Below are 288,358 nucleotides of genomic sequence, written 5' to 3'. Positions count from 1 at the left end.
AAAACCTTTCATCCACACAAGTCAATTACTATCCCCCCTTTCTACTGTATAGTTTTAATATGACCACAATAGTTACTCGTGTCTATTCTCTGCTCTCACTTTTCATCCTCTATAATTTGTCATGCAGTTATCATAATTTTCATTAACATTTGACCTCAAGTATTTTCTAACGGTATGCATTTCCCACTTTCCACTAAAGAACCTCCCACCTTCCTTCTAGCAGCCAGCAAAACTCAACCAAATGTCGTTCAGTGTGGGAGCAGCGTACCAACCAGATCCGCATGCACAATTTCCGTGCCAGCTGTGAAGCCCTTTATAGTGAACTGGAACCTGAAGATCGACTGCGATATGCAACCACACTGCGTCTCAGGCCCGACATGAAGAGTCACATGGATCGACCATTATTGGTGGAGCCCCAGGACTCTACTGAGACCAAAGATGGCAGCCCAGACCCACTTCCTCCAAATGAACTAGAACCTGGTCCAGAGGTAACTACTGAAACAGTACAGAGGAAACACCGGCATAAAGAGGGTGGAACTGGCGAAATCAATGGTGGCAGTCGGGAGAATGGCAATCACAATGGCGATTCCGGTAGCAATGACAGAGAAGAACGTAATCGCCAGCACAGAAGTCGTAGTAAAGAAGGGGAAGGAGGAAAAGAAGGAGGAAGAGCAGAACGGAATCGGAGTCAAGAAAGGGGGAAGAGGCACCATCGAAGGACTTCTCCTGAAGAGGGGGCTGAAAGGGAGCACAGACGACACCGCACACACCGGCATTCAGCCGAGAGGCAAGGCAAAGAAGGCAACGGCCAACCGCCATCTGGTGGGAAAGGTGAGAGGAAGTCTCGGCACCGGGGAGGTGGATCGAGGTCTGGCAACAGAGACGGCGATGGCACAACTCGCGGAGTGGGAGAAAATGGGGAGGAGCTCCCACGGTCACGACACCGGAACAGGCACAAAACACTTTCCACATATGATGCAGAGGACAAAAAGGAAAACAAAGAGGTAGAGTCGGGAGAGAGGGAGCATCGCAACCACAGGCAGAGGTAAGGCCATGATCTCTAAAAATATCCTTGTCAGCAGATTTTTCTTCATTTATATTCATTTTGGAGAAATTGCAATATTACTAAAAGGAAATAACAACTGTGTATATTTGTAGTATATGCACTGCCTACACACAGTACTCTGGTGGCAGCCATTTTGTTGCCTGAACATTTGTTACTGCAGACTATGGATTCATCTGTGACCAGGGACACAGCTGGACACTTTCCAGTGAATGCTGGTGTGTGACACATTGTTTGCGATAGGTCCCAGTGATTTGATTTGTACGATCATGAATTTTAGGCACACCACAAAATGGCTTCCCCCGCTGTGTGCAAATCGCACATGGCAATTAGTGCCGCAACGATGAGCGTTGCTACGTCTGTACATAGAAAATACAGTCAGGGTGCTGGACAGTAGGGGAAAATACTACAGCTTCTAAAAAATGAAAAGATGTGATGTTGCCCATAGCAACCAATCAGATTCTGTCTATCATTTCTCTATTGCATTCTACAAAATGATAGGTAGAATCTGATTGGTTGCTATGGGCAACATCACCTATTTTCATTTTTAGAAGCTATAGTAAATGTACCCCTAGTAGTACAGTCAGTACCTCAGAGTGATCATAGGATTGTCAGTGAGAAATATTGGATGGTAAAGACAATTGGGTAGATGTCTAAAGCAGTGACAAGGGAGGAGAAACGAGCCAGAGGAGAAGTGGCCCATGTCACCCAATCAGCACTGAAGTAACACCTTTACTTTGCATAATATAAAATAATACAGAGCAGCTGATTTGTTGCCATGGGCCACTTCTCCTCTGGCTCACTTCTATTTCCCTTAACAGTGCTTCATACATCTACCACAATTAATATAGTCAGTTGGAACCTAAGGGTTTTGCCGAATGTACTTCACCATACTTGCCTACTTTTGAAAACTGGTTTCAGGGAGATTATAGTTGGTAATAGAATTTTGCACAGCACCCCATTGAGGGGGGCTTGTCATGCTCCACCCAAAGGGTGTGTCTAGTTCCATGTATGGAGAGATTGTGAAAAGCAATTGTGAACGTGGCCCCTAGAAGCGTGGGTGTGTACTGCTATATCTGAAAGGAATATTTTAAAATGACTTATATCCAAATGTAGATGAGCCCCAAAGCAGTTAGTAAGAGATACTATACTTAGTAAAGTACTGGGAAATGGCGCTGATGATTCAATGTAAATGTATCTCTCTCTCATTCCTTGTTTCCCCAAAAATGTAACAGTGTAATGTGGGCTAGGTGACATGAGGGAGATTGGTAAACTAATGAGGGAGAGAGGGAGATTGCTGCTATTTCAGGGAGTCTCCTGCAGAATGCAGGAGGGGAGGAAACTATGACTTCACTATTCAAGTACATGTAAGCCCCACAGTATAGATGATTAGCAAGTAGATTCTATAAGGGAGTATGCTTTCACAACAAAGAATGACTACAGAGTGACATTTTATACTACAGGCCACCTACTGCCCCATTAGTATAGCTCCTCAATATATACTTAGCCAATAGCTAATGTTATACTCTAATTACATAACTGAAATATTATAATAATAATAATAATAATAATAATAGAGTTACAAATAACACATGATGACAGGAATGTACTCATTTTAGATGGAGAGTACAGTATAGCTGGACATTAGAGATGGGGAGGTAGGGGTCCATCAAGCCTTGGAGAGAGAGATTGAGTGGAGGTGTTGCCCCTAGCAACCAATCTGTGTCCATTTAAATACAGTGATAGATAAATTGCTTCGGACAAGTCCTTTGTCTCGATTTTCCATGGCTCGGTACATCTCCCCCTCAGTGAGCTCAGCCGGCAATACATAAGAATGAGGGCAGTATGGTTAGGGAGTACTGCACGGCAGTATGGCTGCTCCCAGCGGATGACAGACCTTCCATGTTACTATCAGATAGTTAAACTCATTATATCCTCACATGCTGATCTCCTGGCGACTCTCCAATCTTCCCACCACATGGAAACCATGCTAATAATATATATGTAACTGCAGGGATCACCGTAATGAGGCCGAGCCTCCCGTCAGTGGGCTGGAGCAATTGGCGGAGCAGTCGGAAGACGCTGATAACCAGAAGAATGTGAACAGGATGTCCCAGCCTCATCCAGACCATTCCAGCACGGTCAATATACCAGTGACCATCACCGGGCCGCCGGGGGAGACTGCCGTCATACCAAGTGAGAGCAGGTTTTTACTTTCAGCCGTGGTTCCGCGTCATGTGCCCACGCCAGCACCGCTGCCGAGCCAACCCCATCATTTCTATACATCTTCCACAAGACTAAGGTCAAAGATGGTTTAAAGCAGGCATGTCCAAACTGTGGCCCTTCAGCTGTTGTGAAACTACACATCCCAGCATGCCTTGCCATAGTTTTAGCATTCCTAATAGCAAAACTGTGGCAAGGCATGATGGGACTTGTAGTGGCACAACAGCTGGAGGGCCATAGTTTGGACATGCTGTACCTGGTTTAAAGGCTAATGCATAAGCGGTTCCTGCCAAACATGGAAACGTTTATTTACACACATCTGTTGTGTTGTCAGACTCGAAGCATTGCTCACGCCTGGGCTATCTATACGGGATTATCATGCGGAAACAGAATGTGCATGGCAATTTTCCAATCTGAGGGGTACGAGTCCCCTTTATCTGTCAGCTCTCAGATGCGCACTCCTCCATATAGGGGCCATATTCACATGGGTTATCTGCACCACCCCTAGTTTCTAAATTAGAACTGGGAAGGGCTTTGTAGGGATATTTGTATATAGGGAAGGGCTTTGTATCAGTATTTGCATATAGGGAAGGGCTTTGCAGTGGTATTTGCATGTAGAGAAGGCTCTTTGTTGTGGTATTTGCATATAAGGAAGGACTTGTAGTGGTCTTTGTATATAGGGAAGGGCTTTATAGCTGTATGTGCATATAGAGAAGCATTTTTTAGCGGTATTTGCATATAGAGAAGCGTTTTTTAGCGGTATTTGCATATAGGGAAGGGCTTTATAGCGGTATTTGCATATAGGGTTGGGCTTTGTAACAATACCATAGACAGGTCTCTTAATTGGACATATATTATAACCTATAAGAGACCTCTTTGGCAGGGTTTAGTTTGATTTGCTGACAGTTGGCATCCCTGCTGTTAGAATCCCGACAGCGGGATCCCGGCTTTTGGAATTCTGGCAGTTGGGAAGTGCAACGAGGCCCCTTGCGGGGTCCATGCACTCCCACACTGTGGGCACATGGCTTGCTTTGCTCACCACAAGGTTCTATTCCCCCTCTATGGGGGTCGTGGACCATACACAAGGGAGAATAGACCCTGTGAGCCGGGATTCTGGGTGGCTGTAATGTCAGCAATCGGGATCTTGGCGTTTTCATCCTGACCGTGGTGATCCTGACTGTCAGCATATCAACTACATCCTCTTTGGTGGTTAACTTTAATAAAAAAAATAGAAGACTAGAGCCAGATGTATCAAGCTTTAAAAAGTGATGTGATAAGCCAATCAGCTCCTACCTGCCATGTCACAGACTGTGTTTGAACAAGGACAGTTGGGAGCTGATTGGCTGGTTATTTATTACGCTCCACTTGATCACTTTTTGAAGCTTGATACATCTGGCCCAGAGGGGAACATTCACTGAGATAGGAGCTGAATTTCACATGGGATGTTGCTATGGGAAACCAATCAGAAATGACTTCTTATTTATTTAGCAGAAGATAATAGATAGTTTATGATTGGTTGCCACTAGCAACATCCCATCTGAAATAGAACTCCCAGTTTAGTAAATATCCCCTAAGTATAGATTAAGATTCCTCTATATGTATACAGCATATTGATAAACCAAATGAATACAAGTAATAAACAAAACTGGGAACGGTAGTATAGTGCCTTCTGTCGTTGGACCCACAACAGCCACAGACTGTCTGAGATTGACAGCGTGCTGTGGTTCGGGGGATAGAGAGAAGCTCCATATAAGCAGCTATGCACTCTCCAACCATTTGTGAACCAGGCCCTATGTTGCTGACTAGTTGTAGACTGAAGTCCTTGAAGCAGCCATTTTGTAGGTTAATGCGATAACCAAGACTCAGTGATGTCATAGTTACCAGCTGAACATTTTCTTGAGGATGCAAAATGGCTGTATATCCACTATAAAAAAAAAAAAAAACAGTGTAACATGGCCCATTCTGTCTTCCAGTAAATAATGTGGAGTTCGATGTCAAATCTGAGGAGAAAAAGGAGATGGAGGCGGATGACCTGACTAAAAATGGGCCGAAGCAGATCCTGCCATACAGTTCCATGTTCGTTTTCAGTTCCACCAACCCGTAAGTACCTTTTGTTTGGTGGCGTAATAAGTCACGACAGAGCGCCACGTCTTAGGCCTCGCCTGTTTCCAGTAATGCGTTGTTATGGCGTCTCCTCTCCTTCTGGCAGAGTCCGTCGTCTGTGTCACTACATCGTCAACCTACGGTACTTCGAGATGGTCATCCTGGTGGTCATCACACTGAGCAGCATTGCCCTGGCGGCGGAGGACCCTGTTCAGGCTGACGCCCCTCATAATGATGTGGGTAATCAGGGGGGGGGGGGGGTGTCTAGCTGTGGGAGTTGGGGGGTTCAGTAACCTTTGCAGATCCTTATGATGCATGAGATGCATTGTGCCTTTGTATCCCATGCCTCGACGTGTAACGTGCCACTGCGCGACGCTCTGCGAAGCACGAGTGATGTCTGATTGAACTCTGATTGCAGGTGCTGAAATATATGGATTACATCTTTACAGGCGTTTTCACCTTTGAGATGGTGATAAAGGTAAGAACTGTTTCACCGTAACAAGGCTAGTGTGATGCTAACTGTCTTACACTTCATTTATTATCATCCCTCCGATTATAAAGCTCCAACACACTGTGTAGCGCTGTACAGCGTAGCACTAAATGCAGAGCATTGCGCCTTGTAAAAATTGCCTGATTGTGTACATAAACCGGCAAGGTAAAGTCACCTGAAGGTGCAAGCCTCAAGAATGCTGGGAAATATTTGTCACCCTGAAACGTTGTAGTTACACTCCGTCATCTGCATCACTGGTCACCGCAGAAAGCAGAGTATCAGCTACCACACACACACACACACCCCAATCTGCCAGTCATCGGATAAATCCAGAAGTGACCCGTCTTTGTTACTTTTTCAAATAAATTAGATTTAATTTTCTTTACCTATTCCTAAAGCGAGCAATGCTGCGTTTCTTATGGCTCTCGCTGCATAACTTAATTAACATTTGTTATGCGCTGTCATTTCTATAAAAGTAATTAAAATCTCGGCACGTCTGAGAATCCGTTACTCTACACATTTGCTAATTAAAATACGGAAACTTCCTCAAATAATGCTCAGTGTTTGGAAATTTGAAAAATCCTCCAATTAAGAACATGATATGTAACTGTCACCTTCTCCTTCTGGTTCATTTACAAAGCTTCGCTGTATTCCACAGTGGTGCTTGCCGTCTACATACAGATAAATCTAGCCTCGTTGCTCGTTAAACAGCTTTTCTAGTTGCGCCATGCCATGGCAAAATGCGGTAGCGGTGAGCATCTTTTTGACAGTTTTTTTTGTCCATAAAAACTTGTCTTAATTCCTACCTGCATAGGCACAAGCTAAGCTTGTAGATTAATGTGATATCCAGCATGCCTATATTCTGTGTGTGTTTGTAGAGCTATCTGCATATGAACACTGTAACATAGCATTGCATATTCAGATACAGCTGCATCATGGGCCTTTTGAGGGTACTAGTAAATCTACATAGCATCCTCATAAACCAGTACAGATGCCATTGTTTGACTTCTCTTCTCCATAAAACCTTTATCCCATCCTAGAGAGCGTCTGTTAATTTTATTGATAATAGCTCCAAAATACAATGAACTAGGGATAAAGGCCTTGTGGCCAGGATGCATGAAATGCGTTGTGCCTTTTGTATCCCACTCCTTGCCTTGCCATGGGGAGTCCCATCCCCTTGCACTGGGGTTGGAACAACACACAAAAAACAGGACCATTGCCGATTATACTACAAACACAATGAACTGAAATAAATCAATCGTATTAGTAACCGGTTCAAGATTTAGGGAGTATTCAATCCCCGCCGCTATTTACGACATGGGCATTAGCGGCAAGCGACTATTCAATGCTGTCTTTCCCGACAGCATTGAATCTCGGCAGAACAAACACGACTTTAAAAGCACACAGGCCCGTTTTGCCGAGAACGGCCGTATCTCGACAATCCACGGCCGTTTCCAGACACACGCCCCCTTTTTGCCGATCGGCAGGTGGGACATTGAATCCCACCTGCCGATTAACAGGCGAGCAAAACAAAAACTGGCAATGGTCCTGACTGTTGGAAGAAACTGACAGTCGGGACCCTTGATTGAATGCCCCCTTAATGAGCATCTTTACTGGTTCTGCACCCGCTCAATTACACAGAGAATATTTGTCATAGTACAATCCCTTTAGATAAATAATATCACAAAAATGTTAATCCTAAAAGTAATTAAGTAAAGAAATAAAATTCTGATGACGTTTGCATTTAGGGTTCAAAATTAATTCATTAAGATTGGTTTGGTCTGTTACTAATTAGCTTAATGGAAGAGGCTGCGGCTCTCACGATTGGCATTCGTTTATTATATTCCGATGTTCACCGTGGCACAGGTTGCGCAGAAAGATAAAATCTTTCTTCCTGCAGATGATTGACCTGGGGCTTCTCCTGCATTCCGGCGCCTATTTCCGGGATCTGTGGAACATTCTGGATTTCATTGTGGTCAGCGGCGCACTGGTGGCGTTCGCCTTCTCGTAAGTATCCTTGGTTTCATCTGGAAGATTAGTTAGAGGACATTATAGTACCAAACTAAAACACAGCTAATCTAATCTAGCGTGTTGAGGAGTAGAAGTGTTTGGAATTTCATACAGTCTTGTTAGCAAGTTATATGCAAGCTACTTTTCGCCGTTATCAGCCATATGAGATTAGGCGGAATCTAATGTACCGTGATTTTTCCAGGCTGGTTATTTCCTTGAAGAAAGATCGCCATTTTTTGTTTCCTGTGACAGAAAGTCATCAGTTCGGATAAATCAAAGTTCATTACACCCCCCGTGATGAATATAAGTGCCTTTCAGGCTTTTGAGGAGCAGATACATATATCCAGGAGTGGAACTTTGCATAGATGGCACCCAGCATCTCCTTATTGGGCAGCTGCTGAATTCTGATAGCATCGCTACACATGTTTAAAAGGGACCTATGCCCATCAGGGATAAGCACCATATTATATGTCTCACTGCCTGGCACAAATACACTGCAATTATTCATCACATGAATCCATGCTGCCCCCTATAGGACAACACATACTGAGCACCAGAACACTATCAACCGTTTCACCTGACTGCTGGGTGAAGCCCCTCCCCTAGCCTCACCTAGCCCACCCCCGGGGACTAGGTGGCTCCTCCCATCCCTCTGACCTGGCCACCCTCCCTGCAGTCACAGTCCCACAAGTTTATGGTCTAATGCAATCACTATGCACCCAGTCACGCTGTTCACTATTCTCCTGTTGCGCACTTTTGTCAAGTTGCTGTTACATAATTGCATGTTACACTGTTGTTGTATTATTATTATTATTATTATTATTATTATTATTTTGTAATACAATGCTTTAGTTCTGTTGGGAATCAGTGTCACCTAGTTGTTCTGGGTGGAGGCTGGGGGTAGAAGTTTACGTGTGATTTCTGTCTATACGGGCGTGTGGCTTATGTTGTGTCTCTCATTGCATTGTGGGGATTTTGTCTATGTATCACTGATGCTAAGCTCTCTCTTTGTCTTCCCGTTTGCTGGATTCTCTCTTTTCCTCTCTAGGAGTTTTGTTGGGTAAATCCAAATCTCTTTTTTTGTTTTTTTTCGTTGGCGCATACCGGGAGATTCCTCGTATGTGCCCGCATCTTTGTATCTCTACGTCTCTTCTAACCTAGAGTCATTGCAAAGATTCCATCCTCCCTCCCTCCCTCCACCATTTTCAACCCTGAAGTAGACTTAGCGGCCATCCTTTCATATTTAGTAGCGCAGCTGACTGCAGTTAAGGTTCCCAAAATAACGGTAGAGGGAGTGCCTATCACCCATGCACCCACGTGGGCACTGCTGCCGGTGATGCACTCCCCCGAATCTCCCAACTGGGTGTTCTTTCCCGATGTGAAAGAATACAATTAAAAAGAAGTTTTTGCTGTTTAAAATATTTTCGCCTGATAGCAAAATTTGCCATTTAAGAGGGATAGTGTTACAATTGGCAGTTAGCCGCCTCTTCTGACACAACGGTCGCTTTCCACTGCCTCACAGTCCTGTCTCACTGTGCTGTGTCCCTAGCTGTTACGCCATGGGTTCATTTTCACCCAGGCTCTTGTGATTTCCAACAGTAGTGGGGGGGGGGGGGGGGGAGGTGGCATCAGCGCCCAGCTCGGTGAGACAGTATAGCAGGTGTGGGCCTGACATTCATGGTCTGAGGTTTTTCTCACCTGGACAGTTCAATACAAACATAAATTGGATGTGAGCGTACTAGGCCAGAGATGCTTAGATTCAAAATAATCATTTTTTGTTGGACAAGTAGTTCTAATTTTAAACAGCAGATGGCGCTAATGCACAACTGTTTTGTGCATGTGCATTTTCTATATAAGCAGCCATTATAAATTTTGCCTACAGTTAATAATCTACTTCACAAAGGAATAGTACATTTTGTACATGATGTTATGGGGTGCCTTATTCTGAGGAAAGGTTGTGCTGCCATCGCTGCCCCCCTGGTCTTGCCCCTCCGTATTTTGGCAGCCAAAACTTGTAGGATGGGTGGCATGAGGCCACAAGAATATATTGATCTCTGTCTGACGCATCAGAGGGTCCTTGACGGAATTGGAGATAGTTAAAGGAGTACACATCTCTCGCACAGACACGGTTCTGCTAGCTATGGGCAGATGTGATCAGTAAAATATTTTTAATGTGTTCTCCAGTAAAAATAATAGGATGGGACGGCAATGCTAGTCAAGGCCTGGAAGGATCATTGCAATATTTCCGGTTAGCTAAACTAAAAGAATAGAAAATACAATCGTTTTATAAGAAGAATCTCAGGCACTTCCAATTTCTGCGCACAACGCGTTTCACACTCAAAAGAATATGCACTTGGGGCACAGTGGGAGACATTGGGCGACACCTTTATGAAAACTGGTGCATAGTAAAAATATATTTTTGAAAGGAAACATTTGATTGGTTACCAAATCTTTTTACTCCACAACAGTTTCTGAAAGGTCCCCAAAATGGCACAGGCTAATGTCACTGCCCTTTGTTAGGGACTAGGGCATGTTTTCCATATAACACCTCACCCCATGCACTGATCCCACTACCTAACCAGGATCACAGAGGGGCAAGAGACACAATGTACCTTACAGAGTTATCCTGAACTGCACCCCACCCCTGTCATTCTGCACTTATGTCCTGTTATACCTGTGCTGTGATGGTTATAATATACATACGTGGTCAGTGCGTTCTGTGTCAGCACAGACGCCCCCAAAAATCATACTACAGTCATTTAAAGTGGACATGTTATTCTCGCAAATGGCAGAACAGTTTTTTATCATACTGTACATCAATTCAAGACTATCTATTTATAAATGACAGAAAGCAGTAAAATACTGTGAAATTGGACCTTTTTGAAGGATTAAGACCTTCTGCATATTTACCAAAGCCCCCTACTTGGGATGGTTATGGCCGGTTCCCTACTTGGGATGATTATGGCCGGTTCCCTACTTGGGATGGTTATGGCCGGTTCCCTACTTGGGATGGTTATGGCCGGTTCCCTACTTGGGATGGTTATGGCTGGTTCCCTACTTGGGATGATTATGTCCGGTTCCCTACTTGGGATGGTTATGGCCGGTTCCCTACTTGGGATGGTTATGGCCGGTTCAATACTTGGGATGGTTATGGCCGGTTCCCTACTTGGGATGGTTATGGCCGGTTCCCTACTTGGGATGATTATGGAGGTTCCCTACTTGGGATATTATGGCCGGTTCCCAACTTGGGATGATTATGGACGTTGCCTACTTGGGATGACTATGGCCGATTCCCTACTTGGGATGATTATGGCCGGTTCCCTGCTTGGGATGGTCTATGGCCAGTTCCCTAATTGGGATGATTATGGCCGGTTCCCAATTTGGGATGATTGTGGCCAGTTCCCTGCTTGGGATGATTATGGCCAGTTCCCTACTTGGGATGATTATGGCCGGTTCCCTACTTGGGATGATTATGGCCTGTTCCCTACTTGGTATGGTTATGGCCGGTTCCCTACTTGGGATGGTTATGGCCAGTTCCCTAATTGGGATGATTAAGGCCTGTTCCCTACTTGGGATGATTATGGCCGGTTCCCTACTTGAGACGATTATGGGCAGTTCCCTAATTGGGACGATTAAGGCCTGTTTCCTACTTGGGATGATTATGGCCTGTTTCCTACTTGGGATGATTATGGCCTGTTTCCTACTTGGGATGATGATGGCCTGTTTTCTACTTGGGATGATGATGGCCTGTTCCCTACTTGGGATGATTATGGCCTGTTCCCTACTTGGGATGATTATGGCCCGTTCCCTACTTGGGTTGATTATGGCCGGTTCCCTACTTGGGTTGATTATGGCCGGTTCCCTACTTGGGATGATTATGGCCGGTTCCCTACTTGGGATGACTATGGCCGGTTCCCTACTTGGGTTGATTATGGCCGGTTCCCTACTTGGGATGATTATGGCCGGTTCCCTACTTGGGATGACTATGGCCGGTTCACCACTTGGGATGATTATGGCTGGTTCCCTACTTGGCATGATTATGTCCGGTTCCCACCTTGGGATGATTATGGCCGGTTCCCTACTTGGGATGATTATGGCCGGTTCCCTACTTAGGGATGATTATGGCCGGTTCACTACTTAGGGATGATTATGGCCGGTTCCCTACTTGGGATGATTATGGCCGGTTCCCTACTTGGGATGATTATGGCCAGTTCCCTACTTCTGATGATTGTAGCCAGTTATCACTTAGATTTTCTATCACTGAATAAGCGGCAATAGATTGGTTCATCTCAGAGGGGTCTTAAAAAAAATAGACCGCTTTGTTAATTTTCAGTCCAGATTTCAAGGTTCAAGAACTTTTTACCCTACAGAATTGAGCCTGAAACTGTCAGCCGCCCCATACTTGGATGCAATGTCCCCAGTACTGGACAGAGTACGAAGATTGAATTGGGAAATAAAGCAAAGGCTGAATTTCTGTAGAAAGTGGTACTGACTGTAAACAGAGCATCACTAGGAAATAGGATGCAGACATTAGGCGGCCGCCATTTTACTAGTCTCTAACACATGCTTCTCTCTCTTGAGAAGTAGACAGGGCCTTTATGATGCGACTTGAATGCCCCTATGTGTGCCCCTACTGGTTATTAAAAAAAATTCTGTCACATACACAAAGCAGAGTCCGCCATTTTGTGTTACTATGGGTAGCCTACCCATAACAACACAAAATGGCATCCTCCGCTGTGTGTATGTGACAGAATTTTTTTTAATAACCAGTAGGGAAAACGTTAGGAGGAACGGCCATTTTTCTGTGGGCAAAGTAGACATGTGCTTTACCCCACACTTCAATGGAGATTCAGTTATTGGTAACAGAGGCAAAGTGCCTTCCAAGATGGCCGCACAACAGCGCTCTGTAGCAAATTACAACCTTGAAGGTGTGCAGGACAACTAGCAATGTTTGGCTACCGTAACACGTGTGTGCAGCAAAACATTGTGCTCTCATGTGCCCAGTAATAGCATGATCTTTACATGTCATTGCAGAGTAACAGGTCCACTTTACATGTCTGTAATGTTATTCTCTAGCCGGTAGTCACATTCACTATAAAACAAAATGCCTTTGTACACAAGTCAGTGTGGAAACCGACAGGCGGCCATTTGCTTTTTTTGGAAATAAATAGATTTTATCGTGATTGGGGCTCAGTCGCTGCTGACCAATCCAGCACATGGTATTATACACAACAGGTCTGCATGGGTAGATAGGACACGCATGATGTATGACGCATGTTTCGCATTGGGGGAATGAGGGGGCACTGGATGTTCCGGCTCCCTGTTCTTCAGCACTGGAAAACGTGGGGAATGAGGTAAAGTTCCCATTTCAGGATGAGAATTCTCTTTTATCAGGAATGGATTGTCCAGTGTACATTGCCAGGACTTAGGGGTATCCCTGAACTAAAGCACATGCATAGAGCCAGGCTCAAGGAAATCCTTAAATCCTGGACTGCTGTCTCTCCCCTTAGCCATTGTAACTGCATACACCTTGAGCCAATGATGTCTATACTTATAATACAGGGAATTGTCACTTCAGATCAGTTCTTTTGTGCATAGAATGAATGAAATGATAAATTATCCATAGATGCCAATGGAACGTCGCACAGAGGAAAAATCATTAGATGGCCGCTCGCCATCGGATGATTTTTCCTCACGCAGGTGTCCACCCAGCGTTTCCATGGGCACGCCCACCGTTTTTGTGGGCACGCCCATTAAATGCAGGCTGTGCCCCAGCGCAGACCGAGTATGCTCATGCGCCCTCCTGCACCATTTAAAATGGAGCCGGGTTTCCTGCTCTCAGAGCAGGTCTGAATCAGGCTGCATTTATAAAAGGACAGTTAGGGGCTGATTGGCTGTGACATTATCTCTCTCCATTTTATCACTGCGATTAAGCAGCGATATCACATGAAAAATATTCCATCGCACTGAGGGGCTTCCGCCTAATTTAATTGGAGGATAATTTTCTTGTGCAGCTAATTACAGCATAAAGCGTCCAGACGAGCTTCCCTCACATCATTATACAACTGTTATATATCAACTAGTTAAAAGCCTATCAAAATGACGGCTTCTGCCATGTACTCTAACTTTGAGCTGTGACAGTTTTTACTTTCACTTTGAGTTGTGGCAGTTTTTAGCCCACAAACTTTTCACCCCACCCCCAGTCCCTATCTGCACCTACCTCCAATATATATATATATATATATATATGTATATATATATATATATATATATATATATATATATATATATATATATATATATATATATATATGACGTCTAGGTATAATTTGTCCACTGGGGCACTGTTCCATTGTCCTCTATGATTGGGATTGAATTGGGCATCGTCAGGTCGGTCAGTAAACGATCAGTGACTCTGCAGAGCTTGCAGGTGACGTTCCCTTGTAAGGCGTCACTCCCTGATGTGTTTCTCTGTATTATAAGTAAGCAGGTTTGGCAAAAAAAGACAACCCTGATCCATTATTCATTCCATATACTGAGGCCGATCACGAAGAGGGGGAGAAAGGCCAAGCATGGATGGGTCTGGCCTCCCGACTGCTATTCACCACGTATCGCCCATACTGACTAATGTCCCTGTGTCTGTCCTCTATAGAGGGAACAAAGGCAAAGATCTGAACACCATTAAGTCTCTGCGGGTTCTACGGGTCCTGCGACCTCTGAAGACCATCAAGCGACTGCCCAAGCTAAAGGTTGGATGTGTCTTTGTGCCTTTTGTGTGTGTCTTCATGCAGGACATTGTGTGGATGTGCTGTGATCCATAGCATCCAATTCGATTTTATCTTTCATCAGTGTGAGTCTAGGGTAGCCTAAGTAGAGCTGGTATCTGATAGGCTGGTGATGGCATATCCCCGCTATTACTAAGTGGCCCAGTTTATGGCTGGACATTCGAAACCTAGGTCAAGGGTACTTATTTTACCTGGACCAGCTTGACGTAGACAAAAGGAGTGATTATTAAATGCTTAAACATTTCCTACCTCTGAGGGTCCAGCTTTAATGTATTGTTATGGGAGTTACTGTTGACCGAAATAATTATTTACCCTTTGATCCCACCAATTCATGGACAATCACCATGCTTCTTCAGAACCAGCTCAGGCCTGACTGTGTTCTCTGTTTACTTAGGCGGTGTTTGACTGTGTGGTAAACTCTTTGAAGAACGTGTTGAACATTCTCATCGTTTACATGCTCTTCATGTTCATCTTCGCCGTCATTGCGGTCCAACTCTTCAAGGGCAAGTTTTTTTACTGCACGGATGAGTCCAAGGACCTAGAGAAGGATTGCAGGTACGTGCCGAGAGGGTCGGAGATTGTGACCAGTGAACAGTACTGTCTGATGTCCTAATTGTTTTTACTCTACCCAGGGGTGAGTACTTGAACTACGAAAATGATAACGTGCGGGCTCAAGCAAGGCAATGGAAGAAGTATGAGTTCCACTACGACAACGTCCTGTGGGCTCTCTTGACTCTGTTTACTGTCTCCACTGGAGAAGGGTGGCCCAAGTGAGTGCTCAAGTGTAACAGAGAATTTACCCTACAGCTTGTTGGCCGTGGTGGGTCAACAAGTAGAGAGAGTGGTAGGATGGAGAGAATGGAGATCGGAATGGCTGGTGGCAGGAAGATGGGCACAGTAGACATCAGCGTTGTTTAATGCTGATCCTTCACTTACAACATTTTTTGGAGTGTTGAACCTCCCTATTTCTTGCCCAAGATGACATTTTAAGTGGTTTTCTGAAAATAAGAGCAGAACAGATATTTTTGAAAGAGAAGACTTCGGTAGTAGCTTATATATGGAGATGGGGACATAGAGGGAAGTAAGATGATACAGAAGAGAACATACTGTAGCTCAGAGTAACCAAACAAAGGTCTCTGTGAAAGGGAGAATTAGATAGAGATAGCAATTGATAAGTCAGAATGTTCCCGACCCTTTGGTATAAGCTCTGAGTTTCCTTTATAGTGTCCTCAAACACTCTGTGGATGCCACGTATGAAGACCAAGGCCCCACACCCGGCTTCCGGATGGAGATGTCCATTTTTTACGTTGTCTACTTTGTGGTCTTCCCTTTCTTCTTTGTCAACATCTTTGTGGCTCTGATCATCATCACATTCCAGGAGCAGGGTGACAAGGTCATGTCGGAGTGCAGTCTGGAGAAGAATGAGGTAAGAGGAGGGAACAAGAAGGAGCAACTCCCCAAACTAAACGAATTCTGCCACATCACATACTTGCTATAAGATGGACAAGAAATACCATTAGTCCTAACATTTCTTTATCTCCACAGAGGGCCTGCATTGACTTTGCCATTAGTGCCAAACCCCTAACACGGTACATGCCTCAAAACCGCCAGTCGTTTCAGTACAAGATGTGGAGGTTTGTGGTGTCCCCTCCTTTCGAGTACTTCATCATGGTAATGATTGCTCTGAACACCATAGTGTTGATGATGAAGGTAAGACCTAAGACATAGCTTTATTAACACTTTAATATCTCACTAGTGTAATGCTTTGGGGTGGTTTGCTTGTGCTGAGTTGGGCGGTCCCATGCCTTGTACCTGACCTTAGTGTTAGGTACCCATACAGAGGGGGTCATCTGGTCACAGTTGGCGGGCCCATGTTTTGGCCAAAAATGATGCTAAGCATCCTAATTTTGTGCTATCTATATGTATAAAGGGCTAACTACACCCTCACCTCTATGAGTACCGCCAGTACTACTCCTCACCTCTACGAGAAGCCGTCATATTGTGCTGTGGGAATACCTACCTGAAAACATGGCATGATGCATTTTATAGTGCAAGAACTAACGCAGGTACTTGTTTCCTAGCACGGCGCCCCTGATGTCCATCTTACGGCATCTGATCGCATCGCATGCCATATATCCGCATACGATGCATGCGATGCGATGCGATGCGTTTTTTAATTGATGGGTGCTTACAATGTTAAATGCACCCCCACGCCACCCCCACTATCAACGCAAAGGCGAAGCGCAAACCCGAAGCGTGGCGAGCGCAGCGGTACGCGTCCTCCGACCTTTTCATTCCCCCATTATCTACGTCGGCATGGAGTTGATTTTAGATAGTGTGGCCAGCCACCGAGCCCGAAGCGTGTTGAGCCCGTGAGGGGATGCTTATTACTTTACATGTATTCCGCGTCCCCTTGCAGGGCTCGCTACGCTCGCCACACTATCTAAAATCAACTCCATGCCGACGTGGATAGTGGGGGTATGAAAAGGTCGGAGGACGCGTACCTTGGTTGACTATGGGGGGCCATTTTACATTGTAAGGACCCATCAGGGTGCTTGTACAATCAAAAATCGTATACGATTGTATGGCATACGATGCGATATTTTATTGTACAATATCGCGTCGCATCACATACCATCGTATACCTTATTTAGTACAATGGTATAGGATGCGATGGCTGCCGTGCTAGGAAACAAGTACCCTAACGCAATTCACATTGACCCTGCTTTTGTTTTTCTGCATGCCAAAGAACAAGGATATTGTATGCAGTTTTTTACACTTTTTGTCTTCATTTGTAAATTATGAAAATATATGCAAATTATCGTGCAAACATTTCGTAAATTTTTGCAGAATTTGTACTTGTTTCCTAGCACGGCGCCACCGATTTTGATTGTAAGCATCGGATCGGAAAAATCGCGTCCATCGCATGCCAACCAAATCGCATGCGATGCGATCAACCCGATTTTTACATTGGAATCAATGTAAAATGGTCCCTGAGACCAGATTTTGCATTGATTTTAATGTAAAATGCCCCAAAACACCCCATTTTCATATAAAACCCCCCTGATGTTTCAAATGCCCCCCATTGTTAACGCCACCCCGGTATTGACGCCAACCCGAAGCGTGGTGAGCGCAGCGAGCCCGCGAGGGGCAGCGGTACGCGTCCTCCGGCCTTTTTCATACCCCTACTATCCACGTCGGCGTGGAGTTGAGAATAGAAAGTGTGGCGAGCGCAGCGAGCCACCAAGCCCGAAGCGTGGCGAGGGGACGCGGATACATTCACAGGTATCCGCGTCCCCTCGCGGGCTTCACAGGTATCCACGTCCCCTCGCGGGCTTCACAGGTATCCGCGTCCCCTCGCGGGCTTCACAGGAATCCGCGTCCCCTCGCGGGCTTCACAGGTATGCGCTCGCCACACTTTCTATTCTTTACTCCACGCCGACGTGGATAGTAAGGGTATGAAAAGGTCGGAGGACGCTTGACGCTTCGGGTTGGCGTCAATACCGGGGTGGCGATAAAATTGGGGGGCCATTAACCATACCTTTTTACACATATTCAATGTGAAATGGGCCATATTGGCCCATTTCACATTGTCACCTATGTAAAATCGTGTTGATCGCATTGCGGGCCATTATAATGGCCCGAGACCTACGCGATCAACCCGATTTTCACTTAAATTAATTTAACATTGTTCCCTATGGGAAAATCGCGTTGATCGCGTCGGTCGCATCACGGCCCCTTATTAGGGGCCGCGATCAACGCGATTTTCACTTTTACCGGCAATTGAGCTTGTCAAAGTCAGAAAATCGGGTCCATCGCGTCCATCGCATGCCTTAAGTACCTTAACTTAAGGCATGCGATCAACCCCGATGGGCGCCGTGCTAAGAAACAAGTACCGCAGAATGTTTCTGTCTACTACCAATGAATAATTTACTTAATTTGGCCTTTGCTGTTTAAAAATAATATTTTTGATATGTTGCAGTACATGAGGGCTTGTCCCCATTGGACTTTCTCTAAATGCCAGAGCAGCTTTAGTGAAACGGAAAAATATTTAAACGTTTATCACCGGACGATGCCATATGTGCCATATGTGCCCACAGGTCCCAAATTGTTGATTATTAAATAAATGGTATTTTGTGAAATAATGAATTGTATCGTGGGTATTCAGTGATCAGTGTATCTTTCCAGATATAACTAGACATATATGTCTACAAGTCTCTTTAGTGCAGATTGGAATCGCATTGAAAACATGCCCGTAGCAACCAATCAGATACTATGGAGGAAATTTACTAAGAGGTGTATTCTATTTCACATGTGATGTTGCTACGGGCAACCAATCAGATCCTGTCTCTTACCTTCTAGAGCAGGGCTGGACAACACCGGCCCTCCAGATGTTGATGAACTACACATCCCAGCATGCCTTGCATCAGTTTCAGCATGGCCACATAGCAAAACTAATGCAAAGCATCCTGGGATTTGTAGTTCATTAACATCTGGAGGGCCGGTGTTGCCCAGCCCTGTCCTAGAGAGTGCTAAATAAATAAGAAGTAGATTCTGATTGGTTGCCCGTTGCAACATCACATGTGAAGTAGAATATACAGCTATATATTATAAATAAGAATTAGAATCTTCTAACTGGTTTCTATGGGCAACATTCTATCTTCAATAGGACCCCATTTAGGGGTGATGTTGCCCATAGCAACCAATTATATTCTGTCTATAGTTTCTCTATTGCATCCTAGAAAATGAATGACGGAATATGATTGGTTGCTATGGGCAACATCGCCTCTGTTAAAATTTTGGAAGCTTTAGTAAACTTCCCCCTTAGAGACACATTGTAAGGCACGCCGTGATAGCTAGCTCTATGCAAACTGGAAACATAAGTGGCTTAAAATAACCGTCCTGCGTTCCTGCTGGCGATGCGTCCCAGCGGGTGAGTCAGCGTTTGCTGGGAATGAGTGCACTCATCATTCATTTATTTCCCCACTGACTCCCACCTTGTTTTCTAGTTCTACGGAGCATCCAGTACGTATGAGGAGATGTTGAAATGTTTAAATATCATCTTCACGTCGATGTTCTCGCTGGAGTGTATCCTGAAAATCATCGCTTTTGGCGTTCTGGTAAGAAGCTAATAACGGAGAAAGCCCCAAACGACTCTGTAATTAGATCATAAATAATGCTGGAAGTTTCCAGAATACCATTATAAGAGGTTGCCCACTTTTACTCATCCCCACCCCCAGCTTGGGACACTCCGATGTCTGGTTAAAGCGATGGCAGTCCGCTTCTGATGCAATGGTAAAGGAGAGGTGACGGATGTCAGTGCAGTGTGGCATCTGATTGGGCGAGCTACGGCTAATCCAATCAGGAGCTAGACACACTGCACACCCACATACTAGCTGGTGGAATAGCTGCTAGGGGCTGAGGGGCTGAGGCTGCCATTGTGACTCTGTTCTCAGCGCTGTACACGGAAGGGTGAAAAGAGTATGGTGACACGCTGCAAGGGTGTGCTGAGACTTATAGTTCCACACCAAGTAGCCAATCACAGTTTCAGGACTGACGCAGAGCAGAATCCTCCTAGAGTCTGATACTGTAAGTCTTATTTACACCCCACAGTGCCCAAACTAGTTCCCAGCCTGATATTATTTTCTCAATGTGGAAATTTGCGCGATGCCGGCTGCGCTGTCCATGGGTTGGTATCTGAGAGGCAATTATCTGTCTGGCACACCCCTATCCCGGGTCACATACTCCCAACCATTGTCTCCCCGGTCAGGTACTGTTCTTCTCCTTGGTCACGCCTCCTGCACTTCTGGGTCATCCCCCCACCTCCTCTCCCCAGTCAGGTACCCCCACTCCGTAGAAATTTCCCCTCTCCCCCTCCCCTCCTCTCCCAGGTCACATTCCCTCCTCTCCCTGGTCACCCACCTCCACTCCCCAGTAACATCCCCTTACCCACTTCCACTACATGAGCGCACAGACCCAACCACCACCTCCTCTCCCCAGTCAGGTACCCCCTCCCCTTCCCTCCCCAGTAATGTCCCCTCACCCCACTTCTCCTTGGCCCCCACCAACATCCTCTCCCTGATCCCCCTTCACCTCCTCTCCCCATTCAGGTACCCCCAACCCTCCACTCCTGAGTAATGTCCCCTCACCCCCACCTCTCCCAGGTCATATTCCCTCCTTTCCCTGGTCACCCCCCACACACACCACCTCTCCCCAGTCAGTTACTCCCACCTCATCCCCTTCCGCTCATAGGTTACACCCCTCCTCTCCCTGATCACTCCCCCCCACACACACACACCTCTTCTCCCCAATCAGTTAATCCCACCCCTCCACTGCTCAGTAACATCCCCTCACCCCCTCCTCTCCCCGGTCAGGTACCCCCAACCCTCCACTCCCCAGTATCTTCCCCTCACCCCCTCCTCTCCCAGGTCACCCTCCCGCAAACTCTTCTCAGTCAGGTACCCCCACCCCTCCACTCCCGAATGTCATCCCCCTCACCCACTCCTAGGTCACACCCCCTCCTCTACCTGGTCACATCACCCCCATTCCCCTTCTTCCTGGTCACCCCCACCACCTCTCCCCAGCAGGGCCGCCAATAGAAATTCCTGGGGCCCAAATGGACGGAGCTCCCCGCACACTCTGCGGACCCTTGTTACGCCACTGCTTCCAAGTTGGATATAGGGACAAAAATTTACACCGTAATGCCTATTACACATGACACACACCCATTACATATTATACCACATGCCATAATGCTCATTACACGTTATGCCACACACCGTAGTGGCCAGTACACATTATGCCATACACCGTAATGCCTATTACATATTATTCCACACACAATGATGCTCATTGTATATTATGCCACATACTGTAAGTTCCGCTTACCTAAATGTTCATTGCTATGGGCTTCATGCTTGATGCCAGTGGTTAACATGCTCTTTGTCATGGATTTACATGCTCTGATCCGCCGGCCCACTTCCGCCAACATCCGCTCTCCCAATGCCGCCGCCATAAAGCTGACTCCGGCGCACTCAGACCCGGCGCACTCTCCACCAAATTTTAAAAAACTGTGTGTCCAGACCGTGGCCCCCCTGACAGGCCAGGGTAAACTGTTCCTGCTCCCCCCTCTCAGCACCCCTGCTCCCCAGTCAGATACCCCCACCCCTTCACTCCCCATTATCATCCCCTCACCCCCTCGTCTCCCAGGTCACCATCCAGCACACTCTTCCCAGTCAGGGACCCCCACTCCGCAATATAGTCCCCTCACCCCCTCCTCTCCCAGGTCACCCTCCTGCACACTCTTCCCAGTCAGGTACCCCCACCCCTCCAATCCCCAATATAGTCCCGTCACCCCTTCTCTCCCAGGTCACGTTCCCTGTGATATATATATTTGGCATGTATGAGCCAGGGGCTGGATCCCTTCTGTTATCTCATGTACAGTAATACCTCATCTCTCTCCCCCTCTCCCATTTCTCCTGCAGAACTATTTGCGGGACGCCTGGAATGTGTTTGATTTCATCACGGTCTTGGGAAGTATTACTGACATTTTACTGACAGAGATAGCGGTAAGTGGGTTCTATGTACTTATCTATCTCTGCTGACACAGCGCTGCTTCTGTTCTAGAGAATTGCTGGACGGCATCTATTGGGCACAGGGGGTGGGTTACACTTTAACCATACATTAACGTACATGCGCTGAAGTATTTTTTATATATATATATATATATATATATATATATATATATATATATATATAACCAAACACTAGAAAATATATAATAAGCTAATTGGACTCCAAGGTAGAACGACATTCCAATTGTCGAAAAAACATTTAGCAGGAGATTTATCAAGTGCAAGCATTACCCATAGCAACCAGGTTCTGTCATTTTATGATAATGCTCTAGAAACATACATGATACATAGAAGCTGCCGGTTGCTAGGGCCAACAGCTTCACTTGTATCAACTTGCCTCGTAATTTGCATTACAGCTGGCAATGCAAATATCAGATCTGCTTCCTGCATCCCCATTACGCCATCATGTATTCCAGGAAACTGTACTCACTCCAGATTCTCTTAAGCCCTCACCTTTAATAACAGCACTAAATAAATGTATCTGATATGTAATAATGTTATTATTATCCAACGGCCCAGTAATCAGCGCTTTCACAGTGAAATTGCAGAGTGCTCTCAGTTACCTAGGTGGAAACATGCTGAAACCATCCTGTCCGATTTCATTTTCTTCCCCCGTCATTGCCGCAGCCTGCTAATTGCAAAGTTAATTAACGCTTAATTGGTCATAGATGAACATGTCGTTGGGAATATTGTGATAAGGGAGTTTCGCATTAATCTCCTTTGTTAGTGGATTTGCTGAAACATCATTGGGTCTATTGAAGTGTCAGAATTTTCTGCTTATTAAGGCATATTAAGTATAATAGTCTCTAATCATTTATAACTGGGGATTTTTCTACATTATATTTGTGTTCAGTGAAACAAATGGACTATATTTATTCTGAATTTATTGACATGACTCAAGTGGCTGGTCTGTTCATGGGATACGGTCGTATTGTCCACCCGACTTAGGTCGGCAGTCATTAGGTCGACACCGTTGGGTCGACAGGCAACAAGGTCGACAGGGTTCTAGGTCGACATGGATGAAGGTCGACAAGTTTCTAGGTCGACATGGGACAAGGTCGACATGGGACAAGGTCGACAAATGCGTTTCTTTGAGCCGACATGTGCCGACAGGCGGTATTTCATGCCCTACCATCCACTAGGGCGTGGTGGGAGAATAAAATGGTGTGCCGAGCGCAGCAAGGCACCGTGCCCGAAGCATTGCGAGCGAAGGGCTGCAGTTGACTTCAAACTGTGTCCATGTCGACTGTGTCGACATTCGGCTAAAAACACTGTGAAAAACCCATGTCGACCTAACCCATTTGTCGACCTAAACCCATGCCGACCTTGTCCCAATGTCGACCTAGACACCTGTCGACCTTCACCCATGTCGACCTAGAACCCTGTCGACCTTATTGCCTGTCGACCTAAGTCTGGTCAGCAGTACGATCCACACCCCTGGTCATGTAGAGTATAAGCCTTTGACTCCAGTTAAACACTGCCCCCTAGTGACCGGTACGATGATTTAAAAAAATAAGCGGAACGCATATTTGTCTTTGTTCACTGAATGCTACATTTGTGGTGAGTGATATGATAAGCCGATGGCGCTGCCTTCGCTAAAGCAATGCTGAGTTCATATCGTGTGACACCTAGGGGGAGGTGCATCAAACCTTCTATGAAGGACATATTACCCTTAAAATCCAATCAGCTTCCAGATATCATTTTATAGAATGTACAAGCTCAATGATATCTGGAAGCTGATTGGTCGTTATGGGGAACGTCTAAATTGTCAGGTTTAGAAGACCTGATTCATCTCCCCCTCAATGATGAAAATGGGTGTGGTTCATAAGGTTGATAGTTATTTGGTTGACAGTGTCTAGGTTGACCCCAAATGTCGACACAAGCAAAAGGGGCAACAGAAAAATTGTCCACGCGTGAAAAGGACGACGTGAGACTTGGTTTTTGGAGTCTGAAAAAGTATCAAAAAAGTTCCAAAAATAAAATGTCACTAAAAACTAATGTCGACTAATAGTGGTTACCTATTGACTGTTGATATAATGCTGTCGACCTAATGCCTAACTACCTTTAATGTAATGGTTTTGGAAGCCATGTTCCCGGGCTATCACCAGGAGCAGAACATAAATTCACTCAGTTTATTTGTCTTCGTTTAATTCATCTTTTTTTTTCTGTGTCCGTGTCCCATGTTCGTGTCCTTTTTTTATTTCACGGCCTGCCGACTCATGCTCAATCAACATACAATGCGGGGACCCCTCACTACACCCTCATCCCTCCCCCCCACTCCGACACCCCCCCCCCCCTCGTTATTGTATGTTGTATTTCCTGCAACATCCATGTACCACTAAAATCACCCATGGCAACATCATATCTAGAATACGGTTGGTTCCATTTCAGAATTCTTCCAATCTTTGTATTTTTTTTATTTTTGCACCTTGACCTTTGCGCTGATTCCCTGCTTGGTTATGAATGAGGTATCATGCTACTGATCCGAGGCAGAAGGCTATTTGCATGCTGAGCAATATTAAAAAGGGGGGGGAGGGGGGCACGTTGACAAATGTTTCGGTGTTGCCGACGGCTGTCTCCATACATCATAGTCAAAAGTTTACTTCTCACTGACAAATCTTTCAGCAGCAAAAGGGTGAGAGAATAGGGGTCTTAGACCGGCGGAGAATCACGAGCATGTGTTGGTGTTCCCACAAGAATCCACATGCCGGAGATGTCCACATTTCTCAATCTGCACAAAGCTGAATTGTTTCGGTGCCTTTGAAGACACCGGCAGACGGACTTAGTGGTTCATAAATGAACATACCTCCTTTAAGGCGAGGGATTTGATTGAGGTTGGAGGTTAACCCGCGTGTATTCGGAAGAGGAAAGGTGATGAGAGAGTGGGCCAACGCACTTGTCACTAGCTAGGCGACTTTTGTATTATGAACAATAAGAGATTTGGCTAAAGGCGGCGATGTCGGCATTGTCAAATCAACTTCGGAAGACAGAGAGCTTTTCCTGTAGGTCGTAGAATGTTTTGACATTTGGGTTTTGATCAACGGATGTTTTGAGTAGTAGAAGCTGTCATATGATTAGTGCAATTGTGCTGAATTTATTTAACATTTTCAATGACTATTGAAGAGACTTTCGACGACAGAAGATATTGTTGTTCTCATAGCAGTTGGAATGTTCCAACAGGATGATCTATATCTCACCCATTGGCTTCTGGGTGCGAATATGATAGCTGCCACTTATTTGACCTGTTAGTTCACCATGGGTCCACAACCTCTCTTGCTTTAGCATGACGCCACCTTAGATACACAGCTATAAGTTTAATATACATTTTCCAGATATACATTTTCCAGATATAAAACGGGGTTCCATGGATTCTGCGGTGTAGAATTTGAGGATTATGGCCCTGCTTGCAGCACAAATTTGTTCTTAAAATAGGCAGAACCATGTGCACTGCAGGTGGGGCAGATGTAACATGTGCAGAGAGAGTTACATTTGGGTGGGGTGTGTTGAAACTGAAATCTAAATTGCAGTGTAAAAATAATGCAGCCAGTATTTACCCTGCACAGAAACAAAATAACTCACCCAAATCTAACTCTCTCTGCACGTTACATCTGCCCCACCTGCAGTGCACATGGTTTTGCCCATTTTGAGAACAAATTTGTACTGTGAATGCGATCAAATCTGAATAAGGGCCTATATTCACAGAGAAGCTATTATCATTGCAGGCTGATGAGCTGGAGAGCTCCCAGCGAACCTTTCCAACAACTAATATCTTAGACTGAAGTAATATTGTCATTTCAGAAATGGTCACAACATTCCAACACCAAAGGCAAATTGAAAACATGTCCGTTTGGCCATAATAGACTTTATGGCTGAAGCGTTTCCATCCAGATAAGCGTTCTGTGATAGAGAATAACAGATACCAGGATATGGGGTATATGTACTTAGCATTGGAGAGAGATAAAATACCAGCCAATCACCTCCTAGCTGCCATGTTACAGGCTGTGTTTGAAGTTTGGATCTGATTGGCTGGGATATTATATCTGTCCACTTTATCTCTCTCTAATGCGTAGAACATAGACCTTTCAGTCTAAAGAGAGTCTACCGCCCCACAAATGTTCCTTCTTTTTTGCTGCTGGAAAGACAATTTGACAGTGTTGTGTTAATTAGATGTTATTGCTCGGCACGCACCTTCACAGCAAACCTCGCAATCCCGAATGTAATGCCCCCTGGGAAGAGGAACAGAGGTCAGTGTATGTTCAGCTCCGTCAGGGCCCGCTCTTATACAGGGGGTGTGTCAGGAGATACAGAGGCGGGATATAACTTGGTAAGGAGCGGAACCATCGACATCTGAATGTTTTTGGGTTGTCACTGACTTCTGTTCCTCTGCATGCAATCTTGGCCGCTGCATGGGGCGAGTAAACCGGTGTCATTTCTGACTGGGATGGTCATGTGACACGACGTAGAGAACAAAGGTAGCATGTTCCGCCCACAAGGATATTTTATGGGTAGAGGGCTACCATCCTTCACTTCATTTATTATGTGTCGTGCTATTTTTTAGATAGATGCCAAGGACACATTGTTAGCAAGAGATCCGCAACCATTCTATATTGGTCTTCAGGCATCCGTCATTGCATCAGTTATAGAAACTCGTCACCTTGGAATATGTGGTGTCTGCACAGTAACATAATGTTCGACCAAATCTAATATTTTCAGTAGAAAAAGCCAGGACTGTACTAAGAAAGGCGTCAGATATGGGAGACCTGTTTTCTTCACACACAGTTAATAGCAACTCAATCGCCTGTCTCTACTTGCCGCCGAAGAGGTGTAACTGGCTAGAATGCCTACCAATGGGGAGTTCGCATGTAAGCCTTGTTCAGAAAATACGCATCAGTTGCAGGCTATGCAATGCTGAGCGTTTCTTATGGATCTCTTGCACCAAGGATAGGCAAATGTGGAACTTCCTGTTGGAATGAATCTTATTGGCGATAGGTGAATCAGAGACGTATTAACGCCGCTCATTTTAAACATTTTTCCATCCATTGACATCTGTCTCATTTTTGCGCTGAATTGCTTCTTCACTGTTTTCCTTCACACTCCCTATGCTGAGCTGTGTTCTTCCGGTTCCTCCACCCCAATCACCCGCTTTGTCGTCACATCGCTACCTGCGGTGTTGCTTGTGCTCCGGTTACTCACCGCTAGCGTCTGTGCAAGAAGCCATCGTAGGATCTGATTCAGCTCTGAGCGCAACCCGCACGCAATGGCGACGCTCGTGATTATTTGCAACTGCGACCAAATTTCAGAGAACCCCCTATGGTGCGGTCGTTACACACATTTCGGCGCACGCTCTTGAATCAGGTCCTTAGACTCTTTCCCAAAGGGGAAGATTCTGATCTTCCAAACACTTTGGCCAAGTCCTCCATGAAACCTTCTGACTTGTAAGTGCCAAAGATATGAGAATCTTTCTTCAACACCGTCCTAATTTTAGAGACACATTAGGGAGCACGTTGAGGCTGTCGGTGAGTGTGATTGAGGTGGGGAGATTGCATGTGTTTGGATCTATATTCCCCCTCCTGGTTCTGAAGTACGAGCAAGCTGCAAGTTTTTGTTTTTTTGCTTGAGAATGAAATGAAGTGAGGTGGGCTGGTCTTCTACTTGTTGGGGTCTCGAGGGAAGGGTGAGGAGATGTCTGGTCACTAGTGACTGGGCCAGATTACCAATAACACCATCTCTCCGTCTTCTGTAGGAAAACTTCATCAACTTGAGTTTCTTGCGACTTTTCCGAGCTGCTCGCTTGATTAAACTACTGCGCCAGGGCTACACCATCCGCATCCTTCTCTGGACCTTTGTGCAGTCGTTCAAGGTTTGTCCATCCAGCCATTGTTATATGCAGAACGTTCCTTCATCTTAACGTAATTGGTCATAGATCTCTGAAGTCTTAAAGAGAAATCCTGAAAACCTGTAGCACGGGTTGTGGCGTTATTAGGGGAACATTTGCCGTAAGCATGAATGTCACTCTCTTTTTCCTCAGGCTCTCCCGTACGTCTGTCTCCTGATCGCCATGCTGTTTTTTATCTATGCCATCATTGGCATGCAGGTACGGACAACGATTATACAGATATATGTAGATACTCTCTCAGAAATAAGTGCTTATTTGGGCTAAGTGATCTAAGTGGCTTCAACGCCGCCATTTTGTCATAGCCATAGTGGCGGTTACTAAAGACATTCCGTCATTATTCAGTGAATTTATCTTATTTCTTTTCTTTTTCCAGGTGTTCGGGAACATCGCATTGGTTGACGACAGCGCCATCAACCGACACAATAACTTTCGCACTTTTTTCCAAGCGCTGATGCTCCTGTTTAGGTAAATATGGTGATTGGCTTTCGTTTGTTTTGTGACGAAGGCCTAAAGACAAGGTTGTGATTGCACCAAATGAATATTACTGTAACCAATTGTAAGCCAATATGCAAGGTTAACTAACTGTGACGTTTGACGTTTACTGTTTGAATATCTATCCTTACCCATTCTAGGAGCGCCACAGGGGAAGGCTGGCACGAAATTATGCTCGCCTGTCTCAGCAACAGACCGTGTGACCCGCGTTCCGGGAACAGCAGAGATGAATGTGGCAGCGACTTTGCCTATTTCTATTTTGTCTCATTTATCTTCCTGTGCTCGTTCCTGGTGAGTGAACCGCCGCTCAGCGGCCGACCCTGGGCGCTCATGGGCCCAGACGGGAGAACAGAGGGCGCTGAGGGGCCAATTCATTATCCTGTTTCCGCACCCCACATAGTAGTATCGGAATTTGTTGCTGTATGTAATGCCTATTAGCGCCTATGCTGCCAGTTGTCCCCACCTCTGGGCCTGGACACCGAGATCTCAAGGTCACAGAGAAATCGGGTGCCTCTTAGCCTGGGCAGCAACACTGAGGGCAAAATAGATATGTAGTAAGTGTGTTGGTCAGATTGCAAAGTTGGGTGTTGTTTTCAGTCAATCTCCAGAGGCCCAATGACTTTAGCTATAAATGTTGGCACCTGGAAAACATTGGCGCTGGGCCCTGTATATTCTGTTTGTACTGCCAGCCGGCACAGTGATCCTATAACAATTAACTGATTTAAAAAAAAAGGACATTGGGTACTAACTTAATCGTTTCAGTGCCTGGGAGATTGTACAAGTCGCCACTTGGTTGTGGCTGTTTGACCGCCTTTGTTGTGTGGTTACCCATCCTGCTCTCTAATGTGCTCTCTCTCTCTCTCTCTCTTTATCCCGGTCATTCCTGAGTAGATGCTCAATCTCTTTGTGGCGGTCATCATGGATAACTTTGAGTATCTGACGCGAGACTCTTCCATCCTGGGACCTCATCACCTGGACGAATTCATCCGCGTCTGGGCAGAGTATGACCCGGCTGCCTGGTACGTTCTTCTGTTTTATCTTTGCCTGGTGTTCCAGTTCTACACTACCTCTAAGGTCTGGTACACCCAGGTCAGGGATTTATTTTTATGTTACGTGCAAGTCAGTTTCCTATATGCAACATCCAGCGCGCACTGTGATGCCTACAATTGTCATTAGCGGTCATTGGGTAATCTGGGCCCCTGTCTCAGGGTTTCATAAAGAGAGATGGTTCTTGGGAGTCACTGCTATGTAGTAGGAACGTGATCATCAATAATTAGTGGGAGGAGGGTTACCTTGTCATAGAGGGGGGAAATACATACAGATATGGGACTGTCTGGGGTAATAAACATGGCCGCCCTTATGTAATACGTAATGCTTATACTTATAGATAGAAGTATATTGTATAGAAACCATATAATATTCCTTGAAGGCGGGAACTTTTAGCACATTCATGCACGACGGAGGTGTCCGAAAAGGGGGCGGGGGGCGCTGATGTCATGGGACGCCAGCGCCCGCCTTACTTCTGCGCTCCCAGGATTTTTATGGGGACGCCCATAAAATGCTGCCGACACCTCGTCCCGCCCCCCTTCCTCCCCTACAATGCCTCTGCGAGTGTATTAATCGCCAAAGGCATTCGCACAGGGGGTCTGCACTTGTGCAAATACGCCTATGCGCAGAACTGCACCGTGGCCTGAATCAGGCCCTAAATCCACTGTTACAGCCATTGCCAGGTGGGTGTGGATCACTCAATAGACAGTTTGAGTTCGACAGTCAATATGTCAACACCAAATGGTCTACACAAGAAAAAGATTGACACATGAATAGTTCGACATGAGTTTTTCACATTTTTGAGTAATTGTTGACACCCGAGCACGGGGACCTCAAATGAGTGTAGCGTGCTGGCTTCCGCCTTCCCCTTGCTTACTGTACTTATGTGCGTTGGAATGGGCAAGCCACCAGATGCCCATTTTGTGCACCACGTAAAATACAGCGTGTCACTGGGAGATGCTGGTGGCATCATTGGAATACAGCATGTGATATCATTGGGCCACTGCGCCGGGCGGTTTTCATATGAATGTGCGTCTTAGTTTCTAACGAGATGCGACCAATCCAACGAGACTCCGCTAATTCATTTGATGGAACCTTATACCACGCGGATAAAGTCACAGCCCAGCGTCTGCAGTGCAAATAAGCACATTCCATGAAGACGTCGCTCTGCTACAACACTCTGCGCGGCTAACTTGCGCCAAGCTTCTTGTTCCGCATGGCCTATTAAGTCATGGGGTATATTTAATAAAGGTCGATTTTTTAGATCGATGTTGATCAATTTCAGATCAATTAATCTCAATATTAATCGATGATGGGCTTTCAGGGCTAAAACACACGTTTACTAACAGATACATTTTTATATTCCTTTTTAGATGTTAGTAAATGTGTGTTCTAGCCTAATATCGATTTAGATAATTTTTTTTTTTTTTTAGCAACCTGAAATCGATCATCATCGGTTAAAATCCACCTTTTTGTAAATATACCCAAAGTGTATGAGGAGACGTCTGTAGCGATTTCTGTTATGTTTCATTTCTCTGTCACTGAGAACTATCGGCTTGAAGGCGTTAAATGGCGACATAATGGTTAATAGAAATATATGATTAGAATTGATTTATATTTAAGGTGATGTAGTTGTCTGATAAGTTGTCTTTATTGGTGAATAGCATAACCATGATATACAATGTAACGTATTGTGGGACATTAAACCTTTGAGTGCCAATTGTGCTGTGAGCGAGCCTCAAAATATCCGATAGAAATGCCGGCGTCGCTCGCGGCTCCGGCATTTATTGATGGATATTTTGAGGATCCCTTACAGCAACGTTAAGGTTAATAAATGTGAGTGCATTGGGAAAATGCGCTAAGACTCTGAGCCAAATTTACTTAAGTTTCTAAAAGTGGAAAGTGGAGAAGTTACCGGTAGCAACCAATGAAACTGATTTACTAAGATGTGTGTTCTACTTCACATGTGATATTGCTACGGGCAACCAATCAGATCCTGTCTACTATCTTCTAGAGGGTGGTAAATAAATAAGCCGTAGATCCTGATTGGTTGCCCATAGCAACATCACATAGTAAAGTAGAATACACATTTTAGTAAATTTCCCCATCTGTCTATCATTTTCTAGGATGCAATAGAGAAATGATAGCTGTAGCTAAGGGTAAATTTACTAAGGTGGGAGGTTCTATTGAAGATGGAATGTTGCCCATAGCAACCAATCAGAATCTGCGTCTTATTTATTGAGCACCTTCTAGAAGATAATGGATATAATCTGATTGGTTGCTGTGGGCAAACTGCCATTTTAGCAAATTTACCCCTAGCTGTCATTTCTCTGTTGCATCCTAGAAAATGATAGACAGAATCTGATTCGTTGCTATGGGCAATAGCACGACTTTACACTTTTAGAAGCTTTAGTAAATTTACTCCTTAAACTTACTAAGATGGGTGTTCTATTGAAGATGTGATGTTGCCCGTAGCAACCAATCAGATATAATGGATTATCTTCAGAAAGTCGCTAAATAAATGAAGTAGAATTGCATTGGTTGCTGTAGGCACTCTCTCATCTTCAGTAGAACTCCCATCTTAGTAAATATCCTCTGTCTCCCGTTGGATGTTCTTTCTCTGCGTATATTTCTATTTTGGACAGGTAACCGGTGTCTTTTTGATTTTTTTTTCATCCTCTGTGCCCTGTGCTGTTTTTTTTCTAGTTACCGAATTCACTATAAGGATATGTACAATTTATTGCGGGTTATTGCCCCTCCGCTGGGGCTGGGGAAGCGCTGCCCGTCGCGGGTGGCTTACAAGGTTTGCACCCAACAGCCCGTTTGCATCCATACCAAATGGGGGAGTCTGACAGAATCCAGAGGGGCCGGCGACTGCATGGGAGCGCGAGGCCAGCCCTACCCTCTGTCACCTCATCATGCTTCACCCCCTGCCGACAAGGGTGCCAGGCAGCTTCACTGGAGGGTTCCTCAGCCACCGTCCGGGATGTAGATGGGTGGAAAGGGCAACCAGTAGCGGGGCAACGTGGTGGCATGCTCATTAGTAAGGCTGCCTGACCCCTTCTCCAAGCATGATGACTACAATGGTTTTATGCTCTTCAATGCTGCTGGGGGCATGTGATGAAATTTTCATTGAAGGGTTTAAAATGTTATCCCCCCCCCACCCAACTCCGGTAGGGGCAAGGGACATGGAAATGTCGCCTTGTACGCTCTCTCTGCTCCTGACCGCCCGCTGAACATCTGTGTCAGTGAGAAGGATTGGACAGAAGCGAGCAGTGACTTCCCCCCCCCCCCCCAACCCAACCTGCCCTTTCACCGATTCCCGACTAACCTTCGCTCACCTAAATGATATAAAAAAACATACCTGTGCTACATTGACAGGAGTGTACAAATTCAGCCTAATCAGATATGTTTTTTTTGTCTGTTTCCCTCCCATTTTCATCCCCCTTGCTCGTCTTCTACCTCATCTCCATGTCTCCATTGTACCCATGTGGGTTGGTCTTTTCCGATGCAATTTTCCCCCCTTAATGTTAAATTTCCTATTATCTTCCTTCTTGTCTCTTTCTCTCTCATCGCTGCCCTGTTCCTGTCCTGCTGCTGTCATTTCGACCTTACAACACTCAATATGGTTTCCCCCTTGCTCCTTGATTCCCAACGTTCCTCCTGCTCCTTCTTCTGTATCTTGGTTTCTTTTTTCACCCGTCCTCTCCGGTCTCGTTCATTTCTGTTGCCTTCATCTCTCTGCCATGCACCGTACATTTTGCTGTTAATCTACCTTTTGTGCCTCCATCTGCTTGTCCATCTTTCGTCCTTGCCCACTATGCCTGTGCCTCCTCCTTCCCGTTGCTGCAGCGGGCGCATTGGTTACACTGACATGTACGAGATGCTACGACACATGCCCCCTCCCCTTGGCCTGGGGAAGAAATGCCCTGCACGTGTGGCATATAAGGTAGAAGAGATGTGTCGCCCTCCACCAGTGATTTGCTGGATTCCAGCCTTCTGTCTCTGTACTGTGCCCGTACCGTGCTGTGTATATCTCCCTGTGAACCCGTCTCCTTTTATTATGTCCACTCTTTCCTCATCTATTTTATCTATGTGGAGTTACTTAATGCAAGATCTAATAATTATCCATGTAGTTATGGCCACCAACCCCTATAAGATCTATGTGGCTTTGCCGGTTCATGGCTTCAAGATCTAAGTATCCATCTAGCTTTCCTGGTTTATGGCTTCCAAGCGTTACCATTTTTAAGCATCTATCTAGCTGGCATGGGGTCATGGCCTTCAACCCCTACAAGATCTAAGTAGTCATCTAGCTGTCCCAGTTCATGGCTTCCAAACCTTATAAGATCTAACTAGACATCTAGCTGTCATAGGTCATGGTCTCAAATCCCTACAAAATGTAAGTAGTTGTCTAGCTGCCCTCTGTCATGGCTTCTGAATAATACATGGTCTAAGTAACCATCTAGCTGTCCTGAGTCATGCTCTCCAAACCCCACAAGATCTTAGTATCCCTCTACCCATCCTTCCTAAGTCACCATCAAGCTGTCCTGGGTCATGCTCTCCAACCCCTACAAGATCAAAGTAGACATATAGCTGCCCTCTGTCATGGCTTTCAAATGCTACAAGATCCAAGTAACCATCCAGCTGTGCTTAGTCATGGTCACCAAACCTTACAAGATCTAACCATCCAGCTGCCATGGATCATGGCTTCCAAACCCTACTAGGTCTAAGTAACCATCTAGCTGTAATGGGTCATGCTCTCCAAACCCCATAAGATCTTAGTATCCCTCTGCCCCTCCTTCCTAAGTCACCATCTAGCTATCCTGGATCATGCTCTCCAAACACTACAGGATCTCAATAGTCATCTAGCTGCCCTCTGACATGGCTTTCAAATGCTACAAGATCTAAGTAACCATCTAGCTGTGCTTGGTCATGGTCACCAAACCTTGCAAGATCTAACTAACCATCCAGCTGTCATGGTTCATGGCTTCCAAACCCTACTAGCTCTAAGCAACCATTTAGCTTTCCTGGGTCATGGTCTCCAACTCCCACAAGATCTATGTATCCATCTAGCTGTCCTGGATCATGATCTCCAAAACCTACAAGATCTAAGTAGCTACCTATCTATCCTGGTTCATGATTTCAAACATCTTAATTTGAATACCAACCTTTTCCAGTGATCTACCAGCTTTTGTAAAAAGCCCTCTTCTCCCTGAACCCATTCTCCAACTCCAAGACTATTCCATCTTTTTCTTCATACCTCCCAGACTCTTCAATTAGATGGATCTGTCACTGACTTTGTGGTTCTAGTCTAGCAAACCTTTCTTTGCATGTCATGTTGCATGTTTGTATTCCCTGTGCAACTCTACAATTGTGCAATATACCAATGTTCCACTGCCATTTGCCTCAGTTTACAAAATGGTAAAATTGGCCTTGCTAATACATCCAAAACCTAATCACCAGGTGCCTGGAACCTCACTGAGACATCTCATGAAGCGCACCAGGCTGCCATTTTGAACAAATCTTCATTACATTGGAGTCTCAGTGATTTCATGAGTTCCTAGGAAATGAGTAAGATGGGTAAAATAGCTTCCTATGACAAAATGGCTGCTTCCAGTGTGGGTAAGGAGCAAAACATTGAACAAGGCTTATTTGCCATTTCAGTCAGCTGAGGCTAAATGTCGGTCCTTTATGTACTCTTCATGTGTAACTTGACTGTTCCCTGAATACACTCAGTTCCTGTCCACCCATCTTGGCCGGCCATCCTTCGTAACTCTTGGTTCAGTATTGACCTAAAGAGAGGGCTCTGACTGGGAACGGAACAAAATGGGGAACGGTCAAGTGTTGAATGTGCGATGACCCTACAGATCTTTCTCTTCTCCTCTGCATGTCAGATGGTTTATTGTCACTGTGCACGGAGCCGGTCAAGTCAACTATCAACCATTCATTGTCACGCAACTGAAAAATATCCACATATTCTAGTATACCAAATAATGTCACTGGGATGAATGTTCTGCAGTGATATTTTCTGTCTTCTGATAAATCACTTTTCATATACAAGAAGGTACAAAGCGCCACCTACAGCCTGCAAGCAGTCACTGCATCCCAGGACTTAAACTTTTATCTGTTGCTACCGTCATTTTGGGAAGTTTCACCTCTGAAGCATGGAGATAGCACTGTATAATTGACAGCAGGGCTACATGCTAAAACATGAGTTGTCGCAATGACTGGTTGGAAAAGGTCGCACATTGCTCCGTGCACAATGGCCTCAGCATGCAATGGGTAACGGGGATGGGCATCCGTCACCGTAACATTCTGGGTCTTTCCACAGCGCCTGGTTAGGATGAATATGCCAATCGCCGATACAGACTTCACGGTACACTTCACATCCACTTTGATGGCATTAATCCGGACTGCGTTGGACATCAAACTGTCTACAGGTGGGTGCAGAAGCTGTTGCAGAGCATTATGGGTAATGTGGACATCATGACGACTTTCACAATATTGGGGTTCCTCATAGAAGTGCTGGGCTGACTCGGAGTGAGCGGATAACGTCGGCGCCCCAGCCGAATTCACGTCAATCTGTGCAGCCGCCACACAACTCCTAGGCACATAGGAGAAATCAATCGATGGTGTGTATCCATCGAATGATTTCTCCTCTGTGCAGCAGGGGGGGGGGGCTGGGGGTCGGGGGGCGTGCATTCTGCGTAATCCTGGCTGCTCACTAGGCTGGGAAAACACACAGCCTAGTGAGCAGGCCTGAATTGGGCTCATAGTGCCATAATTTGCTCATGGCCCAGTAGAGTGTTGACCAAGCTTTGTTCTAGAGGTTTCATTGTCCATCCTCATGTCAATGTATTATTATGGAGATAAGACCAAAGAGATACAGAGCACAGGGAATAGAATGTGGACAAATTATTATTGTTTTCAGGGGGAATAAAACAACACGAAAGCGACGCTGATCTCCGGAAAGAAATCACATCTGTTTGGCCCAACCTCTCCCAAAAAACCTTGGATTTGCTCGTTCCTCCTCATAAACGTAAGAGACCTCCAACAACCACCCACCTCGTTCTGCCCCCTGCTGACGCATCTTATGATTTTACTCCACCTTCTTTTCTTTTTTTATCAGTTTAACATAAATCCTGATGAAATGTTGTCTGTATATATATATATATATATATATATATATATATATATATATATATATATATATATAAATTAGAACCCACTGTTGGATTTGCGTGAACAGTCTGTCAGGGTACACAGGCTGTAAAAATAGACTTAAATCACTTAAATCATTACTCATTTGGAAATAGGGGGCGGGTGGGGGTGGGAATTATTGATTCATTGCTTTGTCTTCCTTCGCAGCGGATGAAGTGACTGTCGGGAAAGTTTACGCGGCCCTGATGATCTTCGACTTCTACAAGCAGAATAAGGGCAACCGCGACCAGGCCCACCAGCAGCCGGGGGTCCTCTCTCAGGTATCAGAGAAATAAGGGGACACTCATGTTAGTTACTCATTTGAGTAAGTCTATCCCTACCGGTCATCTGTGACACAGACAGGCTGATGGTGGCCACGGCTGATGTCACACACCCTCCCTGATATCACCTGGGCCTGCCTACTTTTTTGGGACACTCCGTTAAAAATATCCTGTTACCACCACCCAAACGCCAACTTCCTGTCGGTCAAATTGCGAGTCGAGTGCGTTGACGATCCATAAGCTATTTATGATACTGTTCGGGCTTGCGCATGTGTGCTACAATCTGTACTCATGTGCAGTCATCCGATAATCGCTCAATCTGCGAATTCGCACTTCAGTGATTAACTCGAGTCAGTCCCAAGGACAGTGCAGGTGATGCAGGAAAAATAAGTGCAATGCTGAATGTGCCATGGAAAAAATGTCTATAGTTGACTAGGTCTTACAATGACAGTCCCTGATAGGGAAATACCAATAGCAAAAAAAAGAAGAAGTGGCTGCGCTTTGAGGAAGGAACATAAATATGTCACACAGCGTGCCGGATTAATGTTAAAAGTGGCAATAAATTTATTACACAATAAACAATCGACATACAAAAATAGTTAAAAAATTGAATATGGACAATAAGAAAATAAAAATGATTAAAAACAATGGCTCATTGCTTAGTAGTGGGTTAGGCCAGGGGCAAACGCAGGATTTTCTGAAGGGGTTTCCAGAGGGGTGGAGCAAAGCCGGGTCAGTTAAAGTATTATAGATAGACCAAATGTATATAAATAATAATAATAATAAATACATATAGTGGAGTGGGCTTATTATTCATAATTTTCTGGTGGGAGGACAGCTTGCTTGATTGCAGATATCTCCAGTTCCCGAAAATAGATTTCTTAGATTTTAATGAAATTAAAAACTAGAGAATCCCACCTACCAAATGGTATTAGGGACTAGGGGGTGAGAGTTCAGGAGGCAGAGCAATCTGCCAACGAGTATATAAAACTACATACCAGGTGTGTGGAGCTGGAGCAGTAACCAGCTGCTGGAAGGCTGATATCTCTAGTTCTGGGAACAGTGGAGACAAGCTACTAGTGTCCATCAAAGGGGGAGAGTCCCAGCTTTTGTAATATACCCTCAGAAAAACTCTAAGTCAGACAGAACCTGAAATATCTGACTGGGAAAAGCAATTAACAGGCTTGGATGGGGACCACTGCTTTGAAGTCAGATATCTCCGGTTCCCAAGGACCGATTTTTAAAATTCTTGTACCCATGGAAAGAGGGGACCCTCAGCTTTCAGGCTAGTGTCCTTAGACTCCTGGGGGGCACCCCTGTTGTTTCCTCCCAGTTTGAATCCTGTTCCATAAATATGGACTATATGCACCCAAGTTTTTAGGACAGTTATTTAGGTAACCACACAATATACAGTAACTGAGAGCGCACTGTGAATGTCTATAACAATTTATTAAAAATAAAAGCACAATTAAAAATTGAACAATAAAAGATATATAATATTACAATACCATACTAATATTGCCAAATATCATACCTGTCACCATATATCACATATGCATTAAGTGTATACCCCCAATGTTCGGAATCGGTACATCTGTCAAAATGAACTTAGGTCTACAGTCATTAGGTCTACCCCACTAGGTCGACTGGCAGGAAGGTCGACCTGACTTAAGGTCGACATGGGCCAAGGTCGACATGACTTAAGGTCGAATTTGCATAAAGGTCGACATGAGGAAGGTCGACTGGTCATAAGGTCGACATGGGTTTTTCACTGTTTTTTGATCAGAATGTCGACACAGTCGACATGGACACAGTTGGCAATGAGAATCGGACCCTCGCATCGCTCGCTTCGCTCGCAATGCTTCGGGCACGGTGCCTCGCTGCGCTCAGCACACTTTTTTATCCTCCCACCACGCCCTAGTGGATGGTAGGGCATGAAATACCGCCTGTCGGCACATGTCGGCTTAAAAAACAGTGAAAAACCCATGTCGACCTTATGACCAGTCGACCTTCCTCATGTCGACCTTTATGCAAATTCGACCTTAAGTCATGTCGACCTTGGCCCATGTCGACCTTAAGTCAGGTCGACCTTCCTGCCAGTCGACCTAGTGGGGTCGACCTAATGACTGTAGACCTAAGTTCATTCTAATAGATGACCGCTTCCCCAATGTTCTTACCCACTTGAGTTGTGTGTAATTTGGTTACAACGTGGGGACTTTTGGCAGGTAACAATTTTGTATCCAGAAATCAAGTTGGCCAACTGACTTGTATTTGTTTCCAAATATTGTAATTGAATTGTAGCAGCAGTTGTAATATGTGCAAATATCCCAGTTAGGCACCCAGATAAGCCACAGAATGGAGATCGATGGTATGGGCAGGTGGGGAAAACGGTCACTTGGTCAGGGAGGAGGAAGGATTGGAAGCAGGCACAGCGTCTTGGTTGCTACCACCGGCGTAGCTCTGTTGGAATGAGAGACGGCGCCGGGAGCAATCTCCGTTGCGTGTATGTCTGGCTTTTTACTCTAGACCTGTCACCCTACAGCACTGTGCGGGTAGAGTTATCCCTTCGGGGAAGAAGGCGTTGTCTCCTTAACAGGGCTAGGCTAATACCTCCTCCCTTTACTTATGGTTAATTAATACTAAATAAGTCAACTATTGTTGGCCCTCGCCTCTATTTGGCCTCTTGTCCCGCTGCATGGTCCACATTACACTGACTGTATTATTTATTGCAGACCGGAACAGTCTCCCTCTTCCAGCCTCTGAAAGCGACTCTGGAACAGAACCTTCCTGCACCGTTCGGCAACACCAAGATGTTTATACGGCAGAAGAGCTCGGTGTCGCTGAACAATGGCGGCGTAGTGTAAGAAGAACTTTTTTTGTTTTCATTTGACCCAAAGCTCCCTCTCGCCTTTAAAAATTGTCCTTTTATTTGGTCTTATGCCCGGTACACACCATGGCGATGGTGCTCGTGAGCGGGTCGTCACAGGAACGTACGACCCGCTCACGTGCTGAAGGCGACCCGCTGCAAAAATGCCCCTAATGTGATTGCGATACGATCGCGACCCCCACCCACTACAATGGTCGTTTCTGATATCCTACCTGCAGCAGGTAGGATCTCAGAAAAGACCGACCGACCCGTGGGGCCGCGCATCAGATCGGGATCGCATCAAAAGGGCAGCGAAATGGCTCAAACCATGTCCGATTTACATACAACCGGTCGAGATTGTATTTAAATTGGCTCGTTTTGGGCCATATCGCCCTGGTGTGTACCCCACATAAGATGTGTATTGTTTATCTCTGCCATCGTCTGTAACTATTACAGAACCAGAACCCACCAGAGGGTTTATATCTATGTAGGATATACATGCATGGATAGTTTGATGTTTTTTATGTTACTTTGTATATTTAGGGTTTATTTCTATAGCTGCATTCATTTTAAATGAGCACTTCGGTACTTGTTTCCTAGAACGGCCACAATCTTGTCCATCGTGTACCTTAAAGTTAAGGTACACGATGGACGCGATGTACCCGATTTCCTTTGAAATCAGGTCCATTTTGCCGGCAAAGGCAAAATCGGGAGCATCGCGTCGGTCGCGGGCATTAACATGGCCCACGACGCGATGGACGCCATTTTGCCATAGGCTTCAATGTTAAAATATTTTTAACATTGAAATCGGGAGCATCGCGTCGGTCTTGTGCCATTATAATGGCACAAGATGAGATGGACTTGATTAAGTCCATTTTACATAGCAAGCAATGTGAAATGGGCCAATATGACCCATTTCACATTGTATATGGCCCCGTCATGGTTAAAAAGGGTACTTATGTATTATCTGGACTCCCATGTTAAATGCACCCCATTTTTTCATACCCCTACTATCCAACTACGCATGGAGTTGATTTTATATAGTGTGGCGAGCGCAGCGAGCCACCGTGCTCGAAGCGTGGCGAGCCCCGCGAGGGGACGCGGTCTCATAAGAAAAACGGGAGTCCAGATATTACATAAGTACCTTAAAAAGTTAACCAACCCCATTGTGAGAGTCACCTCACGATTGACGCCAACCCGAAGCGTGGCGAGCGCAGCGAGCCCGCGAGGGGCGGCGGTGCGCATCCTCCGACCTTTTCATACCCCTACTATCCACGTTGGCGTGGAGTTGAGTATATAAAGTGTGGCGAGCGCAGCGAGCCACCGAGCCCGAAGCGTGGCGAGCCCCGCGAGGGGACGCGTATACCTGTGAAGTTATACGCGTCCCCTTGCGGGGCTCGCCACGCTTCGGGCTCGGTGGCTCGCTGCGCTCGCCACACTTTATATTCTCAACTCCACGCCGACGTGGATAGTAGGGGTATGAAAAGGTCGGAAGACGCGTACCGCTGCGCTCGCCACGCTTCGGGTTGGCGTCAATCGTGGGGTGCCGTTAAGGGGGTAAAATTGGGGGTCTGGGGACTACTTTACATTGAATCCAATGTAAAATAGGGTCCCAGGGGCCCTATTCACATTTGATTCATTGTAAAAATCTGGTCGATCGCGTTGGTCGCATCGCATGCGATTTGGTCGCATGCGATGCGACCAACGCGATTTTTCCGACACGATCACCCTGATACAAATCGGTGTGGCCGTGCTAGGAAACAAGTACCAGAACTTCAAATCTAATGTAAAAATTTTTGGTACTTGTTTCCTAGAACGGCCACAATCGTGAGTGATCGTGGCTCTTAATTAAGGGACACGATCCTCACGATGTGGCCGATTTTTTACACTTTTTTCACTTTGATTGACAGAAATCGGGTCAATCGGTCGGTCGCGACCAATTAAAATCGGCCGCGATGCGACCGACCGATTGACCCGATTTTTCCATAGACTTCAATGTTAAAAAATCTTTTAACATTGAAATCGGGAGTATCTTGTCGGTCTTGTGCCATTATAATGGCACAAGATGAGATGGACTTGATTAAGTCCATCTCACATAGGGAAAAATGTTAAAAAAGGTGAAATGGGCCAATATGACCCATTTCACATTTTTTATGTGCCCGCCATGACCCCACGATAGACGTCAACCCGAAGCGTGGCGAGCGCAGCAAGCCCGCGAGGGGCGGCGGTGCGCGTCCTCCGACCTTTTCATTCCCCTACTATCCACTAGGGCGTGGAGTGAGAATAGAATAGTGTGGCGAGCGCAGCGAGCCACCGAGCCCGAAGCGTGGCGAGCGCAGCGAGCCCCGCGAGGGGACGCGTATACCTGTGAAGTTAGACGCGTCCCCTCGCGGGGCTCGCTGCGCTCGCCACGCTTCGGGCTCGGTGGCTCGCTGCGCTCGCCACACTATTCTATTCTCACTCCACGCCCTAGTGGATAGTAGGGGAATGAAAAGGTCGGAGGACGCGCACCGCCGCCCCTCGCGGGCTCGCTGCGCTCGCCACGCTTCGGGTTGACGTCTATCGTGGGGTCTAGCCCACTTAGTAACATTTGTGGGGGCAATTGAAAATAATCAGGTGAAAAAAAAAAAAAAATCGGGTGAAAAATCGGTCGATCGGATCGGTCGCATCGTATGCGACCAAATCGCATGCGATGCGATCGATCCGATTTTTTATCTTACGACCACAACGATCTAAATCGTTGTGGCCGTTCTAGGAAACAAGTACCAAATTTTTTTAGCTTTCAGCCAGTATTGCAGGGAGAACCTTGAACAGTCCAGTTAGTTATCCATTCTTCTCTACTGCCAATGCTTCTCTGTATTAGAAAGCAGTTGTCCTTGCCCCTCCCCTTTGTAATTCCCATACATATTAATTAAAGTGTACGGTCAGTGGTCATACAGTATGTGCTTGGAAACAGGCCCACCTAAGTAGAAGGGAGGAGAGCAGTACTGGACTATTATAGACCAGGGCGGATTATCTGAATTCTAGGTAACGCAGACCCCATACAGGTCATTAGGATTAAGGAGTTGTGTGGGATAATCAACACATTGACCGCTGAAGGGCATAAATCTTATTGGAATTGTTTGTATCTCAGGCCCAACCAGGACACAGGAATACGGGAATCAAGCTCGTGGGGGACGCAGCCAGCTCAGGACCCATTCTCCACCCCTCGGAGTACAGCATTCCAAAGAGGTCACTCGGAGGAGATACATGCCCCATGGCAAGGCAAACAGGCAAGTCCCTCCTTATTGTTTTTCACTCTTTCTTGTTGCGGCTGTAGATCCCACAGGGCGGCTATTTGTATCCAGCAATCTCCCGTCTAACAGATAGAGGCTGATTAGACACAAGTCACATGTATAGACGAGGGGTTTGCAATAGGTGTCCGGATGCACAGAGAGGGGACTGTGCAAAGCTGCATATGCTCAAACCTCTTGGTATAGCAGCTGGACATGTTCAAAGCAGGTGCGTCTTCTAAAGCTTCCGGTGATTCACGAATGGCACGTATCTTGGGCTAGGGGAACAAGTTTGGGTTGTATGAGGGATGACCAAGCTTCTGGACACGTTCATGGGCCAGGGAATCCACCACTGTCTTGGACTTGAGGCCAAGTGAGTTGTTGTGATGGAGAAGGGCATCACAATGCTAGTTTTTGGATGGTGCCTGCAGCAGGCCATGGTTGGAGTACCAGTCTCCAGTGGGTCACGCTGGGCTCATGTCTGAACTTCTGTGATAGAGCAATCTCCAAATGAGGTCTACTGGGAAGACAATTGTTTGGTCTCTGGATTTATCGCTGGTGATGATGATCTCCTGTACAGAGTTTGAATGACCACCATCCAACCTGGTCAACATTATATGGCACCAAGTCACCTGAGGCTCCTTCTGCTCTTGAGTCAGCTGATGGAACACCCAGTGTGCAGAACCCTTGCTCAGGCCAAGCGTTTCATGGATCATCATGAGGATGGATCCCGATTAAATGCCTTTCTACTTCTCTAACAGGGACCCTGGGGTCCACCTCAACTACCCGCACTGCAGCAACGTTGCCCTCAGTGATGGGAAACACAGGTTTGGTGCAGCGTTTTCCAGGGTGTGTCTCCTGCTTTGACTTTCTACAAACCACTCCAACACAGTGATTCAGGATGGTGCATTAAGCAATTAAGGACCCACTCCCATTAACCTGGCCAGACGGGCATAGATTATTACTTTGCTTCTGGGCACATTGAGTGCTGGCCAGTCAAACTGGTGGTGCCTGGAGAATAATCAGACCGTCCAGTGATCAGATCTCGCTCGGCTGACGATTTGGGTCTTGGTGGATAAAAACGACTGGTCTAATGCTAATTAAAATGATATCAGTCAGATAGCTCACTTGCTCAAACTTTTTCATGCCATTTCTGAATGATTTGATGGGTCAGATGTGATCCCCTTTAGTCATGTGGCCTTCTAGTCTCCTTTCCGCTCACCAGCGAGTGATTTTTGACCCGCAAATAAAAGTTGGTCTAGACTGACTTTTATTTCCGACGGAGATGGCCAAAAAAGGGGGCGGGCACTGACGTCATATGACGTCGGCCGCCCGCCCGAGCAGGCCCCGACCTATCATTTTCATGGGAAAGCCTATAAAAAGCTGGGCGTTCCTTAATCGTGCATGTGCAGACCCGCTCAATCAGAAACTGGGCCCCAACCGATTGAACCTGAATCAGGCCCAGAGTACTGGAAATCATGACCTGACGTTGATGTCTCCGATTGTACTATACAGCGCACAGGGCTCTGATTTGTACATCATCTTTAATAACTGGTGAAAGTGTAAATCCACCAGGTCACTTCCCACAGAATGCATGTAACTATGGGCTACGCAGCGCCCAGGCCAGGCCCAGACTGCCGTAGGGTCAAGCAGCGGCCTGCTCTTACATGGGCTACATGTAGAGTTGCTGTGATATCCTGGGATGCTTATGAATTACACAGGTTCTGTGGCTTGCTGACTGCTAGTCTGCACGTCACCTGGTTTTAACCAGCCACAGAACCTGTGTAATTCATACATGACTCGTACATCGCTGTAACACGGAGATCTGTCTTCTTTGCAGTCTGTGGAGATGAAGGAAATTGGGCAAAATCTGTCTAACGGTGGAGATCATCCCACGGGGCTGGAGAGCCAGGGACGAGCGATGTCAATGCCGCGCCTCGCCGCAGATGCTCATGTAAGCCAATCCGTTATTACCGATATTATATGTATGTGTGATGTGAATGGGAATTATGTCTACATCATCCAGAAGATCTTAAATCGTTACACTTATGGCCTTTCGTGTGCTTAGGATAGTACTGTCTCCTGGCCTTGCCCAAATGTAAGACCCATTGCAGCTGATCATCACAGCAATCTTTTTTTTGGGGTTATCTCCTGTGGGCGAAAATATCTGGATGATGTCATCATTATAATTATGAGTGACACGACTGTTAGATAAAGGTGTCGGCAATGGTATCCGGACTGATCATAGACTGACTCATGATAGACAGTCATATGGTGGACTACTAATGATCGACAGTCAAAAGGTTGACAGGGTCTAAAGGTCAACGTGGTCAAAAGTTCGACATGGAATAGGTCGACATGCATTGTTTTTTTGTACATTTTCAGCCGACATGTGCCGACAGGCGGTATTTCATACCCTACCACTACCACTAGGGCGTGGAGGGAGAATAAAATAGTGTGCCGAGCCCGAAGCATGGCGAGCACAGCAGTACACTTAGACAGTGTCCATGTCGACCTATGTTGACATAGACACCCTAAAAACATTAAAAACTCATGTCGACCTTTTTTTTCATGTTGGCCTTTTGACCACGCCGACCTTTTGACCACGTCGACCTTTTAACCATGTCGACATTTTACCGGTCGACCATATCAACATGTCGACCTTTTACCTGTCAACCTTTTACCTGGCGACCTTTAGACCCTGTCGAACTTGTGACCGTCGACCATTAGTGGTCGACCATATGACTGTCGATGATGCATACCATAACCATCGGCAATGTAAGCTGTATAACTGAATGTACCACATGTGACTGTCGCTGACTTGTGTCTCTTCCTTCCTGCCCCATTGTCACCCCATTCTCACCTCACCCGTGTTGGTCGCCGCTCTGACTACAACCTGTCTTCGTGTCGCTTTTTGTGGTCCTGTCCTTCCACCCTCCTCTCTCTCCCCTGTTTTATACCCTAACTCACCTCCTTCTCCTGCCCCCCTCCTCCTATCCCTCCCCCTCCCCGTCCTGCTGTCCGCCGCTGGTCTCCGTGGAACCGCTTCACCTGTCTGTCTCTCATCAGCCGAGGAGCCGCGCTCCTTCCCCCAGGAACGGCTTCCTGCCCGTATGTAGCCTTCTTATTTCATGTGACTTGTGTGTATGTATTGCTCTGTCCATGGTTCAGCGCCATTTGCATCATCCAATCAGAATGTTCCTCGCCACACAGCTGCCAGTCGTCTGGTGCATGGAGTCCGCACCAGCGTTTCGCTGCCATTGTCTGTATCAATTGTTAATATGGAGTGCGCCACTCATTGCAGCGGTGCAGACATTGCTGATTGGCGATGTTGAATTGCAGTGAGCAGCAGATGCTGAAACGATGGTTGCGAACGAAGGCGCTGCACAGAACCAGTAGTACCCAGAATCCTCTGCAAACCCTCTAGCACAGGGATGGCCAAACTGTGGTCCTCCAGCTGTTGTAAAACTACACATCCCAGCATGCCCTGTCATAGTTTTAGCATTCCCTAATAGCAAAACTGTGGCAAGGCATGATGGGACTTGTAGTTTCACAACAGCTGGAAGGCCATAGTAAAAAAACGCATGTCGACCTATTGACTGTCAATCTTCATATTGACCTATTGCTTGTGTCGACCTTCCGACCCCTATTTCGTGTGTCGACCTAAGCCCTGTCAACCTTTAGTGGTCGACCTAATGTATGTTGACCTTCCTACAGTCGACCATATGACCCATACCCTGATGATCTTTCCCCCATGGAGCATCCCAAACAAGAAGTTGGTGTAGGTGGATCAGTCAGTACTGAAGACCTTTGGAACTCGTGGAGTTTCACAGCCGCACTGTGCTGCGCTCCTTCTGGGTTCACTGAGAATACCGTTAGCTACACTGACAGCGCAGCCTTCTGGGTTCTCAGATAAGAAACGTTAGCTACGCCGCCCATTCACACTGTGCGTATGGACTGCTAGACTGCTATGTAGTAAAACGCACCCATTTTGTAGCTACTATTTGTGTCGTTTCACGGTGGCACTGTGCTGCGCTGCTTCCGGGTTCGCTGAGAATACCGTTAGCTACACTGACAGCGCAGCCTTCTGGGTTCTCAGATAAGAAACGTTAGCTACGCCGCCCGTTCACACTGTGCGTATGGACTGCTAGACTGCTATGTAGTAAAACGCACCCATTTTGTAGCTACTATTTGTCTCGTTTCACGGTGGCACTGTGCTGCGCTCCTTCCGGGTTCGCTGAAAATACTGTTAGCTACGCTACTTGCCAGTGCTCCATGTCACATACTGGAAAATACCTCCATTTCAAAACCCCCACTATCCACATCAGCCTGAAGCGTGGCGATCGCAGCGAGTCCCGCAAGGGGATGCGGTACGACCTGTTCATACTCCCACTATCCACGTAGGCGTGGTGTTGATTGAAGTGTGGCGAGCGTAGCGGAAAACAAGCTGGAAGCCTGGCAAGCGCATGTATTCCGCATCCGCTCACCACTCTTTGGGCTCGTGTCCGCTCACCATGCTTTGGGCTCGGAGGCACGCTGCGCTCACCACACTTTATAAAATCAACTCCAAGTCAATATGGATAGTGGGGGTATGAATAGGTCGAGAGGACGCGTACCGCATCCCCTCGCGGGATTCGCTTCAGGCTGACGTGGATAGTGGTGGTGTTTCGGGAACACATTCACACTGTCATGCCATCCATCTGAAACAATGACGACATGTCATGACTGGTATGTAGAAGCGGCAGGACCGGGTCACGGCAAAACAAATGCTAAATAGCCGCAAATAGCTAAAACGAGTGGTACGTACATTGCGTAAGCTCCGCTTAGGTACGAACCTGGAAGCAGCATAGGCAGAGCGGGTGGCCGGGAAACTACACAAGTACCAGACCTTTCATAAGGGGCCCACCGTTACGAACCAAGTAACAAAGTCTGAGTGGGAGCCACATAAGTTGGCTGACCAATACCAAGAATTTGGGTAGTGCTATACTAGTTATGGCCACCAGAGGACAGCAGAGAATCAGCTGAGCTTCTCTGCAGTTCTGTTGCCGTGCACTTTAGTGCGTTGCCGGCTGGAGGATTCTGGGTAGATTTTTGCGCGCAGACTTTAGCATAAACCTGGAGAGAGAATAATTATAATTGTGATTACATAACTGTGCTTTACATACATCATGTGTCCCGAGTGGCCATTATGTGTTGCATCAATAACATTCATTCAAAATAAGATTATATATCCATCCAAAGAGTGTTATATGTATTAGTAATAGTCACTATTTGCTGGATGATACTGCATCTTCAGGGTGTCCTCAAATGCTGGGGGCCTGCGTGTAATGTGAGACCTTTGTGTGATAACTTGAGGTGACTTCAATTCTGATTGCAGCCCATTACGGACACCAGTCCAATGAAGCGCTCCGTCTCCACGCTGAACCCTCCGCAGCGACCTCAGCTGTTCGAATACTCGTTGGAGAAGGTGCCACACGAGCGCAGTCACCAGCACCATCACCGATGCCACCGGCGTAAGGAGAGAAAGCAGAAGTCCATCGACAGAGCTCCGCAGAGCGAGGACACGGGTAACTCACTCCTTCTAGAACCTCCTATCCTATTGCTGTTGGTTATTTCCCCTGATGCAAGGAGCTTATATGCAGGTCTGCATGGGCTGTATTTATGTGAACAATGAGAATGCCCCTCCAGGCCCTCTGTTCTGCTTCACTAGTCACAACCAAAATATGGCAGCACTCAAAATAACATTGGGGCAGATGTGTTCAGCCTGGTGAAGTGATAAAGTTGTAGGTGATAATGCACCAGCCAATCAGCCCCTAACTGTCATTTGTAAACCAAGCCTATAACATGACATGAGCTGATTGGCTGCTGCGTAATCACCTATCCACTATAATTTTTCAAACCCAGTCTATAACATGACAGTTGGGAGCTGATTGGCTGCTACAACTTTATCACTTCACCATAATTAATACATCTGTCCCAGTTTCTGAATGAAGTATTGTGGGCAAACGCATTTTAATTTGCCCATAGTCATAATGATAAGATGGACACTGACTGACACATACATGACTTTACTGAAGGCCTAGCTATCAACGTGTCTGTTTCCTCACAGTAGAGGCCGTACCCAGGGAGAGGAGGCAAGAGAGAGGCCGGTCCCAAGAACGCAAACAACAGCCTCCATCGTCATCGGACAAACAGCGCTTTTACTCATGTGACCGGTACGGCAGCCGCGACTCAGGCCATCCACGCCATTCCGATCACAGCCGAGCACCATCACCCAGTTCTGCACAGGAGCATACAACCCATAGACAGGTGAGGCTGGGAAGCATTGACACATGCATCAACACTGTGTGACCAGCAGAGGGCACACTACCCCACAGAGCGTGCAGTACATTTGCATACAAGGGGAAATGCATCAAGTCTTGGTTCTGTAATTTATCTAGTGTAGTCTTTAAAAGGACAGAAGCCGATTGGGTGATTCGGCAAACTACTCTACTTTATCGCTCTCCAAGCTTGATGCATCTCCCTTTTTAGTCTTTGGGGGCTTATTTATAGTTGGGCACCTTCACATTTGTAGGAAAAGACTTTGTTTTATAATGTAACCACAACGCCAACCTCTGATCTGGTGCCTGGTATATAAGGCTGACCTCCATAGGCGTGCGCAGGAGCCTTGTCAGGTGTGTTATTTTGGGACATCCCCCCCTACTCCACATTATTCACTACTTCTCCATAGGATTTTTTTAGGGATTTCGTAGTACTGCATGCTCTGTATCAATAACGACCAAATACGCAAGCTCTGAATGAGTCCCTTCCAACGGTACGCCCGCTTCCCAAATCTCAGTGTATTTTTTTCACAAGCAGGAAATTTCCATAAGTCACTGTGATGGGCGAAGGTAAAACTTGTAAGTCCTCCAATATATAGGCGATATCAAAATGTGCTTTTAAAGAAATGGGGGTCTATGTACTAAGCCTGGAAAAGAGGTCAATTGGATGGAGATACCAACCAACCATCTGCATACCTTCATTTTTCAAACACAGATCCAGATTTATCAATGGAGCGATATTCTTGTTATCACTCATTATGAATGATAAATGCGGCTCCAGCCAATCACCTCCTGTCATTTTTCAAACACATGATAGTTAGAAGCTGATTGGCTGGACACCGTTTATTATTCGTAACAAGCGATACAAATTTGCCCCACAGCATGTAACATGGCAGTAAGGAACTCCTAGGATGGTACCTTATCTTTTTGTCCTTTTTATCTCTCTCCAAGTACATAGTGCATAGACCCCAAAGTCTGATAGGGGGACTGTCACATGAAATGACCTGGTCTGAAAGCCCGGCTCAGGTAAAATGTCTGTGTTTGCCTGTGGTTTGGGTGTAGCCACATCTGTTTTATTATTAAATGTTTCATCCCCTGATATATATATCCGGGAAATCCTGTATGCGGCTGAATGTCATCTATATGGTGTGATACTGTGGTTTACACATCACCTGTTTACTGTCAGGCTGGTATATTGTATTACGTTGCAGTATCAGTGTTCTACTTATCTCCTCCTTGTACCTTTATGGCACCTTTATATTTCCAGTGTGCTGGCATACAGGATTAGGGCCATTTCGTTTGTGCAAAAATTGTGTCAATACGTACGATATTGTGATACTGTGTACATAACATGATTAAAGTCTGAAATTGATTATTATCAGTAATGTCATGGATTATCGTAACCGGGGGTGGGTATCCATTGACAGATTGCCAGAAGATAGCACTTAAGGACTTTCTGTATGCCCCACCCCCTCCCCTTACAGAGGAGACCCTTTTGGCACACATGTAATGGTGGATCCAGGGCGGACACACTGGCTAACACTATATAGGGGGGAACGGTCATGTATTAGACCACACTTAGGTCGACAGTCATTAGGTCGACCACGTTGGGTCGACATGGGCCAAGGTCGACAGGGTTATAGGTCAACATGGGTCAAGGTCGACATGTGTTTATGTCGACAGTCATTAGGTCGACGTGAGTTTTTCACTGTTTTTTGAGTCGACGGGCGGTATTTTATGCCCTACCATCCACTAGGGCATGGTGGGAGAATAAAAAAGTAGCGAGCGATGCGAGGGGCTGCGGTTTACCTCCAACTGTTTCCATGTCGACTGTGTCGACATTCGGGTAAAAAAACAGTGAAAAACACATGTCGACCTAATTACTGTCGAACTAAACCCATGTCGACCTTGACCCCTGTCGACCTTGGCCCATGTCGACCTAAGTGTGGTCTAATAGATGTACCGATTCCATATAGGGAAATAGGCCCAGATACATAAGAATAAGCATTATCGGGCATCTATACGTTCTGTATATATTTGTATATAATGCAGCCGTAATGTTTTTACTAAATATTTTTATTATAACACCAAAAATATAACCCTATGTATCCGGAAGGAACTCTAAACAGGAATCAGGGAAAAAATCATCCCACCCTTCATCCCAGTACCTCTAGCATGACATGGGTACTCCAAGTGTAAGGGGTACATAATAATATCATGGGTCTGTCCTTGTGCATTATGGAGGAAATACAGTGTATTCTTCGTACACCAACCTTCTGTATTATGCATATCTTGTCCTGTGGTTGGAGGTGAGGTACATAGTACAAAGTACCTATGCACAAGCGCAGTACAGGTCTGCAACGTCAGGGCCGTGGGAAGGAGGGCACAGGCATGTTGCTGCCATTGTGTGGGCGTGTCGGCGCCACTGCTGCATTACCATATTATTGCTTGTAGGCAATAGGGATTGCTCCTCCACCCACATGTGAATCCCTCCCCTTGCGCACAGCATGTACGGTACAGCATAGAGGCTGGCTGGTCTCCATACTGGGCTATTTCCACCGGTGCCGTCACTGCCTGCCTCTTTGGAAGAGACTCAGGATAATAGTGTTTCAGACATTAATCATGACGTAGGAATGTTGCATGTTTTCTAAAGCTGTCGGTTCAGAGTTGTGTTTTTTGCTTCTCTAAACTGTCCTTTTTCTCTCTCTTTTCCGGTGTCCATTGCCTCTCTCTTACTGTGCCCATCGCCTCTCTCTCTCATGTGCTCATCGTCTCTCTCATGTGTCCATCTCCTCTCTCATATGCCTATTGCCTCTCTCTCTCATGTACATATCGCCTCTCTCTCATGCGCCCATCGCCTCTCTCTCTCATGTACATATCGCTTCTCTCTCATGCGCCCATCGCCTCTCACATGTGTCCGTCTCTTCTCTCATATGCCTATCGCCTCTCTCTTCCTGTGCCCATCGCTTCTCTGTTCATGTGCTCAACATCTCTCTTCCTGTGCCCTTCGCCTTTCACTTCCTCTCTCTTCCCATGCCCATCCCCTCTCTCTTCCTGCGAAATCGTGTCTCTCTTCCTGTGTCCATCGCCTCGCACTTCCTGTGCCCAACATCTCTTTTTCCTTTCTCTTCCTGTGCCCATCACCTTTCTCCTCCTGTGCCCATCATTTCTCTTTCTCTCTCCTCCTGTGCCCATTGCCTTTCTATTCCTGTGGTCTAAATCTCTCTCTTCCTTTCCCTTCCTGTGCCATCTTTGCTCTCTTTCTCTGCTTAACATCTCTCTCTTCCTGTGCCCCTCACCTCTCTCTTCTGTGTCTGCTCCTTTGCTTCCTGGTTTGTACTGGGGTCATGCATTGTGTGATATTTGTTGTCCAATATCTCCGGTCACCTTGCATATTCATTGTGTGAACCTACCTATTTCGCTCATATGTCTTTGTGACTGCTGGCCTCCCTCTGTTGTGGGCCATTTTTTGTGACGTTGTGTTTTCTTGGTCTGTATTTGTATCCTTTTGTGTCATGTTTCCATCTTGTCTTGTGCTGTTTTGATGTGCTTTCTCACCCTTTCAATCTAGGGCAGTGGTTCGGGCAACGGGAGTCCACGTCTGACCAGCTCCGGTGCTAGCACCCCATGCCGGGTAATCCGGAGACAGCTTCCCCAGACTCCTCTCACTCCTCGGCCCAGTGTTACCTACCGGACAGCTCACTCCTCCCCTGTGCACTTTGGGGGATCCATTTACTCTCCTGGGCGACTGAGCCGGGGCTTATCAGAGCACAACACCTTGCTATACAGCGAATCTCCGAGCCCCTCTGCCTGCACAGTCACACGCATTGGTTCTGACCCGTATCTAGGGCCACGTCAAGATGCAGACCGGTACTGCCCTCTCCCTGAGGACACCTTAACCTTTGAGGAGGCCTTGGCCAGCAACTCTGGACGTTCCTCTCGGACTTCCTATGTGTCATCCCTCACATCTCATTCCCACCAGCTCTGCAGGGTTCCAAATGGCTATCATTACACCTTAGGGCTTAACACTGGGCCTGGCACAGCTCCCCGAGTGAGAAGTTACTACCATGAAGCAGACGAGGATGACTGGTGCTAGCACAGGGATCAAGACATGTTCCCACTCCCACCCCTACTTCAATGGAAAGCTGACGCAAGGCAGGCATGGGGGCTGGAGAGGGGACACTTGTTTGTGTTACTACTGATGAGTTTTATCATCAGCTGGCAGATCGCCGTGACATCAGAACATGTTACGGGAGATCAGAGGCGGCCATCTTGGGAGAAATCAGAACATGGCTGAACAGGAGCGAATTTAGGGGAGAAGCAAAGAATGAGCAGAGCAGCCAGAGCGGGGCTCCGATAAAGCGGGTTCTGGCAGTGCAATTTTGAGTCTTCCTTTTTGGGGAGTGTTAAGATGCCTATTTTGTAGTAGTCGGAATACGAAAAGTATAAGGACGTTGGAAACACGGAGGTTGGAGAGAAAAGAGAGCAGCAAGATTACGACCACAAAATAATCAAGGTTGTTTTCTTTTATTATTATTTCTTAAGATGAAAAGGATAGGAGGGATTGACTGTTCAGCCCTTCACATGCCTATGTCATCTTCCACAAATTCACTAGACTCTACTGACCACTCAGCATTTCACCCGCTCCCCTCTAGCTCTTCACAGGCCAGCTCATTGGAAGACAGGACCTACTGGGAAACTCCGACTGACATGGACAGCCATGACCTAGTGCCGTGTACGGTTTTATACCTTTTTTGCTCTCACGATAGACATTTTTTTGTTTTGTAAGAGAGTTGGTATTTCAAGCATGACATGTTTGTTTGTTGGCACGATGATCACACTAGATGGCGCTGGCTCGGTGGCCAGATCTAAGGAGGACCCTTCTAGGTTCAAGACATGCCCTGTGTCTACCAGGTGACCGTAGTCTTTATTTCAGGGGGAATCTACGGTGCCAGATTGTCTGGTGCCTTGACTGGTAGAAGACTAAAGTCATGATAACCCTTTCAGAAGTTTGTGTTGTGTATGTGTGTGCGCTGCTAATGTACGATATAAGTTCTCAGTGCAGGAGGTTCCTCCGGTGCATCCAATGTAGAGGCGGGGGAAAGTACTCCCGGCACATACCTGTTCTCTGTCCTGAAACTCACCAACGAGCCTTTCCTTTCCTCAGCATAGCCTAGATTTTGGTAATGCACAGGTCTGAGCATGCATGTTATGGGTTTGTGTGTCCTTCACACATGATTTGGTCAATGAAGTTGCACTAATGTGTTTTTTCGCTAGTGGTTTCCATTTTAATTGTATTTAAAGCTCGATTGGGGAACCTCCTCCATTGCCAACTGAAGGTTGCTCATTCCCAAGGTCTTCGTATCAGTCTGTCTCGCATCTAGGCTTGTGGACATGTTTTGAACTGAGCAATCCAGAAGACGGGACAGTCTATATTTTTCCTTCCACGTCATTCCTCTATGGCACCAAGTGCTACAGATGATTGTATGACCCACCTTTGGAACAGCGCAGCTGTAGGGATCGCTCAGGCTGGGCATTTTTATTCTGGTCTCCTGTGCCATACAATCCTAGAGGCGACACGTTCTCTGCCCCGGTGCCAAATGCATTAAAGTCTCCTAGAACTGCAGGTGACACTGTGCCAACCTTGTCATGCCCGCTCTACCACAATCATGATGTTCCGCGATGCTTGAGCTGTATATCTGTCCTATGGCAATAAGGCACTCTGTGACTTGGGATGGATAGGATTCCGATAGTTCTATGTGGCCTTCACATTCATATGTAGCATATTACCCAGACATCAAGCACAACATGGTAGAGGTTTATGGGGGCACGATACTGAGAAACATTATATCTATTCTTTGCATAGTATATTACAATATTAATCTATTTTAAGGGCAAAGCTGATTTTCCAAAGACATTGTCATCACGTGAAAAGCAGCAGTAGAGATTATTAGATTTCACATCTAGTCCAACATGAAAGACTAAGGGGACAACCTCCGCCTCATTTCTTTGTCTGGCCAAAAATTTACGTCACACACTTAGAAGTACAGTCGTGAAACGGTCAACCCATCAAGTTCCTGTTCCATATATTTTAGCAGGAGTAAGGATAGGTTGTAGTAATGTCTGTCGCACCTGGTGAGGTTTATGGGGGGTTTTTAAGTTACAAAAAGGGTATTAAAGACCTCTCAGTCTAGCACAATACACTACAGAGTCTGACAGTTGGGAAGCGGTGCATTACCGTAAACAGGACCATCACAATGAACATACGTCCTTTTAAACTTGGCGCCTGACTAGCGCGTTGTCGCAAATTGTCTTGCCATGGTTCATTTCATTGCTAAGTGCCTACATTTTACTGAAAACGGTCTTCTGAAAGAGAAACGTCATCAATATAACTGTCATCGATATACCTGTTTGTTTCTCATGTCCCATAACCACCTTACACACCCTATATTGGAACGCACCAGCTGAATGCTGTAAGAGTGTTACGTTAAAACGAAACTTACAAAATGCATCCATACACAAAAACAATACCAGTCCACCCAGCGAGAAGTCAGCAAGTACCCAGATATAAACCATATACTCAGTGGTCTATGGATGCCAAATATCAGACACCCACGGGTACAGAGTTGAAACATAACATGCCCACTTTTTATGGTAATGACAACCCTGGCTGCTATATTAATGTAGATAAGTTTTTTAGTACACTTTTTCATTCTGAGATATAGCAGAGTGGCTTTCATTAATGTTCGATTACCTATTACATAAAGTATCCTTGATTTGTGACACTGCTTTCACTGTTAATCACCTATTTTTATACTGTTTTGGGGCAGTTTACTTAACTTTCATCTATTTATGTGGCGCGGCGATCAGCGCTGGCAGGTTTATAAACACGTATTTGTGACGTAAAGATGGTGGAGTCACAGAACCACAAGATCCATCATTTCATACTTCATTGATGTATCATCACATTTGGCGGTATCGCAGTAGGAATGCTCGGACGCAGTAGTGTCACGTAAGAGCACCCCATTTCATTACCGGCCTATCTGCATGTCTATAATCACTTATCGGAAAGGGCTTATGGTTTATTTGTGTACAACGATACAGGATTATTTTGAATTTAAGGTAGATAGATTTTCTTGTTTTATGAAGAGGGTAGATGTATGTATAGTAGAGTTCATGCTCTCTCCTGCCTATTTAAGCCCCTATTTTTACATCAGAATTTGAACTACGAGTACTCGTTGTCGGAGAACTAATTCAATTGCATCAGATACAATTTCCTAGGCGCAATGGATAAATGGGGTCAAAACGAAATGGACACTGACCGCGGTTATCTGCAGACCTAGATGCTGTAGATGTACAGTAGACATCTGCCACTCAAACATTCAAAGCGCCCACTATCAGAAATGACCGTACTCGCCCACAGGGCTATGCAAGGAGTCAGAAGACGCTAAGAATTTCACCTTTCATCGAAAGCTGTAAGCTTTGTCTCTCGGAATCTCTCATTACAAGGCTTATGGATAAATGCGACCAAATGTTTTCTACTTGTATCTCCCCATCCCCTAACTCCAGGAACAATACAAACAAAAAACAGGCACAAATTTCACATAAAAGAAGAAAAAAATAAAATAAAAAAATATGGTATTTACAAAATAAATTATGAACAAAAAAAAAAATAGCGTTTGCAGCATGAAAATTGTCATTCACCCTACGAGGAATAGGGTTTTTTTTGTTTATACATTGGATTACGCCCCCATCCATACATCTGGCTCCTCTGCTCACTGCGGGCTGTAAGGATGGAATTTTAGAGGTGCGAGCAAGCCACTGAGCCTGGCGGGGGAACGTGAAACTCCTGTTTAGACTATAAGCTGCGTTATTTGTTAGGTGAGCGGGTGTGAGGACACTCCTGGCCTGCGGCGGGTGCGTAAACCAGGGATCTATCACATATAACGCAGGAGATTCCCCCCCAGAATGGAGCTAGCTGTGTTATACATTACAATGCATGCACTTTAGTTAAGTCCATCAGTCGTAGAAAGGACGCACTCTTCATTATCCGACCTTCTGGCACTGAACCGATCGGCACATTCGGGGTGTTGTTTGCTTTATACTATGCACAGCTATTTTTTAATTGCTCGCGTATCCTACCTACCTTCCCTCTTTATCATTGCATCCAAAATGTTAAGTACCTTGAGCTTAACGGAGGTCTTTCACTTTTTAGGTTTCCAAAACTTTTTATATCCAATTTTTTTTTTTAAGCACATTGACAAGTTCCACTAAAAAAAAGGGGCCATTCGGTGAGCTGCAGGTCAACTGAAGTAATCGGGATTGTTTGCAAAATTAGTGATCCGGGATTTTCTGCTATAAGCCAGAACACCTATCAATGCTTTGGGGGAAACCATGGACAGTATCCGGTCATACAAACATATTGTATTAAATGTATGTTATCCGGCCTGCTTTTGTTGTACAGTTCTCCGAATTGCCCACCACTGCCATAACTGTAAAAACTAGTGCTGGAATTTAGGTCCGAGCTGGGAAATGTGCATCTCACCAGTTATAGAAGTTCTAGTGCTAGGACAGGCTGGGGTTTGTAGTTCCACAACAGCTGGTGCAGGCTATCCTAACATACAGTAGGACATATCGGTTTAATTCTTTGCTAGTTTTCTCCAGCAAGGATTTATTTTATAGACTGGAATGGCCGGATACCAGTTTGCAATGATTCCGATCGCTCTCTGGCTCAAAGATGCTACTTTGAAGGCGTTTGCAAACTACTACAACTAATGAGCAGTGGCAGAAAGTGGCGTAGAGGGCAGCGTTAATACCCACGAGGAGGCAGATGTAGCCGGTTAATTGCCCGTTAGTGTGGCTGGAACAGCGGAAGTGGTACACGATGCAGCGCACTAAATCGCTATCCTAACAAATCCTCCACTTAATTGTTTGCATCCCAGACCGAACTTGGCCGTTCCTTGCATAATTAATGTTTGCATGTAAAAACTATATACATATGAAATTATAAAAAAGTTTAAAGAAAAAAAATATTTAAAAGAAAAAACAGAGAAAAAAATATTACTTGCATGAAAAATGCTAAAACATCTCTTCGTACTCTTTTGATACGATGTAATCATTGGTTGGTTATTTTTATTTATATTTGATAATTGGGGGTTTGTTGCAGAACTTTCTATGAAAAAAAATAAAAAATGTTTTGAAAATTAGACACAATTTTTTTCCCTTGAACACAATGAAACATTGAACAGTCTGTTGTCAGAATAATACCTCTGGGCGCAGACCCCGCAATGTGCGATTCGTTCTACAATGACCAGTTTTGTAAGAAGCAAGAGGTCCTTAAATTGAAATAAAACTTGGCAAATAGATCGGACTGGTGTGTTATTCCGCTGGTGTGTTACGGTAACAGTGACTGTGATTGGACACTTACACAATCACATGACACACAGAGCAGGTGTGTGCCGCTGGTCAGCATTCAGGTATTGTATAACTACACATTCGCACCCCAATTACTGTAACCTCTGTACACAGTGCACATCCTAATGGCTGTAACCTCTGTACATGGTGCACACCCCAATTACTGTAACCTCTGTACATGGTGCACTGTAACTGTACCTGACTTGCAGACTGGTCAGTTATCAGGCTGACCAGCCGGTCCTCAGGATAATCGTATAGGGCCTATGCAGGAGAAAGCAGAATATCAGCTTGAAATGACCCTGCAACAGTGAAATCGGGACTCTCGATCCCGTGAGGGCAGTAATATACACAAAGAGAAAAATAATATCGGCGCTAAGTCTCACTAAAAACACTGTCAATTATTTATATTGGGGGTGTAGACCATATACACAACTGCGTGCGATTACGCAGAAGGTTCTAGCAGCATCTATACAGGAAAATGCCATTTCCTATCAAAGCCAAAAAGCATTGTATACATTGTTTCCAGCGCAATTTATGTATTTTTTTGTCAGTAATATACACAACTGGTTTACACCAGCAGGGGGCAGTGATATACACACCTGGTTTACGCCAGCAGGGGGCAGTGATATACACACCTGGTTACGCCAGCAGGGGGTGGTAATATACACACCTGGTTTACCTCAGCAGGTGGCGGTAATATACACACCTGGTTTATGCCAGCAGGGGGGCGGTAATATACACAACTGGTTTATGCCAGCAGAGGGTGGTAATATACACATGATTTACACCAGCAGGGGGTGGTAATATACACACCTATTATATGCCAGCAGAGGGTGGTAAGATACACACCTGGTTTACACCAGCAGGGGGCAGTAATATACACAATTGGTATATGCCAGCAGAGGGTGGTAAGATACACACCTGGTTTACACCAGCAGAGGGTGGTAATATACACACCTGGTATATGCCAGCAGAGGGTGGTAATATACACACCTGGTTTACGCCAACAGGGGGCAGTAATATACACACATGGTTTACACCAGCAGGGGGAAGTAAAATACACACCTGGTTTACACCAGCAGGGGGTGGTAATATACACACTTGGTTTATGCCAGCAGAGGGTGGTAAGATACAAACCTGGTTTACGCCAGCAGGGGGCAGTGATATACACACCTGGTTTACACCAACAGAGGGTGGTAATATACACACCTGGTTTACGCCAGCAGGGGGCGGTAATATACACACCTGGTTTACACCAGCAGGGGTCGGTAATATACACACCTGGTTTATGCCAGCAGGGGGCGGTAATATACACACCTGGTTTATGCCAGCAGGGGGCGGTAATATATACACCTGGTTTATGCCAGCAGAGGGTGGTAATATACACACCTGGTTTACACCAGCAGGGGGCAGTAATATACACACCTGGTTTACACCAGCAGGGGGCGGTAATATACACACCTGGTTTATGCCAGCAGAGGGAGGTAATATACACACCTGGTTTATGCCAGCAGTGGGTGGTAATATACAAAACTGGTTAACCTCAGCAGGGGGCGGCAATATACACACATGGAATATGTATGCGCTATATAAGAAACTGTTAATAAATAAATGGTTTACGCCAGCAGGGGGCAGTGATATACACACCTGGTTTACGCCAGCAGGGGGTGGTAATACACCTGGTTTACCCCAGGAGAGGGCAGTAATATAAATAACTGGTTTACACCAGCAGGGGTCGGTAATACACACACCTGATATATGCCAGCAGAGGGCGGTAATATACACACCTGGTTTACACCAGCAGAGGACAGCAATATACACACCTGGTTTATACCAATAGGGGGCGGTAATATATACACCTGGTTTACCCCAGCAGAGGGCAGTAATATACACACCTGGTTTACATAAGCAGGGAGCAATAATATACTCACCTGGTTTCGCCAGCAGAGGGGGGGGGGTAATATTCACACCTGGTTTACACAAGTAGAGGGCAGTAATATACACATCTAGTTTACACCAGCAGAGAGCAGAAATATACACACCTGGTTTACCCCAGCAGAGGGCAGTAATTAAAACACCTGGTTTACGCCAGCAGAGGGAGGTAAAATACACACCTGGTTTACCCCAGGAGAGGGCGGTGATTAAACACCTGGTTTACGCCAGCAGGGGGTGGTAAAATACACACCTGGTTTACCCCAGCAGAGGGCGGTAATATATATACCTGGTTTACACCAGCAGAGGGCGGTAATATACACACCTGGTGTACGCCAGCAGAGGGCGGTAATTAAAACACCTGGTTTATGCCAGCAGGGGGGCGGTAAAATACACACCTGGTTTACGCCAGCAGAGGGCAGTAATATACACACCTTGTTTACACCAGCAGAGGGTGGTAATATACACACCTGGTTTACGCCAGCAGCAGGCGGTAATAAACACACCTAGTTTACCCCAGCAGAGGGCAGTAATATACACACCTGGTTTACACCAACAAAGAGTGGTGGTGGTGGGGGGGGGGTAATATACACACGTGGTTTACACCAGCAGAGGGGCGGTAATATACACCCCTGGTTTACGCCAGCAGAGGGCGGTAATATACAAACCTGGTTTACACCAGCAGATGGCAGTCATATACACACCTGGTTTACATAAGCAGGGAGCAGTAATATACATATGTGGTTTACACCAGCGGGGGGGGGGGGTTATTATCCACACCTGGTTTACACCAGCAGAGGGCAGTAACATACACAGCTGGTTTACCCCAGCGGTAATATACACACCTGGTTTATACAAACAGGGGGCGGTAATATACACACCTGGTTTACTCCAGCAGAGGGCAGTAATATACACACCTGGTTTACACCAGCAGAGGGCAGTAATATACACACCTGGTTTACGCCAGCAGAGGGCAGTAATATACAAACCTGGTTTACACCAGCAGAGGGCAGTAATATACAAACCTGGTTTACACCAGCAGAGGGCAGTAATATACACACCTGGTTTACACCAGCAGAGGGCAGTAATATACACACCTGGTTTACACCAGCAGAGGGCAGTAATATACAAACCTGGTTTACACCAGCAGAGGGCAGTAATATATACACACCTGGTTTACATAAGCAGGGAGCAGTAATATACTGTACACACCTGGTTTACCCCAGCAGAGGGCAGCAGCCTGTTGTTGCAGACCCAGAGCCGCCAGGTGTCTCCTCCAGTTCAGTTCACCTCTGTAGTTATGTGGCTGCAGAGGAAACATAGAATTGGACGGCAGATAAGAATCACTTGGCCCATCTAGTCTGAGGAGCGGCACATCACATCTCTTTATGGGTGCCGGGGTGGAGTGATGCGTGCAAAAGAGGTCAGAGGAAGCTAGCACTGCCTGACCCACCTCATGGTGCGTAGTGCCTGCTGCAGTGCCCTCGGCCACTGCTCCCGGTGATGGGACGACACATTCGACCAGGTGGGAGAGACACACTGGGAATGCACACTACGGCTAGAGAGGAGGTAAAGGTATGTGGCTTCTACTCTGTTACTACTAACAGCAGAGCCTGCTCTCTACATATTTATATAACATTTCCTTCCTTTCAAATCATGGAGGTAACATCGGCCTATCTAAATATATTGTGGGGGAAAAGGTAAAAAAGTTCCCTGACCCCCTGTATGTCTAGAGTCACATTTTCGATGCTACAGGAAATTAGAATTTGTAGCAGGTGGATTGCTACTATCACTGTAATAATAGGAATAGATTGTAGCAGCCACATTAATATGACATTGGCATAAGTGGGAGGTGCTCATACACATTTAACCAATCAGAACCATTTGCCGATCATCACTATTAATTAAGATAATTTTGCACCCCGAAATGACCCTCCTAATGGGAAGGGGCTGGCTGGCAACTTTTAGCCTAGGCAGCAAGTCAAGAGCCCTTGCCCATACCCCCCCAACTTTCTGGAAGACGGAATGCTTGTGCGCACCGGAGGCGCGCTGAAAAATTAGGCGTGTGGTCTATCATAAGGGGGCATGTACCATGATTGTATTGTGTACCTGCAGATTGCACATTGTGATGCTAATTACACATTATGCCGCACACCTTTATGCCCATTACACTCCATACTGTGATGGCAATTACCCAATGCTCCCAGCACCGTAATGCCCATTACTCCCCATACCATGATGCCCATTACACCGCACAATGTGATGTCCACAGTGCCAGATTTGCCCCCACAGTGCCAGAGACACATATGCCCCCACAGTGCCAGATATTCCACCACAGTGCCAGAGACACATATGCCCCCACAGTGCCAGATATTCCCCCACAGTGCCAGAGACACATATACCCCACAGTGCCAGATATGCCCCCACAGTGCCAGATACACATATGGTAATATGTGCCAGATATTCCCCCACAGTGCCAGAGACACATATGCCCCCACAGTGCCAGATACACATATGCCCCCACAGTGCCAGATATTCCCCCACAGTGCCAAATACACATATGCCCCCACAGTGCCAGATATGTCCCCACAGTGCCAGATATTCCCCCACAGTGCCAAATACACACATGCCCCCACAGTGCCAGAATTTGCCAGCAGCAACTCACCATTGTTGCTGTCTCTTGTCTCCATCTGCTGCTGCTGGGGGGAGGGGGGCGGGGGAGAGCGCAGTACATGCCCCTCCTGCCCACACCCCAGTCCGGTGAGGCTACTACCTCCAGCCCTCCTGCGCTGGCCGCAGCTTCCAGAACACGGCCGCGGCTACATTGTGTCTTCCCTGGGGGTCCCATAGGCCATCTGCTCTAACCTTAATTCCCCTGTTTAAGCCTTGGAGAGAGATAAAGTACATACCTCCCAACTGTCACGATTTTAGAGGAACAGTCACGATTTTCGGGTCCTGTCCCGCTGTCCCACCCGCGGCAGGCATTGTCCCGCTGCGGGGGGTGACAGTTGGGAGACCCCCGAATCTAGTAGAATAGACGCTGTGCGCATGCGCACAGCGTCTATTCTCGTATGAAAATGAGGTCGCGGCTAATTAGCATAAGCCGCGCCCTCATTTGCATACGCTCCGCCCCCTTTTCGGGCGCTCGCGCGACTTCGCCGCGCGAGTGTCCCTATTTCTTCAGCCCAAAAGTTGGGAGGTATGAAGTAGGTGGAGATAAAAAGACTCGATTCAGACCTGCTGGCTCTGCTACAAATTTGCAGCACGAGCCATTATCGGACAACCGCGCATGTGCACGGTAGGCTGTGCGTATGTGTGAGCCATCTGCTCGCAGGGTGACACCCTGCGACAATTTGGGGGCTGTAACGCAGTGTTTTCTGAGGGAATTATTGAATGCAGCCTCGCATGCAATACTTTGGCAGCTGCTGGCCCTTGGCAGCTGGATTGCATTACGACACATCATATGTAGTCCATTTGCAGACGATGTATTGTATGCAATCCCAGTCTTTGCAGCAGAATACGACAAAAAATCCTTGTGGCAGCCATAACGATCTCTGGGTCCGATGTGCACAAGAATCGGAGGGAAATCACATAAGATTTGGTACTTTTCATAAGATTTATTGATCAGTCTAAATCTAATGGAAAAGGCCCATATCGGGGTATGGGTAAAAACCGGACCCAGACCACCGGACCGGATATCAAAATCTGCAGTCCGGAGCTTGTAGTGTCCGGTCCCGGGGTTGTCCTGTCCGGGAGAGGAGGAGGGGGAGAATAAAGACTCCCTGTATGGCCGGACATGTACTGTAGAAAAAACCGGAACGGTCCGGACCACACGGGGAGGCTGTAATCTTCTCTTCCCTATGCCCCTGGTGAACGCTATCAAAAGGGACCCCCCCGGACAAGACACCCCCCGAACCGGACACTACAAGCTCCGGACTGCAGATTTTGACGTCCGGGGTCGTGTCCGGGTCCTGTTTTTACATAGTCCCGCCATATCGTACTAGGAGCTTAACATACTAGGTGCTGCACATACTTTTTGTACTAGATCTCATCGCAAAACTGAGTTGCGATATTGTATACAATATTGCATCGTGTATGGGCACCTTAAGGCTTAGTGCATCTCCCTCATAAGAGCAAGACGCACCATAATCGTCATGACAACCGATTTGTTGTGACTTTTAGGTGCATCATATGGGGAAAATTAAAGCACAAGAAGTCAGCAACTGAGGGAAAGCACTGAAGCAGGACAACAGACAGACCACTCAATCTTTATCATGCCATGGTGGGGGATGTAGTACAGCAGTATACATCAGGTCTATAGAGTCCCCCCTGGATGTGAGGGGGGCAATGATTGGGTACCCCCATCCCTGCTAACTCTGATCACTATAATGTCCCCCCAGATTAGCCACAAGCACTGCAAATCCTAAATCTGCCTTTATAAAAGTTATGTGTGAGTGACACCCCCTCCCTCCCTTCCCCGGATAAATGACCCCATGGCTCAGACAGACCACAGCCCCCCAACTCCTTACTGACACACAGGTGCTGCCCCCCACCCCACCTGCACAGCATCAGCTGGGAGAGGTGGGCTAAGCCCCCCAGTGGGCGTGTCCTGTGCGGGGAGTGAGTGGGCTGCTAGAGTCGTCTAGGTCGAAGCTGCTGCAGAAACTTTGCACAGCCTGGGCTGCAGCTCTGTCCTTACTGGGGGTGAGGATCCTGGAGCCCCATCCGCAGCCTCCAATACAGCAGCTGGATTCTTCTGCCTGGGGGGAGAGATAGGTGCCCAGGGGGTGCTGAGCAGCTGTCAGGAACGGGCACAGAGTAGCTGTGGATGGGGCACTGCCATAGACTTGAGCCTGCACAATTATAGCATCATCACCTGCACAGGGCTGAATGCGTGGGAATGGGCACCGCGGAGAGGCAGAGAGGTGCCCCACGGGGGTCCGGCCAGCTGGGGGCGCTGCTTGTGGCTGCATTGCTGGGCATTGCTGGAGGCTGGGGCATGGAAGATACCTGGGAGGCAGGTTCTGGCCAAATGGAAGGTAAGCACTAGGCATGGACTCCTCTATGTGACAGGATTGTATTTTATGGTGACTGTATACCATAGTTACCTACCTGACCATCTCCATGAGGGAGAAAATGCTCTGTTCCTGGACTTCCCTGGTAATGTATGATTGCCATCACCTGTGGTGAAACACCTTTCTTATCAGTTACCCAGATCCCCACAGGTGATGGCAATCATACATTACTAGGGAAGGCCAGGAACAGAGCATGGCATCCCTCATGGAGAGGGTCAGGTAGGCAAGTATGCTGTATATTATATGGTTATGCTATATGGTGACTGTATCTTAGTTACTATATATTATATGGTCACTTTATTATATGGTTACTGTATAATATAGGGTGACTATATATTGAATGGTTACTATATATTATATGGTTATAGGGTACTTGTTTCCTAGCATGGCGCCCATCGCATACCATAAGGCATACGATGGTATGCGATGCGATGGCAGCCGATGTTATACAATTTTTTAATTTGTATACCATCGCATTGTATGCCATATACAATGGTATACGATTTTAAATTGTATAAGCACCCTAATGGGTGTTTTCAATGTTAAATGTGCCCCCTATAAGATAAATAATTGTATAAGCACCCTAATGGGTGTTTTCAATGTTAAATGTGCCCCCTATAAGATAAATAATTGTATAAGCACCTTAATGGGTGCTTACAATGTTAAAAGCACTCCCACACCACCCCCACTATCAACGCTAACCCGAAGCGTGGCGAGCGGCGGCGGTATGCGTCCTCCGAACTTTTCATACCCCCACTATCCACGTTGGCGTGGAGTTGATTTTAGATAGTGTGGCGAGCGCAGCGAGCCACCGAGCCCGAAGCGTGGCGAGCGGACGCGGAATACATGTAAAGTAATACGCGTCCCCTCGCGGGGCTCGCCAAACTTTATAAAATCAACTCCACGCCGACGTGGATAGTGGGTTTATGAAAATGTCTGAGGACGCGTACCGCCACCCCTCGCGGGCTCGGAGGGCTCGCCACGCTTCGGGTTCGGGTTGATAGTGGGGGTGCCATTAGGGTGCTTATACAATAAAAAATCGTATAGGGGGGCCATTTACCATTGAAAAAACCTATTACAGTGCTTATACAATTTAAAATCGCATCGCATGCGGGCATATGGTATGCGATGCGATACAATGCATATGATGCCATATGACTGAATATCGTGGGCACCGTGCTAGGAAACAAGTACCGGTTATTTTATATGGTTACTGTATAGTATATGGTTATATTATATGGTGATTGTATATTATATGGTCTATAATATGTGTAAGGGCTCGGAGCTTACATAATGTTAGCATCAGACCTCTGATAGCAAACACTTGAATTCCTCCCATAGAGATAAGGAGCTTTTTATTAGATAGGATGTAATGCATGTAAAAAAATTAAATTGTTCAGTTCTGGCAGTTAATGTCGCCTGATGGCGCAGACTTGCAGCATTTCTGCAGGACCTTATTCTTGGAGGAGCTGCACTGGAGAGGAGTCTGTGGGGTAAATTTACTAATGCTGGCCACACATCAGACCAACTTTCCTCCAACCATCCAACTAGTTGGTTGGTTGGACTGAAAATCTGGTACTGTGTGGGGGAAAATGCCAATAAGCAATTTGCTCACAAACACAGGAGAATGGACAAAAACATTCAGTAAAAATGTTTAAATCAAATAGGTCCAACTACGGTACATTGTCTGAGTGACAGTTGTTTTCAGATATGGGAAACAAATGACTTAATTACAAATTACATTTGATCCTATCCAGTACCAGGTTTTTATTCCATCCGATCAACTAGTTGGATGGTTGGAGGAAAGTTGGTCTGATGTGTGGCCAGCATAAGATGGGCGTTCTAAGGAAGATGGGATGTTGCTATGGGCAACTAATCAGATCCTATCTATTATCTTCTAGAAGGTGCTAAATAAATAAGTAGATTCTGTTTGGTTGCCAGTAGCAACATCCCACGTGAAATAGAACTCCCATCTTTGTAATTTTTCCCCGTCGCCTGATAAATAACTTCTAGTAACACTAACCGATGTATATGTAAATGTTTCCATACACTGACAGAACTTGAGATGCCCGAGGTTATATCTGCTGTGCAGCTGAGTGTTCCCTATTGTTTTGTTATGAGCATTTTCCACAAATGTGTCTCTGTACGGCTCAGTACAGCACCGCTCAGCGTATTACAGTCAGGAAGCCTGCTCTGTGTGTGTGTGTGTATGTATGTATGTATGTATGTATATATATATATATATATATATATATGTGTGTGTATGTGTTGGCGGGATCGGCACTCCTTGAAACCAATATAAACTGTGCCGGTGCCTTCACAATATAGCAAATTGTATGTCCAACGATGGTGCGGCACTCATGGCTTTCAATAAAGAACACTTCACACTGTGGTAGTGATCAACGTTTCAAATTTATATCAAATTTTTCATCAGGATATATATATATAATAATTATTATTATTTGGACACAAATGTACATAATCAGTTTGGCTCAGTTCCGGTAACTTTTAGTAGCACATGTACGTTTGTCTGTGATAGAAGTGAATGTGTTTTGTGGTGGAACATTGATAGTTAGCTGTCCCTCAGCAGAAGTTGGGGCATCCTGTAATAAAATAATGTATGTAAGATCTGACTGCATGATTAAGGGGCTATAGTGGCTTTGGCATAGGCGTGCAATAAAATGTGGGCAATGCCACGAATTGGGACAACTGAGAGAGGTGATGGTTAACAGAAGAACACAGGGCAGAGGGGCAACAGAGGAACACAGCACAGGGGCAACTGGGAGAGCTGATGGACAACAGAGAAGCACAGAGGGCAGGGGCGGCTGAGAAGCACAGAGGGCAGGGGCGGCTGAGAAGCACAGAGGGCAAGGGCGGCTGAGAAGCACAGAGGGCAGGGGCGGCTGAGAAACATGGTGACAACTGAGAAATAGCACAGGAGCAACAGATAGTTGATACAAAAAAAAACTGAGACACAACAGAGTGGGAGAGTTCTGCCCCACAGCAAGGTGAGAGTGACAGCAGAAGATGAGGTGAGGTGAACAGAAAGATAGCAGAGACAACTGTAAATAGAGAGAGCGTTGTCAGAACTGAGAGGAAGAGAAGGAGGAGAAAGTGACCACTGAGGAATCCTCAGAACCTGCTATAAGCGCGACAACTCCTGGTGTTTATTTAAAGCGCAAGTTGAAACTTAAGTGATGTCATACGGTTATATCATGGAGGCAAGTTCGTCTTGCGCTTATCTAACTCATCTGCAACGCTTTAGAATGCGAGCAACATGGTAAAATGGATGCAAGGTCATTGAAATCAATGGCTCCCAATATTATCTCTTTTATACATTATCTCTCTCCAATGTATCACTCTCCAAAGCTTAGTACATCTACCTGATAGAGAGATAAGCGATATGATGAAGAGAGCGGGGACATTATGAGCCTGTTCATTGCAAGGTATGTGATCCTGGTTATCAAACGCAAGAACAACACAAACCTGTCACCTGTGGTGCAATACCACTTTATCACCAGCAGGGGGCTTCCTGGGTCAGGTTGGAAGTTGACATGCCTTCCTTACAGACTGGCAGCAGTATACCAATCAGGGACACACACACAACTTTTCTTTGTTTTAATTCATTACAAAGTTTAGCCTAATTTAGAAAGTGGAACATTGTTACATGTTTAATGGAAACAATGTAACTTGTGGCCTACATTGCTACCCAGAAATCCTTGAGGTAGGGCGGTTTCATGTACTGTAGCGGCTCAGGGTCAGAGGGATTCTGGGACCCCTGGAGAAATGCAGATTTGTTATTGTTAGGTTACCCCCTCTATAAACTAAACCGTAATGTGTTCCCTGGCATACGGCCACATTGTGTGCATTTCATTTCCGTATAAATGTATTTTAAGTGAACTGGGGCCAGGCCATGACCACACTCTAACTGTTGTCAAACAGAGTCTCGTGCTCCCCTCTGTATATAGCACAGAACATGTCCTCCATTGGTCTGGTATGTACATGCCCTGTTTGTTTCCTTAGCCTGGCTGTCTGGCACTGATGAGTTTTTCCATGATGACAGAAATTGTCCATTTCTTTTTTTAGAGTTCATTTTAGCACCCAAGCTCCTTGATGTGGTGCTTCTAGCACAGTGTGATCTGTATTTCAGCACTGAAATACAGACCATACTGTGCTAGAAGCAACCTACCTTGTTCTGCACTCTTTTCTGTAGGTACCGATGATCCTTATGTTAGGCTCCGTCCAGCCTGTGCGCCCCTCAGAACCTTTCTCTCGCTGAAGTGGGACGGTGCATTGCCAGAAAACCTATAGCAGGTCCCGGAGACTCCACTGTAGCCTCCCGGTGCCCCGTCTGTGCATGCCCATCTGGCGTAAGAGACAACAGTTCCTACTCTAGGGATGGACATGGCAAGGGCGCACGCAAATCCTTCCTGTCATGCAGCAATCGCCGTTGATACATTCTTATCAATGGCCTGCAACCATCGCTTTATAACCATTTGATGGAACACTGTGTCATGGACACTTCTCGCTGTGACGTCTCCTGACAATGGCATGCAGCTGTTGGTATGCAGAGTGTGATGTCATGGAATCAAACTGAATCACCATGGGAACAAAACAGCGATGGCTACAAACCATTGGTTCATAATGTCCAGCCTTAGCATGCACCTCTTAGAATAGATTTGGGGGTTGGGGTTTACACACTGGGGTTTACCCACTTTACCGAACAAGGGAAATATGTTGCAGGGGCGACTCAGATAATGATGATGATGGGTTGTGCGATGTTGCACAGACACAACTGGTAAGTGTCTCTGTACAAATTATCTGCGGCGTCACCAGCATTTCTCAGCCAAAGGCGCAGTTGCGCCGGGATTGCCGTCAGCCTCTGAATGAGACCCTGTACCTCGAGCACCCAACCTGCTGACTCTGGCAAATCTGCGCCGGGTTGTGAGAATGTTGCCAGGAAACTCGGCCTCTGCATCTCATAATTCAGGATTCCTGGAGCACTGCGGGGATCCCCTGGGGCTATGGGCTTACATGTCATTTGTTTAGATTTGATTGCAAACCAAAACAGCCCATGCCTACCCAAGCGAGCGGCACTGGGCACCCGCCCAAGCCCAGGCAGACTGTTGCTAAAAATATATGTCTGGAGCAGACTACATTTAACCCCTTAGAATAACAGCTGTCATACTGACTCACGCCCAGCTTTCAGCTTTCAGCCATCAGATGACTTTGACCTGCTGTCTTGTATACACCCTACTACCACCTTCACTAAATGCATAGAGTGGTCCTAGAAATAAGCTGAGGACACGAACCAGATTGGGATATGGGAATTTATCAAAATATATATATATTGTACCCTTGAGGAAGGTGGAACACCCACCCAAACAGGCTGTCGGGTATCAGGGCTCTATGGCTGGTCGCAGGTCTCCTGGATGGGGCTATACTAGATAAGTTACACCTGGACCGTTTTTGCATTTATTGTATGCCTATATGATGCCATGTGTTTACATTTTTTCCACTTGCATTTGATGCTGAATATATTTTAAAACATATATTTTTTGGTGTGCGGATTTCATTTGTTTTGCCTATGGGTAAAATTCTCTCTATATACTATGTTTATGTGACCCGGCACCCATTGGCTGGACTGGAGCAGTGTGCGGTTTTTCCTGGATCTATATATATAGCTAAATCCTCACCTTTTTTGAGGTGATGTACCGCCAGTGACCACTCAAAGGACAAAATGACTCCTTAACAGAAAGTGAAACCAAAATGATCCATTTCAAATGTTTTGGATATAGAGAGAGGGCGCTGTGAAGACAGAGATTGGAGGTAGGAGCGGATAGGAACTAAGCCGTCATTTTGCCGGGGTTTAAACTAGTTCAGTATGAAACATGTTTGTTTGCAGGACTCCTGCCAAAGTTTCCCTCCACTTTGAACAATTACACGTGTTAGGATATGGTTTATTTGTTAATGTTCTGCGCACAGGATTACTCAGACCATGTGTGTTGTATCGTTCGTGGTTTTTCGCGTTTCCAGAACCTCTTGCACACGTTCTTTCATTTTAGAAGAGTAATGGTGCATGTTTGCATTAACCCAGATTTCCCCCAAACTACTTCCTTAGGCAAGAGTCCCAACTTTTCAGATGAGGAGAGAGGGACAGCTGCGCGCGCTGAAGACGAGCGCCGAAAATTAGGGGGCAGGGCTTAGTGACATGGGCGTGGCCTATAAATCGCATCATTCCTGTGATACCACGCCCCGTTTTCACTGCTGTGAAGGCATGGCTAGCGGCTCTGTCAGCTGCCGGACAGCCCCCAACCTCTCTGCTGCGGAATAGACGCGGTGCACATGCGCACAGTGTCTATTCACCGGATGACACTGCCAGCCCCGGTCGGGACACGGGAACATCCCCAAAAAATGGAATGCGGAAATCGTGACAGGAAGGAGGTATGCCTAAAGCTGGGTACACTTATCGCTGGCAATATGGTTGCTGAGCGACCATGTTGCCAGCGATTGGAGTGTGCACCGGTGAGCGCGCTTCGGTTTTCAGCCCCTGAATGGTCGCTCCGACCAACGACATCCCCTGCCTCTTCTCCTGGCAGTGTGACATTTTCATCTGCGACCATCTCTGGTCGCAGAAGAAAACTGGACACTGAGCAATATGATTGCTGAGCAATATATTGCCCCGTGCGTCAATGTTCCCTCTAATTTTACGAAGGCTTTGTGCAGAAAAAGATATTGGCTGTGCAACTTTGGAAGGAAATGTACATTTTTGTGCGTCACATAACGTATACAGGCCTAGGTTTCGAGTTCTGTTGAGTTAATAAAGCAATTAGAATGTTTACAGACTTCACACACCACACATATAGGCTATAGCAGTGATTTTCAACCTTATTAAACTCGTGGCACACTAAAACAAGATTTTAACCTTTGTGCGCTCAGTTGTAATATCTGTGCGCGGGCTCGGCGAGTTGTGTGCGCGCGCACACGCGCACAGCTTAGAGGGAACACTGCCGTGCGTACGCACCTTTAGGGTTCCCTAAGAGATCAGGTTCTAGGGTTATCTATGCTTGAGTATAGATGATTTAAGTACTACATCAATTAATTTAATTGAGCCATCTGCATTCAATCATAGATATCCTTAAAACCAGGACTGTTAAGGTTCTTACACACTGGCCGATATATTGGGCGTTTGCATGAACTGCTGATATATCGATGCACCATCGGCCAGTGTGTACGAGCGATATATCTGTGAACGGCGTTGTTCACAGCTATATTGCGATGCTTCATATATCCAAATAAATATCGCCACATCTTGCTGTGTGCATGGGCGATTGCCCGGGAGTGGCTGGTGATTGACAGCTCAGTGGGCGGGCGTATGCAAATGAACCCGCCCATTTGTGATGTCAGTCCCGACGAATTGGGCAGTAGGTATGGAGAACACACTGCCCAATCCGCCTGTAAATGTATCTGCAGATCAATTGATCTAATGATTTTTTACACAACTCATTACAGGTGCTGCGTAGCCCTGGACATACTCGGCGGTGCGATGAAAATAGACATATGCAGGCTGGAGCTGATTTAAATAATAATAGATTGATTCTGATTGGTTGCCCATATGCAATATCCTATCTGAAATAGAACTCCAGGCTTGCCTAGCCTCCCGGAATGGCCGGGAGGCTCCCGGAATTTGGGTCCCCCTTCCGGGATCGTGGGCAAGTCTCCTGCATCAGCCACACTGTCCCCCTTCCCCGCTGCGCTATATAGCGATTTTCGCGGTCCGCGGCGAGGGGCAGGGCTAAAATGACGCGAATTGCATCATTTTAGCCACAAATTGTCTCCTTTGCCTTTTATGGGGGCGGGGCTTGGTGACGTCCACCTTGCCCCGCCCCCTGACATGCTGCAGTCTGGTCTCCTCTCCGGGCTTCTCCCGGAGAGGAGAATGAAAAAGTAGGCAAGTATGTAGAACTCCCATCTTAGGGCCTCATTCAGACCTGATCGCAGGGCTGCCGGTCATGTCCACATTAACGAGAGTCATTATACAGCTCGTTAGTGGGTTATTACCACCCTGCCCTGGAAATTTCTTGAAAAACTCTAAATTCTGCCACTTTCCTGACATAATTTACAGCCCCGGGCCAAAGCCGCTTTCTGTTTCCCCCTCTTGAAATCAGCATTAAACACATAATATAAGCGCGTGTCTCCCCTAATTACACCGTGTCATGGTAATCTGCCTCCCCCGCCTATATCAGCAAGTCCAACAGGAAACGAGTTTATGAGGCAGCAGGAGAAATGGGCAGCAGTTAATTGACGTGGCCCGCTGTAATCCTGGTCTTCCACAGTGACATGCAGACATTTCACATTTAGAAATTAATGGGATATATTTAAGGCAATTAGGCAAGTGTTGTGCGATAGCCAAGTGGAACAGGACTGATGGATTCCGATTGACACAAGGCCCGTTGTAACTGCAACTTAGAATTGTGTGACAGATTTATTAAGCCGGCTGAAGTGATAAAGTGATGACTGTCAGTTTTTTCAAACCCAGCCTGTAACTTAGCAACTGATTGGCTGGCACTTTATCACTTCACCAGGCTTAATAAATATGCCCCTCAGTTTGGAAACACCTTGCCCAAAACCAATGCCATCTTATTGTATAGACACACTGATAACATTCCCAGGGCCCCCACAGTTCTAGGGGCCTTAGAACAGGGGCATGCTGGGACAGGAGAGAGAGGGAGGGAGGGGGGGTGTCTGCATATACAGTGTATTATTCAGAATCAGATTTTTTTCCTCTGGCCCCGTTACCCATCCCCTCCCTGACCTCCACCACAACGTACCACCTGTATTACAGATCAGCGATAACTGAGGACACCAGGCCAATAATTTTGCCTTAAGTCATCATTGTTATGATTTTCCACTGGCAGCCGTCATGTATATAAGCAGACAGGCCCCTGCAAGTCTGACACAATAGGCCCGGAGCTTGCACAGCCTTCACACAGACCCAAGCTGGTCTACAATAAAATATTTCAGTTGTTTTCTGGCCTTTTATTTGTTGCATTTATACTTGGTAGTTATGCGGCCTCTGGCGATGGCAAACTTTGCCGAGTGGTGCCCATAGATTATATACCACACTGTAATTCTGTGTAAGTATTAGGGGGTTATTTCATACTTACTGACTTTTCTTTCTCTGCTCTCTGGGAGAAGTGCAGAAAGGAGAACAGATACTGCTGTCAGGAGGGGCGGGACTTGGCTGGTGGCAGCAAATTCCACCCCTGTGCCACTGAAACACGGCAATTTGCAGGTCCGTGGATTGGGGGAGGGGCTAAAATTACACATATCGCATAATTTTAGCCCTGCCCCTTTGCTGTGGACCTGCAAAATCCTGGACTTGGTGCCGCTGGTAAGGGCACTGTGGGGGAGAAGACTTGTTACCTTCCCAGGGGTCCGGGAAAGGGATTTTCAGGAGCCTCCCGGCCATTAGGCAAGTATGGGTTATTTACTAAACTAGAATCAGAATCCGCTTTATTGGCCAGGTATACTTGTGTATACTAGGAATTAGATTTGGATTGCTGTGCAACAGCCAGTGTAGGAACAAGTGACAGTACAGATATATATCACACATACAGATATGCACTAGATGTATCCTGATGAGGGACAAGGACATGAGGAACATATATTTGCTGAGCTGCACAGCACCCAGTCAGCCATCCAGCGGCACCACTAAGTTGTTGCAGGGGGGGAGGGGGAGCTGCAGGCCCGAGATTCCTGCTAGCGTAGTCGGGACATACCTAGTGATCTTTCCTGGGGGGGGGTTCCCCGGGCCGATGGTGCTGCCAGGGGGCCGTAGCGACGCCCGCCTCTGGCCTGATGTCACCGCATCCTGTGCCAGGGGACACTCTGCGCTCGCTTCCTCCCCTCGCCTCCTCCGCCGCAACGCTGCTCCGGAGGCCGGGGATGGTGGATCTCTGTGGATGGAAGATCGGAGCTCCACGTGTATGCGACCATCCCCGGCCCCCACCGGAAGTGAAGTTGGGGTCTGTGTACTAACCAGGGCTATTTTTCAGCAGGAACTGAGGCCCTTATTCTAGTTCACTCTTTCTGACAAAATATTTCTTAGATGGACAAAACCATGTGCACTGCAGGTGAGGCAGGTGTTACTTGTGCAGAGATAATTAGATTTGGGTGGGGTTTTACACCTGCCTCACCTGCAGTGCACATGGTTTTGTCCATCTAAGAAATATTTTGTCAGAAAGAGTGAACTAGAATAAGGGCCTCAGTTCCTGCTGGAGCCTGCTGAAAAATAGCCCTGGTACTAACCCTTAGGGCGGGATGTTATAACATCCGCGGCCCCCCTTCGCCGGACATCGCATTATTAGTAACGGCATATGCTATAACATATGCCGTTATTCATGCAAGGGACAGCTCTTGCGGTAAGAGCTGTCCCTTGCGATGCGGTGCCGGCACTGGACTTCCGGGTCTGTGACCCGGGAGTCCATCTGCGCATGCGCAGACCCCGGCGCCGGCCGCAGGGCACGCTGGGAGGGATCCGTGACGGATCCCTCAAACAGCGCTGCGGTAAGAAGCCCATAGGCTTCTGCAGGGATTCGCCAGCTTTAGCTGGCGATTCCCTCCGCAGCGCTGACACTGCGGAGGCGCCATATAGCATATAGAAATGCGGTAGAAACCCCGAAAACGGGGTTTTTACCGCATTTCTGCTATATAGCATCCCGCCCTTAGAGAGATAAAGTGGATGGAGATGAAGTACCAGCCAATAGCGTCACTAGGGAGGTGCGGGCGACTCCTAGGTGTCCCAGTGCTGATTTAGGGATATCTTGAGCCCAAATTTTTTGGTAAGCAGGTTTTTCCTGTGACACTTACCTGCAGTAGTTTTGGGTGCACCAAAAAAAATAAAAGGCCAGTTGTAGTTCTCCTCATACATTTTGCCCACAGTAATCGTGCCCCTTACACATATTTTTTTTTTGTAAAGGTTTTACCTCATCGGGGTGTCAAAATCATTAGGAACGCCACTGGTACCAGCCAATCAGCTACTAACTGCCGTGTTAAAGGCTGTGTTTCAGAATTGATAGGAGATAGTTAGTAGATAGTTGGCTGGTTCTTTATATCTCTCCTCTAAGTTCAAAAGCACAGTAGCCTATACCGACCAATCAATAATAAGCATTGGCTGACGGGGCGCTAGGTAGATGGTAAAAGCAGATCCACGATTGGCCGCCTTTCCCCAGCAGATGGAAATACAATTCCTGCACATGTTGTATGTAATTGGGGACACACAATTATATGTGACCCCTCCACACAGATGCATTACATTCTGTCTTAGGTTACATTCTGCACCCCCCTCCCCTCTCACCAGTAGACATCTTGGGTGTAATGTGCTGGTCTAATACTGGACTGCGGCCCAAGATCAATATTATGTCAGGTTGATTCATGCAGGGTGTGCTGTATTAGCAGGGCGAGAGGTGTTGTGGACTGCGCCCCTCTAGTGTGACAGGGGAGAGAGAGACACAAGCCAGCTGACATTACTAACCACAGAAGCCCCCTCCCATATTAATGAGCTTTTGGAGGTGCTGATATGGACATGGCTGTGTTATGACAGCTGGGGGGGGGGGGGAGCGCCCAGGAACGCAGCTAACGTGCGCTTTATCTTCTAATATATGGCCCTAATAAATCCGCAGGAATGGGCGGATGTCAGATGAGCTCACCCCACCGTGTGCGGTGGTTATGGCGTCACCCTCCTGTGGCTGTGCTGGTAACCGGGCGGCGGGAGGAATGGAATAGCCTATATTCTAAAAGGACGGGTGTCCTATAAATCTGCTGTAACAGGGACAGGCTTGGGAATATTCTTTAAGACCTACATTTGTCAGGTGTGCTGTGATGGATTTATGATGTGTATAGGAACATAATAAGGGAAGAGGTACTGTGCATCTGTGTATAGGAACAGAGTAAGGGAAGAGGTATTGTGCATCTGTGTATAGGAACAGAATAAGGGAAGAGGTACTGTGCATCTGTGTATAGGAACAGAGTAAGGGAAGAGGTACTGTGCATCTGTGTATAGGAACATAATAAGGGAAGGGGTACTGTGCATCTGTGTATAGGAACAGAATAAGGGAAGGGGTACTGTGCATCTGTGTATAGGAACAGAATAAGGGAAGAGGTACTGTGCATCTGTGTATAGGAACAAAATAAGGGAAGAGGTACTGTGCATCTGTGTATAGGAACAGAGTAAGGGAAGAGGTACTGTGCATCTGTGTATAGCAACAGAATAATGGAAGAGGTACTGTGCATCTGTGTATAGCAACAAAATAAGGGAAGTGGTACTGTGCATCTGTGTATAGGAACAGAATAATGGAAGAGGTACTGTGCATCTGTGTATAGGAACAGAATAAGGGAAGTGGTACTGTGCATCTGTGTATAGGAACAGAATAAGGGAAGAGGTACTGTGCATCTGTGTATAGGAACAGAATAAGGGAAGAGGTATTGTGCATCTGTGTATAGGAACAGAATAAGGGAAGAGGTACTGTGCATCTGTGTATAGGAACAAAATAAGGAAAGAGGTACTGTGCATCTGTGTATAGGAACAGAGTAAGGGAAGAGGTACTGTGCATCTGTATATAGGAACAGAGTAAGGGAAAAGGTACTGTGCATCTGTGTATAGGAACAGAATAAGGGAAGAGGTACTGTGCATCTGTGTATAGGAACAGAATAAGGGAAGTGGTACTGTGCATCTGTGTATAGGAACAGAATAAGGGAAGAGGTACTGTGCATCTGTGTATAGGAACAGAATAAGGGAAGAGGTATTGTGCATCTGTGTATAGGAACAGAATAAGGGAAGAGCCTGCAGGGCCGGCCTTAGGCATAGGCACACTAGGCAATTGCCTAGGGCATTTGGAATTTCTAGGGGCATCAGCAGCTTCTGCTGATTAAAATGATATGCAGCATGCCTATATTCTGTGTGAGTGAGGCTGTATCTGCATATGAAATAGTGTATTCATGGAAATCACTGTAACATAGCATTCCGTATGCAGGTACAGCCACAGTCGCACACAAAATATAGGCATGCCGCATATCATTTTAATCATCGGAAGCTCCTTGTGTGTGCTGGTCATAACAATGCAAATAAGACGAATTTTCAGCAAAAAATGTGAAACATATGTGTAAGGGGCATTATGTGTGTCATGTGTATGAAGGGCATTAAGAAGGGTTGGCATAATGTGTAAGGGGCATTACGGTTATAAGGACATAAATAATGTGTCATGTGTAAGGGGCATTACTGTGTGGTATTATCAGGGGTGCCGAGAGAAAGGGGTAGGGGGTACAAATTACCCAGGCCAAAGCCTGATGGGAGGGCCCAGTGGGGGCCCTGGGCCCCCTCCCCTTAAGTGACAGCAGCAGCTGCAGCTCTTCTCCTCTGCCCAGCACACACTGCTTTGTGCTGGGTTGCAGTGTGGCCATGGAGGTGGTTAAAATACAATATTTTCTCAGGATTTTTTTCTAAGGGTATAATTTGATGAGTAATGTATATAAGGTAAAGTGGTACTACAATGTGATGTAACATGAATAAGGGACACTCTCACATGATATAATGTGAATAAAGTTGCACTACTGTGTGGCATAATTTGAATTTGGGGTAAAATTGTGTGGCCATGCCCCTTCCCAGCAAGAACGCACCCCTATTTGGGCTGCGCACCAAATGTGTGCACTGTTTCTATTTAAAATATTGCAGGTAGGAGCACCAAAATGATGACTGCTATGATGAGGGTTGATGGTGCTGGGAAAGGGGAGCAGTGTCAGAGGCGGAACTAGTGGCGGTGCTAGGGGGCACCAGCCAAAATCTTGCCTAGGGCATCATTTAGGCTAGGGCCGGCTCTGGGAAGAGGTATTGTGCATCTGTGTATAGGAACAGAGTAAGGGAAGAGGTACTGTGCATCTGTGTATAGGAACAGAATAAGGGAAGAGGTACTGTGCATCTGTGTATAGGAACAGAGTAAGGGAAGTGGTACTGTGCATCTGTGTATAGGAACAGAATAAGGGAAGATGTACTGTGCATCTTTGTATAGGAACAGAGTAAGGGAAGAGGTACTGTGCATCTGTGTATAGGAACAGAATAAGGGAAGAGGTACTGTGCATCTGTGTATAGGAACAGAGTAAGGGAAGAGGTACTGTGCATCTGTGTATAGGAACAGAATAAGGGAAGAGGTACTGTGCATCTGTGTATAGGAACAGAATAAGGGAAGAGGTACTGTGCATCTGTGTATAGGAACAGAATAAGGGAAGAGGTATTGTGCATCTGTGTATAGGAACAGAGTAAGGGAAGAGGTACTGTGCATCTGTGTATAGGAACAAAGTAAGGGAAGAGGTACTGTGCATCTGTGTATAGGAACAGAGTAAGGGAAGAGGTACTGTGCATCTGTGTATAGGAACAGAATAAGGGAAGAGGTACTGTGCATCTCTGTATAGGAACAGAATAAGGGAAGAGGTACTGTGCATATGCGTATAGGAACAGAATAAGGGAAGAGGTACTGTGCATCTGTGTATACAGGAACAGAATAAGGGAAGAGGTACTGTGCATCTGTGTATAGGAACAGAAAGAAACACAGAAGGCTGATTAAGCCTGAAGTGACATAAACCACTAAGGGTTCTCACAGGCTACACTCTGCTGTTGGTCACATGGCTATGATAATGAGGATGGGCACAAGGCCTATCAGAGCAGGGGGAGGGTCTAAGCAGGGTAGGAATGATCACGAGTTTAGAGTGATCTGCCCCTGTCCAAGAAGCCCCACCCACCCTTCCCTGCTTTTCTTTTCCTCTTCGGCGGCGGTAAACAACGGTCATGCTTTAACCCCTTCACGACATTTGACGTATATATACGTCATGGTCGGGAAGTACTTCCCGACACATGACGTATATATACGTCATGACTTCTAACTAAAACTAAACTAAAAATTTTGAGCCAGAACTGCATTTTTCTGTAAAAAATTACATTTTTTTACACAAAAATGCAGATCTGGCTCAAAATTTTTCATTTTCACAAGGAATGAAGGAGACAAAGCACCCCAAAATCTGTGCCCCAATTTCTCCCGAGTACGGCAATGCCTCACGTGTGACCAAAAAATACCAGTTGGGTGCATGGCAGGACTCAGAAGGGAAGGAGTGATTTTTGGATTTTGCAGCACAGATTCTGGTTGAATGACCCCCGAAACACCCATACAGTGGAACCCCCCCACAAGTGACCCCATTTTGCAAACTACACCCTTCAGGGAATTCATCAAGGGGTATAGTGTACATTTCAAACCCCCCGGGGTTTCACCAATTTTGATACAACTGAGCTGTGAAAATGAAAAATTAATTTTTTTCATTTTCACTGCCCAGTTGTACCACAATTGGTGAAACCCCTGGGGGTTTGAAATGTACACTATACCCCTAGATGAATTCCCTGAAGGGTGTAGTTTGCAAAATGGGGTCACTTGTGGGGGGGTACCTAACTTTTAGCATCTTATGGTGCCTAGAAACCTACATGGTGCCTAAAAAATAATCTCATAAAAAGGAGGCTCCAAAATCAAGTAGGTGCTCCTTCTATTATGAAGCCTGTGGTTTGGTCACCGTGCACACTAGGGCCACATATAGGATATTTATGAAAACCAAAGAATTGAGGGAATCAATTTTTAGTCACATTTCTCTAGTAAAATCTACTGTGTTCCTTAGAAAAATGTATTAAAATTGCAAATCTGCAAAATAAATGAAATTTGGAAATTTCACCTACACTTTCTTTTAATTCCTGTGAAACACCTAAAGGGTTAACAAACTTCCAAAATGCTGTTTTGAATACTGTGAGGGGTGCAGTTTTTGAAATGGCATCATTTATGGGGGTGTCTCACATACAAGTCACTCAAAGTCACATCATAACTGACCTGGTCCCTAAAAAAATCAGAGTTTGAAATTTTCTTGAAAATTTGAGAATTTGCTATTCATATTTGAAGCCTCCTAGTGTCCAAAAAAATGAAAATGAGGTTGAAATAATGATGGCAACATAAAGTAGACATATGGTCTATGTTAGTTATTCACTATTTTGAGTGGTAAGATTATTTGTCTCACAAGCAGAAAATTTAACATTTTGCAAATCGCAAAATTTTCCATTTTTTTACGACATTTTGGTATTTTTCACAAAAAAACACAGACTGTATCGACGAAAATTTACCACTAACTTGAAGTACAATGTGTCACGAGAAAACAATCTCAAAATCACTGGGATAAGTAAAAGCAAAAAAAAGTTATCCCCACTTAAGTGATACATGCCAGATTTGAAAAAAAGGGCTCTGTCAGGAAGGCAAAAACTGGCTCTGTCATGAAGGGGTTAAGAACTCTGTATGTGTGTAGGTAGTGGGGTACACTCTCCCTCGACAACGATTGTCATGGGCCACGCTTCTGCCCGGGGGATGGCCGTCACCACCAGGCCTGGTGGCTGACCAGGGAGAGTGGTCATCCAGCGTTGTATGTATGATTTAGTGATCTTTAACCCCTTCCCGACATTTGACGTACATGTACGTCATGGTCGGGAAGTACTTCCCGACATTTGACGTACATGTACGTCAAGGATTCTAACTGTCACTGCGTCTATAGACGCGGTGACAGTTAGGAGATGTCTGCTGTCCCTGACAGCAGACATCCCCCCTCGTCGCCCAGGGGGGGCAGGGGTGCCCCCCCCGGTCGGCGATCGCTGTGATTGGCTGTTCAAATCTGAACAGTCAATCACAGCGTTTCCTGTGTTACCGGCGGCTAAGCCGCTCGGTAACACAGAAAACGGTGGTGATCGGTGCAGCACCGATCACCACCGAGCGGCAGCACCCCCCTCCCACCCGCCGGGCACTCACCCGGCAGCAGCTCCAGCGGCTCCACCGCTACGTCCGGAGCGCACGCTGCGCTCCCCTCCTCCCCCCTCCCCCCCGCAGCAGCAGCAGCAGCAGCAGCAGCATCATGCTGCTGCTGGAAAAGTTAAAAATAAAATAAAATAAAAAAATGTGCAAATGTGTGTATATATATATATATATATATACACACACATATATATATATATATATATATATATATGTGTGTGTATATATATGTATATATATGTATATATATATATATATATATATACACACATATATATATATATATATATATGTGTGTGTGTGTGTGTGTGTGTGTGTGTGCGTATACCGCACCGATCACCAACGATCGCCAGCCCCCCCCCCCCTCCCACCCGGCAGCCCCCCTCCCTCCCACCCACCCGGCTGCCGCAGCGCCAGCACCCCTCCCACCCCCCCGCCAGCCGCAGCGCCAGCCCCCCTCCCAAAGCTGGTGACCAAAATGGGGTCACTTGTGGGGGGGTTCCACTGTATTGGTGCTTCGGGGGTCTTGCTAATGCGACATAGCACCCGCCATTCATTCCACCACCAAAAATCACTCCTTCCCTTCTGAGTCCTGCCATGCACCCAACTGGTATTTTTTGGTCACATGTGAGGCATTGCCGTACCCGGGAGAAATTGGGGCACAGATTTTGGGGTGCTTTGTCTCCTTCATTCCTTGTGAAAATTAAAAATTTTGAGCCAGAACTGCATTTTTGTGTAAAAAATTAAATTTTTTTACACAAAAATGCAGATCTGGCTCAAAATTTTTCATTTTCACAAGGAATGAAGGAGACAAAGCACCCCAAAATCTGTGCCCCAATTTCTCCCGGGTACGGCAATGCCTCACATGTGACCAAAAAATACCAGTTGGGTGCATGGCAGGACTCAGAAGGGAAGGAGTGATTTTTGGATTTTGCAGCACAGATTCTGGTTGAATGACCCCCGAAACACCCATACAGTGGAACCCCCCCACAAGTGACCCCATTTTGCAAACTACACCCCTCAGGGAATTTATCTAGGGGTATAGAGTACATTTCAAACCCCCCGGGGTTTCACCAATTTTGATACAACTGAGCTGTGAAAATAAAAAATTATTTTTTTTCATTTTCACTGCCCAGTTGTACCACAATTGGTGAAACCCCTGGGGGTTTGAAATGTACACTATACCCCTAGATGAATTCCCTGAGGGGTGTAGTTTGCAAAATGGGGTCACTTGTGGGGGGGTTCCTAACTTTTAGCATCTTATGGTGCCTAGAAACCTACATGGTGCCTAAAAAATAATCTCATAAAAAGGAGTCTCCAAAATCAAGTAGGTGCTCCTTCTATTATGAAGCCTGTGGTTTGGTCACCGTGCACACTAGGGCCACATATAGGATATTTATGAAAACCAAAGAATTGGGGGAATCAATTTTTAGTCACATTTCTCTAGTAAAATCTACTGTGTTCCTTAGAAAAATGTATTAAAATTGAAAATCCGAAAAAAAAATGAAATTTTGAAATTTCACCTACACTTTGTTTTAATTCCTGTGAAACACCTAAAGGGTTAACAAACTTCCAAAATGCTGTTTTGAATACTGTGAGGGGTGCAGTTTTTGAAATGGCATCATTTATGGGGGTGTCTCACATACAAGTCCCTCAAAGTCACATCAGAACTGAACTGGTCCCTAAAAAAATCAGTGTTTGAAATTTTCTTGAAAATTTTAGAATTTGCTAGTCATATTTGAAGCCTCCTAGTGTCCAAAAAAATTAAAAGGAAGTTGAAATAATGATTGCAACATAAAGTAGACATATGGTCTTTGTTAGTTATTAACTATTTTGAGTGGTATGATTATTTGTCTCACAAGCAGAAAATGTGACATTTTGCATATTGCTAAATTTTCCATTTTTTCACGATATTTTGGTATTTTTCACAAAAAAACACAGACTGTATCGACCCAAATTTACCACTAACTTGAAGTACAATGTGTCACGAGAAAACAATCTCAAAATCACTGGGATAAGTAAAAGCAAAAAAAAGTTATCCCCACTTAAGTGAGACATGTCAGATTTGAAAAAAAGGGCTCTGTCATGAAGGCACAAACTGGCTCTGTCATGAAGGGGTTAACCCCACCTTTCCTATAATGACCGTTCTTTGGCGCCGCCACCATTCATAGTCTTAGTTTAATTTGTCAAATAAATTTGACATTCTGTTTTTGAAACGCCAGCACTTGTGTCGTGTCTTTATTTTAGGTTAAGTTAGATAAGGTTATATATAAGTTGTATTTAAGTGTATCAACAGACAGGTGGGACCAGGGGGATACCCGATGGTGAGTTTATAAGGGAGGAGGTACTGTGCATCTGTGTATAGGAACAGTATAAGGGTAGAGGTACTGTGCATCTGTACATCAGGGGTATAGGGCTGGTGTAATTACATGCTGATGACTGTGACGCTATAGCATCACCAGATGTGTGCGCTCTGCTGTGTGTGTATATACGGTATATACGCTATATTTCTGTGCACTTATATTTTGCACAGTTTGCTCCAGTTTCCCTATCCTCCCGGCATCACCTCCACGCTGTATATTACGGAACATCTGTAAGTGAAATAGAGCGCATCATTTATACTAGACATTTACTAATATCTTATGGTCTTTGAGCAGTCTCCAGAGTCAGGGATTGGCCTAGTCTATATATACCAGATGCACAAATCTCCTGCCTGACCGACACTACAGGGAGTCTCTACCCTTCCGCTAACACAGATTCTTTCTGTCTCTTCTACAACTGTTACTATGTACATGGTTTATGTTTCTGTGGTTCTCTTCCACCTTCAGCAATGCAGTTACATCATCCTGTACATTGCCCTGACTACTGTATAACCCCCTGCACACCGTTCTATTTAGACTAGATACCCTCAAGTACTGACAATACATAACTCTGCCAGAATACTTTATAAAACCACAGATGCAAACAGACAAAGAAAGCAATGGACTTAAGCACAATTGCAGGAGGGAATGGACAATGAAAATACATTAAAGGTAATTTAATTTTCACTACGAAGTACTGAGTAGGTGGGAGATGACTCTCATCCCAAGTAAATACTGGACTGTATACTTGGGGTGAGTATGTCTATAGATGTATCATTGTGGAATTCTCTTCTCCTGGGAAGCGGCGGTCTATGTGTTATTACTGCGCTGTATAACGCATACAAACCAGCTAGACAGATCTGGGAACCGTCTGAGTATGTCGGATCTATTTAAAAATGAGAGTTTTCTTAAAGAAGAATGTTTTCTTGTACAAATATCCCCCCACCCCATGTAATATCCTTCGGTGGTTAACCCCCGCCGCGCTGGGCCTGATGCACGGTTGTACATACAGAATCACCGGTTCATTGCTCATAACCATGGCCAGGGATGCAGTCAAAATCCCGACATTTAAAATCCCGACAGGGTCAAAATCCCGACATATAGAATGTACAAGTGAAACAGACTTTCGGTCGACAGGTGCGAGGTCGACATGGGTTTTTTCAATGTTTTTTTGAACCGACATGTGCCGACAGGTGGTATTTCATGCCCTACCATCCACTACGGCGTGGTGGGAGAATAAAATAGTGTCGGAAGCATTGCAGCGAGGCACCGTGCCGGAAGCATCGCGAGCGGCTGCGGTTCACTTGCAACTGTGTATTCAGGTAAAAAAAAAAAAGTGAAAAAAACCCATGTCGACCGCGCACCTGTCGGGATTTTGTCCTTGTCGGTATTTTGACTCATTCGGGATTTTGACACTGTCGGGATTTTGACCGTCGGGATTTCATACCGTATCCCATGGCCATAGTGTAGATGGTCAGAACTCACTGTTTAATTTATTTTGTTCTCTTTTCTATAGTGATACCTGTCTGCCTGTTGCGGCGTTGCCTGGTTTGGCCCCAGTAGTTGCAGCTGGAAAACCAGAAGCAGATTGTGATCACACTGTCACATACCCTACAACGTGACCCATTCCATTAGGTACGACATGCTCTGTTCCTGGGCTTTCCTCTTACTATATGATTGCCATCACCTGTGTTGAAACACCCTCCTCATCAATGAACTAGTTCAACACAGGGGATGGCAATCCTACATTAGGAGGAAAGTCCAGGAGCAGAGCATTTTGGAATAGATGTATGAAGCAGTTATTAGAAGTAAGTCAGAGGTGTCCCATGGCAACCAATCAGCACTGACGTAACAGTTATAATTTGCATAATATAAAATAACACAGAGCAGTTGATTGGTTGCCATGGATCAACACAAGCAAAGGGTCGAATGTCAATACGACAAGGTCGACATGCGTTTTCAAATTTTTGGTGTCAGTATCGACACCAGTCGACATGGCCCCCCAATTCATACTCTTGCATGCTTCAGAGTTTAACGTTCCCAATCGTAGAGTTCATGTGGATGGTACAGAACGAACAAGTCCAAAACATAGTGAAATCCCCATGTCGACCATTGCCACGTCGACCTGTGGACAAAGTCAAACTACGTCATGTTGACCTTTTGGTGTCGACCTATTGACTGATGCGTTAGACACTGTTGGCCTATCATTCAGATACCAATGGTGGATACTAGATCTACTAAACAGGACAGGGAGTGATGTTGCCAATAGCAACAAATCTGCTTCTATCATTTTGTCTATTACATTCTACATCAGGGATGGGGGAACTTTGGCCCTCTAGCAGTTGTTAAACTACACATCCCAGCATGCCCTGCTACAGTTTTGCTATTTAGCCATGCTCAAACTGTTGCAGGGCATGCTGGAATGTGTAGTTCCACAACAGCTGGAGGGCCGAAGGTTTGCCATCCCTGTTATACAAGATACATCTCCCTCTTTGACTCCGTTTCAGGTAGAGCAACACCGAAATGTACTAAGATGGGATGTTGCTATGGGCAACCAATCAGTATCTACTATTTATTTAACACCTCCTGGGCCAGGGTGTGGATCATTTGGTCGACCATAAGTTGGTTGACACCTCTAGGTTGACATGGGTGTAGGTCATTAGGTCGACAGTCAAAAGGTCGACATGGGGGTTTTCACTGTTTTTTTTGACCCGACTGTCAACACAGTTAACATGGCCACTGAAACATAGCACTGCGTCCCCGCGCATGGCTCGCTGTGCTCGTTCACACTATTTTATTCTCCCTCCATGCCCTAGTGGATGGTAGGACATGAAATAGCGCCTGTCGGCACGTCAGCTCCAAAAAACAGTGAAAAACCCTATGTCGACCTTGCCCATTTCGACCTGATGCTTGTGTCGACCTAATGAGATGTCGACCTTGACCTAGAACTCCCATCTTAGTACATTTTACCCATGACACTCTCTCGGGAGAGCACCAGTAGACAGCACTTCCCTGTCACCTTAGTGGTGTCATGTCGCACTGAGCCCCTTTCCCCTGTCCCCAATAACGTCCCTTAGCATATGGGGTCAGAGCCCAGAGGTACAGAGTTTCTCAATACCAGTCCTCAAGTTCTGCGCCACAACTAGGAGATCTGGAAAACATGCACCTGAGAACAGGAGTTGGGGAAGACTGCATTGTTTTTGCAGGCTACTGACAGCTCTGCAGAATCCTGTGATCCGGCTTCTCCTGTAACTGGGAAGCTGCGCAGACTGCGTCTGGGAAGCACACTCGCCATACTGGGGTCTGGATAATGTGTGTTACTCAGCCGGGAGAGGCTGCGGCAGGCAGAGGGGAACCCGTAAACAATGGCGGCATATCAGCCCGCCTCCGGCGTCCAGCTCCGGGTGGCTCCTTACATGCTGTCAGCAGGCAGGAGAACAATTAGTGTCATTTCATGTTCCCGCAGTCACAATACAGATGTTGTGTATTAATCTTAACCCCTTCCCGACCAGTCTGGAAATACTGTAACTGGAATATGTGTTTGCACTACATAAATAAATGCTAATATTGCAGATAATAGTGCCAATATACTAAGGCAATACATTGCATACAATCCTTCGATTTCATATATGTGCGATAAATCAAATGATTTTATACATGACCAATGGGTAAACTGACCAGATTCGCAGGCCCGCCAGTCGAATTTCGGGTTGATAGATATTTTGTGCTGCATATAAAACTATCTACGTTTTTTTTTTTTTAACCACATGTGATGTTTTGCAATGCGATCGGCGGTAGAAGCACTGGCGGTGGGTTCGGGGAGCGGGGCAGCAGGAATGCTGGCAGTGTAGTGCAGCAATGTGCAGGAGGGCTGGCATGCGGTGGGGTTCAGAATTAAAAAAAAAAAAAAACGATTTAAAAACATTAGGTGGACGTCTGAATGTGAGGCCTCTGATTGATTGGCTGAGAGAGCTGCCCAGTGTTTTAAATTCTGCCACCGCCGCTGACCCCCACAGTACGCCAGACCTCCTGCACAGTGCTGCGCTACACCAATGCCTGCCACCAGCCCCTCTTCCAGCACCCAATGTGGTTCTGCATGCGACATCGGGTGCTGGAAAAAAGCACCCAATGTCCCATGTGATGGAACAGCCCCTGCTTCCGTTGGCCAGATGCGCAGGCTGAGCCTGCGGGTCGCAATGTTGGATCCCATCTTGAAACATCGGTTGCAGTACTGGAATTGCAGTTACATGCAGGAGGCATGCCTCACCTAGAGATCGGACAGAAATTCTGTGCTTCCTGCATGTGACATCTATAAATCTTGGAACGATAATCATTGGGGGAAAAACACAGATTAAGGGCCAGGATCTGAGTCACATGCAATTTGCACACAATGCCAAGTTTCACGTAGCTGAACAATTATTTGCAACTGCACACGGAGTGTAGGAAATCTCCTTTGATGCATGCATTACCCCGTGTGCACACAAAGAGGCGCTGTTGCAATCGGCACAGGTGCTATAATAAATGTGGCGGAAAAGTGATAGGCGTTCCATGGCGGGGACCCTCGCTGTGGCAGGTATTGGTCAGATGCAGGAACTGCACCTGCTACAGGGCCAGTGCAAAGTATGATGGTGCGGCTGATGGTGGCGTATAAGGAGGCACCAGGCGGTATCACAGCGTCGATGGCTGCTGAAAGTGGGCATCTCGGACCTTGCACATTCGCATGCATGGATGTACTAACTGGAAGGATTTTTTAGAGGCATAAAGGGGCATACACACGTAGAGATCTGTGCTAAGCTATTTTGCTAAGCAATTTTGCTGGTGTCAAGATCTCCCATGGGGAGCACATACACATGCAGAGATTTGTGCTAAGTGATTTTGCTAAGCAATTTTGCTTAAGCATAAAAAGTCAGGGTAATGGTTCAGAATGAGAGATTGTGATCAGTATCTCTCATTCTGTACACACAGAGATTTGCCAAGCAATCTGACTAGATTGTGACTGCATGCACTGACTTAGTTAGCAAGAGATATTTAATCTCTCGGAGCAAACACACGGAGAGATCTGTGCTTACTTTCTAAGCAATCTAGTCAGATTGCTTAGAAAATAGCACAAATTTGCTCCGTGTGTACACCCCTTTAGACAGGCATCTGCCAATAGGTGTTGCTGCGGGCGACCACCAATTAGGCCCAAGTGCTTGCCACCACTGAGGAGATCGTGCCCAGGCTGATCTTACCCATGGTGTCAGTTCCTATTTTGGAAGTCACGATACAGCAGGCATGTCAAAATTCTGGCCCTCCAGCTGTTGTGAAACTACAAGTCCCAGCATGCCCTGTCATAGTTTTAGCATTCCCTAATAGCAAAACTGTGGCAAGGCATGATGGGACTTGTAGTTTCACAACAGCTGGAGGGCCACAGTTTGGCCAAGAATTGTCATTTCCACAACACTGAGCTCCGTACATTTTACCAGGGCGATTATGTTACAGGAACCTGTACTGGTTGCGTGATTGTGATCTGAGTAGAATCCGGGGCTATTTTTACTCTGGGGTTGTGTCACATGACCTTGGCTGCGTTTCATAACTTGCAGTTTACGGAGCCTATTAGAAACGTCGGCGTTTCCCATCTGCTCAGTGTCAGCCGTGCGCCGCCTGCACCAGGAAGCTCCATATCCTAGTGGGATCACTTAAGCGTTTTATCGTATTTGGAAACTGGAGAAAGCCTAGCACAATCCAGGGTCCTTCCAGATGGGGCTGGCCCGCTCCTTGTTTCCCACACCATGTATACTGCGCTGTATCAGCCGTTCTTGTCCTCTCTGGAGAACCTGCAGAGAATACAGTATATTTTTACCTGTGTACTTCGGCTAGCAAGAGAGGCTCTGGGCCCGATTCCAAGGCTTACGTAGACTCGGTTCCACTCGGAACCCCAGAGTGATTCCAAACTGGGACTGGATTTGAATCAGAACCCCTACGTTCGGGGGTGTTCGTATTACAGGAGAACTGAACTGCACATCTCTATGGAGCGGTATACTGTACCCCGTCTCATGTCGTGGGAGATGTATCAAAGCTTGGAGTGAGAAATGTTAGCTGGGAGCTTATTGGTTGGTACTTTTTCGGTCTGATTCAGACCTTATACAGGGGGGTATCAAGCGCTCACCTTTTGAATATATGGTAGTACTGACAATTGTTAATATAAGTAAATAATGAGAACAATTGTTGTGTATTATTTATTGTAAAAAAAAAGTCAACTCCTGGAGTGGTACTCAACAGGTGGGCCCCTGCAGTGTCACTCTGTGAGAGCCCTTATGGGGAGTGAGGCAGTGGCGTAACTATAAATTTTGCTCCCCTCTGCCAAAAAAGTTTGTGCCCCCCAGGCTCCTCTCCAGCGTGTTTCCCAAGCGTGTGATGTGATGTCGTCACACGCATAACGGAGAAGCTGAAGCAGGAGAGAGGAAGAGAGTCCAGCAGACACTGCTGCTTCCCTTGGTTCCGACACATCCCAGGCCGCCCCAGCACACCCATCCACCTGCCCATCCTGTACACAGTAGCCAATAGCTGGCTCTAGCTGTACAATTGAATCATGGTCGCACCCGTGCTGTGGCTGAATCACCTCCAGTGCTCAGTCAGTGGGCAGCGGCAAGTAGCAGCATGTCGGTGCGTCGAGCGGGTGCTGGCGCCCACACAGACCCCACTGTTGCTTGCTCCCCCAAGTGGCTGCTGGGGGCTGCCTTACAGTAGTTACGCCACTGGAATGAGGGTATCTTTAGACTAGAGGATCCCGAGCAGGGTCATCCTGCCTGTGGAGCCAGCCTGGGGCAACATACATACACTGGAGCACCCGAGTCTATGCCGGCCCCGTGCCAGGCAAGTTAGTAGGATGCCGCTCCTTGCCTACGACCCCCCCCCCACACACACACACACACACACACGTTTGACATTTAACCCCTTGTTAATGCACCTGCACGGATTTGACATTAGCCCAACTCCACCATTGACTATCAAATAGCAGGTGACTATTCTTTCCAACCACCAGCCCATTCAAGATCACTTGCAGTCTCCTGTCAGAGACATAGGACCCATCATGGGATTTATGATCCTCTAAAGATACCCTCATTCCCCAAAAGGGCTCTCACCATTCACCATTAACATACACAACAATTGTTCTCATTGTTTACTTATATTTACAATTGTCAGTACTACCATATATTCAAAAGGTGAGCGCTTGATGCCCCCCGTATATTGCCTCTTATTTTGACATTTGACCCCTCATTCGAGCAGCTCCCACAAAAAGGTAATTTGAGCGTTGTAACTCCTCCTATCAGCAACATAAACCTCTGATTCAGACCTGTTTGCACAGGTCCAACTTCGCCCCCGTCCTTGATGGTGGGGGTCTGTGCATGTGTGATCATGCGCATGTGCAAATCCCCTCAGCAAGTGCCTTTGGCGAATTTTCCATCCGCTGGGGTGCTCACGGGTGCGTTCCAGGGTGGGCACCCCGAGTTTCAAAAACAGTGGGCGCGCCCGTAGAAATGCTGGGTAGGCCCATCGGAATGCAGGAGCGCCCCTGCCTGCTTGGGACAGACGGATGATGTCACATGACGTTAGCGCCCTCCTCGAATCCGAAATGTAAGTATAGGTTTATTTTTCTCTACGAACAGAGGAGAAATCGGTACTTGTGTATTATCACGGCGCCCATCGCATACCACTAATTAAGGTATGCGATACCATGCGATGGACCCGATTTCAGCCTTCTCCCGGGCTGAGTATACAATTTTAATATCGCGTCGCATCGCATGCCATTATAATGGCATGCAATGCGATGCCACGCGATTTCCCATAGAATCCCATGTTAAATGGCCCCCCAGACCCGATTTTTAATTGTATACCCACCCTGATGGGTCATGTGTATGTTAAATGCCCCCACATTGTTAATGGCCCCCCACTATGAACGCCAACCCGAAGCATGGCGAGAGCATCGGTACGTGTCCTCCGACCTTTTCATAACCCCACTATCCACGTCAGCGTGGAGTTGATTTTCTAAAGTGTGGCGAGTGGATAGTGGGGGTATGAAAAGGACGGAGGACACGTACCGCCGCCCCTCGCCATGCTTTGGGGTGGCATTAACAATGGGGGGCCATTTCACATACTCATGACCCATGAGGGTGGGTATACAATTAAAAATCGGGTCTGGGGGGGGATTTAACATGGTAATAAGGCATCTGGGTGCATGTACAATTAAAAGCCGGGTAAAATCGCGTCACATCGCATGTGATGCAAAGCGATTTTTCATTGTACAATGCCCTGCGATGGAAATCGTGGGCGCCGTGATAATACACTAGTACAGAGAAATCATTCAATGGTGAGTGTGTGGGCGAATGTGTAAGCGTACACATCTGCTCGTATCGTAGCACGGGGATTCCGGTGGCGGGGTGGGCGTGCATTCGGCGGGGCTGTGTTTGCCTGCTCACTAGGCAGCAACCAGCTGCCTAGCGAGCAGGTCTGAATTACCCCATTTATCTCCCTCCATTATTTCCCTCTCTTTCCACAGTAATTTATCCTTGCTGACAAAACAGCTGCCACGCTGGCACAGACCGAGAGCGCCATCGTAGTTGTATTTGTTCTAATAATCTCGTTGTAATGCTAGGAGTTGGCACCCAGGTGAGCTGTGGTGCTATACAATACCCAGTTGCCACGTGATGTCATCCGTGTCCAGTCTGGCCATATGTGGGGTCACCACAGATTGGGCATTGAAGTTGTGGTGAGGGGCAGGTGGTGGTGCGCATGTGTGTGTACTTGTCGACCAAAAGGTTGACATTAAAAATGTGGACATTGACAGCATGTCAACATGGGAAAGGTGAACACATGGAAAGGTCGACATGAGTATTTTTATTTATTTATTTTTCACAAAAAAAAAACATGGAAAAATCACGTCAACCTTTTTATGTGTTTACATTTTTCATGTCGACCCATTGCTTGTCAACCTTTTGTCAATACCGTCCTTTTGCACTTTGACATTTGTCAGTGTTGTACTTTTAGCATCGAACGATTGGCTGTCGACCAAGGCTCTGTAATCATATCAACCGGGTACCTCCACAATCCAACATACATCTAAACATGGCAGTCTGCTCCAGAATCGCAACCATCCAATCAGAAGCCCCCGTCAGCCCTCCTACACCTCACTGACCCTGCCAGCAGAGGTCCCTGCTAACAGTGCTGAGTTAGTACAGACCCACTTCATTATTAGTATGAGGGAGATTGCATTAAACAACCCCTGACTCGGGAAGAGTCCCTTTTATATTTTATGGGTAGTTGTAATCTCTCCCATCCTCAGCGTCACCGATACTGCAGGCTGCCACCATATTGTATTATCCTGCAAGTGTTCTGCGACTTCTGCCTAGGTAGATGCAGCCGGCTGCGTTCTCAGGGTCTCCGGCCTGTAATTGCCAGTGTTTTACTTGGAAGGAGAGACCAGTCTCACGTCTAATGTGGAAAACACCTCAGGCCAAGGCCTGTAAAACCCAGCAGGCTCACGTTTTATTATCTCCTCCACATTAACTCCATTCCTGCAGGTGGCTCAGACTTCGCCTCGTGTTACTCCGCAACCTGCAACTCTCCAGCAGCTGAGGGGTTACACAGAATCACTCATTTCCCCTCAGGATTAGCTCCCAGCAAGCTTGGTTGACCCGAAACCCCCGTAGAGGATTCACATCAGGGCTAGAAGTGTCATTTACCAGCGATTCGTGTTACTGCGCCCGGTAATTGCTCAGTAATTCTTGGGGAGGCGCATTGCAGTGTGAGACATTCTTAGCTGGTGAGGTAGCCGGTCAGCCATACTTGTCCGACCCCCACCCCAACCAGCCCCAAAACTTTCCTTATGTATTCTCTGCAATCCCTCTGCATTCTTTCTGTATTCTTTCTGTAATGTATTATTGTGGGATATGTAGCTTAGCCAGTTTTTCGGGATGCCTACATGGACCGAACTGGACCTTCCCCCAAGGGATTTTATTTATTATTTTATTAACAGTTTCTTATATAGCGCACACATATTCTGCAGCGCTGTACAGAGAATATTTGAACATTCACATCAGTCCCTGCCCCAGTGGAGCTTACAATCTATATTCCCTACCACATATACACGCACACAGACATTCTAGGGTTAATTTGTTGGGAGCCAATTAGCCTACCAGTATATTTTTGGATTGTGGGAGGAAACCGGAGTACCCGGAGGAAACCCACGCAAGTACGGGGAGAATATACAAACTCCGCACAGTTAGGGCCATGGTGGGAATAGAACCCATGACCTCCGTACTGATGAGTAGGTTGCCATGTTATCCTTTCAGGTCTGCCAGAGCATGCTGGTACTTTTGGTTCTCCGAATTCCAGCGTACATTGTGTCCGACCCGATCACACTGCTGCGATTTCTTTTTTTTTTTTTATATATTTCATTTCTTTATTACATTTCATTTAATAAATACAAATATCCACATTAAAAAAAAAAAACAATTACAAACATTTACGTTACATTTACATACTAACTTCACGTACATACATTGCGTGGTATTCTGACTATTCAAAATTCATATATTTAATATTTTACTGCTGTGGAGGTTTAATATATCTTTTTCTCTATAAAGGCTTAATTAGTACCTTGAATTCTGGGGTAAATCAGACTTTAATCCCTTTTTCCCCTTTTTTCTTCCTTTTCTCTTTCCCTCTTCCACCCCTCTCCCTTTCCTCTCTCCCCTTTGGAGCAGCTGGGTATATAAATAAATTCTTTCCTTTCCCCTTCTATCCCTTCCTTCTTCCTACTCCCTATCTTTTCATTTTCATTAAAAAGATTAGTAGAAACATCCACCCCCAATATACCCCCTAAGTGCAGATTAATTCAGGGGAAGATAAATCAAGGAGACCCTCCATTAATAGATCAGGCGCTAAAGGTCTGGAAAGAGGCCAACCGAATACTGGACAATGAATTGATAGATAAAGACTTTAGAATTATAGATATACTGACCCCTAAGGATACTAAGTTCTTACAACTAAACGAAGTATGGCACCCCTTTTCTATAACACTTCTTTCCCAGGTCTATGGACCATATGGGTTAAAGACATTCCAACAACTAAAAGAGGAATATAAACTTCCAAATACATATTTATTTAGATATTTACAACTCAGAAGTATATTGGAAACACGAGTAACAATAACAGAGGCAGGTTTTGGCGAATCTGAAGTTAAAAGATTGATAAACACTCCCAATATTAAGAAATTAGTATCTAAAATATACGGTACCCTAATGGAGAATAAGTTTAAGGATAACCTGGATAAGGTGAGAGAAAAATGGGAAAATGAAATTGGGGAAATAACTGAGGTAGAATGGGTAGCCGCCAAAGCGGGGGTTATAAAAGCAACAAACTCCATTCGAATACAGCAGACGCAGTTATTTATCCTATATAGGTCATATATGACTCCGGTAAGGATGATGAAGTTTGCGGGAAGAACTACCTGCCCGAAATGTTCGGATATTTCTGGTACTTTTTTTCACTTAATATGGGAGTGTAATTATGTTTTTCAGTTTTGGGGAAAAGTCATAGCAATTATAGTAGAGACAGGCATCCCAAAGGAGATTTTGAACACTAAATGCTGTCTACTAGGAATAGTAGGGGGCAATATTGATAGAAATAGTAAAGAATATATAATAAATCTTGTATCAATTGCAAAAATTATTGTGGGTAGACAATGGATGTCTAATATAGCACCAAATATTGAAGTATGGAAGGCACGGGTAAATTATGTAATAAAACAAGAAAAATACATTGCACAAGAACGAAATACGTTAAGTAAATTTAATGCAGTGTGGAAACACTGGACACAATCACACTATTATGAAATTTAAGATAACATAGAACATAGAACCGAGTTAAGAAATTTGATTGGCAAAAGACACAGTTCACAAAATAATCACGGTAATATATAGAATTTTTTTTTTTTTTTTTTTTTTTTTTTCCTCCCTCTCTTCCCATTGTTGGTCACAATATAGGAAGGGTGATGGGGAAGGAGGGAGAGGGGAGAGGGAAGGAAAAAGCTGCCAAAATAAAACCGTGTTAAGACACACTGCTGCGATTTCACACGCATGCCCTTGCATGTTACCGAGGGGATGCTGGCTGGTGAGATTTTAATGGAGGGACAGACAGTAGGTTTGACTTTGAACATACAACATTATTCTGGATCATGGTGTGGGGGGAACTGGCCTTGGCCATCCCTGGACTGTCACTGCAGTACTTTAGAAACCGTGTATACTGGGAAGCTGATACACCATCCTGACCGAGCACAGCTGGAGAAAGGCCGGCCGGGCGCTGCCAGTGAGTTACTGCTTCTTGGCAGCCTGTGTACCTCAGGCACAATCTGCACTCTCTCCATCCCCGGGCTTCCAGGATCAGACAGTGACCACAGAGCTGGAAGATGGAGAGTCGGATCAGGCCAGGAACCAGACAGAGGATTGCGGGGTGGGTTGGGGGAATGCCTGGAGGGCTTGGAGCCGTGAGCCGTCCGAGCTGCAGGTGTCCCATTTACAGTCAGTAATAATAGCACAATAGGTCCAGCATAGTGCTGACTTCATAAGCCTACTGTCCCGATACATTCCCCACCTGTGCGCAGGGCTCGTCCAGCCAACTGGTAATTACTGGGTAATAAGTCCATAGAATGTTTCCCAGATTCCACTTTCTGGGCTGTGACTGCGAAATGCGGATGCTCCTAGGGATGCGGGTGCATGGAAACCCAACAAACGTACATGACTGGTTACTAAAAAATGAAGATTCGACCCAAGGGTGTAGCTACCATAGGTGCAGGGAGTGCAGCTGCTATGGGGCCAGAGCTGAGAGGGGCCACCTTCCCTGTCACAGTTACATGTGTTATATACAGGGTGTAACTACCATAGGTGCAGGGGGTGCAGCTGCTATGGGGCACATAGCTGAGAGGAGCCACCTTCCCTGTTACATGTGTTATATACAGTGTGTAACTACCATAGGTGCAGGGGGTGCAGCTGCTATGGGGCCCAGAGCTGAGAGGGGCCACCTTCCCTGTCACAGTTACATGTGTTATATACAGAGGTGTAACTACCATAGGTGCAGGGGGTGCAGCTGCTATGGGGCCCAGAGCTGAGAGGGGCCACCTTCCCTGTCACAGTTACATGTGTTATATACAGTGTGTAACTACCATAGGTGCAGGGGGTGCAGCTGCTATGGGGCCCAGAGCTAAGATGGGCCACCTTCCCTGTCACAGTTACATGTGTTATATACAGGGGTGTAGCTACCATAGGTGCAGCTGCTATGGGGCCCAGAGCTGAGAGGGGCCACCTTCCCTGTCACAGTTACATGTGTTATATACAGAGGTGTAACTACCATAGGTGCAGGGAGTGCAGCTGCTATAGGGCCCAGAGCTGAGAGGGGCCACCTTCCCTGTCACAGTTACATGTGTTATATACAGGGGTGTAGCTACCATAGGTGCAGGGGGTGAAGCTGCTATGGGGCCCAGAGCTGAGAGGGGCCACCTTCCCTGTCACAGTTACATGTTTTATATACAGGGGTGTAGCTACCATAGGTGCAGGGGGTGCAGCTGCTATGGGGCCCCGAGCTGAGAGGGGCCACCTTCCCTGTCACAGTTACATGTGTTATATACAGTGTGTAACTACCATAGGTGCAGGGGGTGCAGCTGCTATGGGGCCCAGAGCTGAGATGGGCCACCTTCTCTGTCACAGTTACATGTGTTATATACAGGGGTGTAGCTACCATAGGTGCAGCTGCTATGGGGCCCAGAGCTGAGAGGGGCCACCTTCCCTGTCACAGTTACATGTGTTATATACAGGGGTGTAGCTACCATAGGTGCAGCTGCTATGGGGCCCTGAGCTGAGAGCGGCCACCTTCCCTGTCACGGTTACATGTTTATATACATTTTTCATCACTGGTTGGTACATAGGGGGCCCTTAAAAACTGTTGCTATGGGGCCTAAAAACATCTAGTTATGCCCCAGATCCGTCCCATGTAAAAGTCTCGGTCTCCTGAGGTCCACTTCCGCCTACTTCCACCATATGACCAGCTCCGGCCGTGATAGCAGCGAGCTACCTCTGGCATGGTGGACGTTGGAGTGGACCTCCCATATAGAGTCACATGGGATGATTTCTGTCTGCGTGCCTTCTGGATGGAAAAATCCAGGGTGACATAGCGCACTTCGAGATGACTATTCTTCACATATGGAAAAGGGAGAACCTCTAATAACGCCTAAGTGCTCGCACCCCCCCCCCCCCCCCCTCCTTTCCAATTTCCTGACTTGTTCCCCAGCCAGTTGCAGGTACATCAAATTCACGGGCCGGAGCAGATTAACTCCAGCCTTGCTGGAGAGGCGACGGCGTGATTGGAGGTGATGGTGAGGGGTCCTTGTCCTCAAAACGGCAAGATGACCTCACAGACACCTTCTCTGTCAGTTCTCAGCCAGATGTAGATGTTCAGAAGATTTCAGGCGTGGACGCGTCCCTCGGTTTGATGCAAACCCTCAATCACCGTCTGTTTTTACTGCTGGTAATTGTGTAAAGTACGCTTCAGCTGCATAATTGCTCCAATCTCCCCGTTTTAATTAGACAGCCATTAAATAAACCACTTGTTTATTTTTTGCAACCATGGTGGAAATTCCGCTCCATTCTCCCAAGAACATATGGACCGAAATAATGCAAGTTAATCATGTCAGGAAATGTTTCCTTTCTGGCGCACTGCAAATATGCTGGAAAATAATGCAAGCTTCGGTGGCTAGCATCTATTCGAGCTGGTGGGACATGCTGTCACTTGTAGTTCCACCACACCTGTTCTCCTGGCGCCGATCTCACTCATTATGATCCAGGTATAAAAGTAAATGTGGTTGCAGTCACGTGGGGCTGAAGAGGTTAATACATTTATCGCTGAGCAGAGGTACAAATGTTAAGCAAGTCCACCGCTTCCCACTTTTGGGTTGTTTTGCTGTGAGCAGACAGAGTGATTGACAGATTTGCAAGCTTGCTCAATGCTTGTTGATTCATGTTGGTTGTTGCTTGTTGGTTCATACATGGGGACAGGGACACTAATGTCACACTGTTGGGATGAAAACATTGATGGTTACAATCCAAACGGCTACTGATGGCTGGGTGGTTATTCACCGAACTTTAGTTTTTGGAATATTTTACCATCCGCTTGCACTCCGATGGGGAACAGATCAAACTACATGAGGGGCAGGGTACACACGTTAGGAGTCGGGTATCATCATGGACACCAAAAAAAACGTGAAAAGCACACGTCAGACTTTTAATGTGGGGACATTTTTCATGTCGACATTTCGCTTGTGTCAACATTTTGTCAGTATCGGCCTTGTAGATATCAACTTTTTACTGTGTCAACCTAGACATTTCCTGTGAGCTATACAACTCCCAGTGCAGCAGACGTGGCTGTTCCTCACGCCGCATTCCGCCGTGATTCATTGGCAGCTTTGGGCCTAATTCAGGCCCGCTCGCTAAGCAGGAGCGTTTACACATCCATTGGCATGAGGCTGAACGGGCAAAAAAGTCATTTGATGGTCGCCGTCCCGTTCCCAAGTCAAGTCATTGTGCAGGCTAAGAAACGCCAGCAACCTCACGGGGACGCTGAGCGTTTTTCTAGGCGCACCCACCATTTTAGTGGGCATGCTGTGGAAACTTTCCCATGGGAGGGGAAGAGGCGGACCACGGCGCATGTAGCGTAGGGAGACACGTTCTCCCCTCCCCCCTACCTCCGGCATGCATGTAGCGAGGTAACTGTGCCCGACGCCCGGCAGCTGACTCAGACGCGGCCACATCTTCCCTGAGCCCGGAGCTGACTTTTTGATGCGTTGGTTGCCGGCAGCGGAGACCGCTTGCTGGTGGAGTTCCCCCCGGCTGACGTGGGCGCAGTGTTGGAGGTCCGGTCGGAGAGGGTGTAAGCTACTGCGATGGTGACGAGCGGCTGAGAGGAAAAGGTGCACGCGTCATTAGTCTGCGCCAGCAGCCTCACGGTGCAAGCAAGCAGGCAGACGGCAGCATTCAGCCCACGTGCAACCCAGTGGAAGCAGTGAGAGTCGGCAGGACGCCAGCGCATGGTATGTGCCAGCCTGAAGCCGTCAGTCACCCCCACCTGGTTAAGCGGAGAGGCCGCCTGTTCCTCCTATTCACGGGACTGGTTACACTAACTGTGAGTGCCCCAACTAAAATTGCTTGAAGAACTGTGTCTATCAATTCCCTGGCTGGGTATGCTGAATACTGGTACGCAAGGCGGACAGAGTTTTATTAAGTTGGAAGCAGTACAGTCGTGGCCCTAATAACTTTCAGCCCACGTGCAACCCGGTGGAAGTAGTGAGAGTCGGCAGGGTGCTGGCGCCTGGTAGGTGAGCCAGCCTGAATCTGTCAGTCTCCCCCACCTTGTTAAGCGGAGAGGCCGTCTGTTCCTCCTATGTACGGGACTGTCTACAATAACTGTGAGTGCCCCAACTAAAATTGTTTGAAGAGCTGTGTCTATCAATATCCTGGCTGGGTATGCTGAACACTGGTTTGCAAGGCGGGCAGTGTTTTATTCAGTTGGAAGCAGTACAGTGTGGCCTCAATAAGGGGTTCTGTGAGGGGGTGAGCACATACTTGAGGCCCTGTCTGCTGATGTGAGGTGGGCAGTAAGCCGGCTGGATTAATACAAGCGTGGACTGGGTTACCTCTTATTATATGTGTAAGCTGGTGTTGCTCAGTTTGGAATAACAGGTCGGGGTGTGATTCCTAGTGAACTGTACGTATTATACTGCAATTGCAGTACTTCTCCTGGCAATAATGGGAAAGACAGGCCAAACCACTGCGGCTGCCAGGCTTGAGAAGTATGCAAGAACCCAGGCCCAGTCCCAGGCTGGGGGTAGCTCCCGCACGGCAACCCCAGTATCTTCCCCCAGCAAGAGTGAAGGGGCCCAGGCTACCCCGGATATTACCCTGCAACAGGTTATAGAGGCAATTACCAAGTGTGAAACTCGCCTCGCCGAGCAGTTGGGTAAAGTGCAGTCGGACATTATGCTTATCCGGCAAGATGCGGAAAAAATGAGAGAACGGATGACAGAGGTAGAGACACGGGTCTCTTCGTTAGAAGATCTGGCCATTCCTTTAAGCACTCAAATTAAATCTATCTCGTCACAAGTAGGCGAGATGAGAGCGAAACTCACAGATATGGAAGGAAGGCTTCGACGAAGCAATGTGCGGTTCCTAGGTTTCGATGAAAGAGTAGAAGGCAGAGAGCCGGAAAAGTTCCTAGAGGACTGGCTGCTACAAGAGTTTGGAAGGAATGCCTTCTCTCCCCAGTTCGCCATAGAGCGGGCCCATCGCATCCCGGGGAAACCTCCTGCACCGGGGGCATTACTACGGACTATAATCGCTAAGTTTTTGCATTTTAAGGATAGGGACACCCTCCTTCGAATGGCCAGGGACAAGGGGGATTTGGTCCATAATGGGAAGAAGATTTCCACCTTTCCCGATTTCCCCCTCGAGGTGCAGAGGGACAGAATGAAATTCAAATTGGTCAAGACCCGGTTACGGGAATTGAGCATACAATTCAATATGTTGTACCCATCCAAATTGAGGGTGGTGGTAGATGGTGTGTCTAACATTTTCTTTTCCCCAGGTGATGTTGCAGAGTGGCTTGACCGCTCTCACCCAGGGAAGCGCCAGGTTTTGGCTAGCTAAGTAGATCGGAGGACCAGGCTCCTGGTTGATTGGGGAGTTTCAGTCCTGTTCAATGCCGGTCGGGTTTTCAGGTGGCCTCGTTGGGGTAAAGTAAGGGTCAGTAGGTAATAAGGCCGGGGGTTGGGGGGGAGGGGGGTGGGGTCTGTCTCCTAGTGGTTAATTAATTTAAGCCTCAAAAGAGGGGGGGTTAGTGAGATTTCGGGTAGGTATGCCTGGGGATGGGCTTACAGGGTGGGGGGAGGGGGGGCGGGGTTGTGTTTGTAATTGTAATTGTTATTGTATTGTTGGGGAGCTTACATGGTCCGGTCACCCCCGAGAATGTATAGAACCTTTATGCGGATCTTTATTAAAGTTGTTGGCTGTACGGTGATCTTCCAGAAAAGGATAAACATGTATGGGGGTGCGATTTTTATCATGGAATGTTAGGGGACTGAATGACAGGGTCAAGAGGGCGACAGTCTTGGGGCAATGTAGGAAGTATGAGGCAGATGTTATCTGCCTTCTAGAGACTCACCTCAGTGGGGAAAAATCGAATTCCCTAAGGCGGCCCTGGATTGGCTCTGTCTTTCATGCCCCGTTCTCCAACATGTCTAGGGGGGTCTCCATACTGTTTAAAAAGTCCTTGGCATTCACTCTTGGGAGTCATAAAATTGATCCAGGGGGTCGGTACATTTTTATTGAAGGTCGTATAGATCAAATTCAGATTTGTATACTATCAGTTTATATCCCCCCTCCTTTCTCCTACGAGGTGATAAAGAAAGCAGTGGAGTTTGCGGCATGTTTCCCTCAGGCTTCTGTCATCTGTCTTGGCGATTTTAATAAGGTTCTAGACTCCCGTTTGGACAGGTGGAGGCCTGGAGGTCAGCCTACATACGAGGGCAGTAAGTTCAGGGAGTTTATTCAGGAAGTTGGATTGTGGGATCCATGGCGTATAAGGTTTCCTGACCGGAAACAATTTTCATGTTACTCCGATTCGTATAGGGTTTTTTCGAGACTGGACTTAGTGCTGCTCTCGAAGGACCTATTGAATAAAGTACTGAAGGTTGAATACAGGTCGAGGGGTATTTCGGACCATTCCCCGATAACTGTAGATTTAGATTTAGTAAGGCTGGTTGGGTTTAGGAGTTGGAAACTGCAGCCATACTGGCTTACACAGATGGGAGAGGTGGAGGAGGTGGAACAGGTGATAGAGGAGTATTTCCAACTGAATGGGGGTACGGTGTGTGGGGCCATCCTATGGGACTCCTTCAAAGCCTACATTAGAGGGGTGTTTATAAAGAAGATTGCCTTTGCTAAGAAGAACTATCGTAGGGAGACTGAAAGACTGGAGGCTAGGTCAGTGGAGTTAGAAAATATTTATGTATCTAGCGATCGGGAAGTGGATCGGGTAGCGTGGCAGGCTGCCCTTAATGTCTGGCGTGATCATGTCCAGGACACGTTCTGCCAGAGAGTGAGAACTGGAGATCATAAGCGGTATGTAAACGCAGATCGGGGTGGGAAATGGCTGGCGTTGATGGCCAAGAACGAGCGGACCTCTAACCTAATCTCTGAAATAGCGGATGAAAAAGGCAACAGGGTAACGGATACCCCTGCAATTGTTTCCAGCTTCGTGTCATATTATAAAAAATTGTTTACCTCTCAGACCCTGAATAGTAATGATAGTACTGCTGAATACTTGGGGGCATTGGGACTCCCGCAAATTTCTGGGGACTCTAAAGAGATGTTGGACTCTCCAATCACTCTAGAAGAGGTTACGTCGGTAATTCAAGCCCTCCCCCGAAATAAGGCCCCGGGGTTGGACGGGTTACCCGGGGAATTTTATTTAAAATATTCTAATGTCCTGGCTTCTTCACTATGGGAAATATTGGGTGGTGCTAAGGCGGAGGGTAGGCTTCCCCCGTCTATGGAGGAAGCGTATATAGTTATGGTTCCCAAGGCAGGGAAGGACCCATCTCAGGTTGAATCCTATCGGCCTATTTCCATTATGTCTTCGGACGCCAAGATTTTTGCAAAGATATTGGCTAACCGATTGGGAAGAGTGTTAGATGAAATCGTACACCAAGACCAGACAGGTTTTAGACCGGGAAGGTCGACGGCGGTGAACCTGAGGCGGGTCCTTTCCTTTATCCAAATTATTAATTCCGGTAATAATAGTGCTGCGGTGGCTTCGTTTGATGCCAGCAGAGCTTTTGACGTAATTGAGTGGGAGTTTTTGTGGCCAGTATTAAGAGCTTTCGGTATTGGGGAGGGATTCATTAGTTGGATAAGACTATTATATCGACAGCCTTTGGCCCGTATATCGATTAACGGTTTCACCTCCGCCTCCTTCCCGTTGGCCAGAGGTACGAGGCAGGGGTGTCCGCTGTCCCCGTTGTTGTTTGCGGTGGCAGTGGAGCCCCTGGCTCATCTACTTAGACAGAAGCTGGGCTGTCATAACTCTTGTGGGAGTAAATTGGTATCCTTGTATGCCGACGACCTACTAATTGGGTCTGACAGTCCAGACACTGATCTCCCAATAATCGTGAACCTTCTAGAGGAATTTGGGGGGATGTCAGGTATTAAAATGAATTGGGACAAGTCTCATGTAATGTTCCTGGGACCCGTGCCCCCAGCCTTTCAGCTAGCCTGCCCATTAAAAATCTCTAGGAAATTCAAGTACCTGGGCGTGACAATCTCCGGCGATCCGCGGGAGTACATCGCGGATAATCTGAGGCCGCTATTAACGGAAATTAAAAATAAGTGTCGGAGATGGGTGGGTTTGCCACTTTCGCAAATGGGCAGGGTCAATTTGTTGAAAATGTGTATTCAGCCTAAACTCTTGTATCTGCTGCTACATTCCCCGGGTTATGTAGGTGTAAAATTTTTTCAAGAGTTAAACAGTGTTCTGTCCTCATTTGTGTGGAAAAATAGAAGCCCTAGGATTAGATTCCCTATCCTGACCCGCGACAGAGTAGAAGGGGGTCTTGCCCTCCCGGATTTTAGACTTTATTATTATTCGTCTCAGTTAAGTCATCTATGCCCATGGATACAGGGTAGGGAGGGGGTCGGGGAATTCGAGTTCCTGGCGTTATCAGGGCAATTTGGGGGGTCTCCTCTTCAAGTGCTCCTGGCGGGGAAGTTATGGGGTAACGCTCCCCCCCTGATAGCCCAAGCCATAGGCGTCTGGAGACAGGTGCAAAAGATGACAAACTTTGCGGATATTGATCCACAAACCTCGATTTTTTCCTTGTCAGAGGGTAAAAATTTGAGGGGTCAAGGAGCGGGAGTTTGGGAGGTATATGGATTACTGGAAGTGGGAGCATGGCTGCAAGATGGGGGGGTTCGATCCTTCGAGGACCTACAACAGGGGTATGATCTCCCTGGGAAAATGTACTTTAGCTATCTTCAGGTTAGGAGCGCGTTGGTATGTATGTTAAGGAGGGGTACCCTGAAGATTCAGGAATCCCCCTGTAAGGCGATGGTAAGAAAACTGGGTCCTAGGAAGCACCTTTCCAAACTATATAGATTTATCCACTCCTTTAATCAAGAAGGCGGATGGGAAAAGTTGAGGTCCCAGTGGGCCATGGTCATCCCTCGGGTCTTGTTAATAGATTGGAGAGAGATTCTATCGGCCACAAGCAAATCCTCTATGTCCCTCTCTGTACAGCAGGTCCAATTTAATATTTTTCATCGTATATACTTTACTCCGGAGCGATTGAGGCGTATGGGGAACATCGACAGTACGGGGTGCCCTAGGTGTGGAGTGGAGCCTGGCACACACTGGCATTTAGTCTGGGATTGTGAGCAAGTGCAAGCGTTTTGGTCTGCCATTTGTAATATTATGCGGGAACTAGGTATCCCAAGTTCAACCTTCAGTACTTTATGTTTAGTATTGGGTGTGGTGGATGTCCAATTAAGTAGGCACTGGACCCAATTGATCAGGATCTTAGTATCCTGTGCTAAAGTAATCATAGCAAGGAAATGGATGGCAACAGTAGGGCCCTCAGTGGTGGAATGGACCAATTTGGTTAATGCTACTTGTTCTCATGAAAAATACGTGTACGCTACACTAGGATGCTTCCCCAAATTTTACAAGGTATGGGGTGGGTGGACGGCATCCAAATTCTATATAGCTTTATAAAGGAATTTTGACTCGCTTACCATAAAATATTCTCTTTTCTTTTTTTTTTTTTTTTTTAACTACTTTAAACGGAATATTTTGTACACAGTTTATTAACGATAATAATGAATGAAATAATTTAAAGATTATGGTAAATTAAGGTAAAGGCACGATGTAGGTCGATGTGTATATATTATTAGATTCGACTAGATTTCTGTTTGTTTCTTTTTGTCTATGAGTAATGAAGTAATGATTTTTCTTAAATATGCACCTTGGGGTATTGGATCTAGGAAATATTGTGTGGTTACATGAGGGCGTGGTTAGTGCATTACAGGGCAGGGGGTGGGGGGTGGAATATCAATAGTATACAGGTGGTTAAAGTTATTGAACGCACTCACTCAATATTAAATGTTTTTATATATAGGTTGAATCCTGTTAGGCACTGCTAGGGGAAAAGGGGGGAAAAAGAAAAGAAAGAAAAGGGGGAGAAAAAAGTGATAATATTAGTCAAGTATGATAAGTGAGTAAATATTAAGGGGGATGGGTTAAGTAGAGGAGTATAAGTGGTATAAGATAAAGCACTATGAAGTTATGAGGAATAATGCAATATTGATTGAGTATCGGTCCTCTTCCTTTTTGTTATATGGTATGGACCAGTAGGGTCTGCCCGGATTGGAGCCGTCATCTGACGTACGTCTTAGAACATTTAGGTGTAGAGATTTCCTGTATAGTGGGGGGAGTGACCGGCCATGGGGGAAGTAAGCTTTTTTATGTGTATATGTTGTATTGTATTTATGTGTTTTGTCTGTATTTTGCATATGAAAAATAAAAACTTAATTAAAAAAAAAAAACTTTCCCATGGGACATCCCCCTGCCCGCCCCCTACACACCAAGCTCTGTGCAAAGGCGTTCACACAGCTGGTCTGCACATGGGTATTTTCACCAATATGCATACGCAGACCAGCGCCATCGGTCCCCGAACCGAATTTGTAGTTTTTGTGCCATCCTGAATAACCCCCTTTTTGTGTGATTAAAACTAATTCCCATGCGGTTAAAGTCACAGGCCGGTACGCCAAGATCGCCATTTCTCTGCGTCTCCAATGTGAATAAGACTCGGAACATAAGGAAATACACAGTGCATCTCTCCTCTCAGTGGGGCTCGGTCGCGTCTTACTTCTCACACCGTATGGCATGTAGGCGCTAGGTGTGTGCGGAGAACCTGTCAAGATGTAGAAAGCCTTGGAGAGTGATAAACCACGAACCAATCAGCTCCTACCTGTCATTTTTCAAACACAATCTGTGCCATTGCAGGTAGGAGCTGATTGGCTGGGGGTTAATCACTATTTTATCACTTTTCAAGCTTAGTACATCTGGCCTCTCAGTTGCCCATGTCCACGTGAGGGGCTCTTTCATGGACTGTTTTATGAACCCTCTCTCTGTATCACTGCGGCTGAACGAAGTAACACACCGTGCTGGCTGCAGACCACTAAAACTGAAGCGACGCCCTTTGTGAGCATATGTAATAAAGGTTACGACTGACTTCCTCTATACTTATATCTTTTCCGTGCCGGGGGGACGAGCCCTCTCCGCAAATCCCCCTGGGTCCCTGTGTTTTATTGCAGCAAAAGAAAAGCAGGAGTTTAATATATGATACACCTAGAGGTGTCAGGTACAACTTCTTACTGACATATGGCTTCCTGCATCACGCCAACCATACTGGGACAGCAGCAGAACTAAGCTTCCTGCGCGTTTAAATATATTTATCATGTCTTTTAGATTAGATTATTCGATTTTTTTTATTTTTTACTGAAAATCGCACTGATGCCAATTCAGCTGTGCGATTATCGTTAAATCCATCCACGTAAACTCACCATCACATTATTTTCCCACCCACGTGTAGTAGCTGAGTAGCCATAGACTATCCCTACGCTGCAATAAAGCTTGGGTGATAGAGGGAAGTCAGGGGTTTGTCTGCATTTTCCCAGGACACTCCTTGAAAAATACCGGCCGCCTGTCAATCATCCTGTAAACGGCCAGCGATACAAAGCCAAAGCTGGATTTCGTATTGCTCGATAATCGCTGGGGCTGCAAATTCACCGCCAAGTGTAAAGGTGTACAGATCTGAATTAACCCCTTGTTGAGAGACAACCCCCATGATTGTATGTAAAAAAAGATACAGCTGCGCCCAAAATTTTATTTTCAACCCCGGCTGACCCAACAGCTTAACTGACTGCGTTTTCAGCTTTTTGTCCTGAGGCAGATTCTATTGGGTCGTGTCCTGAAGATGTAGGAGCAGGTTTTGAGGTACTGGTGCTTCAGCGCATTACCAGATCGGACAATGTGGTCTTATGGCATACTTACCTACTTTCTGGCTGCCCTTTCCGGGAGTGGGCAGCCAGCTCAGGGGGGAGAGGGGGGGGGGGCTGCGGGGAGTGAAAAGAGGTGGGACGTGGCGGAGCCACACTAGTGGCTATATGTTGGGGGGCGTGTACAGAGTGATTGTGTCATTTTAGCCATGCCCCCCCGACATGCAATGAAATTTGTAATGCAATGTACACGGTGGGGGAAGCTAAAACGGCGCGATTTGTGTCATTTGACCCACAGATCCCCCCGCTAACTAGGGGTCGCGGGTGCCGGCAGGAGGGGGGGTGTGTGTGTCACGGGTGTCGGCGGGAGGGTTGCCCCTCTTTTCAGGGGGCTGGGAGGGGGACCAGATTTCCAGGACCCTCCCGGCCATTCCGGGAGGGTAGGCAACCCTGTCTTATGGTGACTGAGCAGAAAAGTGGAGGACCAATGATGCAGTATCCCGGCTTAGTGGGTGGTTGCACATAACTGTCAAAGTTTCCAGACCACTCAGCAGGTCACATGTTCCAGGTCACCCAGAAGGCACAATTGACAAACTCAAATAAGACTATGGCAATTGACCAACTGTCACATTTTGAATGAGCACAATGCTGATGCATTGGGATTGGCTGGCGAATGTTTTGACACATTTCTCTGGAATGGTGCGACCCATTGCCACGCCCATTTAATTCTTCACCTCTACGGACCATGAGCTTTCATATGAAATGAGTCACTCTTAAGAGTTGCTATTAATATATAGATACATACACACGTGTATTTGATATGTTGTTTTGTAGACCTGGAACAGATAGAACCTGTAATAGAACACAGACTATCGCCCTAAATTGGCATATGGGGGTAATAAAATGTGCAGAGACATAAAAGCCTGTACCACAAGTTCTAACAGGTTCAAAGACTTGGAGAACGGACCAGATTGGTGCGGGGCTAAACTTAAGAAAACCCCTCATAAAAACCCTGCTTTATTATACTTTGCACCTGTAATATTACAGTAATCATAGGCACATCCGCCCTCCGCCCCATGAGGATGCAGGGTGCTTCATATGCAGCGTCCCTTTAAATCATACCCAGGCGTATTTCTGTTGTGCAGGCATGAGCAATGTCATTGCCTATGTATGTGATTATCCCGCAGTACACAGAGGGCCTAATTCAACACCGCTTGCTTACCGACCAGCGAATTATTTCTCCTGCCTTCGCAAATAAAAGCCAGTCTCAACTGACTTTTATGTACGAACGCAAGGCCGAAGGCGGAGCAGGCGGTTGATGTCCTGTGATGTCATCCACCTGCCTCCGGCAGACATCGGCCTGCCTGCGTTCCCAGGGGAACGCCCAGCGTTTTTGGGGATTTCCATAAAACGATGAGGGTTCCACTGGTCCGGCCTCGTGTCCGATCCCAGCCCTCGAGTGGCCAATCCTAAGATCGGCAGGATCCCAGGATTTGGCCCCAAAATTGCCAGGATTTGAATTCCGGTATTGGAGTCTCCAATCCTGGGATTTCGAGATTAGACTGCGTATGTGCAGTCTAATGCTGGGCTGCTTCTGAGCACTCGCTCAGATGCTGCCCGTCTGCTCCCATCCCAGCTTTGCGGCTTTGTGCAAATTGTGACGCAGTCAGAGGTCACACTTCTCAGCCCGCCCCGCAGCTCTTAAGTTCCGGCCTCACCCATGGATTCCACGCTCTGCTGCTTCTAACTGCTCTGCTTCACCGTCTGCTCCCGGGCTGCACCTCTGAGTATATAGCTCTGCTGCTCCAGGCTCTGCCGCACCGCCCGGTATGTAAATGTGTGGGACGGGGGGGGGGGGGGCATTTTTTCTCTATAGGGAGGCCAATCCCGGGATTGAGCAGCTCACAATCCCAAATACCAGGCTTGAAAAAATGCCAGGGCTTGGCCTCTGTACTCCCCGCTACAAACGGCCCGGCGAGTGTTCGCAGAAGCAGTTTGCAGTCGGGGTTTGCACATGCGCAGAAATGCTAATGCAAAACCCCGACCATCAGGGCTGGGGCCGAACTCAGATCGCTACGAGTGATCCTGAATCAGCCTCAGACTGTGGAGTCACTGTGGCCATATCCACATGGGCATTTATTGGCGTGTGTTCCTACCAGCCTGCTCACAGCCTAGCACAGTATTGCCAGCTGCCAGGGGCCAGAAGCAGGTGTCTCATCCTGATCTACATTGTAACCAGTGATCTCTGGAGACATACCGGCTGATGACTGAGCCGTAAGCACCTGCAATCAGCCCCATTGCCATCCCTCAGTGTGCCAGTCACCCACGTTCTGTTGCGCGTAACTTCCTGGCATGGGTGATACCTTTCCTCCTCCTGCTCCGCAAATACCGTTCCCTGCATCTGGAATATTCATGATGCCTTTGATGTGTAATAAAGACGTTAAAAGCTGCTTTCGTGTTTTTTTTTTTTTTAAAGCTCCCACGACCAGACTGAAGCGCGGTTCTCCCGGTCAAGGGACGCTAATTTATTATTATGAGACACAAAGAAATCTCATTTGGCACAAAGAATGGATATTTCATAGTGTAATACGTTGGAATTTATGATCTGGCCACTGTGGGCCTATAAGCGGCCATGGAAATGTAGAATTCTGGTAATAAAATCAGTCTTGGCTCAGTCTCCACGAAATGTCTTATTTAATTGCATAGCACAAATATTTAACCAATCAAATATTCTGTTTCATTTGTGTACCTCACTTCCACAGATCACAGCAAACTGTATACGGTATGCTACTGTATTAATGGACAGACACAATCCCGCAGTCTTGTGACCATATGGTGGTATTACCAGTGTCCCGCAGAATCTTGTATAAAGGAAATAAATCTGGATGGGGCATCGATATAGCGATATTTACATCTACTGTGGAAAAACAGGGTTAGTTTCACCAGAGAGTGATGTTTTTCCCTAGGTCACAACTACCTAAAGGGTTAAGTAGCCATCCAGCATCAGAGAGAGGGCTTTACAGTCAGATAACAGAACCCGCTTCACTGCAGGAATGGGTCTCTGATGTGTGTTTGGGGGAATAGATGGGTGGGCTCCCAAACATACGGCTCCAGTCCATGTGTTCAGACCTGCACAGCCACAGGTGGGAACTGGGCTGATTGCTGGAGAAGGGATTTAAACCTTGTTCAGTTTGGTGCACATCGCGCTGATGTTTGATAGGAGCCAGTGAGCAGGGACAAGTGAGATAGCGCCAGGGACTTGGACTGCCATTGGCCGGAGGCACTGAGGCACCGTGCGCAAGGAGCGTTGCTTGGACAAATACTGTTTGTTTGTTAAACCTTATGTTGCTGTAAAGTGGAGTTGTGGCATGTATGCCATTATACATGCCCAAATACCAGAAGCTGCCTGCTGTGTCCTGACTGAACTGCGAACCTGTTACACTACTTATACTGTGTGTATATATGCATACCCTCCAACATTTTAGCGATTGAAATCGGTACAGGGGGCGTGGTCACAGATATAGGGGCGTGTCCACATGTAGAGGGGGTGTGGCAACACCTCATATATCCGTGGCCACGCCCCCACCTGAGGATGAACATTTATTTTAAAATTGTAATGCACCCCCATCCAAGTCCAGCGGCCATGACGCCAGTCAGATCACCGGTGGCGGGTGCGCAGGAAGCATGCTGGACGGGTGCGCAGGCAGCGTGCGGGACAGTCAGGTACCCAGGAAGCGTGCTGAGTGCTGACGTCAGACGGAGCTTAAGCGCTGGCTGCCGGGACGCCGAACAAGCCACACTGGGACACAATTATCCCCACTGGATCTGCGTATATGCGTCCAGCCATCCATGATCCGTTACAGCCTGTAGCCATCGCCTGCTGGCTCAGAGGAGCGGCTACCGACAAAGAAAATCGGTACATCGGTACATTTGATTTTTAGCCGGTACAGTCCGTTAAAAAGCGGTACTGTACCGGCTAAAACGGTACAGTTGGAGGGTATCTATATGTATATGTGTAGTAGATAGATAGATAGATTTGTGTTCTGTTTCTAACACATGTTCTCTAAAACACTAAAAGTGATTACTGTGAAATGTAAAATACTTTCTCTGTCTATTAAGATGGCGTTGTATATTACAGTTTAGTGTTCCACAAACTGGAGACAGATGGAACTTTGTGCTTGTCACATAGGAGCAATATCTTGCTTTTCCTGTGAAACATTTGCTGCAGCGCTTAATGCAGTCCCCAACCGCCAGCTTTGTTTACAGGGGTCAGGCACCGTGACCCAACATGTGCAGCTCCCCGCCGTCACTGGCATTTCCAGCCATGTATCAGACCTGTGCCGTGTTGTATGTCTGACCTATGTAACGGAGGCCCTATCATCCTCAGCGTAGTATATCATGTGGGCTGCGGTGTCCATCAACTAATTACAGCTCGTTGTCATGTATTTACCCAAGGAACCTGAAGCAGCTTCTGATTCCATACTGTTCCACCCCATTACTGGGATCTGCAGATGAAGGACTTGTAGCAGTACCTAGGATCTCCCATAATTCATCTGGGGGTCAAGCTTTTAGCCATGCAGCTCAGACTCCATGGAACTCATTTTCCCCCGCACAGTTTGAGAGGCCCCCACTCTGGAATCATTTAAAAACATACTCAAGACTTTCCTATTTACTCAAGCATTTCCAGAATTCCTTTAAGTATAGTTTATAAAAAACCTTTCTTTACTTCATTGTTCCTGTACTGTAATACATTCATTATATCTGTTAAGTGCCTTGAGTCTCCTATTGGAGAAGGAGCGTTATATAAATAATAGGTACTTGTTTCCTAGCACGGCGCCCATCCAGGGCCAGATTATAATGGGGGCACAAGGGGTCAGTGCCCCTGGGCCCCCCTCTAGCTAGGGTCCCCCTGTGGTTGGCATGTATTTAAAAAAATAATAATAATAATAAAAAAAAAATTTAAGCTAAAGGTTTTGTGCATGGCAGTGGGGTAGTGCTGCAGCTTCACCTATCTACCAATGAATGGTGCTGAGCATTGGGAGCCAAGTGTGCAGTGCATTACTGGGAGTTGACTAAGTCCCATGACACTTTGCACCAGAGGGCAGAGACTGAGACGTTTGTGCTGAGCTCTGATTGGTGGAGCTCATTACATGCTTCTCAGGCCCATGGATAACAGCAGCAGCAGCCTAGTCATGGGAGGGTTTTTAATCAGAGGCAGCACTGGGACTGTGAGGTCTCCTACAGAGTAAGGTGCAGAGGGACAAACACAGGCTTTTCATGTGGTATGTATGAATGTGTGTGTGTGTGTGTGTATGTATATATATATATATATCCCCTGGGGTAATATTCCCCCATGCAGTTTGCGGCCAGTAATGACAAGTGCAAGGAGGCCCCCCTGTCTTAAGTCCCCCGGGCCCCCCCATACAATGCGATGGTATACGATTTTTTATTGTACAACCTCCCAAATGGGTCCTTACAATGTTAAATGCCCCCCCCCCACTATCAACGCCAACCACGAGGGGCGGCGGTACGTATCCTCCAACCTTTTCATACCCCCCACTATCCACGTCGGCATGGAGTTGATTTTAGATAGTGTGGCGAGAGCAGCGAGGGGAGGCGGAATACGTGTAAAGTAATACGCATCCCGCGGGGAGATGGGAGGCGGGACCACGGCGTGCGTCACGTAGAGCGGTAGCTCATGGCGTCTCCTGTAATGCCCGACCGCTGTGAGCTGCTCCGCTAAACCCCCCGCTAATGCTGTACCTTGCATCGATAGAAGCACTGACCAGAGACCTTGGAGCCTGCAAGAGAGCGTGCCGCGTGGTGAGAGCAAGCAGGTACGCCGGTGACATACCCTGAGCGCGGGCAGAAGAGATTCTCCCCCTGGAGACATGCGAGCACACTGATACTGGCTGCGGCGGCGTGCTGAGCAGTTGCACCCAATTCACGTGCATCATCTGTGTGCGGCCGGAGCCCCTGTGAGAGGAAGCTGACGCTGGCGTTGTCAGCGTGGGAGCAGGACGCAGGCTGTGGATTGAGTGCCGGTGAATTCCCCTGGCACGTGCATAGTGGGTTGTGAACCTGCTCCCAGGGTAGATGCAAATAACAACTGCATTGCCCTGGTAGAAGCGGGATCCCCCCCCTCAGCTGGTGAGTGGCGTCTGAACCTAGATCCGCCGAAGCAGATCGTAAGGAGGATCCCGGCCGTGAGTAACAATTGCATTAAGTGCTAAAAGTGGAGAGAAGTGATTGTGCTCTCAGGAGGGTATCCCAAAATTTCTCTTTGCAACAGTGATACTGTGACTATCAAAAAAAAAAAAAAAAAACCATTGTATGAATAAGCACTACATCAGTGACCAGCTGTTGGCTTAAACAAGGTAACTCAAAGTGACTACAACTCTGTTCTTAAGAAGTCGGGGGGAAGGACGTTGCCCCAGCAATACAGCTATTAACTGTTGTGGACTCTGGTTTATTCTTTCCTGCTATAAGTCCGTGGTTGAGGGTGCCTTCCGTTACAGGCTCCCTGAGTTAACTGGTAATCGGGGCCTGCCATTAGTGTGACGTAGTTGAGACAACATGGGTAAGACCGGGCAGACCGCAGCCGCAGCAAAAATGGATAAATATTTGAAATCATCTGGGGGCCCCTCAAAGCCGGCCAGCTCTGACTCTAGGGAGTCCATGTCCCCAAATAAATCAGTGTCAGCACCCTCTGTAAGCAGCGACATAAGAGGGGAGGACGCAGTACAGAAGCTGTTGGAAGCAATTGCCGGCAGTGAGGCCAGACTTGGGGGAAAAATAGAACAGACCCAGGCTGAGATCGCGCTCCTAAGGCAAGCAGTACAGAGTGTGCAAAGTAGAGTGACAGAGGCTGAGGACAGGATATCAAGGTTGGAAGATGAGCAAAACCCCTTGGTAGAGAAAGTGAATAACCTCACTAATGCGGTTTCACAGGTCCAAAACAAATTAGTGGAGTTGGAAGGGCGTTCATGCCGCAACAACATTAGGATTGTGGGGGTACCAGAAAGAACAGAGGGGGACGACCCAGTGGGATGGGCAGAAGAATGGCTGCCTGCACAAGTGGGTAGGGAGGTGCTGTCATCACACTTCGTTATTGAAAGGGCGCACAGAGTTCCGATGCGTCCCTTGCCCCCTGGTGCACCCCCCAGGACAATTATAGTGAGGCTGATGAATTTTCGAGACCGTGACACCATTTTAAGGAAAACTAGAGATGGCAAACAGATAACTATTAATGGGTCAAACATCATGTTCTTTCCGGATTACGCTCAGGCTATCCAACAGGAGAGGATGAGATTCATTAATATTAAGAGGCGGCTCAGAGATAAGAACATACAGTACTCAATGATGTACCCTGCTAAATTGAAAATAATGATGGATGGACAGTCTAGGTTTTTCACAAAGCCAGAGGAAGTGGAGGCATGGATGGATACTCTGAGGAAGATTACGCAGAAAAAGTGATGGCCTGCGGGCAGGTTTAGTGACATGGTCTGTTGGCCGACTTTTATAGGTTTGGCTGGAAGGGTCTGCAGGACTCAGTAGATGTTACAGCATTAAGGTGTTGCTATAGCACCGAGTATTAAACATTCAGTTGCTTCTGCCCTAGATTGGTACTACATGGACACCACCAGTAAATAGAGGTGGGACGGGCAGAGTAAAGGTCTAAGATTTGATGTTAGCAGGGCTTCTGCAAAATGTTCAATAATGTTACATGTGCAGCAAGGGGTGGTGGGTGAAGCGGGGTATGCTGATTTCCCAAGTGTTATTTTTTTTTTTTTTTTCTTTTCTCCTAATTTTCTCTGAGTAGCAAGGTCGGGGTTATAGGGGAGCCGCGTGAGATGGTGGTTCTACATGTTCTGGCCTGAGGGGTGGGAGGGCCTCGGGAGGGGAAAGGTGTACCTTTAGGGCTGTTTCACACAGTACGGTTCCTGCCGCACGGTGAAATCCCGTACGGTCAGGGAGCCGCGCCGCACTCAGAATTTTATAATGGCAGGGATGGCCACAGCACGGCAGCCGTCCCTTCCAGTGGGGGGATCCGGCTGCAGCCGTGCGGCCGGGCCGTGGCCGTCCCGTGTGAATGGACACAATAGTGTCCATTCACAACTGCTGAGTGCGGCACGGCTCCCTGGCCGTACGGGATTTCACCGTGCGGCAGGAACCGTACTGTGTGAAACAGCCCTTAGGGGGTAGGTATACGGGGTGGGGCGAGATTGGGTTCTGCACTTTATCACAGGGGTGAGAATTGGAACGAAGAAAGAAATGTGGAACGGCAACTGTGGGATTGCAGCAGTAGAAATGACACTTTTTAACACATAGATGGTGAATATTATGTATTGGAATACTAGGGGGTTAAACGATAGATTCAAAAGGTCATTGGTAATGAGTCACATTAAGAAATATGGTCCAGGAATAGTATGCTTGGCTGAGATGCACTTAAGGGGAGAAAAGAACTGGTCCCTGAAGAAGGCATGGGTTGGGCATATGTTCCACACGAATTATTCAAACAACTCTAGAGGCCTGGCAGTCCTGATTCATAGAACAGTCCCATTTGAATGTATAAGTCGTGAAGTGGATGACGCTGGTAGATATATATTTTTACAGTGCCGGATACACAATATCTATATGTGCCTACTGGCGGTCTATATACCACCACCCTTTCAATATGAGGTCTTGGTAAAAGCCACAGAATTTGTGGCAAAGTCAGAAGCTACTGCGGTCCTCCTTATTGGTGATATAAATAATGTATTAAATCCAACTTTGGATAGATGGAATAAGAACGGGTTGTCGAGGGGTGGAAATAGAGGGGTGGACAGGTTCTTTAGCGACATTGGGTGGCGGGATTGGTGGCGTGAAAGGCATCCAAACGAGTTGGTCTACTCATGTTTTTCGCAGACTCATCATTCATTCTCAAGGATTGATGTAGCTATGGTGGATGAAGGAATGATGAGCCTGGTAGAAAACATTCAGTATGGTACACAGGGTATCTCCGATCACTCCCCGATTGTGGTGGAATTAAAACAGGCCTTGGACGGTGGACATAGGGTGTGGAAATGCCACCCGAACTGGTTAGAACAGATGGATTTTGCAAATGAGGTAGTGGGAGAAGGGGGTAGGGTGCTAGACCTGAATGAGGGGTCCGCAACACCTGATATTGTCTGGGATGCGGGGAAAGCAATCGTCAGAGGCCTTCTAATAAAAAAAATAGCATTTATTAAGAGGTGCACGAGGGATGAAGATAGAACATTGGATGCCAACGTTAAAAAGGCCGAAAGTAGATATTTAATTGAACGTACACATCATGCTAGGGAAGAATGGGTTAGAGTACAACAGGCCAAGTTGGACGCTGAACAGAAACGTGTAGTCCAACAGGAGAACTTTAGGGCACACGGTAGATACATGACACATGATAGACCTGGCAGTTACTTGGCCTTTCTGGCCAGGGGGGACAGACCACCGCAACGGATACTGAAAATGGTTGATAGCTGCGGAGTGGTGAAGACGAATACCCCTGATATAGCAAACGTTTTCATACAATATTACAAACAACTGTATGCCAAGTCTACGATAGGAGGGGGGGCAGCGGCTCGAAAGTTCCTGTCAGGAATAAAGTTACCCAGATTAAGTCAAGAACAATGCCAACAGCTAGATGAACCAATCAGGCTAGAGGAAGTTAGGGGGGCGATAAGATCATTAAAGAAGGGTAAGGCACCCGGTACAGACGGCCTCCCGATGGAGATTTATGGATCCCTCGATACTCCGATACTGACCAGGTTGACCAAATTATTCAATGAGAGTTTGGCTCTGGGTAGGTTACCGTCCTCTATGAGAGAGGCCATAATTACACTAATTCTGAAAGAAGGAAAGGATCCAACTATGCCAGAATCGTATCGACCAATCTCGCTGCTTAATTCGGACGTAAAAATTCTAGCCCGGGTATTGGCAAGCAGGTTGGATAGTGTAAATAATATACTGGTTCATGAGGACCAAACAGGGTTCCGCAAGAACATGTGCACTGCTGTGAACATCAGAAGATTTTATGTCAATACCCAGATTAGCCAGGATGAGGGGAATACGGCGGGGGTGGTCTCATTGGACGCAGCAAAAGCGTATGACTGCGTCGAATGGGACTACCTCTGGGAGCTATTACACAGTTATGGATTTGGTCCAGCATTTGTTGGATGGATCCAGCTGATGTATCAGACACCATGTGCTAGAGTCCAGGTTAACGGATTCATCACGGATGCATTCGGTTTGGAGCGGGGGACAAGACAGGGGTGCCCTCTGTCTCCGTCCCTCTTTAATTTGGCAATTGAACCCCTGGCCATCGCTCTCAGACAGGACGCCAAACTGGGGGGAATAAGTGGTAGTCAATTGGTATCCTCCTATGCCGACGACATGATGATATTCCTGGCTAACTGTAAAGAGGGGGTTCCGAGAGCTTTGGGACTAATTGAGAGGTTTGGGGGCGTTGCCGGGGTTAAGATAAATTGGGCCAAGTCAAACATTATGCCGGTGGCAGGGAAATGTGCTGAAACCCCTAGGACTGGAGATGTGTTGCGATGGGTGGACAACATGAGGTACCTGGGGGTACAGATATCAAATCGCCCAGAAGACTATGTTGAATTAAATATCGACCCTTTGATAGTGTGGTATATGAGTAAGATCAAAACATGGGTGAAGTTACCACTTACCGTCACTGGGCGAGTGAACTTGATTAAATTGGTGGTGTTGCCTAGGGTTCTTTATGTTGTCCGCCAATCTCCAACATACATCCCCCTGCGTAAATTTAAAATCTTAGACAGTATTACGTCCTCATTGATCTGGGGTAACAAGAGACCAAAGATGAATTTAAAATCACTGGTGAGACCTAGGAACCAGGGTGGCCTTGGCCTCCCTGCGTTCAGACTGTATTACTTAGCCTCACAAATATGGCAGATAAAAGGGTGGATTAGGGGGGTATGCCCCGAGAATGTTAACCAACTTGTCTCCCAGTCATACCATGGTTATACGCCCAGGCAGCTATTAATAGACAGTGGGAACCAGCACGCAAAGTGCGCTGTAATCAAGCAAGCGAAGTTGGTTTGGGGACACGCAAATAGAATGTTGGGCTACGGTGACGTTGACCCCGAGACGCCAATATGGGCTAGTAATGGGAAAATTAGACAGAACCTGGAATATATAACTAGTCGTGAAATAAAAAACGTGTGGGGGAGCCTGGGAATAAAAACTGTGGCCCAAGTGTATAAGGACGGTAAGATGAAATCCTTTGATCAGTTGAAATACGAGTTTAATCTGGGTAATGGCATGTTCTTCAGGTATTTACATCTGAGACACAGACTCCAGTCTATATATGGTACCAGCTATGTTAGTATCCAGGAATCACCAATTAAGAACCTATTGATAGGGAACGCCAGTGTCGGAGTATCCGGGATTTATAGAATCCTATGTGATCATTGGGTCTGTGGTGGATTAGACAAAATCAGGGATAAATGGACTCAAGATATTGGACATATGACAGAGCAGGAATGGGGTAAAGCCCTTAGATCTCCAATGGGGGCAACTCTAGCTATTAGACACCAGCAAATACAAACATTTATCATTAATAGAGTGTACTTGACCCCGGTTAGAATAAATAGATTCGATATAAATAGGGAGCCTATATGCCCAAAATGCAGAAGCCAGATAGGTACATATATTCACATGCTATGGGAATGTGAGAAGATTTCAAGGGGGTGGAGGGAAATAAATAATATATTGGGGAAAATTGGATTAGATAAGATTGAGGTGACCGGTAAAGTGGGCTTACTGGGGATTATACCGGTAGCCGGGATCACAAAATATGAGGCACTACTTATAGAAAGAGTAACTGCACTTTATAAAACACTTCTCGTTAGGAAATGGCTCGCACCAGACACACCGAGCATCACACAATGGATAAGTTTAGTAAATGAAACCGTGGGACACGAAAGGTATGGGTACACAAAGCGCAAAAGCATTAAGACTTTTCACAAAATTTGGGGGAGGTGGTTAAATTCAGAATTCTTTAGTGAGGGGAAATAAGTGTGCCGTATCACATGACTGTAAGTGGTTCAAATTGTAGGATCGGACAACCTGAAGTGGCGACCAATCTCGCGGGGGATGGGATGGGGGGGTAGGGGGGGTGGGGGCGGGTAAGTAGTTGGGTGTTTGGTTATAGGATGTAAGTGTGTGATATCTATGAGTAACAAAGATGTACATTACTCGGGTTGGGGGCATGATGAACGAGGAGGATTCCTTCATCCCACGATTCGGAAGGATAAGAAATGGTCATTCGATAATGTGAGATGATGGAATACGGTTAACGTGGTGGCCAAGCACGCGTCACTTATAAATCCTATATTGTGTTTGTAAAAGGGTGTGAGAATTGTGTCTTTATGTTTTTAAATGTCAAAACTGAAATAAAGATATACGCTATTAAAAAAAAAAAAAGAAATCACCGCACATTCCACATGTCTGGTTGGCGTACTTTTCGCGGTCTAGTTTCAACTGCAATATAGAGATTTATATTAAGATTATTAAAAAATAATTTTATATTTACTCAATAAAATCTATATTTTTTCTTATGGCAAAAAAAAAAAAAAAAAAAGTAATACGCATCCCCTCGCGGGGCGCGCTCGCCACGATTCGGGCACGGTGGCTCCCTGCGCTCGCCACACTATATAAAATCAACTCCACGCCGACGTGGATAGTGGGGGTATGAAAAGGTCGGAGGACGCGTACCACCACCCCTCACGGGCGCGCTGCGCGCGCCACGCTTCGGGTTCACGTTGATATGGGGGGGCGTGGGGGTGCATTTAACATTGTTAGCACCCATTAGGGTGCTTATACAATAAAAAATCGCATCGTATGCGGCTTTGTGGCATGCAATGCAATGTCATAAGATGCCATAAGATGAAAAAATTGGGCGCCGTGCTAGGAAACAAGTACCAAATAATAATATTATTATTATTATTATTATTTATATAAATATCAGTTTTTTTTTTTTTTTTTATTGCGATATTAGGGAAGGGTTAGATGAATCTTTTCCGTATGTGTAGAACAGACCTTTCACAGATCTGGTGGTGAAACAAGTTAGTTTGGTTTAATAGAAGGATAAAAAAATTAACTAGCTATTGATAAAAGTAGGACAACAAAGACTCCAGGGGTGGATCCAGGATAAAATGCGCTCCGGAAAAGGGGGTGTGGTCACTCAAAAGGGGGCGTGTCATTGAGTGCAGTGTACCACACCATATACCACTTCTACACATTATGCAACAAAATAGTAGTTGATGCCATATGGAATGAGCCACAATTCACAAAATGCCACACGGATTGAGCCAGTGTTTCAGTTCTTCCCGGCGGCAGCTTTCTCCTGCTACCACGAGCGGCAGCTCAACGGGTGGGCCGGCCCTGCATGACCATATGCCCCCTTCCCCCCCTGAATCCGCCACTGAAAGACTCTCCTATATGCCTGCATTGGTCAGTATCACAGCCTTCCTGTACTACTATGGTACAGTGCGGTTTTCTTGGGGTGGGCCCTGCGCACTGGGGTTGTTTGTGCGGTGCTAGCTGCTGCACTTGTCCGGTGACCGGTCCGGATTGTTTGGCAAATTGTTTTACTTTTGGGAGTGCTGCGCTTTGCTCAGGTCGTGTGTGATAATGAATGGATGATTGCTGAGTGGTTGGAAATTAGGTTTTATTTGAACAGGGTGCAGGGTTATACAAGGTGCATACAATGTAAATACAATGTATTTGTTACTTGTTACATGACGTGCAGGTATAAAATAACATAAAATAACATATAAACATATGCGGAATGGTGCACAATAATGTGAGTGGGCAGTGGTGACTGGTGTTGGTCAGTGTCACCTGCGGGTGGGTCAGGTAGCGGCGTCAGTACTCACCTACCCTGGATCTGTCTTGAGCTTCGGCGTGTGGGGCTTACTGTGGACCGGTCTGGGGGGCGTCTTGGTTCCTGGCTGGTCTGTATGCTGCTTGTCCTGTGCTTCTCGCTGCGTTGTTCTTCTGCTGTGCCGGTGCGATTGCACAGTGCAGTTGAGCGGATGTCCGTGATGCCGGGGGTATCTGGGATGCCTCTTCTGGTTGCTGCCAATTTGGTGGGTGCTTCTTTAGGGTTAGCTGTGTGTGCTCCAACGCGTTTCGGCCTTCTGGCCTTCTTCTTGGGAGTTTACAGCTGTTTGTGTGGCTGGGTTCAAGTCAGCTATGGGCGGGTACTCTGGGGTTCAGTGTCATCATCTGATTGGTGGATGGCGGCTGTGGGGGCGTCGGCAAACTCTTATTCGTTGGTCTGTTCTGTCAATCATTGATTCCGTACTCAGTTCGGGGTTGTTAGGTTGGTTTGCAAAGTTTTTTTGCATTGTGCATATACTTTCTACAATTTGTACAGCTCAGCGTGTGGTGGTGGCATTGTATGTTATTGGGCTGTGTTAATGTGTTATGTAATGTGGGAGATGCGGGGGTGTGAGTGTGAGGTTCTGGAGATTCCAGCAGTGTGATCTGTGTTGAGTTTATACGGTTGGTGTTGATTTCAAATGGGTTTTATTTGCGTTTTCCTATTATTGACTTGACTTCATTGTCCAAGTTTAGACCCCTCGGGTTGAAAGTTTTTAGTTCATACATCCAACGAAGTTCTGAGGTGTTTATTAGGTGTGTGTAGTCGCCTCCTCTCCAATTCGGGTTGACTTTTTCGATTCCTATGAAGTGTAGTGAGCTTGGGTCATTGTTGTGATGGTCTTTGTAGTGCTTGGAGAGGTTATGGTCTTCCAGGCCTTTTTTGATGTTCCTGATGTGTTCGTTTATTCGTGTCTTCAGTGGTCTTGTTGTCCGTCCGACATTTTTTGCATGGGCATTATAGGATGTATATTAGTCCTTTGCTTTCACATGTGATTTGGGATTTTATTGGGTATGTGGCTCCTGTGGTTGTTGAGGTGAAGTTCTTAATGGGTCTTGTGCTGCGGTTTTTTGTTCTGTGCATCCTGTGCATTTTCTGCAGTAGTAGAATCCACTGTTCGGGGTCGTGTTTGTAATTGTTGTTTGGCAGGTTTGCTTTGGTGGGATGTGGTTATGAACTAGCTTGTCTTTTAAATTGGGCGCCTTTCTGAATATGATTTGTGGTTTTGTGGGATGTGTTCAGTCAGCTGTTCGTCCTGTTGTAGTAGTGGCCAGTGTTTCTGTAGTATTTTCTGTATGTTGGTGGCTTGCTTGGAGTAGTTTGATATGAAGAGTGCTTCTGTTGGTGGTTGTGCTTTTCCTTTGTTTTTTTGAATTGTAAGAGGTTGTTCCTTTCTGTAGCTTCTATTTCTTCATATGCTGTTCTTAGTTGTTCGTCCATGTATTTTTTCTCTTTGAATTGTGTGGTGAGTTCTTTGCTTTCTTTTTCTGTTTTGCGTGAGCAGTTGCGGCGTAGTCTCAGATATTGGCTTTTTGGTATTGCTTTGAGCCATTGTGGGTGGTGTCCGCTGGTTGTTGTGATGAAGCTGTTGACGTCTACTGTTTTTCTATATGTCTTTGTGTGAATTTCTTGGTTGTCAATGAAGATTTGTAGGTCTAGGAAATTCACCTGTTGTTTGCTGTAGTCCGATGTGAATTTGAGGTTGTTCTTGTTGTTGTTTATGTACTGTAGGAATTCTTGTACTTTGGTTTCTGTGCCCTTCCAGATGAAAAGGACGTCATCTATATATCTTGTCCATAGTGCTATATTCTCCCTGTAGTTGTTGTTTGTCCATATGTAGTTGTCCTCCCACCAACTCATAAATAGATTTGCGTAACTTGGCACGAATTTCGTGCCCATCGCTGTCCCAGTGGTCTGTTTATAGAACTGGTTTTCGAACCAGACATAATTGTGTTGTAGGATGAATCTTATGCTTTCTAGGATGAATTTGCAGTGTTCGGGGGTGGTGCTGTCGGTGTCTTTTTCCAAATGGTATTGTATGCTTGATATGCCTTGTTCGTGGTCGATTACTGTATACAGTGAGGTCACGTCTAAGGTGACTAGCCAGTAGTCATTTTCTCAAGTGATATTTTGTAGTTTATTGAGAGTGTCGGTCGTGTCTCTGAGATAGGATGGTTGTTTTTGGATGTATGGTTGTAGTACTGCAGGGGTGGCCAAACCGGTCCTCGAGATCTACCAACGGTCCACGTTTTCCAGGTTACCTAGCTGGTGCACAGCTGTAGTCATTACTAACTGTCACATTTTAAAACATGCTGCATTCATTCCTGCTATAGATCCACAGGTTGCCTGGAAAACATGCACCGTTGGTAGATCTTGAGGACAGGTTTGGCCACCCCTGTAGTACTGTGTTGATGTATTCTGACAGGTTAGATGTAAGTGATCCGATGCCTGAAATGATGGGCCTTCCTGGTGGGTTGTCTTTGTCCTTGTGGATTTTTGGTAGGTAGTAGAATACGGGGATGATTGGGTGGTTGTTCTTTATGTACTTGAATTCATTGTGATTGAGTATTCCTTTGTTGATTCCTTTTGTGAGGTGTGTGTCCAGTTGTGTTTTATAGTTGTTGGTTGGATCGCGTTCTAGTTTAATGTAAGTTTTTTTCATCGTTCAGGATTTTGTGTGCTTCTTTTAGATAGTCTGTCTTGTTTAGGATTACTGTGCCTCCCCCTTTGTCTGCTGGTTTAATTATTATTCCCTTTAGATCTTGTAGTTCTCGTAGTTGTTGGTGCGTTTGTTCGTCTCTGGTCTGAGTTTCTCGATGTCTTTTTCTACCATCTTTATGAATGCATTGATCTGTGGTCCGTTTATGTGGCTGGGGTAGAAGGTGGATGGTGGTTTGAGGTTCGTGTGTTGCTGCTGTTCATTGTGTGTTCTTGATTCTATTGGTGTGGAATTGGCGAAGAATTTCTTTAAAGATAGTTTTCGTGCAAAATTGTGTAGATCCAGATATGTTTGGAATTTGTTTAATTTGTTAGTCGGTGTGAATTTGAGGCCTTTGTCCAAAATCTTCATGTGTTCTGTGAATATGGTTTGGTCGCTGAGGTTGAATATTCCTAATCTTGTTTTTATTCATATATATATTTTCAATGAAAATATTCCATTTAATGATGTTCTGTTACTTATGGGCCAGTGCTCTGGACTTGCCCCCCAGGCTAAAAGTTGCCAGCCAGCCCCTGCCTATGGGGCAGCGGGATCAGACTGCCGTACAGCACTGCGATTGGTGCACTGGTTCAGCTGGGCTTTGTGAGGTAACACTGGGTGCTAACATGGAGGATAGGTGATTGGGTAAATACAGGAACAGAATAGACCCGGGAACGCTGGATCGGATTCCTGCAGCAACCTCTGCTACTGAGAGGTACATTTACTAAGGTTTTTAGAAGTGGAGATGTTGCTCATAGCAACCAATCAGATTTTTAGCTATTATCGTCTAGAAAAGTGCTAGATCAATAAGTAGACTCTGATTGGTTGCTAGGGACAACATCTCCAGCACTAAAATCGCACACCTTAGTAAATATACCCCTGAGATTTTGGTACACATCCCCATACTTTCCCATCCCGTGAGGTATCCCGTCCAGGAGAGTATGTGACAGATGCCAGCAGGGAGACTGGGAGGAAGAGAATATAATGTCTGATTGGTTGCTATGGGCAACATCAATACCCTCAAACATGACCCATTCCATTAGGTACAAAATGCTCTGTTGCTGGACTTCCCTGCCAGTGGCATCCCATCTTGATTCTTAGTAAATATACCCCTTAGAGGTTGCTACGGGGAACTGGTCCGGGTCTGGCATTCTGGTGTCCGGGCCACTCTGGTTCTGATGACTGGGCATAAACCAGGCTCACCTGGTGCCAATGTGGAGGTGTGCATATACACGTACCGCTCTGTTTATGTGTAATGTCCATGGGTAACAATTTATGCTGCCAAACCTGCATCAGCCCCTTGGTGCGACACTGCGCGCAGAGGGCCTAGTTCAGGTCGAACGACCGCTTCTCAGTGAGCACCTGAACACAGCTCCGCCGAACAGCTGCTCCCCTGAAGCCATTCCCTCCTGGGGTATGCACATGCGGCTGGCAAACCCTTATATACCTGTATTATGAAGGCATAATTTTTGGAGGGTTGGAGCCCATTGTAATAACCTGCATCTCTCTATCTGCAGTCCCGATCCCATCATATGGCCTCCAAATGACATTAGTGACCAGAGGTCGCTCCCCAGATAGCGCCTTCATCTTTCCTGTGTTCCGCTGCCAAGCGCAGCCGCCCTTTAATCACATTTTTTATAACAATCGTTAAAACCATCCCACTAACAATATAAAGCTAATAGCGGCAATCTGCTCTGACATAAAACAACAGACACCGCGCTGTCGCAGGAAAACACAGGATCAAAGTGCAGGTGACGGGACCGCCCTTATGCCTTGTGTACATTATATCCTGGGTATTAGAACGTACGTTAATGAGAACACAGCAGCATGTAATGTGCTCTCTGAGAGATGTCCGCGTACACATGGCGGCCACATGTTCTGCAGCCCAGAGAGGAGAGATGAGGAACGACTTGGTGATATCTCCAATGCAAATGTATCACTCAGGGATAAATAGGTGTGACATGATATATGAGGCAAAACTGTCTGTTCCTCGTTAACCCCTATATAACTGCAGGTGTTTGCACATCAGTCACGTCCGCCTTACATTACTCCAATGAGGAATAATAAGACTTCGGACAGACACACAGAGAATTTGGTGGAGGGAGACAAGGCAATTGCAGAACATCTAAATAATTATTTTTGCTCCATATTCACTATAGAAGGAGAAGAGAAGTTGCAAGGACATTCATAAAAATAATGTAGATGGAAGTACATTTAATAAGGAGAAAGTCCTAACAGAACTCTCAAGACTGAAAGTGGATAAATCAATCAAGGATCTAGCATCCAAGGATACTAAAAGAACTAAAAGATGTGTTGGTAGCTCCATTAACAGATTTATTCAACCAGTCACTAGATACAGGTGCAGTTCCAGAGGACTGGAAACGAGCAAATGTAGTTCCACTGCACAAAAGGGGAAGCAAAGAAGAAACAAAAAAACTACAAGTAACTACAGACCAGTGAGCCTTACATCAGTAGTAGGGAAATTAATGGAAACACTATTAAAATAAAGAATAGTGGAATATCTAAAATTAAACAACTTACAGGATCCAAATCAGCATGGTTTTACTACAAAGAGATCATGCCAAACAAAGCTTATTGACTTTTTTGACTGTGACCAAAATACTAGATGAAGGGGGGGCTGTATATGTGGCATATATAGACTTTAGTAAGGCATTTTATTTGACATTGTCCCACATTGCAGGCTGCTAAGTAAACTTGAAAGTGTGGTATTGGATTATAAAACAATTAAATGGATAAGAACCTGGTTGCAGGATAGGAAACAGACAGTTGTAGCAAATGGAGTGCATTCTATGGAGGGACATGTTACCAGTGGAGTACCCCAGGGATCTGTACTTGGACCAGTGCTCTTTAATATCTTTGTTAGTGACATTGCAAATGGTATTGAAGGGAAAGTATGCCTTTTGGCAGATGACACAAAGATATGCTACAGAGTAGACACACCAGGAGGGATAAATCAAATGACTGATGATCTAGGTAAACTTGAGAATTGGTCAAGAGCACGGAAACTACAGTTTAATGCTAAAAAATGGAAAATTATGCACTTGGGACTCAAAAACCCAAAAAGCTCACTATAGTATCAAGGGTACTATAATGGAAACTGCTGAGGAGGAAAGGGATCTAGGAGTCACTATTTCAAGTGACTTAAAGGCAGGAAAGCAATGTAGCAAAGCAATGAGGAAGGCTAGTCAGGTGCTTGGTCGCATAGGGAGAGGAATCAGTAGCAGAAAAAAAAGAAGTAATAATGCCACTTTATAGGTCATTGGTACGACCTCATCTAGAATACTGTGTCCAGTTCTGGAGACCATATCTTCAGAAGGATATAAATACATTAGAGACTGTACAAAGAAGGGCAACTAAAATGGTGCATGGCCTACATCACAACATTTACCTGGATAGACTAAAAGATCTTAACATGTATAGTTTGGAGCAGAGAAGGGAAAGGGGGACATGATAGAAATCTATATCAAGGGTTTTAACATAGTACAGGAGGGACATTTTCTTCAAAGGAAAAGAAGTAATAGAACACGAGGACATGCACTGAAACTGGAGGGAGGTAAATTCAGGGGAAATGTTAGAAAAAAATTACTTCACAGAAAGGGTAGTGGATAAGTGGAATAGCCTCCCATCAGAGGTGGTAGAGGCTACGACAGTAGAACAATTTAAACATGCTTGGGATAGGCATATGAATATCCTTACAAAGAAATAAGGATCAAAAAGGGTTAAGATTACCTGAAGGATAAAAAAGGGGAAGACTAGATGGGCCAAATGGTTCTTATCTGCCATCAAATTCTATGTTTCTATGTAATGATCCCCTGAAAACTCTAAAGGTGCCCATACACTGAGGTGATTTGGTCCGATTGCGACCAATCGGCCCATTAAATCGGACCAAATGGCCTCTCCCTGACATGCAGTCGGGTCCGATGCGCGGTCCCGTGCACATCGGACCCAACTAGGTGGTCGGACTGGCTGGCCGTTCGACCACCCGTTCTGGGGCGGGCGGGAAGCAGGGATGCATGCGATCCATCACAACAGATCGCATGGGTCCTTCCCGGCGGCTTGCAGGGTATCGGTTATCCGAACACTGCTGCGAGACATCGTAGCAGTGTATGGGCACCTTTAGACTTCTCCCAACTGTTCAATGAGCAACAGTCATTTCTGATTGGCTGCGTGGTAATAGTAGGCCAAAAGGAAGATAGCAACCTGCAGCCCCCAGCCTATCAGAGTCCAGCATTTATGACCTTACTCAAAGTAAGTGTGGCCTTGTCTACCAGTCATTCCTGACTGTCCTTTCCGTGGGGCTGATTCAGAATCATCTGAATCGCACGCTCAAAGGTAAACGTGTATCTGCGCCTCTCTGAGGGCCTTATTTTGGTTCATTCTTTCTGACAAAATCCTTCTTAGATGGGCAAAACCATGTGCACTGTAGGTGGGGCAGGTGTTACTTGTGCAGAGAGAATTAGATTTGGGTGGGGTTTTACTTCAAAGTGAGATCTATATTGCAGTGTAAAAATAAACCAGTCAGTATTTTCCCTGCACAGAAACAAAATTACTCACCCAAATCTAATTCTCTCTGCACATGTTACATCTGCCCCCCCTGTAGTGCACATGGTTTTGTCCATCTAAGAAGGATTTTGTCAGAAAGAATGAACCAAAATAAGGCCCTGAGTTTGGTAGGATCCATGAACTTGTGAAAATCGACATCACTATCAGTGCGCATTAGCACCAGCGCTATACCCAGAGCAAGAGATTATTCTGAAAATGCGCACTAGGGTACTCAGCTTTGTTAGCAAAGTAAAAAAGCACACGAACGGGCGAAATCATGCAGTACTGCAGGCGGGGCAGATGTAACGTATGCCGAGTGTACACACAGAGGTGCTGATGTGATCAGGAAGCAATCGGAAAAGTAATGGGCGGTGACTTTGCAGAAGGTCATAGTGTGCACAAAAATAGTCCCTTCAGTGGGCGTGTCGTGGCTGTGTCAGTACAAACGGCCGAGTTCCCAGACGCAAAGCCTCAGGCATAAGAGGCGGTGGTCAGACGCAGAATCTGCACTTTCCGCTGGTGTCACCGATGGTGACTTATAAGGCGCCTAGTGAATTATGCTGCTTGGCCTATACCTTTACTTAACTCTGAGCCTAGAAATAACTCACACAAACACCTCATACTAAAAATAAGACACGGACACCAACAGCGTAAGTTTAAAGGTCATGGAATATTTATTGTAACTGATATGACCCCATTTGTTAAGGAATGGCAAAGAAAAGCACTTGAGACCAGCACCCCCCGTGGATGTTACTCATGGCAGCGCCCAGGGCGCCCCAAACCGCTAACATCTCTCCATTGTGGGTACAGCCTGCGCTGTGACGGACATGTCATACCCCTCCTATGGCCTGACAAGGACACTTCCAGGAAGTGTCCAATGCCCCACCGCGCTGAGTCGGGACTCGCCCGCCATCCTGGCAGGGGGGGGGGCGGCATACTGCACAGAGACCACCTGACACCCCACTTGAGTGCTGGTCGAGAGCGCCTTCTCGCCGATTTATAGCTAAAGCTATCAAATTTGGTGAAAGGCACGTAAGCCAGGTAGCACAGAGAAAGGGAAGGGAGGGTGGGAATCCAGACTCAAAGAGGAAGTCCTTCCTATCCACTTGCCTATATTTACACCTCTCTAAGCTGCCGCCACTATGCTACCTGATTGGCAGAACCACCTGCCACTCACCTGAGATTTCCTTTGACCTTATCCTATCTTTCAATAGCTTTATTTAACAATCACAAATTCACAGGCTCTTAAATACACTCGAGCCTATGCGCCCCTTGTTCTATAGAAGGAGGATACACCAATTGATATTACAGCGTGCACTGGCACTGGCAGCGTGCTGCCTCAGTCATTGCACAAGATGTACACAAGCGAAGGAGTCTGTAAAAGCGTGTGCATAGTCGCAGATGGACGACCATCAATACATGCTGCTCCTGCTGCGTTCTCAGCATCATTGCCGGCTGTAGTGTCGACACGCCCTCACTGAGCAGTTGACTCACCCACGACCCCATTATTTTCCGATAAATGTGTGATTGGTGATGGTGGTTATGCTAACAGTAGTTTCTAGCAATGAACTCACTTTCTCCGGTGTCAGCAGTGCTAATAGGGAATCAGATGAGGGAATGGCGCTGCGACGTGCTCGTTAATCAGCGGAACATCTGACATCCGTGCCGACCACACACATCCCTCCCAAATAATTTTTCATATTTCTGTCAGTAACATGGAAGACCTTATAGGTCAGCGAGAACCTCTCACCCTCCCACATGTGGCCGGGAACAGTTTCACACGCCCTCGTTGTCCAGAGAGACGTTATATATGTATAAATATATCAGCAAGGTCTATTCTGTCATAGTATGTACACCAAACACAGAGTGTGTGTGTGTGTGTGTGTGTGTGTGTGTGCGCGCGTGTGCGTTAAATCCAATATCAGTTGGCGTTATGGGAGAAATGTGGGTGCATAACCTCGCAAGGTTGGGATCGTTGGGTTGACTACAACTAGGTTGACAAGCATTGGGTCAACACCACTAGGTCGACATGCAGCAAGGTCGACATGGGTCTAGGTCGACATGACATTAGGTCGACATGGGCTAGGTCAAGTCAAAAGGTCGACATAGGGTTTTTCACTGTTATTTTTTGCTCGAATGTCGACACAGTCGACATGTACACAGTTTGAAGTGCACCGCAGCGCTCGGCACACTATTTTATTCTCCTACCACGCCCTAGTGGATGGTAGGGCATGAAATACCACCGGCACGTCGGCTCAAAAAAACAGTGAAAAACCCCATGCGACCTTTTGACTGTCGACCTAGCCCATGTTGACATAATACTTGTGTCGACCTAATGTCATGTCGACCTAGATCCATGTCGACCTAGTGGTGTCGACACAATGCTTGTCGACCTAGTTGTTGTAGACCTAATGACCATATCCCACCTCGCAGATGGGTGACCGCCAAATAAACTGCGTGGAACTTAGAATCGGCCCCAAAAATACTATGGACTAATCCATAGGTTCTCGTAATACATCTTCAATACAGGAGGCAGTATATGTATCCTCTATGGACCCCAAACAGTTCATGTTTTCCAGGTCTCCTCACAGAATTGATATAATTACCTCCACCTGTGGATCTTTTAAAATGTGTCAGTCAGTAATGAGAACACCTGTACATCAGCTGGGTGACCTCTGAAACGTAAGTCATTTGGGGTCATGAGGCTTAAGACTTAGTAACACTTAGCTAACCTAATGGGTGCCGGATGACCTCCCAACAGTTGGGGTTCCGATGGTCACTACACCGACATCGGAATCCCAACTGCTAAATGCCGGGATCCTGAGGGACAGGGACTATTCTCCCTCGTGGGGTCCACGACCCCCATAGAGGGAGAATATAACCTGTGGCAAGCATAGTGACCATGCAAGGGGCTTCTTTGCACTCTACCACCCCCCCCCCCCCCCATGTCTGAGTACCGGCAGTTGGGATTCTGATGTCGACCCGGCATACCGCCCCCAAACTAATATTCACAACTCAATAATAGTTGGGTGCACCGCAATATGGCACCTTCACCTGCCAAAAGACTAACGCCGTAGGTGGCGCAGACTGACCTGGAAGACAAAGCTGATTTTGGTAGCGTCTCTGAAATAAAACTGGTGATATATACATTTAATATTAGCCAGGAGTTTGTCTAATGTTTCAATCTACGAAAGCAGCTAGGATCAGCCAAAAAATATCAGAGTACAATATAAATGTTCCGCCAGATCCGGGAATGATTTATACATCAGATTGTATCAGCGCTGGCTCTCCAGCGAGTATTAAACCCTAATCTCCATTCAATGCTCCGGCCAAGTAGCATCAACTAGTATAGAGACCAGGTCAGGCAATGCATGCTGGGAGAACATGAGAATCCTAAATTACAGGCTCTGGTATCCCTGTGTCTCTTTACAACATTAGCACATTTATATTTTAGGAAGATGACAGGGTTCTTCTGAAGTAATTCCTATAAGGTGCAAAAAAAATGCAATACCCATTATGACCACTAGGAGCCTCCTCGTCACATTAATACCCCTTTCAGATCACAAAATGCAGTGTCGCACCGGGAGTTTGAAACGGTTCAGTCCCGGTGCGACCTTGAATTTTGGTCTGTTCAGACCTCCTCAGGGAACCAGCGGTCCGCTGACATCATCCAGGGTGGAGCGCCATCGGAAGCACCACTTAGAGCTAGTGCTGCTCCAAGCACTGCCTCCTCCATTGGTGTGAACGGGAAATGGGTTGCTCCACCTGATTAACCCGTTCACACCGCAAAGCAACACGGCAACGAACCGGTAAGAACCCTTCTTTTTACCAGTTCATATTGCCGTGTTGCTACCTATTTGCAGGACCCGGTAACCCCTTTCACATCGCACCAATTACCGGGTCGAACAGGCAAGAAACCAGCATGAACCTGGTAATTAGGTGCGATGTGAAAGAGGTATAACTGTACTATGCATATTGTAATCTATACGAGGGGAGGATTTATGTTGTACACTGTGCGCTAATGCCCTAAGTGCCTTGCAACGAGGCACCCACTGGCAGCAATATGAGAGTAAGACGCAAGGAACCATTACAGCTGGGTACGGGATGGTGGTGCTGGCTGAGACGCGCTGAAAATAATCCCAACACGTGGATTGCTGATGTAGATTTGACTTATTACAATCCACCGTAACAGGACAAAGCAGTACCTGTGCCAGGTAACAAATTGGGGATTGTCTGGCTGCGTTGCCCCACGTCTGGAGTTACCTGGAATGTGACCCAGTGACAAAAGACTGATTCATAGGAGATCCCGACACTATAATACCTGCAATACGTTACATAAACCAGGACAAAAGCCAGTGCTGAGCTATGATAGGAATGGACGGCAGTATATCTGAATATTAGGCACGGTCTCATATGGTAAGTACACACGGGTGCAATTTCATGTAAAATCGCTGGCAATATGGTCGCTGAGCGACCATATTGCCAGTGATTTGGAGCGCAGCTGGCGATAAATCGACAACTGCGCGCTCCCGTGTGCACTGCCTAATGGTCGCTGGTCGCAGGAGCATGCTCCTGCGACCAGCGGCTTTCCCCGGCGATCGCTGTGCCGGGAGTTCAGCGCCGGGGAGATCAGCGTTGATCTCCCCAGCCCCGTGCCGCTGCTCCCTCCCTCCTCCCATCAAAGTGACAGCAGCGTCTGCTGCTGCTGCGCTCCCCCTCCGCCCCGTAGCAGTGTCTCCTTTTCATCGCTGATGAAAAGGAGACACTGAGCAATATGATTGCTGGGAATATATTGCTAGCAATATATCCCCAGCAATCATATTACCCCGTGTGTACACAGCAATAGAGTTTGTGAAAATCCCAAAATACGCTAAAAGCAATTACACAAAGGGGGTCATTCAGAACCGCTCGCTGGGCTACAAATTCCCCCTAGAAAATGCATGAGGTCCCCAGCCTTAGGGATAGAGGAAAATAAAATCAAATAGAGAACTGCGCTGTGAGGAACGAAATGCTAAACAGCGTGTTCAGTAATGCTGCTTTCAGACCGCAAAACTGGCTTTGACCAGGTATTTTAAAACATTTCTAAAGAAAAAAGTTTGGTACCGTGTTAGCCAGTTGATAAGAAAAGTTTTATTGTTCCTCAGTGAGAAAAACAAAATAGCAATCTAGCAAATATGATACCTTTTAATGGCTAACAAAAATAAATGTTGTTAAAATGCAAGCTTTCGAGACTACTTAGGTCTCTTCCTCAGGCATGGTATAACAAGGTGTGTGAAGAAACACATATATATACACAGCAGAGTAGGAACAAGATGTGATAGATTAAGATCAAAACAAAACAAAATAACAGAATGAGCTTGTAAATTGAGTCCTTAATTAGTTTGTAGATAAGTAGTGTGAAAGTTTTATTGTCTCTAAGTTGATGACAGACCAGAATTAGAGCTCCGATGCCCTCACTCTCTCTGGGCCAGATTCCTCAGATGTTGTAGTGGGCCATAAATCCCTCAGATAGATTCAGTCCTGTGTTAAGGGTGTCAAACGTTGTCATTAATTTGTATTCCCAGACCCTCCTGTCCCTTTGTGATTTGAAATTTCCTTTTAGTATAATCACTTTCATATGATCCTGATTGTGTCCTGGGCTGCAGAAATGTTTGGCCACAGGAAAGTGTGTCTTTTTTTCCTTTAAAGTGTGGCGATGGGACCTCATCCTTGCAAGTTTTTGTCCTGTTTCTCCAACATACAGACCCCCAATAGGACATTTGGTGCACAGAATCAGGTACACTACATTGGTAGTAGAACATGTGAATGTCCCTGGGATCTTATAGTCCTGTTGTGTGTTGGGGATCCGTACACTGTCTGTAGTGAGGATATGGGCACAGGTTTTGCAGCTCCTTACATTGCAGGGATAGGTTCCTCTTTGTGTAATGGATGGCAGTGAACTTCGGATTATAATATTTTTCAGGTTTGCAGGTTGTCGGTAACATAGTAGTGGAGGGTCTGGGAATATTGTTTTCAGGCGGTCATCTTTGTGTATGATGTGATGTAGTTTTTTTGCAGTTTTTCTTAGCACCTCAAGCTGTGGGTTGTAGGTGACTACCAGAGGTACACGGTTGTTTCTTTCTCTTTCTTTATATTGGAGAAGTTGATTTCTGGGTATCCTGATGGCTCTGATAATCTGATCGTTGATTGATGTGGGATGATATCCCTGATTTAAAAAAGTCCATTTCTAAAAACGGGTCGGCCAACTAAAACCCCTTTCACACCGCATGTCTTTAAACGGTATTTCAGTGCAGTTTTTGTCCTTAAACGGTATTTCAGTGCAGTTTTTGTCCCTTCACAACACTGAACCCGTATTAACCCATAGAAAACAGTGGATGAAAAAACAAAAACGGGTCTGAAAAGGGTAGGACCCTGCTTTATTACCGTTTAGAAATACCAGTTCAATAGAACCGGTAAATTCACTCTGCACCTTTCAGACTGCATAAATTACCGTTTTAAAACTGTAAAAAATGGCAAAATAACGGATAAAAAGTGCAGTCTGAAAGGGGCATAAAACTATTTATTCCTTAATGAGAAACATGCTAAAATAAACATACAATGACATACTTTAAATTGCAATTAGAAAATTCATAAAAACAGTGCAAAAATGTGTATTGTAAGTGATAAATACACTGTGAAGAAGGGAAAGCGCCCCTCTTAACTTCCTCAGTGTGGATCCTGTTCCTATTAGGGATGGCCATCGGTGCAGTTGCCATCGATGGCAATTCTGCACCCAACCATCGATTGTGGCAAACTATTTGTTGGATAGTTTTAGCTATCGATGGTCATCCATTATATTTGACTGAATGGCCCGTGGGCCAATCAGAATAAGTGGGCGGGACTTCCGGGTGTCGGGGGGGTGGAACTATGCTCCGTGTCCCGGCAACTTGAGAAAGGAAAAAAAAAACAGGAAACATCGCTTCTCCTTTGCCATCGATGTAGGGAAACCATCTGGTACTCCCACATTAAAGGCAAAAGTTTTCGAAATGGCCTCAAACCATCGATGATTTTAAATCATCGATGGTCGATGGCCATCCCTAGTTCCTATTGGACTTGTTGGCAATGGGAAATAAGCTTGATATGGACAGTTTGTACTTGACAGATATAGCGGGATGACTTGTTGCTGTTTGCATGCAGCAGATGGAAGAGCCCCCTTTGGAGTGATGATTCAAAATCATCGGTGGTTCATGGCCGATGTCGAATACTTTTGCCATCGATGGGGGAGAACCAGATGGTTTCCCTCCATCGATGGAATAGCAAAACGAGGTTTTGCTGCTTGTTTTTTTTTTTTTTGTAACAAATATCGATTTGTCATCCATTGCATAGTTAAGCACTATCGATGGCCAGTTGCAGAATTGACATCAATGGCAATAGCAACGATGGCCATTCCTACTTTGTATTCTACAGAACACAGGAAAAGACAGTAAGAGGGTGCTGTCCATATCCAGCTTATTTCCCATTGCCAACAAGTCCAATAGGAACAGGATCCACACTAAGGAAGGAAGGCGTACACCATATCCCCGGGCACGGTGCCTCTCTGCGCTTGGCACACTATAACATTCTCCCTCTATGCCCACTGAAACACCTGAAAAACTCATGTGGACCGTTTCTTGTGTTGATCATCAGCGTGTAGACATTTTGCTTGTGTCGACCTTTTGCCAATGTCGTTGTGTTGAACTATTGCCCGTCGACCTAATGGCCCGGATATCAAACTCAGTGGGAAACAGAGATGCGTGGGGTACCGTGTAACTGTGATCGGAGATCCGCGTCGGTGCCTCTCACCTCTGACATAGAGCAGGCCCCTGCCTGGAGGAAGCCTACGGCTGCTGGACACTGATGGATTTATGGAGCAGTGCAGGTAAGAACCTGCTCAGCTTCACCTGATCTCCTGCAGCAGCCTCTGCTAGCCGGGTCATCACCTCAGCTGCGTACACACGGGGTGACTGCTGCCTCTGTGCTGGGCAACGATAATAATACACATAATATACAGGGGTATGGGTCAGCCAAATTAAGGTCAACATGCATCGGCTCAACCAATGAAGGTCGACAGGACTTAGGTCGACACATGAAATAGATTAACTCAACATCATGGCTAAGGTTGACAGGGTCAAAAGGTTGACACAAGCATTAGGTAGACGTGTTTTTTCCCAGGATGTCGACACAGTTGACATGGACACTCGCTACGCTTGCCATGCTATGGGCTCGGCACACTATTTTTTACCTCCCACCATGCCACAGCGGATGGTAGGGCATGAAATACTGCACATTGGCTAAAATAAACATGAAAAACTCCTTCCCATTATTGACTTAATGCTTGTGTTGACATGTTGACCAAGTCGACTTTAGCCTTGTTAACCTATTTCATGTGTCGACTTTCAGTGGTCATCCCAATGCATGTTGACCTTAACAGTGTCGACCTATGATCATATACAGCAGCACCCCCAGCCCACATTCACTATAATACACAGCAACTCCATCAATTAGGTTCCCACTGTGCTGTGTCGCTACTGGCACACATTCCCCACACCGCGCTGTGCCACCACTAACACACATTCCCCACACAGTGCTGTGCCGCCCCTGTCACACATTCCCCACACAGTGCTGTGCCGTCACTGTCACACATTCCCCACACAGTGCTGTGCCGCCCCTGTCACACATTCCCCATACCATGCTGTACCACCACTGTCACACATTCCCCACACAGTGCTGTGCCGCCGTCACACATTCCCCACACAGTGCTGTGCCACCACTAACACACATTCCCCACACAGTGCTGTGCCGTCACTGTCACACATTCCCCACACAGTGCTGTGCCGTCACTGTCACACATTCCCCATACCGTGCTGTGCCACCACTGTCACACATTCCCCACACAGTGCTGTGCCGCCGTCACACATTCCCCATACCATGCTGTGCCACCACTGTCACACATTCCCCACACAGTGCTGTGCCGCCGCTGTCACACATTCCCCATACCATGCTGTACCACCACTGTCACACATTCCCCACACAGTGCTGTGCCGCCGTCACACATTCCCCATACCATGCTGTGCCACCACTGTCACACATTCCCCACACAGTTCTGTGCCGCCGCTGTCACACATTCCCCACACAGTGCTGTGCCGCCCCTGTCACACATTCCCCATACCATGCTGTACCACCACTGTCACACATTCCCCACACAGTGCTGTGCCGCCGTCACACATTCCCCATACCATGCTGTGCCGCCGCTGTCACACATTCCCCACACAGTGCTGTGCCGCCGCTGTCACACATTCCCCACACAGTGCTGTGCCGCCGTCACACATTCCCCACACAGTGCTGTGCCGCCGTCACACATTCCCCATACAGTGCTGTGCCACCACTGTCACACATTCCCCACACAGTGCTGTGCCGCCGCCGTCACACATTCCCCATACCGTGCTATGCCACCACTGTCACACATTCCCCACACAGTGCTGTGCCGCCGCTGTCACACATTCCCCACACAGTGCTGTGCCGCCCCTGTCACACATTCCCCATACCATGCTGTGCCGCCGCTGTCACACATTCCCCACACAGTGCTTTGCCGCCGTCACACATTCCCCATACCGTGCTGTGCCACCACTGTCACACATTCCCCACACAGTGCTGTGCCACCGCTGTCACACATTCCCCACACAGTGCTGTGCCGCCGTCACACATTCCCCACACAGTGCTGTGCCGCCGTCACACATTCCCCATACCGTGCTGTGCCACCACTGTCACACATTCCCCACACAGTGCTGTGCCGCCGCCGTCACACATTCCCCATACCGTGCTATGCCACCACTGTCACACATTCCCCACACAGTGCTGTGCCGTCACTGTCACACATTCCTCACACAGTGCTGTGCCGTCACTGTCACACATTCCCCACACAGTGCTGTGCCACCGTCACACATTCCCCATACCATGCTGTGCCACCACTGTCACACATTCCCCACACAGTGCTGTGCTGTCACTGTCACACATTCCCCACACAGTGCTGTGCCGTCACTGTCACACATTCCCCACACAGTGCTGTGCCACCACTGACACACATTCCTCACACCGTGTTGTACTGCTGCTGTCACACATTCCCCACACTGTGCCGTAATTGTCACACATTCCCCACACCGTGCTGTGCCGTCACTGTCACACATTCCCCACACAGTGCTGTGCCGTCACTGTCACACATTCCCCACACAGTGCTGTGCCGTCACTGTCACACATACCCCACACAGTGCTGTGCCGTCACTGTCACACATTCCCCACACAGTGCTGTGCCACCACTGTCACACATTCCCCACACAGTGCTGTGCCGCCGCTGTCACACATTCCCCACACAGTGCTGTGCCGCCACTGTCACACATTCCCCACACCGTGCTGTGTTATATTATCACACCACAGAGCATTCAGGGTGATATATCTAGACCTAAGCCAGACCCCCTGAGGAACCTCTCCTCACACACTGAGTCACACAGCAGGACAGATGCAGATGGTCAGCGACTATCCCGCAGTTAAAACTTCTTAATCCCCTTATATAAAACATTTCAGCCTGTCCTAAGCCTTTATTTACAATGGTCTGATTTATGTGTCTGAGGGGCTACTACATCATCTCGGTCACAGATTAGTGTCTATAAGTGTGTATCCAGCAGCCCCTCGTGCACACTGAATGCATGGATCCTGCCCCCCTTCTGTATGTTCTTCATTACCCATGATGCACTGTGTAGACACTGGAGGCTCACGCCATTATTCTTATTGTTGGCAGTCATGTAGCGCTGTATACGGGTGTGGATCATATGCCAAGCAGCAATAGGTCAACCCCAAAAGGTTGGCATGTACAAGGTTAACATGGGGAAAAAGGTTGACACAAACAAAGGGTTGATGAGTTTCTTACTTTTTTTTTTAAGCACGTGGACACGCAATTATTGTACTGTGTTCAGGGGTGGCTCTTACCTGTGAGGGAGGGGGGACTACCCCCCCCCCCCTTTATGCTGGTCACTGGTTCCTATTTTCCTTGCTACTGCACATGCACGTCGACATCCTGGCTCCTGTACACTGCAGATGACAGGTACATGCGCAGTATCGGCCTTGGTACTGTGCACAAGCAGACCCTGGATTCTATGGGCTGTAGGTGAGGCATCTAGGGATAGAACACCTCCCAATGGGAGTGTCTTGGGTGACTGGCAGGTTGGACTTCCAATAAGAAGTACGAATGGAGAAAAATGTGGTAATGCTCTATTAATAGAAACCTACAGTAGTAAGGAATATTGCTACTAGTTCTAATAAATTTTTTCTAGTCGAGTAGGTGGAGAAACGCGTTAGTCCGGGATCTTCTGAGCAGCACCACCGGATACATAGGGCGGGGTGTATTAATATACATCACCGCCCTTCGCCTGCCAGCCGCCGCGATGCTACCGCATATGTACTAACATATGCGGCTAGCATCGGGTTGTGGTGACAGAGACCCCCGCGATACCTGTAATGTGGTGTGCGGGGGTCTCCGTCACATCCCGGCGGCTGTCAGTGTCCCCCTGCGTCTCCTCCTCCCCCTGCAGCCGGATGTCCTCCCGGCCGTGACACCTGCTGGGGGAGGAAGAGATCGATGGAGGACGGGAGGTGGGGGTCGCGCGGGCAGCGATAGAAGCCCATAGGCTTTGGGTGGCGATACCCTGCCAGGTGGAGACGGGTCGGACGGGTGATGGTACATAGGAAAATGCGGTAAAACCCCAGTTTTACCGCATTTTCCCTTTAGTACATCCCACCCCTAATCACTAACCCTGTTGGGAGGAACTCTTGATAAGGCAGAGTGCTAACCACCCGGAGAGATGAACCTTTGTGGATACATTGGAGGCGGATACTCATACAGGCTATTGAAAGACCTGCCACAAATATTCCAGCGCTGTACGTATAGTGGTAATTACCAATTACCACTTATCCAACACAATCAGGATACATTAAATGTTTGACTGATATCCAACACTCTTCTGCTGGGGATAGGACAAAAACTAATACTGAACACACACACACGGCCTTGGTTGCAATCCAAATCAGGACACCTGTGCTGTAGCCGGCAACCGTTTACGTGTTGTTACTACAGACAAGGGATGAGCCCCTGCCGCGTTGGAACATACAATCATCTCATCCTCCCAGCTCTAGCCAGACGGTGCAGCGGGAAGACCCTCATTTACCCAGAATGCAAAGCACTCTTTGCACGCTCAGTGCCAGAATGGTGACCACAGGAACAGCAGGATATTATGACAGCTTGGCAGCGCTCTAAACATCTGGAGCCACGTGCGGTCTAGTTTTAGACCGTTGTAAACACTGTCGGTAGCGCTGCGAAAACAGGCACAAAAGGAACGTTATGCTAGATCAAAATCCAAAATAAAGTCACTCTGCAAAGTCATGAATGCACCAATATAAAGCCATTGCCTGCACCTCTGAATCGCTCCCACAGCGTCTGCTACACTTCCTTTTTACTATAGATTTACTACAGCTTCTAAAACCAATCTCGATGTTTCCCATAGCAACCAACCAAGACAGTGTACACACTGTTCTATGTAATGAACGATATTGCTCATTTTGGCCCTTTTGAGTGATATCGTTCAGTATATCGTCCAGTGATTGCACGCTATGCCTGGCGAACAATGTAATGTTGGGGGTCGATGTTAATGACCCCCAACATCGTCACCCCCCCCCCCCCCCCCCGGCTTCGGAAAGTGTGTATTCACCATTAGTATGTGATTGTATCTGATGAACTTTTAGTCGCCGACCAAAACGATCCGTGAACACAGATTGCAACAGTGACATCTGCAGGCGATGGACACTAACAGCAATAAAGAGAATATTGTAACGTTTAATATATGATGTATAAAATATTAGCCATTTACCCGACATGCCATCACCTGCCTTGTAAACACAATCACACGAGTTAGAATTACCAGGGCCTGGACTGGGAGTCCCTCTGGCATTATACACAGGATTTATCGCTGTTATGGAGCAGTGTCTCTGTACAGTAAATCACGGCTGATGGTTGACTGCTGCCGGCAGCCACTTTCCAGGCACTGTAACCCCACTGATTACCTCTCATCAGTCAACCATCAGCTGCAGGGGCCTGTGCTCCTCAACAGAAAAACTTTGAATGACCAAAGTGAGAAGATAAAATGCATTCTTATTGCCGGGGTATCTAGGAAAATGCGTGAGCATTACAGCTAATAAGAAGAACTCATCGCAGCCGCAGACAGCGCACAGCGCTCGAAGCGGCCAAAGACATAGTCTAAGTGTCTCTGTAAATGAGGCCCCTACAGCTACAACCGCTATGTAATTATAGATCTGTTCATAGCAATGGCATTACCAAGGCTCCACAGTATGCTGTGTGCAACTGATTAAAATTATATTTATGTGAGCACGTTGGAGATCAGAGAGTTATTCGTTCATTGCACCGTAGGCACGGGTGGACCCTGATTTTGTATGCAGCAGGTGAAAATTTACTAACAACGGACTCCAGAAACATGGCGCCCCCCATGTCCTGGAGACAAAATCCCTTTTGCGTCTGCACAGTGACCATTTTGCTGGTGATTTATTTTTACCGCAGCTTCGACTTGGGGCTCCAGATAGGTAAGTCATAAAACATGAGTGCAGTGTGTGTCTGGTGTGAGCCCCCTTGGACCCATGTACACCGCGACCGCACACATTACTTTTTATTATTATTATTTTTTTTATAAAAAAAGTAATTGCCTTTAGTGGTTAGGGTCAGAACTTAAACAGTTAACACATAGGTGATAGGAACCGGATTTCCTACTGTAGCGGCCAGTGCCTGATTAACCAATAGGCTAACTAGGCCTAATTTATTCCATGCTTGTTAGCCATAGCCCGTCCTAATGTACTGGGGGGGGGGGGGGGGTGTTAAAGTTCTTAAGGTAACTGCATACCTCCCAACTGTCCCGCTAAACGCGGGAACGTCCTGGTTTTTGGGGACGTTCCCGCGTCCCTCCTGCAGCCGGCAGTGTCCCGCTGCGGGGGAGGGGGCAGTTGGGAGTTCCCCCCCAATCTGACAGAATAGACGTGGCCGAAAACGGGGCGCGGACTAATTAGTATAAGCCGCACCCTCATTTACATACTACACGCCCCCTGTCCCTATTCTGACATTGATGAAGTTGGGAGGTATGTGACTGGCAGATGGCTGCGCCAATGTAACTTACTGATGGAACCATTACTGTATGTACATTGTGCTACAGTGCCAGCTGGGCAGCCTAAAGCCAAAGTCTCCTTCACACGCCACAAGCATTAAATCCTACATGCCAGGTGTATAACCTTCGTTACATGCACATGGGCAGTATGGCTGGCGAGTCCCTGAGCACCTAAACACGTGTGTGCGCTCACACATCCATTCGCCTGCGGCCGCAGGGAGGACAAATCATTAGATGGTTGCTCACCATTGAATTATTCTTTTAGCCGTCGCTGACAAGTAAGTCTATACTTACTTTTCTGATGACCGCTATCTACCGATTTGGGGGTGGGTGCTGACGTCATGTGACATCAGTCGCCCGCCTGGAAGATGCATGGGGCATGTCTTCGATCTCAGTGGTACCTCCAGCGTTTCTATGGGCGCCTCCATAACCCGCTTGGTGAACCCCTGCCTGCCTATCAGTGAAACTGTATTAAGGGGTTTGCATATTCGTGCATATGCAAACCCCCCTAATTGGCCGGGATAGCCAATTCAGACCTGACCGATCAGGTCTGAATAGCCCCCTTTATCTCTCATCACTTTACCACTCTCTATGCCTTGTGTACAGTATTTGGCGCAATCTCCCATTATTGGTCGTCTTAGTTCTGCCACACGCATTGACCGTATCTGCCTGCATACGTCCTGCCATCAACCCACCACCCACCTGCTTGCACCTCATGTAATCTGGCTGTTGCCCCTTCCTACTAGAGCAGGCATTCCCAACCACAGTCCTCAAGGCACACCAACAGTGCAGGTTTTAGTGATATCCAGGCTTGAGCACAGGTGACTTAATTAGTATCTGAAGGATTCTGATTAAACCATGTGTGCTGAAGCCTGGATATCACTAAAACCTGCCCTGTTGGTGTGCCTTAAGGACCGTGGTTGGGAATGCCTGTACTACATTTGTAAGCTCTTCAGAGCAGGGTCCTCTTCCCTCCTGTCATCGAAGCCCTCTTCTTTTCACATCTCACTCACAGCTCTCCCATACACAAACACTCAGCATCCATCTTTGGCCACCAGCCCCTAGTAGTACTTCGATCAAGTCCTCACTACTTCATTTTAAGTAGTACTGTGTATTGAATTGTGGTTTTCATTTTACCTGCACTCTATTTCTGTTATTTAAAGTTTGGTCTCCCTGTACTGTTCCGGCGCTGCGAAACACTTGTGGCGCCTTAAAAATAAAATAATAATAATAATAATAATAAGTGGTCCTCTACATCTCTCTGATACATTGGGCTGCTGAGCTCTGTGCCGCCTCATTTATTATGATAACTAATCAGCAATGCATTAATGTTATCCGTGTTCTAAACATGTAACATTAGTCACAACAAAGAATCGTGCTTGGGGGAAGGACACAAATAATGGCGTCTAGTCTCATGAAGCTGAAAGTTATAGGAGGGAAATGATACAGTAACCAGTATCCCAGCTCTGGGGTGTCATCTGGAGGATGAAACCCCCCCCCCCCCCCCCATCTCCTGCAATAAGGTAAACCTTAGGAACTAACGTCAGTGAATTCAATGTGCCATAGACGATAGATAGTGTAATGACCCATGACACCGCGGAAGGTGGAACTAATGACTTCCTCAAGCACTCCTCTTCTACCTCTTCCCCTAGCTCCCCCGCTGCAATGAAGACTGGGGTCCTCTTGTATTGTGTGCACCTGAGTGGACGCCTCTCATCCATGACCCAGCTCTCTGGGCGCAGTGCGGGAAACCACGCGGATCAGGATTATGTGGGAACCACTCAATACTGCGCAGATGTACATTGAATTATTTGCTTCTTTAATGTCCCCAAACACTTTCCCTTTACACACCCAACTGTTTTGTGCATTCAGTGAAAACCTACAGATGTCCGGATTCACTAACATCCTCTGGTGCATTCGGCTGCACATCTCAGTGTTAATAATCGCGTATGTACTAAAATATGCGATTATTAACGCAAAGGACAGCACTTCTCATAACGGTTGTCCTTTGAAAACCCATTTAGGAGCAGAGCACCAGCGCCAGCCACGGGGTAGGCTGGGAGGGATCCGTGACAGACCCCCAAACAGCATTCAGAATGCAGGATTCTGTAGGGTAATGCCAGCTTTTACCCTAGTGCAGGCATGTCCAACTATGGCCCTCCAGCTGTTGTAAAACTACAAGTCCCATCATGCCTTGCCACAGTTTTGCTATTAGGAAATACTAAAACTATGGCAAGGCATGCTGGGATGTGTAGCCCCACAACAGTTGGAGGGTCACAGTTTGGACATGCCTGACCTAGTGCATCGGGCAATGCGGTCAAAACACCAAAATCTTTTTTTACCTCCAAGTAGCAAGACATTAGCAAAGGAACACCTCGCGCATGCGTACAATGTGCCATACACACGTGCGATCACCTGACCTGCTAAGTCGCAGCCATGAGATCAGGTGTGAATTAGGCCCATTGTATGGGCTGTATCCATAGCTGGTAGCAAACATATATTTTTTCCAGGTGCAGCCGATGTTGAATCAATGATTCTCGCGGGTTTTGGGGCTGATATGCATATACATCTGGTTTTAACTGGAAGGACGGGAACGTGCACTGGGGCTTAGAGCAATATTACACATGCAGCTTACTGAGAACTGTGCAGTAAGTGGATAGATTGTGCAGACTTCCGATGAGTTTGGCTTCAGCTTTACGTTCCGTTGCTTGCACTGTCACCGACATTCTGCTCCGTACAGTATAACAGAGATGTATGGGTGTCCAAAGTAAGTACATACAGCACAATGGGCCCTTGGGTGGTGCACAAGTGTGCGCGATGCTGTGCCAGTTGGAGTGAATCAAGTTCATGGTTGAGCTGAGGTGAGTGTGAGGACCTGAGGTCGCAGATACGGAGAAACAAAAAAATCTGGCATTACTGAACATGCTGGTCATGGTGATAGGTGGGGCAGGCTACACTATACAACACCTCAGTTACCCTATACAATACCCGTTACCTTATTCCACACAATAGTTACCCTATACAATACCCTGGTTATCCTATACATCCCCCCGGTTGCCCTATACACCACCCCGGTTATCCTATACACCAAAGTTACCCTATACAACACACCGGTTACCCTATACAATACCCTGGTTACCCTATCCATCCCCCCGGTTGCCCTATACACCACCCCGGTTATCCTATACACCAAAGTTACCCTATACAACACCTGCGTTACCCTATAAAACCCCTAGTTTACCCTATGCAATACCCTGGTTACCCTATACAATACCCAAGTTACCCTATACAACCCCTAGTTTACCCTATACAATACCCTGGTTACCCTATACAACACCACAGTTACCCTATAAAACCCCTAGAGTACCCTACACAACACCTTGGTTATACTCTACAATACCAAAGTTATCTGTTTTGTCAGGAGCTAATTAACCTACCCGTTTATTGTGGTTTGTGGGAGGAAACGCCTGCAAGTATGGGGAGACTATACAAACTCCACACAGTTATGGCTGTGGTGGGAATCGAACTCACAACTCCAGTGCTGTGAGGCAGTAATGCTAACCATTTACTTTCACACTTCTAGTTTATTGAGGTGGACGGAGTCTGATTATGCACAAGCCAGGCAGGATAAATAAGAAACGAATGTTTTGGGGAAATGTCACCATTTCTGGTACATGGGGAGGAGATATACCATTTCCGAACATTGAAGATAAAATCAGTCCGGAAAAAAAAATACTCAAAGAGTTAAATAAAATAACAGCCGTTCGCCAGATGGCAGAAGTAACCTGGAATACCCCTTCCCCCCAAACTCCAATGTCTCTCCTGAAGTTTATCATGTCTCCATAGAACCCAAACATATGCACAGGAAACATCATTTCAAACAAGGGCCCGTTCTCTTCCCCCCCCCCCCCCCCCCCCCTCCCCTTGCGCTACGGAGGTGAACAAGCCAATCAGAGTCTCCTCTGGTCAATCCTGTGACTGGGAGCCTGTCAACTCCACAGGAGAAGTGTAACAGATTTTTATTTTTTTAATAACTTTTACTTTGAAGTTATATAGATATATATTTTTTTGTTTTAGTTTTTTTCTTTTTTACGTCTTATAGCCGACTATCATAGGGCAAAAAATCTTTCTATGTAGTGAAAACTAGTGATTTCTGTCTGTGAATTCTTAGAAGACATTGCCGGTGATAGGTATCTGGAATATGCAGTAAAGGGGCGACATTGGCATAACTAGAAAGCCCCCCCCCCATATATTAATTATAATATTTACCCACATGCTCATTACCAGGTGTTACAAGCATGTTACCGGGGGATTCATGCTAGTTGCCAAGTGTAACATGCACATTGCTAGGGGTTTCATGCTCATTGCCAGGGGTTTCTTGTTTGCCAACAGGGGTTTCATGCTCATTGCTAGGGGTTTCTTGCTTGTTGTCAGGGGTTTTGTACCTGTTGTCAGCGGTTTTGTACCTGTTGCCAGGGGTTTCATGCTCATTGCCAGGGATTGCAAGCATGCAGGTGCACCAGAATTTCCGTTATTCAGCACTTCCAGGTAACACTATACGCCATGCGCTTCCCTGACAGACCATAGAATTCCAGGAGGATCTCTGGCATCAGTCTACTCCAAGGCGGCGGCCATTTTTGGAGTGTGATGTTTCCCACCCGCAGCCGCGAGTGGCAGCTACTCCTAGTTTTGGCCACTAAAGTCCACAGTCTATTATACAATATATTATGCCAATACATTAGGCAGATAGTAGAACCCCCATTAACTTGTTCATTTGTGGGACGTGTCTGTTTCTGGATAACGGGAAACTCTGGCTAACCATTCTGATGCACTGAAATCCTGGATATGAAGGGTTAACATTGGCCAACCTCTACATTCCAAGTACAAGGACTTCTCTCCAGTCCTGGGTAGGGCCCTAATCTGATCTGACACTTCTAGGTTTTCCTAAATTGCTCAGAGGCTACACGCAGTTCCTCCTACAAAGAGATCACCGCAGGAGTTGTGTAGCCACCTGATAATCCCACTTGTAAGGCTCACTGAGGACAATCTTCCGCCTCTAGTTCCTGCAAATTAGTTGCGTGTAAGTAAGCAACTGTGCCAAGGAAGTGTACCTTCCCATAGTGTAGATGCTGGGGCCATACAGGTCACATCCAGGGCTGGCCTTAGCACAGGTCCAAGGGCCCTATAAAAGTTGAATAAGAGATATGAGGGAATTTTACTAAGATGGGAGTTCTATTTCACGTGGGATGTTGCTATAGGCAACCAAACAGAATCTACTTATTTATTTAGGATCTTCGAGAAGATAATAGATAGTACCTAATTGGTTGCCCATAGCAACATCCAATCTCAAAAACAACTCCCCCATAATGTCACTGTCCTGGTATATTTAAATTCCAAAGATAGTTTATTATGTCGATAGTGGGCAGTGACATCACTGAGGTAGATAATGCCCCCCCCCCCCCCCCCCCCGTGATGTTTCTGGCTACTACCTACAGTCTAAGTACTCACATAAAAGTACCTTAATATATCTTCCCAACATACCCTCATAACAGTCCCCCAACATTCCCTGTTAGTCTCCAACATCCCCATATAACAGTCCTCCATGAATACACCCTCATAACAGTCCTCCATGAATACACCCTCAGAGCAGTCCTCCATGAATACACCCTCAGAACAGTCCTCCATGAATACACCCTCATAACAGTCCTCCATGAATACACCCTCATAACAGACCTCCATGAATACACCCTCATAACAGTCCTCCATGAATACACCCTCATAACAGTCCTCCATGAATACACCCTCATAACAGACCTCCATGAATACACCCTCATAACAGTCCTCCATGAATACACCCTCATAACAGTCCTCCATGAATACACCCTCATAACAGTCCTCCATGAATACACCCTCTTAACAGTCCTCCATGAATACACCTTCATAACAGTCCTCCATGAATACACCCTCTTAACAGTCCTCCAATACACCATCATAACAGTTCTCCAAATGACCCTGGTAACACATCAAAACAATAGTCCAACATATCTTCCTAGAAGTGCCCCAACATACCTCCCCAACAACTCACGTAACAGTCCCTCAACATACACTTTTAGGAGTACACAAATATTCCCATGGAAGAGATGCCCAATGTAAGCACGTGAAAGTCCTCAACATACTGTACCCTGGCAATAGTCCACCAACATACCTACATAGCAATCAAATAACATTCCCACATAACAGTGCACCAACATGCAGTACTCACATAACAATTCACCAATATATCCACAACATACCAAAGTCACTGTCCCCAATACACTGTATCCTGGCAACAGTCCCCAACATATGCTCCCAACAAACAGTCCCCCAGAATACTCTCATAAGTCTGGGTACACACCAACACAAATTGACAGTGGACCAACCAGTCCAGCCGACAGAGCGACTTATCCAGGTAAGCATAATATACACTTACTGATCAGCCCATCAATGTGCTGGTCAGGAGTCGGACATCCAGGTAGGTGGACATCTGAATTTTCGGTACTTGTTTCCTAGCACGGCCACACCGATTTACATCGGGGTGGTCGTGTCGGAAAAATCGGGTCGATCGCATCGCATGCGATTTGGTCGCATGTGATGCGATCGACGCGACCGACCCGATTTTGGACCCGATTTTTTGATTGAATGAAATGTAAATCGGGTCCCTGGGACCCGATTTTACATTGGATTCAATGTAAAATATTCCCTACACCCCCAAATTTAGCGACGTAAACCCCACCCCACGATAGACGCCAACCCGAAGCGTGGCGAGCGCAGCGGTGCGCGTCCTCCGACCTTTTCATTCCCCTACTATCCACGTCGGCGTGGAGTTGAGAATAGAATAGTGTGGCGAGCGCAGCGAGCCACCGAGCCCGAAGCGTGGCGAGGGGACGCGTATACCTGTGAAGTTATACGCGTCCCCTCGCGGGGCTCGCCACGCTTCGGGCTCGCCACACTATTCTATTCTCAACTCCACGCCGACGTGGATAGTAGGGGAATGAAAAGGTCGGAGGACGCGCACCGCCGCCCCTCGCGGGCTCGCTGCGCTCGCCACGCTTCGGGTTGGCGTCTATCGTGGGGTGACGACGGGGACATCTATAATGTGAAATGGGTCATATTGGCCCATTTCACATTTTTCACATTTTTTTAAAGGTGAGATGGACTTAATCAAGTCCATCTCATCTTGTGCCATTATAATGGCATGTAGGATTAGGGAAAGGGGGAGGTGGGAGGATGAGAATATAACCGCACTGATTGGTGGTAGATATCCACTATGTAGAATATCAAAATAGTTTGTAAGATCTTATGAAAACTGACAATAGCCTTAGTTTTAAGGTGTGTGGGTCCTGTGCACTGTTAGGAAATCCCTCTGAGTGCCTGGTTTCAGGACTGTCAGTGGTGCACCCCAGAGTATACACGTAGTATTATATGGGTTTCCAAGAGAGGAAAAGAGAAAAAAGAAACTCTAGGTGGGGGCACCCTTAAATCATAGATCTATGTATACAAGAAACTGTATTTAAAATATTTTTTAACTTTAATAGGTATGCTCTAAAATGGTAATGTGCCTTTTCCTTGAATATCAATATTAAAAATAATGCGCATAGAAAATATATGGATAGTTAAAAAGGCTGGTATTGCCTTCGGCAGGAAAAAAGCAGTTTGTCTCAGTGTGATCCTCATATGTCCCCGTTCCTACCAATATTGTGGTAAAGAGGGTAGTGGGAATATAATCATGGGTCACAGTTTTTATATAAAAATTAAGACAAGTGATTATATTAGCCAGGGAGCAGGGGCCGCCCTTCAGCAGTATATTCTCCTATGTATGATTACTGCTGAGAATAAGCAAGGAGTTGCTCGCAACACAATAGACAAAGGATAATGATACAAGTGTTGGTAAGGAGGAAACAAATGTATCCGCTGGACGAGTCCAGCGGTTACCTCACTGCCGGCTTGTATGAGTCAGGGTCTTGTGGATGCGTGCTGGCGTGCTGGCGTCCCCGCTAGGCGTCTGTTCCCTGCCTGAGATGCCCGGTCCAAGACCGACGCGATCCTCATGATTTCAATGTTAAAAAATATTTTAACATTGAAGCCTATGGGGAAATCGGGGGCATCGCGTCGGTCGCGTCGGGACCAATGTTAATGGCCCCGACCGACGTGATGCCCCCGATATTGTACATTTGCCGGCAAAATGAACCTGATTTCAAAGGAAATCTGGTCCATCGTGTGGATCGTGTACCTTAACTTAAAGGTACACGATCCACAAGATTGTGGCCGTGCTAGGAAACAAGTACCGAATTTTCCCTCCCAGCTGGGGCATCAGTCCCCGCAGTGGGTGTACTATTTATGAAGCTATATCATTTGCCTACACCAGACGACAATATATCGTCTTCATTTTTTACTTTATATTACCCCAAAAGGAAACCACTTCCAGAGGCAAAGGCAGATCAATGGCCACATGCCCTAATCTCGGGCACCCCGTGATAATATGTCAGGTAGCCATAAGCTGAGGACATCTGTCGGCCCCTTACTGAGCAAGAGGTGAGAAGAAAATGTGACATATCAGCAGTAATTACAGTGCTGTAGATGAGACAGTCATTATGTGAGATGACAGCGGGTGATTTGTGGGAGAGAGCGCAGTCATCTCAGGGCATGTTATGTGAGTGCAGCCATTTACTTCAGTGGCAACTCATCAACAGACCTGACACTTGGTATGTGCTAAACACAAGCAGTTGTTCTCTCTTATCAGTCGTGTTTAACTCTCTCATTGCCTTCAATGCTAAGAGGCATAGGAAACATTTCTAAGAGGCATAGGATTATTGTGAAGAGGCGTAGGAACATTGCCAAAAGGCATGGGAAAAAATAAAAATAAACAAACTTAAAACCTCTTTCGGACCTGTTCGCTAGGCTGCGGTGTCGCTAGCAGAAGAGACATTGCGGTAGGATGAGTTCCGGGCAACACTAAATAGGATTCCCCAGTGGTGCTCATACCGCCAACAGCGTTCCTAGCTGTGGTAATTCTTTTTTTTTTTATGAACCAAAGCAAACAACAGTCCAGATGCTGGCGATAAAGACACACATTTATAAATCAGTGGCTACTTTTTTGGTACTTGTGTAATATCACGGCGCCCGGCTACGCTAAGTTTTCAGCGTATGCTAAGCTACATCCTCCCTCCCTGCCGCCGTCCCCCGGCTCCCTGCGGCGTGCAAATTTATACCAAGTCTCGTGTACTAATTATACCTGGTGTATTTAAGTGTGTATAAGTACTTAGTACTGAGAAAGGATACCGCTGTACAGACACAATCTAAACTGCAAAATTGACTTATTGTCAATCGGTGTGGGATTAATCTGGCAAATGCCTCCATTTCAAACCCCCACTATCCATGCCAGCCCAAAGCATGGCGAGCACACGCGTTACGCGTCCTCCCGACCTGTTCATACCCCCACTATCCACGTCGGTGTAGAGCTGATTTGATAAAGTGTGGCATACGCAGCGAGCCTCCGAACCGGAAGCGTGGCGAGCGCAGCAAGCCCTGTGAGGGGACACGGAACACATGTAAAGTAATCTGCGTCCGCCCGCCACGCTTCGGGCTAGGTGGCTTGCTGCGCTCGACACACTTTATAACATCAACTCCACGCCGATGTGGATAGTGGGGGTATGAAAAAGGTCGGGAGGATGCGTAACGCAGGGCTCGCCACGCTTCTGGCTGGCGTGGATAGTGGGGGGTTTTCAGGAACACATTCACACCTGTCATGTCAGCCAGGTTTAAATGGTCAATGGTGCCCAAACATTTTAATAAGAACTGACTGACTACGCTAACTGTGTAACGCTGACTGACTACACTAACTACGTAAGCTCCGGCTAGGCGCGAATGGGCGGGAACACTACACTACGTTGACTAGGCTGCCTACGCTGCCTGTGCTGAGCGTGCAAACAATATGCCGATTCTGACTGCGCCGATAAGCTAACTGCGTAACGGGCGCCATGCTAATACACAAGTACCACTTTTTTTAAGGCAGATATTAGTTTTGCAATAGATACTTTCAAATAATAAAGCCCCCCCCCCCCCCCCACGTCCTCTCATTAGGCTGAAAATTGTCCCATATTCCAATTTTAAGCAGGCCTTGCAGACAACCCTACGAGCCCTTTATCCTCATGACGGACGGCAGCCTCAGGATCCACTTTCAAAGGGAAGGGCGATTATACTGTCATTTGCAGGTAGAGTAGGAAAGATGACATGTTTAGTAAAGGATTTGGATTACTATTGTTTTGACAGCGGCATCTGGAAACATTATTCAGAGGTGTGTGACGTGACTGGGTCAGATAAGACGGCTGCGTACAGTACAGGCCTGAAATAGCGCCAACGCCTGTCCTTGTAGTCTGTGTGTTTATTATTATTCTTTTATACTGTGCCCCCTCTGGTTGTGGGTGGTCCAAAAAGAGTCTCCACCCCCTGCAACGGTTCATAATCCCACCAGCCTACTTTATTACGCAGGACTTTACACACATTGGGGCAGATGTATTAAACCTGGTGAAGTGATACAGTGGTGATAAAGTGGAAGGTGATAACACACCAACCAATCAGCCCCTAACTGTCACTTCTAAAACCCAGCCTATAACTTAACAGTTAGGAGCTGATTGGCTGATTATCATCTTCCACTTTATCATTCACCTTAATACATCTTCCCCATTGCAGTGATTTGGGGCTTGCAGGATGACAGTCACAACCAGTGTTGGCTCCAGAGGTGGGACTGCAACACAATTCAAAAGAGGGCAGCCACACCCACCGCCAGCGAGTTAGTTTGGAATGGCAGTTGGTGGCAGTGGATGTGTCTCTCCTATTTGAATTTTGAACTGTGGTGCAGCCCCCACCCCTGGAGCTAAAAACGGTTTCTAGATTATCCGCAAAGAAGAGAATGGAGGTTGGAGTTGTGTGCAAATATTGCACCCGTACAAAAAAGACATGCTTGCGCAAAACTGCCAAAATGTGCATCTAATTACCGAACCAAAATGAAATGACAATATTCTAGCCATGTTCTATTATTGAATTCCAAATAAACGTTAGATATATCAGCCAAATAATGATCATTATGAAGGCCATAAGCACTGAGTAGAAGGAGTATATTAATCATATTTAAAAGTTTCTGCCAATTTTAGGTTTAATATTGTCTCGGGGTAGTTTATTTCAGTTACAGTGGTTTCTATTACTATGTTCTACGCATCACATTAGGGATTCCCTGGGAACAGAAATGGGGCCATATTTGTGGCGTATCCAGCAATTCTATCGTGTAGGGTAGGGAAGTCAATCCCAGGGCATTTTTGCAATCCTGGGATTTAGGTTTGAAAAATGCTCAATCCCAATAAAAAAATTGCCCCGGCCGCCCTGAATATTTACTTACATATGCCGGTGTGGCTGGGAGCCGGGCAGGCGGGTGCGTTTAGGAGCCGTTCAGGACCGGAGACAGGCAGGTGGTGTAAACACGTTGTTGGGAGGAGCCGTTGTGCGGCCTGTGCAGCGTGACGTCTACACAGAGCTGCACAGTCGGGGATAGGAGAAGCCGGGCAGCATCTGAGCGAGTGCTCAAAAACTGCCCAGCATTGAAATCCTGGCGATTTTGGGGCCAAATGCTGGGATCCTGCGGATCCCAGTATTGGCCACCCTAGTGTAGAGCCTATACTCATGGACGCTAAAGAGTACACATGGTGCAATATCGCTGCCAATATGGTCGATGAGCTATATACAATGTCCGGGATTAGGCAGCTATTCCTGGACATTGTATAATCTGAGAACACCAGCCCTCCGAACTAAGGACACCGGTCTTAATTACCGGACTGTCCAGAGTAATCCCAAACGAGTGGTAACCCTACTCCAGAGGGGGCTGCAGCATGGTTCAAAATTCAAATAGCGGAGCCACAGCAACTGCCATTCCACTGCCATTCAACTGACTCACTGGCAGTGGGTGTGGCTTCCCTATTTAAATTTGAAATCGTGCCACCACTGGTTAACGTAAATCGCTGATGCTTAGTAAAGTATGGATATGCAGATCGAGTCCCGTGTCATTGGACGCAGTGCAGCTGCAGAGATTGGGTGAGTTAGTCTACAGCCATTTGGGGGCAACAACAAAAGTGTTTTACGAAACTGGGGCAGCAGCGGAACACAGAAGCCATAGTTTAGCCCAGGTGTGCAATACTGTCCATCTCTGATTCTGGCAATTAGGACAAGTTGCAGGAGGACATAAACCACTGTGCTACAGCTGTCAGAAAGCCCAATTAGCGAGACATTAACCTAATGACCTTTCACCTTCTGTCCCTGTTACACAACAGACAGAAATGTGAAAAAAAAAAAAGAATAATATTCTCGGCAGATTATTATTTGGACCATATGTGTATTGCCACCTCTATCTGACTGGTGAGGGCGGGACACCCTGCTGGATCCTGCCCACTTCCCTAGCAAAGGGGCAAGGCAAGTTGCAGCAATGCATTGGGTGAAGCATGGCACATATTTTTGGTGCAGCTAAAAATTGCCAACGCTTCTATTTGTTTTCCTGATCCCAAAAATCTCTGTAAGGCATTTCTAGGAATGCGGTTGTCCTGGTAACGCCTCCCTGCGATCTGCCCGAAAAGGCATCAACAATCTCACAATAATTAAATTAGTTCCGTGCTCATGATGCAAAGTACAGTGGGCGGGGGACAGAGAGGGGCGGGGGGCGTTTAGGGCGGGCAGTTGGGCATTCTCATGCTAATGAGGCAGCTGATATCACCGGATGTCAGCTGCCCGCCCACTTCCTTCTGAGCGTGCACGCATATGTAAGGGCGCTGACCATCGAATGATGTGGGTCTTCCACTGCAAGCTACAAATGGATGTTTATTTAAACCATTCATTCGCAGTCAGTGTGAAAGAACGCGTCTTGCGAATGGTGGGCCGGCGTACCCCCATTAGCAAGGCGGGGTAAGGCTGACTCGCAAGGATGCGAATATGTATTCAAATGAATTAACCAGAATAACCACCATACTGTATGCAGGGCCGGCAACAGGGGGGGTGGGGGGGCAACGGGGGGGGGGGGTCAAGGGGGGACATGTGTGACGGGCCCCAGAGATCTGAAGGGCCCCAGAGCCTGGCCAGGGCCCGTCTGTGTGTTTCCCCCTTGGCCACAGCAGTCTGGTGTCTGTGTGCTGCCCAACTCACTTGTGTGACAGTGCGCACCGCCCCCAGGGTCTCTCCCGCAGGCTGCCGCAGCGCATGCCATCGCTGATGTGTCACTCAAAGTGTCTGGACTCTGCTGGCGCCGTCAGTCCAGCCCACAGCTCAGCGCTCAGAGGCTGAGCTTGAGTCGGCTGTCTCGGGGGGCCCCAGAAATATCAGTGTACAGGGCCCCAAATTTTCTGTTGCTGGCCCTGACTGTATGTACCAATGATGCGGACCAGCAGTCTGTTCAATGAGATAGCGTATAACCTCCATATAGGAGGGAAACGCAGTAATACATTCTGCGGGGAGATCCTGGTTGCTAATTCCGTCCCAGCCAGGAATGCAGGATAATTGCAGCCGCTCCCCATCTGTGTGTATACAGAATGCAGCAGACACACTTATCATTCCCCATTCTCACATCTATTTACATTGTATTACTGCGATTGTCATCTCAGGCTGCAGATGGCCATTATTCACACCCAGCAGCTGTATACAGCACAAATGTGCTCACGCTGCATGTAATCCGTACCCGGGATGGAATGATAATATTATCATACTACACCAGTCATGTCAACGTGTGTATACATTGCGGCAAAATCATATCTGTATACACGCAGCCCGTTCTGTCATCACTTCAGTGTTCAGGAGGAAAACTTGGATATGATAATGTACTCCCTGCTGAATATTATAATATTACTGCCTATGTGCATGCCTGGCCAGGTACCAGATTTCAGGGTCCTTGGGAGTCCTGAGAAAGTCTGCAATCTCTGCTGCGTGGAGATGCAAAACTGAAAGTGGCGCAGGTCTGCGGTGATGCCCATTTCAGTCTCCACCCATGGGCGTGCGCAGCACATTTTATTAGGGGGTGCACCGTCAAAGGGGTGTGCCTAGCACTACATGTTGGGCATGTATAACACTGCCCATTGGGTGTGTCTAACAGCACCAATCAGACGTGTCTACCATCATCGATTGATACTCGCTACAATATAAAATGGCTCTCAGTATAATAATACATGCAAATAAAGTAAAAAAAAACATATATGGATGTTATGTAGTGATATGACAATGGTGTGGTACAAGTAACAATGCAAAACACACATAATTGATTGATGGGCGCTTCTTTCAATGGAATACAGTTCTAAAAAGCAAAAGTATTTGCTAAAAGGTATTGCTGGCAGGGAGGTGTTCATAAGGGTGGGCACAGCATTAGGGGGTGCCCGTGCACCCATAAGTCTCAATGTGCGCACACCTATGTCTCCACCCAATATAAAAAAAAAAGATCCCAAAATATGCGGGCCTCTAATAGCCTGTACCATAGTAGTTTTACTTTTGGGAGTGCTGCGCTTTGCTCCTTAGGTCGTGGTTGTGATAATGAATGGATGATTGCTGAGTGGTTGGAAATTAGGTTTTATTTGAACAGGGTGCAGGGTTATACAAGTTGCATACAATGTAAATACAATGTATTTGTTACTTGTTACATAACGTGCAGGTATAAAATTACATATAAAATAACATATAAACATATGCGGAATGGTGCACAATAATGTGAGTGGGCAGTGGTGACTGGTGTTGGTCAGTGTCACCTGCGGGTGGGTCAGGTAGCGGCGTCCCGCTGGCCTGTACCCTAGGTGTCCGCGATATCCTTTGTACGGTGGTGGTTAATGGCAAGAGTTCTTGTTGAGCCTTGGGGTGACCGGGTGTGCTTTTGCAAGCAGGGGCGCAGTTAGGGAAGGAGCCAGTGATGTTCTTATCCCTCTTGTGTATTCTCCTGATGAGCGGCCGTCTGGGGTGTTTTACAGTCAGGGCTCCCAGATGCTTGCTGCGGTCGGGCAGGGTGATTTTATTGGCTGGTCCGTGCTCGCCGTGTGCTGTTTCCCCGCGGGTGGGTTTTGCCTCGTTGAAAGCTGGATGGTGTCCTGCCTCCCCCGGTGCAGCCCGCCATGGGTACAGCTAGCGTGGCGTGTCTGGCGGGGGTCGCGGGCGGGTGATGCTTGTGATCGGAGCCCGCCGCCCGTAGTTTCCCGCCGACGGACCTGTCAGTACTCACCTACCCTGGATCCGTCTTGAGCTTCGGCGTGTGGGGTTTGCTGCGGACCGGTCTGGGGGCGTCTTGGTTCCTGGCTGGTCTGTATGCTGCTTGTCCTGTGCTTCTGTCATGAACCTGACTTGGTTCAGTCAGTTTCTGAGGTTTCTATGCCTGTTTGCTCCTAGCTGCTGCTGTTGCAGCTGCCCTGCATTCCCAGTGATTAAGTCTCCAGTGAACTTCCCTGAGTTCTGCAGCCTGATCCCTGACCCACACACACCTGTGCAGTAATCAGGTGTGTCTGTCTTTCCCCAGTGTTGATTAGTGCTGCGGCTGGCAGCCAATCACAGAAAGGCAAGGGGGATATAACTCAGGCCCTGGGCCTTCATTCCTTGCCTTGAACAACTGTTTTACCTGTTACAGAGTTCTCCTGTGTTCAGAGGAATTTCCCAAGGCTCTAGGATATCCAGGTTTACCTGTGTCCTTGTCTCCAGCGTTTCCCCAGCTATTGTTATTGTTTTACCTGGTTCATTCCATCTCCAGAAGACTCCTGCGATATCATCCCTGCAGTCGAGTATCAGGTGTTTTGCCGAGCACCTCTCTGGCTCTTAAGCCAGCTATCACCATCAGAGACTTACACCATCTTGTCCTGATCTGTCGACAGATATTGTCTACACCACAGTCGACACTCAGCTTCTGTCGTCCTCCATTGACTAACAACATCCGTGTCATCCCGGACATCCATCAGTTGCTGCTTCTAAGTATTGTCGCAGGCTTATCTGTTGTCAACATCCCGTGTCAACTGTTTACCACAAGTGCCCCCAGAGACTTTGTTATTCTCTCCTGGTCATCGACATCGTATACCAACGACTCCCAGGTCGTCACCTCTGGCTTCCAGGCCATCCTGCAGCTCCCAGGCTGCCAACTGTCATCACCGGCTCTCAAGCCGTCTCAAAAGACATTCTCTCATACCTTCTGTGTCCTCACTCCCAGCCTGCGTCCAGAGGACCAGGGCAGGGGGCCGCGACCTGCCTGTCAGACGCAGCTAAGCCCAAAGTTCCTTGCGGGACTCCCTGGTGAACACCGCTGGCAGGTTAGACTCCGCGCCCCTGTTCCTGGTCTCCGCCAACACTCTGGTTTGCTGTGCTCCTGTCCCTTGGTGCATGTCAATCGTCAAACCCCCTGTATTCTGCTACACAGCGCCCTCCACTGGTCCACCACGGTCACAGCCGGGAACACAACAAACCCCCGAGTTGCTGACAGATTGTTCAAGGCCGATGGACTCGGCTCAAGACCCCAGTGTGGGACCAGCGGTCATCCAAAATGTTACCGCTCGGATAGAGACTCAAGAAGCCACTCAGCTGCGAGTGATAAAATATCTTCAAGAGGTATCCAGTCGATTGGATACAATGCAGCAGTCATTGTTAACTCATGTGTCGACTGTCCAAAATTTTTTACCACCCGCTTCCCATTCCAGTCTCCAATTGCCGGTACCAAGCAAATACGACGGTGATTCCAAAACCTGCAGGGGATTCATTAATCAGTGTCAAATTCAATTTGAACTGTTACCTCACAACTTCCCCACAGCTAGAATAAAGATTGCATATATTGTCTCATTGCTTTCCGGATCAGCCCTCGAGTGGGTATCACCACTGTGGGAGAAGTCTGACCCTCTCCTTGCAGACTATGACAAATTTATCGAGACTTTTCGCCGTATTTTTGACAGACCAGGTCGCTCAGCCTCTGCTTCCACAGATATCCTTCAGGTCAAACAAGGATCTCGGCCCATGGGGCAATATGTGGTCCACTTTCAGACTTTGGCATCCGAGTTACTGTGGAACAATGAAGCCTTGACAGCTGCGTTCTGGTTAGGAGTATCAGATCGCATCAAGGATGAGCTGGCAACCCGGGATCTTCCAGATCGGTTGGAAGACCTTATCTCCCAATGTGTCAAGATTGATTTACGCCTCCGTGAGAGAGGTCTTGAAAAACAAAAGAAGTTAATTCCCAGAGAGATTCCTGAATCACGTTCTGTGTCTCCTGACCGTGAAGAACCCATGCAAATTGGTAGATCACGCCTGACTCCTGTCGAACGTGCCCGCAGGCAGCGCAATAGATTGTGTATATATTGTGCTGCTTCCAATCATTTCATTGATGCCTGTCCTGAGCGTTCAGGAGGACGCCAAGGCCTAACCTGCAATGGAGAAGTCAGGTTGGGTCAACTTGTGAAATCTCCTCACGATAATGACTTTGTCCTTTCAGTGTCCCTCGAGACTCCAGCCGGACCCATACCCGGTTCTGCCCTAGCAGATTCTGGGTCAGGTGGAAACTTCATCTCTTATGACCTTGTCTCCAAGCTGAAAATTCCTCTGGTACCCATATCTCCGCCTATCTCTGTTACAGCGATGGATGGCAGCAAGATTTCTGGCAGTGAGGTTCGTTTCCGTACTGAACCTGTCCTCCTAAAAATTGGTACTTTGCATCAAGAATTAATAAAATTCTTTGTGATTCCCAAAGCATCCTATGACATTGTGCTGGGGCTTCCATGGCTCCGACTCCATAACCCTAGTATCAACTGGTCCACTTTACAGTTGAAGCATTGGAGTCGGTATTGTCATCAGCATTGTACTATTCCGGCGCTGCCAACCTGTTCCACGCATGTCGCACCATTTCCTGGTCAGCTTGACACCTACAGAGACCATATAGATGCGCAGCCTGTCGATACCTTGCCACCTCATTGGGAGAGGGATTGTTCCATCAATTTGCTCTCAAGGGAAAATCCTCCGAAAGGTCATATCTACCCGGTATCAGTCCCTAAGAATCAGGTCCTGCCATCTTGCAATAGAAAGACTCTTCAAAAGAGATTCGTCCAACCTTCTAATTCTCCTGCTGGTATTGGGGTTTGTTCTGCGAAGAGAAAAGGTGGTCTCCGACCTTGTATTGATCCCAGAGACATCGAAACCCATCGTCCTCCAGTAAAAGAGGTTATGTGTCAGCTCAGACAAAACAAGCCCTATGATAAAATCTTGTACCGTCCTGACCCTCAGAGTATAAAGACATTTGTGCCCCCTGAATTCCGTTCAAAACTGTTGTCAGGGGCTCATAAATCTTCGTTTTCCGGGCATCCCGGTGCCCAAAACACCCTCGAGATTCTGCAACGCTCCGATGGATGTCCACAGATTAGAGAAGACATCAAAGAACGTGTGGCATCCTGTCCAGAGTGTATACAGCATGAAATTCCTTTCCAGGGAGATCCTATCCTCCAGGACCATGTTTTTCTCCAAGATGATACTCCGATAGTTTCCATCGATGATGGATGGTCCACCTGTTCCGAAGATGGAGACTGAGAAAATCTGTGGGAAACTCAGTTGAGAGCTCTTAGCTCTCCTACCAAGTTCATTGGGGTGTCCGGAGTCCACCCCTAAAGGAGGGGGTACTGTCATGAACCTGACTTGGTTCAGTCAGTTTCTGAGGTTTCTATGCCTGTTTGCTCCTAGCTGCTGCTGTTGCAGCTGCCCTGCATTCCCAGTGATTAAGTCTCCAGTGAACTTCCCTGAGTTCTGCAGCCTGATCCCTGACCCACACACACCTGTGCAGTAATCAGGTGTGTCTGTCTTTCCCCAGTGTTGATTAGTGCTGCGGCTGGCAGCCAATCACAGAAAGGCAAGGGGGATATAACTCAGGCCCTGGGCCTTCATTCCTTGCCTTGAACAACTGTTTTACCTGTTACAGAGTTCTCCTGTGTTCAGAGGAATTTCCCAAGGCTCTAGGATATCCAGGTTTACCTGTGTCCTTGTCTCCAGCGTTTCCCCAGCTATTGTTATTGTTTTACCTGGTTCATTCCATCTCCAGAAGACTCCTGCGATATCATCCCTGCAGTCGAGTATCAGGTGTTTTGCCGAGCACCTCTCTGGCTCTTAAGCCAGCTATCACCATCAGAGACTTACACCATCTTGTCCTGATCTGTCGACAGATATTGTCTACACCACAGTCGACACTCAGCTTCTGTCGTCCTCCATTGACTAACAACATCCGTGTCATCCCGGACATCCATCAGTTGCTGCTTCTAAGTATTGTCGCAGGCTTATCTGTTGTCAACATCCCGTGTCAACTGTTTACCACAAGTGCCCCCAGAGACTTTGTTATTCTCTCCTGGTCATCGACATCGTATACCAACGACTCCCAGGTCGTCACCTCTGGCTTCCAGGCCATCCTGCAGCTCCCAGGCTGCCAACTGTCATCACCGGCTCTCAAGCCGTCTCAAAAGACATTCTCTCATACCTTCTGTGTCCTCACTCCCAGCCTGCGTCCAGAGGACCAGGGCAGGGGGCCGCGACCTGCCTGTCAGACGCAGCTAAGCCCAAAGTTCCTTGCGGGACTCCCTGGTGAACACCGCTGGCAGGTTAGACTCCGCGCCCCTGTTCCTGGTCTCCGCCAACACTCTGGTTTGCTGTGCTCCTGTCCCTTGGTGCATGTCAATCGTCAAACCCCCTGTATTCTGCTACACAGCGCCCTCCACTGGTCCACCACGGTCACAGCCGGGAACACAACAAACCCCCGAGTTGCTGACAGCTTCTCACTGCGTTGTTCTTCTGCTGTGCCGGTGTGATTGCACGGATGTCCGGGATGCCGGGGGTATCTGGGATATCGGGGATGCCTCTTCTGGTTTCTGCCAATCTGGTGGGTGCTTCTTTAGGGTTAGCTGTGTGTGCTCCAACGCGTTTCGGCCTTCTGGCCTTCTTCTTGGGAGTTTACAGCTGTTTGTGTGGCTGGGTTTAAGTCAGCTATGGGTGGGTACTCTGGGGTTCAGTGTCGTCACCTGATTGGTGGATGGCGGCTGTGGGGGCGTCGGTGATCTCTTATTCGTTGGTCTGTTCTGTCAATCAAGATTATAACTTTGACAGCCTGCTCCCCCTGCATAATAATACCAGGGCACCACAGGCTGCTCCCCTGCATAATGCCAGGACACCACAGGCTGCTCCCCCTGCATAATAATACCAGGGCACCACAGGCTGCTCCCCTGCATAATGCCAGGACACCACAGGCTGCTCCCCCCTGCATAATAATACCAGGACACCACAGGCTGCTCCCCCTGCATAATAACAAGAGGACACCACAGGCTCCTCCCCCTGTATAAAAGTGAACAGGACACCACAGGCTGCTCCCCCTGTATAAAAAGAACAGGACACATCAGGCTGCTACCCCTCTATAATAACAGGAGAACACCACAGGCTGCTCCCCCTGTATAATAACAGGAGGGCACCACAGGCTGCTCCCCCTGTATAAAAAGAACAGGACACATCAGGCTGCTCCCCCTGTATAATAACAGGAGAACACCACAGGCTGCTCCCCCTGTATAATAACAGGAGGGCACCACAGGCTGCTCCCCCTGTATAATAACAGGAGGGCACCACAGGCTGCTCCCCCTGCATAATAGCAGGACACCACAGGCTGCTCCCCCTGCTTATTAACAGGAGAACACCACAGGCTGCGAATGGCAGAAATATTATATATTTGTAGATAATGAATGTCAGTAAGTGTCAGAGCTGCCAGTGTCTAATGCTAATTATCAGTATGTGATGCTGTGCAGTTTGTAGATACTGTTAGTGTTGTGAATTAGTTGGTTGGTGTGTAAGAATGAAATATCACAGTGCAATTCCTTTACTTAGATGCAAGTGTAAAGACAGAAAAACTGGGAAAACAATTGAGATGGGTTAATGGAAGGGGAAAAGTTGCAGGGCAATGGTAGATAAAATATATTGTTCTCCATTATCTACCATTGCCCTGCAACTCATTCACCACACTAACAGTATCTACAAACTGTACAGCACAACATTACATACTGATAATTAGAAGCACTGGCAGCAATGACGCCCAGCATTTTAGTTGTAATCAACCACAAGAGTTTTGGCATACCCCTAAGACAAAAGCAGCGCCAAAATGCCCAACTGACCACCCCCATAGGTGAGCGCAGTGTACCATCTGTCCTGGATTTTGTGCGGGTGCTCCTGTGGCTCCGAATCCCGCCTCCTGTCCGCCACCACAGTCCTCCTCTCGCCGACTCTTCCAGAAAACCCACACATCAGACGCAGGGGCGGGTGAGCGGGCTGCACCGGCGTCATGACGTCACCTGCACTGAGGCCTTGTCCTCAGAGCAGGGGACCGGCGGCCATGTTCCTATAGCCGCGGCCATGATCTGAAAGCTGCGGCTAGGAGGGGGAATGGCCGGCGGCCCGCACTCATCAGTAACTGGTAAAGCAGCCCGGGGGGCACATGGCACCCTGCCCCCCGGCCCAGCCCGCCACTGCCCATAGGACAACAAGCACCTTTGTGTGAAACCGGAATGGTGCCATCGCCAGTGTATAAATACCACGGCAACGGCAATTTGCCCCCACCGCCCGTAATTGAATTCCCCCCCATAGACAGAGGTCCCCATCATTAACTGCCACAAGACTCTTTCATTTTGCATTTTTGTTAGCACCCCATTGTAAATCTCATGAACATATGGGTCTGATTCAGACCTGATCGCTCAGGTATGAATTTGTCCCTGTCCCCAATGGTTGGGGTTTGCGCATGTGCTAACCCCGGGAGCTAACGGCTTTGGCGTGTTATACACTCGCCGAGCCGTTCCCTGCAGGAGGGACAGGCAGGGGGAGGAAGCGCTTCCCATAAAAAATGTTGCACGTCCCCCGGCAGAGGCAGGTGTGGCGATGCCTGCTGGGGGGGGGGCTGACTTATTATTATATCCACGAGGAAAAATCATTTGAGAGTGAGCGACCATCATATTATTTATCCATTGTGCGGGGAAGTGTAAGCGTATTTATCCCCTTGCATGCAAACGTGCGAATTCAGTCTGAAACACGCCCTATGTTTCCTGTAAAACAGTGTAATTCAGGGGAAGATGTATGAAGCAGTGATAAGGGAAGAGAAGTGATAAAGTGCCTGGTATGTTATCACCGGTCAATCAGCTCCTGACTGTTAAGTAACAGGGTGGGTTTAAAAAGGAACAGTCAAGAGCTGATTGGCCGGTGATAAAGTACCAGGCACTTTTATCACTTCTCTTCCCTGATCACTGCTTCATACATCTCCCCCTCTGTTTGCATTGTAGTTGTATCCGTACAGCTCGTCAGGTAAAGACATTAGTGTGTGATGTCACTGGCCGCCCCCTGTGGGAATCCTCCTGCTAACTCCAGCAATGTTATGATTCACTCTGGCTGTGTTTCCATCCTCCTGTTACATGTTAGCGCAGACAGAGTGTTATTTGGTGTCACGCGCAGATCTACAACTCCGTTATAAATGAAAAGAGTTTTTTGTTGTTTTTTTATCCTTAGTTCCATCATATTTTCCAATGGATAACTAGATAATCTGTTTTCTGCTGCCACCTCCTCCTCCTCCTGCGTAACATCAACATTTAAGGCCAGATGTACGACGCTTCAAATAGAGATAAACTGCCAACCAATAAGCCCCTAACTGTTATTTTTCGAATCTGGTCTGTAACGTCTCAGTTAGGAGCTGATTGGCTGGCTGTTTATCACTGTTTATCACTCTCCATTTTATCACTTTTTGAAGCTTGATACATCTGGAACTAGAATAGATCATCTTTATAAAATCATGCAATTTGATAATATTAGACAGTTTATTTACATTCATTGGTCTTGGATAAAATAACACAGATCAGCTCTGTGCGTTGAATACGGTTCTAGCTACAGAGCAGTTCTGTGCTGTATCTAAGGCACTAGTGGGCAACAGGTGGTGCTAAACAAAACTTTCACCCCCTGTCCTTTCAGAATCATTTACATACATGGGGGGAGATTCTCTAAACTAAAAATGCTGTAAAAACCCCGTTATCTGGGTTTTTATCGCATTTTGGGATGCTCTAAGCATCCCCCGCCGAGTTATCGCGAAGGGGGGCATCGCCATAAAAATCTGGCGATGCCCCATAGAAGCCTGTGGGCTTCTACCGCGACCCACCACCGCCCCGCACTGACCCCCCCCCCCTCACCTGTGTCCGGGCAGCACAGAGCTGTGCTGCCCTGACCTGTGACCTCCTCCTCCCTGCACTATGATCCTCTTCCGGGTGCAGGGAGGAGGAGAGCCCGTCGCAGCAGCAGCAGCACCGGGTAAGGGAGGGAGAGGGGAGCCACTGGGACCCGCTGTCTCCCACCGCAAAAGGACAGCTCTTAACGCTGTCCTTTGCCATAATTATCGCATATGTTAGATCATATGCGATAATTATGTTTGCGGTAGCTGGCGATAGGGGGCGGTAAGAGGGTGCAGATGTTAGAGCATCCCCCCCCCATGATGATGTATCCTGCTCACAACCACTATAGAATTAATATCCACCAGATAAATATTAACATTGATCATATGGATATCATATTACTGTTGATTTGTTTTGGCTCTTTTTCTGTGTAAAATATCTAATTGTTGCTGTAGTTATTATGTGTGAAGTTTGTATGTTTTCCTAATCACGTATCACGTGTAGTGAGCGATGTGTCTGGCAGGTCTGTTGCTGAGGCAGAAGAGATAGGATTACAGCAGGCAGTGACCGGTTATTGTCTGGGAAGATGGGGCTGTTTTTTTTCCCCTTGAACAGTTTATAACAGACCCGGCTGTTTACATCTCTGTTACAAGACATGATGTGAAGGAAAAATCTGCCAGTACTGCGTCCATAAATCTTCCCCCTGGGACAGGAGAGAGGACCAAGCAGGAGATTTCACACCGAATTAGATAAACTTACTAGTAAGCCCATTCAAAGCAAATGCTTCGAAAACTAGTATTCTACCTTGTGATTGCTTCTGTGTTTGTGCATGTCTGAGAGAGAAAGAGATGTATATTCACTCGCTGCCAAAAGATGGCGATGTTTCAGAGACGCACAAGCAGACACTAGACATATATATAGATGATAAAACACTTTATGAGACTACGGAGGTGATTCTGAGGATGGAGTATAATGCTGTGTACACACGGGGGAGATATATTGCTCAGTTTCTACTTTACATCAGTGACCAGAGATGGTCGCCGATGAAAAAGAAACTGCCGGGGCTAGCCCGGCAGTGGTAATCAGCTGGTCGCAGGAGCATGTTCCTGCGACCAGCGATCACCACAGGGGCAAAAACGGGAGCGCGCACCCGGCGATATATCGCCGATGCACACTCCCATTGCGGGCAATATGGTCGCTCAGCGACCATATTTCCTGCGATTTTGCACAAAATCGCCCCTGTGTGTACGCACCTTTAGAGTCAGTAACGTCACCTTGGTAAAACCATGCTGTGCTGCAGGTGGGGCAGATGTAACATGTGTAGAGAGATTTAGACGTGAAAGGGGCATGTACAAACTGAACTTGCAGTGTAACTGGGGCCCAGTCATCATAGGGGCCAATTCAGCTTGGATCGCTCATTTGAGTAGACAGAAAAAGTAAATGCCCTATGCAAAATTGCGAATGAATTACCAATGAATCTCTAATCGCCATCCAATCGCAAATCCATAAGCAATTCCCGGAATATCGAATAGACTTTGCCATCTGTGCAAATATCAGTAGGTTTGAGGCTTCTACTAACCTGCGACTGAGATAGGCTGGAAGTGGTCAGCTATGACGTCAGACACCCTCCCTAAAAATGCTTGGGTACACCTGTGGTTTTTTTTCTGACACACCCAGAAAATGCCATGTTTACACCCCCAAATGCCAGCTTCCTGTCAGTCAAACTATGATTAGATTGCGATTCGTTCGCATTTTCAGTAGCGAATTCCCCTCGGGCACGCAAGATACGAACAGAATGCACGCGCTTGATTTGTGAATTCTCTCATAAACTCCCCATCAGGTATCCCCCAGGTCTACACCTTTCAACTCACCATAAACTTAACCTAAACCTTAATAACTAACTTCTCTAATAAAAAAGACACAGACACAAGTGCTGGCGTTTCAAAATGAATGTCAATTTATTTTGACAATTAAACTAAACTATATATATATAACTAGGTGATTCATCGCGCCCTACGGGCGCTCTTCACACCGTCGTAAGGGGCTGCGCCCCCTTCATTTGTGAACATTTGTATATGAGAAAGATGGTTAGAATTGTATGAAAGATGCCTGTATTGCAACTTGAGTTATAGGTGAAATGTGTTAAATAGAGAGCATATGATGTGGAAGGGGGTGTGTATTGTTTTGTTTAATTGAAAAGCGGTTACAGAGTAAGATGTACATTGATAGTGTGGATGGTACAGTGACATTTGTGGGTGTGGGGGGTGGGGGCTGTGTGTGCATGTTGTTTAGGTGTGTGTGTGCAATAGTATAGTAGGGTGTTTCTGAGTCAGCGGCTCCCCACTGGCGGAGGTCACGACACAGGAAAACAGGAGGCTGGGTAGTGATAGAGGTGTGTGGGCATAAGGGGGACTAAAGAGGAGTGTGGGAGATACTGTGCAGCTTCTGCCAGTGGGTGAGGGTCCAGCGTGGCAGTACAGGAGTACAGGATGGTGGCCCTTAGTCAGTGTCTCCTCCTACTGGGTGGGAGTTCGGGTGCATGAGAGCAGGAGGCTGGGCTATGAGGCATGATAGGGGCATGTGGGCAAAACAGCGTCAGCGACTCCCCAGTGGTGGAAGTTACGGTTCAGGAGAGCAGGAAGCTGGGTAGTGATAGGGGTGTGTGAGTATACGGGGGACTAAAGAGGGGCTTAGGGGTGCCGTGAATTGCAGGAGGGGCGCGGGGGGTGCCGTGAATCAAGGGAGGGAGGGGGCGCAGGTGTCGGCGAATCGCGGGAGAGGGCGGGGGTCCGCAAAGCGTGGGAGGAGGCATGAATTGCGCAAGGGGGGGTTGCAAATCGCGGGAGGGGGGGTGCGCGGGGGGTCCGTGAATTGCGGGAGGGGGGGGGGCACGGGGCGCGATGAATCACCTAGTTGGTTATATATTCTTGTAGAAGGATGGTAGGATGTTGCTGTCATTCAGAATGCATTTACATAAACAGTAATAGTAGCAGTAAAAGATCTGACTTAAAACACCTACAGTAAAACAGAACAGGTGTTATATATTATACAAAGAATTGGTTGATGATGTGTAGGTTGACGTGCACATAGTTCATAGTTGTCACTGGAAAAAAATTGCTACACGAAAAAATCAACACAGAAAGTTCAACACATGTAAATGTTGACATAAGTGTGGCACTTCATCGGTGTCCATGTCGACACATGAGAATGAATATGAAAACATTGAAAAAAAGAAAAATAAATCTTCAAAAACTCATGTCAACCTTTTTCATTGTCGACCATACCTGTGCATGTGCCATTTAATCCTGGGGTTGCCGTGAATCACGCGCGGGGGTGGGGGGGAGGAAGGAGGTGAGGGGTGTCCGCGAATCACGGGAGGAGGGGTCGTGGGTGGATGCCGTGAATTGCGGGAGGGGGGGTCGCGGGGGGGGTGTGGGTACCGCGAATCGTGGGAGGGGGGGGGCGCGGGGGGTTGCAGTGAATCGCGAGAGGGTGGGTCGTGGGGGGGTGGGGTTGCCGCAATGACAGGAGGGGGGGTCAGGGGTGGGGAATCGCGGTTGGGGGGGTCGTGGGGGGCACCGTGAACCTCGCGAGGGGGGCCCAGGGGGTTGGCGTGAATCGCGGGAGGGGGGGTCGCGGGGTGCCGCGAATCGCAGGAGGGGGGGTGTCACGGGGTGGGGCCGCGAATCGCGGGAGTCACCGGGGGTGCCGCAAATTGCGGGGGGTGTGCTGCAAATTGCGGGAGGGGGGTTGGCGCGAATCGCCACAAGAAAGGTCAACACATGTAATTGTTGACATAAGTGTGGCACTTCATTGGTGTCCATGTCGACACATGAGAATGAATATGAAAACATTGAAAAAGTGAAAAATAAATCTTGTCAACCTTTTTCATTGTCGACCATAGCCATGTCAGTGTTTTGCATGTGCCATTTAATCGTGGGGATGCCGTGAATTGCGGGAGGGGGGATCAGGGGGGGGGGTGCTGCGAATCGTGGGAGGGGGGGGCGGGGTGTTGCAGTGGATCGCGGGAGGGTGGGTCGCCGGGGCGGGTGGTTGGCGCAATGACAGGAGGGGGGGTCAGGGGTGGGGAATCGCGGTTGGGGGGGTCGTGGGGGGCACCGTGAACCTCGCGAGGGGGGGCCCAGGGGGTTGGCACGAATCGCGGGAGGGGGGGTCGCGGGGTGCCGCGTATCGCAGGAGGGGGGGGGTGTCACGGGGTGGGGCCGCGAATCGCGGGAGTCACCGGGGGTGCCGCAAATTGCGGGGGGTGTGCTGCAAATCGCGGGAGGGGGGTTGCGGGGGGTGCCGCGAATCACCACAAGAAAAAATCAACACAGAAAGGTCAACACATGTAAATGTTGACATAAGTGTGGCACTTCATTGGTGTCCATGTCGACACATGAGAATGAATATGAAAACATTGAAAAAGTGAAAAATAAATCTTGTCAACCTTTTTCATTGTCGACCATAGCCATGTCAGTGTTTTGCATGTGCCATTTAATCGTGGGGATGCCGTGAATGTGGGGGGGGGGGGGGGGGGAGGGAGGTGCATACCCAACATGACCCTCTCCAGGAGGGACACATTGCTCTGTTTCTGGACTTTCTTCTTAATTTATGGATTACCATCACCTGTGCTTAAACACCTTTCTTATCAATTACCCTGTTTAAAACAGGTGATGACAATCCTAAATTAAGATGGAAGTCCACAAACAGAGCATTCTGTCCCTCCTGGAGAGGGTCATGTTGGGAGGTATGTGGGGCGCTCACCTGGTGTGTCTGGTGAGTAGCTGTGTCTTTGTTGGGTAACATGGGGAGGCAGAGGGTGTCTGGCACTGTGTATACCTCCCAACATGACCTATGCCAGGAGGGACACAATGCTCTGCCGTTGGACTTTCTTCCTAATGTATGATTACCTCCATCTGTGTTCAACAGGTTAATTGATAGGAAAGGTGCTTCAACACAGGTGATGGCAATCATACATTAAAAGGAAAGTGCAGGAGCAGAGCATTGTGTCCCTCCTATGACTGTGGGCTCACTGGGCTGGTTCTCTGTCATGTGAGTCAGAGGCTCCACCCAGCGTTACAGCTTCAGACACACTTTGAGTGACAGATGTAGCCAAATATATAAGAGATTTTCAGACAGAGGAAGGACTTCCTGTAAGTATATTCCTTTTCTTCCGTGTCTGTACCCTCCCACTGCTCTGATAGGCCTTGTGCCCATCCTATTTGCATGTCAGCTGACCTTCCAGTGTAACCTGGGGAACCCATCAGGGGTTTATGCTCTCTCATTGCTTATTCAGCATTCGTGGTTCTTTAGCCATCCATGCTGAATGAGCAATGTACTGATTCAGAGTTGATCGCAAATGCAAAATCTTTCTCTAATGGGCAAAACCATGCTGCACTGCAGGCGGGGCAGATGTAACATGTGCAGAGAGAGAGAGAGAGTTACATTTGGGTGAGTTATTTGGTTTCTGTGCAGGGTAAATACTGTCTGTTTTATTTTTACACTGCAATTTAGATTTTGGTTTGAACACACCTCACCCAAATCTAGCTCTCCCTGCACACGTTACATCTACCCCACCTGCAGTGCAGCATGGTTTTGCCCATTTGAGAAAGATTTTGCTTATGTAATTTACTCTGAATCAGGCCCATAAGATACATATTCAATGCGATCTGGGAACTCTATTAGCTCCCATGATTACATTGCAGTATGCAATCCCATTGAGCGGATGAAAGCAGCCTGTCCCTGCGTTGTGCTATGAAGACGGCCGGGGGTTCTGCGCTTGTGTGCTCAGCGCTGCAGTTTAAAGAGATAGGGCCAGATACACTAAGCTTCAAAAGTGATAAAATGAAGAGTGATAAACAACCGACCAATCAGCTCCTGCCTGACATTTTTCAAACAGTCTGTGACATGGCAGGTAGGAGCTGATTGGCTGGCTGTTTATCACCATTTGATCACTTTTGAAGCTTAGTGCATCTGGCCTATAGTACGGTAAGCGTACACTTAAAAATATATCTGTCCAGTATCTCTGGTTAGACTGAACATCTGGTAATGTGTGGGCACAAAGGCAATCAACCATTTGTTCCAAACCACCGGTTTGAGGTTCCTCCTATTTTCCTATAACAGCAGCAACCCCCAAACTGGTCAGCCTAAGACCCTCCTAAAAAAAATTATATTCATCGCCCTCTTAGGTGCAGTAGGTGCAAGGTTAATGGTACACAAAGAGTTAATGTTGTTTTTTAAAAGGAGACTGCAGGTATTAGCAACCGTGCCTGGGCGTGCCGGCGTCGACGTTCTCATGTTGACTCTATTAATATCGACGTGACGATCGTCAACATAACATACTGCTGCCCTGCAACTAGAATGATCCCAGATTCACATTTAAATGAACTGGAACCAGTAAGCGATGTCTGATAAATGAGGCTGAATAAAGATTTATTGCTTCTAGAACATATTTCACTGCAAACAATAAAATCGGCAGATTCTAGTGGCGAGCGAGGGTCTTGGGAAGCAATTAGTGTCAGGATGAAGCTGGAGCGCTGCCACATGCACAGCCCAACGTGACGGCGTGTTGGATCCGATTCCATTTCCCGATCACCCCGGAGCCTGTCCAGAGCGGCCCCCTTCTGGATGTAGGGCTGCTCTCCGCTCCCAGAGAGTTTGGTTGGAGCAGTTAAGCGCAGATTTAGGCCGATGACTGATTTATGACTCACCGCACAGTATTATCTCATGTCATTCCGCCGTGTGTTATTTCCCCAGATTACAGTCCGGCTAATGCAGTTTATATGTGGCGGTTATTATTATAGTCTGTGCATTCTCTGCTGGTAAGGTCTGGATCATTAGGTCAACCAAACTATGGTCAACCACCCTTAGGTCGACACATGATAAAAGTCATCATGGGTTTCGGTCGACATGGTCATTAGGTCAGCCTTGGGAAGGTCGACAGTGAAAAGGTCACATGGGTTTTCAACAGTTTTTTTTTTGTGCTAACAGGCGGTATTTCATATCCTACCATCCACTAGGGCAGGCATGTCCAAACTATGGCTCTCCAGCTGTTTGTGAAACTACAAGTCCCATCATGCCTTGCCACAGTTTTGCTATTAGGAAATGCTAAGACTGGTAAAGCATGCTGGGATGTGTAGTTTCACAACAGCTGGAGGGCCATAGTTTGGACATGCCTGCACTAGGGCCTTGATGGCTAACCTTAGCACTCCAGCTGTTGTTGAACTACACATTAGCATGGCCAAAATAGAAAAACTGAAGCAGAGCATGCTGGGAGGTGTAGTTTAAAAACATCTGGAGTGTCAAGGTTAGCCATCCAGGCACTAGGGTGCAGAGGGAGAATATAATAGTGTGTCCAGCAAAGCAATGCACCGTGCCTGTCGACGTGGGTTTTTCACGTATTTTTCAGGGTTGCCGACCCTCCCGGAATTTCCGGGAGTCTCACGAAAATCGGGTCCCCCTCCCGGCCCCCCGGAAGGGTGGGCAACCCTCCCGGATTCAGGGGGGACCCCCGCTGTCCCCTGGATCGCGGCATTAAAATGCCGCAATCCTAGGGTCTTAGAGGAGGGGGCGGAGCTAAAATGGCCCAATCGCGTCATTTTAGCCCCGCCCCCTCCACAGAGATCCGTGAATTTGCTGGTTTACCATCATGGGGGCAGGGCTTAGTGATGTCACTCTTAAGCCCCGCCCCTGGACGGCTGCTGAAACTCTCCTCTCTGGGCTTCTCCCGGAGAGGAGAATAATAAAGTCGGCAATTCTGGTATTTTTGTCCTGTGGACAGTCCACATGGGAACCGAAAGAGTCCACCACATCCCCTTGCATGGCTCGCTATGCTTCGGGCACGGTGCCTCCCTGCGCTGGACACGCTATTATATTCTCCCTCCATACCCTAGTGGATGGTAGGGCATGGAATACTGCCTGTCGGCACATTAAAAAAAAACGCAAAAAGCCAATGTTGACCTTTTTGTCTGTCGACCTTCCCAATGTCAACCTAATGCCATGTGGACCTTCGATCTAGTGACTGTGTACCCGCTGATAGCGTTGTAATGACTACATAGACGGTTGCGGTGGAGGCTGCACGGGCGTAGGCCTGTCATTGGTTAAGCATTTAGCCATCTGGAAGTAAGCGCGGCGACCTCCAGTGTGGGTCCATTGCAGTTGCTCCTGGGTTAGGCGATTGTCCATATAATATGGAGACGGACAGCGACCTCAATGGGGCGCGAAGGTCTCCGGAGAGACGCTGCGATGGTTCTCTGATGGGTGTCTTTGATGGGAGACATCATCAGTTCATGGACTGAAGATTCAGGGTCCACATCATGCAGTGCGACGGAAGCTGCTGCGTCTCCTGGTCTATTGAAGATCCCAAATATGTTCCTCATTACTCTGTCTCCAGAATATCTGACGGCAAAAGGAATTCCTGGGCTACGACTAATGTCCGTCCAGGCGATTCTCCGGTCCTGCTTCACTACCAACATACAAACCTAGATATTCATTCATCGAGGTGATTATAATCATTTACTGGTCTCTGAACGAGAAATTTCAATCACTAGCGCTTAACTGTGGAGAGGTCACAGGTGTTTGTATATCAGCAGCCACGTGTATGGAGGATTGCTAGCCTCCAATATATAACAAGGAAACACGCAAATAACAAGCAAGCAACACAATATGTAAAAAATAATAGAATTTATTTTAAACAGCATTTATAAATAATTGCTAGAGGATAACTTCCTGGGGTTCAGATAAAAATCTGCATATAATGGTATAATACAAATAGATATCTCACAATGAAATATCGCTGCTGAGGATGGTAATCAAGTTACTGTCACTTTAAGGGGGTTATTCTTGTTAACTCGCAAAGGAAAATTCCTTCTCAAATGGACAAAACCATGTGTACTGTAGGGGGGCAGATGTAACATGTGCAGAGAGAATTAAATTTAGGTGCGTTAATTTTTTTCTGTGCAGGGAAAATACTGACTGCTTTATTTTTACACTGCAATATACAGTAGATCTCACTTTGAAGTAAATCCCCACCCAAATCTAACTCTCTGCACAAGTTACATCTGTCTAGCCTGAGCCTCCTTTACGTATGGAGTTTCCACACCTGATTGGGTAAGAAATGTGGGTACTTGTGAGTTATCCGGGCTGCCGATTTTTTTCATCGCGCCCGAAATCGTGGGCATCGCGTCGGTCGTGGCCGTTATAAGGAGCCGCGACGCGATGCCCATGATTTCCCATAGACAGTAATGTTAAAAGACACGATGGACCCGATTTCCGACACTATTTCCCATAGACAGTAATGTTAAAAGACGCAATGGACCCGATTTCCCATAGACAGCAATGTTAAAATAAAATTACAATGTGAAATTGGCCAATATGTTTTAAAAAAAAATGTTTCATGGCCCCCCACCACCGTTAACGCCACCCCGCTATTGACGCCAACCCGAAGCGTGGCGAGCGGCGGCGATACGCGTCCTCCGACCTTTTCATGCCCTACTATCCACTAGGGCGTGGAGTGAGAATAGAATAGTGTGGCGAGCGCAGCGAGCCACCGAGCCCGAAGCGTGGCGAGCGCAGCGAGCCCCGCGAGGGGACGCGGACACCTTCACAGGTATCCGCGTGCCCTTGCGGGCTTCACAGGTGTCCGCGTCCCCTCGCGGGGCTCGCTGCGCTCCCCACGCTTCGGGCTCGGTGGCTCGCCACACTATTCTATTCTCACTCCACGCCCTAGTGGATAGTAGGGCATGAAAAGGTCGGAGGACGCGTACCGCCGCCCCTCGCGGGCTCGCTGCGCTCGCCACGCTTCGGGTTGGCGGCAATAGCGGGGTGACGTTAACGGTGGTGGGGGGCCATGAAACATTTTTTTTAAAAACATATTGCCCAATTTCACATTGTAATTTTATTTTAACATTGTTGTCTATGGGAAATCGGGTCCATCGTGTCTTTTAACATTACTGTCTATGGGAAATCGTGGGCATCACGTCGCGGCCCCTTATAACGGCCACGACCGACGCGATGCCCCCGATATCGTGTCTTTTAACATTACTGTCTATGGGAAATCGGGGGCATCGCGTCGCGGCCCCTTATAACGGCCACGACCGACGCGATGCCCCCGATTTGGAGCTAAATCGTGGGCATCGCGTCGGTCGGGTGTCCTTAAGTTAACCAAACTTAAGGACAAAATCGGCAGCCCGGATAACTCACATGTACCGAAATGTGCACCACCTGAACTTTGGGCCTTATTCTGGTTCATTCGCTCGGACGCGTGCATGCACCCTTGTGAATGACCCAAACCCGGCCTTGCGAATGGTTGGGATCATTTGGTCTACAGCATTATGGTCGACAGTCATTAGGTTGACACCATTAGGTCGAAATGGGACAAGGTCGACATGGGGAAAGGTTGATATGGTTCTTGGTCGAAAGGTCATTAGTTCGACATTGTCTAGGTCGACAGTCAAAAGGTCGACGTGGGGTTTTTCACAGTCGACATGGACACATTTTAAAGTGCATCGCTCGCTGCGCTCGCGATGCGTCGGTCACACTATTTTATTCTCCCACCACGCCCTAGTGGATGGTAGGGCATGAAATACCGCCTGTCGGCTCATGTTGGCTCAAAAAACTGTGGAAACCTCCATGTCGACCTTTTGACTGTCGACCTAGACAATATCGAACTAACGACCTTTCGAACTAATGATCTTTCAACCTAGACCCATGTCGACATTTTCCCATGTCAAACTAATGGTGCTGACCTAATGACTGTCGACCATAATGCTGTAGACCAAATTACCTCATCCCCTTGCGAATGGTTAGCCCGCACCACCCATTCGCACACCCCGAATTGGTTCGCAAGGCTTGCTAATGGGTGTTTTGCATGAACATCCATTCGAATGCCAGTGGGAACCTCCCCCATCTTTCGATGGTCACCGGAGAAGGCACTCGCTTATGTAAGGGTGGCCCAGACCACTCGTACATATGAGTGAAGAAATGCAGGGAATTGGGCGGGCAGCTGACATCCGGCTATGTCAGTTGTCCGCCCCCTGCTCGTTCGGCAGGACCGCATTAGTATATGTATGCCCAGCGTTATAATGGGAACGGCCATGAAACACAGGGCATACACATATGCTGATGCCCCAGCCCAGCACCCCACGCCCATCTCTACGCAAGGCTGGGAGCGTGCATTCGGCGACCAGACTTCTCGCCGAGTTCGCACGCACCCGGCATATACACATGCGCAGAAATGCTGCTGCGCATACGCAAAACATCAGAACAAACACTCAGTAAGCAGCAATGTTCGCAGCTTGCCGAGCAAACCTGAATCGGGCGCTTTATCTTTAAGTTTTTATTTGTATTGGGTGCCGCTGACAATCCTGCCACGCAGACTCAGGAAAGAATATTCCAAGAAACCAGAACCTCTCACTCTGTGATTGCATAGGGGGTGATTCAGACCTTCTCGCAGGGCTGCGAATCCACAGGCCAGGCGATGATTGAATTACTGTGCATGCGTACGGCCATTCCAGGAGGGCAAGCAACCTTGGATAAAACTGAGCTACTTTGAGCTCAAATCGCCCAGTGTGTATGCGAGTACAAGTTCTAAGCATCTGAAACTGAATACATAACGTTGTTTCTCCCCCCTAAGAAGATTGTCTGGGAAAATCTCCCAATCTGACGGACAAGCTCCTGATTAGATTCCGTAGAATGGGAAAAGTTTGTTGGTCACTGAGGAGCCGACTACAGGGGACGTGTGGTTAGTGTATGAGCCAGTGGGTCGCGGATTCCTGCGGTGCTGACCGTGCAGCCGGACGATTCCCAGCGGACTGCGCTCAGCCAAGTGACTCATCCGCTGATGGGGATTTTCCTACTTATGAGAAGTCTGTGATATTATCTGTTACATGTGGACAATAAGCCTGATTTAAAGGCAGGATAGATGCGGAAATAAGCCGACACCGCAGTTCGACGCCAAATAGTCAACATGCAAGTCGACACTGACAAAAGCTCGACATGCACAAGGTCAACAGTAAGACATTCCAGACCTTCCAGAAAGGAAATTAAGCTCCATTCAAGATGCCACAAATCAGGGGATTGGCACGGGTGACGCAATTCTCTCCTAGGGCCTTATTCTAGTTCACTCTTTCTGACAAATTCCTTCTATTAGATGGACAAAACCATGTGCACTGCAGGTGGGGCAGATGTAAAATGTGCAGAGAGAGTTAGATTTGGGTGGGGTTTTACTTCAAAGTGAGATCTATATTGCAGTGTAAAAATAAAGCAGCCAGTATTTACCCTGCACAGAAACAAAATAACTCACCCAAATCTAATTCTCTCTGCACATGTTACATCTGCCCCACCTGCAGTGCACATGGTTTTGTCCATCTAAGAAGGATTTTGTCAGAAAGAGTGAACTAGAATAAGGCCCCATGGTCACATGATTGCGCTATCCTTCATTTCCTCAAGAAGCCGTCACCAAACAGGACGGTCTCCCCGAATATTGAGCAGTCTCCCGAACATCAATGATAATGCAGAAGCAGACGGAATATTTCAGCACGAGCCGCCCCGCGGATGGGGCGCTGATTCTGCAGTTACCTGGTAACCCAAGAAGAATCAGATAATCCTGCAGAGAAGACTCCGCTCTGGGCAGACAAAGGTTCCGTCAGTCTCTAGCTACCAGAGCGTAGAATACGTCCCACTCTCCCCGGCTGCTTCATCCATTGGCATCATTGTGTCTTATAACCAATGCAGAGAAATGGCGCCTGAATGCTATAGCTCTGATTTCCATTTCTCTCCCCAAGTATAAAGCTACATTGTGGGTAAGGGGCAATCAGGGAGACTGTTAAGGCCCCCATACACTACGGCGATCTGGTTTGATTTGACCCGATTCTGATGGATCGGGACGATATATCGGACCAAATCGTTTGTGCTTGACATTCCATCCGACCAATGCGCTGTCCCATGCGCATCAGGTTGGAACCTAGAGGGATTGAACTCCTGCACGAAGGATCTATCGGATCAGACCCAGCAGCGGCACATCGCAGGTGCTTTTTAGCACCCGTGATGTATCTGGTCTGATTCCGTAGGTGTCTGCCGCACAGCTGGCAGTGGTGAGCGGCGGGAGCTGGGACGGGCAGCGGTGAGCGGCGGGAGCTGGGACGCACAGCGGTGAGCGGCGGGAGCTGGGGCGGGCGGCAGGAGCTGGGGTGGGCAGCAGTGAGCGGCGGGAGCTGGGGCGGGCAGCGGTGAGCGGCGGGAGCTGGGGTGAGCGGCGGGTGTTTAAAAAACACTTTCAAAAGACTGGACGGCCGCTGATTGGCTGAGAGAGTTATCTCAACTAATAGGCGGTGCCAGATGGCTTCGTACAGTGGTCTCACACATGCACATAGCATACGATACGGTCATCCGATAATCGCTCGGGCTGTGAATTCGCAGCCGTGCATGCACGACTGAATTAGGCCCCATGTTGGGAATGCAGAGATTCCTAAAACTGACCTGTTCCTCATAATAATAATAATAATAATAATAATAATGCTTTAGACAACTGACAATGCCAGAAACGCTGTGTAACTGGGGGAATGTGGGAGAGTCCTCTCCATCCCGCTCACAGACTTCCAGCCAAATCTATATTTATTTTACTTGTGCTTTTTTATTTTCATGAAATATTTGAATGTTCTTTCCTGGGAAGTGGGGAATTCTGCCCCCAATGGGATAAGCCCCTCCCCTGCATATTTATTACCAGTTATAATTTACAGTGATATCGGGGCAATTCCAGAATGAAACCCTTCTCCTTGTTCCTGTGTCACAGGCACTTCTGATGTGCAGTGGTGACTTTATATCTCGTTCAGTGCAAAACTATTTCACATCAGTCGCATCTGCGGTGTGATGGGGTCTCCGAAACCCGCAGCTGCTGGGAAATAAGTCGCCACCTAGTGGGCCTATCGGACATTGGGGCAGATGTATTAAGCCTTAACAAGAGATAAATGCCAGAGTGATAAGGAGAGATAAACGTCCAGCCAATCAGCTCCTTACTGACTTTTTTCAAACACAGCCAGTAACATGGCAGTTAGCAGGTGATTGGCTGGACGTTTATCTCTCCTTATTGCCCTTGGATTTATCTCTTGTTAAAGCTTAATACATCTGCCCCCATGCACCTTATTCTATTCCACGTGCAACGATGCGAAATCCATTGCGTGTGGATGAAACGCCACCCGCACGGCGGACTTATCATCCGTACAGAATCGGGCTTATCATCCATACATCGCAGGTGCTGGCTTCCACCCTCCAGCTTCAAATCATATGCAATTTATGAGGTGCCAAATTGTAAGTGAGCCTCCCGGGGAGCTATTGGGGGAGCTAAAGTGAAATCGGAGGAGGCGGGGCTAAACGACGCAGTGATGACACTTTAGCCCCGCCTCCTCCCTGGAGATCGGCAAAAACGGTAATTTAAACGCCGGGGGGGGGTCCCCCAGAATTCGGAAGGGTTGCCCACCTTTCCGGGGGGCTGGGAGGGTGACCCGATTTTCGTGACCCTCCCGGCCATTCCGGGAGGGTAAGCAACCCTGGACTAGTGTAGGGGGCCTTTAGCTTTTCAGTAAACAATTGATTATGGGCCTAATTCATCGTATTAGCAAAGCACTGCAGCTGGGGCAGATGAAACATAGGCAGAGAGTGTTAGATTTGGTTGGGAGGGTGTTCAAACTGAAATCTAAATTGCAGTTTAAAAATAAAGCTAACACCTTTGGACTACATGCAAAAGCAGCCAGTATTTACCCTGCACAGAAACAATATACTGCAGTTGTATGTATCTGCTCCTCTTACATCCAACATGGTTTGTTCCAGACACAAAATGACTTGCTGCTATCCTTCTGCATGCAGATTATTACAGTCAGTGTCTAGAAAGACAGTTAATAGGATTACCCCCAAAAGGTCGACCGGGTCAAGATGAAAACCTAGGAAAGGCCAACATTGGAAAGGTTGACAGGGTCAAAAATTCATGTCTAAACTGACTTTTTATATTTCCAACGCTAATTGCTGTAAACGGGAAGGGCGCTGACGCCATGACATCACATGATGAAACCTACGTTGAATTCGGCCCCTTAGTACACACTGTGGCTTATTGTGTCCTCCTGAATCTCTTTGACCCCTCTCTATGTCTCACTGCACACAGGTGTCTGCGCAGCACAGCTGGATCGCAAATATACATATCTCAGAGTGATTGACAGCTCGTGCGGGCATTCCTGCTGAAGCTGGGAACGGCTCCCCTCTGGCCCCTGTGCTGTCAGGACAGATATGCCTATACTGTACACATGTGTATGGGAAATAATCTGATTTATAGAATTTATTTATCGGATTTAGTGCACCGGATCGCCAGCCTAGCATAAATTACTCCCTGCTGATGCTATGCCCAGTGATAGCTGCTGAAACAGGGTAATCCTTAATCCAGGGAATGACAGCTGCAGTTCCCCGGGGTAGGATATTACAGTAGATATTTTCCTCGGGCTTCAGTTGTCTCCTTGTGCTGTAATTACATCCATGAATCCATGTATGACCCCGCGGCCCAGGAGACGTCCCCCTGGGCCCAGTACAAACATATCTGAAAGCTATTATCAGACAGGGATGTGTATGAGCGCGGCGGACATCTGTGGTCGCGGGGCTGCGCAGCTAGCGGGCGGCCTGTAAATCTGCCAATTGTGCGCAAGGCTAATTTCATTAATAGAATGATTCTCTATGAAGGGCCTGCGTGTGGTGAAACTATATACAGGAATCATTGTAATATTATCATCATCTTTTCATATAGTCCCAATATAGGGCCTAATTCAGCGTCGCTCACATTTGTTATATAAATTCAAATAAAAAATGTTTATGTGAAAAAAGATTCTATTTCCTGTAGAAGGTGACATTAGGGGTCATTGTGAGGAACAGAAATGTTTGCTCTGCAGTTTTCACACCAGTTTTGACAAATTCACTTGGCACTCAAAGGGTTAAGCATCGTCAACCGTTTTTACATGTATGGGGTCGTCCTGGTTACGGCGGATCTATGCCCGATTGTAGAATATCAGGTATGGATCCCATGTTTTATCAAATGATCATGAAGACTTGATAATGGTCATGTATTCCATGCAAGGGACATAGTGATATTCCTAATAATTCATTGTTAGCGATGTTATGGAACACGGGATATGGTCACTGGGTGACCCAGCATTAGGTCGATGTGTAGGAAGGTCGACGTACAGGAAGGTCGACATGGGGAAGGTCAACATGGGGTTTTTCACTGGGTTTTTTTAGCCGACATGTGCCGACAGGCGGTATTTCATGCCCACTAGGGAATAGTGGGACAACAAAATAGCACCTGAAGCATGGCGAGCAATGTGAGGGGACGCAGTGCTGCATTCAGTGTCCATGTCGACTGTGTTGACATTCGGGTAAAAAAAAAACCTATGAAAACCCCTATGTCGACCTTATGACCCTTCTTCATGTCGACCTTCAGTCATGTCGACCTAGTGGTGACCTAATGCTTGTAGACCTAATGCTCGTCTACCCAATGATCCCATTCCATGGAACCCCATGGAGGGCAGTGCCCAGGGGCATGGTGATGGTGTGTGCCATGATGCCAAATTCTGGGATTCTTTGCATATTGCAGTGGGAGGCGGCGCCATGGTGATAGAGACACCGCAACATTATGTTGTAATGGCCCCTCCCACATCGCTGCAGCACAGCCAATCCAGTAGAGGTGGACACTCAGTGCGTTATTGTAGGGGAGATGTATCAAAGTGTTGAAAGTGAGAGGGAGATGAAGTGGCGAGGTAGCCAATCAGCTTCCGCCTATCATTTATCTAGCACAGTGGTTCTCAACCTCAGTCCTCAAGGACCCCCAACAGTGCACGTTTTCTCACTCTCTCTTGCTCTCTCTCGCGCTCTCTCTCTCTCTTTTTCTTTCGCTCTCTCTCTCTTTCTTTCTCTCTCTCTCTTGGAAATATTATTTTGATTATTCAGACCCAAGTTTTCTATTATTATCTGAATTATACATCTGTATATTGATTTTGAACATGAATAAGTTTTTGGTACAATGAATCTATGCTGCCACCCATTGGCCAGATACGGTATTGCAGCAACTTCCACAAAGTTATTTTCAGTCTTCAGCTCACTGAGAACTGAAATTACAGTTTAATATTTTCTTTCCTCCTGTGTAGTTACAGAAGAGATTAATGTGCTGGAATCCCTCACCCTTCACTCCAAGGAGCTGGTTAACATTTCCCTGAGCACAGAACACTCCTGCCTGTCATTAGATTTGGGCCAGTACTCCACTCTGAGCATCGCTACCAGGACGGCGTTTGGAGACAGGTAAACGAGGCGGTAACACATGTAGCCTGATTCACAATAAGCATGATGTTATAATAAACAGAGCTAGTACTGCACGTTCTGAACTCGCATTCTCCCACCTCATGGTAAGACTCCTGTCTCTTATGCCCGGTAGCTGCTCTCTTGTCCAGTGCACTGATTAAGGACTCAAATCCACAAACTTGGTAGAAGAAGCTACTACACTGGTCATGTGCAGCAGCTCCACTTTGCCACTTAAATTGCAAGATTTGGCGGCATATTATGTACTATTGCTATAATTTGAGCCATTTGCTAATAGGAGGGAGGTTTCCTGGGTGACCAGTAACCCCCCTCTGTGTTAACCTATGCTGAGACATGCCCCGAACAGTCAAGCCACACCCACATTTTATAGCCACTCCCATTACCTCATCCAATCAGTCCCTGCCTTGTGCATTCAGGAACAAAGTTTTGCAGTGATGTCACTGGTTTGATGCAGCGGGTTGGGATCATTGGGTAGACAGCAAGATGGTTGACAAGCATTAAGTTGAAATGCATTAAGGTTGACATGCAGGAACGTCGACATGAGTTAGGTTGACAGGTCATTAGGTCGACATGGGGAAGGTTGACAGTCAAAAGTTAGACATGGGGTTTTTCACATTTTTTTGTCCCAAATTTTGACAGTCGACATGGACACTGAAATGTAGCACCACGTCCCCTCGCATGGCTTGCTGCACGCACAAATTTTATTCTCCCACCACGCCATTGTGGATGGTAGGGCATGTGTCGGCACATGTCGGCTAAAAAAGTGGGTACTTATATGTTAGTTGGGCGCCCACTAATCTATTTGCTTAGTTTTCTGCGTCCCCTCGCACGGCTCGCTACACTCGCCTTGCTTCGGGCTCGGTGGCTCACTGCACCACACTATATAAAATCAACTCCATGCCGACATGGATAGTGGGGGTATGAGCGTACTAATTATAGTGGGCGCCCAACTAACATATAAGTACCAAAAAGGTGAAAAACCCCATGTCGACCTTTTGACCGTTGACCTTCCTGCATGTCGACCTTAATACTTGTCGACCCGATACTTGTAGACCTAGTGACTGTATCCCGATGCAGCGATGAGCGACATAAGCAGGGCCCCAGTATTGCTTGAGCATCAGTACACTTTCCTTGAGGATGATAAGAATCCTGTACTACTTTTTTCCTGCTGTACTTCCTGCTGCCATGTTTAACCCTTTGTTGTGCTTCCTCCCTTCCTGTAGTTTTGCGGACGAGCTTTCAGTGCTGATGAGGCTGCGCACGTCTCTGCAAGACAACACGAATATCGTCAGTATCCTGAGTCTGCATGGCCAGGTGCTGTTTCAGATCCGAATTAACCCCAGCGCCTTAATATTCATATCCAGCCGTTGCGGACACTATGAGTGAGTGAGACTTCATATCCTCTGTCCTCATATTATCTGTACTATAAGATTCTAGAACAACAAAAATCCATGTCTAAGCATTATCTGTATATGGTAAGGAACCGTTAACATGCATTGCTGCAGGGCAGGTTGTAGATTAAAGTCAGTGACAAGGTAATGAGAAATGGACTTTCCAGGAAATGTGGAAGCGAGTGGTGAGCAACTTCTGAATACTGTTGTCAGTCAATACCTAACTGCTGTGGCATTACAGGTAATGTAAGGTAGTACAGGCCACCCTCACCTACTGCGCATGCATGCGGCAGTGGGGCTTATTAGCATAACGTTGTAATGCCATTATTCGGTCTCAGTTGTCCTTTATCCCGACAGATTTCCGCTCTCTTCCCTCACTGATGGAAAATGGCATCGGGTGGCGATCGCTATCTCCGCCAAAGGCGTGGCACTCTACGTGGACTGCAAACTGGTCGAAATGCTCCCTTGGTCTAACTTTTTAGGGCTGGGGGTCAAAACTGATGGGATATTGATGCTCGGCGGTCTTATTGACCCTTATGAGGTCCCCTTTAAGGTAAGTAAAATATACCCTCTGATGTACTAAGCCAAATATGACTTCGCAATCTCTTATTTATTTATAATGATAACTAACTGTGATGCCCATTATATGCCCTGTTTAGTGTCGTCCCCCTCCACACAAACACATCAGCGCCGCCATGTTCTTGGACACTAATGAAGCAAATAAAAGACTTGATTTGCGGACACCTAAAAAATAATTCAATGGTCGGAGATTTTATGGCCGTGCGCTCGCATGCAAATGGATTTGTGAGTGTGCACATCCATTTTCACACGAGATCCCCAGCGCAGCTCAGAGGCCTCATATGTGGTCCCTTTGCATACGATGTATCATATGTGATCCCAGCCATCCGATGTATCTTCATGGCAGCCCTTGCGATCTCCGGCTCCCATCCAATATGCACAGACCCGCGCATTGGATCGGAATCGGAGGTTAAACACATGCACCCTGATCGCACTATTGTATGGCCAAGTTGTGAAGCTGAGAATCTGCAGTATATTATGGGAATCTGACTCTGTAACTGTATATAGACAGGACAGCAGACACCGGGCCTCATCCATTCCCTCACAGATGTCTCCTGTCCCTGCACATAGATATAATATGACACAGGCAGGTTCTATGCACCTAATTACTTTCTAGGAAAATAGTCCTATTTACATTCTCCGCAGCGCCGGGCATGTCGCAGGAATGCTGCAGAATCCACATCAAAGAGAGCAGTAACATGACGTCGCTGTGCGGGTTCTGTGTGTCTGATTTGTGCTGCTGACGTGTTGCTTTGTGCAGCACTTTCCTGGGACTCTTGTTGCTTTATGCAGGGGCAGAAGTACCATTGCTGCAGCAGGTGCAGTGCATCGGGGCCCTTGAGGAATAAGAGGTCCACTGCTGCCCCTGACACCATCTTCCTGTCGCACACTACCTCCCTCTGCTTCTCCCAGTCACCCTCTGCTTCTCCCTGTCATCCTCAGCCTCTCCCTGTCACCCACTGTTATTCCCTGTCACCCTATGCCACTCCATGTCATCCTCTGCCTCTTCCTGTCATCCTCTGCCTCTCCCTGCCATATTCTGCCTCTCCATGTCACCCTCCGCCTCTCTCTGTCACCCTCTGCCTCTCTCTCTCACCCTCTGCCTCTCTCTGTCACCCTCTGACTCTCTCTGTCACCCTCTGCCTCTCCCTGTCACCCACTGTTTTTCCTTGTCACCCTCTGCCTCTCCCTCTAACCCACTGTTTTTCACTGTCACCCTCTGCCTCTCCCTGTCAACCATGGCTGTGTTGCGGATTGTGACGGGGTGGAGGAGGGGGTGACCAAATTATATTTTGCACCTGGGCTCACCAACCACACATTCCGCCACTGACTTTGTATATAGGTTACAACAATGATTGCTTGAAGAGAGATAAAGTACCAGACAGTCATCGCCAACCTGTCATATTACAGGCTGTGTTTGAAAAATGTCAGGAGCTGATTGGTTGATAGTTTATCTCTCTCTACTCTATCTCTAAAAGCTTTGATAAATCTCCCCCTTAATCAGGGTTCCACAAAGTCACTTTTAGAATACCGTACGACTTGCGTTGTTTGTACGCACTGAATAACACTGTAGTGCAGGGATGGTATAGCAACGTCATTCTGTTTTCTCTGTCTGTAGGGGTCCTTCCAGCAGCTGGTCTTTGTGATGGGAGATTCAGGGGCTGCCCGACGTTACTGCACCGACTACAACCAGACTTGTCTCAGCAGTTTCCAAGCCGAAGAGTTTTATAATCTGTCTGCGAGTGAGCGCCGGAAACGCCCGGATCCCAAGGTAACGACGCAGCGCCAATCCAAGGCAGGCGCATAATCCAGTTGGTATCTGCGAGCTGCTCATGCGCTGGACAGAACAAGGACATGTATTAAGCCTTGCAGAGAGATAAAGTACCGACCAATCAGCAGGCTGTATTTGGAAAATGGCAGTTAGGGGCTGATTGGCTGGTTCTTTATCTTTATGAAATGTATCTCTCTCCAAGGCTTAGGACATATGCCCCAGGGACTGAAAGTGACAGATTGACATTGGCATCGACTTCACCAAAAGTGTAAAACATTTCCCACGCCAACCTTTGTTCTTTTGTTTGTGTCCACCTTGTGCATGTGACCCTGGGGAGGGGGGGTGGGGGCAGCTGGGATTGGGGGGGTCAGTATTTAGTAGTCAGTAGTAACATTTAGCCAATGCCCAGACACATAATATAGGGCTCCTAACTGGTAAGAAAAAACAGGGTATCAGAACGAAGTTCTGTGGCAGCGCTGGGTGAAATATTGTAGTACAATTAATTAAGAGATTGGATGATCTGTACAGATATTTTTATTAAATTGGACAATCTGTCCATATATAAAATGAATATGCAAAAATTAGCATGTACATACACTATAAAATTACAACAATGAAAAAATAATAAAAATAAAATATATAAAGGACACTCTGCCTGCTGGTTTTCATGTATACATGATTGCAATTGGTATTGGGTATCTGGTATAGTTACCAATCCTGATGACAGGAAAATGTTCCAGATTTCAGTATTGAGGGATTTGGTCGATAGGGCCCCAATGGGCTGGTGAGATGGTATAGGTGGTGCTGGACCGCACAGCCAGTGATGTTGGCTGTGCGGTCCAGCACCACCTATACCATCTCACCAGCCCATTGGGGCCCTATCGACCAAATCCCTCAATACTGAAATCTGGAACATTTTCCTGTCATCAGGATTGGTAACTATACCAGATACCCAATACCAATTGCAATCATGTATACATGAAAACCAGCAGGCAGAGTGTCCTTTATATATTTTATTTTTATTATTTTTTCATTGTTGTAATTTTATAGTGTATGTACATGCTAATTTTTGCATATTCATTTTATATATGGACAGATTGTCCAATTTAATAAAAATATCTGTACAGATCATCCAATCTCTTAATTAATTGTACTACAATATTTCACCCAGCGCTGCCACAGAACTTCGTTCTGATACCCTGTTTTTTCTTGTCTTTGATCGGGTCTAACTAACCCGCTAGTGCAGCTGCCTTGCTCATTTCAGCGCCCCTTGGTGGACACTCCCACACAGTGCCCAACCACCCCCTTGTTTTTTCTCCTAACTGGTAATGCTTTGTCAGGCCCGCAGTCTGCTGTTTCCCCACTTCTCTCCTGTCACCCCGGTGCTCCGGTAACATGGTAACAACCAATCAGAATCTACTAATTTCCTTATCACCTTCTAGAAGATAATAGATAGTATCTGATTGGTTGCTATGGGAAACCCTCTGGAGCTGCCTCACCTGCAGTGCACATGGTTTTGTCCATCTAAGAAATATTTTGTCAGAGTGAACTAGAATAAGGGCCTCAGTTCCTGCTGGAGCCTGCTGAAAAATAGCCCTGTTTATAACCTATGTACTACACTGCTCCATAGGGGGCTGCATGGAAGCAATGTTTCTTTTTATAATAAAGAACGACTTTACTCAAAGTTTGTAGCAAAGTTAATAACGTTACATGTCATAGTCCAAATATATTGCACAAATAATGATACCCCTAGTCCCCAGAAGGCTACACGTCATCCATGTACTGTAGGAATGTTGCTATTCGCCATAACTAGGAATATCTGCATCCCACTGACCCGAAACTCTCACTCAACCCAAATTCCTCACCTCTGAATACCGCCACACACTTGCACACCTGTTCCCAACATGTCGGCCTCACACACGGGCCCCTGAGAAGGGTCTATGCTAATTCACCAGGGGCCTGTCTAGGGTTGCCGGTACTGCATTTTATCCCCCTCTCTCTCTCTCTCTCTCTTGTGCAGTTGGCTGCGGGAGAGACCCCGACCGTGGGAGAGGGGCGCAATTCTGCCGCTCAGTCAGCCGTGGAAGAGGTATGTGATGCACCTAATGCACTTTTACAGTGACCTTAGATTCCGGACTTCAAGGTCAACGGAAACATGTTACTGCTTCTACATATACTGTATGTTTATTGACCCCTCGCGTTTAGACCATCTGAGATAGGTGGCACCTATAATGGGAAAGTGCCATCAATTCTGCATATCATTTCAGGAGAACTGTCCCAAAGAACTCAACGGAGAGATATATTAAAGCCTACACTGAGGCTATAAAGGGGGTTATTCTCGTCCGTTCGGGCCCCCTCCTTCAGAAGGGGTCCGATGGTGGGCGTATGTGTATTGAGGCGAGCTCCAGGAGGGCAGAAGGGCAGATGCTCGCTTGATCTCGATATTCAGTATGAATGCAGACTGCAGAGCGGGGATTGAGTATCCTTCTGACTTTTGGGGATTTAAGCAGGAGGTGTTACCTATTAATAAATACAAATATGCCTGTTCCAAGGAGTATCATAGCTAGAACTGTCACATTTCCTACTCTGTAAGGATGATTTCTGCAAGTGAGTGTTGGGGGTGAGGCAATGCTCTGCAGAGGTGAGCAGGGTATTAGTGCAGATATGAACGGACAGGCCTGAGTGTGTCTGGTTACTACACATGTACCTGCAGGAACAGAATTATAAATGTAAGCAAATATATAATAGCTCATTCAAAATGGAATATTATATACTATTCATAATAATAATAATATGGTTGTATTATATATAAGCCTGTATATTTATTATAGAATTCTAAATTTTTAGTTATTGTTGTAATACAGGTGGGGTCTCCCTTATCCGTGTATTTCAAAACTCCAAATATTCCGAAAAACTGTGGGGGGGGGTTCCCCACCACCACCACTACCACCCTTTTTTTTCATACTTACCTCATCCCCGGCCTTCAGGATGCTCTTCAGCGGCATTTCTGGACCCAGGGGTGCACTGCGCGAGTGCGCAGGCGCGCCGGTGACAACCTTGTACCGGAGATGCTGCTGAAGGGGATCCTGAAGGCTGCTGTGGACGTCGGAGGACACCATGGATGTCGGGACTATCGGGGCACCACCAGGGGACCGGATAAGTATGGAAAAAAATATGTTCCAAAATCCGGAAAAATCTCTTATATCTAAATATATAGCGTGGCAAGCGCAGCGCGCCACCGAGCCCGAAGCGTGGCGAGCGGACACGGAATGTATTCCACGGAATTGCATGCAAATGGCATGCGATATCATGAGTCGCTGTGAAACAAAGTGTCCCCTCGCGGGGCTCGCTGCGCTCGTCACGCTTCGGGCTCGGTGGCTCGCTGCGCTCGCCACACTACTTAAAGTCAGCTCCATGCCCTAGTGCAGTGGTTCCCAACCTTTTTTCTCTCCCGTACCCTTTGATTAGGCTTTTCATTTATAAATACCCCCTCCTCTCAATTTGAACTAACCACAGTACTTACAAGTGGAGTGGAAGTGAGCGGTATGTGTGTCCTTATATTAAGAAGAAGCTGAGGAGCAGTGTCAGAACTCTGGGAGGCAATGGAGTCATCTGCCGCCGGGCTCCTGCTCCCAAGGGGGCACCTCTCCTCCCCTGCAATTTTAAATTCATTAATTGATAAGCCATTGATAAGACTTCTGAGTTCTGAAATATGTGTTCTCTCTCTCTCTCTCTCTCTCTATTTATATATATATATATATATGTGTTATATTTCATAACAGACATACAGTATATACAGTTTATACTTTATATACCGGTAAGGTTTGTGTGTGTATCGGGGGGGGGGGGGGGGGGGCAGCAATACACATCTTGCCTCCAGGCAACTGGGACAAACTTACGCTACTGCTGAGGAGTAGTGTGTGGTCAGGAATTGAGTCCCTCTGTGTCTGGCCTCTGGCTGTGTACTGTCTCCGGGGTTCCTGCTAATGCCTGTAAGATTAATGCCACTGCTTCCTCCACCTGTGGCAGTGCAGGTAGCTCCCAGTGGATTGCTGATCGGGCAAAAACATAAGACTCTAATGACGATGCAGACAGAACCGGAAGTGATGTCACGTGATTCGTCTCCATGGCAATGGGACACTTATCCTGGAGACTTCTTCTTCCGCCATTACCAATATTATTTTCAAGTACCCCCAACTGGTCTGCAGAGTACCCCCAGGGGTACTAGTACCCCAGGTTGGGAACCACTGCCCTAGTGGATAGTGGGGGTATGAAATGGATAGTAAATCGCATGCGATCAAGTGGCGCCGTGAAACTACACAAGTACCACTAATATACTAGTGAAGCCGCATTTGTTATCTTTGTGTTTTTTATGCTGACACACAATAGACATATTAGATGACAGTGGGCCTGATTCAGGCAGCCGAGCGAACAGGTAAACGCGACAAGGATTATCTGAGGCTGATGCACAGTCCACGTCTTGTCACGTTGCACATGCTTCCGAGGGAAACTGAGACACCTGTATGCATCTCTGCGGGGAACTCCTAGTAGCACAGAAGTCGTTTGGATCTACCATTGCCTGCTCTTTTCTGTCCTGTATGGCTGTTTCCAGGGAATACAGCCATGCTGCGTAAGTGATTGTAATATGTAATAATTACAGTATTTGGTGATCCCATTTCCAGCTTGTCACCCTGAGGCATTCTGGGATCTCCATCTCCTGCGTTATACAACATCTGTAAGGAATGATATATCACAGTGTATAATCGCAGCAAGTAGCCCATACCATGACACTTGATGACATAGAGGATTATATTTAAACGCAGAGAAATGCTTCGGCTTTCCTTCTGTGTGCTGTAATGCGCCTATATATCTGCATATGAGATGTGCCTAGGGTTTCCTATTTCGGATGATCTGATTGCCGTTAATCTGTCAACTTCTGCTCGGCGGATCATTACCATCAAAACTGATGTTAACAAGCTGACAGCGTATTCATTGAGATTTTATTCATTCTTTGTGACCAGATTTGAATAAAAAATGGAAAAATACCTGGTACTTTTATTATATGTACACCATTAAGGTTTATATTAGCACCCTCTGAATCTTTATTGTTTTATTTCTTGTCTTTTGTATCCTTTCTAATGGGATTCTTTTAGAGGAGCTGCTTTTTCTTATCTGTAGCACATTTTGGGATAATTTTTTTATATATATATATATATATATATATATATATTATATATATATAGGCAGAAACAACATACCTCTACATGAAAATAATGGAAATATCAGGGAAACTGATATGTGATCAGGGTTGAGCTGTGTAGCAGCACCTGTGCTCTCCTGATCGAAGTGTTCCTGATGGTGGATAGGCCCGGTGTGGGCTATGGTAGGGACCACTGTATCTTTCTGGAGTGTTTGTACTATGCTGTGACACCTGTATGCTGCAATGCTGTAACCTTCCTTACTTTTGCTGTTTACCAGCTACAAATAATAATATAATATATATATATATATATGCAGGGCTGGGCAACACCGGCCCTCCAGATGTTAATGAACTACACATCCCAGGATGCCTTGCATCAGTTTCAGCATGGCCACATAGCAAAACATCCTGGGATGTGTAGTTCATTAACATCTGGAGGGCCGGTGTTGCCCAGCCCTGTATATATGGGTCTTACCTAGAACAGAGACTGTAAAGCGGAAATCCTGCCCTGATCACACGGACACACTGACATTCATGTTTTCCAGATTTCCTGGCAGCCTGATGAAGGCCAGGCCCCAGCCCTGAGTATGAGTGGCAGCACCGCCTGTGAGCACTGAGTATCCACTACATTCCGTCACATTATCATAACCCACCGCCCCAGGGAGGAGATAAGATCAAAGGGTGCCATGTATGATTAATGTATACATCACAGGGAACATGTAAATGGGGAGAGTGTTACTGTACTGTCCACCGAATTACTATATATTCCATGTATCCCTGGTATATTTAACTCCAGGATACGGGGGATTATTAGTTCCCCAGAGGGTTTTCTTTGCCTCCTGCTACCTGACATCCATCTTTCTTCTCTTCTCCTCTCTATGAAGTAAATTTACTAAAGCTTCTAAAAATGAAAAGAGGTGGTGTTGCCCGTAGCAACCAATCGGATCTGTCTGTAATGTCTCTGTTGCATCCTAGAATATGATAGATCTAGGTCAAGCTACAGGGAAATGGGGGGGGGGGGGGGTTAGGCTGCTGTTAGAAGGGGAGGGTTCAGTTCCTAACGGAGCCCCTGTCGGGATGCTTTGTGTCGGCATGCCAGGGTTGATCTTTTGATTGCCGACACACTGAGCACCAGGATATCGTATGTATACCCTAGGTTCTAGTGTTTTCTTTTTGACTATGAAAATAGATGTAGCCTCTAAAGCAGGGGACACACTATGGCCCTTATTCAGATCTGATCGCAATGCAAATTTGTTCTCAAAATGGTCAAAACCATGCACACTGCAGGTGGGGCAGATGTAACATGTGCAGAGAGAGTTAGATTTGCGGGAGTAATTTTGTTTCTGTGCAGGGTAAATACTGGCTGCATTATTTTGACACTGCAATTTAGATTTCAGTTTCAACACATCCCACCCAAATTTAACTCTCTCTGCACATGTTACATCTGCCCCACCTGCAGTGCACACAGTTTTTTGCCCATTTTGAGAACAAATTTGTACTGCGATCAGATCTGAATAAGGGCCTATATGTTTGTATTGAACGATATACACGATAGCGATGTCATTAATCATATCATCGTACACATACATAACCAGTATATCGTTAATGATCCATGCCCAGTCGTCTGAACATGCAGTCCAATCTGATGATATCGTCAGCGACTGCATGTTCGGCAGGGGTCCCACGGGTCATAGTTTTTTGGGCACCGCCGTTATCAGCAACGATATCTGCGGAGCCGCATATGGCACAGTGTGTACGGACCTTTAGACAATGATTTGTTGTAGCTTAACATTAGGAAAAAATGTTTTTGTTTTCCTAACCTATCTACTTGTGAGCTGGAGATGTCAACAAACATGTTCGAACCATACAGACAGCAGCCTGGGTACCTGTAACAATGCTGCTTGACCCTTAACACTAAGTAAATACATTTAAACCTATGTCTAATTCCAGAGAAAAATGTGAAAAATGTGACTGTCGTCATCGAGGAATCTAATTGTTTTATAGTGACGGAACCTCTGTGTTTGCATCACCTGCAATGCTGCGTGTATACGGAATGTACCGCGATAGTTATGTGGCAGCACTGCCCCTGTTTGTACATGCTCGTCCTCCCTGGCATGTAACCCTAGATAAGGAAGAGGGATAACATCCCGGAACCAGCCTTGGGTATAGTTTTGCTGAAAGAGAAAGTATTTGGCCACAAGGTAAACACCAGTGATAACTGCGTAGACAACCAGGCCTGCACAGCACTAAGAATATAAATGTGTCACCTGACTTGACGTATTACTGTAATAAACATGGCAGATGGAATGTATAAGGTTCCTTAGCGCAGGTCCCAGCAGCTGCAATGAGTTCAGTGGCATCCAGCACACGGGTTAAACAACGGGCGCACCCCTTCATTACCAATGTTTGTAAATACAACAGGAAAATAAAAGGTCATTTTGTGAATGGCGTCATTTCAGTCTGTTGCCGTCCTGATTCCAACATCGCACAATGGGTACTTTGTACATGATTTCACAGGTGCAGCCGCACCTGAATGACCCCCCTTACCTACAGAAATGAATATTTTCTCCTGCTAGCGAATGCTTGCGAGGGGATGTGTTTGTGAACATATTCCTTCACATGGTACCAATGGGTTTCGGCGTGGGGGGGCGGGGTAATGCGACATTAAGCCGCTTGATAATCAGCAAATGACCACTGCTTACCGAGCGGTGTTGAATCACCCTCAATATATCATTTCAGCATCGGCCGCATATCGGATATTTGCAAAAATAAATGAGCTTTGCAACCGTCTCTTAATCAATTTTACATTGAGTGTCGCCCCTCCACATACTTGCCTACTTTTGAAAACTAGTTTCAGGGAGATTATAGTTGGTAATAGAATTTTTCAAAGCGCCCCATTGAGGGGGCATGTCATGGTCCTCCCAAAGGGCGTGGCTAGTTCCATATATGGAGAGATTGTGAAAAGAGATTGTGAACGTGGCCCCTAGAAGCGTGGGTGTGTACTGCTACATCTGAGAGGAATCTTTTAAAATGACTCATATCCAAATGTAGATGAGCTCCAAAGCAGTTAGTAAGAGATACTATACTTGGTAAAGTGTTCGGAAATGGTGCTGATGATTCAATGTAAATGTATCTATCTCTCATTCCTTTTTTTTTTCCCCAAAAAAATGGAACCGTGTAATGTGGGCTAGGTGAAATGAGGGAGATTGCTAGACTAATGAGGGAGAGAGGGAGATTGCTGCTATGTCAGGGAGTCTCCTGCAGAATGCAGGAGGGGAGGTAACTATGATGTAACAGTGTAATGTGGGCTAGGTGAAATGAGGGAGATTGCTAGACTAATGAGGGAGAGAGGGAGATTGCTGCTATTTGAGGGAGTCTCCTGCAGAATGCAGGAAGGTTGGCAGCTATGCCCCTCTATGTCTGCCATCCCTAGGATGGGGGCTAAATTACTTTTCCATAAATCCGATCATTTGTAATGAGCCTCTGTGGAAATGCTTTGCGGGCCCGTTCTTAGGCGATAATAGAAAATGGTGGTCCGATAAGTCACGGTTGCAGTTGTTTTGGGCTGATGGTAGGGTTCAGGTGTGGCACAGACCTCATGAGGCCATGGACCCCACTGGTCATCAAGGCACCATTCGGAATGGTGGTGGTTCCATAATGTCACGTCACTTGGGTTGGGTCCGCTGGTCCACCTAACCATGTCATTAACCGGTCACTGCTACGTCGCTGTTCTTGGTGACGCTTCGCAGCCTTTCATGCACTTCATGTAACCCCAGAACGATGGCAAATTCCAGCAGGATAATTGCCATGTCATCGGTCCCAACTATTCCAGAATTGGTTCTAGATCACTCTGGAGAGTTCCAACGAATCGACCATTTCTGTGACATGGTGGAGAGGTGGAGGGAAGAGAAGAACTGAGAGATATTTATAATATGAAGTCATGTTTTCTTTTTGCAATGTGCGGAATGCGTGTACAGTATAGGGATTATGAACCACAGAGCTGATACTCTAAACCAATGTATTTAAGAAGCTGCAGATTGCTATAAATCTTCTGTAACGACCACAGGCCCGGGGCATCATGTCCACAATGGAAAGGATCAGGCCCCATTTCATTTTCAGACAGGAAAGAAGAGGGGCGAGTGGGGGGTGGGGGGGGGTTGCTATAAATTTGTGAACCAGGTTAGGGGTCCCTTTGAAGTTTTGTTGTGATGAAAGATAGCAAAATGTCAAAATGGGAAGAAGAAAATAGCCAGAGGCTGGGAAAGTCTGCTCCCTGCGACTGGCTGCTCGCACCCCGGTGTCATTTCTGCGGTTAAAAAAAAAAGTTTTTTTATATTTTATTTTTTTGTCTGACATCACCGGCATCTGCAGCCTAACAGTGCACACGCCCAGCAGGGGGGATACACAACTTCAAATGCTTTCTTCTTTATAGGGTATCTGTGAGGGGCAGGAGTGCAATAAACAGAGTTTGTTTAGTGAGCCCGGCCACACCTGCATTTTGGGCTGTGTTCAGGATTCTAGGAAACAAATAGTAAAAGCCAACGATTCCTAGAGCCTCAGCTTTCCTCGGATGCTGTCCAGCCTGCTTGGGGCAATGGTCGGTGCTCCTGACCATGGTTTTATCCACCTCCTCCTGGTCCTCCTTAGCTTGGACTTGTTCTCCTCAGATGAGGTAAGAGGCTTTGCTGGATCTCATTTATGCCATATAAATGTATATTCTGTATTTCTGGTTTATTCCCCCACCCCCAACTATATTCTAGCTACATAATGAGGGAACGGTGCAATCAGGGAGATTGCTAGACTCTTCAGGGAGTAAGGGAGATTTGTGCTAATTCAGGGAGTGAGGGAGATTGCTGCTAATTCAGGGAGTGAGGGAGATTGCTGCTAATTCATGGAGTGAGGAAGGTTGCTGCTAAATCAGGGAGTGAGGGAGATTGCCGCCATATCAGGGAGTGAGGGAGATTGCTGCTAATTCAGGGAGTGGGGAGATTGCTGCTAATTCAGGGAGTGAGGGAGATTGCTGCTAATTCAGGGAGTGATGAAGATTGCTGATAATTCAGGGAGTGATGGAGATTGCTGATAAGTCAGGGAGTGAGGGAGATTGCTGATAATTCAGGGAGTGAGGGAGATTTGTGCTAATTCATGGAGTGAGGAAGGTTGCTGCTAATTCATGGAGCGAGGGAGATTGCTGCTAATTTTGCTGCTAATTCAGAATCCTCTTCAAACACCTCACACTCACATACAGGGCCATCTCTAATTCCATTGCTCCATATATCTCTAACCTCATCTCCATTCATACACCCTCCCGCCCTCTACGGTCGGCTGATGACTGTCGTCTCTCCTCCACCCTGACCAATGCTTCCCATGCTAGAGTACAGGACTTTGCCAGTGCTGCACCCCTTCAGTGGAACGCACTCCCTCGCTCCATTAGACTCTCCCCGACCTTGCAAAGCTTCAAACGGGCACTGAAAACTCACCTATTCATCAAAGCTTACCCTTCCACTGCATAAACCAGCTGGTTCTCCGGCCCCTTGCCTGTTTACATCCTGCTATCTAACCACCACCCACTCGCTTGCACCTCTTGTAATCTGTCTGTCTCCCCTTCCTACTAGATTGTAAACTCCTCCGAGTAGGGCCCTCTTCCCTCCTGTTGTCAAAGCCCACTTCTCTTTACATTTCACTCACAGCTCTCTTATACTCCAACACTCAGTGACCATCTTCGTCTGCATACTCATCTCCATCATTGGCCTCAAGCCTCTAGTTGTATGTTGATTAAGTCCTCACTACTTACTTTTAAACTGTAATCTGTATTGATCTGTGGCGCTCTTTATTTGTACTGTATTTTTGTCATTTATTCAATGTTATGCCGAGCTTTGTCTCCCTGTATTGTTCCTTTGTACGGCACTGTGAAACACTTGTGGCACCTTATAAATAAAATTATAATAATAATGGAGTGAGGGAGATTGCTGCTAATTCAGGGAGTGGGGAGATTGCTGCTAATTCAGGGAGTGGGGAGATTGCTGCTAATTCAGGGAGTGATGGAGAATGCTGATAACTCAGAAAGTGAGGGAGATTGCTGATAATTAAGGGAGTGAGGAAGGTTGCTGCTAATTCATGGAGTGAGGAAGGTTGCTGCTAATTCAGGGAGTATCCCTGACAATCAGGGAGGGTTGCCAAGTACTGTATGATTATTGGTGATACATGCTGTGACTGTACTGCTGTTTTTAGTGTCTGGAAACAAAATCCTGTATACTATTATTAGATCTCAGTGTTTTTGCGCTAGTATAATCCACATCCTTATTGTGTCCTATGCCGATATGTAAATGAAATGTGTACAGTCACATAAGCTTTAATGGTTTTATGAGTCTAATGCTGTGTACACACGGGTACAATCCAGCATGAGATTTTGACTATATAGTCAAAATCGCATGCAGATCGTATAGGTTTTTTACCTTGCGATCCCGATGCGCGCTCCCGTGACAGCACAAATCGAAACCCAGATAGACAGGGCAGCAATGACTATATAGTGCACATCTAATGCTGATAGCATCAATTGTATGTAAAAAGTACAGAGTTAGCAAGGATTGTATAGCAGTCGAATCTTAAGTCGAATAGCAAGGGGATCTCACCGTGTGTACACACCATAACACCTCACATGGAGGTTCTAGGACCGCTGTGGTATACAGGTATATTATTATTATTATTATTATTAATGAATGTACATTACTGTGCAAATGTTTTAGGCAGGGGTGAAATAAATGCTGCAAGGTAAGACTGCTTTCCAAAATAGAAGTGTTAATAGTTAATTGTTATCAATTAACAAAATGCAAAGCAAATGAAAAGAAGAGAATCTAAATCAAACCAGTATTTGGTGTGATCACCCTTTGTCTTCTATAAAGAATCAGTACCTCTAGGTACCCGAAGACAGTATATGAGGGAACTCATGATAGTACCGGCTTGTATTTCGGACACCATTACTCCTGACCAAATCTTCACAATTGGGGGTACTATTGTGTGACAACTCTTCCTTGTGAGACTGCTGTTCCTTTATAAAGTACGGTAGGTAGGTATCAAAGCCGATATTTATATGATCAAAGAACAATAAGTGAAAAGCGTAGGTTACGTATTATGTCCGTAACCTGTGTACCCTTTATTCCTAGCTACGTGCGAACAAAACGTAGCGCAGCGTAGCGTACCTTTATCGTGTATTATACACGAAAGAACCAATGCATTAATAGGAGATCCCTTCGCAGTACTTTGTCTCTAATCTGCGAATACAATTTAAAGGACAATGTCCGTAATACACCTTATCGCTAGATGCGAATAATGGACGAGTCCACGGTATAAAGGTGAGGAGATAGATTCTCCGTAAACAGTGTATTTAGTCCCTAATGGACAAAAGGGGATTACAGAAATAAGAATATATACAGAGTAACACGTGATACACTTATCTAACAATAATAAGTACTTTAAAAACACTTATAAAGATGCAGAAACAGATACAATCATAATCAGCCACATTACATAAAACGGGAATACAAATGTTACCGTCAGGGAAATAGCGCAGCGCAGTCCGGTCGGAGCTCGCTATATTCAGATTGAACTATAGCCCGGGTTAATGGTGAGGGGATTCATCAGCAGTTCCAAAATAAGAGAAAGAGCCAGCAAAGGGATGGCTATCTTATAGGGTCAGAAGGGGGAGGACAAAGGCCATTCCTATTGGTCAGGGTTCGAATGTCCAGTCCTCAGTGATTGGGCAAGGTATTACATCTGGCTTGGAGACGTGCATGGGGGGATGGGGGGGGAAGGGTACTTGGGTGTCCTTTTGTTTGCTGGCATGTCGTCGGGGGTCGTAAAAAGCAACACAAACTAGTTACAACTGCATTCCTTTGTCTCATACAGGACACATGATAAAAATACATATAATAGGTATTTTGTCCGTAATTATCAGACCATGGGACTTGCGAATATTTGGCTGTGACCAGAATGCTGTGTACGGGACACTGAACATAATGATACCAAACATGTACAGAAACAATCGTGTATTTCTAATTAACCTATGTGTAGTGCACTAATCCTTTAATTAACTATATTTTATTTAGTGTTAGTGGCATTATGAATTTATGTGTAATAGTATGGCTGCGCTTCTGGTCCACTTTGTCACACAGACTCGGGTATGTATACTTTATTTGCGCAACTCTGCGAACCAAAATGGCGGCCATACTATCCTAAAATGGCGTGTATAAAACTCGACATTGACAGTCCACCCTTTGACAGTAAATATAAAACTGTCACAGTACAAACATTTTTCCTAATAACACAGAAATTCATAATCCTAACAGAGAAATTTGGGATCAGTGAGTCAAACATATAAGGGGAGTAAACCATCTGCTCTTTGGCCAATCCAGGATCATGGATAAATGAGGGGCCACATTTATCGAACAATCTACTCAGGGTGACGAAGGATAATGTACAAATCTTGGGATAAAAACAGGGGAGGTTACACTATATACAATTGTTTTTCAGATATGGCATCCTTTGGTAGGCATTGTTTGTGACAACAGACCCTTGAACTCTTTGTTGTCTCTCTTTTTGGTATGCTTTTAAGTATGCTGGTATTATCACTATCAAACATCCGGTCCTGGGTAACGTGTCAAGCTTATAGATTCTACCTTGACCTAAACTGGGACGGGTAACACACTCTCAGAACTCTGTATCGTCTGTCCAATACCTGGCAGCAGTGCGAAAGCAGTATCCTTGACTTTGAAGATAAGAACGGATAGTGGGGGGGAGACAAGAATAGGACCCAAAATAATGGAGAAAACTGAGAAAGGAAAAAAACTTGTTAGTGATCCTTCCAACCTGTTACCAGTGGGGTGTGTCACAGTCCCTTTTGTAGCTTGTACAGGTTGCTTGACCTTAGCTGCTCTCCAGTCCTCCGGAATGGTGCCTCTAGCGATTTCTTTCTTTCGCCCTTGAATGTAAGGACCTTCTGGGTTTCTGGTCTTTTGGCAGTAGGACGAACGTACCCGAATCTCTCTTTCTGCGACTTTGTTATTGAGGTAGTGCTGGTCAACAAGACTATCAAGCAACCTGTATATGGCAAAGCAGGGGAAACAACAACATCTCCTGGTTCATGGTTATGACAGTTCACAACAGGTGTCAACAAAGTCCTTTTGCTGCAGTTTTCCAGGTGTGGATACATCATTTGCATTATTTTTCGTGGTGTGGTCTAGGATCTCCTTGTGGGATTACCATAACGTGTGGCTGCCCGCCAAGCAATGTTTCGATGGGGACAAATGAGGTGGAGTTCTGAGAGTGATTCTACTACTACAAAAAGAGATTGTGGGGTGTACCATCAGTCCCTAGAGGTTTACACATGACTTAAAATCTTTCATACAGTATATACTTGCATACTCAGGGGTGCTTCTGGGCTGCCATATCTATACACAAAAACGTCAACACATATATATAAAAAAATAAGTAAATAAATAACTAAAACGCTTCTAGAGTGGACTGTACAAAGTCGATTTGTATTACCTGCAGAGGATCCTGCTGGAGGAGGGATGTGGAGATGGCTCTGTGGGAACAGCCGTTCCTATTTCTTTCCCCAGACAAGTAAGGCATGACCCTGTCGTCTTACCTGTCTGTGGGCCCACCAGTAATTTCGGACTAATTTTCCACATACCTTCCCTGTCAAGACAAGTCAGGCCATGGGCTATCTCTGCCCTGACAGTTTGGCATGTTCTCAGAGTCACTGGTTTTCCTTGTCCATCTTTCTATTCCTGTCCACATCCCTTCGGCTTCCAGACTGCTTCTCCTGCAGGGGACACAAATCTTGTATTTCTATGTGAATACACTGACATTTACAGGGGGAACACAAACATTATCCGTAGAGCGCATGGCTCACCCAGCTGCCTTGCCAGCGTGTTCATTATCAAGTGACACTTAATCCTTATCGAAGGTGTGGGCTTTACACTTGATAACAGCCACTCTGTCCGGCAGCTGTGTGACTGTCAGGAATCTTTTAAACTTACAACGCTTGCGCCACTGGAGTGCCAGCTACTGAAACAAACATCTCTGAGGCGCCATAGGGCCTAAGATCTTCTGCATTACCCCAACAAACGTACTTGGAGTCGGCATGAATATTGGCTGTTTTTCTCTCAGCCCGCAGTACTACTAATAAGGCTGCTGTTGCTGAGTGAGACGTCCAATGGGTTCAGCCTCTACTATGCCTTTTCCATCTATTACGGTATAGCCAGTGTACAATTTTCCCCTCTTAGTGTTGTGGAAAGAATGAGGGAGAGAAAGAAAAAAAAATGAATTACCTCTTCCAATGGGTTGTTACCACCCTTTGGGGGCATGCTGCAAAGGTCTGATTCAAACATGTCATGCAATCATATTCGTCTCGGCTCCCACTAAATTCCACCATTCCAGCAACCTCAGCACCAATCCACCCTTTGTGCCTTGGAGGGCACACCTGGTAAGAGTGTTGCTGGGTTTACAATATTACCCATTTTACTGGTAACATTTATAGAATTCATTAATGCAAGTTCCCATTTAGTGAACTTGGCTGATGAATATTTTTCACATGTTTAGGCAGAATTTTAGGAGTGTCCAGACTATATGAGGAGCATAACCAGTTAAAACACACCCCAACACCACATTCTCAGTTTTGTTTACCGGTAGTGCTATGGCAACTACACTGTGTAGACAAGTAGGAAGTGCTCGAGTAACTGGGTTTAATTGTACACTGCAGTACGACATTGGTCAGGCTGGCATCCAGTGGTGTAGCTAGGTGCCACGGTGCCCGGGGCAAGGGCATGTTTTGCGCCCCCCCCCCCCCGATTTGTAGTAGGTGGGGCTCTTGCGCGGCGAAAAGGCCTTACTTGTTGCCAAGGGGACTGACCTTGCTTGTTGCCAAGGGAGCTGACCTTGCTCGTTGCCAAGGGGACTCACCTTGCTCGTTGCCAAGGGGACTGACCTTGCTCATTATATACAACATATACTTCGCACAGTAGTACCCCTTATAAACATTACACCACACAGTAATGACACTTATACACTTAATGCCACAGTACTAGTGCCTTTTTATGAAACTGCTCCTTTGCTAGTCAACCAGAATGAGGGCCATAATGCCCAGAGTAGTACCCAAAAAAGATAATGCACAGGGTAGTGCCCAGTACATATTCCAATGGAGCCACCACCATCGGGTGCGCCGTTCGCCAGGACATGTCCATTGCCGGGAATGGGGCACACAAGCGTTTAACTCACATGCACGCCATTTGCCAGGAGCTCTATCTCTAGTGCCCAATACATATAATGCCCCAGAGTGCCCAATACATATAATGCCCCAGAGTGCCCAATACATATAATGCCAAGAGTGGTGCCCAATACACCATATTGCCCAGAATAGTGTCCAATACATACTGTATGACACTTCCTTTTCTTAAATGTGCAGCGGCCAGCCTCTTCCCTAGTATAAGTTACCTCCTCTGCTGCAGTCAGTGCCTCCTCCCGGCAGCCAGATCCTTCTCCCGTCAGCCAGCCAGCTTCTTCTATCCTCCAAGTGTCTGTAGGAGCAGCAGCTTTCGGCTCCTCTCTCCTCTCTAGTCACTGCAGCCATGTCTCCTCACTGTGAGGGCAGCATCATGGTCAGTGAGCGATCCATGATGCTGTCTATTTAGAGCCGCTGCTGCGCCACATGTGCGGCGCGCTGAGCCCGCTGCCTGTCATATTTTGACAGGAGCAGGCTGCGGCGCCAATCAGCAGTGGTGTCAGGAAGGGGAAGGGTAGCGCCTCTCTTGGCGACAGGAGTAAGCTAGCGTGTGGGTGGGTGAGCGGGGCGGGCGGGTGGTGCCGGCTGGCTGCAGTAAGCTAGCGGGTTGGTGGGTTCAGCAGGTGGGCGCCAGCAGGAGTCTAGCACGGTCGCACAGTGCACTCTGTGTCTGACACCGGGCAGAGCAGGCGAGCAGGGCGGGAGAGCCGGCGGCAGAGAGCACAGCTCCGGCGCCAGGTGACATCCCTGCGCCTGGAGCTTGTGCTCCACCGGCTCCGCCCTAGCTACGCCTCTGCTGGCATCACCAGGTTTCTTACGTCACTATATCTGTCGCCCCCTCAGCAGGTCTAGTATTCCAAATCACATGGTCTCTTGTGTCAGTCATACCCATGGCAAAGGCTGTAATCAGGCCTGTTTCTCCTTCTTTACTCTCCACATCTGTCTGTGAAGACATGGGTTTTGTGATTGCACCTATTTATATGTAAATACGTTTTACAACCATTTTCATTCTCTGTTGAAGGGGAATGCTTTGTGCACTACTTGGACTGCTTTTTCACAAGATGGTGGCTGTGGTTGCCCTGGGTAACATAAGGAGCAATGCTTAAGGTTACTGGGACTTTGTTCAAAATTTACTGAAAAATATATTTTGTGACTACTCGCTTTATGGGGTACCGCATATTCACAATAGTTCTTTCTCGGCTGGGAGTGCGACAGATTTTTCGAGCTATTTTTCTATGATTTGTGGGTTTATGGTTACTAATGTGTCCCAGATTTCCCCCTCCTCCTCTCCCCCCTGTTCAGGCGCAACCGCAATCTGTCCTGAGATACCTTATGTCCTGCCTCAGGAGGATACACCAGAAGTTGTCTATCGCCATCTGCTGGTGTTGTGAATGAGCAAAGGACATAACAATAGATCATTGACCCATTGTATTGGTATCAACCCATTTGTGGGCTGTAAGGACAGTGTGCGATCCCGCAAGACCCGGGGGAGGGGCTTTGTGGCTCTCTAAAGTTTCTGGAACAGAAGAGTAGGGGAAGAGAAAAAAAATGGAAAAAGAGAGAGAGAAAAACTCAAAAGGGTAGAAAAAATTAATGACAGTAATGTGTACATTTATTTCAACAGAAAATTTCTCTTTTATTTGGATGACACCAGGATTTGGCACTATGGGGGGAATTGGCTCTCAACTATTTGGTTCTTACCCTTTTCAACTCCTGTTCTGATCTGTAAGCCCTCCCTCCTTTCTCTTTCCCAGTGGGGTTGTGAATATGGGCTGTGTCTAGGGGTATTTAGCTAAAAGTTCTCATTTGGGAACCTTGTTATTTCACAGGGTATTTTTCCAGCTCAACCTCAGGTTTCAAATGGTGAAGCTGTACTTTGGGGCGCTATGCTCTTTGTTTTTAAATGGGTTTCTATTTGAAGCTATCGTTGCCATTAATCCTGTGTCCTGCCCATCTTTAGTTCAAAGGGAACTCGGTATTTGTGCTGTAGTTTTTGCTACCTTAGATGGGTTAAAAAAAAATCTATAACAGTACAGTGCAGCATTAGTCATGGGGGTATATCTAACAATTTTGCATCTAGTTCGTGCATACTGGTCCTGTTGTCTCTAAGTTATGAATTCTCTGGAGTCCAGCAGCAGACATAACTTATATTTCAAGGTAGTTCTGTAATTTGAAGGTCAATCGTAGCCGCTGCAGTCAATAAGGCAGAGCATTTGATATGCAAGGGCCCGATTATGATCTCTATTTGTTTTACCAATGGGTAATGCTGCACTTTTCCTGTTACCCCAATTGTAACTGCTATTTGCTTGGCACAACCTAGACCAGGAGGGAATGTTGTTAACGGGTTTGATAAAAAAAAACTTTTACATTTAAACCATTTCACTTACCCATATCTGAGGCTCCTCCCTCAGATATTGTCTTACGTTACCTGGTTGTGGGGTGTATGTGTGTCCTACTCCCTGTTTGCATATATGTGTCATGCTTAGGGCGGCGTTGGCTACTAGGTGGGGCTATGGCTATGTGTTGAGACCTACCTGTCTTCTCCCATTGTGTCTCCCAGTTACTTACATATGTGTTATGTTTCCTATGGTTACTTACCCTGCAATGTCTAGCTATGTGTCCTTTGTTTCCACATTTGAAACATACAGTTTGTTTTTGTCTTACCGTGTCTTGCCTTGGGTGTGGTATGTTATTGGTTGGATCCTTACTAAAAGTGTGACTATCGGCTGTTATCAGTTTCTGCATGCCGTTTGTCTGTCTTTCTGTCATAAATCGTTTGTCCAGATCAATAGCAGATTTCTTTAAAGTATGTATTGTCATCTGTCTGCAGTTGGGGTGAATGGTTTCTATGCTGGTTCTCAAATTTTCCCTAAGACCTTGTATCAGCACAGAGACAATCACTCCCTTAAGATGTATGTTGTCCCTGGGGTCGGGGATACCAGAGTGTTTTGGCAACGCCTGCAAAGCACGGTTGAAATATATGCTGGCAGACTCACCATCTTTTTGTTTGATGGTGAACCTCAGAGTATTTTCAACCGTCGCTGGGAAATATACACCCAATTGTATATTTATTAGGTGTATATTTTCCTGGTTGCCCTGTTCAGTTAAGATCTTATCGCGCTCCACACCACTGTCCCGAATGAATTTCGGGACATCTATGTGTGAAGGGAGGCAAGCTCTCAACATGCATCGCCAATCCTTATTGGTGGGCTCATTTGAATTTCCTCTTTCCCTTACAAATTTCTGACACTTTGCCAGATCTTTGCTGGGATCAGGGAAATTTTTGATGATTATGACGTTCCAATCGTGTCCACGTATTGTGCATGTCGCTATCCTTTATAGGCATTACCTCATCCCTGTCTCCCCGTCCACAAGGAGGTTCCACTGTGTGCAGAGGGGGGGGGGGGGGGGTTCACTCCCCCCTGCACCATTGGACAACATCCCAGGAATAACTATCTCAGTGCTGTGTTGTGTGTACTTACCTGTGTCTCCAATTGTGTTCCTGGCATCAGCCATCTCCTCGACCAGAATGGCAGCAGCAGCTTGGGCTGCCTCAGCCTCTCTCTCCTGTCCGCTAGCTTCGCAAGGGATGGCTGACGTCAGGAATCCCTCCTGTGGATCAGTATCTTGCTTATAGGGGGTAAAAACAGTACACAAGTTATTCATTTTCAGGTTATTTTTGGTTTCACTTTGGACTTGAATTGTTCCCTTTTTTACATATTGGGGAGTAGAAACATTCGTATTCCTGTGGCTGATTATACTTGCATCTGACAGATAACTATGTTCCCTTTGGATTGTACTTTCCTTCTGCCACAATTTTAGACATTCATTCTGTTCAACTCTTTCCTCGAGTGGCAAGAGCAAACATATCTGATCTCTAACTGCTGATAAGATTTCTGGATCAAAACTACCAACACTGGGAAATTCTAACTTGCTGCCCTGAGTCATTTCCTTCCATTTATTTAAGTAAACAACTGCTCGTTCACCGTGCTTCAACACATTATGAATGCCGCCAATCCTTGTGGTCGGCGTAATTCCTCCCTAGGTAGCACGGCCCCTTGGTGCGAGCTACGGTTCCCCCTTAAGGGAATTTATAGGTTCACTTCAAAGGGCCGGTGGGTCGTTTATCAGTGAGTAGCTCCCAAAACACTCCTCCTCAGCGACCTGCAACGGTCCCACACTTAAGCGAGGCGCGCAGGGTACGAGGTAATAGTACTCAATCACCAAGTCTTTCGGCTAGTAGCGAACTGCTAGTCAACTTGCAAGGTGCGGCCAAATTTTTCCAGAACACAACAAAACTTGTTTTTCCTGTATCCTCAAAAACTGGTATTTCTAAAGCAGCTGATCAGATCACTGGGTTCCGATTTAGCTTCTTGTACCCTCCCGGTGAATCAAAATAGGTAGGTCCACGGAAGGGGCAGTTCCTATGGGCACGTCGTCACGTGCACCTTGTCCTACACCGGACTGTCCTACACCGGACTGCGCTACTACGCTGAGTCGTGTCGTCACACACCCGTTCACCTCAGTGATTGTTTCACACTGGGTGCTAGTTACACCTTGGTCTTACGCTCAAACTTGAAATATTTCTATACAGAAAATCTTCCCAGGTTGGTAGTTTCTCACTAGATACTTATGCAGGTATAAATCCCTTTTAATGGCTATAGGAATCTATTAAAATAATGCTTAAGTTGCTTGTTTTGGGGAAAAATGAACAATAAAAGAAAAACTTATTTTCTCTTATTAATTACCGCTTTATCCACAGTATGTTACTATACTGTTTTAAATAAAGCTAGTGATTAATACTGTTCACCTTTGGGTTCCTATGTGTGCTGCATGTGCAGTGCCAGTGAACAGCCACGTATGTACGTGCGTTTGTTAAACCTGTTCACAGGCCGCCGATGAATCGGCCACCCACGTGTTCTATAGTGTATTTGCAAGGTCGCGTTCGGGTTTCGCTGTACGCAGTAATTGCGCATAAATATGGAATAAATCCCTTAACTCCGTCCGAAAGTTACGTATAAAGATGCGAAATAAATCCCGAACTTAATCCGTAAATTACGTACAAAGATGCGAAAATTTCCCAATGTAAGCACGTGCGCGCGCACCTTGCGTAATACACAATAGACGCTTCACGTTACTGTAAAAGGCCCAGAACTTATCGCCACGTGGCGGAGTCCCTGGCCCTGCAGTAACTAACAATAAAAGTTATAGTTTTGCACAGAAGGGATCCTCTATGTACTATAATAAACACAGGCCTTTGTCTCCACGTGTGCGAACCTTATCGCACGTGGCACATATACTGTAATGAACAAGCAACTCAAGACACTATACCCCGTTAAACTACTTGTGGCAGGCAGAAGTACAGTTTACTAAACACTTAAATATACTTTAAAACACGTGGCTTAATGTTTCCTTGGATTTCACTTATTGTACTTCGGGTTCAAACGCTAGCACCTCTCGAACCCTGCACCGCCGCGGACCTGGCCTATCCAGCAATGGTTAAATAATCACTTCCACCCTTTTGCTGGTATAGGTCAAGCCGCGCGTTTGGTACCGAGTTCTAGAGTGTGAAACGGCCGGACGCTAGCCCCCAATTATCAAAGCCGATGTTTATATAATCAAAGAACAATAAGTGAAAAGCGTAGGTTACGTATTATGTCCGTAACCTGTGTACCCTTTATTCCTAGCTACGTGCGAACAAAACGTAGCGCAGCGTAGCGTACCTTTATCGTGTATTATACACGAAAGAACCAATGCATTAATAGGAGATCCCTTCGCAGTACTTTGTCTCTAATCTGCGAATACACTTTAAAGGACAATGTCCGTAATACACCTTATCGCTAGATGCGAATAATGGACGAGACCACGGTATAAAGGTGAGGAGATAGATTCTCCGTAAACAGTGTATTTAGTCCCTAATGGACAAAAGGGGATTACAGAAATAAGAATATATACAGAGTAACACGTGATACACTTATCTAACAATAATAAGTACTTTAAAAACACTTATAAAGATGCAGAAACAGATACAATCATAATCAGCCACATTACATAAAACGGGAATACAAATGTTACCGTCAGGGAAATAGCGCAGCGCAGTCCGGTCGGAGCTCGCTATATTCAGATTGAACTATAGCCCGGGTTAATGGTGAGGGGATTCATCAGCAGTTCCAAAATAAGAGAAAGAGCCAGCAAAGGGATGGCTATCTTATAGGGTCAGAAGGGGGAGGACAAAGGCCATTCATATTGGTCAGGGTTCGAATGTCCAGTCCTCAGTGATTGGGCAAGGTATTACATCTGGCTTGGAGACGTGCAGGGGGGGGGAAGGGTACTTGGGTGTCCTTTTGTTTGCTGGCATGTCGTCGGGGGTCGTAAAAAGCAACACAAACTAGTTACAACTGCATTCCTTTGTCTCATACAGGACACATGATAAAAATACATATAATAGGTATTTTGTCCGTAATTATCAGACCATGGGACTTGCGAATATTTGGCTGTGACCGGAATGCTGTGTACGGGACACTGAACATAATGATACCAAACATGTACAGAAACAATCGTGTATTTCTAATTAACCTATGTGTAGTGCACTAATCCTTTAATTAACTATATTTTATTTAGTGTTAGTGGCATTATGAATTTATGTGTAATAGTATGGCTGCGCTTCTGGTCCACTTTGTCACACAGACTCGGGTATGTATACTTTATTTGCGCAACTCTGCGAACCAAAATGGCGGCCATACTATCCTAAAATGGCGTGTATAAAACTCGACATTGACATAGGGTACAAATTTATAGTTTACAGGGTGCTACCGAAAACCCTAGCACTGGCCCACTTCTCTAAAACCATTTAAGCCGTGCTCCTCTGGAGAGCACTGTAGGGTGTACTACTGCCCTCATGTGGTGGAATTTACTAATTTATAGGAAGTAGGCTGTGTGTGTGAGAATTGTACTTTTTTCCATGTACAGTGATGCTGAATTCCGCAATGCTGATTAATATATGTTATGTGGTGTCTTTTTCTATAGGGTCTTCTGTCAAACGCATCTCAGAAGGAGTCAGTGGGACATGGACTGTTCACTGAGCAAACGGTGTCTCACAAGTACCTGAGCGAGTTGGACTTGTCGGCTCTGAAAGAAGAAGGCTTCATTCCTGCTTCTGGCCAAGGAACACTTTATCTCCCTGGAGCCACGGGGAAGGCCACAAAGAAAGATGAGCGGCTGAAGAAAGTGGATCCAGTGGAGGAGAACATCACTGCAGACAAGGAGGAGAAAAGTTCTGTCCTGACCGAACATCTTCCCACTGACAAGTCCACAGGTGACATCCTAGACCTCACCAAAAATCTCACATACATCAAGCCTAGTCCGTTTCCGACGGTGGTGAGGAACACATCTAACGGCCAGCTGCCCAGTCCTACAACCACGCCACAGAGGACTAATGAGACAATGACCACAAGGCCAACTTTCACCACCAGCGACAGCGACTCAGTGGGGGGATCGGGGGAGCCCGGAGGTCTCCAGGTGTATAATTATCCTACAGGTGGAACGCTAAAGAAGACGCCTGTTCGGGGGTATCCAGGACCTCGCGGTCCTCCTGTGAGTAATGAAACCTCTCTCGCAGAATTGTCCTAGTACGTACATGGCCCATACATATATATGGAGGATTATGGTTCTGACAAGGCATAAGACAGATATGGAAACATCCTTCCTTCCCTGTTGCAAAATCCTAATATTACTGGGGAAGTTTGGTGGCCCAGCGGTTAGCACTGCTGCTACAGAGCACCGAGCTGCTGGTTTCTGTGTGTTCTCACTCACGTTCAATGTTCTGGTTATTCTCCAATGGTGCTACTGACATTCATTGGCGCCATAAAAATAAAAAGATAATTTAATAAGAATTAGAAAATAAAGATGATATTGATTGTAAGGCACCAGTGTGTTAGGTAATCTACAGAGAATAGAGAGATTTGATTTTTAAGATTGCAGATCTGCATGAGCGCACACTGTCTGGCCGAACTGTGCTGCAAAATGGGTTCATCGTAACTGTAGTAGGGAAGGATGGCCATTGACCATCGATGATTCAAAATCATCGATGGTTTATGGCCGATGTCGAATACTTTTGCAATCGATGGGGGAGAACCAGATGGTTTCCCTACATCGATGGCACAGCAAAACCGATGGGTTTTTTCCCCCTAAAGGGCCGGGACACGGCGCATAGCTCCGCCCCCAACACCTGTGAAGCCCCACCCACATGTTTTGATTGGCCCACAGGCCAATCACTCACACATAATAGATGACCATCAATATGTAAACTATCGATGGTCACCCATTGCATAGTTTTACACTATTGATGGTGATGTGCACTTTTGCCATGGCAAAGGCACCAATGGCCATCCCTAAACTGTAGGTCAGGGGCTGGCAACCCGTGGCACTCCTTCAACTGTGGAACTAAGCCTCCCAGCATGCCCTGAAGCAGTTTTGCTTTTACGGTATGCTAAAACATGGCAGGGCATCCTGGGATGTGTAGTTTCTCAGCAGCTGTAGCGCCACAGTTTGCCTACTCTTGGTATAATGCATTATAGACATAGGGAGTTATTTAGATCAGGGTTGCCTACCCTCCCGGAATGGCTGAGAGGCTCCCGAAAATCGGGTCCCCCCCCCCCACGATGTGCTGCTGAAAGTCTCCTCTCAGGGCTTCTTCCGGAGAGGAGACTACAAAAGTAGGCAACCCTGATTTAGAGTCATTCGCATCCCCATGTGTTTGCACAACCGATGTTGGGCACTTCCCATGGTTTCATGGGCGTTCCCATGGTAATCGGCCCGTGAGGGGGGCGATCAGCTGACATCACCAATGTCAGCTGCCCAACCAACTTCCTGGCGAATGTGTAAGCATAGGCGCCGAAACCGAGCACCCACGGGCCATGGCAGCGGGGTCCCAGCAGCGGATATGCGGTCAGCAGTGGGGGTCCCTGCGGCGGATGGGAACTAGTAGCAGTATTAATACCGCTGCTAGTTCCCATTGTCTGCAGGGACCCTGCTGCTGACGGCATATCCGCTGCTGGGACCCCGCTGCAGCGATGCCGCTGCCAGGATCCACAACGGCGAGCAGCGGGTGAGTCCCGGGGAGGAGGGGTCTGTGGGAGCACCCACTGGACAAAAAATTAAATCGGCGCTCCTGTATGTAAGGTGACCTGAGGGTCTCTTTAGATATGCGTGCACTCACCACATCATTCGGAGACCATCGAATGATGTGGGTGTTGCCACATAGGGCGGTATTCAATGTGAATACCGGCGACGTGCAGCGAATCCTGTTTAGGATTCGCTGCACATTCGCCACTGGTCACCGCGTTCCGGAGCCTCGCCGGCTCCGGTATTCAACGAGTCAGGGGCTCGCTGCCCCTGACCGGCGAATATGAGCTTCTGCGGCGAACGCCGCAGGGAGCCTGAGGACGGTGGCAGGCAGGGAGATGGAAGTCTCCATGCCTGCCCCACAACGTTTGTTCGGGGGGAGGTGGGCTCCCCGGGTGCCAGGCAGCACAGGCTGCCCCCCGGGGGTGCCAGCAGGGGATTGGGCATCTTCACTACACCCGATCATGAATATGTAATGATCGGGCGAAGTGAATATATGAATATATAATGAGCGGCTCAGCTCCGGCCCCCTGCTGGCTGGTCTGTGTAAAAAATAAATTAAAAAAAAAACTATTTTTTTAAATTAAATATATATTCATGTGCTTACAGCACATGAATAAAAATAGCATGCCCCTCCTCAGAATAAAATTCCTGATTTTTTTACACCAATTGTAAAAAACAAAACACTTTATTTTAAAAGTTCACCTTCCACTTCACCATAAAAAGATAGCGATTGCTACTCGGTGAATCATGGCGAAAAAAACCTTGAAATGTATTCGCCATCTGGTCATTGAATAGGGTGATTCACCGTTTTAGTCAGAAATTCGCCTTACAGCACAAAATCGCCATAAAAACCTGGCGAATCAGCCTCATTGAATACCGCCCATAGCCTGCAAATGGATGTTTATGTTAAACATGCATTCGTAGCCAGTGCGTACAAATGCGGCGTGCGAGGGCAGGGGCGTGTGGGCGGACCAGCATTCGGCAGGCGGCACGTGGGGGACTCGCAAGGCTGCGAATTTGCAGCGAATCAACCAGAATAACCCCCATAATCCTGTGCTGCCAAAATGTGACTAGACAGTGTACACCCTGACCCCTTGTGGTAAGAAACGAGAATGCAACAAGATTAAGTTATCTTCTATGTATGTCATCAGAAGGGGTACAACATACTGTACATACACATGAACAGTAACTAATAAAACAAAAACAAAAAACAAAAACGTTAGTGGCAGTGAGGAGATGACGGTATAAGTGACGGAAGGAAAATCACAAGAGGAGAGAAGGGCCCTGCTCGTGAGAGCTTTTACTAGTCTCGAGCAGTGGTTCTCAAACTTGGTCCTCAGGACCCCACACAATTCACGTTTTTCAGGTCACCTGGCAGGTGCACATGTGAATTCATTACTGACTGATACATTTTACCAGATCCACAGGTGGAGATAATTATTTCACTTGTGATACTGTGAGGAGACCTGGAAAACATGCACTGCGTGGGGTTCCGAGTGCTCCAGAGATTTACATAATTATCATAATATATGTACTGTACATTTCAGGGCTGTCGTGGTCGACCTGGGTTTGCTGGTCCTAAAGGAGATAAGGTAGGCATATTAACTTATGTATGTAACCCATAGCTGGCCATGCTCGGACTTGAAGTGTAAAGTCTACCTGTAGCCTCTATTATCATTGGGAGAGTCTATTCCTGACCTACTATTGAGACCTGTTTATCTTTCAGGGAGATCCAGGCGTAATGGGACGTATGGGAATGACCGGGAATCCTGGACCCCGTGGCCCCCCAGGATTGCCCACCATAATGATTTGGAGGAACTCTCAGGAGGACTGGGAAGCGTTCTATGTATGTCATAAAGTGACTTTTATATATATATTTCCCCTGCCCCAAATAAAGATAATCTGAGCACTGAACCATGAACGTGTCCGGGCCCAATAATGGGTTGACCAGTCTGAGAATTGATCCAAGTACTTTGTGTCTGTTTTTAGGGGTATGGGTCATTGTGTCAACCCAATTTAGGTAGACATGCATTGGGTGACAGTTGTCAGTTGACACGGCTTAGGTCGACATCTGAAATAGGTCAATATGGCTACGGTTGACAGGGTGGAAAGGTTGACAATGGCAAGGTCGACCTTGCCAGTTTTTCACAATTTTTTGTACCAAATGTCGACATGGCCCCCGTCAAAGTGTACTGCTTCCCCTCGCATGGCGGGTTGTGCTCGGCACACTATTTTATTCTCCCACCATGCCATTTTTTTTTTTACATGTCGACCTTTGACTGTCGCCTTTGCCATTGGCGACCTAATGCTGCGTTTACCTTCCAACCCTGTCAACCATAGCCATGTCAACCGATTTCAGGTGTCGAATTAAGCCCTGTTGACCTTAACCAGTAAGCCCAATGCATGTAGGGTGGACCCGGTGACCATATCCCATTTGTAGATTGGATCAGTATAAGGTTATAGTATGTTCTGTCTCTGGGATGTTTGTCTCACCGATGTTTTCTCTTCTCTTCCAGCAAACGTCATACTATCAGCTCCTGTACGCCGGCTGGCCTGTGAGTGTGCACCTCGTTATCACACCTGGCCTGCCCTCTGGGTACACTACACCCTCTTCTGTCCTCTAGTCTTCTGTTTGGGGGAAACATAAAGTAATACAGAGAGACCACCGTACTGCGGAGCGCTCTGCCAGTGTATGACAACCGTCTGTACGGTGAGTTGTCAGCAGCCCCTCCCATTTCCTCACAGTGTTGTGGTTGTCTGATACAACCAATCACGGTGCAGGAAGAAAGAGGTAAGTGCTGACAACAACACTATGGAGGGGGTGTGCTTGCATTAGCATAAGGTAACTGTTGCTGCCATAGCAACTCAGAATCAGGCCCATAATGAGTCGCGGTACATCTGGGTGAGCCAGCTTGGTGCTAACAGATGTCCACAACAGCGCCTGTCACTAGGGACATCTCATCAGGGACATTGTAGGCCCTGGTCAATTCCTATCCACAAGGGGGGGGGGGGGTCGTCCAAAATCACCCCCCTGCAGTCCCGCAATATTTCTCCACATGCTTCCATACAGTGAGTGGCTGTGAACACTTTGATTGGTGGATGACCAGCCGTCCACCAATCAGCCATTCACTGTCTGGCTAGAGGCTGGGAGGTAGGTAGAGAATGTTGCATTCTGATTGGTGGGTAGCTCTAACCATCCACCAATCAGCATGCTGACAGCCATTCACTGACTGGCTACAGGCTGAGAGGCAGATAGAGAATGCTACATCCTGATTGGTGAATAGCTCCAGTCAGCCACCAATCAGAAAATTCCAATCTGATTGGTCCCTAGGGAAAATCAGTTATTATATAAGCACCGGCCTCCATCAATGATCCCTTTGTATTAGCAGAGATATATGGCAGTACTGTGTCCCAGTTGCCCTGGGAATGCCGCACACACTGGCAGCTGGTTACAGGATGGGAAGTCAGTAAGATATATAGCTTGTCAGCGGGACAGAGTGGAAATGTTTTCCAGGCATCCCACCACCTTATACACTGCATAGGAAAAGTGCCTGGGACATGGGCCGGCAGTTTGCTCCATATACAAAGTGGTACATTTACTAAGACGGGAATTCTGTTGAAGATGGGATGTTGCCTATAGCAACCAATCAGATTGTACTTATTTATTTAGCTCATTCTAAAAGATAATAGCTATAATCTGATTGGTTGCTATGGGCAACATCCCATATTCAATAGAACTCCCATCTTAGTAAATGTGCAGAACTTCAGCCCCAGGGGCAGATTTGTTAAGCCTGGCGAAGTGATAAAGTTGTCGGTGATAACACACCAGCCAATGGGCACCTACCTATCATTTTTCAAACCCATCCAGACAGTAGCTGATTGGCTGGGGCATTATCACCAACCATTTTATCACTTTGCCGGGCTTAATAAATATGCACCTCCTCAGTTACGATTCGCCTTCCACCCAGGTGCTTCTTTCATGGTCCAAAGCAGGGCTGGACTGGCCAACTGGCAGGTCTGGCAAATGCGAGGGGCCGATGGCCAGGTGGCCCGATTTATTCTTGCAAGGTGGAGGCTCTGCCTCCTGATCGGTGCACAGAGAGAGCCGCTGGACTCGCCGGGAGAGGCAGCATGCGCATGTGTGGTGCGTAGGCCCGACGCCTCGCGCGTGTGCAAAAATGCCAGGGCCAATTCGGCAGCCCAGTCCGTCACTGGTCCAAAGAGATGGGAATCACTTTGTGCCAGGTCAGGGTTGTAGGGAGTATGATCCGCTGTCTTCCAATGGTAGAGCCATAACAACTCACACACGCGATTGGCTGAGTGTTGCCTGGCATTATCACGCAGCAATATGACGTCTGTTTACATGAACCAAGTGAGTCCTTTTTCGACTAATTGACTTCTGCAAACGGCTCAATATGTCACAATGGATGCCAGCATTTACAGTATCTCCCAAGAAACAAATCCTTGTAGTCCCAAAGCACGGTTTCCATGACTTTCTTTGCTGATAGATTAGCAATTAGCAATGGCCGCTATTTCATTGGGCAACTCACCGTTTTTGCGGGCACGCCCACAAAATGCCTGGGATCCACCCCCACATGCCCACTCCCTGTCAATCAGGCTGCGAGCGGCTTGCAAACAAAAGAATTTGCTGAAGCCGCCCGGGCCCCGCGCATGCGCATGGCGGCCATCGTGCGTGTGCAGTAGACAAGAAATCGGATAAATCTGAATCGTGCCCATTCACCAGGCCCTTTTTCACATGATTTCAACCCATAATCGGATAAATTGTGTGAAAAGTGCCATATCATACATGACTTACCAATCCGATGCAAGGTCCCGTGCGCATCACATCCTGAGGTCATTGTGGCTGCCACACGGATCAATCAGATTCTACAGCCGTGACTGGGATTGCATACTATAATGAGTGCATATCAGCGGCGTAACTATAGCACCGCAGCCCCCGCCACCGCGGGGGGGCGCTGTGCATGTGGGGGCGCCGGGGGCTGCGGTGCTATATTTGAACCCCCCCTCAATCCCCCGCAGACTTACCTATAGCGCTGGTCCCGGTGGCTCCGTTCTTCTGCTGAGGACCACCAGAAAATGGCCGCCCCATATAGCACACAGTTCTCTGAAACTGTCTGCTGTATGGGGGCGGCCATTTTCTGGTGGTCCTCAGCAGAAGAACAGAGCCGCCGGGACCAGCGCTATTGGTAAGTCTGCTGGGGATTGAGGGGGGGTTTGCATGGGCGGCGGGGTAGGGGTGCTTGGCGGGGCGGCGACGGGGGGGGGGATCGGGCGCACCCCCCCCCCCCTAACGGCGGGGGGGCGCCCAAAACGTAGCTACGCCACTGGTGCATATGATGTATCGTACGCGATCCTAGCCGCCAAGAAAACCAGCAGCTCCCAGGTGGGCAGTTCCCAAGGTATCGCATTAATGGCAGAACTTGTGGGTGGTGAGCCCTGGTGCAAAAATTTAATTTGAGCCAACCTCCTCCACCCCAACCAAGGTTCACAATATGCAGCATGGTAGTGGGTGACAGAGAGAGGCAGAGGGTATCAGGGAGAGGCAGGGGGCGGCAGAGTGTGACAGGGAAAAACAGTGGGTGACAGAGGCAGCATTGGGCCCCTGCTGCACCAAATAGTAGTTCCGGCCTCTATATCACATGCTAGAATGCATGCGATTCCGTGGCTAAGTGTATGGGGGCCTTAAGACTTGCAGGGAGCAATAGATACATAAGGTCACCAAATAATGCCTGTTGTGGGTGGGGAACGTTCCAGTGGCTTCTGTAAGGCACAAGAATCATCAGTGTTTTGTGTACAGCTAATCTGTAATGTGGTGGAGGTGTAGTGATATACTGGGACATTTCCCAACCACTCCATACAAAGAGGTGCCAGCCAATTCCTATATGTACTAATTAAGTATTCATAACTGGATGCCATTCGTAATGCCCATGTTGTCCTTTTTGTCTGTCTTTTAGAGAAGTCGCGGTCCAGCAGGTCTCCCTGGTATACACGGAAGGCCGGGCTCACCGGTGAGCAAGATACTTGGTTTTCCTTTTAATAACCAGGATTTATCATTGTTTTTTTTTTCTACTAAACATATCATATATGGTTAAAATAATGTAACCACTTTTACTGAGTTGTTGTCTTAAGTTGATAAATGGTGCAGTAGCTCTTATGTCCAGCAGGTGTCACCATACTCTCATGGGAGTATGGAGATAAATGGCAGTTTTCATGGGAACAGGATTTTGATGTGTCCATTGGGAGGAGTTGGGCAGAGTCAGGGAGCACCTTTCTACTGTAATTATTGTGTAGGTACGCTGGTGTCCCTAATATTGCAAAGTCGGGTACATGTGCAATATTAAAATGAAATGGCGGGGTGGTAGGGACATTTATAGCGGGATCCTCGCTGTGCAGATGGGAAAATTTATATTTTCCAAAAATTGGGATCGAGTTTTGTAGCAATTGAGCTGAAGGAGAGACCTATATTTTTATTGTGACACACGTTTCAGATTCCATTGGTATCGGAGAAACGTGTTTCCAGGCTGTTTTTGCCCAGTTTACAGTAATGTTCCAAACACACGCACACACACACACACACACACACACACACACACACACACACACACACACACACACACACACACACACATGATTCATTTCAGCCATAAGTGAGAATAAACCAATCAAACTCCATAACGTAACATCTATAATTTGCATAGTATAAAATGATACAGAGCAGCTGATTGGTTGCCATGGGCCACTTCTCCTCTGGCTCACTTCTCCTCCTATAACTGCTTCATACATCTACCCCAATGTTTCCAGCTCTTTTTTACATTTCACAGTTCATGATACTACAGTCCCCTCTGATTGTGTCTTGTTGCAGGGTAAGACTGGACCTACAGGGTGGCTGGGCGTAAAAGGACAGCGAGGACATATGGTATGGAGATTCCTGTGTTCAGTCACTCACATATGTCTGTGTTGTAAGGATACTGAAATAATTACCAATGCACTGACACGTTTCGCTCTGAAGTTAGGGGAAGAGGGAGTCCTTGTAGAAGAGGAAGACTCAGGGACCGGAAAAATACATGGGTTGGGGCACGGTATATCATATATAGCAGGATTGTAGGCATTTTATCAGAGAGGGGTAATATGTATTTGTGTTTTCCAACTCTCTGGGCTGCAAAGCACTTAAAAAAAATTACAATTCAATAAAAATGTTAAAACCTTCTCCTATACGTCAGATCCACCTCTCCCTCTTGTGTGCAATAAAACAACACGCACGCAGACACTTCATATGTGCACAAGTAGCGATAAACATGCATATCAGCATCACAACTGGCCAATCAGAAGCAGGTCATTGTGTCCTGGGCTGCAGGCTTGGCCAATGTTCCTAGTTTCATTATCATTATTAGCAAGTGTCATAGTGCCAGACAGTCCCCCTCCCATTTCCCCTGACCGGTGCTGCTGAACCCTTGAGACGCCTTATAAACATAATTTATAAATAGTTCTCTGTTAGTGTCGGCCTTCCTTCTGTCTCAGGTTAGCATTTTACTGCAGTAACAGTGTAATATTAGGGTATGGGTAATAGGGTCGACCACTAAAGTTTGACAGGGCTTGGAAACACATGAAATAGGTCAACATGGCTAAGATCGACAGGGTCGACACAAACATTAGGTCGACAATGGGAAGGTCAAAAGGTCAGCATGAGTTTTTCTCAGTTTTTTTTTTTGTCCTGAATTGCGGCGGAAGTCGACATGGACACTGTGTACCGTGTCCCCTTGCATGGCTCGCTGCGCTCGGCACACTATTATATTCTCTGATGGCATGTGTCTGCAGGGGCTGTCAGGTCCGCCAGGTATACAGGGAGCCGCTGGCATCCCCGGGAATGATGGCACTCCAGGCCTCGATGGGAAACCAGGCCCTCCGGGAACTCCAGGATCCAAGGTGAGAGTATCCACAGCTGCTGCCACTGCTTTGTGTGAATGGAATGTAAAATGGGTCAGAATAAATTGAGACTGTAAGATGCATTTGTAATGTGGCAATCCTGGTGTTGCCTTGTAAATGATGTAAATGATTGCTGCTTTATATTTAGGAAGTAGGAAATATTGTCTAAAAAGATGAGAAACATAAACTTGTTGTTCCATCTATGACCAGCAGGTGGTGATGTGTCTTACCCATTACTCAGACCTTGTAGATACAGTCCCGGGATTTGTGCAAATGCTCTACACACACACCACAATGGAGCGTAACATTTCTAGGGCACCACTATGGGGCATAATGTCACCTAGGGCACTACTATGGGGCATTACATCACCTAGGACACCACTATGGGGCGTAACATCACCTAGGGCACCATTATGGGATGTAACATTACCTAGGATACCACTATGAGGCGTAACATCCCCTAGGACACCACTATGGGGCGTAGCATTACCTAGGATACCACTATGGGGCGTAATATCCCCTTGGACACCACTATGGGGCGTAACATCCCCTTGGACACCACTATGGGGCGTAACATCCCCTAGGACACCACTATGGGGCGTAACATACCCTAGGACACCACTATGGGCCGTAACATCCCCTAGGACACCACTATGGGGCGTAACATCCCCTAGGACACCACTATGGGGCGTAACAACCCCTAGGACACCACTATGGGGCGTAACATCCCCTAGGACACCACTATGGGGCGTAACATCCCCTAGGACACCACTATGGGGTGTAACATCACCTAGGACACCACTATGGGCCGTAACATCACCTAGGACACCACTATGGGGTGTAACATCACCTAGGACACCACTATGGGGTGTAACATCACCTAGGACACCACTATGGGGCGTAACATCCCCTAGGATACCACTATGGGACGTAACATCCCCTAGGACACCACTATGGGGCGTAACATCACCTAGGACACCACTATGGGCCGTAACATCACCTAGGACACTACTATGGGACGTAACATCCCCTAGGACACCACTATGGGGCGTAACAACCCCTAGGACACCACTATGGGGCGTAACATCCCCTAGGACACCACTATGGGGCGTAACATCCCCTAGGACACCACTATGGGGCGTAACATCCCCTAGGACACCACTATGGGGTGTAACGTCCCCTAGGACTCCACTATGGGGTGTAACATCCCCTAGGACACCACTATGGGGTGTAACATCCCCTAGGACACCACTATGGGCCGTAACATCACCTAGGACACCACTATGGGCCGTAACATCACCTAGGACACCACTATGGGACGTAACATCACCTAGGACACCACTATGGGCCGTAACATCACCTAGGACACCACTATGGGGCGTAACATCACCTAGGACACCACTATGGGGCGTAACATCCCCCAGGATACCACTATGGGGCGTAACATCCCCTAGGACACCACTATGGGGCGTAGCATCACCTAGGACACTACTATGGGACGTAACATCACCTAGGACACTACTATGGGGCGTAACATCACCTAGGACACCACTATGGGGCGTAACATCCCCTAGGATACCACTATGGGGCGTAACATCCCCTAGGACACCACTATGGGGCGTAGCATCACCTAGGACACTACTATGGGACGTAACATCACCTAGGACACTACTATGGGGCGAAACATCACCTAGGACACCACTATGAGGTGTAACATCCCCTAGGACACCACTATGGTATGTAACATCCCCTAGGACACCACTATGGGGTGTAACATCCCCTAGGACACCACTATGGGGTGTAACATCACCTAGGACACCACTATGGGATGTAACATCACCAAGAAAACCACTATGGGACATAACATCACCTAGGACACCACTATGGGGTGTAACATACCCTAGGACACCACTATGGGGCGTAACATCACCTAGGACACCACTATGGGGCGTAACATCACCAAGAAAACCACTAATGGGACATAACATCGCCTAGGACACTACTATGGGGTGTAGCATCACCTAGGACACCCCTATGGGGTGTAACATCCCCTAGGACACTACTGTGGGGTTTAACATGCCCTTGGGCACAATTATGGGGCGTACCATTACCTGGAGCTCCAGTATGGGGTGCAACAAGCCCTAGGGCACCATTATGGGGTGTAACGTCACCTAAGGCACCACTATGGGCCGTAACATCACCTAAGGCACCATTATGGGGCGTACCATGCCCTAGAGCACATCTGCAGAGTTGTCTCCCTAGAAGCATTGGGGCAGGTGCCCTTTCCTATGGGCCTGTAATATTCTGGCTATGTCCTTTAATGCTCCTGTTACAGAGATGCAGGAAGAGCTTAGTGACAAATATACCTCTCGCTGAATAAAGTTCTTATTTGTAACTTCTCCTTTGTCCTCCCAGGGGTTGCAAGGCTTTAAAGGGGACCACGGACCCGTCGGTGAAAAGGGGGAAGAAGTGAGTCCTTCACTGCATGTTTTTCTTGTTATGGGGGCTTTATATGATGGGTATTATAAGGCAAACATAAGAGAATCGCAGCGGATGGCGATGCCACAGGTTTATTTCAGCAGGCATCTCCCTGCGATTGACCCTGAGTCATCCCACCAGCAACACAACTGATAGAACATAGATGGCAACTTGACGCGTTTCGCCCTATTTCCCCATTACTGTAATATGCTGGTGTACTGATGTCAGTCACAAATGGCAATAAGCAATGGAGTCCTCCCACAAGCCACACCACTGATGGAACATAGACGGCAACATGCCGCATTTCGCCTTATTTCCCCATTACTGTAATATGCTGGTGTACTGATGTCATTACAACTGCCAATAAGCAACGGAGTCCTCCCTCAAGCCACACCACTAATGGAACATAGATGGCAATGTGACGCGGTTCACCTTATTTCCCCATTACTGTGTAATATGCTGGTGTATTGATGTCAGTCTCTTGTCCACCTGTAATAGGGATTTGTTGGTGCTCCTGGACCCTGTGGCGAAAAAGGTGTCAAAGGAAGAAAGGTAACAACTCCTAGTGATTATCGTACTCGACTTTACCCTCATAACAAGTAATAACCAGAGCTTTGGGTTGGGGACATTGCAGGAGAGGTGGCAGTGGCATAACCAGAAGTTTTGCACCTCCCTGCCCAAAAAAATTTGCACTACTTGTTGACAGGAGTTTCATGCTCATTAACAGGAGTTACATGCTGGTTGCCAGGGGTTTCATACTCATTGCTAAGCAGGGGCATAACTTTAGCATCTGTCTCCTCCAAGGTGGCAGACATTTTCTGAGGGACATCTTCAGCACAGCGCCAGCCCCCCCAAGCCACCGCTTGGACTGCAGTGTCATTATTACTCCACTGAGAGGTGGGGAATTGACCGGAGCAATCGCTGTACCCGGAGTATAAAGGCCCCATACATTAGGCTGACTTGTCCTAAGGACAAGTTGGACCCAATTCTTCTGTGAGCCGCCCGGCAGCTCCCCAGGAGGCTCACATACAATTTGGCACTTTATATACGATTTTTTACATGTGATAAATCGCTTGCGATTTATCACATGTAACGGGGAGCTGCAGCAGGCGTGAGGAGCAGTGGCGCGGGCGGCGGATGCTGAGCGCCACGCTAGCGGGCCGGGCGGTGATCATATCATCAGCGGGACACCGGATGATATTGCTCTCTGTCAGCCAATCAGAGAAGGACCAGTCATTTGACAGGTTATTTTAAAAATCTAATACCCGCCACTGCCCGTCCCGGCGTCCCGCTGATGATATGATCACCACCCGGCGTCCAGTTCGCTAGCGCAGCGGTCAGCACTGGCCACACGCTGCTCACCCTACAGCGCCCTAGCCGGGCTGCAGGCATATGCATACAGGGAGGTAATACGTGATCTTATGTGCTGAATGTCCAACCTCATGAACCAGTCGGATGTGCATGGGACCACGCATCAGATTGGATCAGATGTTAAACACATGCGATTTTGGGCTGATTTCACCCGATTATCGTCCCAAAGTGCCGAAAACGGGTGAAATAGGCCCAAAATCACATAGTGTATGGGGGCCTCTCAACTCTAAGCTGCTAACATTGCACTAAACGGCAAAAGGAGCGTCAAACGACATCAGCCAATAAACATTCAGCTTTTATCTCTTCATTGCAAGTGACAGTTGTAACCAGCATCTGATTAGCTATTGTGGTCCTGTGCAAGTTTTCCTCTGAAATACAATGCTAATATGTGAGCCCAAATAAGTCATTTATTTCCCTAAGAGAATGTAATGCATCTGTAATCTGTCTCCATCTATACTATGCGATATGTCAACATGCGTTAGGTCAACAGTTACTAAGAGTAATATCAGGGATATAGGTGAGATGGGTAACAGTGACAGGGAGGTCTTTACATGCAGGATGGGGGGGGGGGGGGATAGTTACACGTTGGGGGGGAGATTTATCCTAACCCCAGGAACAGAGGCATGTCACAGAAATCACAGTGTTCCATTTACTCCACCTACTCTCATCCTGCTTCTCATTGTAGGGAGCGAAGGGAGAACGTGGACCGCCAGGAAACGTTGGGGTGCAGGTAAATTGTCAGCACCATTTCTCATTTACATTTCTTACCTGCAACCTATACCCCACCATGTAACGCACCCTGATTCAGGTAATTGGGGGCTCACATTGAAGGTACCCTACCTCCCATATATTTAAGTGGCTACATTTGTGGGATGTGCAGTTAGACCACCCAAGAGCTACCATCCAGGATCGCATTGCAATATGCCAGCTTCAGCCAGATAAAGGTTTGCATGACGGAACATTTTTCCACTTTTTCACCCCCTTAGGAGATGAAATTAAAAAAATATATGATTGTTTAGTGGGTGGCTGCAAATAACTGCCACAGTTTCCAGACCACCGGGTAGGTCAAATGTTTCAGGTTAGCCAGCAGATGCACAGGGAGAGTTCACCAACTGTCACATATTCCAGAGCGGGATGCGGTCATTTGGTCTACTGCATTATGGTAGAAAGTCATTAGGTCGAATCCATTAGGTCGACATGCTAAAAGGTCGACATGACTCTAGGTCGACATGGGAAAAGGTCGACATGATTCTAGTTCGAAAGGTCATTAGTTCGACAGGTCATTAGTTCGAAAGGTCATTAGTTCGACATTGTCTATGTCGACATTCACAAGGTCGACATGGAGTTTTTCACTGTTTTTTGAGCCAACATGTGCCGACAGGCGGTATTTCATGCCCTACCATCCACTAGGGCGTGGTGGGAGAATAAAATAGTGTGCCGAGCGTAGCGAGGCACCGTGCCCGACGCATCGCGAGCGCAGCGAGCGATGCGAGGGGATGCAGTGCACTTTAGACTGTGTCCATGTCGACTGTGTTGACATTCAGGTAAAAAAATAGTGAAAAACCCCATGTCGACCTTGTGAATGTCGACATAGACAATGTCGAACTAATGACCTTGTCGAACTAATGACCTGTCGAACTAATGACCTTTCGACCTAGAATTATGTCGACCTTTTCCCATGTCGACCTAGAATCATGTCGACCTTTTAGCATGTCGACCTAATGGATTCGACCTAATGACTTTCTACCATAATGCAATAGAACAAATGATCCCAACCCATTTTAGAGTTACAGTATGTGGCAATGAAGCAACCAATTACAACACCATAGCGAATCTATGGACCAAGGGCTTTAAGTTGGTATATGCTATGCCCTGCTCAGAAAGGGCATCATAGAAATATATGTCTCATAGATGTCAGCCTTCTGCTATTAATATATATTAAGTGCAGAAGCTCCCATACACTGTAGTTGGTACTTGTTTTCTAGCAGATAAGTGGGGGCACCCACTAAGCTATTTGCTTAGTGGGCTATTCTGCGTAGTGAAATCACATCACATCGCATCGAATGCCCCTTTGATGCGATTTTCCTATGTAATTTATACCCCTTTTACACCAAAACGCCGGGTCGCACCCGGCTTTTTTAGACCCAGGTTCAAGCCGGGTGCGACCCGGCGTTTAGTGCAATTTACACTGGGCGGACAGCCCGGCCCGCACCCCCCTCCCCTCCCCTCCCGGTGCTTGGAGATGACAGGATGATGTCATCTCCAAGCGCCAATCACCGCCGCCGCCGGACCGGAACGCTGCTGGGGGCAGCCCAGCACTAAGGTAAGCTGCTGGGCTACCCCCAGTCACCGCGCGCACCCCCCGCCGTTGCACAGGAGGTGAATGGATGCCGCACGCAGGCATCCGTTCACCTCCCCCGCCGCCGCTGCTGTCTGCAGGGTATAGCAGACAGCAGCGCCGGCTGTCAGTGTCAAGCTGACAACCCGTCCAACGTGCGGACGCTGCGGTCCGCAGGTTGGACGTTCCCCATTCATGTAAATGGGAGCCGGGTCATCCGACCCGGCATTCCCATTTACACCGCCCTCTACCCAGGTCCTAGCCGTGTTCTACCCAGGTAGAGTCCCGTGTAAAGGGACACAGCGTTAGGGATTTACACCGCCGAAGATCCGGGTCTGACCCGCCGCTGACCCGGATTTTTCGGCGGTGTAAAAGGGGTATTATTCACTGCTCTCTCAGCCCCGGGCCATCGCATCTGCTGCAAAATCACATGCGATCCATGTGATTTTATAGGGTGTGTGATGCCATGACATTAGGTATACAATCTTATGATTGTATGTCCCAAAAATAGGTTTAACGCACCCCCTCACTATCCACGCCACCCCGAAGCGTGGAGAGCGGCAGAGGAACGCGTCCTCCGACTTTTTCACTACCCAAGAAAAATAGCTACAATGGTATATTCAATACCTCCACCCCTGTGTCAAGGATACTGTGTGATAATTTAAACACACAGCCCTCCGATCCACAGATAGGAGGAGGAAAGAATAAAATAAAATAAACAGTGTCAAATTATTAAGGTGTCACCTGCAGCTCTCAGCTGAGGACCTCTGTGTCACTCAAGAAATTCAAAGATATTGTTTTTAAACACTATTGTTATAGTGTTTAAAAACAATATTTTTCACTACCCCACTATCCACGTCGGCGTGGAGTTCATTTTACAAGGTATATAGTGTGGAGAGCACAGCAAGCCACCGAGCCCGAAGCGTGGCGAGGGGACGCGGTATACATGTAAAGTAATCCGCTGTGCTCGCCACACTATATAAAATAAACTCCACGCCGATGTGGATAGTGGGGTAATGAAAAAGTCGGAGGATGCGTTCCACCGCCCCTCGTGGGGCTCGCTGCGCTCACCACGCTTCGGGGTGGTGTGGATAGTGGTGCGTTAAGTCTATTTTTGGGACATACAATCATATTATAGTATACCTAATGTCATGGAATCGCACACCCTATAAAATCGCATGCGATTTTGCGGGACATGCAATGCAATGCGATATAGTGGTGTACAATGAGTAAAAAAAAAATACATGAAAAAATTGCATCGCATCGCATGCCGCTATAATGGGCCTTGCGATGCGATTTCCCTACAGGGCCGTACAAAGAAAATCTGGGCGCCGTGCTAGGAAACAAGTACCCTGTAGTTCTTCAGATAATACTGTATTAATAGGTATAGTTCAACAAAGTGCAAGCGGCTGTTCTCTGTTATCAGCCATTCTCTGCAAAACATGGTATAGTGTTCTACTACTTATTATACATAAGAATATTATAAGTTATCAAGAAATTTATTATGTAATTGGATATTTTTCTTTCCAGGGCCAGCTGGGCATGAAAGGATCCCAGGGCAATCAAGGACTTCCGGGAGCAATTGTAAGACTGCTGGCTGCTGTTGTTGCTTGTTATATTGCATAGCCATAGACTGTATTTTGATGCTTTAGTAAACGAACAGCACCACCTAGTGGTTTTGGAAGGCACTGCACCACATTAAAATGGAAAATGCATGCCTAGTGTTTCTACATACATACAATATCCACCCACAGACCAACAACACAAGTTGTTGGTCTGTGATACCTGCATCTTGAAATATACATAATTAGTATATATTTATTCAGGATTTTGCATTTTATATGTGTATTATTATTCTTTGTGCCCTATGACCTTGTCAAAATCAGTGTACTTTATCTGTGCAGGGAGAGATGGGCATTCCTGGGCCACAGGGCCCCCCAGGTCCAGAGGTGAGTACAAGCGTATCACTGCATTTGGGGGTATAACGCAGATATTGTTGTCCAATTAGATTGCCACGAGTCCTTATATCCTTCTGTGCTCTCAGACTGAGTTCCAATAAGTGCCCTTGCTCCAAGCACTTATACCAGCCTGAACTCTGTGATGATAGTAACATATTCTACCCTGTCTCTCTGCCACACCAAGGGTGAACAAGGACTTACGGGCTACGTAGGAAGCCAAGGGGTGAACGGATCCCAGGTGGGTGCTAGATCTTATTACAGAAAGATCAATGGTGCATGCAGTGGATTATTGTATATATGGTGGCAGGGACTGCATACTTAAGTTCCACATGAAGTTAATGTGGAGGATCCGGTCCAGGTTTTAGAGCAGCAGCAGGGATACTGATGTGATCAGGGTTGGGCTGATTAGCAGTACCTGTGCTTTCCTGATATAAGTGTTTCCAGGGCAGATGGTCAGGGCTCCTGATGAAGGAACAGCTGCCCAGGTTATAGGCCAGATGAGGGCTACTGTAGGGAGCAGTTTGTACTATACTTTGAAACCTGTATGCTGCAATGCTGTAACCATCTTTTGTCTATGCTGGTTACCTGGTATGCTGTAAACCTGCTACAAAATAAAGACAGAGAGCAGAGACTTCATCTTACCCAGTGTATGTGATTCCTTGTCACTATATCTACTGTATACTGGATGGTATATAAACTAGATAGACATTACTTGCTTAGAGCAGTGGCTCGCCACTTCAGTCCACAATTGCCACCAACAGGCCATGTTTTGTAGATGTCTTTAATCATGGGGGGGGGGGGGGATCTATTTAGCGGGGTCTGTAATTATCCCACCTGCCTCCCCAGACATAAATACAGAAAACATGACCTGTTGGGCATACGTAAGGACTGGATGTTAAAACCGCTGACATAGCTGCAGCTTGTAGGGATCAGCCGTGTAGGGAACATCAGACTGGTGCTCCAAGTGGTTTTTGTGTAACTGTAGTGACAGATCTGTATCCGTAGCACAGAAGCCGCTCTGTGGCCTGTGATTGCATTTACACCAATGACATTCCCTTCTCTCCTGATTTTGTGATCCAATTGGATCATTGTTTCCGAACCTTTTATTTAACTCCGTTTTGTCTTTCACATGATAAGGGGGATCCAGGACCTCCCGGAGTCGCCGGCCACACAGGCCCTCGGGTAAGTAACTGGCCATTGGTTTGATGAGGGAGGCCAAACTCCATCATGTGGCCACAGAACAAATTGCAAACAGATCCCAACTACCTGTAATATTAGAATCAAAGAACGCACATAAGAGCCTGTGGCGTGAGACCCTGCTCTGTTAGCTTACATGTGTGAGCAGCCATAGTGGTGTGCATATAAAAGGGAACAACAGACATAACATATGATATAACCAGTGGCGGATTCAGTTGAGGGGCTGCAGCGGGTATAAATCATTGGTTGAATTTCGACACAGTCGACATGGACACTGAAACGTAGCACCGCGTCCCCTCGCATGGCTCGATGCACTCGCCATGCTTCGGTCACGGTGCCTCTCTATGCTCGGCACACTATTTTATTCTCCCACCATGCCCTAGTGGATGGTAGTTGGCACATGTCGGCTAAAAAAAAAGTGAAAAACACCATGTTGACCTTTTGATGGTCGATCTTCCCCATGTCGACCTAATGCTTGTGTCGACCTAATGACCTGTCGACTTTCCTGCATGTCGACCTTCAGTCATGTCGACCAAGTGGTGTCGACCTAATGCTTGTAGACCCAATTATTGTAGACCTAGTGACTGTATCCCCCTGCAGCACAGTTCAAATTCAAATAGGAGAGCCACACCCACTGCCAGTAAGTCAGTTTGGAATGGCAGTTGGTGGCAGTGGGTGTGGCTCCCCTATTTCAATTTTTAACTGTGCTGCAGTCCTCCCTCCGGAGCCTCCCCTGGATAAACCTATGTCCCCAATACAGTAATATAACTTTGTCCCCAATACATTGATTTCACTTTTGATCTGGTTTTTCATAGGGCCCACCAGGAATAGAAGGGTTGTGTGGATTGCCTGGACTGAGAGGACCCCAGGTAATAATGTTATACTGAGCCCCTTAGAGTCAGACACTAATGGGGTTAAGCAATAGCCTGGACGTTTCGGGAAACCACAAGGTTCTATACTTAATGCTGTAATAGTTTAAAAGCCAAATCTCAGTTGTTCTCCAGCGACCTTATATATCTTACAGTTCGACTACAGGGCCTGATTCAGAGACGTCGTAAATGCAATCTAGTACGCAGCGACCGTGTGAAAATATGGTGCCAGGATTTGTTTTGAGACCCAATGGATGTTTCTGAGATTCATTACTTGTGAACATAGTTGCAAACACTGGAGGCAGATTGGTGGATAGTTGACATTCTGAGTAAAGGGCCCTATACACTGAGAGATTGTTACGAATATCTGCTAAATTCTAAAATTATATATAGAAAGTAGCTAACTGGATCTTCAGAATAGCACTGCAAATCTACACTGAGGAGTATGCAAGCAGGTTTTCTAAATAGCACAGATAAGTGTAGTGCAGTGATGGGCTTGATCATTTACACAGTAGAGAAATGCTGACTGGTAATAGTTTTCCTGATCTTCCAGTTAGCACACATAATTTGCACTGTGAAGCAAGGCTTGCAGTTAACAGGTTTTCTATATAGAACAGATGAGCTGGAGTATTGAGACAGGCTGGCAGGTCTTACAAATTGCATGCACACTATACTTGCTGATCTGTTGAATTTTGTGATGTGCTGTGCTGGCAGATCTTTCAGATAGTCCAGTTAAATAAGATCCACTGATCAGCATAGAGCTGATATCCAAGTAGTCGCCATGACCAACAGAATCAGACTGATTACAACCCGTAAAGGAGTGTCAAAGGTAAATCCCATAAGGATGTAGCACGCCTGCGTTTGAGTGGCCAGCCCCTTAGCACTGCCCACAAATGATCTGTCGCTCACTGTATTGGTGTTGCAGGACCATCTCAGTACATATGCAGGGGGTCATATATGCATATGCAGGAGCAAAATATAGAGTCAAACACATAGTTACCTATCTTCCTGCATTCTGCAGGAGACTCCCTGAAATAGCAGCAATCTCCCTCTCTCCCTCATTAGTCCAGCAATCTCCCTCATGTCACCTAGCCCACATTACACTGTTACATGATAGTTACCTCCCCTCCTGCATTCTGCAGGAGACTCCCTGAAATAACAGCAATCTCCCTCTCTCCCTCATTAGTCTAGCAATCTCCCTCATGTCACCTAGCCCACATTACACTGTTACATGATAGTTACCTCCCCTCCTGCATTCTGCAGGAGACTCCCTGAAATAGCAGCAATCTCCCTCTCTCCCTCATTAGTCTACCAATCTCCCTCATGTCACCTAGCCCACATTACACTGTTACATCATAGTTACCTCCCCTCCTGCATTCTGCAGGAGACTCCCTGAAATAACAGCAATCTCCCTCTCTCCCTCATTAGTCTAACAATCTCCCTCATGTCACCTAGCCCACATTACACTGTTACATCATAGTTACCTCCCCTCCTGCAGTCTGCAGGAGACTCCCTGAAATAACAGCAATCTCCCTCTCTCACTCATTAGTCCAGCAATCTCCCTCATTTCACCTAGCCCACATTACACTGTTACATTTTTGGCTGAAAAAGGAATGGGAGACAGATACATTTACATTGAATCATCAGCACCATTTCCCAGCACTTTACCAAGTATAGTATCTCTTACTAACTGCTTTGGGGCTCATCTACATTTGGATATAAGTAATATTAAAAGATTCCTCTCAGATGTAGCAGCACACCCATGCTTCTAGGTGCCACATTCCCAATCTCTTTTCACAATCTCTCCATATATGGAACTAGCCACACCCTTTGGGTGAAGCATCACACGCCCCCTCAATAGGGCGCTGTGCAAAGTTCTATTACCAACTATAATCTCCCTGAAACTAGTTTTCAAAAGAAGGCAAGTATGGTCAAACATCAGCATTGCGTCTCTGAGTCAGGCTCACAGTGCGCTAATTGTGTCATTCTGCAGCTCATTTCTACATTGATTTCTTGTAGGGAATGAGGGGAGCCGACGGGCCACCGGGTCAGAAAGGAGAGATGGTAGGGATCACTAATTATGCCAGATGACCCATCTCTGCATATATATATTGATAGCTTTCACGTTTCCAGTAGTCTGACAGCCATGTTCTTATTACAGGGAGAAGTGGGACCTCCGGGATTACGCGGGGAGAGGGGGCCGGAGGGGCCTATGGTAAGTTCTAATGTTTTATCTTTTCTAAAGTGAGTGTGTGCAGTGTGATGTGCCCACTGTGGTGTGTGCAGTGTGATGTGCCCACTGTGGTGTGTGCAGTGTGATGTGCCCACTGTGGTGTGTGCAGTGTGATGTGCCCATTGTGGTGTGTGCAGTGTGATGTGCCCACTGTGGTGTGTGCAGTGTGATGTGCCCATTGTGGTGTGTGCAGTGTGATGAGCCCACTGTGGTGTGTGTGTGCACTGTGATGTGCCCACTGTGGTGTGTGCAGTGTGATGTGCCCACTGTGGTGTGTGCAGTGTGATGTGCCCACTGTGGTGTGTGCAGTGTGATGTGCCCACTGTGGTGTGTGCAGTGTGATGTGCCCACTGTGGTGTGTGCAGTGTGATGTGCCCACTGTGGTGTGTGCAGTGTGATGTGCCCACTGTGGTGTGCGCAGTGTGATGTGCCCACTGTGGTGTGTGCAGTGTGATGTGCCCACTGCTGTGTGTGCAGTGTGATGTGCCCATTGTGGTGTGCGCAGTGTGATGTGCCCACTGTGGTGTGTGCAGTGTGATTTGCCCATTGCGGTGTGTGCAGTGTGATGTGCCCACTGTGGTGTGTGCAGTGTGATGTGCCCACTGCGGTGTGTGCAGTGTGATGTGCCCACTGCGGTGTGTGCAGTGTGATGTGCCCATTGTGGTGTGTGCAGTGTGATGTGCCCACTGTGGTGTGTGCAGTGTGATGTGCCCACTGTGGTGTGTGCAGTGTGATGTGCCCACTGTGGTGTGCGCAGTGTGATGTGCCCACTGTGGTGTGTGCAGTGTGATGTGCCCATTGTGGTGTGCGCAGTGTGATGTGCCCACTGTGGTGTGCGCAGTGTGATGTGCCCATTGTGGTGTGCGCAGTGTGATGTGCCCATTGTGGTGTGCGCAGTGTGATGTGCCCATTGTGTTGTGTGCAGTGTGATGTGCCCATTGCGGTGTGTGCAGTGTGATGTGCCCATTGCGGTGTGTGCAGTGTGATGTGCCCATTGCGGTGTGTGCAGTGTGATGTGCCCACTGTGGTGTGCGCAGTGTGATGTGCCCATTGTGGTGTGTGCAGTGTGATGTGCCCACTGTGGTGTGCGCAGTGTGATGTGCCCATTGTGGTGTGCGCAGTGTGATGTGCCCATTGTGGTGTGCGCAGTGTGATGTGCCCATTGTGGTGTGCGCAGTGTGATGTGCCCATTGTGTTGTGTGCAGTGTGATGTGCCCATTGCGGTGTGTGCAGTGTGATGTGCCCATTGCGGTGTGCGCAGTGTGATGTGCCCACTGTGGTGTGCGCAGTGTGATGTGCCCATTGTGGTGTGTGCAGTGTGATGTGCCCATTGTGGTGTGTGCAGTGTGATGTGCCCATTGCGGTGTGTGCAGTGTGATGTGCCCACTGTGGTGTGCGCAGTGTGATGTGCCCACTGTGGTGTGTGCAGTGTGATGTGCTCATTTTGGTGTGTGCAGTGTGATGTGCCCACTGTGGTGTGCGCAGTGTGATGTGCCCATTGTGGTGTGCGCAGTGTGATGTGCCCATTGTGGTGTGCGCAGTGTGATGTGCCCATTGTGGTGTGTGCAGTGTGATGTGCCCATTGCGGTGTGCGCAGTGTGATGTGCCCATTGCGGTGTGCGCAGTGTGATGTGCCCATTGCGGTGTGTGCAGTGTGATGTGCCCATTGCGGTGTGTGCAGTGTGATGTGCCTAGGACCTCATTCTGGTTGACATGAAAAGCTGCAAAGCAGCTTTGTGGGTCATCTAAACGCCACCCACCCACAAGAATGCACCCCCCATCCCCCGAAGCACGCCGATTTCCCAGCATGCATGCGAATGTAGGTTTAGGATAAACATCCATTTGCAGCCTTGGGTGCGGGGGCAAATGATTCGACTTGTGGATCCCTGTACAGGAAGCGGCCAGGGAGCGGACAAACTTGAAGAATTGCCCTAGTGTTATGTGAGCAGTGTAAGGTGCATTGTGTGATGTATGCAGTGTGACGTGCCTAGTGGAATGTGACCAGCATGATGTGTGCAGTGTGGTGTGATGTGCCTGATTTGAGGTGGGAAATGTCTTTGCAAATGTTACCACCCACACCAGAAACTAACTTTGCTGTGAATCTTTGTTGCAGGGATTGATTGGATGGCCTGGCATAAACGGGCAGCCAGGAGATAAGGTATATACAGCGTATATATCGCGCATTCCACCATACAGCTCAGGATCCTTCATGTAATCACATAGCACTGTACAGCACTGCACTAACATGGGATTTGATAGACATTTAGCCAGGAAAACCACATAGGCTTACAGGAAGCTGGTGTAAGACTGTATACAGCAGGGCTGGGCAACACCGGCCCTCCAGATGTTGATGAACTACACATCCCAGCATGCCTTGCATCAGTTTCAGCATGGCCACATAGCAAAACTAATGCAAAGCATCCTGGGATGTGTAGTTCATTAACATCTGGAGGGCCGGTGTTGCCCAGCCCTGGTATACAGGCATAGGCGTGCGCAGCCCATTTTATTAGGGGGTGCACCATTGGAGGGACGTGTCTATCAACACCTACTGGGTAATGACTGAAGGCGCGACGCAAATATTTACATTGTAATGACCTTTACACATTATGCCACACACCAAATGCTCATTACATATTATGCCACACATCATAATGCCCATTATACATTATGTTACACACTGTAATGCCCATTACAAGTTATACCACACCATAATGCCTCTTAGACATTATGCCACACTCCATAATGCCCATTACAGATTATACCAAACACCACAATGCTACACACAATAATGCCCTTTACAAGTTATACCACTCCATAACACGTTATACGACATACCATAATGCCCTGTACATATTATGCCACATAAGTGCCACTTACTGTACATACTTGCTCATTGTCATGGGTTACATGCTCATTGCCAGAGATCTTGCATGCCAGGGGTTACATGGTTTTTGCCAGAGGTTTCTTGCTCAGTGCCAGTGGTTTCATTCTTGTTGCTAAGGGGGATTATATGCTCATTGCTAGGGGGAGTTACATGCTCATTGCCAAGGGGGGTAACATGCTCGTTGCTAAGGGGCTCTGGCTCTGTACCACATCGCTGCCTGGCTTGAGGAAAGTACTTGTGAGCCCTGTGCAGAAATAGGAGGAACTTAACTGCTTCCTCCACGGTGTGGCTGCTTCTCCCATGATGTGGCTGTGAGGCTCAGGGAGGTACCACTTCATCCATGGTGCGGTTGCTGGGCGAGACAGCAGAAGCAAAAAGGGTTTGTTAACAATATTAATGCACAATTAAATACACTGTGCAGCTAAGTTCATCACAACCTAAAGGTAAACATCCAGTGAAAACCTTGATAGGACAGAAATGGCACAGAGTGGTGGAATGAACAAAAGAGCGCTCCGTGTATAACCAAAGACAGGGCAGGTCAAATCCATGAAAAGATTAGTTGCCTACACACTTTCCAACCTCTTAAGGCATACATGCCTAACATTTTGGAATGGCAGAGAGTCCTCAAAAAATCGTATGGTCCTCCCAGCCTCCCCAGGAAGGTGGGCAAGTCTCCTGTTTTACTTGGAGGCCCTCGGCACCCTCCCCTTTGCCACCCACAACAGAGTACAAGGAGGAGGCGGCAGCAAAGTAGGGACGTATGTCTCAAAGGAAAGTATGGAGGTGAGGTCTTAGTCGCCATCTAGTACAACAAGGATCCTTATAGACATTGTTGATTTTTCGATTTACAGACTTGGTGCCCCCCCCCCCCAGATCCCGGTGCCCTAGGCAGCTCTACGTAAAGCTGCCTAATGGTAGAGCCGGCCCTGGGTAGGAGGACTAGTATATAACAGTACTGCTGTCTACCTGTCACCCAATGCAGAGAACACTGCAAGTACTGTAATCAGGGGCAGTTTAGGAGAGGTGGGGGCCCCTGTACAGCCAGGGCCAGTTACGGAAGTCTCGGCCCGCACCATATTCCTGCTGATCTGTCTACTGCGCATGGGCAAATATTTGGAAACTGGAAGCCACAACATTTTCCTGCTTATTTTCGCAGTGCCGCCTCCAGGTCTGCAAAGAGGTTGCTACGGGCAACCAATCAGAATCTACTTCTTATTTATTCTTCTAGAAGATAATAGATAGTAACTGATTGGTTACCCATAGCAACACCCCATGTGATATAGAACTCCCAACTTATTAAATTTCCCCCGCTGTGTTGCAATACAAGGGGAGAACCTACGTGTACTATATTTGCATATAGGGGAAATACTGGCTGCTTCTGCATGCAGCCCACACATTACAATAAAAGGCACTTAATAAATGTTTTAAAACTTTGCAATCCACAACACTCATCTAATGATAGGTCTCTGATTATCTTCCCAGGGTCGGACCGCGGTGGATGGGGAGAAAGGTGATCCGGGTGTCAAAGGGGAGAAGGTACAGTTTGAAACCTTAGTGGGTGGTGTATGTGTTATCGATCACCCCACCCCTGCAGAGATGCATGATGATTGGTCCCTAACTCTTCCCTCCGAACAGCAGATTTGCTTATGTCTGATTTCTTCCTGTTAGGGATCTACTGGACCCACTGGCACTACTGGGTCTCCCGGTAACCAAGGACAACCTGGCTTTCTAGGGTTCCCTGGACCGAAAGGACTTACGGGCTTCCCCGGATCCATTGTAGGTTTCATTATTCATTTGCGACAGTGGTTTTCTGATATACGCTGTTTACCGAAATTTAATTTATCAGTTGGTCTCCGCATGCTGCCATATTTTTGCTATGGATCAGTGGTTCCAAAACTTTTCTTGAATCACGGCACCGTAAAGTATCAGAATTGTTTTCATGAGTCCCCTCGGCCAAAAGTTTGTTACTGAGATTTCAGAAAGAAATATTAAATAAGTTTGTATAACAAAAAAAAAAAGGATGCGTTGCCTCCTCCGGCGCTCAATAGCGGATGGTTCCCATTCAGCGGACGGACGTCTCCTCTTCTCCACCTCTTATTAAGTCTACATAAAATAACAGAGAACAGGAATATTGCAATACTGGTGGTAGATAGTGGCGCTCAAACCCAAATTTGTCCGGCAGCTAGGTCGAGTTGGCCCCAACGCGTTTCTGCCCTATTGGGCCTTTCTTAAGGATCCTTGAGAAAGGCCCAATAGGGCAGAAACGCGCTGGTTCAACACGCCCACCACTCACCAAACTTGCAAACCCAAGCCTCTACTCCACCCGCCTCCTCAGCCGGTGACGCGAACTCCGCTAAACCCGGAAGTGTAGACGGCGTGTGTTGAAGCGGCGTGGTTGGACAGCCGGCGTCTTCTCCCACCGCACACGCCGGTGCAGTCCTTTGGCCGTGGCTGACTACAAGGGAACGTCCAGAAGAAAGAAGGTTTCCGGGTATCAGGTACGTGCACGGTGCACCGCCAGAGGTGCATGGGACGCTAGCCTCTGGTGACACCCTGACACCTCCCTTGACCCTCCCGCTGACATCCGTTCATCATCTTGGACACTGGTGACTTTCCACACGCCCACCTGGTTCGGAACACATCTGGGGTGCGCCCATACCCAGAGCTTCCAGACCACCACCTTCCTCTCCACCACCTTCCCACGCCCGACCCCCAGCTATTCTCCCCACCCCAGCAGCATCATCCACAAGGGAAGGGAGCACATCAGCCAGCCGCTGAACCCTTCCTTCTGCCTTCCCGGCCGGGAACGGCAGGAGACACACACCACCATCCTGTGTGTGCTGTGCTATACAAATAAAGACTGCAATTCACCCCACTTTTGCCTCAAGAGAACATTGATTCATTTAAACATTTATGTGACATCACACAGGTCATCTGCTGTCAATAGTACATAATATATTGCCCGAGCGCTGGTCATACCTTTAAGCAGAGAAAAGGAATAAACAATATGGACAATAAAGGTGTTTATTGTCCATATCTTATATTCATTTTATCCTTAATTTATACTTAATAAATGGTATTATACTATGAGCCCAATTCAGACTGGCTCGCTAGGATGCGTACAGTGCCGTCTTTCCCATTTGGCTTAATAGGCAGTTGCCAGGGGACCAAGGATTCTAGGAGCCCACCCCAATGGGGGTGGGCTCCTAGAATCCCCCGGGGGAGTGGCTGCAGCAGCGGGTGGCAGGGGTCTGGGCAGCGGCGGCTGGGAGCTTGTATCGCTATTTGCTGGGCGGGAAGCACGGTTTTTTTGCCAAATTGGGGGCGGGGCGCTGATGTCACGTGATGTTTTGGGAACCACTGCCATAGCTTATTACACAGTAAAGGTCCTTCTTATATAAAATCTATTCACCTACAATTGAGGAGAAATTTGTGGACCTCCTTGCTCTCGGGGAGCTGCTCTGCGCGGGATCACCTTGTAGTGACCACAGATGGTGGTTCTGGCCACAAATAATTGCAGTTCATGGAAGATCTTTGTCTTAATTCCATATGATATTTACAGTGCTGTATCATTTACGTGTTATAGATATAGACACTAACCTTTTATTTTTCTCTACCATATAGGGGGATGAAGGACAAAAGGGGCCCCATGGTCAAAATGGCAGTGAGGGGCCCAAGGTTAGTCCATTGTAGCCCTGGTGACATGGTTTAGATGGTTGAACGTTTTTTGAATCACTCTTGTTACGAAAGAGTTTTCCACCTTGAAATAGGGAATCGGGGGTTGGGGTATATTGGATTACATTGTATGTCCGTGGCCTTGTGTAATCAGGATCTGGCTCCTCTCCTTCTGGGCTGCTATAATAATTACTCAACATCTCCAGCAGAGGTCCTCGGTGTAGACATGTATTATGGACTTCCAGAAGAAGGACCCCTTTCCATGAATCAGTCTGGAGGAGTTAGATCGTTGTGCGACTTTCCACCCCACTAAAAGTGTAGACCTGCTGTTCATGTTTCATATCAATGTTTGTGTCCTCAGCTCTATGTTGTTGTCCTGCTATAGTCATATTATATATTAATTTTTGTTTTTGTTCTTGAAGGGAAACCGTGGACCTGATGGAGCAAAGGGTGTGACTGGACCACGGGGGAACCGGGTAATCATAACTGCTCAATAGACATGCACCCATGTCAGTATTTACAACTACATATAGAAGCAAAATGTGGGGGATGTGCTATTCGATCGTCCTTATCTGTCTGTTCTAGTCACCTTCATGATATCTATGGTTCAGTAGAAGTGGAGGAATCAGGAGGTTCCATGTTATCATTAAACTTACAGATTGAGCCTAATTTGTGAGCATCAGTAATCACCTAAAATAATTGGTTTCTATTGGGTGGAGTGATACTATAAAATGCAATGTGTGTCTCATTATGAGAGGGGATTAGGCCCAGAGACCACCAGCTGGGAGCTTCTGCAAGATTCTAATTCCATAGTGGAGTGGAAATGGCCATGCACCAGACAGCAAAGAAAGAAATGCATGGGGAGCATTTCTTAGCAAGAAGCACACGCACATTGCCCAGATTCTCTTCTTACCAAGCTCCTAACCCCACCCAGCTCTCCTCCTTGTGCAGATCCTCTCCTTTGGCAGATCCTCTCCTTGCACAGCTCCTCTCTTTAACCATCTCCTCTGCTTGCCCAGCTCCTGTCCTTGCCCAGATTCTCTCCTTGCCCAGTTCCTCACCCCACCCAGCTGCTCTCATTGCACAGATGCTTTCCTTGCCCAGAACCTTTTCTTGTACAGATCCTCTCCTTGGCTAGATGCTCTCCTTAGTACCTTCTTGCACAGCTCTTCACCCTTCCCAGCTCCTCTTGTTCAGTACTCACTATGGGCTGGATTCATACTTGCGAATTCACACTGTGCACATGCGCAAGACATTCATGCAAAGACAGCCAGCGATGGCTTGCCATTGCTGGATGCTCGCAGGGTGAGTAGTGGTGGTAACCCAGCATTTTTTGGGAGTGCCCAAAAAATGCAGGCGTTCCCCGACCATTGGGAGGGAGGGTCACTGACATTAGCAGTGGCCTTCTTCTCTCGAAGGCCATCACAACATTGAGGAAGGCCTGGCTTACTAGCCGCTGCGAACAGAAGGAAAAGCTATTCGATGGTGAGTGATTTCAAAATGGTTTTCCCCTCATATGCACAGCTGCAAACGAATTCGCAGCCATACACATGGGTGGGAATTCGCATGTGTGGGGCGGCATTTAACTGATGGCTGGGTTCTGAAGATTCTGTAGGCATTATGTGTAAGGGTCACTATTACTGTATTCATTTTTGTAAGGGCACTACTACTAAATAATGTAATGTGAATAAGGGGCATTACTATGTGGTGTAATATGAATAAAGGGTACTACATGTGATGAAATGTAAATAATATGTGTGGTGTAATTTGAATTGGGGGGAACTATTGCATGACCATACCCCATCCTAGAGATACCACTGTTCCTTTAAAGTATGGAGGTATGGCACAAATTTATAGTTTGCAGGAGGTGCAGAAAACCTGGCACTGGTCTAGGCTCCACCAGTTGGGGGGGGTCTTGTGTTAGCGGGGAAATGAGTTCCATCCCCTCTTCGGGACCACTTTAAGCTCTGTATATTCTTATATTTCTTACAGAATATGCATATCTCTGCCACAGTGCATGGGACACAGAGCAATATGGCATTGTTTTACAAGTAGAACATTGCACTGGCCAAGGAGAAAAGCTGCTCATCTCATCACTAATGATTTCATTAAGCTGTGTACACACGGTACACTTATCGCTGGCAATATGGTCGCTAGCGATTGGAGTGTGCACCGGCGATATATTGCTCGGTGTGCGCTCCCGTTTTCAGCCCCCTAATGGTCGCTGGGAGCATTCTCCTCTGACCAGCGACTTCCACTGCCTCTTCTCCCGGCAGTGGGACATTTTCATCAGCGACCATCTCTGGTCACAGATGAAAACGGGACACTGAGCAATATGATTGCTGTGCAATATATTGCTAGCAATATATTGCCAGCGATCAATATATTGCCAGCGATCATATTGCCCCGTGTGTACGCACCATTAGTATCAGCTTTAGATTGATCTGAAGGCAGCCAGTCAGTAGGGTCTGGCAATGTGCAGCGTAGCAGGTTCTGCCTATAATTGGAGCCGGCATTAATCTAGAGCTCATCCTCCCTGTAATTACATATCATTGTATTGTGAATCCTTTTTCATTGGCTGCCATCGCCACCCCCTCCCACAGACACAACTTACTCACCCTCCCGAGTCTAATTTACAGAGTGTCATCTGTCTGTTTCAGGGACGGATGGGGCAGAGAGGTCTTGTGGGGACACCAGGATCTCCGGTGAGTTTATCAGAACTTTTAACATGTACAGTATATCAGTGACAGCGGATATCATCTATCTATTGATTTCCTGTCCAATTATCCTATTGTCTACATACACAAACGAAATTAAAGAAATAAAAACATTATTAAAAAGCTCAGGACGCACACTATTTCATTGTACTATCGCGCCACAAACTCAATTGTCCAAAGTGTGGCAAAATTACGGGGCAATATGCAATTTTTTTTTTTCCATTCTGATTGCGCTGATTACAGTTGTTTTGCACCCCAGGGTGCAAGCTGAAACGCAGGGGAATTTTTTACATTTATTTCTATACTAACAGGGGTGCTCTCATTTATGTACCAATGTGGGGAGGGGGCACTACTTTGACATTTATGACGGGCGCACAATTTTGGCACTACAGTGGCTAGAATGTTTTTGCGCTTATGCTGGTTTTCTAGATCTACCCAAACCAGTACTCAATAACATCCAGTGATTAGTTATAGTATAAAAGATGGGGTGAAGAAACCTCGCAAATAAGCTCAGTTACATTATACCAAGGGTGCAAATCATCATTTTGTTCAGCTGACTTGTACCGAGAAAATTATTTAGATTTTAAGCTTACTTGTAACATTAAGAGTTAAATGTGTAGGATGGAGTTGGGTCTATTTGAGTGGCAGAGACAACTGTATTGCAAGGGAGCACTGATTTAATAAATATTGTGCTCATTATGTGTTTCAGTGCTGGTTTTAGATTACTTTAGGTCTGTTTTGCAGTCTAGTAGGTGGTAGTAGTGGTTTGTACCCCTTGTATACACAGTGTGTCCGACCCCTTATAACGATCATCGTGTGCTTCATATAAACCGTAAACTCTTTGTCCCCATACAGGGTCATCGCGGTGTTCCAGGTTCGGAGGGCGCAGAAGGACTGCCTGGTACACAGGTTCCCACTATGCACTATATATACCCATTATTTGGCATGGCGCTTGGACCTTTCCCTGACTCACCACAAGTCCCAGCACCTTTCTAGCCTCTTCCTTTACTGTTTTACTTCCTGTCTTCTTATTGTTGTGGTGTTGGGTATACAGTGTTACTGGTAATGTGTGTAGAAACCAGTACAGAGTGTGTACTTGCGGCCTCATTAATGAGTCACAGTATGCAGTGCTATTGGCTGTGGTGTATGAGGTTGGGAGTTCAAGTTCTGAGGATGGAATGTAGAGACATGGGGGGAGGGGAGGTTTAAACACATGGAGATTTACATGAAAGTTAATTTTGACAAGTGTCACAAATCAGACTATTTGTTATCATTCACAGATTGAGTGTATTCCTATGGTACATGTGGTCTTGTGTTATAATACCTTGTTTGGAGTGTGATCAATAGCTAACTTACTTCAAACCATTTGTGTCCCTGAGTGACAGTTTGAGACTAAACAAGGTTCTATGACCAAAATGTCCCACTTCTACTACAAACCAAATATGTTGGTTAACAATATACTTACCTCCTCTGCTGCAATTTCCGGAAGAATCCTTACTTTCAGAGAGGGGGGAAGATGTACTACACCATGGAAAGAGTGAAAGTACTAGCCAATCAGCACCCTGGTTCCATCCTTGTCTGATAAATCCATATTCACCCTATAAAACTGCAAATTAACTCAGTATTATGTATATTTTGCTGCAGCAGTAAAATTGCTGCAATCGTATTAATGCATTAGTCGGGACATTACGTCATTTTAACTCGCTTCATCTGTGTCTGTTCCCTCGCCTGGGCCGTGATCTCAGCTGCATTATACTGCGCTGTACACTGTCTGATTACCACAGGATGACTGGCTCTTCTCATCTTTTGTATGTACAGTATAGCAAGCAGCCTCTAATGATTTCTAATATCCTCCTCTTACCTCAGGGGCCTGCTGGTGCACCAGGGGTACCTGGGAGCAGGGGAACACATGTAAGTATTCATATTGGGAACAGACAACATTTCCTAATAACTAGGACCTGAGTCTACATAACTGCAACAATTCTATTTGATGAGAGACCACTATCCGCGTTCTTTGTTGTAATCGACCAATCTGTCAACTCAGCAAAAATTGTTGTTACCTAGGAGACTGCAATACAATGGTTCTGCTTCGCAGCTTCATCCCTACTGCGGTGGCGATGCTAGACACACGGGAAAATTCACTAAGACAGAGGTTCTATTTCATATAAGATGTTATTCTGGAGAACCAATCAGATACTATCTATCATCTTCAAGAAGGTGCGAAATAGATAAAAATTAAATTCTGATTGGAACTCCCATCTTATTAGATTTCCCCCACAAACTCTGACCTTTTAAGAAATTTAACAGTTTCACCCATCAATAAACACAAATGAAGTTACTTAAGGTAAATGATTTAGTTCAGTAATACAGTGGAAGCATTCAGACATTAATAGCCGATAGTGGGTGTGCCATCTATGACCATTTATAATGGCTGATCTCGCTAGTGATTACCAGATCCCTTTAGCTACTCATGGTCTTAACACAACAAAACCCTGCATGACCCGGTCGGAACATAGTTGCTGACGAACCTTCTCAAAAAAGAGCCACCTATGGTCACCCTAAGTTAGATTAAAAAGTCTTTGTTCCCCTACCACCTGCAGGGACTGCCAGGACCTCGTGGGGAAAAGGGCAGAGATGGACCCCCAGGACCAGCCGTGAGTAGACCTCTTTTCTCCCAGGCTTTTACACAAGATGTTATGACGGCGAACACGTCATGGTGATATTACTTTCTTCTAGGGTCCTCCTGGTAGACCAGGGATGGGTGCAGAGCCTGGACCTCTGGGAGAAAGGGTAAGTACAATTAGATCAAGGATACATTATTATATGGACAATGCACCCAAATAAAATAGAGAGAGAGAGAGAGAGAGAGAGAGATGTACCACCACACTCGCCATTCCTAAGAATGGGGTGCAAACAGCACCCACACGTCCCAAGTTGGGGTGCAGTGGCCTGTGACCACACACTCTAGTAAATACAAATACAGGGGGCCCAGCACTCACCATAATAAACTAACTCACCTTAACATACAAATAATTATTTGTAAGGTGAGTTAGTTTATTATGGTGAGTGCTGGGCCCCCTGTATTTGTATTAAAAGAATCACGTTTGACAGAAATCCGTCCACACATTTTTGCTTGCCCAATACCCACCAGTAACCCATTATCCACCACTATGACTAGAGAGTCTCAACAATTCGGTGGAGTTTCACCCGCTCAACAAACTAACCAGCGGCCCTACACCTGGGTATGGACCCTGAATTGTACTAGATAGCCCCACAGCCCATGTCACCAACTGCCATTCCAAACGGACTCAATGGCAGTTGGGGTTTCTCCCTTATTTGAATTTTGAACTGTGCTGCAGCCGCACCTCTGGAACCACCATTAGGTCGACATGGGTCTAGGTCGACAGGTCATTAGGTCGATGCAAGCATTAGGTCTACATGGGCAAGGTCAATAGTCAAAAGGTCAACATTGGGTTTTTCACTGACATGTGTCGACAGGCGGTATTTCATGCCCTACCATCCACTAGGACGTGGTAGGCAAATAAAATAGTGTACCGTGCAGCTAACCATGTGAGGGGACGCGGTGCTACGTTTCAGTGTCCATGTCTACATTCAGGTAAAAAAAACAGTGAAAACCCCCATGTCGACCTTTTGACTGTCGACCTTGCCCATGTCGACCTAATGCTTCTGTCGACCTAATGCATCTGTCGACCTAATGACCTGTCAACCTTTCAGCATGTCGATCTAATGGTGTCGACCCAATGCTTGTTGACCATCTTCTTGTAGACCTAATGATCCATACCCTAATAGACCCTGAGTGGGACATTTACTAAGATGGGAGTTGTATTTCACATGGGATGTAGGTAGGTGCAAAATAAAAAAGAAGTAGATTCTGGTTGGTTGCCCTTAGCAACATCCCACGTGAAATACAACTCCCATCTTAGTAAATTTCCCCGAGTGTCAAAGTGCCGGGTCAATGAGTGTAGCTTAACCTGATAGAGATAGGCGTAATCTGCGGTTACATTTATGTGGGTGAGTTATCACCGGATCCAGGCAAAGGAGCGACTGAGGGTCAAAGTTGCACTCTGTCTATGGGTCCATACTACATTACCTTGGCGCATCCAGCTCTAGAACTAGAACCTTATTTTTCTCATATGGATTCTTTATGCCACAATTAACAGATCGGTTCTGTTGACCAGAATATTTTGGCAGCTTTCTGTCCTAGATAAGAGATAGAGTTAAAAGTATGCTGTGTTTTCTTACAGGGCTTTACTGGAAAACAAGGACCGGAAGGACCTCAAGGACTTGTGGGCATGTATGTAAGTGTTTAGAATGTGATCCTTCAATGCATGGTTTTCTGGGGTGGTGTGACTGGTGTCTGGTCATCATTGGGGAGACATATTGGTTAGGTAGGCCAATTAATGAAACAAAAAAAAAAACATTTCAGCTGCTGCAGAACCTTTTGTGGCCACCAGGTGGCAATCCACAGCCAATCCATTCTCCCTTATCCATAAGGAGTTGTAGACTATTTAAAGCCTGAGCTGGTTACACTTGGTATAGGGTGGCACGTCAAGCCGGTAACACTTGCCACCACCCCAGCCTATGCCAGGCTGGCTCCTAATCATAGTGTGGCCAAAATTCCCTAAGGCAATTGGCAACTACATGTCCCAGCAAGTCCTACCTTTGCCTGCTGGGCATGTGGGCATGCTAGAACTGCAAGTGCCAACCTAAAAGTTAAAATTAAAAAGAAGATGGATGGATTTTTTTTACTTAAATATCAGTTTCCCCCTTTCCACCTCTGTATTGTCCTTTCCGCGGGAAAAGTGGTAAGGGTAGGGGCCCAAGCATTAGGCATGTGGCCAGCCACCAAAGAAAGACATGGCCAACATTAACAAAGGACATGCATAGAACAGACGAGGGATCTTTGGTGTGTCAGGACCACCCACTTTCATTAACAGGATGGCTTGCTCCACTAATTTACTGACCCTTAGAGGAAGGGGTGGGGCCTTCAGGAAGCGGCACCAACCAGGAGCTTTCCCTGCGCACCAGTGGTTCCAATCCAACATTGATTATAGACCTCACATTAGGATTGGGAATGAGAAAATGAGAAGTTGGGCTACAGGATTGGAACAAATGAGATATAAATGCTGATATCTTTCCACTCTAGGGCTTTCCCGGTCCTTCCGGCGAGAGAGGGCGGACAGGGCACACTGGCGAGAAGGTATGGCTCCTGACTATCTAAGGTGGCCACTGTGGCCAACAGGAATGCTCATTGCCCCTCACTCCTGGATCATACCCGGCTGCAACACACACATATTAGCTGTCACTATATAATATACCATAATGTAGTAATAGATGCCAGGAAGACAATGGTAGGACGGTCTCATTTATTTGTATCATTACGTTGCACGTTTATATTATTTTTATTGGCGACAATCCCAGGAGTTGGGGGTCTATGTACTAAGCGAGAGAGAGATAAAGTGGACAACGATAAAGTACCAGCCAATCAGTGCCTAGCTGTCACTTTTCAAACCCTGACAGGTAGGAGCTGATTGGCTGGTACTTTTAGCCTGATTCCGGGGTGGGGGTTGGGGTTAAGTGCACACTAGGCAGAAAATATACGCTGCCTAGCCTGCCAACCTGAATAAGGCCCTTTATCTCCATGTACTTTATCTTTCTTCAAGGCTTAGTACAGAGACCCATTATTGATCTGTTTATAAATGAATCACCCATCAAAGAGAACCGGCTGCACAATACATAACTAAAAAAAACATCCTTACATTGTTGTCTCTGGGAGGGAGTTTGGTTTTTGTGACCATGTGGAAAAGGAGTATATATCATATATAAGACCATAAGTCATGGTCAGATACAGAAGAGTTGTCCTGAAGGGGATTGTAGTTCTCCACAGTTTGCACGGTGTCCTGTGTGTGTCAGGCCTATGCTGACACGTTTCTCATGGAGTTCACACAAATATATTGTGTCGTCCTACCTGCAATACGGGGCACACCTACATAAATGTGAAATCCCCACCTCGGCCAGCGAGTGTATATTATCCCATCCATGTATAAATGTATTTCCAGTTCTCTGACTGAGCGGATCTGCTGGAACTTATCATAGCAGAGTGTCCGATGTATAGTGCGCTATGTGCTGAGGTTAATGTGATCTATTTCTACGTTATTAGGGGGAGATGGGGATACCTGGACTACCAGGACCACCAGGAAAAGTTGGCAAAAAGGTATATATATATCATCCTGTCCTCCTTTATATAACTCTGTACAATCAGAGATGGTTATTTAGTTACACCCTGCCCCTGTGGTAGGAAAATATAGTACCCAGAGGAAACCCACTGCAGTACATTGTGGTCTATGCAATGGTCTGAAATACCACCAGTCCTGCAGTGGTCTGATATACCACCAGTCCATGCAGTGACATGATATACCACCAGTCCATGCAGTGGTCTGATGTTCCCCAGTCCATGCAGTGGTCTGATGTTCCCCAGTCCATGCAGTGGTCTGATGTTCCCCAGTCCATTCAGTGGTCTGATGTTCCCCAGTCCATGCCGTGGTCTGATGTTCCCCAGTCCATGCCGTGGTCTGATGTTCCCCCGTCCATGCAGTGGTCTGATGTTCCCCCGTCCATGCAGTGGTCTGATGTTCCCCCGTCCATGCAGTGGTCTGATGTTCCCCCGTCCATGCAGTGGTCTGATGTTCCCCCGTCCATGCAGTGGTCTGATGTTCCCCCGTCCATGCAGTGGTCTGATGTTCCCCAGTCCATGCAGTGGTCTGATGTTCCCCCGTCCATGCAGTGGTCTGATGTTCCCCAGTCCATGCCGTGTTCTGATGTTCCCCCGTCCATGCAGTGGTCTGATGTTCCCCCGTCCATGCAGTGGTCTGATGTTCCCCAGTCCATGCCGTGTTCTGATGTTCCCCAGTCCATGCCGTGTTCTGATGTTCCCCAGTCCATGCCGTGTTCTGATGTTCCCCAGTCCATGCAGTGATCTGATGTTCCCCCGTCCATGCAGTGGTCTGATGTTCCCCAGTCCATGCAGTGGTCTGATGTTCCCCCGTCCATGCAGTGGTCTGATGTTCCCCCGTCCATGCAGTGGTCTGATGTTCCCCAGTCCATGCAGTGGTCTGATGTTCCCCAGTCCATGCAGTGGTCTGATGTTCCCCAGTCCATGCAGTGGTCTGATGTTCCCCAGTCCATGCAGTGGTCTGATGTTCCCCAGTCCATGCAGTGGTCTGATGTTCCCCAGTCCATGCAGTGGTCTGATGTTCCCCAGTCCATGCAGTGGTCTGATGTTCCCCAGTCCATGCAGTGGTCTGATGTTCCACAGTCCATGCAGTGGTCTGATGTTCCCCCGTCCATGCAGTGGTCTGATGTTCCCCAGTCCATGCATATCTCTTAGTCACATTGCAGTAGAAATAACTCTGCAGTCTTCTAGGTAACGGGAACAACCAGTTCATAATAGATTCCACAGAAAAGATGGGCAGTGATTGCAGGATTATCAGCTGATATTGCATTTGTATTTCTGGAGAGGTCCGATATAATCCACACACTTTACCATATATCAAAGCTGTGATTGAAAATTCGGGTTCCTGCGGCTTAAAAATAATTATTGGGATTTAGAAGTAATGTCACTAACGATGACCCCCTATATCTATTCAGGGACCACCAGGACCGCAGGGGGAGAGAGGACCTCCCGGATCACAGGTAATCATAATTATATTGATAAAGGTTCTATTATTGACCAAAGTGGTTCCAATTTGACATTATACTGTACCCCATGCAAACTGTGTCACATGATCTAGCTCCTGTTTGCAATTATATATATATATATATATATATATATATATATATATACACACACACACACATATATATATATATACATCTCTTATATATTTGGCTACATCTGTCACTCAAAGTGTGCCTGAAGCTGTAACGCTGGGTGGAGCCTCTGACTCACATGACAGAGAACCAGCCCAGTGAGCCCACAGTCATAGGAGGGACACAATGCTCTGCTCCTGCACTTTCCTTTTAATGTATGATTGCCATCACCTGTGTTGAAGCACCTTTCCTATCAATTAACCTGTTCAACACAGATGGAGGTAATCATACATTAGGAAGAAAGTCCAACGGCAGAGCATTGTGTCCCTCCTGGCATAGGTCATGTTGGAAGGTATGCACAGTGCCAGACACCCTCTGCCTCCTTATGTTACCCAGCAAAGACACAGCTACTCACCAGACACACCAGGTGAGCGCCCCACATACCTCCCAACATGACCCTCTCCAGGAGGGACAGAATGCTCTGTTTGTGGACTTCCATCTTAATTTAGGATTGTCATCACCTGTTTTAAACAGGGTAATTGATAAAAAAGGTGTTTAAGCACAGGTGATGGTAATCCATAAATTAAGAAGAAAGTCCTGAAACAGAGCAATGTGTCCCTCCTGGAGAGGGTCATGTTGGGTATGCACCTCCCTCCCTCCCCCCCCCCCATTCACGGCATCCCCACGATTAAATGGCACATGCAAAACACTGACATGGCTATGGTCGACAATGAAAAAGGTTGACAAGATTTATTTTTCACTTTTTCAATGTTTTCATATACACCAATGAAGTGCCACACTTATGTGAACATTTACATGTGTTGACCTTTCTGTGTTGATTTTTTTCTTGTGGCGATTCGCGGCACCCCCCGCAACCCCCCTCCCGCGATTTGCAGCACACCCCCCGCAATTCGCGGCACCCCCGGTGACTCCCGCGATTCGCGGCCCCACCCCGTGACACACCCCCCCCTCCTGCGATATGCGGCACCCCGCAACCCCCCCTCCCGCGATTCGCGCCAACCCCATGGGCCCCCCCTCGCGAAGTTCACGGTGCCCCCCCACGACCCCCCCAACCTCGATTCCCCACCCCTGACCCCCCCTCCTGTCATTGCGCCAACCACCCGCTCCGGCGACCCACCCTCCCGCGATTCACTGCAACACCCCGCGCCCCCCACTCCCAAGATTTGCGGCACCCACACACCCCCCCCCCCCCGTGACCCCCCCCTCCTGCAATTCACAGCATCCCCACGATTAAATGGCACATGCAAAACACTGACATGGCTATGGTCGACAATGAAAAAGGTTGACAAGATTTATTTTTCACTTTTTCAATGTTTTCATATTCATTCTCATGTGTCGACATGGACACCAATGAAGTGCCACACTTATGTCAACAATTACATGTGTTGACCTTTCTTGTGGCGATTCGCGGCACCCCACGCAACCCCCCTCCCGCGATTTGCAGCACACCCCCCGCAATTCGCGGCACCCCCGGTGACTCCCGCGATTCGCGGCCCCACCCCGTGACACCCCCCCCTCCTGCGATTCGCGGCACCCCGCGACCCCCCCTCCCGCGATTCGCGCCAACCCCCTGGGCCCCCCTCGCGAGGTTTACGGTGCCCCCCACGACCCCCCCAACCGCGATTCCCCACCCCTGACCCCCTCTCCTGTCATTGCGGCAACCCCCCGCCCCCACGACCCACCCTCCCGCGATTCACTGCAACCCCCCGCGTCCCCCCCTCCAACGATTCGCAGCACCCACACCCCCCCCCCGCAACCCCCCCTCCCGCAATTAACAGCATCCACCCACGACCCCTCCTCCCGTGATTCGCGGACACCCCTCACCTCCTCCCTCCCCCCCCCACCCCCGCGCGCGATTCACGGGAACCCCAGGATTAAATGGCACATGCACGGCTATGGTCGACAATGAAAAAGGTTGACATGAGTTTTTGAAGATTTATTTTTCGTTTTTTCAATGTTTTCATATTCATTCTCATGTGTCGACATGGACACCGATGAAGTGCCACACTTATGTCAACATTTACATGTGTTGAACTTTCTGTGTTGATTTTTTCGTGTAGCAATTTTTTTCCAGTGACAACTATGAACTATGTGCACGTCAACCTACACATCATCAACCAATTCTTTGTATAATATATAACACCTGTTCTGTTTTACTGTAGGTGTTTTAAGTCAGATCTTTTACTGCTACTATTACTGTTTATGTAAATGAATTCTGAATGACAGCAACATCCTACCATCCTTCTACAAAAATATATAACCAACTAGGTGATTCTTCGCGCCCCGTTCCCCCCCCTCGCGCAATTCACGCCTTGCGGACCCCCTCCCTCTCCCGCGATTCGCCGACACCTGCGCCCCCTCCCTCCCTTGATTCACGGCACCCCCCGCGCCCCTCCCGCAATTCACGGCACCCCTAAGCCCCTCTTTAGTCCCCCGTATACTCACACACCCCTATCACTACCCAGCTTCCTGCTCTCCTGAACCGTAACTTCCACCACTGGGGAGTCGCTGACGCTGTTTTGCCCACATGCCCCTATCATGCCTCATAGCCCAGCCTCCTGCTCTCATGCACCCGAACTCCCACCCAGTAGGAGGAGAAACTGACTAAGGGCCACCATCCTGTACTCCTGTACTGCCACGCTGGACCCTCACCCACTGGCAGAAGCTGCACAGTATCTCCCACACTCCTCTTTAGTCCCCCTTATGCCCACACACCCCTATCACTACCCAGCCTCCTGTTCTCCTGTGTCGTGACCTCCGCCAGTGGGGAGCCGCTGACTCAGAAACACCCTACTATACTATTGCACACACACACCTAAACAACATGCACACACAGCCCCCCCCCACACCCACAAATGTCACTGTACCATCCACACTATCAATGTACATCTTACTCTGTAACCGCTTTTTAATTAAACAAAACAATACACACCCCCTTCCACATCATATGCTCTCTATTTAACACATTTCACCTATAACTCAAGTTGCAATACAGGCCATCTTTCATACAATTCTAACCATCTTTCTCATATACAAATGTTCACAAATTAAGGGGGCGCAGCCCCTTACGACGGTGTGAAGAGCGCCCGTAGGGCGCTATGAATCACCTAGTATATATATATATATATACACACATATATATATATATATATATATATATATATATATCAACATTTAAACCTTAATCATATGTGCCAGTTATATGCCTGTATCATCTGCAAATCTCGGGGTGACTGTTCCACACAAATAACGTAGCTCCGCCTCATTGCACCTCATGATACTGCCCCAGTGTTTGTACTTTATGTAGTTGTCTCCCCACTTCTGTATATACAGGATATATATATATAGTACTGGCTTTTGTTCTTCTTACCTGTCACAGTTCTGTATTTTCAGGGCCGCATGGGGGAGACAGGTGACCAGGGTTTGCCAGGACCACTGGTAAGTTCATTACTAACACCTTCAGAGTCTTCTTATCATTGTTACTGCTGGTCCATCCATCTAACATATTGTAACATTGTTACTGCTGGTCCATCCATCTAACATATTGTAACATTGTAAACATTGTAATAGCAGATGTGTGACCCCAAGGATGTTCTGATGTCACATAATACTTATACTTCTATATAATAAATAAAGACACGGAGACTTGAATCTGGCAGAACAGTTGTTAGCTGAATTTTATTTAGAAAGAATTTTTTATGCTAATTTTTGTTTTTAATTTGTTTGTTTATTTATATTTATTTTTATTTTATTTTTGTATTTTTAATGGTGGCCCAGAAAAGAGCGGCTTTTAACTAAGCTCCACCCAAAACCCATGCATAATCGGTCTAACATAGAAAGCGGTATCCACTCAACCTACATCACTGGCTGCCCACTCCTCCGAGTGGGTTCGCCATCCCCAGTCGGGTAATCTAGCGAAGGCCTAAGCCAAATGAGAGGCGAGCGCACCGCAACATGACCCAATACGCAATAACATAACTTGATAAACCTCTTGAATCAATAACTTGCCGCTCTTTCCCGCCTAACAGCTAACGCAATTAAACTACGAACCCAAGCCCTCTAGAGAATAAATTTAGGGGAGGGAGGGCGGGGAAAATTTTCTGGAAGAAGAGGAAGACTCCTCCTACTCCCAGAGTAATGATTAGAGCCAACAACCCAAATTCAAGGCAGCCATAGGCTCTCCATGTCACATGACCTCTAAGGTCACACCCAGCTATCATGTTTAATCTCCTCCATGCCTATGCAGCCATTACGTTTTTCTAAACATTGTAATAGCAGATGTGTGACCCCAAGGATGTTCTGATGTCACATAATACTTATACTTCTATATAATAAATAAAGACACGGAGACTTGAATTTGGCAGAACAGTTGTTAGCTGAATTTTATTTAGAAATAATTTTTTATGCTAATTTTTGTTTTTAATTTGTTTGTTTATTTATATTTATTTTTATTTTATTTTTGTATTTTTAATGGTGGCCCAGAAAAGAGCGGCTTTTAACTAAGCTCCACCCAAAACCCATGCATAATCGGTCTAACATAGAAAGCGGTATCCACTCAACCTACATCACTGGCTGCCCACTCCTCCGAGTGGGTTCGCCATCCCCAGTCGGGTAATCTAGCGAAGGCCTAAGCCAAATGAGAGGCGAGCGCACCGCAACATGACCCAATACGCAATAACATAACTTGATACACCTCTTGAATCAATAACTTGCCGCTCTTTCCCGCCTAACAGCTAACGCAATTAAACTACGAACCCAAGCCCTCTAGAGAATAAATTTAGGGGAGGGAGGGCGGGGAAAATTTTCTGGAAGAAGAGGAAGACTCCTCCTACTCCCAGAGTAATGATTAGAGCCAACAACCCAAATTCAAGGCAGCCATAGGCTCTCCATGTCACATGACCTCTAAGGTCACACCCAGCTATCATGTTTAATCTCCTCCATGCCTATGCAGCCATTACGTTTTTCTAAACATTGTAATAGCAGATGTGTGACCCCAAGGATGTTCTGATGTCACATAATACTTATACTTCTATATAATAAATAAAGACACGGAGACTTGAATTTGGCAGAACAGTTGTTAGCTGAATTTTATTTAGAAAGAATTTTTTATGCTAATTTTTGTTTTTAATTTGTTTGTTTATTTATATTTATTTTTATTTTATTTTTGTATTTTTAATGGTGGCCCAGAAAAGAGCGGCTTTTAACTAAGCTCCACCCAAAACCCATGCATAATCGGTCTAACATAGAAAGCGGTATCCACTCAACCTACATCACTGGCTGCCCACTCCTCCGAGTGGGTTCGCCATCCCCGGTCGGGTAATCTAGCGAAGGCCTAAGCCAAATGAGAGGCGAGCGCACCGCAACATGACCCAATACGCAATAACATAACTTGATAAACCTCTTGAATCAATAACTTGCCGCTCTTTCCCGCCAACGCGGGGCCTCTAGCCAGAGGCACCCGCCCGCCACCTATTACAGGACTGAACCTACAACTGCAAGCAAGTCCTCGATGAACCAATACAGACCCTCCTTAACTAGATGAATCCCGTCCGGCCTAAAGAGCTGATGATGCCTAAACTTTATACGCTCGTGTGGTACCACAGCCCCCCCAGTTCCGATCACCCATTTAGCAACAGCTGAATTCAATTTCTTCCTGGCCTCATCTATGGCCCTACAGTCTCTCGCACCTCTCCAACACAACCGGGGGACCACAAAGGACCAGATCAGGGTGCATCCAGGCCAGGCACCCTTAACGGCAGCCAGGTCATCAATAATCAGGGCCCGCAACTGCAATTGGGACATTTTCCCAAGATCGTTACCACCAAGGTGTATCACCAATACTTCTGGCAAGCCAAACCACTTCACCTTCATCAGCAGGAATGCCCTTAGCTCGCGCCAGGACATTCCTCTCACGCCCATCCACCTCACCAAATGACCAAAATCACACGCAGGGCCCTCGCCTGCAGTTATCAACCTGGCCGCCCAATGCACAAAGGAGTGCCCAACTATCCATACTCTGCATGCATCGTAGCCCACACCTATAAAGAAGGAGATGTTTAACATCAGTTAGCACCTGCCTCTAGAATTCCGGAACATTAATTCACTAATTTTAGAAGGGTCTGCCAAAAGAAAAAAGGAATTTGGTGGTTGCTGCACAATTTGGTGCTTAAATGCTTCAATACCAATTGAAGCCACTCCTGGACACAGAAGGGAAGCCACAAACAAAGGGAGGAATGGGTTTGGATGGGAGTTTGGAAAACAAGGGATTACTCGGCCGGAGGAAAAAACGTCTGAACCTGCTGAGGGACTGTTAATTGAAGCCGAATTAGAGATAGCCGAATTCAGTCCGTCAGTTCAGGTAAAAAAGCGTGAAAACTCCGGACGCTGGCCCAACAACAGAGCGTGGCTAATCCCCGAGTAGGAAACAATCGGGCAGGGGTAACATAGGAGTACAACCACACAGCTGGAAACCATACATGCACAGACCGTTTAGGGCAGGAGGTGAGGCCTAATATACTTTCTGTATGTCGCTGAGCGCCAACGCCCTAGCCTCTTAATATCCTTAACTGACCGGCCAGCGCTGGCAGCAGATGTTGCAGCTCCAATTCTGAAGGAGTGGGTGCCAAATTCCCCTGGCGACAAACCCAGGCTACCCAAGCATTTCCTGAGCATCCAGGTAAATTGATATCTAGTCAAGGGAGATCCATCGTAATGTACCAACCATGACTCAGCCCCTGCTGGTCGTACCAGTGCATAACGCTCGGCCATTGCCACCGGACAAGCTGAATTGGGTATAACAGAGGCTATATGCACCCACGTCCCTCTCGCTGCTTGGTCAGTTTTGGATCGCCTAATCCTGCACCAAAGAGACCCTGCATCTATGCGAATGTCTGTACATAACAGCGCAGCAACCTTAACTTTCGATGCCGCAACCAGCTCTAATATTCTAAACGCCCCATGGAAGGCCATGGAAAAGGCTAAACTGAACAGTAGCGTCTCAAACTCGGAGTCCGCAAACAAACTAATTTTATCCAACAAGGATAACAAAAGAGGGAAGCTAATGGGGCGCCTGCAATCGGGAGCTACAGGAGCAATGCGAGCCCAACCCTTCAAAGCCCTACGCACTAGGAAGCACTTTGTAAAATCATGCTTCCCTTTCAGCTGCGCAAAAAATGATATTCCTGCCAGGTACCGTGCTGCGACAGCTCTAGATTTACCTGCCTTGTACAGACCCCAGACAAAAGATAGGAATAGCTTGCTACCCCGCATACCTGGCTGTGCTGACCCTCCAGAAAAAGCCTCCCATTCCGACCAAGCCTGGCGGTATGTTCTAAGAGTAGCCGGCGCTACCGATAATTCCGCTAGCCCCTCCAGTCCGGGCTGATGACCTGCCAAATATAAACCGGGCACGAGACCCCAACAACGTCAGCATCAGGCGCCAGCTCTCTAAAGCGTTCCCACTGAAATCGCGAAAGCGCGTCAGCTACTCCGTTCTGAGTGCCCGGGACATGCCTAGCTCTAAAGAGGATGTTAAAACGTAGACATTGCAGGAATAGCTGTGCCAACACTCTTAGCACTAAAGGCGACTTGGCCTTTTGGTTGTTAATCGCATGCACTGTGCTGTAGTTGTCGCACCAAAAGAGTACACTGCGATTAGCAAGCCGTGCGCCCCAGATTTCCATTGCCACCATGATGGGGAACAGCTCAAGGAGCAACATGTCCTTCGTGAGGCCCTTAGCAGACCACGAAGGGGGCCATGCCTGCGCGCACCAACTACCGTCCAAAAAGCATCCAAACCCTGTCGCGCCAGCAGCATCAGTAAATAGCTGCAGGGAGCAGTTGTCAATCACGGGAGCCAGCCAGATACGAATGCCGTTGAAGTCCTCTAAAAAGGTTGCCCAGACAGCTAGGTCGCGCCTGATCTCAGCGGATAGTCGCACTAGATGGTGAGCTCTGGCTACTCCAGAGGTTGCTCTCTCTAACTTCCTACAGAACAGCCTACCCATTGGGATGACTCTACAGGCAAAGTTGAGCTGGCCTAGTAGCGACTGAGCCTGGCGCAACGTAATCTTACGGGAATCACAGCATGCGTCAATGACTCCTTTCAGCTTGGTAACTTTTTCCAGAGGTAAACAGCAATGTCCTAAAACTGTGTCTATCTGGATCCCCAGGAACGACAGGCAGGTCATAGGGCCCTCGGTTTTGTCTTCCGCGATTGGCACCCCAAACTGCGAGAAGACAGAACGAACCGTCTCTAACAATACAGCGCAGTTTTTGGAACCAGCAGGGCCAACGCAAAGGAAATCATCCAGGTAGTGAGCGATCCCGCTCATCCCCGATGATTTTTCCACGCACCAATGCAAAAAGCTACTGAACTTCTCGAAAAAGGCACAGGATACGGAGCACCCCATCGGCAAACACTTGTCGATGAAGTACTCCTCACCTATGCGGAAGCCCATGTACCTAAAAGCATCGGGGTGCAAGGGCATGAGACGAAAAGCCGATTCAATATCAACCTTCGCCATCAGTGCCCCCGCCCCGTTGGCCCGGACCATCTCTAGTGCGTCATCAAACGACTGATAGGTCACTGAACAGAATTCCTCCGGGATGGCATCGTTAACCGATGAGCCCGCTGGATAAGAAAGGTGCTGGATAAGTCTGTACTTACCAGGAACTTTCTTTGGCACTACCCCAACAGGGGATAGAATTAGATTGGGCAGGGGAGAAGAAGGGAAGGGCCCGGCCATGCGACCTAAACGCAGCTCGGTGTCAACCTTGTCCCTTAAAACTGAGGACAAGGCGCGAGCAGACTGAAAATTTTTAAACTTTCCCCCAACCACTTCGCTCTGTATAGGGAGGTGAAAACCCTCAGCAAAACCTTGTAACAGAAAAACAGCGGAATCTTTGTCCGGGTATTGGCGGAGCCATGGTGACATGGCTTCCACCCTTACCGGAGTAAAGGCTCTATCTAGGGTTGCCTGACGTGGAAGGCCTTGGTGCTGCCGAGGCAACCGCCCCTCGAGAGGGGCGGCCTCCTCGAAAGCAGTTAAATGCCGGATGATTCCCTGAACAGTTGATGCAGACGTGCTTGTAACGGCACCGCTGCCCCTGATTGCAGAAAGAGTTGTTAAAGCCATAGCATTTTCCTTTGGCAGCACCCGGTGTAAAGGACCTCCCGCCTGTGGGGAAACGCTTCGGCCCGGCTGTGTCACTCCCTGTGGTACGCTGAGTCACCGTTGTGGCAGGAGTTGCAGCGACAATAGCTCGCGTGCTCTCCACCGCCTCCACGGGAGTCCTGGTGAGGGCCATCCAGACTTCAACGTCCTTACACCCAAAATCTATGACATGTAAGCAGTCCTGCTTGCGGCGGAACTGCTCATCGTATGTCCTCCACGCTACCCCACCATATGTGCGTCTCATCTCATGAACCATGTGAATGTATCGAATGATGTTCATATGTTCCCTTGGCCTATCCTCCAGATAACATGCGGAGAAAACACAGAATCCCGCCAGCCAATTATCATACGAGCGGAAAGCCTCCGCTCCTATGCCTCCCTTTGCCTTAGCAGCTTTGTAGGCTTTTTTGGACTCGTCAGTTAGACTGAACAAGTCCACAAATTCCCCTTTCTGAATTTTTGACCTACAGCTTTCCCTAAGACCCCTAAGCACAGCAGTGTAGTCGCAGTGCACGACCCCTGGCAGATTGCGGCGCTTGCGCTCCCTCTTAGTAATTGATGCTGCCCGCTTACGCTTGCGACTGAGGGCCTGACGACCCGCCTCCTTTTTAGCATATTTGGCAGCCTGCTTGCGCGCCTTCTTAGCACTGCCTACCTCAGACCCACCAGCAGATGAGGAGGAGGAGGAAGAGGAAAAACGACTAGACCCAGACCCCACTGTGGATGAATACGCCACTGAATCAGCCCCCTCATCAGTATTCTCCTCACCTGTAGACTCAGGCTGTGCCGCCCAGGTGTCGTCGTCTGTGTCATCCTCCAAATCTGCCTCTCCTTCGTCCACAGGGTCAGCCTCTCCCTCATCAGGATCTGAGGAAACAACAGACAAAGGCCGGGAGGGCCTTTCTGCCCTGCCCCGGCCCGACCTGCGACCACTAGAAGCAACGTTAGCATCCTGCCTGCGAGAAGATCTAGGCCTGGGACCGTGCCCAGAGGGGCTGATGTTTCTAAAAGCCCTTACAAATTCCGCACAACCAGGAATGGCTTGCCCCCTAGCAGAAGATCCGCGATTGGCAGACCGTGATGCACCGGCCTCCCCAGGACCCTCCTCTATCAAGGGAGCCAGAGCCCCCGCCATTGATGATAATGCTGCAGATAATAAGGCCGGATCAAATGCAGCAGGAGAACGCCTGCGTGCATTGCTGGACCCCCTTATGGGATCCCTTTCCCTGCTAGCACTCCTGGGCAACCTACTACTCCTAGTGCTACTGTTACCCCTTGATCTAGGGGGAGCCTGTGTCTCATCCTCTTCTTCATGACTCTGCCTATCCCATGACGGCCTATAGCCGTACATGGGGGTCTCAGGATCAGGGGAAGGGGAAATGCCCCTCTGAGACTCCCCTGACCCGCCCTCTGGCCCTGTGTCAGCGCTTTCTAAAAACCCCCTGCGGCCTCCTGAGCGACTAGGCCCGGGCGCCATGTTGCCGGCTCGCGCTGAGCTGCGTAATGGCCGCCGGTCTGGGCTAGCCATCACACTGGCTTCAGCAGCGCTATTCGTGGCCCTGCCGCCTCCCGTGCTCCCCGCCCCGCGAGCAGCGCGGCGGGCGCAGTCCACAGACCTGCGCCCACCGCGTGATGCGGCTCTGCCGCGTCTGGCCGGCTGCACACGCCGCGGACCGCCGTCATCAGCCGGCGCCCGCTGCGCTGCAGGCCCCGTCACACGGCCTCTCCCCGAGCGCCCGGCAGCAGTGCTTAGGCGTCCCCTACCTCGCTCGGACGCCTGGAACGCCTGGGGGAAGCTGCTCTCAACCAAGGCAAGGCCGCGGCGGGCGCTTGCTGAACCATCACGCCCGCCGCGCGACGCCCTCCGCCCGCTAGCTGCCGCCAGCTCCAAGTCAGGGAGCGCAGGGACCGCAGCATCCGCCACGCTGCCCCTACGCCCTCCCCCGGAGCCACCAGCGGCACACAGAGCAGGATTGCCTTCATGAGGTGAGGACGCAGCCCCCCTCCCTGAACCCAAGGCCTCCGCAAAGCGGGCGGGCGGCCTCACAGCACGCCTTGAGCGACTGGGGGCAGAGCGGGACATGTTCCTAACGAAATGGGGTGCACAGAACTAGGGGTGAAATGTAATGTAAATGGGCCTAACCTGCAGAGCAGAAAAAACGTGTACTCACTCAGAAAATTTTCTGGAAGAAGAGGAAGACTCCTCCTACTCCCAGAGTAATGATTAGAGCCAACAACCCAAATTCAAGGCAGCCATAGGCTCTCCATGTCACATGACCTCTAAGGTCACACCCAGCTATCATGTTTAATCTCCTCCATGCCTATGCAGCCATTACGTTTTTCTTACTGCTGGTAAATCCATCAACATATTGTTACATTGTTTCTGCTGTGAAATCCACCTAACATAGGGCCTTATTCTAGTTCACTCTTTCTGACAAAATCCTTCTTAGATGGACAAAACCATGTGCACTGCAGGTGGGGCAGATGTAAAATGTGCAGAGAGAATTCGATTTGGGTGAGTTATTTTGTTTCTGTGCAGGGTAAATACTGGCTGCTTTATTTTTACACTGCAATATAGATCTCACTTTGAAGTAAAACCCCACCCAAATCTAATTATATCTGCACAAGTAACATCTGCCCCACCTGCAGTGCACATGGATTTTGTCCATCTAAGAAGGATTTTGTCAGAAAGAGTGAACTAGAATAAGGCCCATATTGTAACATTATTGCTGCTGGGGAATCCATCTACCATATTGTAACATTGGGCCTTATTCGTGTCTGTGCGGCCGGAGCCGATTATGCGGCCAGGACCGTGCGTCCTAAACCCCGCTATCCGTACGGATCGCTCACTCCGTCCGAATGTGGTAAGTTGCTGACCACACGGAGCACGAGTGGATTTCTCATGAATACACCTCCTCCATCTCTGGGAACCTCCCCCATCATTCGATGGTCGCAGACCATTGAATGCAGGACCGAGCAGTCAGGCAGCTCCCGCAACCTCAGACCACACGGGCATTTCTCCGTGCAAAAGCAGGGATCTGGGCGGGCAGCTGACATCCGGCAATGTCATATGTCCGCCCCCTACACGTGCGTCACGGCCACATTACCATACGTACGCCCAGCGTTTTCATGGGAACGCCCATGAAACGCGGGGCGTATGCATATGTTAATGAGGCCAAACAGCCCTTCACGCCCCTCTCCACCCCCTGTTTGTAGTGTAAACAATTCATGCGGAATTTGGACGTATGTCCCTTTCGCACATGCGCAGATATGCCTCTGCACATGCACAAACACAAAAACATCAGCGGAACAAACGCACGCGGACATATCCGCACCAACCAGAATAAGGGCCATTGTTACTGCTGGGAAAGCCATCTACCATATTGTAACATTGTTGCTGTCAGTATATCCATGTAGAGTCACGACTGTAGAAGTTTGTGTTCCTGGAGTAGGCTCTGGGGCTGGTTGAGTTGAGAAGCGAAATTAAGGGGTTGGGATCATTGGGTCATTCATTAGGTCAACAGGCCTTAGGTCGACACACTCAAAAGGTCGACAGGGTAACTACGTCGATACAAGCATTAGGTCGACATGGGGAAGGTCGTCAGTCCAAAGGTCAACATGGGTTTTTCAGGTTTTTCTCTGTCCTGAATGGCGACACAGTCAACAGGGACACTGTATCTGTGCACCGTGTCCCCTCGCATGGCACTCGCCATGCTTCGGGCATGGTGCCTCGCTACGCTCAGCACATTATTTGGTACTTGTGTAGTATCACGACGCCCATTGCATCGCATACCATTTGGCATGCGATGGTAAACGTGAACCCGAAGCGTGGCGAGCGGCGGCGGTACGCGTCCTCTGACCTTTTCATACCCCCACTATCCACGTCGGCGTGAAGTTGATTTTATATAGTGTGGCGAGCGCAGCGAGCCACCGAGCTCGAAGCGCGGCAAGCCCCGTGAGGGGACGCGGAATACATGTGAAGTAATGCGCGTCCCCTTGCTGCGCTCGCCATGCTTCGGGCTCAGTATAATATATCACTATATAAAATCAACTCCACGCTGACCTGGATAGTGGGGGTATGAAAAGGTCGGAGGACGCGTACCGACGCCCCTCGCGGGCTTGCGAGGGTTGATGTTGATTGTGGGGTGGCGTTAACAATGGGGGGCATTTCACATAGTCATTACCCATCAGGGTGGGTATACAATCAAAAATCGGACCTGGGGGGGCATTTAACATAGGAATCAGGCATCTGGGTTAAAAATCGGGTCCAATCGCTTCGCATCGCATGCGATGCAACCGATTTTTGGGTGTACAATGCCCTAAGATGAAAAAATCGGGCGCCCAGATAATACACAAGTACCGTTGACTCTCCTTTGGTCGACCTAGTGACCATATATTATAGACACCATACCTGTATGCTACTAGCCGCCACTATCAGGCATCTAATAGCATACAGGAGACCTGACCTCATACCTCGTTGCTACTAACTGAATCAATCTGGGATCATCTATAACAAGCAGAATCCTTTGTATCTTATTCAGGGTCCACCTGGCAATTCAGGGCCTGATGGGGAACCAGGAAAGATGGGGGGCACGGGGGACCATGGGCCCCCTGGAGAAGAAGGCGGTATTGGCCCTTCAGGATATCCGGTAAGTGTTTTCGACTCTAAATTACTTTACCAAAACCGTTCTGGTAGTGACATTTCATGGTAACATTTTGCAGACAGCCTCCATCTTTGTTTTGGGCAGTGACACTTGTCTCTTAAGCTGCCCTGTTTCCATCACTGTGTGAGGTTTGTTACAGCAAGGCTACACTTTGTTCTTGTTTCAGGGTCGAGAGGGACCAGCTGGGGTAGAAGGGCCACCTGGTGAGAAAGGAGAAAAGGTATACTGAAACGACGCAAGCTACCCCTGTCATGGAAAGTTAGTCTTAATAGTCAAACAAATTAGAATGTATGTTTATCTCATGTGCCTTCTCAAATAGACTTCCCCAAGCAAGGTCAGCATGAGTGAAGGTCGAGATAGGACAAGGTCGACATGGGTTTAGGTCAACATAGCGTTAGGTTGACATGGGTTAGGTCGACCGGTCGGTATTTCATGCCCTACCATCCAGCGGTACCTGGCCATAGTTATTGCGGTCATGGGGCTTGTTAAATATGGAGAAGCCGTAACACTAGTTTTAGGGCTTATGATTAAAATGCCATTTAGCCAGCACACAGTACCTGTGATTGGAATACAGCCCTCTATTTTGGGAATACTTGAACTTATTTCCAAAATAGCAGATTTCTGCATTCTATTAATAAATCATCAGGAATTCAGGTGCAGATATAGGCGTGTGTGTTCCAGCAGTGATAAGGGTAATAAGCATTTTTATATTTCATTTGCCCCTCCCCTGACAAGCTGTAAGCACCTCCCCCGAGGAACTGTAAGCACATCCTCATGTCCCTTTTTGCACAGGGAAACCCACTGTGACCAGTTTGCAATTGTTCACACAGACACACATATACGCCATCTGTGTAACAACATGATTTGAGCAGTAATTCTCCTGCCGCTTTATCTAAGATGTAATGACACAATGTATCAATGATCAATTATATTGTACATAAATTCCATATATGGGAAAAACTAATGTCACTTTCTTTCTGTTTCAGGGTGCTATTGGGGTTGTCGGCGACCAGGGAGTCAGTGGGCTGGATGGGGAGCAGGTGAATCCTTGTTTATGCCAAATCTATATATACAGTGATGCATGTTCCTTTACACAGACTTTGGGCCAGATTCTCTAAGCTTCAAAAGTGATAAAATGGATAGAATGAACAACCAGCCAATCAGCTCCTGCCTGACATTTTTCAAACATAGTCTGTTATAAGGCAGGTAGGAGCTGATTGTTTATCAATCTTGATTTTATCACTTTTGAAGCTTAGTGCATCTGGCCCTTTGTGTTCACATATTAGCTGTAGATGTCTTGGGGTAGGGGTACGGGATACGGTCGTATTGTCGACAGTCATTAGGTCGACACTGTTAGGTTGACAGGTGGCAAGGTCAGCATGAGTGAAGGTCGAGATAGGACAAGGTCGACATGGGTTTAGGTCAACATAGCGTTAGGTTGACATGGGTTAGGTCGACCGGTCGGTATTTCATGCCCTACCATCCACTAGGGCATGGTGGGAGAATAAAATAGTGTGCCCGAAGCATAGCGAGCAATGCGAGGGGCTGCGATTGACTTCCAACTGTGTCCATGTCCACTGTGTCGACATTCGGGTAAAAAAAAAACATGTCGACCTTCCGACCTAACCCATGTCGACCTAATGATTGACACCTGCCGATCTTGACACCTGTCGACCCAACGGTGTCGACCTAATGACTGTCGACCTAAGTGCTGTCGACAATATGATCCACACCCACCTACAGTAGACTGTATAAGGGAGAAGAATGGGGATCACAGGAGAGGCGGAGGGTAGACAGGTAGATACCCCAACCACAGACAGATGTAATGGGAGATTGATATGTTTTGTTACGCAGTGTAATACCTCTAGGTAATATATAGTTTCCCATGGTCTCTCCCTCTCTGTCTCTAACTTCTCTTTCATCTCTATATCAATATGTATCTCTTCCATTCTCTATCTCTCTCCAACCTTCCATTCCGCCCCCCCTCCTTCCTCCCTCCCTCCCCCCCTCCTTCCTTTCTCCCTCCTTCCTTTCTCCCCCTACTTCTCCCCCCCTTTCCCCCTCCTTCCTTTACCCCCCTTTCCCCCTCCTTCCTTTTTCCTCCCTCCTTCCTCCACCCTCCTTCCTTCCCCCCTTCTTCTACCCCCTCCTTCCTCCCCCCTCCTTCCTCCACCCCTTCCCCATGCTTCTCCCCCCCCCCCCTTCCTTCCTCTATCTTTTTTTCCTTCCTCTCTATTTTTGTACTCTCTTTGCCCACTAACTCTGTCTATGCCCTAGGGTGAGCCGGGTACTACAGGGACTGAAGGGCCAGTCGGGAGCAAAGGAGAGCAGGTCAGTATGATGGCCATGCCAGCAGTGTATTATTACAAATAGAATCATTACTTCCACAATTTAACGGTCGAAGTCTGTGCCATAATATAATGTTCCCCGACTTCATTTCTCACAGACTATTTGTACCTCTGTGTGGTGTGTAAATGCAGAGACAGGTGCACGGTTCAGGAATATTACAGGGCCTAATTCAGCATGTGAGAATTTGCAGTGGACTGCGAGGAGAAAACCGCCGCCCAGACCGAATGATAAGACGCCTCTTCCTATACTGCGAGAGGATTGCGAATGGATCGCTAATCGCTATCCAATCACAGATCCATATGCAAATCCCGAACCACTGAACAGTGTTTGCCTCCTGTAGGTCTGAGGCTGAGCTGGGCTGGAAGTGGTCATCGCTGACATCACAGACCCTCCTCATAAATGCCTGAGCACGCCTGCGCTCTCCAACGACACCCAGAAAATGACAGATTACCACCCCCCAAATGCCGGCTTCCTGACAGTCAATCCGCAGCCCCTTCTTGCTTATGATCCATCCGCATTTACAGTCACTAATTCATCTCTATTGCGCAATGCGTATGTTACACATCGTACAATAATCGCTCAATTTGCAAATTCTATAATTAGCGGTCAAGACTGAATGAGGGCCACAATCCCGTGTTTCATAAACACCATTATACTTGTTGTTTTGGTTTATTGTTTTCACAAATGCAGCCGTGTCAAACGCAGTGTTTTTAGAGGGCGGTTTCCAAATGTAAACCAAAATCTCCCACTCCCCAGGGGGAACAGCCCTGGAAAAAACTGGATACAATATGGAATACAGTATTAATATTTAACAGTACAGATGGTCTATAGTACAGGCTGTTTCAAACATTTAAATAAGATAAGTGGTCATGAAAAGGTTAAACATATAATAAATACACAAACATAATAGAACCAGTGCTGCACTTTCTAAGCTCACATTCTCCCACCTCATGTTAAGGCTCCTGTCTCTTCCTCCTGGCAGCTGCTCTCTGGTCTGTTGCACACACAGCAAACTTGGTCGGAGAAGCTGCTCCCACAGGGCATGTGCAGCAGCTCTGCTCTGTCCCGTACACTGCATGATGTGGTGACAGCTCTATTGATCATATTATATACCAGTGCTACTGTTTTTCTAATTTAAGGCCGTTGCCAAGAGGAGGGGGGTTTCTGTGCAACCAGAACCCCCCACCCCCTGCGTTTGTCTGTGCATAACTACAGTATAAAGTTGTAAGAACTCAGCATCTCCACCTGATGTCTCATAAGGTTATGTTTGTAATGTTTATCCCTTTGATTACCATAAATAGAAACATGAATTGATATGAGATAACAAGATATAAGAGGAATAGATAACGTTTAAGGGGATATGTGCTAAGCCTTGGAGAGGGCTAAAGTGCACAGATATAAAGCACCAGCCAATTGGTGGATTGTTAGTTTATCTCTCTCAACAAGGCTTAGTACATCTGCCCCAGAGAGAGATAATTAGTGCCTCAACCTTAAACCTGAATGCACGTGTCCCGTTCCTGTCCATTCTTCTTTCAGGGAGATATTGGTGTTCCGGGAACATCTGGTCCTGTGGGACCTATCGGCGACCCAGGGGAAAGAGGCCTTCAGGGACAGCCAGGTCCTCCAGGGGAACCCGGCAAAGAGGTAAGTGATATTATAGGCCTGTAATCCTAGAGCGACTGCTGCCCTTTCCTCTCCATCTACCATCTCACTAATCTGTGTCTCTAGGGCGATGTGGGGGAAGTCGGAGATATGGGAGATCCTGGTCCTCCGGGAGAGAAGGTTAGACCCAACTTCACTGTTTTCTGCAATGACCTACCCCAGAATCTGCATTTTTGGGCTGTAACTTTTATGTCTGACACCAGGGAGAACTGGGGCCGTGCGGTAGCATCGGAAATCCCGGGCCAAGTGGCGATATCGGAGTGCATGGAGTTCGTGGTCTAAAGGGAGAGAAGGGGCAAGGAGGACTGCAGGTGAGCAGCGAGAGGGGGGCGTCATTATATAACCTGCACAAAGCAGGAAATCTCAGCTATGCCATGAACAGACGCTGACCAAACTTTACCGGCATGGGCAGAGACAACCTTCTGGTGGCCACGTGGCACGCCTACTGTATAGCCACTGATTTCTTTTAAAAACTGTAACATTTTCAGGCAATGACCGGTGGCAATTACCGTAATACTGTAATATATTTGCCTAGTTTATTAGATCAAATTTTTCTAAATATACATTTATACAGGAGCTGCTAGGTCTTACTCATGTGGCCTTCATGTAGAACATGATCATTAAAGTTAGCAGCGTATCATCCAGGGTTGCTCTCTGCATCATGCCTAATAAAAGAAGAACACTATAGAATCTATTATCTCACATTTAGATAGCGGCGGGGACTTTTGCATTTGTATGAAGGTGACCAATGTTTTTCCTTTTCCCAGGGACAACCTGGTCTGATTGGAGCTGCAGGAACTCATGGACTTCTCGGAGAAACGGTGTGTGACCAAACAGGTGTAGGTGTGTGTGTGTGTGTGCCTGCACCCAAACAGAGCTCCGTTGAGTGGCCACCGGTGCACCCCAGAAGTATCATTAGGCAGCATTAGGCTTTTATTATATAGGACAGCATTTTCAACCACTGTGCTGTGGGACACTAGTGTGTGGCCAGAGCTAGCGATGTCCACACCAGTTTACAGCCACCACCACCAGTTCTCTGTTATTCACGGGTCTCTTCCTGGCCCTGTCTCTGTATACTGGGCACAGACGACCACTGCAATGGGTTTGTTTTTTCCTGTGGGGGTCTGATTGTGTGCCTTGGCAATTTTAAAATCTTGTTTAGTGTGCCACAAGTTGAAAAACATTGGAAACCTCTGATATAGGGTATATATGATTATGGTGAAGGGCCTTATTAATGTTACTAAGCAATGGCCAATCAATTATCACATAACAGTTAAGAGTGATTATTGGCTAACTGGGGCATCTGCTGCTCATGTGTCATGCCGCCGCTGCAATGAGACTTTAATGGGAAAGTGATTGACAGGAAGGGGTTTGTTTACTGAGATGGGAGTTCTATTGAAGATGGGATGTTGCTATGGGCAACCAATCAGATTCTTTCTATTATCTTCTGAAAGGTGCTAAATAAATAAGAATTAGATTCTGATTGGTTGCTATGGGCAACACCCCATCTTCAATAGAACTCCCATCTTAGTAATTAAATCCCAGTTTGGAGGTGTTAACGCAGGGTGGCCGAAAATAAAACTCTGGTGTGCGATGGTCGTCACATGGCTCCTACATCACTGTGGCTGTGTCCAGCCATAGGCCTACCTTTAACTTCAGAGTTCCTCATATTTGTGTATAGGCTGCTAATGTGTACACAATTGTGATTGAGTTTGCGATGGCTCCGTGGGCATCTGTTCTCATTCTTGGGCGTTAAGCAGCTTCATTGCCTAGAGCAGAGGTGGCCAAACCTGTCCTCAAGATCTACCAACAGTTCATGTGTTCCAGGCAGCCTGTGGATCTATAGTAGGAATGATGCAGCAGGTTTGAAAATGTGACAGTTAGTAATGACTACACCTGTGCACCAGCTAGGGAATCTGGGAAATGTGGCAGTTAGTAATGATTACAGCTGTGCACCAGCTAGGAAATCTGGGAAATGTGGCAGTTAGTAATGATTACAGCTGTGCACCAGCTAGGGAATCTGGGAAATGTGGCAGTTAGTAATGACTACAGCTGTGCACCAGCTAGGGAATCTGGGAAATGTGGCAGTTAGTAATGATTACAGCTGTGCACCAGCTAGGGAATCTGGGAAATGTGGCAGTTAGTAATGACTACAGCTGTGCACCAGCTAGGGAATCTGGGAAATGTGGCAGTTAGTAATGACTACAGCTGTGCACCAGCTAGGGAATCTGGGAAATGTGGCAGTTAGTAATGATTACAGCTGTGCACCAGCTAGGGAATCTGGGAAATGTGGCAGTTAGTAATGACTACAGCTGGGCACCAGCTAGGGAATCTGGGAAATGTGGCAGTTAGTAATGTCTACAGCTGTGTACCATGGGTAGATCTGGAGGAGCAGTTTAGCCTTGCCTGGCCTAGAGAATCGGAATTGCATCTGCATACAAACATGAGTTGGGCCCTGAGTTCCACGTTTTGGTTAATTGCAGGGGACCTCTGGGAACATCGGAGCTCCAGGTGCTGACGGACCTCCAGGGCTGAAGGTAATTTCCTTGTACGACTCTTCTTGCAGCTCCCGGCTGAGTGGCTATATCCATAACATCCTAGGTGCGCAATGTTCCTTTCATTGCAGGGCGACCTAGGCCAGCCCGGCGTGATCGGCTATCCCGGACCCCAAGGGGGATCGGTACGTGTAGAACACGACTAGTTGGCAAGATGACTCTGTGGTCAGAATGGTGAAATACTGAAATCTGATCATCTAGCTCAGTAATTGCTTTCTGTTGTCAGGGTCCACAGGGTGCGAAAGGAGAAAAGGGGGAGCAAGGCCACAGCGGAGCCCTGGTAAGCGGGGTACAGGGATCAGGCATTTGATGTGAGAGAAGGGTGGGTGGTCTTCTCTAATTCTGTGCGATGTCCTGCAGGGTTCGCCCGGTCCACCAGGTAGTAAAGGTTCCCAAGGGCTGGCAGGCCTCACTGGCCTCGAAGGCCACAAGGGCGTCACAGGCAACGAAGGAGTTCAGGGGATACAGGTACAAGGCCGTTCCATATCATACAAGAGCGGCGTATTCTGGGACAGAGATAATGTCAGTTATATCATAGGGTGACAATAAAAGAACATATCTTCTCTGTGCAGGGGCCACCTGGGGCTGCCGGGGAGACTGGACCAGCGGGGACCCCTGGAAGAGAGGTAAGGACCATCAGCTGCCCTGATCAGTCAGACATTCGCCTTGCTTCTCTATCTCTGTCTCTTCCACTCAACTGTTCAATTCTTCCACCGACTCCCTGGCTTCCTCTGCCCCACTCAGTTTAGCCAGCACTGACTTTTTAAAATGTGTAAGTTTTTGCGAGCAGGGCCCTCTCTCCTCTTGCTGTGTTACATAAGTATGCATTCTGTAAGTGGTAATTTTGTATCTGTTACAGTTTCCTTCTGCCATCTTTATTGCTCTATATTGAACAATGTATACCCATGTAATCCTATATGTTATTGCCTATGTAGTGTTAGGAAACCCTAGTGGTAGCCCTTGTATGTTCATCTTTTTGAAGATAAAAGATGAACATACAATTCATACATACAAGCAACATTGTTTGCCTCAAACTCATAGAGCACCACTTTATTATCATTATTTATTGTTAACTTTAGGGTGCTCCAGGGGAAAGAGGACAACCTGGGAAACCGGGGTCGCCGGGTAAAGTGGTAAGTACAATACATGCAGCGTTGACTCATAAACTAAAAAGTTTGAATCTGGGGCCTAACGCACATTTTTCTCTAATGGACAAAACCATGCTGCACTACAGATGGGGCAGATGTAACACGTGCAGAGAGAGTTATAGGTGAGGTGTGTTCAAACCGAAATCTAAATTGCAGTTTAGAAATAGAGCAGCCAGTATTTACCCTGCACAGAAACAAAATAACTCCCCCCAAATATAACTCTCTCTGCACATGTTACATCTGCCCCACCGGCAGTGGTTTTGTCCATTAGAGAAAAAATGTGCCTTTTGATTAAGTCTGAAATAGGCCCTTTATCAGGAGTGGCTCCATGTAACTTCTTTGTGTGTCTCCCAGGGGCCTGTCGGGAATCCAGGAGCAGAGGGGAGACCTGCGCAGAAAGGAGAGAAGGTGCGAAGTGATGTTGGTGCTGTAATGTTCGTATATACATTGTACATAATTCTTGTGTCCCTACTTTTCCTGGAGGAGAAGTAGGGGGCCCTGTCATGCAGAGCTGGCCCCATAACATGAAGGATGATAATGTTGCCTATCATTATGTCCTTGCGGGAAAATCTATATGTCAGAGGGCATAGTACAGAAGATCCTGTGCCTCTGTAAGAACATTAGAACCCCCTTGCCAGCTTTCACCTGCCGCCTGCATTGGCCCATATCTTCTTGCACCTATCAATGCACTTCTGGGCCACAACATCATGGAGGCTCCATTGTGAAGACACCAGCATGAACCAAAAGTAAAGACTGGGGACGTAACAGATCGCTTTCCCTACATCAGATGCCCATGGGTCTCCAGAGGTAACAATCTGTGGGTGGTTGAGCCAGGCCGTCCTGGACAATCAGTAGTTACAACCAATGCTATTTTTCAGCAGGAACCAGCAGGAACTCAGTTCCTTGACCTCAAATTAAATATGACATCATCAGGAACCGGGTTCCTGAACCTGTTCTGGGCCAAAATGTACTTTCCATACGATAAGTTTTATTTTAAAGTCACCTGTGAGTGCCTTCGTACTAAATACAATATATACATCTCTCTCTCTCTCTCTCTCTCTCTCTCTCTCTCTACCTATTTTATTTAATCGATCAGACCCAGAGTTCCTGGACCTATTTTTCCAGAAAAATAATACTGCTTCCAACCCTGCACTTCATCTAACTTTAGTCACTTACCTCTGTTTCCTTTCCCGTTGAGCTACCTGTGAGCATGTCTGGTCATCTTTAGATCACCAAAGTCCACCTGTACAAAACCCGACAGGTGCCTGTATTCTGTAAGATCACTGCCGGTCCAAACAAAACAAATGCCCAGTCATAAATCTGATCGGGACTTTTTTTTTTGGTAATGCCAAGAGGCTCTAGTTGGAAGCGGAACGCTATGTTCTTATGTGTGTGGTCAACTTCCCACCTCACTAGCTGGCCTCCAATTGGCCTATAAGGGCTGTGGCTAGAGCATATAATACCTGGATCTGGTCCAGCTTTTCCTGCCAACCCCAGCCGGCCTTTGCGCATGTCTCTCTCTTCCTCATCCAGGCCAGTAATTAGATAATAAATAGTACTGAATAAACCGCTGCTGGGAAATACACAATTAGCTGAGTCCTTAGAGCAAGCAATAATGTGATGTGATATACTGCACCTGTTATCCTATGGTTCCTTCTCTCGCAGGGTGACCGGGGTAAAAATGGCCGTCCTGGATCGAATGGGGCACACGGCAGGAAGGTATGTGAGCTTCACAGGCCATGGAGCTGTGAGGAAATGGAATACAATTTGTTAGAACATATGCCCTTTAACCCCATGCATGTGTGGTGAAAAAGCTACGCTCAACTAAATTAACTGTACATTCATGGCAGCATGTGATGCCACCCTTAAGTGGCCGGCGCCATAGGCAAATGCCTAAAGCTGCATAGTGGTGGCGCCGGCCCTGAATAAACATAATTATTTCTAACCTTCAGGAAACAAGTAGCAGGTCTGTACGTGCAAAGATGAAACTGATGTGTATTTTTCTTTAATGCGTCCAGGGTAAAAGAGGTAAAGCAGGCCCAAGACCACCGCGTGGACCTCATGGCACCAAGGTAAGAAAGTCCATGATAAAGTCTGTGTTGCCTACACACAAGGCAGCCATTTTGTTGTCTGAAGCCGTATTCGTGAGAATACAACCCACTAATTCCGTGACATTACTGAGGTATGAGTCGGAATAAAGCCCACCAGGAACTAGTGGCACCATCGGGGAGCCTCAATACTCAACCATGTCGCTGACACTTAATATGAATTGAATTCCCATGAATGTTGGTTCAGTCCACAAAATGGCTGCCTCTACCTTTGAAGAAACCTGGAACATTTTGACACTATACATGTGTAGAATGTGTTGCTTTCTATGTGATTCACTTGGGCATCTATTGCAGGGTGCAAAAGGAAGACAGGGTCCCGATGGGCCACCAGGGCCGAGAGGACCATATGTGAGTATTCAGGTGCTGACCATAATTATATGAACATTGGTAGTTTGCAGCCCTCAGCTACCTCTTTGTGTCTCCTCAGGGTATTCCAGGACTCAGGGGACAGAAAGGGGATCCAGGGTCTAAAGGACTAAAGGTAAGAGCAATATACAATAAAACCATATTGAATTACAAGTTGTTTGATATATTAATGTCCTTCTAGAGCACATATAAGTCTCTGGCGCTATGCAATGAGGCCCAAGTTACGTTCTGACCGGAGTTGCTCCCAGAGATGGGTTTATATGTTCTTCCCACTTTTCATATCTTCTGATTATATTGCCCCAGGTTATGTTCCTGCAGTGGGTAGATTGGGTTGTCCCTTCCATAATGACAGGGACTGATATGAATGAATGAACATCCATTGTCCAGAACTTTATACAACTGCAGTGCTAGATATATAAAAGGCTAATAATTACCAAGGACCCAAGCCATCAGATCCAACGTCTGATTGAGTAACCTGTCCACTAATCTGCAGGGTGAACTGGGCATGGACGGACCATTTGGAACACAAGGAGAACACGGGCTGAAGGTTGGATGATTCTATCACCACACACACGACACTTCTCCAGGTGTTTCTTTACCAAAAAAATATTATTTATTTCAATTATTTTCTGTTGCAGGGAAAACAAGGTCCTGCAGGGAACACTGGACCTCCGGGGGAGAATGGGGACGAGGTACAAAGCTTATGATTTAGACAAACAAGGTTGCAAAAAATGTTGCTAAACTCTTAGTAAATAACGTGATTTGCAAAAAATGTTGTTAAGAATGTCTAAAGCATGCCTAAATGCTGTTTTTAAGGGCAGATGAGAGTAGGGAGCGGAGAGGTAGGGTAGGAGTAGGGAGCAGTGAGGGAGGGTGGGAGTAGGGAGCATTGAGGGAGGATGGGAATAGGGAGCAGAGAGGAAGGGTGGGAGTAGGGAGCAGAGAGGGGGGTGGGAGTAGGGAGCAGTGAGGGAGGGTGGGAGATGGGAGCATTGAGAAAGAATTGGGGTTGGGAGCAGAGATGGAGGGGGTGGGTGTAGGAAACAGTGAGGGAGGATGGGAGTAGGGAGCAATTACTATTAGCAAGCAGCCTAATAGAGATTCATACAGCAAGCAAATTTTCAAATGTAGGGCCGGCCTCCTGCCAATCAGAGTTGATGGTCCAGCAGCCAATCAGGAACCACTTCCTTGAGTGTCTTCCAGTCTGCCATTCCCTATTAATTGGTGGCTGGCGCTACATTCGAAATGCCACTGGCTCTGTCTGTGTGTCTATTGTTGCTCGTCATAGACATCGGTGCCACCCAAGCCACACAGCATGGATCTGACGGGATAAATGCACATGCAATCCCAAGATCTGACACTTCAATCCTGGCATTCAAATTCTGGCATTTGTGGGCCAAAATCCCGATTGGCTTCCCTAGCTGTAACATATCCAATAACTTAAATACTTTATCAAATGAAAGAAAAAAAAACTATTGAACAGATTTCTAAACCACTGTTTCTCATCAGGGTGTTATTGGACCTCCTGGACCACAGGGTTACCCAGGGCCTCAGGGATCCCCGGTAAGTGTTTACCACATGAAGGACAAATGTCCACTATACTGGACAGTACAGTGTATGGCTCATTCCTATATCTTCTCTCTTGTTTTACTATCAGGGCTCAGACGGGATGCAGGTGAGCGCCTAATGTGTATCTACAGCATCTGTTTCATTACATTGCCTTAATAATGACTATGTCATTGTAAATGAACCTTTATACACAGGGGCCGAAAGGATTCCAGGGAGCAGAGGGACCACAGGGACCACAAGGACCCCCAGTGAGCATTAGATACCCACAACCCAAACATAGCCACCACTAATTCTGCTGTTTGCTTATACAAGGATCTCATCTGTTTCTATTTATAGGGACCCCCTGGGGCACCTGGCCCCCCGGGACCATCTCTCAGCGTAAGGGCCCAGAGTTTACGGGTAAGTGCATTCGGCTGTGCAGAGTTAATAAATTCTGATTGTAGGCTCTTCAGTCTAGGGAATCCAACAACATACTTAACCAGACTGTGATACCCAAAGGTCAACACAGTGGCGGATTAAGAGGGGGGTGGGGGGTGGAAAGGATTGCCAATACCGGTTATTCACTAACAAGTCCAAATGGGTAATGAGACATTATCCTGCAATTACAGTAGGTCTAGTGCATGGGTCTTCAAACTGTGGCCCTCCAGATGTTGTGGAACTATATGTCCCAGCATGCCCTGACAGTTTTAGCATGCTCTTATAGGAAAAAATATGGCAATGCATGCTGGAACATGTAGTTTCACAACATCTGGAGGGCCACAGTTTGAAGACCCATGGTCTAGTGCAAGGTAGACAATCAAAGATTATGGCTGCATAGTTAATGAGATGGAAACCGCGAACATCCGGCACATTTAACCAGTTCTTATGTACGAAAATTAAGTTACCTGTACTTAAGCATGTATAGCCTTAAAACATGGACTGTCAGCTGCCTTGAGGACTGAGTTTGGAAACATCTTTATTATAGTATTGCCTGCACTATTGGAATCAGTATAACCCTCTGGGCTGTTTTTTTCTATCCACTCACAGCGCCTGCTCCCTCATGCCGGACCCTGGAATGACGACGCACCATGGGATCTGATTCACCGCCTGGAGGAAGACTTCAAACTATTGGTTGCCCCACCGAATGGGACCAAGGAGAACCCAGGCAGCACCTGCCAGGAGCTGCAGCTCGTCCACCCTGAGCTGAAGGATGGTGGGTCCTATATATTGAGCGGGAGTGATGCTAACTGGATTTATATAACTTTGTGCTGTATTTAATATCCACCAGTAAGTGGCAATGAAGCATAGTCCACCCTTCTAAAAATTGTGCCTGGCATTGCAAGTTTATGGAACCTTGGGGGTCAGTGGGAGGAAGATGGCTGCAGACAGATGGGCACACATGGGAGGAAAGTGTGCCTACATGGATGTTCTTAATTAGCGCCAACAATGACTCAACTATACCAAGATAACCCCCAGTTCTGCAAACATGCACAAATACCGACTTATATGGACTGCATAGGCTGCAGCGCAGAGAAGCCAAGTAGGGAAGCCCGAGAGTCAGGGAGTGGCTTAGTACTGGAAACACGCTCTCTGCTTATCGCAGCCAGGTCTGGCAGTCCTTTAGGAAGAAAACACCTCCCATTGATTGTGTCCTGCGGGTGACAGGCAGGTAGGACTTCCAATAGCAGTGTAGCCAGTACAGTCATGGACTGCAACTTGTTCCTTGGTGCTCATAGGACTATTAACCATTGCATATGTTATATTTGGGAAAGTCTGAGGGGCTCTTGAATTAAACTCTGTATTTGTCCCTTATTCCAGGTTATTATTACATTGACCCTAATCAGGGGAGTACCCAGGACTCGTTCCTGGTGTTCTGTAACTTTACAGCGGGGGGAGAAAGCTGTGTGCCGGCTACGCAGAGCCAGGTAAGACGGAAGCAGCCCTGACCCTATTTACTAACACTACAATAGATGCAAGAGCTTTGTTGGCTAACTTACAGTAGACGACTTTTGGTTGGTTGCTGTGATTCAGTGTAGATTGATAGCCGTGGCAATGTTAATAAATGAGCTCTTTTGCCTTCCAAGGAGTTAGTATGGTTCCATTCATTTGATCTCCCCATTGACGGATTCTGTCATTCCTGTTTGTAGATACCGATCAAGTCGTGGCTGCTGAACTACCAGACTCAGGAAGGCTTCCAGTGGTTCAGTACCCTTCCTGGGGGCTTCACAGTAAGACCCTTATTTACCCAATAATTATAGTGGGGAATGATCTTATTTATGTATATTCATAGGCTACACTGATGCAGTGCTGCAGAAAGGGACGTTGCAGAGAGTCAGAGATGATGTTGCTCATAGCAACCGATCATATTCTTTCTATCATTTTCTAGGACCCAACAGAGGAGTGATTGGTTGCTGTGGGCAACTTCATCTTTCTCATTTTTTTCGAACGTTCAGTAAATTCACTCCTTAGGGCCTAATTCAAGTCTGATCAGAAGTGGACAAATTTTGCCCCATTCTGATTTTAGGGGAGGGGGGCGGGCAGGAGGCGGAATCGGGAACATCCAGTGTTTTATGGGGGTCCCCATGAAATCGCTGGGCACACAGGCGTGGTGTTCCCCCGCTCAGGGCAGACGTACACATCCCCTCGCATGCTACCGAGGGGATTTGGGTGGCGGGGGATGGGTGGGCAGCGGGTAAGTGCATTGACATCACTAGCTGTCCCTCTTATGCAGCAGCAGAATTCGGCCCTGCATTAGACTGTCAGTCACTGACAATACAGTACATTGGTGTTTGCAAGATGCATCGCAGATCCTTCAGGATTTGATTCAAGCCCATTGTCACTAGACAGAATCTCTCTCTCCCCTTTAATATATTAACAATACATATACTTTATTCAAAATGATTTCCAGGATAGATGTTTTGCTTTAAGTTGCTTAAAGTACAGTAACTCTGATTCCCAAGCACTACACAAGTGATGTGTCCGTTTCTTTCCCCCGCTCTCAGTTCACGTACAATGACGGCAGCGTGGTCCAGTTGCGATTCCTCAGATTGCAGAGCCTGCGCGTACACCAAGAACTGAGATACGTGTGTCTGGCGAAACCAGGACAACCGGCCAGGGACAAGGATGTGAAGTTCCTGACTGACACCCGGGATCAAAGCTTCTTGGTGACCCTGCAGGGATGTGAGGTATGTGGCATGAGGCTCAGAGGTGGATAAACACTACTCAATGGCCATTATTCTGGTTTATTCGGTCCCCCAGTGTGTTCGCTCCAGGGACCTATGTTTTTTTCCTGCACATGCGCATATTGGGTAATGCAAGATAAATGCAAGTGTGATAAGGAGAGATAAACGTCCAGCCAATCAGCTCCTTACTGACTTTTTTCAAACACAGCCTGTAACATGGCAGTAAGGAGCTGATTGGCTGGACGTTTATCTCTCCTTATCACCCTTGCATTTATCTCTTGTTAAAGCTTAATACATCTGCCCCAATCACACAAATGCAGGCAGGCACCTGGCTGCTGGGGGGGGGGGGGGTGGCTGATGTCAGCTACCCGCCCAGTTCTCGGACCAGGACCCACAAGTCTAAGTCACCAGGGACTGACTTAGATTTGCGAGCACTATGGAAATCATTCCGGCGACTATACAATGATTTCGGGCCCGCAGCGTGGTGGGGATATTCGCTGGGGGGCGGCCATTTGGACGGACATTGGGCGGCGTTTAAAGGCTGGCATAAGCAGCGTACTACTGAGGATGTTTGGGGAGTAATGTAATTGTTCTATGGGGCCCAGCTCCTACAGCACAGACAAGTGAAGCTTCAGGCAGCTAGGCCCAGCTATGGGGAAGGCTGCGCATGTCCGCACAGTGGGGGCAGCTGTGCAACACCTGGAGGCCATTACTATCATTTTATCTGCAGGCAGCTGAACTTTATGTATTTCGGGAGAAACCTTTTAACTACACCTAGCTGGAATGTTACGGAGATTCTCTAGTGAGCAAAGTTCTTGGGCAGCGGCCATTTCCAAACCCTCACGCTGAGAAATGAATTGGTATTTATTGCAAGTTTTGACTTTGTCTCTCTCCGCAGGTTGGAGAATTGTACAACAGAACGGAGACTCTCCTCCATTTTGCTCCCATGGACCTCTCTCTGCTTCCTATCCGGGACTTAGCCTTGTATCATGACGGGGACACGGGCCACCAATGCGGCTTCTTTGTGGGACCCGTGTGCTTCAGCTGAGGGTCATTCTTTTCCACAAACTTTGACGACACGCACCCAGGTCGTTGGGTGGAAGCCCTGCACTATTTATACCGGAAGATGTTACATGGGCCTTCTAACCCCTCTCTCAGGAAGGGAGACTGAATATTGTTTACAAAGCTGTTGGTGCTCAGAAGTAGAACACTTCTATTGGATCTCCTGGTGAGAACTACAAACACACACAGACACACACACACACCTCAAGGCTTCCGCCTCGCAGGACAATCTAAGGACAATGTTCTCAGGAGCGAAGTCCAACCTCTTAATGCACTTATTTATCAATTTGTTTTGGTGCCCATGGGGCCAACCACTGCCGTTCCTAATTATTCCTGCGATGGAGAATGTGGGTTATTCCATTGCTACTACAGATCACTGCTGCGATGGAGAGTTCAATTGACTGTCGATCTAATGCTTGGGTCGTCCTAATGACCATGTCGACCTTCATGCATGTCAACCTAGTGGTGTCAACCTAATGCTTCTAGACCTAGTTGCTGTGTATCCAATGATCCCATTCCTCGATATCTGCCGTTGCCATAGAAAATCTTCTCTCCGGTGGTTTGCCATGCTCAATAACCTCAGAATGAAATGGGGATCTGGGAGAATGATGTCACTTCCTGTCACCTGATGGCTGTGCTGAGGCAAATATCTTGTCATAGGTTGCCGAGGGCCATTTCTAGACCACCTGCTTATATAGAAGCAACTATCAATTACCAGAGTGTTCCCTAAAATATAGAGAATTCTGTCTGTGTCTCAAACCCCCCCTGAATTGTTTTGCAGTCTTGAGTATTTCCTTATGGGCCAGATGTATCAAGCTTCAAAAAAGTGATAAAGTGGAGAGTCATTTTTCAAACCCAGCCTGTAACATTACAGTTAGGAGATGATGGCTGTCTTTTTATCACTCTCCACTTTATCACTTTTAAAGCTTGATACATCTGGCCCTATGTATTTAAGCATTGATGGATCTGACATGTTTTACTGGCTTATGTACTGTGTATGTGTATCTTGTTTTTTTTACCCTTTGAATTTTTGCAAAACTCTGAAAGACGCATATCGTGAATTCAAACTGTAAATGGTCACTTTACCGAGTGTTCATTCTAAGCTCCCTGCATCTTTCAAAAACGTATGCAGTTCCTCCTCCCTGTCTGGGGTGTCGCTGCCTGCGGTGGAGCTTCTAGCACAGTCTGGTCTGTATTTCAGCACTGATATGCAGACCAGACTGTGCTAGAATTACCACAGCAGAGAGTGACACCCCAGGCAGGGTGAAGCAACTGCAGGGGTTTTGAAAGATGCAGAGTGCTAGAACTTTACCTGTCAATCATGAAATATCGCTGTACACCCGTATTACTCCCCTAATGATTAGTTGTGGCTGGGCAGTGTTTCCGGTGGGCTGCTGTGGCAATCCCCATGCAGATTATGTAATTTGCGCATAAGGTAACAGGTCTGTGTATCTGTGGCTGCAGCTGTTTCTGATAAATAATGTGATAAATGCAATGTATTTTAGCTGTATATATAAATATAAAGGATATGCACAGTGTCTACACAAAATAAAATTCTTTTTTTATGATATTTATATGCATTGAATTTTAACATTTGTTAGGTTTAGGCTGCAAGAAAGGGTGGTGTGGTGGGGGTTTTCTAGGACCGTGCAATCACATGGGCATTTGCAAACAATGGCTGGGGCTGCAGATAGTATTCCCTCCCAAAATGGCCGCTGACGATTTTAAGAATACTAAAGCAGGTTAGGACCATTTTTTAAGGGCCATTTAATAACAGCTCATTGATGGAAGCAGGTGCAAACAGTGGTCCCTGGAAGTGCGGATGGGAGGACCCCTCACAAGGAGCATTTTCTGAGGGGTAATATTACTTAATATGGTGTCAGGGGCTTTATTGTGTGGGGCATAATATGGTGAAAGGTGCATTACTGTGTGGGGCATAATATGGTGCCAGGGGCATTACTGAGTGGGGCATAATATGGCATATGGGGCATTACTGTGTGGGGAATAATAAGGAGCAAGAGGCATTACTGTGTGAGGCATAGGGGGTTATTTTGGTTCACTCTTTCTGACAAATTCCTTCTTAGATGGACAAAACCATGTGCACTGCAGGTGGGGCAGATGTTACTTGTGTAGAGAGAATTAGATTTGGGTGGGGTTTTATTTCAAAGTGAGAGCTATATTGCAGTGTAAAAATAAAGCAGCCAGTATGTACCCTGCACAGAAACAAAATAACTCACCCAAATCTAATTCTCTCTGCACGTGTTACATCTGCCCCACCTGCAGTGCACATGGTTTTGTCCATCTAAGAAGGAAATTGTCAGAAAGAGTGAACCAAAATAACCCCCATAATATGTGGCAAGGGGCATTACTGTGTGGCATAAGGGGCACTTTTATGTCAGTGGGGCCGATTCAGACCTGCAGGTAGCTCTGAAATCAGCCCTGGTGGACGATGGGCCCACTGCGCATGCGCATTTTCTGCGAGCACCTTCGGCAAATATCTTCCTTGCCAACAGGCGGAGGCATCTCGGGGTGGTCCCCCCGGGTGATTCATAAATAGTGTGTACCCCCATAGAAACACTGGGTGGGCCCCAGGAAATGCAGACACTACCCTGCCTGCTCGGGGCGGGCGCATGATGGCGCTTGCCCTGAACTTGCAGAATTACAAGCAGCCACCGAGTGGGTCCATAGGAACCATAGGGTCATGCAGGAACCATAGGAGAAATACATTGATGGTAAGTAGGGATTTCTCCTCGGTGTGGGCGCTAGCAAACAGACGAGTACCCATACACATCCATTTGCAGCCCCACAGAGGGCAGGGGAGGCATGTCTGGAAATGTTGTGTGTGTGTGTGTGTGGGGGGGGGCAGTGGCATAACTATTAATTTTACTCCCCCCCCCCCCCCCCCCCCCCCCCCCACCAAAAAGTTTTTGGCACTAGATGTGTATGTATATACATATATAAATATACGACAATAGTGAATCGGAGCTGTTCTTAAGCCCACAAATGGGTATTTCAGCTTTTAGCAGAGCTGTAGTTTTCCCAAGGTTTGAATCAAGCAAAAAAGTATTATCCAAAGAGTTTTATTAAAAAGTTCTTAGATGTGAGCTTGCACGTGTCAACACATTCTTCAATTTTTTTCAGAAGTACCCAACGCGTTTCGTTCTTAGTTGTACTTCATCAGGGGTAATTGTTTCTAAAAAAAAATCACATACAACATAAAATAAATATATATGGGATAGACTTAAATTTAAGAAAGATTACAGTATCTATTGTTGTCATATATAACCTTCAATGAAGGAAGGGAAAACCGTGGAAGAAGGAAGGGTTACATACAGAAGGTGATGCATTATTATTTAACAACAAATAATTAGTTGGTCACATTTTTAATGATCACATTCCTAATTACTGAGTGAAATAATAATATGAATCCTCCCACTGTGGATGAATCCTTCTTTTCAAGATGGAAATTCACAATTCCTTTTTCACTTATGCTATCGCAAGGGTTTATCTTCCATCAGATGCATAACAGACAATACCTTCCACAAACCCCTCACTATTACACAAATCCATAACAAATACAACTTCACTACTCCCCACACCTTTGCGATATACCAAGCGCAACATTACGCAGGTGCAGTTATTAAACTCCAATTAAATAATGATTTATCTAACCCACTAGATGCAGCATTTCTCCTTCCCAATCAACCATCAAAACTCAGATCCCTTTTTTATTCAATTATTCGCAAACCGTCATTTTCAAAACACTTTAATACAGACATACACACCTGGTTATGACACTTCTCACACTTGAGCCAAACAGATATGCTAACGTCACCATCTTACTCGATATATATAGGGCAGTACGGATGGCGTAATGGTTAGCATTACTGCCTCACAGCACTGAGGTCATGGGTTCAATACCCACCATGGCCCTAACTGTGCGGAGTTTGTATATTCTCCCCGTACTTGCGTGGGTTTCCTCCGGGTACTCCGGTTTCCTCCCACAATCCAAAAATATACTGGTAGGTTAATTGGCTCCCAACAAAATTAACCCTAGAATGTCTGTGTGTGCATGTACATGTGGTAGGGAATATAGATTGTAAGCTCCACTGGGGCAGGGACTGATGTGAATGGTAAAATATTCTCTGTAAAGCGCTGCGGAATCTGTGTGCGCTATATAAGAAACTGCTAATAAATAAATAAATAAATATATACTATGCCTACCTCTTCATATAGGGATATGACATATAAATGATACTACAGAAGCTATGTTTCCCCTTCCAGGGCCAAACACATCGGCATAACCACCTCAACTCAGGCTTGCCTACCCTCCCGGAATGGCCGAGAGCCTCCTGGAAATTGGGTCCTTCTCCCGGTCCCCCGGGAAGGTGGGCAAGTCTCCCGCATTCTGCTAATTGCCCCCTTGCCCGCTGGTGTAATTACCTGAAATTGCGGGTCCGCGGAGAGGGGGCGGGGCTAAAATGATGCTTTCACGGCATTTAAGCCCCGCCCTCTCAGCGGCCTGCGAATCACGGAGATTTCGGGCATGGGGGCGGGGCCAAGTGACGTCAGACTTGCTCCCGCCCCCCTGATGTGTTGCCTCTCCGGGCTTCTCCCGGAGACGTGAAATTAAAAGTAGGCAAGTATGCCTCAACTGCATGCCTAAAATGCAACCATGCATCTGCTACCCTAATCCATTGCCTCTGGAGCTGCCCATTGATATGCCATTTTTGGTCACAGGTTACTACTTACATTCCTGGCATCCCAGGAATGGGCTGTTCTGGGAGTAATGAAAACTTTCTCTCATCTTACACCTGACAACAAACACTTATCTTTAAAATGTCCTGGATTGAAGCTTCACTACTGAAGTCCTCCCATGACCAACGATTCTTCCGGTCCGACAGATTCAAATTAGTTTACCCCGCTTACACAACACCGGCTCATCCACCTAATTTGCGCTCCTTAAAACTATCACTCCAGATTTTCATTGCCACCGGATGTTTCCGTGCCACCCCCATCATTATTATTAATATTAATATTATTTAAGATGGATTGCATCTAGAGCTCAGCGCAGAACCTCCCACCCTTTCCTCTACATTTACTCTTCTCCCCCTGCTACCCTAAAAATGTATTTTCGATCCGCTTTCATATCTCCTTTCTTTCTTTCCTATTCTCTATTTGTTACAAATAGTTTATATCGTATTATCTACGACTCAAAAATTCAAATCATCATAATATTACCATAGGTGTGCGCAGACCATTTTATTAGTGGGTGCACAATTGGAGGGGCGTGTCTATCATCGCCTACTGGGTGTGTCTATCGCACGATTATCGTGTGCAATACGATCCGAAGGTAGTACAAAAAGTATGTGCAGAACATGACACTCACTGACTGCTGCAGCAGCTCCTACCCACCACAGCAGTCAGTACTCAATGTGCAGATCAGTTTCACATTACTTTAAAAGTTAATAGCTATTTTCTTCCCTTAACCAAGCAAAGAATACTGTAAATACCTTAACTAGCTTGCTTGCTTGCTTCCTCCTAGGATGAATGCTGGCTCCTGCTCAGCGTGGATATCACTGCCTGTGGGACGCCTGCTGCCAGCTCTGAGGCAGCAGGAGGACGGGAGCGTGGGCTGGAGGACGGGTGCGCACTGTGACGTCACCGCGTTGTGTGCTCTGTGATGTCTATAGAGGCGGGGCCGAGGGCTGGCTTGAATGGAGCTCAGTGTCCACAGCCCAGTCAACGCTTCAGGTTCATCCGCCGCGGCCGCAGTGTCAACACCCAGCCGCCGTGATATGTTTGGACTGCGGGCTGGAGACTGGTGGCGGCGGCGGCAGCAGGCAAGTGATGCATTCCTGACTGCCGCCGGCCACCGGGTGCTGCTGCTGTGAACTTTGCGTGCAATCCTGTGGGGGGTGCCGGCAGCATTAGGAGGTGCCTGTGCACCCCCGGCACCCCCCGTGCGCACGCCTATGAATATTACTATGAATGGTGTACACACGGAGAACTTTTAATAGGAGATTTTGACTAGATAGTCAATCTCCTAGAAGGTTAGCCAAAATCTCCCTATTTTTCTCCTGCTTTGTCAATATTGTCTAGCAGAAATTGCTTAGCATAGATTGACTGTGCAGGTAAGACAACTTTGACTAGATCATAGACTATCATTGCTTAGATAAAATCGCTGAGTCAAAAT

General features: G+C 47.0%; 2 protein-coding genes across 2 annotated transcripts in view; both read left to right on the top strand.

Annotated features, from left to right (window-relative positions):
• CACNA1B (calcium voltage-gated channel subunit alpha1 B) overlaps nt 1–59,045 on the top strand; it is a 235,649-nt gene extending 176,604 nt beyond the window's left edge. Inside the window, exons 20-47 of the mRNA XM_083158627.1 lie at nt 200–1,045; nt 3,078–3,259; nt 5,260–5,386; nt 5,496–5,625; nt 5,808–5,867; nt 7,780–7,886; nt 14,542–14,638; nt 15,069–15,229; nt 15,307–15,444; nt 15,899–16,100; nt 16,220–16,384; nt 19,684–19,794; nt 22,159–22,242; nt 28,052–28,168; nt 28,337–28,402; nt 28,578–28,669; nt 28,837–28,987; nt 29,588–29,715; nt 33,596–33,692; nt 36,075–36,183; nt 36,675–36,782; nt 37,112–37,224; nt 39,957–40,084; nt 43,224–43,362; nt 45,203–45,316; nt 48,740–48,929; nt 49,475–49,671; nt 53,254–59,045. Of these exons, the coding sequence (XP_083014753.1) occupies nt 200–1,045; nt 3,078–3,259; nt 5,260–5,386; nt 5,496–5,625; nt 5,808–5,867; nt 7,780–7,886; nt 14,542–14,638; nt 15,069–15,229; nt 15,307–15,444; nt 15,899–16,100; nt 16,220–16,384; nt 19,684–19,794; nt 22,159–22,242; nt 28,052–28,168; nt 28,337–28,402; nt 28,578–28,669; nt 28,837–28,987; nt 29,588–29,715; nt 33,596–33,692; nt 36,075–36,183; nt 36,675–36,782; nt 37,112–37,224; nt 39,957–40,084; nt 43,224–43,362; nt 45,203–45,316; nt 48,740–48,929; nt 49,475–49,671; nt 53,254–53,778 (4,684 nt within the window). The 3' untranslated portion in view covers nt 53,779–59,045. The remainder of the gene's footprint in view (nt 1–199; nt 1,046–3,077; nt 3,260–5,259; nt 5,387–5,495; nt 5,626–5,807; nt 5,868–7,779; nt 7,887–14,541; nt 14,639–15,068; nt 15,230–15,306; nt 15,445–15,898; nt 16,101–16,219; nt 16,385–19,683; nt 19,795–22,158; nt 22,243–28,051; nt 28,169–28,336; nt 28,403–28,577; nt 28,670–28,836; nt 28,988–29,587; nt 29,716–33,595; nt 33,693–36,074; nt 36,184–36,674; nt 36,783–37,111; nt 37,225–39,956; nt 40,085–43,223; nt 43,363–45,202; nt 45,317–48,739; nt 48,930–49,474; nt 49,672–53,253) is intronic.
• Nucleotides 59,046–65,655: 6,610 nt separating this feature from the next.
• LOC146035271 (uncharacterized) lies at nt 65,656–283,696 on the top strand. Its single transcript, XM_083158626.1, has 68 exons — nt 65,656–66,067; nt 185,314–185,464; nt 186,706–186,864; nt 187,231–187,426; nt 189,071–189,223; nt 191,244–191,312; nt 212,728–213,294; nt 216,375–216,419; nt 216,554–216,673; nt 217,344–217,382; nt 220,803–220,856; nt 221,711–221,764; nt 222,664–222,771; nt 225,187–225,240; nt 225,748–225,801; nt 227,306–227,350; nt 230,489–230,542; nt 230,863–230,907; nt 231,101–231,154; nt 232,054–232,098; nt 232,929–232,982; nt 235,002–235,046; nt 235,144–235,197; nt 237,329–237,373; nt 239,582–239,635; nt 239,768–239,875; nt 241,724–241,777; nt 242,197–242,250; nt 244,435–244,479; nt 245,347–245,400; nt 246,358–246,402; nt 247,092–247,145; nt 247,228–247,281; nt 248,757–248,810; nt 249,659–249,712; nt 250,673–250,726; nt 252,160–252,204; nt 255,736–255,780; nt 266,060–266,167; nt 266,349–266,402; nt 267,169–267,222; nt 268,460–268,513; nt 270,068–270,175; nt 270,260–270,313; nt 270,397–270,504; nt 270,961–271,014; nt 272,677–272,730; nt 272,820–272,873; nt 272,975–273,028; nt 273,109–273,216; nt 273,321–273,374; nt 273,828–273,881; nt 274,251–274,304; nt 275,562–275,615; nt 275,915–275,968; nt 276,299–276,352; nt 276,432–276,485; nt 276,864–276,917; nt 277,009–277,062; nt 277,880–277,933; nt 278,028–278,045; nt 278,134–278,187; nt 278,276–278,338; nt 278,966–279,131; nt 279,737–279,843; nt 280,066–280,146; nt 280,921–281,103; nt 281,999–283,696. Exons 1-68 carry the CDS (start codon nt 65,929–65,931, stop codon nt 282,146–282,148), a joined length of 5,403 nt encoding a protein of 1,800 aa, XP_083014752.1. The 5' UTR covers nt 65,656–65,928; the 3' UTR covers nt 282,149–283,696.
• The last annotated feature ends 4,662 nt before the right edge of the window (nt 283,697–288,358 follow it).

Source organism: Crinia signifera, chromosome 9, assembly GCF_055691185.1.
Source record: "Crinia signifera chromosome 9, ASM5569118v1, whole genome shotgun sequence".
NCBI lineage: Eukaryota > Metazoa > Chordata > Amphibia > Anura > Myobatrachidae > Crinia > Crinia signifera.
The sequence above is the reverse complement of the archived record's forward strand: the minus strand, read 5'-3'. Positions and strand labels throughout refer to the sequence as shown.

Coding starts and splice junctions, on each gene's coding strand:
- LOC146035271 (XM_083158626.1), top strand. CDS start 65,929: ATGGGCACCGCGGAGAGGCAGAGAGGTGCCCCACGGGGGTCCGGCCAG. Junction 231,155..232,053: donor AAGGGGTGAACGGATCCCAG/GTGGGTGCTAGA, acceptor TCACATGATAAG/GGGGATCCAGGACCTCCCGG. Junction 270,176..270,259: donor CAGGGGAACCCGGCAAAGAG/GTAAGTGATATT, acceptor CTGTGTCTCTAG/GGCGATGTGGGGGAAGTCGG.